The 239284-nt window shown below is 41.0% G+C and overlaps 5 protein-coding genes and 1 non-coding gene across 18 annotated transcripts; 3 read left to right on the top strand and 3 right to left on the bottom strand.

The window, feature by feature from the left end:
* Positions 1 to 2183: 2183 nt before the first annotated feature.
* LOC121284531 lies at positions 2184 to 2334 on the bottom strand. Its single transcript, XR_005944500.1, has one exon. It is a non-coding gene; the product is annotated as a U12 minor spliceosomal RNA (small nuclear RNA).
* Positions 2335 to 32901: 30567 nt separating this feature from the next.
* Positions 32902 to 68814, bottom strand: mitd1 (MIT, microtubule interacting and transport, domain containing 1). Of its 7 annotated transcripts, XM_041199090.1 has the most exons (10): positions 68762 to 68780; positions 67808 to 67961; positions 59295 to 59450; positions 56015 to 56116; positions 52910 to 53046; positions 52377 to 52463; positions 50257 to 50372; positions 46728 to 46788; positions 42999 to 43086; positions 39537 to 41196 (listed from the first exon to the last, which is right to left on the bottom strand). In XM_041199090.1, exons 2-10 carry the CDS (start codon positions 67890 to 67892, stop codon positions 41171 to 41173), a joined length of 858 nt encoding a protein of 285 aa, XP_041055024.1. In that variant the 5' UTR covers positions 67893 to 67961; positions 68762 to 68780; the 3' UTR covers positions 39537 to 41170. The 7 variants fall into 7 exon arrangements, with proteins under 7 accessions (XP_041055026.1, XP_041055024.1, XP_041055030.1 ...); XM_041199092.1 differs by lacking the exons at positions 42999 to 43086; positions 68762 to 68780 and adding an exon at positions 32902 to 33814 and having other exon boundaries at positions 41079 to 41196; positions 67808 to 68098; XM_041199096.1 differs by lacking the exon at positions 67808 to 67961 and having other exon boundaries at positions 68762 to 68814.
* Positions 33514 to 41931, top strand: LOC121284072 (BTB/POZ domain-containing protein KCTD21-like). Its single transcript, XM_041199097.1, has 2 exons — positions 33514 to 34269; positions 41804 to 41931. Exons 1-2 carry the CDS (start codon positions 33514 to 33516, stop codon positions 41831 to 41833), a joined length of 786 nt encoding a protein of 261 aa, XP_041055031.1. The 3' UTR covers positions 41834 to 41931.
* On the top strand, positions 68226 to 82947 carry mrpl30 (mitochondrial ribosomal protein L30). Its single transcript, XM_041199105.1, has 5 exons — positions 68226 to 68429; positions 70909 to 70992; positions 76313 to 76459; positions 82597 to 82670; positions 82764 to 82947. Exons 1-5 carry the CDS (start codon positions 68394 to 68396, stop codon positions 82876 to 82878), a joined length of 456 nt encoding a protein of 151 aa, XP_041055039.1. The 5' UTR covers positions 68226 to 68393; the 3' UTR covers positions 82879 to 82947.
* Positions 82948 to 83263: 316 nt separating this feature from the next.
* Positions 83264 to 108911, bottom strand: txndc9 (thioredoxin domain containing 9). 6 transcript variants are annotated; one of them, XM_041199099.1, is made up of 6 exons: positions 97507 to 97644; positions 95655 to 95874; positions 95188 to 95306; positions 93714 to 93968; positions 92495 to 92619; positions 83264 to 83627 (listed from the first exon to the last, which is right to left on the bottom strand). In XM_041199099.1, the coding sequence occupies exons 2-5, from the start codon at positions 95841 to 95843 to the stop codon at positions 92505 to 92507; spliced, it is 678 nt and encodes a 225-aa protein (XP_041055033.1). In that variant the 5' UTR covers positions 95844 to 95874; positions 97507 to 97644; the 3' UTR covers positions 83264 to 83627; positions 92495 to 92504. The 6 variants fall into 6 exon arrangements, with proteins under 6 accessions (XP_041055033.1, XP_041055037.1, XP_041055038.1 ...); XM_041199103.1 differs by lacking the exons at positions 83264 to 83627; positions 97507 to 97644 and adding an exon at positions 108657 to 108911 and having other exon boundaries at positions 92162 to 92619; XM_041199104.1 differs by lacking the exon at positions 83264 to 83627 and having other exon boundaries at positions 92162 to 92619; positions 97539 to 97642.
* Positions 108912 to 109031: 120 nt separating this feature from the next.
* eif5b (eukaryotic translation initiation factor 5B) lies at positions 109032 to 225752 on the top strand. Of its 2 annotated transcripts, none has more exons than XM_041199196.1 (24): positions 109032 to 109144; positions 118967 to 119068; positions 119167 to 119257; positions 120466 to 121072; positions 146770 to 146984; positions 153049 to 153199; positions 154287 to 154406; positions 163283 to 163372; positions 167469 to 167543; positions 167815 to 168125; positions 170797 to 170904; positions 173824 to 173934; positions 174057 to 174124; positions 176337 to 176478; positions 189053 to 189184; positions 191409 to 191591; positions 197382 to 197543; positions 199358 to 199489; positions 202832 to 202963; positions 203061 to 203137; positions 210613 to 210777; positions 214214 to 214352; positions 214541 to 214702; positions 225388 to 225752. In XM_041199196.1, the coding sequence occupies exons 1-24, from the start codon at positions 109110 to 109112 to the stop codon at positions 225400 to 225402; spliced, it is 3525 nt and encodes a 1174-aa protein (XP_041055130.1). In that variant the 5' UTR covers positions 109032 to 109109; the 3' UTR covers positions 225403 to 225752. The 2 variants fall into 2 exon arrangements, with proteins under 2 accessions (XP_041055130.1, XP_041055129.1); XM_041199195.1 differs by having other exon boundaries at positions 225383 to 225752.
* The last annotated feature ends 13532 nt before the right edge of the window (positions 225753 to 239284 follow it).

Genomic DNA, 239284 nt, shown 5'->3' with positions numbered 1-239284 from the left:
TCGCCACTCTGTGCAAAACAATTTTTTTTTGTGATTTTTTTTCTTATAGCTGCTAGCCTGTTAGCCCGTAAGGGACCTGAAGCCAGTGAGTGGAGCATTTGCCTAGGCCACCCATAACGCGTGATGTTGGTTAAAGCTCAATAAATAGCCTCTAACTCATGTTAAAACGCACTTACAAGCTACTGAATCTCAACACATTTGCTGCTGAAATCTTCACCTGTGCTTTCCTTACCACTAGGCATCAATATTCCATACACTACTTGTTGGACTGCAGATCTTGGCTGAACCTTGACTTGATCTTCCCAGTCTGGCAGCTGCAAGAGAAATGCTGTGAACAAAGGAGACCACTTCAACGATCTCACCAAAATATTCAACCATGTGAACAGAGGCAGCTTATTTAAGCTGCTGGAGAAAATTGGCTGCTAGCTGAAGCTATTCAATGTGATCTCCTCTTTCCATGATAACATGATGTGTAAAGTCAGCAATGATGGGGCAATATTGGAACCTTTTGAAATGCGCACTGGGATCAAACAGGGTTGTGTTCTGGCACCAGCACTGGCATATTCTTCTCTTTGCTGCGGTCATATGCCTTCAGGTCATCTACAGAAGTTATCTATTTACATGCCAGAACTAACATAAAGCTGTTCAGCCTTGCTCCATGAGATCCAAGACAAAGGTGTGCCAAGTCCTCATCAGAGAGTTGCCCTATATTGGCAATGCCACACTAACATTCCATACCAAGGAACACTGGCAAATGGACAGACTTTCTTAAGCCAATAAAGAATTTGGTTTGACCATCAGAATCAGGAACGCAAATGTCATGGTCCATGATGTTGCCATATCGTCATTGACAATGTGACGCTTGAGCTTGTTGTTGGCTTCACATATCTAAGCTTCACAATCACCAGTAATCTCATTTGATGCTGAATCGATACATGCATCACAAAAGCTGCAGCTGTCCAAGTGGCAAGTAACATTTGCGCCACACAAGTGCCAGGCAATGACCATCTCCAACAAGAGAGAATCTAACCATTGCCATTTCATATTCGATGATATTATTACCACTGAATCCCCCACTAACAACGTCCTGGGAATTACCATTGACCAGAAACTGAACTGGACTAGCCATATAAATACTGTAGCTACAAGAGCAGGTCAGATGCTAGGAATCCTGTGGTGAGTGATCCACCTTCTGACCCCCAAAGCCTGTCCACCATCTACAAGGCATAAGTCAGGAGTGTGATGGAATACTCTCCACTTGCCTGGATGAGTGCAGCACTAACAGCACTCAAGAAGCTTGACACCATCCAGGACAAAGCAACCCATTTAATTGGCAACCAACCCACAAACATTCACTCCCTCCACCACCAACACACAGTGACAGCAGTGTGTACCATCCACAAGATGCACTGCAGGATCTCACCAAGACTCATCAGACAGCACCTTCCAAACCCATGACCGCTACCATCTAGAAGGACAAGGGCAGCAGATACATGGGAACACCACCACCTGCAAGTTCCCCTCCAAGCCACACACCATCCTGACTTGGAAATATATCACCATTCCTTCAGTGTCGTTGGGTCAAAATCCTGGAAATCCCTCCCTAACAGAACTGTAGGTGCACCAACACCACATGGACGGCAGCGGTTCAGAAAGGTAGCTTACTACCACCTTCTCAAGGGCAATTAAGGATGAGCAATAAATGCTGGCCTAGCCAATGATGCCCACATCCCATGAACGAATATAAAAAACAGAGTAAGAGAGTGTGAACTGAGAATACCAATCAGTGAGTCTATCAAGCCTGCATCCTCAGTGCACTCCTCTAGAGTGGTGAGACCTGGACAACATATGCTAGGCAGGAGAAAAGGCTGTCCCAGACATATCCTCAGCATCTCATGGCAGGACGAGGTCACCAACTCAGAGATCATGGGTGTTAAAGAATCCAAGCCAGTTGGTGAAGTCAAAAGCAAGACACAAGGTGTCTTTTACTGAGAGTGTTTATTGACTTTGTTCAGTCTCATAGTTCTCCCCTCACACCCAGCGTCCCACTTCGCCCCTATTTATAGACTCTTTTTGAAAACAAAATCAATAAATTAAACTAGAAATCAATGATGGGTGACAGCCCCTTGTGAGGCCTCCCCTATTTATAAAAATTTTTTTTTTGTGGTTTTGGGGGATGCAGCCGGGCAGATCACTGCGCTGCGGCATCCCACAAAGTAGGCGGATCACCTTCAGGGCGACCTTTACCCGCTCAAAAATTCCTCTCGCATGAGGCGGCGAGGACCCGGGCATCACCCCGGACCGTTATTTTCCTTACTCATTAGTTTAAGGCATCTCCCCTATTTATATGTACTCAAAGTACTTAATTAAACAATGCCCTTCACCTGTGTATCCTAACAATATAATAACATAGCATTAACACTGGAACAAGTTAATTCCATCAGCACACACACATTGCTAAAGGAAGTATGCACTAGTTTGGTGACGTTCATTGTATTGATGATGTTTGTATACCCAAAGACGTTTTGTATAATGAATTGGCCACTGGGTCATGGTCTCCTGGATGTCCATACCTCCACCACAAGAATACCTGCAAGCAAGATATGAAGATGGTGGGTAGTGACATAGACAAGAGGGAGACAGTTGCTGACAACCATGACTTTTGGAGGCTGACTGTTAGCATCTAATAGGTTCTGTTTAATGAATGTTAAGTAGCCAGTACTTGATGGTACTTGATTGTCCATCAGACAGTGGCCAGCATGTAATGTGCTAGAGGGTCTGTAGGAAAAGGAGATGGTGGATCCTGTCGGATGGTTCCCCGAGCAGACTGTCAAAGTCATTTTGCAGAATGCCTCATCGCCAGAACTTTCCAACAAGCACCAAGATGTAGCTTGGCTGGTGGTGAGAAAGGCCCTCCCCATCAGATCCTTCCAACACTCCAGGAGTCTCACCCCCTCTGCACATCGCCCTCGAAGTGGCTGTGGTGGGGACGAGACCATTGTTCACCTCCTTGTGAATTGTACCTTTGCAAATAAGGTCTGGAGAGAGATGTAGTGCTTTCTGTTAGGTTCATCCCGAGCAGCGCAGTGACACAGGACTCAGTGCTCTACGGGCTGTTCCCAGGGACACATACCGAGACTAAACATCAACTGCAGCTGGAGGATCATCAACTCGGTGAAAGGCGCTCTTTGGTCTGCTCGAAACTTGTTGGTCTTCCAGTGTAAAGAGTTTCCCTTTACCAAGTGTTGCAGACTGGCACATTCCAAGGTCCAGGACTACGTGCTGAGGGACGCACTAAAGCTTGGGGCAGCCGCCGCAAAGGCACAATGGGGAAAGGTCGCTGTCTAAGACCTTTCTGCCATAGTGCACTGAGGGGCTGGGAAAGGTATAGACCCCCTCAGGCTGTACAGGCTCACAATGAATGTATGTATTGAATACAAATTATATTATAATTATATTGAAGAACCTCAGAGTGCAACATGATGTATGTTGATAACGCCAATACCATTGCACTATCTGACTGTCTGTAATGACCATATTGAAATGAGTGTAATATTCATTGATTGTATTGAAGCACCTTGTGATCCATGTGTAAAAGTTGAATCTGTTTGCTCTTTTTGTGATGGCGATTTAGAAATGTTTTGTAATTTTCTTCCAGATATTTTATGAATAAAGTATATTTTTCAAAAAAAACCCAAAAAAAACAGTACTTAATAGTAATAAGTGATGGGTGTTGATTTGCTAATGATGCTCAATTGTCCATAAGAAAGGTTTGGCCAACACAGGCTCTCTGGTGTGTTAGAGGGGAGAATTCAGCTCTGTAGTAAGCAATAAAACTCTCTATGCAAGCATCCTAGTCTCTGTGTATCCTTCACATCCAGGGTTAGGTGGTAGCCAACATTGGTAGCAGAAGATGGTGGCTAAAAGTGAAAATTGGAGGCTGAGCTTTACTTCCAGCAGAAGGTTAGAATTGCAGTTAACTTTTCAGGGAGAAGCTTGTAATTGGCCACTCTCTGAAGAAAGATGACTGAAACCAGGTATTAGTGGCAGGATTTGATTTCCTACCATTGTTTTGTGAAACAGAACTGTATGATCAATGGAAAAATGGCCGGAAATAAATGCTTTCCCAAAAAAAATTTTTTTAAGGCTTCAGACTCTTGTTCCATAAGTGCTTCTCTCTCTTTAAATCTAACTCTGGTTAAAATCAAGAGCCTATCCATGTTTGATACCCTAGCAGAGTCCAATAATCTAAAGGCAAGTACTGATTTAGGAATTTCCTTGTGAAATCGTTGCAATCTTGCATATAGTCAAGACACAGACATGGGTTACATCTCTTTCGAAAAGAAAGCAAGGGATAGCTCTGGCACTCTCACTTCCTACCAGGAGCAAGATCCGCTGCAAAGTGTTCTCAGAACTGGACACTCAGGGCCTGAACAATGCTGGAGGCTTGAACAACCTCTTAAATGTCATGGATAAAATTTATATGAAGGATGACTTATTGAATGCCTATGAAGCTTGGTCGGGCTTTGACAAATTTAGAAAAATGGATGATTCCTCTAGAGAATAAAACATCATTGAGTTTAATCGATTATATGCAAATTTGCTTAGCTAATCTACTGGAGTTTTTTGAGGATGCAACTAGTAGAATAGATAAGGGAGAACCAGTGGATGTGATGTATTTGGATTTCAAGAAGGCTTTTGATAAGGTCCCACATAAGAGGCTAGTGGGCAAAATTAAAGCACATGGGGTTGGGGGTAATATACTGACATGAATTGAGAATTGGTTGACAGACAGGAAACAGAGAGTGGAAATAAATGGGTCTTTTACCAGGTGGCAGGGGGTGACTAATGGTGTACTGCAGGGATCAGTGCTTGGGCCCCAGCTATTCACGATATATATAAATGACTTGGATGAGGGAACCAAATGCAATATTTCCAAGTTTGCTGATGACACAAAACTGGGCGGGGTTGTGAGTTGAGGATGCAAGGAGGCTTCAGGGCAATTTAGACAAGTTGTGTGTGGGCAAAAACATGGCAAATGCAGGATAACGTGGATAAATGTGAAGTTATACGCTTCGGTGTGAAAAACAGAAAGGCAGAATATTATTTAAATGGTGATATATTGGGAAATGTGGATGTACAAAAGGATCTAGGTGTCCTTGTATACCAGTCAATGAAAGTAAATAGGCAAGTGCAGCAAGCAATTAGGAAGGCAGATGGTATGTTGGCCTTCATTGCAAGAGGATTTGAGTTCAGAAGTAGGGATGTCTTACTACAGTTATACAGGGCCTTGGTGAGACCACACCTGGAGTATTGCATGCAGTTTTGGTCTCCCAGCTAAGAAAGAATACACTTTCCATGGAGGAAGTGCAGCAAAGGTTCACTAGGCTGATACCAGGGATGGCAGGACTATATTTGAGGAGAGATTGGTTCGACTGGGCCTGTATTCACTAGAGTTTAGAAGTATGAGAGGGGATCTGATTGAAACATATAAAATTCTAACAGGGCTAGACAGACTGGATGCAGGAAGGATGTTTCCCCTGGTTCGGGGGGTCTAAAACCAGGGGGCACAGTCTCAGGATATGGGACAAGCCATTTAGGACTGAGATGGGTAAAGATTTCTTCACTGAAGGTGACCAACCTGTGGAATTCTCTACCACAGAAGGCTGTCAAGGCCAGGTCACTGAGTATATTCAAGAAAGAAATTGATAAATTTTTGGATATTAGGGATATCAAGGGGTATGGAGAGAGAAAGAGAATATGGTGTTGAGATAGAGGATCAGCCATGATCATATTGAATGGAGGAGCAGGCTCGAAGGGCAAAATGGCCTATTCTTGCTCCCAGTTTCTATGTTTCTATTGCAGCGATTTCACATGGAAACTCTTAAATCAGTATTTGCCTTTAAATTATTGTACTGTGCTAGGATATCAAACATGAATAGGCTCTTGATTTTAACTGGAGTTAGATTTAAGGAGAGAGAAGCACTTATGGATCAAGTGTCTGAAGCCTTAAAAATGTTTTTTGGGAAAGCATTCATTTCCATCCACTTTTGTGGCGCAAAGGGGCTTTTTGGCAGTGATACTAAAGATGGAGGAAACAATGTTAACAACATTTTGGGACCGTTCAAATGTAGAGTCCAAACATCTGTACAACAAAAGATTTACAAACAATGGGTACGACCTTTTAAGGAGCTATAACAACAGCAGATATTGGGCAATAATGGAAGGAAGATAAACCCCAGAAATAACTAAGGGGTGGTCAACAAGTGCTTCAGATGTGGTTCTAAGTATCATTGTGTTGAATTGCCTGGAAAGGAAAGGAAGAGTTTTTGAGACAACACATGATATCGAAGGTACGGAAGGTGATGAAGATGATACTGACCAATCAGAAGGAATTGTGTTAGTTACCAAAAGCTTTAGTCTAGTAATGCGTATCGTAGTTACAGGCTCATTTAATCGCTCAATTCTAGAAAGTGGGTTTACGTCTCCAGTGTGTGGAGTAGGACTGTCTAAACTGTTACATGGATTCTTTGAGTAAGGGAGGCTGGACTAAAGTCAAAGAATATGACAGTTTCAGAGATGGTGACACATTGAAATCATTAAAAAGAATAGTAATTCCGTGTAAAACAGCAGAGGTAAATCATTTTATCAGTACTGATGTTGTATCGAGTGAAATACCTTTACTGTTAAGTAAGCCTTCAATGAAAAAGGCCCAAATGAAGTTAGACATGGAACAGGATAAAGCCATTGTCTTTGGAACATCTGTAGATTTGCAATTCTAATAGTCGGGATATTATTGTATTCTTTTAAGGCCCATCATCTCTTCATAGAATGCTAAAGAGCTATTAGTGGCAGCTGGGCATAAGGATTCAAGGGTGAAGAAGTAAATTATTCCTAAACTACATCGACAATCTGCACATCCCTCTGGCCATAGCTGGAAGATTCCGTTAAAGGATGCAGGAGTACTGGATGAGGAATACACTAGACTTGTTGAGGATATTAGTGAAAAATGTGATATTTGTAAAAAGTACAGGAGAACATCATCACGACGAGTAGTAAGACTTCCAAAACTGTAGCCATGGACCTCAAAGTATAGGACAAAGAAACAAATATTTTCCTTCTCCATTTTGTAGGCGTAGCAATTAGACTTAGTTTGTCAACAGCAATTTATAGAAAAGAGAAAAAAGTAATTATTGATAAAATAATGGAAAGAGGGTTAGGGATGGGGATGGGAGCACAAGCTAAATTCTGAACAGATGATGGAGGGGAATTTGCCATTGAGGAATTTGGGCATATGTGCGAAAATTTGAATATTGTAGCAATGCATACTGCAGCAGAAAGCCTGTTTAGTTATGAGTTCTACAACAGAAATCACATCATGATTGACAAAATACTCCGAATAATTTTGGCAGGCCAACCAAACTGTAAATTGTCAACTGATTTAGCGTGGGCGGCTCATGTAAAAAACTCATTTCAAATGGCTGGGAGCTGCAACCCTTATCAATTAGTTTATGGCAGGGATCCGAAGATACCTTTAATAATGTAGGACCATAACCCAGCTTTGGAGGGTAATACCATTAGTTAAATTTTTGCCGAACATTTGAATGCTATGCATGCAGGGAGGAAAACATTTATTAAGGTGGCGACTTCAGATAAAATCTAGAGAACTTTGAGTTATCGAATCAAGCCATCAGAAATACATTTTTGGCATGGGGAGGTGACATATTATAAAACAGAAGGGCAGAAAGAATTGAGAGGCCCAGGAAAAGATATAGGCATTGATGGCAAAACAATAATCTTGCAACATTGGTAACCAAGTTGTTAGAGTACATTCCATGTGACTTACTGGCACTGGTTACAAATTGACAGACGTGAACAAATGATGGAATCTGAAAGTGCACCAAGCATCTCGGGCACATATATGCCAGACCTGTATGAACTACAGATTGTGGTAGATAACGGGCTGACTGAAAGTAGGCAAAGTGATAGTGAAGATCAGGATAGAGCAATTTATCACAAAGATCAACTGCAAAATATTGGAAATAGGGTGGCATATACGCCAGAAGGGGCTAGTGACTGGAGAGAAGCCACCATAGTAGGAAGGACAGGAAAAGCCACAGAGAAATACAAAAACTGGCTGAATGCATAGGACAAGGGGCAGAATATCAGATCTATGGATTGGCAGAAGGAAGTGAAAATGTGGAAAGTCAGGAAACGCAGTCTAAGTTCAGGCAATGGTCCTACTGGTGATCACAGTCCAAGAAAAAGATCAAGAACTTGTGAAAAGATGTCATATTACAGGAAGGACAGATCAAGTAGTAGCAGTCCAGAAAGGGACAGGAGCTCTAATAGGGGATGTACTTTAACTAGAGCAAGGACCACAGGAAAGGTGAGGAATGACAAAAGAAGTAGGAACCCTTATGACAGGGAAGCTCTAGTGGCTACTAACAAGTTAGCTGGTAAATTAGTAAAGAAAGAAAAACAAAAAGAACTTCACAACTGGATAGAGTTTGGCGTTTACACGAAGGTGTCAGACAAAGGACAACCAGCCTAGTCCCAAATATGGATAAATGTACAGAGAAAGTACTTCCTGATGGGACAAATAAAGCTAAAGCTGGACTGGTGGTTTGAAGATTCGAAGAACAACTGGGCGACCAGTAGGTTAGAGCAGGTTCCCCAACAGCAGGAAAAGCAAGTTTGAGGATTTTCCTTGCACGTCTAGCAACATACTCATGGAATGTAACTCCATTGACATCAAAGCAGCATTTTTGCAAGTGGAGCAATTTCAAAGAGAAGTATTTTTAAAGCCTCCAAAAGAAGCTGGAGCTATAGAGGGGAAATTATAGAGGTTAAATAATTGTGCTTATGGGCTAAACAATGCATCCAGCATTTGGTATTTTTCAGTTAGGTCTGTCCTATTGAAAGCTGGTTGTGTTCACTAAAAGTAGATCCAGCAATGTATTATGCATATTATGAAGGAAAATTAGTGGGAATGTTCTTATTGCATATAGATGATTTCCTGTGGGGAGCATCTGCGGCATTTGAGAATTTAATAACCGATGAAATTGTGTAGGAATTCAAAATTGGAAGCCTGGTTTCTGGAGCTTTTAAGTATGTAGGGTTAGATATTAGGCAGAATAAGTTGGGAGTAACTTTGACTCAATTGACTAACCTAGAGAATATTAATAACATCTTGATAAATTGGGCTAGGTCCTCGCAAAAGGAAGACTCTGCAACTAAGGAAGAAGCAGACCAGTTAAGAAGCTTAACTGGGCAACTAAACTGGTTATGCATGCAAACTAGACCAGAATTGAGCACCATGCTGAAATATTCTACTGTTGGGGGTGTGCGAAAAGCAAATAAGACATTGAAGAAATTAAATTCAGAGGAATGTGCAATCAGATTTCCAAACCTTGGTGACCCAGAAGGGATAAAATTAGTTATTTCTACTGACACCTCACATGCTAACCTTCCCAATGGTTATTTGAGTACATCAGGATTCATTATATTTTTATGGGGAAGAAACAATAAATGTTGCCCATTAGCGGAGACTCTTGTGGTGGTAGAGGCAACCGATATGGCTATGTATCAAATATTTTAAAGGAACTCCTCTATAAGGGGCAACTGGGGAATAATGTGCCCATAGAACGCTACATAGATAATTGTTCGCTTTTGGACAATATCCATTCAACAAAGAGAGTTGAAGAAAAAAGGTTGGGGATTGATCTTGTGAGTATAAAAGGGATGTTAGAAAGGAAGGAAATGTCAAAAATGAAATTGGTTGACGCAAGTCACCAGCTATTTGATTGTTTCAAAAAAAGAACTGTTTGTCCAAAGAAATTGTTGAATATCCTCAAAGAGGGATGCCTTGTATTATAATGGATTGTAACGACATGGAAATGTTCATGTTATAATCTTAATTGTTTTCTTCTGTTTTTTTAAGAAAAAGGGGAATTTGGATTATGTCGAAGAATGATTGTATAATAAGATAACATAATATATTTTTATATGCATATCAATTTAATTTAAAGAAAACAGGGGAATCTGTTAGAATCTAATAGGTTCTGTTTAATGAATGTTAAATACCCAGTACTTGATGGTAATAAAGTGAACAGGTGCTGGGTGTTGGTTTGCTAATTATACTCAATTGTAAATAAGGAAGAGTCAGCGGCATTTGGTTAAATTGTTTGAGGTGCAACCTGCCATTTTTGTGAATATTTTATTATTTGTACCTGTGTACCTGAAGGATATTAAATATGTTTTTGTATGAAACAAAAACACAGGCCCTCTGGTGTGTTAGAGGAGGAGAAGTCAACGTTGTTGTGAGCAATAAAACTCTCTACTTAATCATCTTAGTCTCTGTGTATCCTTCATATCCAGGCTTGGGAGTTAGCCAACACTGACTCATTGGAAGAGGTGAGTGGATAACAAAAAACTTAGCTGACCGAGAAGAGGACCCAGAGAAAACAGAAGCCAGAAAATTGTACACCTTGTCAGCCCACAGTCTTCCTGTGCTACAAATGTGGCAGAGACTGCCATGCTGGAGTGGAGCTCCTGAGACACACCAGCTGATGGTTAACATAGAGTTGACCATCATGACACCATTGTTTTATGAGACCAAAGGCTGTCACTTCTCATTGGTTGGACTACCATCTTCTACCTACGAACCACACACACCCTCCCACCCACTCCATACCACCCCTCCCACCACCCCCCTTTATTAATAGCTTTTATAAGGTTTTGGGTTCTGAGGCCACTGATATAAGATAGGCAGTTGCTTATTTGTAAGCAATTTTAAGGTAGTTTATTAAGAAGCAGCAGTTTAGATATGATGCATTAGCTAAATAGACAGAAACTATGCTGTGAGCTGTTCACTGATCCCAGAAGATGAACAGGTGATTGGCATTGAGTGTCTTGATTTCAGTAGCTTGTGATGGCAGCATGCTGCCCTAGCTGAAGTGTTTGGGAAGCTTTTCCCCCATCTTTTTTGCACTTTCCTGGTTCCTCTTCCATCTGAAGAAGAGGGCTGTTGCCTGATGAGGACTGCCATCTGATGAATATTGGCCCTTGTCTCCAAGAATTCATTAATATACTTTATTTCTAGGGGCTGGTAGTTTATATTTTGTCAATCACTTGTATGAACCTTTCTAACCAATGAATGCAGGACAAGTACCCATATGTCAGGATGGTCACCTTCATCCTGTCCATCACTTAGCTCGAGGTCACTTCCTAGTTTACCTCATGCTGAGGGTCATTTACTAGCCCTTACAGGACACATGTATAGATAAAAGTGTACATGAGATGCCAGAAGACTCTCTGCTATCAGTTCTGGAAGGTGTTGCCTCAGTCCCTGGCTACTAAGAATGTTTTTTTCTGAAGAGAGACAGAAACGGAAAACATACAATCTTCTAAGGGTTTTCATTGCTAATTCTCTAATATTCTTTGTCATTTCTTGCAGTTCAACCCCTCTCCCACCCCCATGAAGGAAATATCCTTATTGACTTCTCAAAACTAATTTATAGTTAATCTAATTATTTTTAAAGTACAAGTTTGTTTTCGTATATTTCTTGATTACATATTGTAGATAAAATATTAAAGCTACTAGAATTATCTGATGATGATCAATCTTGCACTCCCCATCTACAGATCACCTCAATCAACCATATGTATTATTATTTTGCCGGAATGCTGTTAATTTCTAGGCTATTAGCATATAAGTACATACAGTTGGAACAATAGATCGTACATGGACTTAAAAGATTCTCCAGCACTCCTTTTCACCTATATCCATCTTGTGGATAGTTCTTATCAAGTATTATTTCTTCTTACCCTTCAATTGTCTGATCCCAAAATTCCTTTTACTTTAAATTGAATTTTACTCCCTCTGTCCATTACCATCTTATTTGTCTTAGTCAGTTTTTCTATAAGGTGTGACCAGGGGCAGACTTACAATGAAAGACACCGTGCCACAGCACGGCCCCCCCCAAACGAGGTGGGGGGGGGGGGCAAAATGAATAAGTTTCAAAGAGTAAGGAACGGGGGTCTGGTTAAGGCAAGCTTGTCCAACCCACTGCCTGCATCTGGCCCCTGAAGCTCCTCTGAGGCCCCCTGATCTAGTTCTCAAAATGTCGGTCAAACAGATGTTGGAGTCGAAGATTGTTCTTGGGACCTCTCCTCCAATCGCAGGCTGCTCCTCTCCTGTGTTTGCACTGATGAGTTTACTGGTGATTGGGGAAGCAGGTAACAACAGTGGCGAGTTTGCTGGAGAAAGAGGTTTTCTTTCAGGGAGGGAGGAGAGAAGCTGTCTGCCCCAGGAGGAGATGCTGTTTGTAAAGCCTGAGAGCAAGACTTTACAGAACCTGGGGTTGGAGGTTGGAGGTGGGGAAGAGGTTGGCTGGCTTGAGAGAGATTGAGTGGAAGTGTGAGTGTCTGTCTTACCCCTAGTCTTGGGTTTCTCACTCACTCTCTCAACAACACACCAACACATACTCACACCCATGCACACTGGGTGAGTGTGATTGAGTGTGCATCCTGAGGCTGGGAGTGAATCAGACATGCACTGACCCTCTCACACTCTGGTGTTTTTATTTATTACTCTTTCTTAACTTAACACTTTATTGCTTTGATATTGCTTTATGTTTGCTCAGCAACTGTTTCTTTTCTTAATATCACAACTTTTTTTGAAATTCAGTTCAATATTGTGCCAAACCTTATACTTCCAAAATTTGCTCATCGGACCCTTGAGTGTTGGGGGGGTGGGGGGAATGGAAATGTGGACCCCCCAGATAAAAAGGCTGGACTAGCCTGGATTAAGCTGTTGAGGTGGTACTGGGGCTAGAGATGCTATTGCGTGGGGAGTAACAGTGACCCATAATGGCAAGAAAAATGCCACTGAGTTGGTGGGCTTGTGAAATGATTCAATCTGGTTACAAATTGTCCAGGGCTGAATGATTAGCAAATACAGGGATGTAACACTCATTGTCACCTAAGATTTGGACAAATCATAGCATTTTTCAACAGCCCCCTAATCACAAGGTAGGCTGCCAGTGATAACACACTGTGCCATATAGATATAAGCTATATATAAAAAACACTACAGAAGTAAATGTCTCAAAATTTTCCCTAGTTCTTCAAATATAATGAGCATTAAATGTACAAGATATTTTGCAGGAGTTTATATATATATCTATATATATATAAAAACATTACTCCAACTAAAGTTCCTTGCGTCTGCAGGAATATATATAGATGCACATAAAACACACTTTAAATGCTGTAATCTATAAAGAAGCAGTTTCTCTTTTTAAACTGGCGGGTGCAGCTTTGGGAATATCGTACATAATATTTAGATTGCAATTTTTTTTACATTGAGTATTATTTGTAAATGACTGTGTTAAGCATGGTGAATTTTATAACTGACATGTTATTAGTAGCGACATAGTTCATATCAGCTTCCACATCATCCTTTCCACAAACCGAAAGTAATTTTGTTTATTCAATGTTTGGAACTCTTTCACGTTCTAAATGTCAATTCCAATGTCCATTTCAATAGATTGAAACTGGATTCACAAGAACACTTCAGGTGAAACTGTCCTGAAGTCCCTTCCTTCTGCAAACCTTTTGGTCAGTTCTGATTGAGCCCTGCAAGTTCCTCAGAATTAGTTGTCACCTGCCGTCAGTTTGCACCAGCGCCAAGGTTACCCAAAAATGAATTTTGCTTTAAAATCCTTGTGCCCTGCGTATTCCCTATCGGACTTGTTTATTGTCAGACACTTTAATTCGCTGCTTTTGACATTCATTGTTGTTGTGAGGTAGTCTCACTTGGTGGTTGAATTAAAACTAAAAATAACACTTACAAATCATGTTGGGGGTCTGATGGTAGGAATGGCAGTATAGATGAGTAGGAGCTGTATATATTTAATCACTTTCCACAGCAACAACCACTAACAAGTGTTCCAACAAATTACTTTTCAGTTATACTTAGCAATATTTCAGGAATTCTATTCATTTTATTTGTTGTTCTGTATTTGTGAAACAAAGTATGTGAAAGAAGCAAAAGGACAGGTTCAAACTAAATCCAAATGAATTGTCCTTAACATAAATGGTATCAATTTATTTTACCTTACAACACCTATAATTATATATTCAGATAGAACTATTAATCTGTGTGCAGAATGAAAGGGGATTAAGTAAAGGAGAAGCAAATAAAGGGAATAAAGACTATTGTTCTGTCAATCAATGTCTAACCCTATGAAGTGCTCTAGCACATTGCTGCAAGTGTTATCTTACCACTGGGTGGCCAGACTGTATTTTCCAAAAAAGTACTCCATGGTGCCACCAGCCCTCTTTTTCCACCCAGCATTCTGGTTCTGCAGAGTTTTTGGAAGATGTTGTTAGGGAGCAACTACTCTCAGTGAGTCCAAGCAAATGGTCAGTTTTTGATGGAAATCAGCTCATAGAGAACATTATATTGCTCGCATTGAAAATGTTCAAGATGGTTAATGCAATATTACTCACCCAGGTTGATTGAAAACAGACAGAAAGTGCATTGGGGATCCGAGCTGCAATACTGGAACAGGATTTCAGCACAGACATGCTGAGAGTGTCCTACTGTGTTGGTCAGACTATTTCATGATCATTGTACACAGGCATGTTTTTACAAGTGAAGAAGCACTGATTAATTTGTGTATTTTCTTGATTTTGGCCTTTGGGTCCCAGGAGGGGCCGGGGTTGGGGGGTGTGGGCAGTTGTCCTAAAAATGAAGCTGAGCACTGGTCCCACTAATTGTAAATCTACCATTGTATGTGTCCATGTCTTGATCACTTAAAAAAATTTCTTACTCTTCAGGCCATATTAGCCATTTAATGTCAGGCTGTTTGTCAGGTAGCTGAGCATGTCTGGGACCTGTTTTTCAGTGCAGCTTCACCATGCACTCCTGCATGTTAGTTACTTCACATGTAATGAATCACATGTGCACATTCACACCAGTGTCCCAATGTCTCCTTTAATCCTCTGCTGTTTATTTATTTATTTATTTTACTGTCTTCAAAAGGATGCACCATTTGATGGTTCTCAAAGGAAATAGGAACTTTGCTGTCATCATTTAATTTATTTTCTTCCCAGTGAAGTCATGCATATTGCACCACACATGTTCCATCTGATAAACCTTCCTGATTTTCAGGTAATCTTCTTAAGATCAAAGGGGGCCAATGTCTCAGGTGGTGGCCAGACTATCAAGTTCAGTTATCTTAAAAAGTTCATATGCAAGGACACAAATATCTCCAAGAGAAAGCTGTCAACTTATTGGCCTCATCTGCACTTTCCTTTCATTAGAAGGTATATAAATACCAAATTAATATATTCCATTGAACTACATCCAAGGTGATTTACTTCAAACAAATGCAATTGTTACCATCCTAACTCTTTCGTGAGTCCTGGAGAAACTTTACAGTCCAATAAATTGTTTTCATTATATCTATGAAACAGAAGTTAAATATTCTTGCTTGATTCCAGGTTTTAATGTATTTTGCTTGTTTTTGTTTTTGTTTGTTCTTTCTTTCTCTTAAACAACATTTTATTTTCTCAAAAGTAACTCACTAGATTGTACCTGACATTTTGGTTTGGCATTTCAAAATTATTCAAAATTCAAATAGCAGTGCTGTTGGGCTGACAGGTTTTGTTAGTGATCAATTTATTTATTCCAAAACTATCCTATTTTGAAACACAGACTACCTAGACTGTTTTTCCTTAGGGTTTTTTTTGGGAGTTAGAAGTTTATCCCCTTAAACTTAAAATATATTTCCCTTTGAATGCTTGAAATAGCAATTCATATCAATATTTTAACAATTCCAATTTCAGAAATAATTATGCCCAGACTTGGTGATTTTAATGCGGTTTTTACATCAGAGACAGTAGAGTTTGCAATCAGTTTATTGGTGACTTCCTTATCTCCAGTATTCAAACACTTTGTCTTGGAAGACAACAGATGGTTACAAATGACCTGAATGGTTAAAGCCAAGTCTCTGAAAGGCAAAACCTTTAGTCCAAATTTGATGCCTGTAGGTAAGTTCTTGAATTTGCAAGTCTCTTGGGTCCCTTGGGGTGGTATCTCATATTACTCATGTTGCACTGGAAACTGGTTTAAAAAAAAACACACAACAAAATCCATTGTGGCTCAGGTCAGAAGCCCATTGTTTAATATGTCCAATCACATCTGTAAATTTAGAAACTTGAAATCTAAATATACATTTAGTAATAAAAAAGTTGTGGTGAATTAAATAAAATCAACCATCAGCAGAAAGGGTTAACTCCTCTGCTTGTTTGGGAGGGGATGGAGAAAATTTGGCATGTAATTGCTTCACTTTGTGTAATATTTTTTCCAAAAATCTTCCCCGATCAAAAAGAATTGAATTCCATTTTAAACTTACTTTATTAAATTTTTTGTTATCTTCAACTTTGCTTGAATTTTAGATTAAATTCCAATTGTTTCAAAACTTTTTAGTATTTTGTAAGATGTTTCTCCACCAAGATTTTTTTTCATACAACCAGGATTTTAAGACCAAAAGAGTCAAATAAGGACACAAGTTTCTTCAAAAGACAATACTACATTAATACAGACTAACTGTGGAATTTACGTTTCAAGTCGATGACCCTGCATCAGTATTGTTTCCGCAGCTCAGGGCCAGGCACAATCTCCAATGTTGGGACAAGGGAAGTCAAGAATGCGCATGTGGGCAATGTTGGAAGAACACAGAATAATTAGAGGATTGTAGCAGGGAGACAATTACAGAAATACAGAGAGGCAAAGTGTTGGAATGATATTAACATGAGGATGAAATTTTTAAAAATTGATATGTTGGTGGACCAGTAGCCTATATAGGCCAATGAGCACTGCTGATTGATCAATAGGACTGATCAATTGGTGCGCATTAAGATATGGGCAGTAGAGTTTTAGATGAGCTAAAATTTGAGGAAGGTGTCAGATGGAAAACCGGCCTGGAGAGCAGTGAATTCTTGAGGTAACAAAAGCATGGAATGAGTGTTTCAGCAGCATATAAGCTGAGGTAGGCATGGAGATGGGAATCTTTCTTGGGTGAAAGTAGGCAGTCTTTGTGATGGAGGGTTCAAAACTCAGCACAGAGTCAAGTTAAATACTGAGATTGTGAACAGTATGGTTCCACATGAGACAGTTGCCAGAAAGGGGAATGAAATTGGTGGCAAGGAAATGGAGTTTGTGATGAAGACTAAAGATGATGGCTTTGGTATTCCCAATGTTTAATTGGGGGAAATTGTGGCTCATCCAAGCCTGAATGTTGGTCAAGCGGTCTGACAATTCAAAAGCAGTGGAAAAGTTGAGAGAGATAGAGGTGAAATAGATCTGGATGTTGTCAGTATGTATATATAGTGCAATGACCCAGATCTTCTGGTCAGTGGTGGAGTGGGTGCGCCCATTGCTAATTGAAATTTAAACTGGCTACTTACCATTTTACATTGAAGTCTTAGAAACTTCCATTCCCAGCTCCAGTCTGAATCATCCTACCTTGCCGCCACCCCCCCAACCCCCTGATAATGCTGATTCTTCAGACATCAATTGGCCAGAGCCCTGGGATTCTGGGAGTGGGGGCTGGAGGGGATGTGCAGTATTCAGGGGGTGGTAGGGAGGAGGTGGGTGGGGTGGCTGCTGCCCAGAAGGGGGCTGGGTGAACATTGTTTTTTTTTGTTGTCTGTGACATCTTTTGATGATCTGCTTCTATCACTGCTTGTTTGTCCCTACAACCACACCACCCCCCTCCACTTCTCTCCCCCCACCCAACCTCCCACCCCCACCTTAAACCAGCTTATATTTCACTCCTTCCTGGGATTCACCTAGTTCTGTCGAAGGGTCATGAGGACTCGAAACGTCAACTCTTTTCTTCTCCGCCGATGCTGCCAGACCTGCTGAGTTTTTCCAGGTAATTCTGTTTTTGTTATTTTTTTTATATTCATTTGTGGGATGTGGCTGTTGCTGGCTGGGCCAGCATTTATTGCCCTTCCCTAATTGTTGTTGAGAACTGAGTGGCTCAGTGGGCCATTTCAGGGAGCATTAAAAGTCAACCACATTGCTGTGGATCTGAAGTCACATGTAGGCCAGACCAGATAAGGACAGCAGATTTCCTTCCCTATAGGGTATTAGTGAACCAGATGGGTTTTATAACAATCAACAATTGTTTCATGGTCATCAGGCTTTTAATTCCAGTTTTTTTTTATTGAATTCAAATTTCACCATCTGCTATGGTGGGATTCAAACCCTTGTCCCCTGAGAATTACCCTGGGTCTCTGGAGTACCACTCCAGTGACATTACCACTATGCCACCACCTCCTCATTGTTGACAGCTGGGTAAACAATATTGTCAGGAAGGGGGTAACATTGTCAGGCAGGGGAGTGAACATTGCTGTCAACAGAGTGAACATTGTCAGGAGGGCTGAACATTGTCTGAAGGTGGGGTGAACATTGTCAGGGTGCCATTGAGCTGGAGGCTTTGAAACTCCAAATGATTTGCTTCAAGCTGTGCTCCCCCACAGGCTTTATACCTGGTAGGAACAGCTCTAAGTAAATCTCTGTAAAAGCATTGTGAGTTCAGGACAAATAGCACAAGTCTTTGTGGAAACGGTCAGTGATCCCACTGTCATATTGAACTGTTCAGCAGTCTGAGCTGCATAAAACTGGCAATTGGAACTTTAAACTTCTCACATAAGTACAGGGCATGTGCACGTGTTGCGACTCCCTTGGTTCCAAGCGCATCAGCGACTTACAATGAGTCATTTACCTCTCCCCATATTGGGAAATTCAGACCACTGTCTTCAGGTGATGCTAATGTTACGGGGGCAATAAGAGAGGCAAAGTCAGCTGTGACTATGTTGGTGACACTCCCATCTCACAGTGGGAAGCTTGTGGATTCAAGTCCCACTCCAGGATTTGAGCTCAAAAATCAAAAAGTTGACGCTCCAATGCAGCACTGAGGGACTGCTGCACTGTCAGAGGTGTTGTCCTTCAGATGAGATGTTAAATTGAGGCCCTGTCTCTGGCAAATAATTGCACTGTTAGAAGTTGAAACAGGCAAGGTTCCACTCAGCTGAATAATGAGGAGGGGTGTTGGAGAAGAATAAGCATTTGCCCCATTGTTACTGACACCAGGGATATCTATGATTTTGATTTAAGGCTGTTTCAGTGCTATGGCAGCACCTGATTGGGGTGGGTCAAACATGAAGTTTTGAGTATATTTCCTGTGACAAATCAGATGTCATTAATCATTAAATCATTAATTGTCATGTATAAGTTATTCAAAAACATTGAACATGAATGTTGGCTTGTAACATGAAAATATTGTTTACAACTACAGAACATCCTGCAGAAGTACTTTGAGGTTGTTACTTGAAATATGGATGCACCAAGCTATTGCAGCAACTTATTTGGTATTAATTATCCACGTAAAATCGCACAGAGAATTTTTAGTGTGTTGTTACAAAGAAGGCGATAAAGTCCAGTTATTCATGGAAGCTAATAAACGTAAGTATTATTAGTGGATGCAATTTTACAATGTCAATTATCATGATAACATAACCATGACTTCTTTTGGTGCTATTTGGTATTTGATGGGCTATGTTGCACTGTCCAGTCCTACTGTACAAGCCTCCGCAATTTTAATTCAACCTACATCAAAAACCGACCAGATTAAACTATAACGCTGGTCACAACAACCCGTTCTGGAATAAGAATACCGCGCATGAGTATTGCGGTGCATTGTAGGAATTGTAGTTTATTTGTGGGCGATGATCGCAGAAACAACGGGCAAAAAAACTACAAGGTCCAGAAGCTTCTGCGCTACCAGCTTCCACCACGGGTTTGTCACGAAGTTGGGTTGATACAAGGTGAGTGCACTGTGCACAATATAGCCTTTGGTCCAACAGCGTTTGTCTGCATTTCAGATGCGTCTCATCTTTAGACCGAACAGCGTTTTTCTAATGGGAGGAAGTTGGGGGGAGGGGAGCAGGAATTCAAGGATGCATTATAAAAAATGCAATTTCCCGTTGCGGGGCCACATTCTGGACCAAGTGCATTTCTTTGGGATAGGTTTTTTTTTAAAAATGTTAGTTTTCATTTCTTTTCTGTACTAAAGGAAAAAATGTTTCTGCTCTGGCAGGTTTTTAGCACACCATGGGGTTATGGCTGTTGTGGACAATGTTAAAGTTTGTATTTATTTACCTAGGTTGGGAAGCAGAAACCACATAGTAAACTTTGGAAATTTGATTTATGTTTGGCGTCAACATATTGGAGCCAGTTTTTTTTACGGGAATCATTGGTTGAAGAGTTTGATAGGCTTATGAAATTCAAATAGGTTATGTACACTTATAAATCAGACTGCCCCTGGCTGTCATTATTTGTGAGAAAAAGTTGTAAAATGAAGTGGAGACTGTCCTAATACTTTCATTCCTAATGTCCTTTCACACACATGGTAATTGTTGTCATAAATACATGTAACTGAATTCTTGTTTTCACTGGCAAGACCAGCATTGCTAATTGCTATTAAAAAGGTGGTGAGCAGCCTTCTTGTACTGCTGCGGTCTGTGCTGTGTAAGTACACCCACAGTGCTATGAAGGTAGGGAGTGCCAGGATTTTGACTCCATTAGAGGACATCAATTTTTCGAATTTGGGATGGTTTGTGACTTGAAGGGGAACTTGCAGGTAATAGTATTTCCATGTGTATGCTGTCCTTATCGTTATAGGCGATTGAGGTAGTGGGTTTTGGAGATGCTGTTAAAGCTTTGGCAAGATGCTGGAGTGACTTTTGTAGATGGTACACTATGCAGCCATTTCAGTGGTGTGCCAGTGACAGGAGAGAGACTTCAAGGTTCACAACCCTATCTCTGATGCCACTTGTCCATTGCCATAGGGTTTTTTGATGTCCCTAGCAGAGGATTGCATGCCATCTTTTAGTGTGAGGTAATCTGTGTTTAGTTGACAACCACACAATCTTGATGGGTTGGCAATCTTCACCCAGTGCCATGAAAGCTATGATGACTGGAAAGTGTCAAATCCCATTGCAGCCTTCATCCACCTTTACAGCTGTTGTTGTGCACATCTGCCTTTTCTGCCATTGGGAACTTGAAAATGTGTGTTTCAATTGAGGTTCACCCCTCAAGATCTGTCCAGATCAGCAGGTGCAGCTCTTGCAAGTTTTAGCTGGGACAGTCTTGATGGAAAGACTAGTTGTGCACAGAGCCACAACTAGTCTGTCTCGTTGGGTTGAGGACCAGTATCAGGGGAAAGGTACTACATGGCAAAGTCTTTGAGTCTAGTGTGTCAATAGTGCAGGGAGTGAATGTTTAATATGATAAGTAGGCTGCCAATCAAGAGGGCCACTTTGTTTTGGTTGGTATGGAGCTACTTGAGTGTGGTTGAAATGACAGTCATTCAGGTAATTGGAGAACATTCCATCACACTCCTGATTTGTACTTTGTAAATGGTGGACAGACTTTCCTCTAACTTGCTGTTTTACACACAGTTTTAATGTGGCAAGTCCAATTAAGTCTGTGATTCAACAATGACCAGAAAATGTTGTTGGTGGGGAGTTTTTTTTTATTCGTTCTAGATGGTAATGCCTTTGAATGTCAAGGGGAGATAATTAGACTCTCTTTTGTTACGGATGGTCATTGCCAGACACTTATTGTGGCATGAATGTTACTTGCTGTTGAAGCTTGAATGTTGTCCAGATCTTTTTGCATGTGGGCACAAATTGCTTCAGTAGTTGCGGAATTGCGAATGGAACTGAATACTGTACAAATCAGTGAACATCCTCACTTCTAACCGTATGATGGATAGGTTATTGATTAAGTAACTGATTTGGTTGGGCCCAGGACATTGGCACAAGGAACTTATGCTGTGATGTTCTGGGGTTGAGATGATTTGGCCCCCCGAAAACAACACCCATCTTCTTTTGTGCTAGGTATGACTCCAGTCAGTCAATAGTTTTCCCCCTGATTTCCATTGTCTTTAATATTACTAAGGCTCCTGTATACCACACTTGGTCAAATGCTACCTTGGTGTCAAGGGTGGGCAGTCACACTCCCCTTACCTTTGGAATGCATCTCTTTTGTCCACTTTCGGATCAAGGTTGTAATGAAGTCTGGAGCTGAGTGCTCTCGGCGGAACCCAAACTCGGCATCTACAGGTTATTGATGAGTGAGTGCTGCTTGATAGTACGGTCAATGGCATCTACCATTACTTTGATAATTGAGAGTAGACTGATAGGGCAATAATTGGCTGGCTTGGATTTGATTTGTCCTGTTTTTTGTGGACAGGAGAAATGTTAATTTTCCACATTGTCGGATAGATGCCAGGTGCCAGTCGGGTAGATGTTCCAGCTGTGCTGGAACAGCTTGGCTATGGGTACAGCTAGGTATAGAGCACAAGCCTTAAGCACTACAGCTAGGAATTTGTCAGGGCTCAATGCCTTTGCTGTACCTAATTATTCAGCTGCTTCGCTATTGCTTGACATGAAATAAATTGGCTGAAGACTGGTATCTGTGATGGTGAGGACCTCTGAAGGAGACACGGATGGACACTTGGCACTCCTGGCTGAAGATGGTTGTTAATGCTTAAGTCGACTCCACCATCATTGATGATCATGTTGTATCTGAAGCCACCACCTCCTGTCAGTTGTTTATCAGCCACCATTTATGTAGTCGGACTGCAGAGCTTTGATCTGATCTGTTGGTTGTGGGATTGTTTAATGCTGTGTAGCATGTTTGTAATCCTGTGTTGTAGCTTCACCAGGTTGGCATCTCATTTTTAGTTACACCTAAACTCTGTTGAACCAGGGTTGATCCCCTGGTCTGATGGTAATGGTAAATTGAGAGATATGTTGGACCATGAGGTTACAGATGGTGGTTAAATACAATGTTGCTGATGGCTTGATTGCCCTGTGGAAGCTCAGTTTTGAGCTTCAAATCTGTTCTGAATATACCTATTTTGTATGTTGGTAGTGCCGCATGACACAAATGTAGGGCATCCTCATTGTTAAGATGTGGGAAGTCAGGGACACTTCCAGTGACCAGGGTGACCACGTGTGCAGAAAGTCTCCAGCTGCAGTTACTCGAAATCTGCATTTCAGAGCTGGAGCTATGGCTGGAGTCGCTGTGGAGCATCCGCAAGGATGAGATCTTCAAGGATAGCATATCCAGCAAGGTGGTTCCACTGCAGGTAAAGAGTACACAGGCAGAAAGGGAATGGGTGACTGCCAGAAGAGTAAAGGCACTAGGCAAGTAGTGCAGGAGTCCCCTGGGTCCATCTCCCTCTATAAAAGATTTTCCATTTTGGATACTGCTGGGGGTGATGGTTTCTCAAGGGAATGCCGCAAGAGCCAAGTCTGTGGCACCACGAGTGGCTCAGCTGTATGGTGTGAGAGAGCAATAGTGATGGGGCATTCTATCGTAAGGGGAACAGATAGACATATCTGTGGCTGCAGATGAGACAGCAGGATGGGATTTTGCCTCCCTGGTGCCAGATTCAAGGATGTAACTGAGCGGTTGCATGACATTCTGAAGGGGTAGGGTGGTCCATATTGGTACCAACGACAAAGATAAAAAGAGGGATGGGGTCCTGAAAGCAGAATATAAGGAGCTAGGCAATAAATTAGAAAGGAGGACCTCAAAGATACCAGTCTCGGGATTACTCCCCGTGCCATGTGCTAGCGAGATCAAGTAAAGGAGAATAGACTAGATGAAGGCGTAGCTGGAGAGATGGTGTACCAGGGAGGGATTTAGACTCCTGAAGCATTGGAACCAATTCTGGGGAAGATGGGACCTGTACAAGCTGGACGAGTTGCACCCCAGCAGGGCTGGGACCAATGCCCTCGCAGGGGTATTCACTAGTACTGTGAGGGAGAGTTTAAACTAGAGTGGCAGGGGAATGGGAACCTGAGTGGGGAGACACGAGAGGGAAACAAAGATAGAAATGAAAGACAGAAAAGTAGAAAGCAAAAGTGGAAGGCAGAGGAAACAAAGGCTGGCAGCAAATAGGGCCATATAACAAAAAGATTTGTAAAAACGTTAAGACAAATCTAAAGGTGTTGTATTTGAATGCAGAGAGCATTTGCAATAAGATATACAAATTAACAGCGCAAATTGATGTAAATGGGTATGAAATGATTGTGATTACGGAGGCATGGCTGGGAACTGAATATCCAAAGGTACTCAATATTTAGGAAGGACAGACAAAAAGGAAAGGAGGTGGGGTGGCATTGTTAGTTAAGGATGAAATCAGTGCAATAGTGAGAGGGGATATTGGCTCAGAAAATCTAGATGTAGAATCAGGCCGGGTGGAGCTAAGAAGCAGCAAGGGGCGGAAAACATTAGCGGGAGTTGTCTATGGTCTCAACAGTAGTGGCAAGGTAGGAGACGACATTAAACAGGAAATTAGCGACAAATGTATCAAGGGTGCTACAGTAATAATGGATGGCTTGAATATACGTAGATTGGGGAACTTCATTAAAAGGCATGATGGTGGATAGGCAATGGCTAATATTTAAGGAACAAATGTATGCAATGCAACAGTTACATTCCTTTCTGGCACAAAAACACAACAGAAAAGTGGCACAACCATGGCAAACAAAAGAAATTAAGGATAGTGTTAGATCCAAGAGGAGTCACATAAAGTTGCTAGAAAAAGTAGCAAGCCTGAGGATTGGGAGCAGTTTAGAATTCAGCAAAAGAAGACCAAGAGATTGATTAAGAGGGGAAAAATAGAGTATGAGAATAAACTTGCAAGGAATATAAAAGCAGACTGTACAATCTTCTATAAGTATGTAAAAAGAAAAAGATTAGTGAAGACAAATATAGGTCCTTACAGTCTGAAACTGGAGAATTTATAATAGAGAACAAGGAAATGGCAGAGCAAATAAATAACTAATTTAGTTTTATCTTCACAGGGGAAGACGCAAATAACTTCCCAGAAATACTAGGGAACCAAGGGACTAGCAAGAAGGAGGAATGGAAGGAAATTAGTATTACGAAAAAAATAGTGCTGGAGAAATTAATGGGACTGAAAGCTGATAAATCCCCAGGGCCTGATAATCTACATCCCTGGGTACTAAAGGTGGCTTTGGAAATAGTAGATGCATTGGTTGTCATCTTCCAAAATTCTGTAGATTCTGGAACAGCCATGGCAGATTGGAGGGTGGCAAATGTAACCCCACTAATTGAAAAAGGAGGGAGAGAAAAACAGAATTACAGACCGGTTAGCCTAACATCAGTAGTAGAGAAAATGCTAGCATCTATTATAAAGGATGTGATAACAGGACACTTCAAAAATATCAACAGGATTTGACAAAGTATGGATTTATGAAAGGAAAATCATGTTTGAGAAACCTACTGGGGTTTTTTGAAGATGTAACAAGCAGAATAGATAAGGGAGAACCAGTGGATGTCGTGTATTTAGATTTTCAGAAAGCTTTTGATAAAGTCCCACATAAGAGGTTAATGTGTAAAATTAAAGCACGTCAGATTGGGGGTAATATATTGGCATGAATTGAGAATTGGTTAGCAGACGGGAAACAGTAGGAATAAACAGGTCCTTTTGGAGTGGCAGGCATTGACTAGTGGGGTACCGCAGGGATCAGTGCTTGTCCCCAGCTATTCACAATGTATATTAATGATTTGGATGAGGGAACCAAATGTAATATTTGCTGACGACACGAAACGTGGTGGGAATGTGAGTGGCGAGAAGAATGTTAAGAGGCTTCAAGGCGATTTAGACAAGTTGAGTGGACAAATACATGGCAGATGCAGTATAACGTTGACAAGTGTGAAATTATCCATTTCCATGGGAAAAACAATGGTGATAGATTGAGAAATGTTGATGTACAAAGAGATCTGGCTATCCTTGCACATCAATCACTGAAAGCAAGCATGCAGGTGCAGCAAACAGTTAAGGAGGCAAATGGTATGTTGACCTTCATTGCGAGAGAACCTGAGTACAGGAGCAAGGATGTTTAACTGCAGCTTTACAGGGCCTTGGTGAGACCACACCTGGAGAATTGTGTGTAGTTTTGGTCTCCTTGCCCAAGGATGTACTTGCCATAAAGGAAGTACAGTGGAGGTTCACCAGACTGATTCCTGGGATGGCAGGATTGTCGTATGAGGAGAGATTGGGTTGACTAGGCCTGTATTCACTGGAGTTTAGCAGAATGAGAGGGAATCTCATTGAAATGTATAAAACTCTGACATGGATGGACAGACTGGATGCAGGGATGATGTTTCCTCTGGCTGGGGAGTCTAGAACAAGGGATCACAATCTCAAGATATGGGGTACGCCATTTAGGACTGAGATGAGGAGAAACTTCTTCACTTGGAGGATGGTGAACCTGTGGAATTCTATACCACAGAGGGCTGTGGAGGCCAAGTCATAGAAACATAGAAAATAGGAGCAGGAGTAGGCCATTCGACCCTTTGAGCCTGCTTCGTTATTCATTATGATCATGGCTGATCATCCAACTCAATAGCCTGCTTCTGCTTTCTCCCCATATCCTTTGATCCCTTTCGCCCCAAGAGCTACATCTAACAACTTCTTGAAACCATACAATGTTTTAGCCTCAACTACTTTCTGTGGTAGTGAATTCCACAGGCTCAGCACTCTCTGGGTGAAGAAATTTCTCCTCATCTCAGTCCTAAATGGTCTACCCCGTATCCTCAGACTATGACCTCTGATTCTGGACTCCCCCACCATCGGGAGCATCCTTTCTGCATCTATCTGTCTAGTCCTGTTACAATTTTATAGGTTTCTATGAGATCCTCCCTCATTCTTCTAAACTCCAGCAAATATAATCCTAACCGACTCAATCTCTCCTCAAGTGTCAGCCCCGCCATCCCAGGAATCAGTCTGGTAAACCTTCGCTGCACTTGTCTTGCTATAGCAAGAACATCCTTCCTCAGATAAGGAGACCAAAACTGCACACAATATTCCAAGTGTGGTCTCACCAAGGCCCTGTACAATTGCAGCAAGACATCCCTGCTCCTGTACTCGAATCCTCTCGTGATGAAGGCCAACATACCATTTGCTGTCTTTACCACCAATTGCACCTGCATGCTTACCTTCAACGGCTGGTGTACGAGGACATTCCCCTCTCTCAATTTATACCCATTCAGATAATGACCTGCCTTCCTGTTTTTTGCTACCAAAGTGGATAACCCCACATTTATACATGTATACTGTATCTGCCATGCATTTGCCCACTCACTCAGCTTGTCCAAATTACCCTGAAGCATCCCTGCATTCTCCTCACAGCTCCCCCTCGCACCCAGCTTTGTGTCATCTGCAAATTTGGAGATATTACATTTAGTTCCCTCACCTAAATCATTGATATATATTGTTCCCTGCAAGCACCTGCAAGTTCCCTGCGGTACCCCACTTGTCACTGCCTGCCATTCGGAAAAAGACTTGTTTATTCCTACTCTTTGTTTCCTGTCTGCCAACTAGTTTACTATCCATCTCAGTACACTAGCCCCAATCCCATGTGTTTTTATTTTACATGCTAATGTCTTATGTGGGACTTTCTCGAAAGCCTTCTGAAAGTCCAAATAAACCACATCCACTGGCTCCCCCTCATCAACTCTACTAGTTTCATCCTTGAAAAATTCCAGTAGATTTGTCAAGCATGTCGAGTCACTATATATATTTAAGAAGGAAATAGGTTTATAGACTCTAAAGGCGCCAAGGGTATGGGGAGAGTATGGGAGCATGGCATTGATACAGAGGATCAGGCATGATCATATTGAATGGTGGAGCAGGCTTGAATGGCCAAATGACCTCCTATTTTCTATGTTTCTATGAGACTTTGTCTCCACAAGGGCTGTGTGGTGCTTGCTCTTGCCAAAACTGTCAGGGACAGATGTAACTGTGACAGGTAGATTAGTGAGAAAGAGGTCAAGTAGGTCATTGTTTGTTGGCGTTCTCACCACCTGCTGTCGGTAGCAGTTGCATTGGAACATGACCACCTGCAAGTTCTCCTCCAAGTCGTGCAACATCCTGACTTGGAAATATATCACCACTCCTTTACTGTAGCCGGGTCAAAAACCTGGAACTCCTGCCCTAACAGCATTGTGGGTGCACCTATACCACATGGACTGCAGCGGTCCAAGAAAGCAGCTCATCACCACCTTCTGAAGGGCAATTAGGGATGACCAATTAAAATGCTGGCCTAGCCAGCGGTGTCCACATCCTGTGAAAGAATAAAACTGTGTCCTTCAGGGCTTTCATTCATGGTGCAACCAGCCACTCTTGATGAGGGGCACTGAACTTTGATTGTGACAACAGATGTTAACACATGTCTCGGCTATGTGCTGACAATAATTGTTTTCGTCTCCTCAGCAAATGCTGTTTTACATGCATGTAATTTGTAGTATATGGGAGAAGTCTGTGGTTGAATGAGGATTTGTGCCATGTAAGTTGTATTGAATCACTGCAGTTCCACCAGCTGCTCATTTCAACCTGAAGAGAAACTTGAGTATGAGGATATATTTTATGAATTCAATTTAGAATTTTCTTTTAAAGGCTTCAAGTTTAAATTGAATCTCATGGGATATGGTGGCTTTGTGATTTATGTTTAGTGTTATCTTTCTGATGGATTGATTTAACCTGATTTTAAACACTTTTATAATCTATGTTCTAGTGAAATAAAAGACTCAATTTAACATCCTGAATGAATCTGGACTGTACTCTTGAAATCCTCAGTATTCTTTAGTATGGAGCCTAATACAATATGCTGTACTCTAACTGAAGTCTTATTAAGGACTTATATAAATTTAGTTACCCCCTACGTTGGGTCTACAAGAATGACTGTGAGCTTCCTGTCAGTCATTTTAATTCTCCACTTGCTCCCAGTCTGACCTCTCTGTCCATGGCCTGCTGTGCTGGTGTTGCAGTGAACTCTACACAAACTTGAGGAACAGCATCTCATCTTCAGTCTCGGCGTTTTACAGCCTTCTGGATAATATTGAATTCAACAACTAGATCATAACCTCTGCTTCCCATCTTGTTCTGTGTTGTTTTTTGGTAGGGTGTGGGGGCTATTTTGCTGGCTTATTTCTTTCTTTATCCCTTCAGGCAACCTCTCTTTCTTTACAATACTCATTACCACTCTCTGTGGCTTTTGCATCATGAAATCTCTTGTTAGTTAAACCCTCCTACCTTCCACTAAATACAGACCTCTTTTCCTCCCCTGCCCCACCCCCTTCTTGCATTTCTATCTCTCTTCAGTTCTGCATACAACCTGAAGTGTTAACTGTTTCTCTTCACAGATGCTGCCTGACCTGTTGAGTATTTTCAGCATTTCTTTTTTTTATTTTAGCTTTCCAGCATCTGTGGTATTTTGTTTTGGTGCATAAAACTCATTTTTTCCCTTCAGCTTTTATATTCTATATCTCTCTTGCTGAAATAAAACTGCGAATACATCTTAGCTTTACTTACAGGCATAGCAACCAAAGGTATTGTCTTTAATGTTCTGTGAACCTGTACCTGCCAGTCTCTTGACTGTTCCACAACCTACTGAACCTACTTCCATTATAGTTATACCTACTGCCATCTTTTCACCAAAATATATCACCTCACAATTGAATTTTCTCTGCTACCTTTTATCTACCCTCTCCCCCCTGCCTATTTTACCAATATCCCTTTGCAGTTTCTTTTGGTCTCCATAGAATTTATAATAATATGCAGTTTTTGTCTTCTCTCAGCATTTTCCGATTAACCAGTGGGTTGATTTGGTAATTGGAGCCAGGCGCACATTGGGGATTGAATTTTCCCCCCATCGGGGGGAGGGGCGGGAGGTTGATGGGCGGGCTTCCGATTGGTGCCCCCAATTAGAAGTGCAGCGCCATCTAACATGGGCGGGCCAATTAAGGCCCACCCAGCGTGACATCGGCACAGAAGCACTACGCACTCCCTGTGCGGGCGGGGGGAATCCCAAAATCGAGAGTGCGCACTCGTCTCCCTGAGGCTAAGTGCTGCCTCAGGGAGATCGGCTATAGATGTCAAAAAGATAAAAATAGAAAAGTAAATTTTCCTTACATGTCCCCTCATCACATGAGTTGGGGCATGTCCATAATTTTTACAAAATCTTTATTAAAATTTTTTAAAGCCTACATGAAACCTCATCCCGCCCCTGGATGAGGTTTCATGTTTTTTCTAGTTCCCGCCGGGCCTCCTGGCCTGCCCACCAACCTTAAGGTTGGACGGGCAGGTCCTTTTAATTGCTTAATTGACCCTGTCAATGGCCTCAATTGGCCATTGACAGGTCGGCGGGTGCACAGCTGATTTTGCTGCGCTCCTGTCTTCCTGAAAATTTAAATCGGGCACACTGACATCGGGGGTTCCTCTAGACATCACCGCGCATCATTTTACACGTCAGTGACCGGGCTCCACCCCTGCTCGCCAACTTGTAAAATTCTGCCCTGGGTGTGTGGAGGAGGTGTGTGTGACACGTGCAGCTGCCAGTAGTTGGTGGTAGTGAGATAGGGGAGTTGATTGAGGGGGTAACAAACAGTGGAAGGTGAGGGAAGCCAAACAACAAAGATCCCTGGCTGAAGGAATTGGGGATACTGTGGAAGTGGTGCAGTGGCAGAAAGCACAGGTGTGGGAGGGAGGTTGTGTGGTGGTTGTGTACAAATGGCATGGGAGGTGGTTCAGGGCAGGGAGATCAACATAAGAGGCCTGTGGAGATGGGGAGTGGCACGCGAGAGTTAGGGGATGATATGGGATGGGGATAGCATAAATAGAAGGGGTGGAGTGAAGGATGGGATTGCTACGAGGGATGAAAGCAATGGGATAGGGATGCCGTGGGGAGAATAGAATGGCATGGGATGAGGATTTGAAAAGTTAGTGTTCTAATGAAGATATTTCATGGGATCTTTTGCGGGTCTCTGCTAGTTGATGCATGTTTTGGTCTCATTTGCAAATGTTGACACCATTCCTCCCTTTAGGCCTACATTGCAATCATTGACATATACGGTGAATAAAATTGAAATTAAAACAACCCTGTGGGACACTAATGTCCACTTCTAACCATTCTGGAAAACTACCCTTAACCCCTATTGTTTTGAGTTATTTCTTCTAAACAATTTTGAATATGGTTTGTTATCCTCCCTAATTGCATACCCCTTAATATTTTCCAGTGCCTTGTCAAAGGCTTTCCTAAAGTCCACATGCACTACATTCACTACATTCACTCCATCGATCTAAAAGCTGAACACGATGATCCTTCCAAAAATCTATGCTGGTTACTTCCCATGACTTTAACTTTATTTAGAAAGGTGGCAACATTATTCTTAAAGACTCTAAAGATGGTAAACTACTTAGTTTACCATTACTCAGATTATCTCTAGTTCTTATTGTCCATCATCCAGCACACACCACACTCAATAGCACTCAGAAATATAATTTCTAAAGATTCTGCACTTTGATAGCTGATATGATAGTCATATTTTTAATTTACAAAAATGGGGGTAATCTATGGACTTTCCTTCATCCCTCCCCTTCCAGATGTCTTCCTTTAGTTGGATTGTTCTTTAAAGTAGGAAATACGAGTGGATTGAATTGCATGCTCAATTTTTATTGAATATTCATTCATCCATTCTGAACAAGATTTCCAAAAACCCAACAGAAGGTTTTTTTTTTAGTGGGTGGCATTTTCAAGTTGTTGCCAAATTTTATAGGGAGTGGGAACAAATATACTATGATGTAAATTTGTGTTGGATTTAAAGGAAAAGATTTAATTTTGACATTGTGTTACTGGACATCGTGTCAGACATTAAATAGCAGTTCCAGACAAGCAGCCAGGAATCCAAAAATATTAACTCCCATTGTGTATATAGATACAAGTTGACTGAGCTTGTGGCCATTCTCAGGATTTCGCACAATAGTCTAAAAGGGAATTTTACTAAACTGGTGATATAAAAAAGGGAAAATTGTTTCTTTTTGAAAATACATAATGTGACTATTAGATTGATAGGAGTGGTGGGCGTTGATGTTTTCTTCTGTGCTCCTATATGCCCTACACTATGCTTCCACTCTTAAACAACTGTGTCTTGTGTTGCTATTATTGGCAACACAACTTAAAAACCAAGATAAAAGCTAAATACAGCAGATGTTGGAAATCTGAAACAAAAACAGAAAATGCTGGAAAAACTCAGCAGGTCTAGCAGCACCTGTGGAGAGAGAAACAGTTAACATTTCGCGTCCATATGACCTTTCTTCAGAGCTAAAGAGAAGTAGAAATGTGATGAAATTAATACTGTTTAAGGGGGGTGGAGCAGGTAAAGCTGGATAGGCCAGTGATAGGTGGGAGCAAAGGAGAGATTGACAAAGATGTCATGAACAAAGGGAGTGTTAATGGTAGTGGTAAGGGCTAAAAAGGTGCTGATAGTGGCATAAAGGTAAGAAAGCAAAGAGTGATAACACCAGAACAAAGGGAGCAGAGTGCTTACAGGTAATTTGTTATCAAGGTCCCACAGTCAACAACTAAGTTCAATTAATAATAAAAAACTGTAGATGCAGGAAATCCAAAGCAAAAACAGAAACAGAAATACCTGGAAAAACTCAGCAGGTCTGGCAGCATCAGCGGAGGAGAGCACAGTTGACGTTTTAAGTCCTCATGACCCTTCAACAGAACTAAGTAAAAATAGGAAAAGGGTGAAATATAAGCTGGTTTAAGGGGGTGGGGGGGGTGGGTTGTTGGGACAATAAGTCCGATTAATTTGATTTTTCTTTTGTATTGGCTGAAGGGGTCGAGGGTTGGTGATTGTCACCTTGTGCACTTCAAAGTAGTCCTGGCCAAACAGTTCCATAATCCAATTTAGACAAATGCAAGTTATCAGGGTTGTTCATCATTTATTTATAGATATTACATGCTGCTTATACACTGCATAAAACTTGTATTTCCAATCAGCTGTGCAGCAACAAACATTGTAGAGCAAAAACAATTTAAAATTAATGTTTTCAAAACATATCCCATAGAGTAAGCACATTATTTCCATACGCGAAACAGAATAAATATTTGTAATTTCTGTCTACAAGACAATTTTTCAGCTGAGATGAGCCCATTGGGATTTGTGAGAGGATAGAGGGATTTGTAGAGCTGTGAGTACTTTGGTGATTTCCATTTCAGTTGGAGTATTTGGTTTGTGTTTTGTACATAAAATCAGAAGAGATCTTCATTTCTTGCTATATTTCAAAACAATTGTTACAGTGCCTCTCAAACAAAGCCAGTGCCATCTCCTTCCTGGTCTGATGGAGAAAGCAATGGAATCAGAAAACTGTTATTATATGCTTGTCCAGGAAAGGGGGAGGCTAAGAATAAGAAGTTACAACCTGCTCACGTCAAAATAGTTGTGTAGAGGGCTAGCATGAGTACTTTTGTTTAGTACACTGTTTTCATAAAATCTTCTTTTTGTCTTCCTTTTCTTATAAAACAGATCATATCAGTATGTCTGACCCAATAACATTAAATGTAGGAGGAAAGCTATACACCAGTTCTCTAGCAACTTTAACACGTTATCCAGACTCGATGCTGGGTGTAATGTTCAGTGGGAAAATGCCCTCAACTAGCGATCAGCATGGTAATTTCTTCATTGATAGAGATGGCAAGATATTTCGATATATTCTAAATTTTCTGCGGACGTCAAACCTGGACCTCCCAGATGATTTTCAAGAAGTGGGGCTCTTGAAGAGAGAAGCTGATTTTTACCAGATCCAGCCTTTGATAGAGGCTTTGCAGGAGAGAGAATCTGAAAATGCCAAAGCAGAGAGAAATGCAATGCTCAACATTACTCTTGATCAGAGACTGCAGACTGTTTACTTCACAGTTAAACCAGCCCCACAAATGTACAATCTAACCTCATGTAGCACAGAGGTTTTTGATGCAAATATATTTTGCACGTCAGCTGAATTCCTGAAGCACTTGAGCTCCAAGTTTTGTTACTTTGTCAATGGTAAACTTTTACCAATTGGTTATGAGAAAAAGGATCCACACCATTTGACACTACAGTGGGTTGGACATGTGGCAGTGTTGCCTGAAGATGAATATACAAGGCAGAATTTAAAAAGACTATGGATTGTACCTACAAATGAGCAAGTTAACAATTTTCAGTTGTTTGTAGAGGAAGTGTTAAAAACAGCAATGAGTGATGGATTCCATGTGGATTCATTACAGCCAGATTCCTCTGACTTCATGAATTATAAGGTACTACGTTTAGTCCGGTACAAATAGAAGATTTATCGCTTAAAGTATGAATTATCAAATGTTTATTACTGTGTAACAGTAAAAGCCTTAAGCTTTTTTCCCTAAACCGTATGGCACTTTAGGTTCAGGATTGCTGCATTTACCTACTGTCTTTATTGCTTTGAACAATGAAAGTTTAACAATATAATATGTGTGATAGTAGTTTAATCATAATATTGGCAAATTCTGGCACTGGTTAAAACAATTTATTTTTGCCCTGACTTTACAATTGCTGTACAATGTAGATACTGTTTTGCACTGGATTTTTAATGTTCACCATTTTGAGAAGAAATGTATAGTTTTGAAAAACTGCTTCTAATGACACCTAGGTTTAATGTTTCATTTCAGGAAAATTATTAGTACAATGTTGCACATTATAAGTTGTGTACTGTACAAAAGTTAACATAAACCAAACCTTCAATAGGATTTACTTAATAATGGAATAATTGTTTTGTCAAGTCTTCTTAGTAATGAAACAAACAAGGGAATCTAAAACATATTCTTTAATTTAATCAAATTTAATGTTGGGAGTTAAACAATCTTACTGGGGTTGCAGTTCATTTATAGCACCAGGTCTAAATTTACAAAATGTTTTTATATGGAAGGGCCTCAGTGGATTAAAGCTACAAATTTTTCATTGGAGCTCTAGGGGGAGGTGATGGCATGGTGGTGTTGTCAAAGGATTTATGATCCAGAAACCCAGGTTCAACTCCTGCCATGACAGATGGTGGAATTTGGATTCAGTAGAAATTTTGGAATTATATTCCAATAAAAATATGGAATTGAAAAGTTGAATGATGACCCTGAAACCATTGTCAATTGTTGTAAAAGCCCATTTGGTTCACTAATGTCTTTTAGGGAAGGAAATCTGCCTTACCTGGTCTTACATGTGACACCAGACCCACAGCAATGTGGTTGACTCTTAGTTGCCCTTGTTCAGAGGGCACTTAAGTGTGGGCAATAAATGTGGTGGCCACACCCCATGAATGAAAAAAAAAACTAAATCTCTGTAATTGGGTGTTGTGCTATTTAATTCTTTATTTCAATTTTAACCTAATGACTTAATTTTAAAACAAGTGTCACCAAATTTTGCAGATGGAGTAATTTTCATGATTTGTGGTGAGTTAAATAATGTGCTTCTAAATAACATCTGTGACTGTGGTTGGGGGTGAAGGAAACAGGACAACTTACCAGGATCTTCATTAAGTGAACAGTGGCTCTCGAAATTGCATTTGTCTCAAATAATTTACAAATATAAAACATTAAGGAAAAGGTATATGTTAAGGACTTTTCAGATCACTTGATTTTTCTCATTGAAATAATTTGTATAGGAAGGATGCTCTGTACAGAATCGAATGGAAGTGAGCAGTTTAGAAGGAAATAAATAACATTTTTAGAGTAGAGAATCAAATAAGGTAATACTGATGAACATAAATGCTTTTATTAGCAATGTATATATACTCCTTATATTAGCTTAGGAAAATATAACGCTTCAGGCATAACAGGAACAGCTGTGAAAAGATGGACAAACTATGGGACTAAGAAGATGCAGAAAGTTTTACTGCAATTAAAATCAATCAAATGAGTTAGTGCTATTTGCTGGAATAAGATTTCAAAGCAAAGGGTTTCAAAACAAAAGGACCAGAGTCAACCAAAGTGGGAGGGGAAATACTAACAATTCCAAGAATGATAGTCAGCAACTGTTTCTTTATAGTTGAGTCATTATCAATTAACAGTGGTACTGAGCCTTAATTGACAATTGGTGTGATACTACCATTGCTGGAGATTTGCTAGCTGCTGTGAGATTGGTAAAAAATTGAACCATATGAACTGGACATATGGAGTAGTATTGACTGAGGGTAGCATTTTTGAATGAAATCAAGAAGGACTAGGAGAACCATATATAAATCATGCAGGCTGTAATCTATGACCTTGGCCACAACAATCGTGCTGCATACAGGATGGAAGATAGACTGTAGGGATTCAAATGGGGAGATTTTGAGATTGATGGGAATGGACTAAGATGATGGCATCTTTAGCAAACCACAGAGAAGAAAGATAGGTTAGGGAGGGGCAATATTTGAAGGGGGTCAAGCTGAAGTTTGGTTTTTAAGAGGGATATGACAGCAGTTTTGAAAGGAAGAGGAATGATTCAGCAATGGGAGGCACTGACAAAATTGGCAATTAACATGGAATGTAAAGTTGGTTGAGTGAGAAGGAAATCAATGGAGCCAGAGATGGGTGAGATCGAAGAGTTTGGAAAAATTGTGGGAGAGGGAGTGGTGGGGAGAAACTTTGATTTTCTGTGACATGAAAAAGGAGTGTTGGAAAGGAGAGCAATAGGTGGAGGACCAGAAAGGAATTTTGAATTTTTTCATGGGATTTGGGCTTTGTTGGCTTGGCCAGCATTTTTATTCCTTGTTCCTTGAGATAGTGGGGGTGAACTGCCTTCTTGAACCACTGCAGTCCATGTGGTGTAGGGAGGGAAGTGAATGAGAGTGAATTAATGAGAAAATTTGGGGAGCATTTTTCAGCAGTGGAGGGTGAGATAAATGGGCTTTTTGAGAAGATAAGGACATGAACAGCAGGTAGACAAAGAAGTGATGAAAGATAGCAAAGGTGATGAGGTCATTTTTCCTGTTGTGCTATGAATAAGGCACACCTCTGGCTGTGTTCCTAGTTCTCTTTTTCCATTATTAGCTGCAGCTTTGTTTTCTCCTGCAAGGAAAGAGCTTGTTTGACCATTGCTGCTGGACAGAATACATAGCAGCATCCATACCTGGCTTTGGTAACATGACCAAAGCATCTCTTGTCATGGCACTAGCCCACCTGATTCCGATTCCTGGTGAGTTGGTCCCAGTTGCTGCAATGTTTTTCTATTCCAGTGGAAGAAATATTGGCTTGGGCAATTCCAAAACATTGATACGTTTGGATCCAACTTAATCACACACGATCACTGGAATTTTTTGGTGACATCTTCACATTTGACATTATATTAAAAAAATTATACCAGTTTTATTTCTCAGCAGCTGAGACTAGTCTTATATAGACAATTGACTAACGAAAGCACCCTTGTGTGGGCTATTTGAAGCAGCAATCTAACATGACCACCTCAAGTCTAGAACATATAGTGTGACCTACTCTCAAATTTTATAAGGCATGAGCTTGTCCATAAATGCATTTGTGCCATTTGAGTGGAGTGTTCTGTCATGGTAAGAATGATTCAGGACCTTGGTACTGCATTAGTTACTTAGACTTAGCGGCAGTAGTCTTTTTTGTTGCGTCCTTTGAAATGAACTTCTATGCAGTGACTCCGCTTCCCTGAGAAGTTTCCATTAATAAACTCTATTAGTTGTGGGGTGAACAAAATTTAGATTTGCTGCTTTGGGGATCATACACGCAAGCACTTTTCAGTTGCTGCTGATCAAAGGGTTATTATGTGCCCAGAAATTACTACCTTGAGATTAACCTTCTGATGAAGTTTTGATATTAATAACTGCAGGATGGGGAGTTCACACAGGTTGGATTCGGGTACATGAAGCTTACAAATTGGAGGCCTCCCGAGATGCCTGCCCAGGTTGATGTAGATTTTAATATTGCATTTGCCAATTTGACATGCACTTGTGCATTCTACATGAAAACGGTTTGAGATTATGTATTTTTAAAATATTCATTTCATCTATCATCCTAAGATTTACATACACACCATCCATATAGAGAAGGCAGTAAAGAAGGCAACCAAGATTGTTTTGGTTAAATAGCTTAAATTACAAAAGAATTTTAATTCATTGGCCACTTGGAAAATCATGAAAATAGGACATTTTTAAACAGATTTTTTAATTCATGTCCATATTGCTTTATGCCCCACTTCTTCTATGATGAAGATGTTTTTGTAGATGAAGAACCTTTTACCTCTTAAGTTTCAATCTAACTTCTGGAAAACAGAATCCACAGTGAAAACACGTTTTCTTTTCTATGCTACCTTTCTCGAGGAATTTATGAAGTAAAGCACTATACACTAATATGTAATGTTTACTCACTATTAGAAATTGAGACATTGGCCTAGATTTTATGGTAAGTGGCGAAGTGAAGGTGTGCACCACTGACCTCGGAAAGCTGCCCACAAAGATCTAGAGACATCTGAGGTATGGTTTTCCTCTTTCCTAATGGCATAGGAGAGGTGGTGGCATAGTGGTATTGTCACTGAACATATAATCTGCTTTGGGGACCTGGGTTCGAATTTCACCACAGCAGATGGTGACATTTGAATTCACCACCAATTTGAAATTTGAATTGAATTCCATAAAAATCTGGAATTAAAGTAATAACCATGAAACTGCTGTCGATTGTTGTAAAAATTCATCTGGTTCACTTATGTCCTTTAGGAAAGGAAATCTGCCATCCTTACCTGGTCTAGCCCACTTGTGCCTCCACAGTTGGCTCTGAAATGGCCTAGCAAGCCACTCAGTTCTTGAGGGTAATTAGGGAGTAGCAATAAATGCTGGCCTAGCCAGCTACGCCCCCATCCCATGAATGAATTTTTAAAAAAGTTTAAATCTGGCAAGTGAAATTTTATCATGGTGGAGAAATTTGACATACCACAAATATAAAATTAGCTTTTCAGGGCTAAAGGCATTCACCAGTAATTATGAATGCAGTGTTGTGTTAAAAATCCAGTTACTGCCCATAGCAACTGATTTCCATTAGTTTCAATCAGTGGAGGATAGAGTGGGGGACTGGGAGAGGTGCCTAAACAGCACATCTGGAGAAACGAACAATCACTTTAACAACTAACTAAATAACAATTTCAGACCATGAACTCCCTCCTCTATCTTCCTCCTTTTTTAAAATCCCTTTTAATTTTTTTCATTTTATTGCTTATCCCCTTTTCCCCAATCACCACCCCGTCTCCCCACCCCCAAAGGGCCATCTGTTACTTGTTCCATGTTGTTCTTTCACACAGTGCTGACCCTTGTTCTGCTACTCACATTCTGTTTTCTTAGCTTTATGCCACTATCAGCACCTTCTTTAGCCTGAACCACTACCATTAACATTCCCTGGATTGCAGATGTTGTTATCCATTTCAATCATGACTGTAAATACTGGTAACTTCCTTGTGCAAAATTTGGGCCATTGAGTTATTGTGGAAAGAGGTAAAGTGAAACTTGTGAATTAGCAATTTTGGGTGGAGAAGAGGGGCCAATCAAGAATCTTTTGAAGACCTGACATTTTCTTAAAATTGAATTTTATATGGTCATTATCATCTTTGCTAAATTACTGTATACAGAAATATGAACCAAATATATATGTATTTAATTTTCTTTTTCATTCATGAGATGTGTGAATTGCTGGCAAGATCAGCATTTATTGTCCATCCTTAATTACTCCCAAGAAAGTGATGTGAAGTCTCTTTGAACCACTGCAGTCCATGGCCTTTTTTAACTACTGCTCTCCTTGTGATGTAGACACTCCCACACTGTTGCTAAATAAAGAATTTTCAGATTTTGAGCTGGCGATGATGAATGGAGAATGATGTATTTCCAAGTCAGGATGATGTGTGACCTGGAAGCAAAATTGCAGATGGTGGTGTTCCCATGCACCTGCTGCTCTTGTCCTTCTATGGGTTGGATTTGCAGGTTTGGAAGATGCTGTTGAAGAAGCTTTGGCAAGTTACTACATTGCATCTATTGATGGTACATATTGCAGCCATGGTTTCCCAGTGGTACAGACAATGTTTAGGGGTGAATGGGGTGCCAATGTGCTTTGTCCTGGATGGGGTTGAGCTTCTTGAGTGTTGATGAAATGGCAGTCGTTGAGGCAAACGAAGAGTATTCCATCACTCCTGACTTGTGCCTTGTAGTTAGTGGAAAGGCTATGGGGAGTCAGGAGGTGAGTTTTTTACACTGTTTTTGTGAGTGGTTTGGTTAAATTTCTGATCATTTAGTTGCTTGGTGGTACAGAACTTGGGTATTGCAGGAAAAAAGGCACGCTGTCAAAGCTTTTAATCTTGCACTCATCAGGACAGGCAGAAAAATGCAAAATTTCAAATGATCACAATTTATACTGTATGAGAGAAGGGTGCTAATTGGTTGGCAAAGTTGACTCTTATCAAGGCGTTACCATGGATGTGGGCAAAGACTGTTTAATTATCTGAAGAGTTGAGAATGGAATTGTCAATGAACATCCCCATTTCTGACCACCTGATGGAGGGGAGGCCATTGAAGGAAAATAGTTGAGTCTGAGGAACTCCCGCAGTGACCTTCTTTTGTACTGGGTATGACTCAAAATGTTGCAGAGTTTGCTCCTGATATTTTTGTTATGATTTGTGTAAAGTTGAGACTAGAATATACATTTAAAATGGAATTTAGTCTGTTGGGAGGACAGCGGTATTCTGTTTTCAAGGCCATTGTAATCCACCCTCTCCCTCATTAAAACTAGTGTTTTTAAAATATTAGTTCCTACATATTGATGAATATATAAGTTCTTCAGTTTACAGCAGCCATACACAGGAATTGGCATGGAGCTACATGGTCAGTGAGTGAACTGCCAGCTTTTATCAAAGTCATACTATATAATAAACATTCAAAATCTTATAAAATTGTAGATACATTCAGCATTCCAAGTTAAACACAAATAGCTTGGGTTTTTTTGGTTAAAAAAACCCAAGTTTAGTGTTGGGTATTCAAATAATATTAACTTCAATATTACAAAAAAATTAAAGATCTATGATGTATCAGTTTCATATATTGCATAACAAGGTAATAAAGTACCCAGTATAGCAAGATCTGTGAATTATGAATTCTTTGTATGCTTGATATGGAAAACGTCCACTGTAGTTTCATGGCATTGTCTCAAGTCGAAGTCACAGTAACCAATAGAAAATCGGCCCTGGAAATATAAGATGAAAATGATCTGAGGCATCATGCACACCATTTTACTTAAAGGAAAAAAACTTACTTCACCTTTTAGCAACTAAAATTCAAAGAAAACTTCTGTTATCTGTGGTGTTCATGCCTTAATCATTTTGTTGAATTTCTGACGAGAATAACTGTCAGTTCACAAAAAAATTAAAACTGCCTCCATATTTTGTGTAACTTAATGTGTAATGTATTTTAACCTGAACTACTACATATATTCCTAACTTGTTTATTGTATGAATACTTATTGCTGTTTTTATTTTTGTACATATTTCTCTGTTGCTATTTCCTGCTTCTTGTTGCCACCGTCCCACCCTGGGTTTTATCTTTTATTCAGTCCCTGTTTCAATGTCCATTGGAAATGTCATGTTTTAGGATGTTTGACTAATTTTTCCACAGAAGATTCAGAAATAGTTTTTAGTTTTTAAAAAAATTATCTAAAATTTCTGACACGAATGCTAATAGTGATTGTTTACAGTCTAGGTAAACAATCGGCAATTTTGTAGCTCCTCTCTGTAATTGGAAAACATCTGAACACAATGTGTCTTTGATCCCTATCTGTCTGTCTGTGAACACAGGTCTTGGAAACAGAAATGGTGGAAGATTGAAGGAATCATGTTTAAGTATTTCAATCCATTGATGGTGGGGAATAGTGTTAAATGCTTTATATTATTACGTGAAGCTATTTTGTATTGTTCAAATAAAGTGAGTTCTGTTTTTGCAACCTACTGTGAAATAAAGCAATGTATCGATGCATATTAAGGCTCGTCTCACTATGTGTTTGCTCAGTCCATATAAATAGAAGCACACAGATGAAAAACACAAGTTCACATCAGAGATGAATAGTATAGTTGTACTATTTAAGGTAGTGAGAGTCAACTGTAAAAGCAAAATGTCTCTCAGGCCACTTATAGCAGTGATTGACACTACTGCAAACAAGAAGTCAGCTATGGCATATCCAAATTGCATAACTAGTGGATACTGAAAGGCAGTTCAAGTAGACAAAATTTTAAGTGAACAAAATAATCAAACATGAACAAAAGGCAGAAATTGTATTGTTGAAATTGAGGACTCAGAGAATGCAGGAAACGGGAGGAATGTGAATTTGAAGCAATTGAAAAGGAAAATCAGCTTACATAAGGCCAATGAAAGGTAAAAAGAATTTTGATACTCGAACTGAGAAACAACAGCTAGCCTGGTAAATGGGATCTGGTATCCACCATTTTACTAAATTTTAAACAGTAGGACGATGGTTTAAACCAGCTTTTGAATTGTTACCACAAATGGTACAAAAATGAATGGGTCAGCTGCATCACAAGGTTGCTAAGTGAAAAGCAAAGGTGGTGGTTTCTTGAATTGATCCTGCAAATAGTATGGATTAATATATTGAGGTGCATGCTATTCTCAGGGCTCAGAAGCAAGCTGGGACAAAGGCATGTTTCAAGATGTTGACTTTTTTTTCCAAAGAGGAGTTGGAGAATTACTTTTACTTGTGGGGTTTCTAAGTTTAAAAAGGACAACTAGATGATAGGTAAGTATTATGATCTAGTAAGGAAGATGAGAGTTTTCAAAAGGAATACATTTTTTTGACTGTCCTGCCTGTGGAGAGTCTTACCTATCAGGCATCCAATTTAGAAATTCCAGCATTTAGGCATTTAAATTAATATTGGAAAATCATGTGCAGTGCATGAGTCAAGAAATTAGTCCTATGTCTTTTCTGATTTTTCTTAGTCAATGCCTCATATCCCTTTGTGATCTAACTTACACTTTTACCTGATTTGCCTACATTGTCTTGTTCAAAGCTTTGGATCTTGATGTTTGCTAGGAAGTGGAGCTTTCCAGTCATACTTGGAATGTGAAACTGCATGAATTAGAAATGAGCACTTCAGTATGCAGGGCAGGCACAACTAAATTCCTAGAGTTTGATTTTCTGCTGCAAGGACTTGGGCCTCATTCACAACTTCATTTCAGAACAACTTGCTCTGTCCTATGTGGTGTCTGCTAGAAATTTTGAACTTTAGATTCAACATTTCATTTTAATACTTTGCTGTTTTAGGCCGCATCTACCTGTGAGCTACCTTGGTACTCTAAGCAAATGATCCAGCACCTATTATTATCTACTTTAATTTATACATCACCCCCATTGCTACTGTGACCCACACCTACATGCTTAGCTTCTCCAGCACTCTCCTTGTCTCACCCTGTGCAAACTCCAACTCATCCAGAACTATACTGTATTCTTCAAAGTACTAAGACCTGCTCTCATATTAGCCAGGATTTTGCTTTGAGAATAATGGTAAGGCTAACAACACTTTCCGTTATGGAGCAAACTGAACAGTAATTTCTGGCGTACGTGTGCAATTAAACATGGAAATTTGAAAGTTATGATCTGAGTTACTAATAGACTTGGCATTGAAATCAATATAAAGGTGTGAAAGCAAAATACTGCAGATGCTGGAAATCTGAAATAAAAACAGAAAATGCACAAAATATTCAGCAGGTCTGGCAATAACTGCGGAGAGAGAAACGTTTTGGGTCAAGGACCTTTTATCAAGCTGATGAAAGGTCCTTGACCTGAAAAGTTGACTCTGTTCCTCTCCACAGATAATGCCAGACCTCCTGCGTATTTCCAGCATTTTCTGTTTATGTTAGTAAAGGAGTGAATTGGGAGAACTTACTGGTTACCCACTAAATGTGGCACATAATGTTGAGGCTGGTACATTCAGGTGTAAGTGAGTATGTGTCTCAGTAAAGCTTCAATTTGGGTTGAAAAGCAATGCTGTTATTTTCCCTGATCTGCAGATGGTGCCATGCTGGATCAGACACCTGATTGCAGTAAGTCTTCACACACAAAAGCCCACAAAAACTGTTGGTAGCTGTCAGCATAGTGAACAACCAGCACTGTTACTTGGTCACTGACTGCACAACCTGGACCATGCTGTTTGCGATGATCCCTGCTGGTTCATTCTACCCAATGCATTGATTTCAAATTCCTGAGGCTTGGTAATCTCTCCACAGCCTTACACCCCTTTCATTGGCAACATCTTCCAACAACATAGTCCAGCTTTCTACTCCTTCACCTGCCAATGTCACCATTGGTGATGGAAACTTCAGCCATTTGCCTAGTACTTTGCAATACTGTTCTTCAATGTCCTTGGCTTGCTAAATCTCTTTATATTTTCAAAAGTCTCCACAAATCCTACATATTTGACTATTGTTTCAGTCACTTCCACTAAATTTCCACCCTTATCCCTCTTGTGAAGGATGTTGGGACATTTCTGTTATGGATGCTGCACAAATGCAACAACAACTTGCATTATAAAATAACCTTTGGCATTTTATCAGCCAATCTCTCTGATCTGAAAAATTTACATGTGGAGAAGAATCTCACTCCTTCAGAATTAAACTAGTTCAGGCTTTGAAGGAGGCTTACCAAACAAAATTTGACACAGGACTAAATAAGGAGATATGTTGGAGTTGTATTGAATCATATTGGAGTTGTATAGAACCTTGGTGAGGCCACAGCTGGAGTACTGTGTGCAGTTCTGGTCGCCACATTATAGGAAGGATGTGATTGCACTGGAGTGGGTACAGAGGAGATTCACCAGGATGTTGCCTGGGATGAAACATTTAAGTTATGAAGAGAGGTAGGATAGAATTGGGTTGTTTTCGTTGGAGCAGAGAAGACTGAGGGGTGACCTGATTGAGGTGTACAAGATTATGAGGGGCATGGACAGAGTGGATAGGGTGCAGCTGTTCCCCTTAGTTGAAGGGTCAGTCATGAGGGGGCATAAGTTCAAGGTGAGGGGCAGGAGGTTTAGGGGAGATGTGAGGAAAAGCTTTTTTACCCAGAGGGTGCTGACGATTTGGAATGCACTGCCTGGGAGGGTGGTGGAGGCGGGTTGCCTCATATCCTTTAAAAAGTACCTGGATGAGCACTTGGCATGTCATAGCATTCAAGGCTATGGGCCAAGTGCAGGTAAATGGGATTAGGTAGGTAGGTCAGGTGTTTCTCACATGTCGGTGGGCCGAAGGGCCTCTTCTGCAGTGCGATTCTGTGATATTAAGTTAAATGATCAAAGATTTAGGTTTTAAGGGGTCTCTTAAAGGAAGATAGAGGGGTGCAGACATTTAAGGAGGAAATTTCAGTGTTTAGGGTCTTGATAGCTGAAAGCAAAGCTAACCAATGGTGGAATGATTTAAAATCCAGAATGCTCAAGAGGTCAAAATTGTCAAGGCACAGAGAGCTAGGTGCTGGAGGAAATTATAGATAGGGGCGGGCAAGGTCTTGGTGATTTGAAAACAAGGGTAAGGTTTTTAATATTAAAGGGTTGTTTAATTGGGAGACATAGTAGTGATAGATGACCTGGACAATGCGAACTCGGATACAGCAGCAGAGTTTTGGATGACTAATTTCATAAAGCATAAAACATGGGAGACAGCCAATGGCCTGAGATAGGAATGTAATCAAGTGATCTTACAGAGATAAAAATAGGCAGCTTTAGTGATAGAGTGAATATGTGGTAGAATCTCATCTCAGCCTTATATATGACCCCAAGATTGTGAACTGTCTGATAGTTGCCAGGGAGGTATGTGTAGTTGTGGTATGCCCAAAGACAATGGGTTCAGACTTTCTAATATCTAGATCGAGGACATTTCTGCTCATCCAGTACTGGATGTTGAACAATCAATCTGAAGGTTTTGAGACAATGGAAGAGAGGTGGAGGTGAGGTAGAGCTTGCCGTCATCAGTGTATACATGGAAACTGATGCTGTGTTTTTAAATGACATTGCCACAAGGAAGCATGTATGTGATAAAAAGAGTGTCAAGAATGGATTTTTGAGGAGTACCAGAGATAATAGTGCAAGATTAGGAAAGGAAGCCATTTCAGATGTGTTTTTTTTTTTTGCTGTGACTGGATAGATAATAGAACCAGGCAAATGCAGTCCTACCCAGCTAGGTGATGGTGAAGAGGCAGTGGAACAGAAATTCATGGTCAACTAGGTCAAAGGCTGCGGAAACGTTGAAAGATCAAAGTTTACCTTTGTTACAATCTCACAGGATGTAATTTGTGAATTTGATAGGAGCCGTTGCAGTACTATGGCAAGGTCAGAAACCTGATTGGAGGGATTTGAACATGAAGTTCAGAGAATGCAAGTTGTTCCATTCCAAATCCAGGGTAAATACAAGAATCTCTAAAGGGTTCATAATATGGTCTTCATGATTTTGTATGAAAGTGGTTAGAAGAATTCATTTAGCCCAACAATGTGCAGCAGCTGAATTATTTGTGTCTACCAGAATCAATACAATAACCCAATGTGCTTCTGATATGTCATTAATTCACATACACAACCAAGCTGAATAACATGTCAGTTTTACAATATATCACAATTATACATGAATTTATACATTGTATTAATAAAATAAAAACAAAAATTATTCATTTGGATTTATTTTTAGCAGTGGCCTTAAAAATCAAACCTCCCTATAACTGAAACAAACCTGTGTTTTCTTAAAGTAATCTAGTCCTCTTCCAATCTTGATCATCCACCCATTGTTGAATCTGTCACAGACAAAACATTTTACTCAGACTCTAGAAAAAATGTTGCTTTCCTAAATGTTCTCAAACACTACCAAATGTAATGCAATCATAATACAATACATAGGACTTTACATTTGAAAACAAATAGACCTAAAAACATATTAGCAAACTTAAAATCCCCATTCTATTAGGGTCAATTTATATAACTTCTATTAGGGAACAATGATTAAATGCTCTGGAGTTACAAAAATAATCTATCTTGGTACAGACTAGTAACTTTTTTTTTAAAAAGGTAGATGAAATTTGAAATCCCAGTTATTTACTAAAAAACAAAGCCACAAGATTCCACAGTTTAAAACATAAGAAAATTTTACTATACAAGAGTCAACAAAGCTAACACTAAATACTATCTAATACTATACTAAACACTATGCTCTAACAGGTAAATTATGGTTGAATATAAACTATACATTGCACATTAAATGGCAGATACAACTAAGATTTTATGAATTGGCTCAACAGTCCACTTTCAGGTTTTAGTGATCACACTCAGTCACAATGTCCTTCAAACTCTGTCTTCCTCATGAGGAATTTCAGCTCGTCTCTGTCTAGGACCTATTCTGATCCTCAGATGACAGCAGCGCACAACCAACCCGAGTTACACCAGTATAGTCTTCATCACAACTGGCACATATCTGCAGAACTTGCTCAGCTCGGTCTAGATGAGGTAGACCTACCATTATTACCTTCTGTAACGGAAACAGCTGCAGCAACTTGTTCTTAGCTTCTGGATCTGTATTCTGCCTTCTTCAGTCTTGCCTGTTCTGCACCACTGGACTCAACAATTTCTACTGCCCAGCTTGGACTGTTCCGTGTCCTTTTATTTCTTTCAATACAAATTAAATTTAAAAACACAGATTCCCTCAATTTCATAAAGGCATATTTAATTTTTGCTATAGTCTATTGCTCATTTCACTTTAAAGACTTGAAGAAGAAGGAGTTAATTATACCTACTACACTCTAATGAAACGACGCAGTACCTAAAAATGCTCAAACTAGCTAAAGCCAACAAGGTATTGGTTTATATTAATAAAGCAGTTCAGCTAATCCAAAGGATACCATTTTGACAGTACAGGCTGCTGGACAAACTGCTCATAGTGTTCTGCATCCAGTTTTGATTGGTTATGATGTGGAATGCATTGCCCAGTCATTGGGCAATAACATTTTTAGGTCTTTTGTCAATCACCTTAAATCTGTGTCCTTCAGTATCAACCCTTCACTGGAAACAGTTTCTCTTTGTTTAAGCTATTTGAAAGTGGTCATGATTTGAATTAAATCTCCTTTTAGCCTTCTCTGCTCCAAGGGGAACAATCCCAACATCTTCAGTCTATCAATGTAAACGTAATCCCTGGAACCATTCTAGTAAATCTTTTCTATACCTTCTTCAAATCCTTCTTAAAAGTTCATTAGCTCCTATTTTTAAAATGTAAGTACCTTAATCTCCAAGTTCCTCTGCTTCTCAACTTCTTAAGTTTTATTTCATACATATGTCCTCCTTATTTTTCCCCCCAAGGGATTACATTTGAAAGTTTGAGGACAGCCTGCCTCCTTGCACCCACTAAGTAACACTTGTAAACAACTGATGTGGTGCCCAGAATTGCACACAGTACGCAGCTGGGGACAAGCTTTTATTTTATATACAGGGGTGAGAGTGGTCAAAGACAAGAAAGCCTGAATTTCTTTTGTGATAAGGAATCAAGTAATTATAGCAATTTTTATGATCTGCAGTGAATGCAAATGCTTCCAGGCCACTTCAAATAGTGGAATTATTAGACTTCAAGTGGGTAGAAACATTAGTTTTCCCTTTATTTACCTTCTATTACCATTAAGACTATGGACCAATGCATTTCTATCAAATCATCAGAGTGACCTCAGCATTTCAGCATTCAATGCAGTTAGTGCATGTAGTACAGGATGAAATCCATACTAACAAAAGATCTTGACCTTGCGGGATTATGTACATGTGAAGCGAAGCAAATTACTCCAGCAATGCTTTACAAACTATGTTCCGATGTGAATCCATTTTAACTCACCATCACCTTGTCAAGGGCAATTAAGGATGGGCAAAAAATGCTGGCTGGCCTTTCCAGCATTGCTGACATTCCATAAAAGAACATTAAAAAAAACTCTTGAAAATTAATACGACCCTATGCACCAGATAAAACAAAACAGCAATAAAACAATATGAATATCTGTATTTTTAAAGTATCTTGTAAATATATTGTTTATTTAGTCATGTAGATTTTTGCCTAGCTCTCCACATTTCCTGATGACAGAAGACTCAGTGAAGTCCCCTCTCCCCCAACACACACATTGTAATCAGCCCCTCTCTTCACACACACCCCCACCCCCACCTTCTTCCCTGGCCTGCCAAACCCTTGCCAAGACTCAGGCTCCACTGCTCCTGCCCATCGAGTTTCAGGCTCTACTGCCACCCCCACATGCCTCAGCACCTCCCTTCTCCCCGGATTGCCAACAGCCCTACTAAGTGGCCAGAGCAGAGCATACCCTTCTGGGTGCATGAGTGGCAGCTCCCTCGAACTTGCCCCTGACTTCGTTATTGGCAGGGATTTTCCTGACTTTGAGATCCCGGTCTTGGTGGCTTTTCAGGCAGTGGCAGGGTTGAGGTGTGGCAAAGGTCAGGAAGAAAAAATGAAAATGACAGAATTCTGTTATCCAAGAATCAGAATTCTGCCAAATGGTGGAAATCTCTGATACGCATCTACAAGTTTTTAGCCAATACCCTATCCCTCTATTTATTAAGTCTAGTATCAATATGCTTTAACAATTTGTTAACCGGCCCTGTCACCCTTAAAGATATGTGCGCAATAACCCCCAAGAATCCCTCTTCTTGCACTCCCTTTTAAATTGTAATACTTAATTTTCTGGCCCTGCCCATCAGTGGGATCTTCCAGTCCCGCTGAAGTCAATGGACTTTTGGCTGACTTGCTCCATGTGCCACAGCTGGAAAATCCCAGCCATTGTCTTTTGCTCCCACCACTTATTTTGTTCCAAGCCACTGGCTCCGTTCCTCTCCCTGGCAGTTATCCAAGGCTGAACCAGGCTGCTTGCCATATTTAATCCCGAGATGAGCTTCCAACCGCATTTCCACACTCTCACTAAGACTGCTTATTTCAGTCTCCAAAGCACTGCCTAGCTCTGCTCCTGTCACTATGCCTTGGGACGTTTTACTGTGTTAAAGGTACTACATAAATGCTTGTTGATGAAGAAATTTGTTTTGTGTTAGACAAAGCTAGTGTAATTTTAATAGCAATTTTGGAGGCACATATGCAGGCTCACCATCTCAACTGGAAAATGGAGTATGTTGTGGACAGTAGAACCAAACTTGAACAAAAGCTGAACCATGCTTTAGGTGACATTAATAATACCTGAACTAAAAGAAATACAATGATGCTACAAAGAAACTACCTGATTTCTCGGTCATGTATTGAAGAAGAGTGGGTCACTTTTAGGGTTACCCCATAACTTTGCAATGACTGCTTTATCTCTTCAAGGCCACTGCTCTGCTGTGAATTACCGCCACTCTACAATGCATGAAACAGGAGATTAATGCATACTATATATGTTGTGTACAATAATAGTATACCAGTAATATAATATTTGCATAAACATTCCCGATTATAAGCTTTCAATAAAGCAGGATTATTTATAGAATCATTGAGTATGACATCTAACTAATCATTTTCTGAAGCTATTTTCTCACCTTTCCCCAATTATGTCCTTTTGTAACATTCTCGCTCCGCAACGAAGCAGGTGAGTATTTTGTTAAAGGCTTTCTATTAATGTCCCTATGAAATCTGCTGCTAGATAATGTATAAGAATTGCCAGGACTCTCCTGATTCACTATTAGATATGCAAATTAAATGCAAATTCATTGAATAATGGGATCGTGTTTGCAAATTTCCTAGTGACCTATTAAAGGGAAAACTGGGGAAGGGAAGTGGCAAGGATTCTGGCCCCTGGGTTCATATCAACTACAGCCATCTTCAGGTCAGCAGCGGAGGAGGAGCGCCGATCAGTGTGATTTAACTGCCCACGTCCTTTTTACGCCACAGCCTTAGGAACTTCTAGTCTTGACTCCAGCAGTGATTCATCATTGAGCTGAGTCAGGACACCTAGTGGTGAAGCATAACTACAGTGGAGCCGCTACCCCTTTTTTGTCATAAATTGGAGACATGCCCCTTAAGGTCTGTCTTCAGTTCATTGACTTGCAGAATTTTTAAATGGACCTGTCACCCACAAAATTGCACAGCCTCCCCTCTGACAATGCTCCCTCCCCACCCCAAATGTATAGTTGCTAAATTTGAATGATGACACAAAAATAGTTAGGAGAGTAAGTTGTGAAGAGGACTTAAGAAGTTTATGGCTGAATTAGATAGATTCTTGACTGACAAGGAAGTCAAAGGTTATAGCGGGTAGACAAGAAAGTAGAGGCCACAATCAGATCAGCCATGATCTTATAAAACGTCAGAGCAAGATGAGGGGAAATAAGGCCCATTCCTGCTCCTAATTCATATATCTATACTGTATGTATGATAATGCTCACCTTCCCTCCCTCCCTGACAATACTCACTCCCGACTCACCCTCCTCCTGGCTCCCCTCCCCTTGAACAATTCTAAATTTCCCCTCCCCCTTACAATGCTGTCTGTTCAGCCGATGTCAGAAGAGAAGCCATTGATTCTGCAAGGTGAGTCGTGAAAGAGGGTTCGGGGGTGGGGAGGCTGTTGTTGGGTACTGTTGTTGGGGGTGGAGGGAGGTGAACAGTGTCATCGGAAGATGGGTGATTCTCTATCAGGTTTGCCGTGGTGATGGAATGCTTTGACACTTGAACTGACTTACTTAAGAGCTTTTCTGGGCAGGTGTAAAGCCTGCTCAGGAGTGCAGCTCTAAGTAAATCGGTGCTTAAAAAAAGCATGGTAGGTATAGGGCAAACAGCCCAAGTCTGCATGGTTATGGCCATCTAATTTCACTGTCGTAAGGAATCATGCAGCAGTCCAGGCAGGGTAAAACTGACAACATGAAGATTAAACTCACGAGTGAGTGCCGTGCATGTGCGCGATATCAGCATACATCAGCAACTTAAGTGCAGTCATTTGCCACTTCCCATATTGGAAGATTCAGGCCAAAATTTGCTTTTGGGTTCTCTACTAGGAGCTGTGTAGTTCCCACAACTAAAGGAATAAAAATCCACTGATAACTTGTCACTGGTGAAATGTTTCCTCCTTCCCTAGGATATTTTTCTTTGTTCACCACCTCCTCACATTGATACAGCTAAGATTGTAAACAGTGGTGTGTTGGAAGTAAAAATATCTCAAACGTTTAAATTAACATTTGTTCTCTTTGCAATGAATTTGAGCGAATACAAATACACAAGTTATTAATTATAATAACCAGCTACACAAACAGCATTGGCAACATTCATGTCAGACACAATACCCTCTAGTTGCAGTTTGTATACTGAATTTATTTCTGGCATACAATGAAGACCTTTTAACAGTTACACTATAATCCACAGTAAGTTACGTACATTATCAAGAGAAGTCAGTAGATGGATAGTTTTCACTTTGCAAGGTCCTTTTAGAAGCATCTCACAAAATCTCAAGAAGTTGTATAGCTATAAAACAAATGTCACAAAAGAACTTTAGTTTTTGAAAATTGTGGTGTTAAATTTGCCTTTTTATTAAATTAAAAGCAGTATGCTTCAATGTTTTAGTTTTCCTGAACAGATTAATGTTTTGAAAAGATTTGAAAATTTTTTAGACTGTGACTGGTATTCCCCGATTCAATAATACTCCTTTCATTTATCAGTGGTTCAGATTACACTGAGACAGTCACATCCTCCGTCTGGTAAATTGGGTAAACTGCAGGCTGTGATACAAAACAGCACTTTCTTTAAACTACCTGCACTGAAACTAGTAACATTGTACTGAAACTAGTAACATTTGGCAGATTGTTACCAACAGACTGACAGTATCAGTAATCTTGCCAACAAACTGAAGTTATGTCTAAAGTACATATTGAAGTACTCCATTTCAAAGGGGACAGTAAGATGCTTCTCACCTGATGAACATGCCTGATATATGGGTCTTCCACCCATACTTCAGTAACAAACTGGTCCAAATATGGTTTGAACAGTTTTTCATAACTAAACCCAGTTGCATCTTCTGGAATTTTGATCTGTTCATGATGTTTCCCTTCTGAAATACAGACAATTTGCAAAAGGTTGTTCACAAAATCCTAGTTTTTAAATAATTTAGTTACATATCAAGCACCATAATTGATGCATGCCAAGCCATAGTTCCAATGAGGTATTCTGCATATATATATTACAACCAAGTCCATTAAAATTTTACTTCACAAAATTAATTTGAAGCAGATACTAAACATGTGGGAACACAGGAATTTCAAATTAACTGGTACATTTTAACCGTGGAATTTATTTACCAAATCTGTTTAGCATTTATTTCACACACAAAATAAAAATGTACTTTCCAAGTGTCAGATTTGAAACCTCTGATTGCAATACTTCATAGCAGTTTCATTTTTAATGTGAATATTTAATGTTTCTTATTGGGAAAAAATGTGGACACTATTATAGCCATCTCTTTTTAGTACTATTAACTGAACTATGATTTACAGAAATCATTGGTTTGTTATCACGAAAAAATCCCAAGTGTTAAAAGTTAACAAAGTTTCGAACATTCCTTCAGGCAATTTATTTTATAAAGGGCATTTTGCAACACTAAATGCAGAGATCTGGATTAATAATTCATAGAATCTTAGTTCAGATCCCACTATAACAGTTTCAGAATTTGAATTCAGTTTAAAAAGAAATCTGGAAATTGAAGGTACACATCAGGAATGTGATGGAATACTCTCCACTTGTCTAGAGTGCAGCTCTAACAACAATCAAGAGGTTTGACACTAGGACAAAGCAGCCCGCTTGATTGGCACCCATCATTCACTCCCTCCACCAGTAGTACACAGTGGCAGCAGTGTATATAGCAACTCACCAAGCCTCCTTTGACAGCATCTTCCAAACCTGCAATCTCTACCACTGAGAATGTCAAGGGCAGCTGATGCATGAGAACACCATCCTCTGCAAGTTTCTTTCCAAGCCACAAACCATCCTGATTTGGAACCATATCACTGTTTCTTCAATGTCACTGAGTCAAAATCCTGGAACTCCCTTCTTAACAGAACCATGGGTGTACCTATACCACTGGACCGCAGAGATTCAAGAAGGTAGCTCACCAACATCTTCTGAAGGGCAATTAGGGATGGACAACAAATGCTGGCCTTGCCAGCAATGCTCACAACCCATGAAATATTTAAAAAAAGACTCAAAGGCAAATATGATGTTGTCATGATGCTTTTATAAAGAAACAATTGATTAATTAATGTTCTGTAGGAAAGGAAACCTGTCTTTGGTACCTCGTATGGCCTTTAAATTGTATCAGTTCCATGTCAAACTCATAACCTCTTCAAAGTGGCCCAGCTTAATTTTATCAAACAGCTCCAAATATTTTTCCCTTTTATGTCTATATTATATTGTTCCTTATCATCTCCTTTGGTAGGAAGAATGAGGAAGTCACACACCTCTTGAAAAGTAAATGGCTAACTAGGGTAAAGGAACAGAGGGATCTGGGTGCACATAGGCAACAATCACCAAATATAGTGATTCAGGTTAATAAGGCAATTAAAAAAAAAACAAACATTGCACTGGGATTCACATCTAGAGGCATAGAATTGAAAAGCACAGAAGTTTTGTTAAACTTGGACAGACAGTTAGACTATACCATGAACTGTTTTGATCACCATATTGTAAAAAGGATATAGAGACAATGGAGAAAGTACAAGACTTCCTAGAATAATACCAGAACTGAGGGGTTACATCCATCAGGAAAGATTGAACAGATTAGGGTTTGTTTTCCTTAGTAAAGGGAAAACTGAGGGGTGACATGATAAAGGTCTTCAAGATTGTGAAAAAATTTGATCGCGTAGATGTAGAGAAGGTGTGGACAAGACCAACTAGGGACCATAAATATAAAATAAAATATAAAAGATATAAATCCAAAGAGAATTCAAGATAATCTTCTTGAGCTAGAGTGTGGTTAGAATATGAATCTCACTACCCAAGTTGAGGCAAAAAGCATAAATTTAAGGGAACTAGATAAGGATCTGAGGGAGACAAAAATAAAAGATGTTTGGATGTTTATGGGTTGAGATGTAGAATGGTGAGATGAGATTTGTGTGAAGTATAAGCACTGGCATGGACCAGTGGGCTGAACAGCTTGTTTCAATTTTGTCTAAGAAATTATGAAGTATTTACAATCTGCTCCTGTTCTGTCTCAAAACAGTTGTACACTGTACAGGATAAACCCAAGGTGGCATCATGGAGTATTTTTCCTTCCTATGGAAAGTAACTTACTTATGCTCAACTACAATGAACATCATACAGTATCTTGGAATTATCGGGACAAACCATCCAAGCATTGTGCAACACTGCAAATGTGAACATCAATGCACTACATCACCCAGGTGTTCTATTTCCACCACCCCCCCACTGTTTCCCTAATTCCAGCGCCCCCCCCCCAAAAAGAAAGAGGGGGTAATTCCTGTAGGCATATTAGTTCCATGGAGTTGGCAGCTGTCTAGTATCACAAGGAAGCATGTATTTTTTGTATGTGAGTAGTGATTGTTAGCAAGGTATTTGACCGTGGAAGAACTCTACAACTGGGGCCAAACTTATTCTTGACATCAAAACATGTGTTTGTTTCCAGCAAAAGTAACTGGCTAGTGACCAGAAAGGAAGAAATTGGCTGACATATTTTTTTCCCCTTTCACTAGCCAGGGGACAATGAATCCAATGGTATTTAGTCCTTTCTCCGGACAAGGTCAGCTAATTCAGCAAGACCAGGAATCTGATTAAGGAATTTCCCTGGTCTGCATGGCTTTTCCTTTTAAAAAAATGTATTATACCAAACAATTGATTGCCTATTCTATCTTATGGAGCATTTGAAATCCGTACAATTGATTCAAACATAAAATGTCATCTTGAAATTATTATATTTGATATACAATAAAATATCCCAAACACAGGAGAGGTAAAAATCTTTACTGCATTTACAACATGCCTTCCTTTGGGTTATTCAGCTTTGTTACCTTCTTTCAGCTTATCCAGGTGTTTTTTAATTTGTTCTGCCCGATCCATGTAGTTTGTAATCTTCTGTCGGTAGTGGACTTTTTTTGTGTCATCTTTTGTAGCTATCAAAACAAATAAGCCTTCATTTAACCTATCAGTCAGTTGTTTTATATATGGTACAGAACCTTTTGCATACAGCAATCTTTTTCCCTGCTCTTTCTTGAAGTCATTACCTCATGCTAGGATATGGTGCATGGGTTTTGTGGCCCTCTGGTATCTCACCCAAATGGCCATTCTACGTTAATAGTTGGAAGGCTGTTTGGCAATGTGGAGAACGCATCATAACTGAGGCCACTATTGTCCTTAATGATGGAATTTCCAACATGGGATCATTATTATAATTTTTTTTTGGAAAAAATATACTTTATTCAAAATATCTTAAAGATCATTACAAAACATTTCAAAATGGTCATCACAAAAAGTGCAATCATATTCCAGTTTTCCACATAGATCATAAGGTGCTTCAATACAATCAATGAACATTACAGACATTTCAACATGGTCATTACAGACAGTTCAATGGCATTCAAGTTATCGACATATGTCATGTTGCATTCTGAGGTTCTTCAGTACAACTGAGATACATGTGGTATTCGCTGCATACATTCAATGTGAGTCACACAGCCCGAGGGGTCTAAGTAATTCCCAGACCCTTGGTGCACTATGGCAGAAAATCTTTCCCCATTGCACCTTTGCCCCAAACTTTAGTGCACCCCTCAGCATGTGGTCCTGAACCTTGGAATGTGCCAGTCTGCAACACTTCATCAGGGACAACTCTTTGCACTGGAAGACCAACAAGTTTTGGGCAGACCAAAGAGCGTCTTTCCCCAAGTTGATGATCCTCCAGCTGTAGCTGATGTTTGTCTCGGTGTGTGTCCCTGGGAACAGCCCATAGAGCACAGAGTCCTGTGTCACAGAGCTGCTTGGGATGAATCTCAACAAAACCACTGCATCTCTCTCCAGACCTTCCAGGCAAAGGCACTTTCCACAAGGTGGTGAACAATGGTCTCTTCCCCACCACAGCCACCTTGAGGGCAACATACGGAGGGGGTGAGACTCCTGGTATGCAGGAAGGGTCTGACGGGAAGGGACTTTCTCACCACCAGCCAAGCTACATCTTGGTGTTTGCTGGAAAGTTCTGGCAATGAGGCATTCTGCCAAATGACTGACAGTCTGCTCGGGGAACCATCCCACAGGATCCACCATCTCCTTTTCCCCCAGGGCCTGGCTTGATAGATCTTAACTTTTCTTTTTTGTTTAGAATTGTGGAGAATGGCTACTGAAACTAGTCAGAGTCTGCTGATAAGCTTTTAACTAAAGAATAAAACATTTATTAAAAAAAAAATGAACTATGTTACACTACTTCACAGATTCATGAGGATAACACAAGTTACAAAAGCTTTCTTATGCTCTCACGTTCACAGAAAATACACAGTTCATGTAAACCAATAGGCACCCTGTGGTCAAACACACCACACTCTGAAACCAAGCGATGGAAGCCACTCAAAGCAGATGCAATGGATTTCTAATCAACTCCCCCCAGACATTTGTCACACTGTAAGCCAACCAGTCTCACTGAGATCTGTCTTTCACACGAGGGTTTCCAATCTCCACTCTTGAAGAACTCGCCTTGGAATTTTCTCCCAAGCTACACTTTCACTTGGATGTCTTCAACAAGGATCCACCTCCAGGGTTTCAACCTCTCTTTCTGATGTTCCTCTCTCCTGGGTCGCCACATGCAATCAAGAATCGCCTTCCACGTACTGTCAGATACTCAGCCATGCCAACAGAACACCACTGCTTCACAGGCCCATAGTAAGGAGTCACCAAGGTTTGGCTGTCTCCTTGGATCGCCTGGCTTCTCGCAAGCCCAATTTACCTTGATTCTGCTCCCCGCAGCTTTCTCTCTTTAATTCAGAGCCTTTTCCTCTGCTCGTTGTTTTTAATTCCACTGATCAGGACTGGTTCAGATTCCAGTTATTTTTCCTTGACTTAACTGTTTTCCTGGGACCATCTACTGCCCAACTCCCTAATTTTTGGGATTTTCTTTGGGACCTGCTCCCTGCAGCTCCCTTCCTACTTGCTCTAGCAGTTTCTGTGGAATTCTCCTACCAACTGAAAATAAACTGCTTTTCTGTTTTTCCCTGTCTCTGTGGACCCCATGTTGCTAGGCAACAGCACAGTTTTCCCTACTTTATTTTAACTTCCCTAAACCACAAACTAACAACACCACCCCCCCCACCCGAAATACAGCTCTCCATTTCAAGGGTCGCAAAGCCTCATTAAAATGCAGGTACACAAACAAACCCACAGACCTGCAGGCAACATTCTAAAGTGACCAAAACCCATGTTTTCCTTTTCTTAATACACACATGCAACATATAAATTAAACTTAAAGCTATCGTTTATTCCTAACATCCACTAATACAGATATAACTTACTTAAAACTAACACTAGTTCCTAACAAGCATGACGCACAATATTTTATAAAAGCAAATAGAGGATTAGACATTTTCATAACTATGTTAAAACCAGCATAAAAAGTATCTGTGTTTATAATAAAGTATTAAACAAATAATGCTCTCATTTTCCGAGGTCAAAGTTTTGACCAAGTAACTTATAACAGTTGTCAGACATGGAAACTTTTTCATGTAGTTCATCCAGAGATTCAGTGATGCACAATTCCTACAGCCATGCAAAATATACAAGATGCAGTCTGACAAATTAACTGCCAATGGATCACAAATCACAGTGTGCTTTCAACACATACATGCATAATTTTCTGCTGAAGCCACTGACTTCTGCTGAAATATTCTTCTGCAGATACCATCAGCACTTTGATACAGTCCAGACTGTGAGCGATGGCAGGAAATTCAGCCACAGAGGACATCAGAGCTGAATTCTCACCAACACCACATACCCACATTCCAGCAGGCCTCATTAGTGAGTAATCAGAAGTAGAATGTTAGGCTAATCTGTTTCCTTCCATAGTCCAGGGAAGCTGGGATAACTGTATTACTGATTCTTTACATCAGTTTTATTTCCATTTTATGTCCTCTCTGATGCATCACTTAATGACTGAGTAGCACAAAACTCACAGGTGAGCTTAACATGTTATTTATTTATGGTATTGGGAAAAAACTGTTAATTATTAAATGTTCTAGAGACCCCAACTTCAAAGTATGGTTGATAGATCTATTTTCTATGCTAATTCAGAGGGAATGTTAAAGGCTTTGTTACCTTTCAACACTTGCAAAAGAAGAGCGATTCCTTCTTGATAACAAACAAGTGAATCCTGTAAACGTGAGTCATTGTCTAACTCTATAGCCCTCTTCAGCACAGTCACAGCTGAATTCTCCATTCCTGTCAGCATACTCTGAGACATGGCAGCAGAATCTATAAATAATAGTCAACAGAACTTTATATAACATACTTAATGTAGAAAAATGTTTTAATGCACTTTATAGGTGAAAAATTAAAACAAGCAGACATCAAACCCTGGCTGGACAGTTAGAATGAAAGACAGAATGTTTGATGACCTGGATAGGAACAAGAAACCTATCATTATGAAGGTTTTTGAAGCTGATAACTGAAGTAGAGATGTGAAGATGTTTAGGGAGGAGTTCCAAAATCTATGCCTAAGGTAGCCAAAAACTCTACCACTAATGGTAGGAAGAGGATATATACAAACAGCAATGTCAGTTAGCGATGAGGCAGAAGGTTGCTGAAGCAATGTTGAATAGGCCGTGGAAGAATTTGAAAATGCTAATAAGGATTTTAAATTCAATGCACTGGGGAGTGGGAGGCAGTGCACGTCAGCAAAGATGAGGATGGTGGGCAGTGGATGGGCCTTGTGAGACAGGTGTCATGAAACTATAATATTTTTCATAATATCATTGTAGTCTTATGGGTGTCAGTGTGGATGGTGCTGTGGGACTGATTTAATTGAATTAGAATCAGATAGACCAAAGGTTGAAATTATCAAAAGAGTTAAGTGTAAAGCAGACTTTTGAAATGGAGATGGCCAAGCGAGGATGAGGGTTCCACAGATAAGGTGAGAATAAAATTTGCATTTTTGATAAGCGAAGGGGTTTTTTGAATTTCAAAGGGATGGTAGGATACTTACAACTAATAACATGAATAAGGCAAGGTTATTATGTGTATTTTGCCCAAAAGGAAAGAGGCCATATTGACAACATGAAAGAATTTTATATTATAGGAAAAGCAAATTTCCAAAGACATGTACAACAATGGGATTTTACACATTAAAGAGAGAGAAACATATATAAAGAATGATGGAAGGTTATGTGGGGGCTGGCCGTGTAATATCTTGAAAGGTATACCGTGTAAAGCAGCAATGGGGAAAAGCCTTTAGCCACTTTTGCAGACATCTGCTGTGTCCAGTAACTAAAGTTATGTTAAAAAGCCTTTGGAATTCCACTGTCGAGTGAGTAACCTTGCTAGATTGCCTATTTAAATTTAAAGATCTGTTTTGGACTGTTGTCTTAAAGGGGGTATGTAGTTGGGAGTCAGGTTAATTAGGAACTCTTGGAGTTGTTATAATATCATGTAACTGTAATCTTTTGTATGTGTTTGAATTCTTTTCTTTTATTAATAAATGTTTTAATTTAATTTTTAAAATCTCTAATGTTGTTAGTGGACTCACTACTTATGAATTCAGTGCACAAATCTTCTTGTAATAAATACAAATTGCAAAACTATTGTGATAGCGTGGCCAATTTTCCCTTGTGAATTTGGTCCACTTGGCATATATCACCTGCCACATCGTAACACAGGACACAGATACCTGAGCTTTAGATAAGTTGGATTCTGTAAGGATGGTAGATGGAAAGCTGGAAAAACAAAGATATTGTAGAAATCCACGGATAACAAAAGTGTGGTGGGATTGAGATAGGTGTGGAAGTGCACAATAGTGAAGTGGAAATAAGCAAGCTTGGTCCCTTCCCACCAACATAGATGACACTTCAAGTGCCCTTCATCTATCTAAAACTTTGCAGTTTCATGACCCTAACTGACTCCTCTTCACAACAGATGTCCAATCTCTCTACATCTCCAATCCTACCAGGATGCTCTGAGAACTCTCCGTTTCTTCTTTGAACCAAGGCCCAACATATCTCCATCCACTACCACCTTCTCCACCTAGCTGAAATAATTCTCACAATGAACAACTTCTCCTCACTCACTTTCCCCAAATGAAAGGTGTTGCTGAAAGTACCCTTATGGGTCCTAGCTATGCCCGCTTTACTGTGGGATATATGTGGGACATGCTTTGTTCCATTTATACGCAGATCCCCTTCTTCACCTCTTTTTCCGGTACGTTGATGATTGTATTGGTGCTATTGGTAGGAAGAGGATTTACACAAAAGGGAACATCAGTTGCCGATGAGGCAGAAGGTTGCTAAGGCAGGGTGGGTTAGGCCTTGGAAGCATTTGAAGGTGCAAACAGGGATTTTAAATTCAATGCACTGGGGACAGATATATCCAATATAGTTTGTTTTGCTCTATCTTGAACAGTTAATGATGGAATGTTTAATCAACTTTGCTTTCAGTTTCCACCCTTCCCTTATATGGTGCATCTCTGACTCTTTTCTTTCCTTCCTCGACTTCTCTATCTCCATTTCTGGGTATAGAACATCAATAAATATTCAAACACTTCTTCTAGGTGAAACAGCAATTTATGTGTACTTATTTCAATTTAGTATACTGTAATCACTGCTCATAATGTGGTCTGCTCTACACTGGACAGACTAAATGCAAATCGGGTGAACCCTTTGTGAAACAATCTGTTCAGTCCGCAGGTGTGACCTTGAGCTTCTGCTTGCCTGTCATTTTAATTCTCCATCTTATCCCCACTCTTACCTCTCTGTCCTTGTTTTCCTGCAGTTTGTTCCAATGAAACTCAAGGAACATATTTTGATTAGGCACTTTACAGCCTTCTTGACTCAACACTGGTCTCAATAATTTCAGACCATAACCTCTGCCTCTACGTTGGTTCCTTTCTCTTTGCTGCTTTTGGTTTTACTCTTGTTTTTTTGATTTTGGACAACAGCTGTTTATGATTTTGCCATTTACACCACCTCTAGACACTGCTTTTGTCCCATTATCACTCCTTCCACTTTGGACCACCATCACTTTTGTTACTTAATCTCTCCTGTCTTCCACTCTAACACAGGCCTTCCCTTTTGTTCTTTATCCCCCCTTCCTTTAATTTGCTTAAAACCTATTACATCTCTAGCTTTTCCCTCCTTCTGATGAAAGGTCCTTGAACTGACCTGGAATGTTAACCACAGATGCTGCCTGGCCTGCTGAGCATTTCCAGCACTTTCTGCTTTATATTGGAGCAAAGGTAAATCCTTGGTGTCTTCAAAGGTAATGGTACTGAAGTGGAAAGGGAAACCATTGCTAGACATGCTTTGGCTCAGTGAGAGAAGGGTAGAAATTGAAAGCAAAGTTGATGAAATTACCAGTGCAGGAAGAGAGCAAGAATCTATACTGCCTGCCCATCCCCAGTGCATTGAATTTTGTTCAAATCTTTAAATTCTTCCACAGCCTAATCCGCCCCTCCTCAGCAACTTTCTGCCTCATCGGCAACTAATGTTGCCTTTTGTGTAAATGCTCTTCCTACCATTAGCACCAATACAATCATCATTGTACCAGAAAAAGAGGTGGGCAGATTAGGTAAGGGTGGAACCAAGCTAGGGTAGTCTCACTGGAGAATGGAGGAGAATGGTATGGTTGACCATGTCAAAGGCTGCAAGGCGGTCGAGAAGGATAAAGGGTGACAGTGCACCATGGTCACAGTCAGAGGATAGTTTTTGTTACTTTGATTCAAGTATTTCGGTGCAGTGATAGAGGCAAAATTCTGATTGGATGAATTTAAACAAGAGGTTGGAGGAAAGATGGACACAGATTTGGGAAGTGACAACACTTCGAAAGATTGTGGAAATGAAAGGAAGAGCGGAAGTGGGGTAGTAGTTTACAAGGACAAAGAGGCTGTGTGTGTTTTCCAAGGGGTGGTGGTTATGATGGTAACTTTGAAAGGGTGGGATCACTTACAGTGTTGGCCAGCATGGGTCCAGGAGAGCAGAGTTTTGTGGAAATTGGAAATAGGAAGTGCATCTCATCAATGATAGGAGCCCAGAGAGAAAAGGATTGTATTTGTTTCATTGTTCAAAAGATTCCTAGATGAAATATTGTAGCATTATTAAGATCTATGAGCAACTTAATACTTTCCTGGTTTGTGTCTCTCAGGACAAACAGCTCTAACCTTTTATAAAGACATAAAAAAATAGGAGCCAGAGTAGACCATGTGGCTCCTCGAGCCTGCTCCATCATTCAATAACCATGGATGATCTTCAGTCTCAACCCTACTTTATTGCCTGCTCCCCTTAAGCCTTGATTCTGAGAAATCAGAAATGTACCTATTCCAGGTATATTCCAGAATATATTCAATGATGGAACATCCACTACCCTCTAGGATAGAGAATTCCAATGATTCACAACCCTTTGAGTGAAGATGTTTCTCCTCACCCCTGTCCTAAATAATCGACCCCTTAATTGGAGATTGTGCCCCTGTATCTGAGGTTCCCAGACAGGGGAAACAATGTCTCAGTGTCTACCCTGTGATGTCCTTTCAGGATCTTGTATGTTTCAATCAGATCGCCTATCATTCTTCTAAATGCCAGAGAATATAGACCCAATTTACTCAGCCTCTTGTCATAGGACAATCCTCTCATCCCAGGAACCAATCTAGTGAACCTTCACTGTACCATCTCCAAGGCAAGTATATCTTTCTTTAAATATGAAGACCAAAACTGTACACAGTCCCCAGGTAAAGCCCTTTAGAATTGTAGCAAGACTTTCTTATTCTTAAACTCCAATCTTGCAATAAAGGCCAACGTACTATTTACCTTCTTAATTGCTTGCTGTATATGCATGCTAACTTTCAACATTCCTTGAATGAGTACACACAGCCTCTCTGAACATCAACATTTTGAACTTCCACAGCTTTTAAAATATGTCCTGCTTTTCTGTTGTTATTACCAAAGTGAATAACCTCACACTTCCCCACATTATACTCCATCTACCATCCTCCATGTTGCCCACTCACTTAACCTGTCTCTAACTCATTGTAGCCCCTTTGTGCCCTCCTTACATTCCCACCTATTTCTGCATAATCAGCAAACTTAGATACATTACTATCAGTCTCTTTGTGTATGCCATGCCATTAATATAGATTGTAAATAGCTGAGGCCCCAGCAGTGATCCTTCCAGAACTCTGCTAGTTAAAGCCAGTAAACTTGAAAGTACCCTGTTGTCTCTGATCACTATTTGTTAACTAATCCTCCATCTATACTAATATATTACCACCAACTCCATGAGCCCATATCTTGCATATTAACCTTTTGTGTGGCACCTTTTCAAATGCCTTTTGGAAACTCAAATATACTACTTCTCCTACTACTACTTCTACACTACTACTCCTTACATCCTCAAATAACTAAGTTGTCAATCTAGTGACTAGTTATCAATAGTTATTCTGTCTCCCTAAGCTCTGTAATCTTGCTTAACTGTGTTGTCTCGCTCAATTCCGTGTTCAGTTAGTTGGTCTGTAATTCCTCTACTTATTCCCCAGTGTGTCTGTTCTAGATATTCTCCAGCTATTCTGTTTCTCTCCCAAGATTTTCCCTCACTAATCTCTCTAAAGAAATATAAATGCTCACTTTTTAAATACCTTTCACATCTTTAGGATGTCCCAAAATGTTTCACAACCAATGGATTAGATTTGAATTGTAGGCAAACATGGTTGCCAAATTGGACACAGTTAAAATTCCACCCTGCAGCTTAAGTGTGTGCAGAGAGAGAAAATAGGTGACTATCAGGCAGTCAAGAAGGACCAAGAAGTAACACAGGGAAGTAACACAGAAATCCCCTGACAGCATATTACTCTCCAGCTCACATTCAGTTCTGAATACTGGCGTGGGTGATGGTTCCTCTGGAGAGAGCAGTCAGATCCAGGTCCAATGTACCACAGGTGGCCAAGCTGTACAGAGGGACAGGAATAAGATTGGGAAAGCAACAGTTATAGGGGATTCCATAGTTAGGGGAACAGAGAGGAGTTTCTGCAGCCATAGATATGAATCCAGAATGATATACTGCTTCCCTCCTCCCTGGTGTCAGGTTCAAGAATGTCACTGAGTGGCAGCAGAGCACCGTAAAGGGGGAAGTGGTGAGGGAGTGCAGGGGAAGATGAATTGCCAATGGTTGTGGTCTGTATCAGTGCCAACAATAAGATAAAAAGAGAGATGAGGGCTGCAGGCAGATTTTAGGGAGCTAGGAAGGAGACTATTCAAGCAGGACCTCAAAGACAGTAATTTCCATATTACTCCCAGTGCCACACACTAATGAGAATGGATATAGGAGGATGGAGCAGATGAATACATGGCTGGAAAGATGGTGCAAGAGGGAGAGCTTTAGATTAGGTAAATTAAGTTGGTGAGCTGCAAGCAAAGCTAAGGAGATGGAAATATGATGTGGCAATAATGGAGACCTGCCACATAAAGGGCACAACTTAATCCTAATTACTACTGGATACAAGGCGATCAGGGAAAATAACAAAAGAAAGGAGGGGTGCAATATTGATTAAGAAGAATACTGTATTACAGTGATGGAGATTGGGGATGTTCTAGAGGATCAAGGACAGAATCTATTAGGTTGGTGTTAAGAATCAATAGATGTATCAATACACTAGAGTGCATTCTATAGGCCACCATCTAGTGGGAAAGATACAGAGCAAATTTGCAGGGAAACTACAGAGAGGTGCAAGAACTATAGAAGGGTGATCATGGGGAGCTTGAATTATCCCAATGTAAACTGGAATAGTAATAATGTAAAGGGCAGAAAGGGGGAAAGAGCTTTTGAATATATTTTATTTTAATTCATTCATGGGATGAGTGAGTCACTGGCAAGGCCAGCATCTATCGTCCACCCCAAGTCTCCTTGAGAAGATGGTGATGAGCCACTGCCTTGAACATCTTTAATCTGTATGGTATAGGTACACCCACAGTGCTGTTGGGGAAGGAATTTCAGGTTTTTGATCCATCGACAGTAAAGGAATGCTGATATAGTTCCAAGTCAGGATGCTGCATGGCTTGAAATGGTTACAGGAAAGTTTTCTTGATCAGCATGTTTCCAGCCCAAAGAGGAAGAATGCATTGCTGGATCTGGTTATGTGGAATGAGGTGGTTTAAGTGGATTAAGTGTCAATAGGGGAACACTTAGGGAACTGTGATTGTAATACTGAAAAGATTGGGTTAGCTTACGAGAAAGGTCAAGAGCAATCTAGGGTAAGAATACTTAATTGGAGGAGGGACAAATTCAGTAGGATGAGAATTGACCTTGCCCAAATAAATTTGAATCGAAGTATGGCAGGCAAAACTGCAACAGAATGATGAGCTGCCTGTAAGGAAGAGATGTTTTGGTTATTGTTGAGGTATATTCCTACAAGGAACGAGGTTGATAAAACAAGTGAATATTGAAAATTCAGAAGGGAAGTGAAAAAGGAAATAATGAGAGGCAAAGAGAGAGGATGGGAAGAGACTGGCAGTTAACATAAAAGGGAATCCAAAGTCCTCAGGCAAGTGTACACGAATCACTGAAGATGGCAGGGCAGGAAGAGAAAATAGTTAAAAAGGCATATGGGATCCTGGGCTTTATAAAGAGAGGCATAGAGTACAAAAGCAAGGAAGTTATGATGACCCTTTATAACACTCCCATTGAGGCCAAACTGGTGTATTATGTACAATTCTGAGCACTGTATCAGGAACAATATGACGGCTTTTGAAAGGGTACAGAAAGATTTACCAGAATGGTTCAAGGTGGTAAGGGACTTCAGTGATGTGGATAGACTGGAGAGGTTGGGGCTGTTCTCTTTAGAGAAGAGAAGATTGAAAGGAGATTTGATAGTGGTGTTCAAAATCAGGGGTCTATGCAGAATAAATAAGGAAGAACTGTTCCCATTGGCAAGAACCAGAAAGCATTGATATAAAGGTGTACGGCAAAAGAACCAACGGCAACACAAAGAATTTTTGTTTTTACTTAGCGAATGGTTAGGATCTGGAATGCACTGCCCGAGGGCATGGTGGAAACATATTAATTGTGGCCTTCAAAAGGGAATCTGCTAAGCAGCTAAAGATAAAAAAAAAATTGCAGGGCTACTGGGAAAAGTCAGTGGAGTGAGACTAGCTGAGTTGCTCTTACAGAGAACCAGCATGGACACAACAGGGCCGCTTTTCTGCGGTGACCATTCTATGATTCTTTGACCAAGTTTATGGTCATCGACCCTAATATCTCATATGGCTCCTTGTCAAATTTAGCTTTAATAATGCTATTTGTTGCTTTCTTACATTAAAAATGTGTGCTGCTTTCTTACATTAAAGATTATATATAAATACAAGTTGTCATAATTTGTTTTGTGATTTCCCTCTCTCCAGTTAATCTCTAATCCCTCTATTCACTTATTGTGTGGAATCTCCACTATTTGTTTCTATTTCTCTTTCCTGTTATTGTCTATAATTTTTTATTTCACCCTCCCTCATTCCAGTTATTCTGTCAGAAAATTTTATCTCTTTTATTTAAAGTCAGTTATTTACTTGTGCCTCTGCATCGCTTCACTCTTATTTGTGCTGTTTATTTCTCTATCTCGGTACTCACGGAAGACCCGGAACACTAACTTTTCTCTTTCTCGGTACGAGCCCAGAGAGCGGTGTTCTTATTCCCAACCACTTGAAGCAGCACCTTCCATAATTTGGAATACATCCACAGGCTGCTCCTTTGTATTGGTCCCTTGAACGATCATAATAGATTTACATTTAAATGTTGCATTACCTGCAAAGGGTTGGGGATAAAAATAAGTAACATTAAGGTTTTACAATATGAATAAAAACAGAAATGCCGGAGACCACTCAACTGGAGGCATACATGCAAACAAAAAAATGACGCTCCTGACGGGCCATCCGGGGGCTGGCCCTGTGATCGGGAGAGGAGTCTTGCTGGGAAGTGGGATCTGCGCTCGGGGGCGGGGCCAGCGTTCAGGACTGAGACTCCGCTTGTGGGCGGGGCCGACGCTCGGGGACGGGGTGAGCACTCGGGGCGGAGACTCCGCGCAAGGGTTGATTAAGTTTCTTGCGACGTGAGGTTGAGGTTTGTTTTTGATTGACGTGTGGTGGGTGGAGCTTTGCCGGAGATTCCGTGATTTTGGGCCTCGTGCGGTCGTACGAAACAGGGTTTTTGCTGTTGGCATCTTTCGGGTTTGAGGTGATGGTCACCTTGTGCAGGAACGTTAATCGACTAACGGTACGTTGGGTTTACATTGTAATTGAGGACGCTATCTGTGTTCCGATTCGAGGCCTCCTTCCTGCAGTCTAAGATGTGTCATGCGATGTACTCCTGATGCTGTTGTAGCTTTGTGTTTTTTTTATTGGAGATGGGAGCGGAACTAGCTGCTTGTTTAATAAATAAGCCTTAGGCTGCATAGGCCTTGCAGGTTTATGTGCTTGTTATAGCTAAGAGGGAAACAGATTAGAAGATCCCTGGTTGCCTTGTCTGTGCTCCACCAGCTAATAGTTTCACTATGATAAAAACAAAAAACTGCGGATGCTGGAAATCCAAAACAAAAACAGAATTACCTGGAAAAACTCAGGTCTGGCAGCATCGGCGGAGAAGAAGAGTTGACGTTTCGAGTCCTCATGACCCTTCCACAGAACTGAGCGAATACAAGGAGAGGGGTGAAATATAAGCTGGTTTAAGGGGGAAGCGGGGGGGGAGAGATGTTGTACAACCACACCCCTCCCTTAAACCAGATTATATTTCACCCCTCTCCTTGTATTCGCTCAGTTCTGTGGAAGGAGGACTCGAAACGTCAACTCTTCTTCTCCGCCGATGCTGCCAGATCTGCTGAGTTTTTCCAGGTAATTCTGTTTTTGTCATAGTTTCACTATCTCTGGTTCGGAGATGAGGAAATGTCAGAAAGAGCTGCTGCTTAATTTTCATTGATTCTTAGTGGAAAGGAAATCTTGAGAATGTGATAGTTTTCAGACAGCTCTTGTACATAGTCACTCTTGAGGCTCACACTTGAGATATGTTGAATGTTTTTCAGTCCATTGCGGAGTTTTACTTGGAGCTGGTGTACTTGATCATCACCTTTGTCCCTTCTGACACGGTGTGCTTGGCCAGTTCCCTGGGCAGCAGCAGGCGCACGACGGTCCGGATCTCTCGGAAGCTAATGGTGCTGCACTTGTTGTAATGGGCCAGGCGGAAAGCCTCATCTGCAATGCACTCGAAAATATCGTTCACGAACGAGTTCATAATGCTTATTGCCTTGTTAGAGATGCCGGTGTCGGAGTGAACCTGCTTCATCACTATGTAGATGGAATAAACTCTCTTTCCTTGACTTTCGCCACTTCTTCTCGCTCTTTGCTGACGGTTTCTTTAAGGCTTTTTTGGCTCCTTTCTTGGGAGCTGGCTTCTTCTCATCAACCATTTTCAATTTCAGGTAGTTGCACCTCAATTAGAATTATTTACACACCTTCAAAATGCTGAACTGCAGCTGGTGTTGAGTGTAAGGCCTTCTGTACTTACTTAAAAGCTCACAGATCCTACACTTCTGACAAAAAATCAAAACCAGATACTATCAAACAAAACACATGCTGGAAGCCAAACTAAAAAAGATGAAGACCAATGGTGAGAGAACAAGGTTGCAGAGTTTCAGGAAGCTGCCAATAAGCATGACCCGAAGGCTTTCCATGAAGTTCTCAGATCTGTCTCTGGTCCCAAAGCCTATGCAGTAACACCCGTCCTCTCAGCAGTTAGCTCCTAATGAACAGGCATTAGATTCTCTCTCTCTCGTTGGAGAGCACTTTAACAGTCTCAGAAACCAAGAATCCACAGCATGTAATAACGCCGTTGAATCACTTCCACAACATTGTATTTTGGATGAGCTTGTACTCAATCCATCTCAAGCTGAAGTCACCAAGGCCATAAAGCTCTCTGTGAGTAAACTCTTGCTTTTCAGATCCAGCTGCAAATATTACATACAAAGTCACTGTTGGAGGGTTGGGTGAAGGTACTAGTTTTGTGGCATGCTGGCTTGTTCTCTAGGGACCCAGTTCTGTTTTCCTCAAATGTTGGGATTGTTTGATGACAGAGACATCGGCTTTTTTGGGGGTTGGGAGGGTGGCATAGTGGTAATGTCACTGGATTATTAATCTAACCTCCCATGTAGAACCTTGTTCTCCCACCATTGGTCTTCAACTCTTTTAGTTTGGCATCCAGTGTGTGTTTTGTTTGATGGTATCTGGCTTTTCTTGCTGGTGATTTTTTTGTCAGAAACATAGGATCTATGAGCTTTTAAGTAAGTACTGAAGGCCTTACACTCAACACCAGCTGCAGTTCATTTTGAAGGTGTGTAAATAATTCTAATTGAGATGCAACTACTTCTGGTCCTCTGAGATTGAAAACTGGTTGATGAGAAGAAACCAGCTCCCAAGAAAGGAGCCAAAAAAGCCTTAAAGAAACCGTCAGCAAAGGGCGGGAAGAAGTGGTGAAGGTCAAGGAAAGAGAGTTACTCCATCTACATCTACAGAGTGATGAAGCAGTTTCACCTCGACACCGGCATCTCCTCCAAGGCCGTGGGCATTATGAACTCATGGAATAAACACTCCTTCAATTTTTTCTATGGAATGTTCCATTGACTGGAAAGCTAATGTTGAATTCAACCTTTTGCCTCCTGTAATGTAAATCAGTTACTTCTAAGACTTTTAATTCATTTTTGCAGAACTTAGTGGAACAGTTTTTGATTCCATTATCATGGCCTGGATTCATACGAATGAAATTCACTAAGGCTCGTATTCCAGAAAAGGTGAGAGCATCTGTAATTAGATTTATTCACAATCCATTAAATATTGAAGTATTGCTTAACCTAGTAATAAAGCCATCAATACACCTATTACTGCATGAATGCTTAAGTATTCATCTCATGTTTCCTTTTCATCTAACAGACCTGTGTTGTATTCTAGTGTATTTTGTTTATACTTTCTTGTACAAGTCAACCGTCAGCATCACCTGGTGTCATCAGCAAATTTCTTAGAAGTACATGGGTGTTGAAGAGGAGGGATGGAATAAAAGGCTACATGAAAACAGTGACTACATTTCAAAAGTGCTTCATTGGCTGTAAAGCAATTAGGGACCTTCTGTGGTCTTAAAAAGCACCATAAAAATGTAAATCTTTCATTAAAGTTGAATTGAGAAAAGGAGTATATGGAGAAAGAGTGCTTGTGGTAGTAGGAAAAATGTGATAGGGGTTGGTGCAAAGTGTTATTTGGTGAAGATGGGGAAATGGGCCAAGAGAGGAGAATAGAGAGGGAGAGAGGTTGGAGAAACAGTGGGGGAAAATGGATTCCCTAATAAACCTGTAATTACCATCTGGCAGCTGTTATCAGCAGAAACAGATGGCTAGACATCTGTTCATCCAGATGGCCTTATCAATGCTTGGCTGAGCTTCAAGACTCTCTAATGGATGTGCTCAGCGCGGGCCTGTTTACAGAGGCTGAAGTGGAGTGTTAGCTTTGATATCTTTGAGGTTATAATAATTTATTCTTTGATATATTTTTCTCAATGTCTGCATGTGTATTTGGATAAGATTAAGAGGTATGAAGTGAAGTAAAGCTTCTTTTATTGAAACTATGAATGACAGTGTCTGATATTTATATAAGGTTGTAAGAGTGACACTTTTTAAAGCAGATTTCTGAATGTGTTTTTTTTTCATGAACATTTCAAGATTTTCCATTGTTGTTACATAGCTCGTTGGTTCTATACATAACGCACACTGGGTGAGGGTCGGGGGGGCAAACGGGGTATGGGTAAGAGCTTTTAACATGCCTCTCAAAAGGTCCCTAAATCCAGACTATGGTTCACTGCTCTGCTGAAAGACTGTGAACCAAGAGTCCTTGAGAAGCTGCCTGGACTCTACAAAATAGTGGAGGGGGGCTGGGTAGTAGTACATGAGGTACCAACCCCTGCAATGTAATCAGCAAGGTCAGGAGTGAAGGCTACAGGCTTGCTACCTGACTACTGCCTGTGTTGGAAATGGAAATAAGAATCTCGGAATCTGGTCCTGCCCCACCATTTTTAAAGGCTTTCAGAGCCGGACCAACCCTGCGAAGATCCGGCCCATAGAGTAGAAAAGTAAGGAAGTTATGTCTAGATAGGCAGCCTTCTGTCTCGTGTGACAATGGTTTGCGCCTTGGTGGTCAACTCTGTGTTTAAAAATTGCCCAGTGAGCCTCAAGAGCCCTACTCTGGCATGGCAGTCTTTGCTGCATTTGCTGCAGATGAAGGTAGTAGGTTGAGAAGTTGCATGATTCGCTGTTTTCATTGGTCCTCTTTGCAGCCAGATGAGCTTTCTGTTTCTCCTCGCCTCTTGTAATGTTCTACCGAACAGTCAGCCTCCAGAGATCTCAGTCTAGCATAGATTGTCCAGTTCTCACCACTGTAGGGAAGTGCACTGAGGACACAGACTTGGTTACTAACAGTTTGGCGTTCTCAGTCAGGTTGCTGTTGTTCAACACACTTACTCAGCTTGTTGGATGTAACGTCTGCAGCTTTTGTGATGCACCTGTTGATTTCAGCATCGAGTGATGTAATGCTAATGATTGACAGCTTCACATATCTAGGTTCCACAATCTTCACCATTACATTATTAGTACTAACTGATGGTGGTATGGCAAAGTCCTGGACTATGACATTCATCTTCCTGATGCTAATGGTTAAACCAAACCTTTACAGGCATGAAAGAGTCTCTCCATTGGCTCCAGAAGGTGTTCATTGATATGGAATGTCTTAGCATAGAGCAACCCTCTGATGAGGACTTGGGTCGCTTTCATCTTGAATTTCAGGCAGCCAAGGCTGAACAGCTTTCTGTCAGTTCTCGTATCTAAGTAGACAACCTCTGTAAATGAACTGAAGGCAAATGACAGCAGCAAAGGGAAGAAAATGCCAGAATGTAATGCTGTTTGACCCACAGTTCTCAAAGGGTTCCGATGTTGCCCTATCGTAGCTGACCTTGTCCCTCATGTTGTCATGGAAGGAGGAGATCATACAGAGCAGCTTTGGCAGGCAGCTAATTTTCTTCAGCTTAAATAGACCAACTTGCTTGTATGCTAAACATTTATAAAACATTGGTTAGACTTGAGCCTGGAGTATTGTGTAAAATTCTGAGAACCAGAATTTAGGAAGCACATCCAGCATTACAGAGGGTGCAAAAGACATTTACTAGATTGTTTAGGTGCCAGTTGGTAGAACTCTTGCCTCTGAGTTAGAAGGTTGTGGGTTCAAGTCATACTGCAGAGCACAGAAATCTAGGCTGACACTCCAATGTATTACCAAGGGATTGCCGCATGGTTAGCGGTGTCAGATATTAAGTCAAGGCCCCGTCTACCCTCTAAAGTGGATGTAAAAGATACCGTGGTGCTATTTTGAAAAAGAGGAAGAGTTATCTCCATGTCCTAGCCAATAGTTATCCCTCAATCAGCATCACAAAGACAACTTAACTGGTCTTTATCACGTTGCTCTTTGTGGGAGTGTGTGCTGCAGATTAGCTGCTGCATTTCCTACATTATAACAATGACTATACTTCAAACTTACTTCATAGGATGTCCCAAATTGTTTTACAGGTAAACATTGTGAAAGGTGCTTTATAAATGGAAGTCTTTTACTAAAATGGTACCAGAGATGAAGGACTTCAGTTATGCAGAGAGACTGGAATTGCTCTATTAGAGCAGAGAAACTTAAGAAGAGATTTGATACAAGTGCAGTTTCAATCAATGGGTGGGAATCAGAAAGCATTCCAATTAAATCTGGAGTCAGGCAGGGTTGCCCTCTCTCCCCTATCTTGTTTGTGTGTTGCATTGAACCCTTTGCTGAGTTCATCAGGAAGGATCTGGGCATAAGAGGAGTGACGATCCCAGGCAATGGAGGCACTCTGGTCAAAACCTTCCTTGCCATCTTCTGCTCAGATCCGCTGTCGGTGTGCAGGCTGATCAACATCTGTGACCAGTTCGAACTGGCCTCGGGAGCCAAGGTAAATCGTAGCAAGAGCAAGGCCATGTTCTTTGGGAACTGGGCTGACCAGTTGTTTGTCCCCTTCACCGTCAGGTCAGATGGCCTGAAGGTGCTGTGGATATGGTTCAGAGGGACCGGGGCATGCGTTAGAAACTGGAAGGAGTGAGTGGCAATGGTGGAAAGGAAACTGGGCATGTAGGAGCAACGCTTCCTCTTCATTGCGGGTAAGAAGCTGGTCATCAGGTGTGAGGCAGTCTCGGTGTTGCTATATGTGGCGCAGGTCTGGCCCATTCCTCACTCCTGCACAATGGGGATTACCCAAGCCATCTTTCGCTTTATCTGGAGGTGGAAAATGGATCATGTTCGCAGGGACGTGGTGTACAAGCCTCTAGATAAAGGGGGAAAAATGTGCCCAGCATTGCCCTCATCCTGATGGCCACCTTTGTGAGCAGCTGCATCAAGCTGTGCATATACCCTTGGCACTCAAACACTAAGTGTCACTACGTGCTGAGGTTCTACCTGTCCCTGGTATTGTGAAAGATGGGTCTGGCCGTGCTGCCGCGGAACACTCCAAGTAGTTGGGCTGTTCTGTACCACCTGTCCCTCGTGGAAAAATTTATGCAGAGAAACACCTTTGACCACAAGTCCATCAGGCAGTGGTCAGCATATAATGTGCTAGAGGCCCTGTAGGAAAAGGAGATGGTGGATCCTGTCGGATGGTTTCCCGAGCAGACTGTCATAAAGTCATTTGGCAGAATGCCTCATTGCCAGAACTTTCCAACAAGCACCAAGATGTAGCTTGGCTGGTGGTGAGAAAGGTCCTCCCTGTCAGATCCTTCCTACACGCCAGGAGTCTCACCCCCTCTGCACGTTGCCCTCGAGGTGGTTGTGGTGGGGAAGAGACCGTTATTCACCTGCTTGTGGAATGTGCCTTTGCAAAGAAGGTCTGGAGAGAGATGCCGTGGTTTTTGTCGAGGTTCATCCCGAGCAGTGCAGTGACACAGGACTCAAAGCTTTATGGGCTGTTCCCAGGGACACACATCGAAACAAAAACTGCAGCTGGAGGGTCGTCAGCTTGGTGAAAGACACTCTTTGGCCTGCCCGAAATTTGTTGGTCTTCCAGTGCAAAGAGTTGCCCCTGACCGAGTGTTGCAGACTGGCACATTCCAAGGTCCAGGACTACGGGCTGAGGGAAGCACCAAAGCTTGGGGCAGCCGCCGCAAAGGCGCAATGGGGAAAGATCTTTCTGCCATCGTGCACCAAGGGGCTGGGAATTGTTTAGACTCCTCGGGCTGTATGACTCACAGTGAATGTATGCATTGAGTACTAAATGTATCAATTATTTTGAAGCACCTCAGAGTGCAACATGATGTATGTTGATAACTGCACCGACTGTCTGTAATGACCATATTGAAATGACTGTAACATTGATTGTATTGAAGCACCTCATGATCCACGTGTAAAAGTTGAATCTGATTGCACTTTTTGTGATGGCCATTTAGAAATGTTTTATAATGTTCTTTCAGATATTTTATGAATAAAGTATATTTTTCCAAAGAAAAGATTTGATACAAAATCATAATTGTTGTTGATTAAAGTAAATGAGGAGGAACTGTTTCCATTGGCAGAAAGATTGGTGACCAGAGAATACGGATTTAAGGTGATTGGCAAAAAACCCAGAGGCAACATGAAGAGACATTTTTTACACAGTGACTTGTGATCTGGAATGCATTGGCTGAAAGAGTAGTAAAAACAGATTCAGTTGTAACTTTCAAATTGGAATTGGATAAAAGTTTGAAGGAAAAAATCTACACAGTTTTGAAGAAAGCACAAGGGAGTGATGCTCGTTCTATCAAAGACAGGGCACAGGTGTGATAGATGGAATAGCCCCCTCTGTGCTTTATCATCATTAGATTTGAACTGCCCACACTTTGACTGAGGAGCTGAAATTCAGTATCTCAAATTTAGGACTTAAATCGAAGCCCCATGTTGGGAGTGCTACATAGCTAATTTGATAGTTTATCGGCATAAATTATTTTGATGGTTTATCTGCATAAATTATTTTGATGATTTATCTGCATAAATTATTTTTTTGTGTAATCAGTTTCTTATTAATTGTAGATGTTTGAAGTTGAACCATCTGATCATGCAAAATATAAAGGTGATCCAGACCAGCCACACCAACTGCACATCGTTACCAGAATAAAATGTACAAAACGGCGTCCATATTGGGAAAAGAAAATTGTCCATGACCTTGGGTTAGACAAGGTGAATTATCCTTTGTGTGTAGTCTATATGAAACCTCTTGTATTTGCCAGTAATACTGTAGTTAGTGGTCCATCCCCACTGTACAATTATTTATTTTTAGTGTTACTAGATCAATTTTGGAACTTGATTTTATTTTGGTGCCTCAGGGGTTCCAACTCTGTTCTGTCACATTGGATTCTCCTCTGTTTGCCATTCAGTTGCTGTGTCTAACCAATCTATCTCTTTGCCCAAACTGACCTGCTGCTTTCTTGGCCATTCAACCCTGCAACAGTTTGCTTTCCACTTAACGTTCGTCAAGCTTCTGGCCTTAAAATCCATCTTCTGCTTCCTCATATTGGCACAGTGGCAAGCACTTGTTAATTTTTAAATTCCTTTTGTTATTTAAATATGTTTACTTTTTACTTTTGTGTATGATTAGTGTGAGGATAGAAATGCAATATCTTTTGGTTAGTTTCCATTGCTGGTTTTGTAAGATGTTAAGCCAGGCCAGCTTGTCACAGGATACTTAAGAATGAGGAAAGCTGTTGACCCATCTGTCCAGATGGACCTTGCTTTCCCTCCCAAATTGCCAAATTTAATTGCTTTTTTTAAGTGATTGGAAGCTTTTCTCCTCTACCTCTATGCCCAGAAGTCCATTTCAAGTGCTGAGCATTCACTATGCGAAGAATGTCAGATTTAATGTTACTAGCTTGAACCTGTGTTCCTTTGTCCTGTTCCCAATGTATAGTAATATTCAAGATCAGCTTTTTACATATCATTTATCTTGTGTAGTTCTGTAAAAGATATCTCATGCCTTCTTACAGGCTGAGAAGTCCAAGTTTCTCTAATCTTTCCTCATTTGGGGATGGTGGTATAGCGGTTATATTACTTGATCCACGGGCCCATGTGGCTAATGCTCTGGGGACTCATCCCACCACAGCAACTGATGGAATTTAAATGCAATTAATTAATTATTTTCAAAAATCTGGAATTAAAAACTAGTCTTAGTTTCCGGATTGTTGTTTAAAAACTCATCTGCTTCACTAATGCTCTTAGGGAAGGAAATCTGTCATCCTTACCCAGTCTAGCCAATGTGCAACTCCAGTCCAACAGCAATCTTGACTCTTAACTGTCCTCTGAAATGGCCTAGCAAGCCACTCAGTTGTACCAAACCGCTATAGAAAAGTTGAAAAGGAATAAAATCTGACGGAAGACCTGGCATCGACCTAAGCACTGGAAATGACAACTGCACATCCTGCCCAGTCAACGCTGCAAAGTCCTCCTTATTAACATTTGGCGGCTTGTGTCAGAATTGGGAGAGCAGTACCACAGCAACAGCCTTGACCATCATACTCATGGAATCATACCTCTCAGCCAATGTCCAAGACTTCTCCATTACCATCCCTGGGTATGTCCTGTCCCACCAGAAGGACAGACCCATCAGAGGTAGTGGTACAGTAGTATACAATTGTGAGGGACTTGCCCTCAACATTGACTCGGGACCCCTTGAAGTCTCGTGGCATCAGGTCAAACATGGGCAAAGAAACCTCCTGCTGATTACCACCTACTGCCCTCTGTCAGCTATTGAATGGGTATTCCTCCATGTTGAACAATATTTGGAAGAAGCACTGAGAGGAGCAAGGTCATAGGGAGACTTGTGGAGACAAATTCTTGTCTTCACACTAAGGATATTGTTCTCATGTTGTGTGGTACTACCAGTGGGCTAAATCGGATAGATTCAGAACAGAACTAGCAGCTTGTGGCATCAACAGATGAAGGACCACATTCAATCACAATCGGTAACCTTATGGCATGGCATATACCTCACTTTATCACTACAGTCATGCCAGGCCATCGGCCCTGGTTCAATGAAGAGTGACATGACAGGAGTAGCACCAGGCAAACCTCAAGATGAGGTGTCAACCTGGTGAAGACTACAACACAGGGCTACATGCATGGTAAGCAGCGGAAGCAGCATGCGATAGACAGAGAAAACCGATCCCACAGTCCATGGATCCAATCAAAGCTCTGCAGTCCTGCCACATCTCATAGCGAATAATAGTGAACAATTAAACAACTAACCGGACATGAGAACAACTAACCGGACGTGTCTCTTGTTGGAGATAGACATTACCTGACCCTCCTCAGCATGTTTATATTTGCCACTTATCAACCCAAAGTAGAATGTTGTCTAATTCTTGCTGCATATCGACATGGACTGCTTCAGCGTCTGAGGAGTCACAAATGGTGTGAACATTTTGCAATTATCAGCAAACATCCCCACTTCTGACCTTATGACAGAAAGAAGGTCACTGATGAAGCAGCTGAAGATGGGTGGGGTTAGACACTGTCTAACCATCTCTCCTTGATGTTCAATGACTTGATGTTATAATCCTGGACCAGACCCCCAAGTTTCTGGTACGATCCAGTTAGGGACCAATAATGTTTTGTTTAAAGTAGATGAAATTTGATACTCAAGCACTTTCAAAATGAATAAAGCCACAAGATTCTGTGGGTTTTGAATAAATAAACTTTACTATACAAAGTCAGAAAGATGAACAATTTACAATGTCTATCTTATACTCTAACATTCAGGGTTAATATGAGGTACATGTGAATTAACAAGCAAACTGTGGTTGAACACACCACACTGCATAGTAAATGGCAGATGCAACCAAGACAGGTTTCACAGATTTCTCAACAACCCACCCACTGAGTCAATCTCGTTAAAACTCTTGCCTCTCTCATGAGAGATTCCAGTCTTCACCTTTGAAGATTCAGCCTTGGAATTCTCTCATCAAGTTGCTTCAACTCAGATGGCCCCAATGATGGCCTACCTCATAAGGTAGGTTTCAGTCTCATCTCCCAAGAATCTGTTCCCTTGGATTCTCGAGTCTGCACTCCAGTACAACTCCTGAACACAACATCAACTCTGCTGAGCAGAGCACTACTGCCCCCAAAGGGTTACCTTTGCCCCAGCGGCCTGCAGCACGGAGTTAGTAACCTTCTGCTGCCTTTTTAGATCTTTGGGGCTTCTGCGTCCTTCCCACTTAAAATCTGCCAAATGCAACCCTTTTTCTGCTTGAAGCCTCAATTCTCTGCTCCTCTCTCCCTCATCTTAACTGAGATTTCCATCTGCTTGAAGCCTCATTCTCTGCTCCTCTCTCTCTTTCATCTTAACTGAGACCTCTCCCTGCAGCACCCCCACCCCCTTCCTGTCCCTTGTCTGGGACTCCTCTTCTGGGACCTCTAGCTGTCCCCTGCCTGGGACTCCTCTTGACTATGGCACTCTGCTTCCGGGTCACATGATCCGGTTCTCACGGTGTTTCTTTTCCTTTTTTTTCTTCATGCAGCCTTCCAGGGATTGTACTCCTCAGCCCCAGTGCGCGTGTGCGCACACACACACCCCCCCTGCCCCCCCACCCCCTGCCGAGAGGAGAAAGCAAAGTCAGATATCATAACACTTAGCATCTCTGAATCCCCCACTATCAACATCTTAGGGATTACCATTAACCAGAAACTTAACAGGACCAACAATTCTGGGAATTCTGTGGCAAGTAACTCACCTCCTGACACCCCAAAGCCTGTCCACCATCTACAAGGCACAAGTCAGGACTGTGATAGAATACTCTCCACTTGTCTCAGTGAGTACAGCTTCAACAACACTCAAGAAACTCGAACTCATCCAGGACAAAGCCTGTGCAATTGATTGGCACTCCATCCATCACCTTAAACATTCACTTCGTCCGTCACCGATGCACAGTCGTAGCAGTGTATACAATGTACAAGACGCACTGCTGCAACTCTCCGAGCCTCCTTCAACAGCACCTTTCAAACCCACAACCTCTACCACCTAGAACAAGAGCAGCAGACACATGGGAATATCATCTCCAAGTTCCCCTCCAAGCCATATACCATTCTGACTTGGAACTATTTGGATGTGAGGACCAAATGTAATATTTCCAAGTTTGCTGATGATACAAAACTCAGTGGGAATGTGAATTTTGAGGAGATTTAGAGAGGCTGAATGGGCAAGAGCATGGCAGATGGATCATAACGTGAAAAAATATGAAGTTATGCACTTTGGCAGGAGAAACAGAAATTGAGTATTTTTTAAATGGGGAGAGATTGGGATGTGTTGATGTCCAAAGGGACTTGTGTGTCCTTGTTCATGAGTCACTGAAAGCTCGTATGTAGGTACAGCAAGCAATTAGGAAGGCAAATGGTATGTTGGCCTTTATTGCAAGAGAATTTGAGTACAGGAGTAAAGATGTCTTGCTGCAAATGTATAGAGCCTTGGTGAGACTGCACCTGGAGTATTATTTACAGTTTTGGTCTCCTTACCTAAGGAAGGTTATACTTGCCATAGAGGGAGTGCAACAAAGGTTCACCAGACTGATTCCTAGGAGGCAGGATTGTACTATGAGGAGAGATTGAGGAGAGTGGCCTGTATTCTCTGGAATGGGGGGAGGTGGTGGCGTAGTGGTATTGTCATTGGACTGGTAATCCAGAGACCCAGGATAATGCTCTGGGGACCTGAATTCGAATCTCACCATGGTAGATAGTGAAATCTGGAATTAAAAGTCTAATGATGACCATGAAACCATTGCTGATTGTTGTAAAATCCCATCTGATTCACTAATGTCCTTTACGGAGAGAAATCTGCTGTACTTACCTGATCTAGCCTACATGTCTACAATAATGTGGTTGACTCTTAAAAATGCCCCCTGAACAAGGGCAACTGCAGATGAGCAATAAATGCTGGTCTAGCCAGCGAAGCTCACATCCCATGAAGAAATAATTTTTAAAAAGAGTTTAGATGGATGGGAGGTGATCTCAATGAAATGTACAAAATTCTTACAGGGCTCAACAAGGTAGATGCAGGAAGGATGTTTTCCCTGACTGGGGGTGGGCTCTAGAACCAAGTTACACAGTCTCAGAATAACAGTAGGCCATTTAGAACTGAAACGAGGAGGAATTTCTTCACTCAGGGTGGTAAATCTTTGGAATTCTCTACCTCATGGCTGTGGAGGCTTAGTCAACACACAGATTGATAGATTTCTAGATAGTAATGACATTAGGGATATGGGGAAAGTACAGGAAAATGTCATTGAGGTAGAAGATCAGCCATGGTCTAATTAAACGTTGGAGCAGACTCAAGGGGTTGAACGACGTATTTCTGCTCCTATATCCTGTGTTCCTATATCATAGTTCCTTCACTGTCACTGGACCAAAATCTGGAACTCCTTTCCTAACAGCACTGTGTATACCAAACTACATGGACTGCAACACTTCAAGAAGACAACTCACCACGACCTTCTTAAGAGCAATTAGGGATGGGCAACAAATGCTGGCCTTGCTGGTGTTCATGTCTCACGAAAGAATTCAATAACAACCTTGGTTAGACAACTTGTTGGAAAGATTATCAGCTCAGAACTACCAGATAATTGCTTTTCCTTGTGAAATCATGGCCCTAGCAAGAATTTTTTTTTTTGTTCCTGGCACTGTATATCAGAGTAGAGAATGGTAAAAAGACATTCACTCATAGTGAATTCAGAGTTCTTGGATGTTACTATTGCTATCTCCAATATCTATCAAAAGCAATACATCCCTTTGTGACAGTGAGATTGTCTATTCTACTTGAGCAGCTTATTTCTGGTCACATTTAACGTTAGCAATCAGCTAATTCAACCAGTGAATATTTTCCATTGCAAAGTTTCTGGATAATTAAGAAAATAAAATAGCTTACTAGTCAGTTGTTGAGTGCATGCTTACCTAAAATGGAATAATAATACATACTTTAATTTATTTCTAAATTGTAACAGGCTTTATATTTGCAAAACCTTTGAGTAGGCCTTTGCTGCTAGGATTAGAAGGTTAATATATTTTTTAAAAACTGGAAGAGGAAACTAGCAATTTGAAAATGTCTCAGTATTTTCATGGCATTGGCTGATGTTGTGGCAGATAAGGGGTTTTCTGTTTGAGCCATTCAACACAAAATCTATTGAAGAGATAGAAGCAAGGTGTTTAGGACACTGGTATGTTAATTTAATTTCTGATGCATACCATTTAGAAATTAAATTTGTAGATGCAATTCAACTGAACCATCATGTTTTAATGTATTATAAATTTCAAACATATCCTCCTTATTTTACCAGTCAAATCAACCACGGATCCATAAGAATGTTCCATCAGTTAACAATAAACTAAAAGTAATCAAGCATCTTGTAAGGTTGGTGATTACAATTACAGTAAACTTCAACTTGTCTTAATTTTTAAACTTGGAACTCTAATTTAGTGATTAATATTTTAAATATCTTTGCAGAGTGCAACCCCTGAAATTGCCACAGGGACTTCCAACAGAACAGGAATTAGCTGACACTTACCTGAAGAGCACAGGGGAATTAATTATACGGCGCCACCTGCAACCATTGGAGTAAAAATCCACTGAGTTTCAAGCTGCTTCTTGTGTCTCACATGTATGCAAAATAAATATTTAATTTTATAAAGTCAAGTTTCAAGTTTATCTTTAAAATATATAGAAGAAATACTGCCTAGATCTTTCATTCTGCATTGCCCCTGAAAACTCCCTTCCTAACTGTACTGTGGCTATACCAAACTACATGGACTGCAACACTTGAAGAAGGCAACTAACTACTACCTTCTCCAGGGCAGTTAGGGATGGGCAACAAATGTTGGCCTTGCTAGCAGCATTCATATCTCATGAAAGAACTAAAAAAGCCTTGGTTAGATAACTTGATGGTAAGTTTATAAGTGCAGAACTACCAGATAATTGCTTTTCCTTGTGAAATCATAACCCTCGCAAGAGTTTTATTTTTTTATTTGTTCCTGGAGTTGTTATACAAAAGCAAAAGTGTATTACAACATTTTGATTAACTGCTGTACAATGAAATGTATTCTATTTCAATATTTTATAGGAACTGGATGTTACGCTTACTTCAGTGCTTTCCAACAAGATGAAATTAGTTTAATTTTAATAGTTCATGTGTTATTACAGGAACAGGAAATAACAGTTGTGTTTCAAATTCCTTGCACATTTTTAGAAAGAGAGCAGTTTTCTAATTCTAGTTGCATTGCTTTCTTTTCACTAGGCCTGTAAGTTGTCTCATCCTTTCTCTACCATCCAGATTCAGAAAATGCTGAAAACACTCAACAGGGCTGGCAGCATCTGTGGAGAAATGTAGGATTGATATTTCAGGTCGATAACCTTTCATCAGGACTAGATGATGTTACAGATGAACAGCTTTTAAATAGATACAGGGCCAAGGAAAAGTGGGGAGGAAAAAGGAGAGGTTTGTGATTGGGTGGCAGATGAGATGATTAAATGACAAATAATAATGGTGCAAGGCAAAAGGTAGGGAGAGATATTAGAGTAACAAACAGTATGTCCAGACTCCCACTGACTTCTGTTCTTAGCCTTTTACAATTTAAGATTAAAATAAGCTCTGAATAGGATCTTCTCTTTGTGTTAGACAGTTGACAGCCTTGTGACCTAAACATTGGTTAAGGTGTGAAGTTTAGTCATTGCTCCCATAGGTGCTGACGTGTAGGATGGGTGCACCAGAGCTACGGATAACAGGAGGTGTGGGCTGGAGATTCCCCATTGGTATACAAAGGGCAATGTGGGGTCTGCTCTCTTTAAATTCACAATATGTTCTACGTCACCTTCCTGGGCCAGTGAAGTCTTCTCTGCTTAAAAGATTTTCCAGGTTTTCATAATCATGGGCAGAATTTTGCCCTTAGCATGCGGGATCAACGGGGATGGGCGGGAAGCCAATTGCCACCTGTGATCAGCAGCGCACCACGATTTTACGCAGGCAAGCCAATTAAGGCCCACCCTGCATATGACGCAGCTGCGGAATGAGCGCGAAGGGGTGGGTATTCCATGTACGCCAGGTCCAATGGCGACCTAGCAGCCAATTCAAATGTGACCTTGGCAGCCCTTGGAAAGCTGCCACTGAAAAATGTGGAAGTTGTGATGGATAGCGTTGTGGCAGGGAGGCAGGAGGGCAGGTCGCTGGGGCATTTGGCCCCTTGTTTCTCCGATGAGTGCCTCGCTACCCTCCTGGAGGAGATAACAGCATGGAGAGAAACCCTTGTCCCCAGGGATGGGTGGAGGAGGCCCCCCCACCTCACCAAAAAGGCCTGGGAGGAGGTGGCATTCAGGATCAGCAGCCAAGATGTGGCAAGGCGCACATAGGTGTAGTGCTGGAAGCACTTCAACGATCTTCTGTGATCAGGAAGGGTGGGTACAGTGTTGGTATGGGTCACTTTGAAGAGCAGTTAAGAGCTGCCCGTCCTCCTGTGGACCTCAGAGGTGTTAGAGTGTGAGTGGCAAATGTCAATTAAGCAGCATCTGGGCAAGGAGGTGAACCCTGGCTGCTTGGACTGAGTGCCTTGCAGCTCCAGAATCACGAATCAGCTGAATCCTGCGAGGTCTTCCCCAGGTGGGGTTGGCTAGGCTGCAATGGCACTGCAGGTAAAGAGTGGATTAATCAATGCTCCTCTATCCTTTCAGGAGCAAACATCCCATAACAATGCCGAGATGTTGCAGACCGCCACACCTAATAATCCTCACTTTTTATGAACAGGAGGCCCTGGAGCTGGAGAGGCGCCATGCGCCTAGGTCAAGTGAAGTTGGGGTGCCACAGAGGTAAGACTGCACTGAGGTGAGAATGTCGCTAATTGCAACAATTCCATTGTATTCTCTATATTGGTGAGAGCCTTGAACCTGGAATCCCCATTGATGATGGAAAGATGAGGGCACCCTGATACATATCTCTGTCTCACGAGGCTGCCAGGCATGCACAGTAGCAGTGTGATGACTTTAACTAATGACATGTCCTTGTTCTTCATTTTAGGCTCACCAGCAGTACTTTGGGATGAACAGCCTGAAGGCCCACCCCTGACCTCTGAGGACCACACCTGTTCTCTCAAGCAGGCACACACGCAGATACCAGCACCTCGGTGTGCATTAGATCACTGGCTACTATCTTGGTGCACATTGGTGAGGGTACTTCACACTTGCTTGAGGTGCAGGCAGAGGTAGAGAGTGTCCAGGGCACCGGTTGTCGGAGGACGGCTGGGGATAAGGACAATGATCAGTCGATGGCTGATGTGCCTCTGGAGTCATCCATGAGACATCAGACGCTGGACATCCAGCAGGGTGGGTGGGAAGATCTAGCGGAGATACATAAGAGAACATGTGCCATGGTCTTCGTTGTGGAGAAGTACTTGTGGAGCATGAGCACTGTGTTGACCCTCGTGGCCAGGCACAATGCCTCCTCCATGGAGAAAGTGGCAATTCTCATGGAGAGGCTTCTCCAAGAACTGAATCGGGTTACTGGAAATGTGCTCAGACCTGCAAGCCCTCACACTGGCAATGACCTCAGGTGGTATCAGTGTGGGAAATGGATTGGGTACCCAATATCCCAGCTAGACGCTCGTCCAACGGTGAGCAGGGAGGTCCAGAGCGACCTCATGTTGGTGCACGAGCTGTCTGTTGTCTCTGCGGGCACGTCAGGGTGCTCTGGCTGAGGGCAGCAGCTCCTCCGCCCCTCTTCCAGTGGCATCTGATGAGGCTGCGGCGACTAGGGAGATGCCAGCTATGGCACCGGCCACTCCCAGGCGGACCAGCACAGGTTCCTCAGGCCAGAGGACACCCACCAAAGTCATCAAGGCCAACAGGACAGCAGAGTGAGCAGCATGTCTCCAATATCAGTGCTAGCGAGAGGGGAGCACCTAGATGTAGCACCCACAAATGAGGCTTAAAAGCACCTTAATCACAACATGGCCTGATCAAGGGTGATATTTTTTTCCCCCCATTTTTCTGTTGTGTTTATTGGTGTGATGGAAAACATCTGTCAATGTTAATTTGTAGAACGTTTGCCAGGTAACAGTTAACTGTGCTTTTGTGCAACTGGCCTCTGGATATTTAATTTTTGCAGGGTAAGCCATGATGTTATGATGGACGTGTTTCTCCTTACACTATGTGCAATTTCAATAAAGTTTATGTTGTTGATCAAGGAACTGGTCCTGTCAGGGATCAAATATGGAGCCTGCAGCCCTGGCATATGGTGGTGGCTTTTATTTGGTAGGCTAGCTGAAGAAATGTTGGATCAAAGTGTCCTGGATGTCTCTGCCTCCTTGGAGGTTGCCCTCAGCATTCTCCTGACCGTGCTCATCCTCGGACTCACTACTGGACTCATCGTCTGTTGCCTGTACAGCTGTGTCAAGATCATCTTCCGCCACTGCATCCCCCCTTTCCACAGCCAGATTGAGGAGCGCGCAACATGCAACCATTATCAGTGACACACGATCTGGGGGGTATTGGAGTGCGCCCCCTGAACGATCCAGGCATCGGAAGCGCATCTTGAGAAGACCAATGGTTCTCTCTAACACCACCCTCGTGGAGCCGTGGCTCCTGTTGCATTGCTGCTCAGCCCCTCTGTTCTTGGGTGGCGGAGAGGCGTCATGAGCCACCTTTTGAGGGGGTAGCCCTCATCACCCAGCAGCCATCCATCCAATCGGGCTGGAACACTGAAGAGCCTTGGCACCTGGGAATGCCTCAGGATGTAAGCGTCATGGGAGCTGCCGGGGTACCTTGCAGTCTTGCAGAATCTGCATCCTGTGGTCTCACACTATCTGCAAGTTCATGGAGTGGAAACCCTTCCTGTTAATGAAAGCACCCAGCACACCTGCTGGCGTCTTGATGGCCACGCATGCTGTTGATTGTACCTGGACACGGGGATATCCAACAATTGCTCGCTCTGCCTGGCTGGCCTTGTCCATGTGGCAGTGAATGAAAGTCAATGCATGCCTGAACAGAGCATCGGTCACCAGCTTGATGCAGCTATGGACAGCTGATTGGGAGACTCCACACAGGTCCCCCACTGAGCCCTGGAAGGAGCCGGAGGCATAGAAGTTGAGGATCACTGTGACCTTTAGTGCCACTGGCATGGGGTGTCCACCCACAGTCGGAGCTGATCTCAAGGCTGATCCGCTGACAAATGGAGGTCATTGTCGCCCTTGAGAGGCGGACCCCCCTTTGGCATTGTACCTCAGACATATTGAGGTAGCTGCATCGCTGCCTGTAAGCCCTGGCACTAGGATAATGGTGTTGTCTGCAGCCCTTTCTGCTTTGGACTTCCTGTTGGCCCTGTACCTCTCCTACCACAAGTCGCTCCCCTGGAGACTGAATAGGGACACCTGGCCTCTTCCCCCATTTGGCCCACTCTTCCTCCTCAGAGGAGGTGCCTCCAGCAGAGACCACAATCCCCATTACCAGGGTAAGGGGAAGGTTGTCTGATACCTGAAAGGCCCCAAATGGTATGAATCCTCTGGGGTCCTAAACTGAAGTCTCTCATTTCTGTCAATGCAGCTCTGAAGCAAAATGAATATGTCTCGTTCGCACAAGCAACCAGCAGCAAGTTATATCCTAAACTACAAAGTACTTGCATTTACAAGCCCACTAACCCCCGCCACCCCATATCCCACCTGTGGATGAGGTTTTTGAAATTGTGGCCTGCCCGTTTAGCCCATGCGACGGCCTGAAAATTGCACGGGCTCCGTAAAGTTCGAGACCTTAACTGGCCACTTAATTAATGGCGGGCATGCCCGCCTACCGAAATATCACGAGTGTGTGTGTTAACATCAACATGCTCAGCTGACATCAACATGCTTTATTTAATGCTCGGGCATGTCAGGCGCCTGCCTGCATCCTGAGCTAAAAATTCTGGCCCATATCTTCTGGACATGTTTCTCTAACATTGTGCGTCTCCCTTTGCCTTGTGCTGTCAATACTCTTGTTATTTAATCATCTGCCCTACAGTAGTGACCATCTTTTTCCTTTTTCTGTTTGCTTATACCTAGCTCCATACCTCCCTTGAAGTTGTTCATTTATAACATCTTCCAGTTCTGACAAAAGGTCATTGAAATGAAACTTAACTGTTTCTCTCTCCATAGATGTTACATGACCTAAATATTTTTGTTATTTCAGATTTCCAAGATCTACAATATTTTGCTTTGTACTCATTTGTTTTTTTTTGAATCAGTACTTGGAAAGTAACCTGCTGGTGCAGCTCTTGTTTTTAAAAAAAAAACTGTTTCAATCAAACTAAAGTAATGGCTCAGATTTTACCGAAGCCGGACATTTTTCAGCGTACTCCGATAGGTTACCCTCAGCTCAAACTTTTTGACTGGCAGATTTAAAACAACAGATTTAAAGATTGAGAAACAAGTTCAGTAGAGAAGGAAATTTAGTGAATTAGTCACTACACATTGAAATGTAAAACAAACACAGAGTTAGTGCAGAGTTTAACGCACACAATGTTACTCGTGTAAGTCATCCATTACTGCTCCTTTTCCATTCTGCCTAAACAGGTCCGTCCTTTGAGACTCCAGTTCTACACTAATGTGCTTGGTTCTTAAACAGATATATCAAACTGCTATGGAAATGGTTCAAGAAAGCAGCTTACCATGTTCAGATCTTACCAACACCACCACATTCTGAATAAATATTTATTACACACTATATTTTTAATCAGTTGGCTGCAGAAGAAGAGTGAAGGGAACATAGATCTATTCCCATTGTGTTCAATTTGGAATATACCTACACAGCAGTTGTTCAGTATGTCATCTAAGTGATTATTTTGACAGAGTATCACAACCATCCTAATGTTAATGCAATATTCTACACCCATGGCAGGGTCACTATATAGCAATTACCAACCCAAACGGTGACTACTTTTGCCTTTTTCTTACCCAGCTGCTAAGGTACCACTCTAGCTGTGATAGCCCAGAACAATGAATGAATCATGTAGCTTAAGCTGCATGACTCAGTACCATAAAAAGTACACTTAGCTACAAAAAGAACAGCACTTAGAAAACAAAGAACTAGCACCCATGGAACAGAAAGCAACATAACTGCGAATGAAGAGGAGAAATAAATGTTCTGTACCCATTTCAACTTAATTGTTCCTCATAAGGTAAGTGAATAGTCATAATAAAACAGATGAATTGACAGCACAAAGAGAGATGAGTTTCTATGATCTAATAGCCATTACAAAGACATGGCTGTAAGATGACAAAGATTGGGACCTGAATATTCATGGGTATATGACATTTAGGAAAGACAGGAAGCTAGAAAAAGGTGAAAGGATAGCTCTGTTAAAAATGACATTGGTATAATTAGAGAAAGATGATCTCTGTTCTGGAGATCAGGATATAGAATCAGTTTGGTTAGAGATGAGAAATAAAGGCAAGAAGTCACTTGGGGTGATTCATAGGCCCCCTAACGGTAACCACACTGTAGGACTGTGTATACAGGAAGAAATAATGGGGGCTTGTGAAAAACGTACAGTAATAATCATGGATGATTTTAATCTATGTCGATTGGATGAATCAGAATGGCAAAGGTAGTCTGGATGATGAATTCATAAGAGTGTTTTGGGACGGTTTCTTAGAGCAGCACATTCTACAGCCAACCAGAGAACAGGCTAAACCAGATCTGGTGAGGTGCAATGAGACAGGATTAATTAATACCATGTAGTGAAGGCACCCTTAGGTAGCAGTGATCACATTCAGTTTGAGGGCGAGATGATCAGATCTAGGACTAGTGTTTTAAACTTAAATAAGGGTAATTATGAGGGCATGATGTCAGAACTAGTTAAATTAAAACTGGGAAATTAGGTTAAGGGATAGATCAGCAGTGTCAAAGTTTCAGGATACATTCCAGTGAGAAAGAAGGGAAGGATGCACCATCCATGGCTAACTAAGATAAAGATAGTAAAAAATTGAAAGAAAAAATGTATAATTCCACCAAGTGGGGTGGTAGGTCAGAAAATTGGATAAAATATAAAGAGCAGCAAAAAATAACAAAGATTGAGAGAAAGCTATATAAAGACAGATAGAGCTTCTACAGGTATTTGAAAAGGAAAAAAGTAAGCAGTGGTCCTTTACAGAGAGTGTCTGGGGAATTAATCATGGAAAAATAAGGAAATATGAACGAATTGAACAGATATTTTGCATCTGTCTTCACTGTAGAGGATAGAAGGAACATCCCTGAAATAATGGAACTAGGCAGTGAAAGGAAGGGAGGAACTAAAAAACAATTACAATCATAAGGGAAAGGGTTTTGAGAAAATTATTAGAACTAAAGTCTCAAGTCCTCACGTCCTGATGGACTTCAGCCTAGGGTCTTAAGTGGCTGATGGGATAGATGTATTGGTTTTAATCTTCCAAAACTCCATATATTCTGGAAAGGTCCCATTGGATTAGAAAATAGCGAATGTGGCTCCTCTACTCAAGAAAGGAGGGAGACAGAAAGCAGGAAACTACAGGTCAGTTAACTTAACATCTGTCATGGGAAAAATGCTAGAATCTATTATTAAGGAGGTTATAGCAGGGCACTTCGAAAATATGAATGCAATTAGGCAGAGTCAACATGAATGTGTGAAAGGGAAATCAGCGTGACCAGTGCAGTGCCATAGGGATCAGCGTTGGGACCCTCAACTCTACACAAATATATCAATAACTTGGGTGAAGGGACGAAAACAATTTATGGTTGCTAAATTTGCTGATGGTACAAAAGGTAGGTCGGAAAGTAAATTGTGAAGAGGACGTAAGGAATCTGCAAAGGAATGTAGATAGGTTAAGTGAGTGGGGAAAAATTTGGCAGATGGAACTTAATGGAAAATGTGAAATTGTCCACTTTGGTGGGAAGAATAGAAAAGCAGCATATTATTTAAGTAGAGATTATAGAACTCTTGAGGTACAGAGGCATCTATTATTAAGGAGGTTATAGCAGGGCACTTCGAAAATATGAATGCAATTAGGCAGAGTCAACATGAATGTGTGAAAGGGAAATCAGCTGTCCTGCTACATGAATCTCAAAGTTGGTACGCAGGTACAGCAAGTGATTAGGAAGGCAAGTGGAATGTTGTCATTTATTGCAAAGGGAATGGAATATAAAAGTAGGGATGTTTTGACACAGTTCTAATGGGGGTTGGTGAGACCAAATATGGAATACTGTGTACAGTTTTGGTCTCCTTATTTAAGAAGGGATAAAAATGCATTAGAAGCAGTTCAGGTAAGATTCACTTGAGTGATAGCTGGTATGGGGGGTGGTTTCTTACGAGCAAAGATTAGGCATGTATCCATTGTAATTTAGAAGAATGAGATGTGATCTTATTGAAACATACAAGATCCTGAGGGGATTTGATAGGATGTTTGCTGAAATGATGTTTCCCCTTGTGGAACAGACTAAAACTGGGGAACACACTTTAAAAATAAGGGATCTCCCATTTAAGATGGAGACAAGGAGAATTTTTTTTCTGAGGGTCATGAATTTTTGGAATACCCTTCCCCAGAGAGCGGTGATGGCAGGGACATTAAATATTTTTAAGGCAGAGGTAGATCGATTCTTGACTAACAAGGGAGGCAAGGTTATCAGGGGTAGGTGTGAATGTGGAGTTAAGGTCACAATCAGATCCAGACATGATCTTATTGAATGATGTAGCAGGCTCCAGGGGCCAAATGGCCTTCTGCTCCTAATTCGTATGTAGACAGGAACAGGTTTGACAATGACACCCTACATGATCAAAAAACCTGTCATTTAATGGTGTTGCTTTCTTAAGAATAATTGCAAAATTAGTTGCGTACAGCACCTAGAACCTTATAAAATCAATTCAGTTCACAAATTGGTAAGTGAATTATTGTATGTCTTTCCAATTTATTACTAAGTATGATGTTCATTTATCTAGTAAGTGATGCAAGTGTGTATTTGTCATCTGCTACAGAAAAATAGACTTACAATGCAATTGCAGCAAAATAGATGACTTTCTACCAACATTCATGAAACATTTCTGAAAAAACTTTAGTCAATACCTGACAGAGTCACTATTTACAATGCAATTGTATTTGCAGTTTTATTAGTCTAAAATTAAAAATTTGTATGGCATCTGTTAAAATTAAAAATTGATAATGGGTAGGACAGGAAAAAAAGGCTAAATTAGAAGCTTCAATCAAGAAACATACTTAGAACGGTCTAATCATCATCTGAATCAGAATCATTGCTTTTTCCTCTGATTGCCTTTTTCTCCATCTTTGTGACGCATCCACTTTTTCTTTGCAGCTGGAAAGGTGGTTCCATCAAGTTTCCACTAAAATAAAAGAATCAGATTTTAATCACTTGTCTTATTCTGGAGCTGAAATATAAAGTCCATTATGTACAAAATGGTATTTTGTGCTTCTTGGAAAATTGCAACTCAATCTTATTGGACAGAGTTAAAAAGGAAAATTGCAGAAACATTTACTTTAAATAGCCTGAGGTAGCTTCAGCTGTAAAGCAAGAAATCTGCATCAGAAAATTATAATAGTCCCTGGGAGGAATTGTGTGGCAACTATCAATGGGCAAAATAGGCTGCTTAACTTCATAAAAATCTGTGCCTGAAACAGTGAACAAACGCACACAGACATGAGCTATCCTATACAATACTGATTTCCACTTAACTTTTCTACAAAGTCTTCTAGAGTCTGCCAATTGGCACCTGACCAATAGTTGCTGCCTTGCCTCAGTGGTAGCATTTGTGATGAGTCAAAAGGATGTTATTCATGTCCCACTCCAGAGACTACAGGACATAAGTAAGACTGGCATTTCAATGCCGTAATGCGGGATGCTGCATTATCAGAGGTACTGTCCGATGAGATTTTAAACCAAGGTCCCATCTGTCCTCAGGTGGATGTAAAAAATTCTATAATGCTTTTGGAAGAAGAGCAGGACTTTTCCTAGTATCCTGCCCAACATTTATGCCTTAGCTACATCACTAAAAAAAAACTGTCTGGTCATTATTTCATTTGATGTTTGCTTGTGTGCAAATTGGTTGCTGTGTTTCTCACTGTGACTATGCTTAAGTAAAGAGCACATCACTAGCATTAAATCTCTTCAATAATGTTTGAGGGCTGGGTGGAGGGGGGGATGTTCGCAACGATTTTGATAACAGTATTCCATCTACGCTTCCTCCTCTAAAGCACATATGGCATTTTTACAGCCCAAAATGTCTAACCTGTTTAAAGTTACATATTGAGAAATATATCAGGCAGCTTTTCTCATTAGAAAAGTCACTTGAGAATTTTTTGTTAGAACATCACTTCTATCACAGACAAAAGCAATTATGGTTTTAAAAATAATGTCACCCAGATTAAAAAATCAAATTTATGCACCAATGCACCTAAAATAAAAACCAGGGAGTGTTACCTGTAGTTAATGATGGCAGCACAGCCGAGTCGCCATTCCAAAGTCTCAGTAGTGAAGTTGTCTGTGCAACCAAGGTCATCAAACCCAATTATGTAATCTTTAGCTTTTCCATCTTTCACCAAAACCATTGTTGGAATTACTTTGATTCGTAATCTCTCAGAAAGAAAAGGAGCTTTTTCTGCATTTAATTTGATGAACTTGGTTTCAAAGTGCTTTTTAGCTAGAATAGCCAAGTGCTTGTCTACTATCTTGCATCTGTACGTAAAAGCAAAATAAAATTACATAGTGAATTCTCTTCAAAACTCTCACATATAAATGCATAAATATTTAGCACAGAGAGAACTATAAATGAAAAAGGTTATAATGAATAAAATGATTCAACTACATCTGAATACTGGGGCAATGCTGTGTAGAATGATAGCAGAGCTGAAGAAATACAATCAACTAGGTCTGCAGTCTTCCAAACTAAGACATAGAGTGAAGATAGCTTATCAATTATTTTCATTGATAAGTAAATTAAAAACAAAGGCCCAATCTCAAGATAAGCATCAGATATGCAGGAAAACATTCATACAATGAGTTATTGGAAAGCTTTGCCACAATAGTGAATGACTGGTGTCATATCAACTATGGTTTCAAATGATTACTGGATAATTACTTAATATAAAATGACATTTCAAGAAAATAGGAAGGAGGGTGATGTTGTACGAGACACCTCCGGTGCTAGCTTTACACAGTCACATTTTTTATGAGGCACTCAACTTATACTAGTCCATGTTGCAAGTTATCCCCAAAAACTAATGGGATGGGGCTGGGGGAAGGGGATGCTAAAAAGTCAGTGCTGCCAGCTTATTTCACATTTTCATTCACATCCATTGTTCTCATCATCGAATAAACATTCTCTCGCATCCACCTGGTTCTTCAGGCACTGCTCCATTTGGTCTCATTGGAACTGCCAACTCACTGGTATTACACACAGCAAAATGAGCACATTTAACTAACTAGGAAGCTATTCAACTGCCTTTGAAGTTCATATGCTGTAATTAGTACTTTGGAAGTTGCTGAATTGCTTTAAGTAGAGACAAACTTATGCTAATACTGACCCCTGATGGAAGGGGTGGGGTGGATTGGATTTAGTGATGCATTTTTGATCCAGACTAGCAGCTGCAGCCATGTGCATGAGTTAACAGATCAGCTGTTCTAACACCAAGTGATCTTGTTGGCAGCACTGCAACAAAGAGCAGTGCCGCTAGGGTTTCTTCATCATCCACCACTTTCCATTATCTAATGTGGAGATTGGAATCTTGGGGATGGCAGGCAAGAGCAATTTCTTTTGTTTCAATAGTATTGAAGTCTTGGTAGTCTTACTTGCCAGACATCCAAATAATGGCAATTATAATTACCCTCTTTCCCAAGTTCAAACACATATTCTGTTTTGTTGTCTTGCTAGAGAAAATTTTAAGAAATTCCTCACCTAAATGTGGTATCTCTGTAAAAGTGGCAAACCACATTTTTACTCTCTTTAACTTCTTGAAAAAAATCTTTTTCACTGGGAATCTCTTTGTATTCGCCATGGCCCTTGGAAAGCCATTCCTGGATATGGATTTTAAAAATTAGAATAAAACATTTAAGTACTTTGTATCAAAAAAGCCCAAAATTATTTTTAAACTGTTATATTAATGCAAGTCAATTTGAAAGCAACATTTCGTTCCCACAGCCCACTTGAGGGATAAGTTAGTTAGTTGAAAAACAGAAACATTCACTTGAGTTTTATTACTTTACTTTCCGTTTCCATTATTTGATGAACTTAAAAGAATTCAGGACAATAAAAATAATGTAAAATTTCTTGGACGCTACAAAATACTATTCTGGTTTGCTAATATTGTCCTATTTGGAACCAATACCAGTACACGATTGTGTTTGCTTAATTCAAGTTTCCACCTGTTTCTGATGCTGTGCTTTTTTCATTGATTCAAGCCTCTTTTCTCGGAGTTTTTCCAGTTCATCTGCATCCATCTTTTCAAACTTTTCAATCTCTGTATCTAGATGTTGTTCAACTATTTCAGTTGTCTGCAGCATTTGCTGCTCAAGAACTTTACTGAGCATAGCCGCTGAGGGGTTACTTGCCATTCTTGTGAATCAGGAGTACACTACACAATTCCTAGAGGGAAATACATGTTGAAAACAAAAATTAGCAATTATACCAAGCTTATTACTGTCTAGAAGCAGTATTTCACCAAAATTAGGCAGCACTTCTAAATTCCACAGTTCTAACCATCTAATTAAGTAGTCTGTATAGTGCACATGAAAGTATTCAGTACACAAAAATCTAATTTTTTTGATGTGTCATAATTAACTTCAATACCTGTACATCTACAAAAATAATTTCCTTCCTTCCAGTCCCACACACCCACTCCTTCCTGGTCCAGTCCCTTCAGTGGGCCTACTAGCATTCTTTTCTTTCCATCCTCAGCTGCTCCAATTTTTAAATTCTCCCCTCCATCAGCTGCTGCTCTTCCTTTGTTTCCACCAGGGCTGCTCGCCCTCATGGAGTTGTGGTTCTTGTTCTCTCCACCCTTTTTTCCTGAGTGCTCCCAAGGGAAAAAAATCCAAAAGCGGAACCGCTAAAAAATAGGGACAAATTCAATACTGAGGGAATAAGCATGACGCAAGGAGGGAAAATATGCTTTTGCAATACTCCCGACTATCAGACTTTTTAATTTATCTTTCATCATGAGGATGATCTGTTACAAGAGGCTCCTAAACCCTCCGAAAAAAAACGAAAAAAATCCAAGACGTCAACACTAAGCCCATTAGTTTCTATAACTCTCAAATCAAAATGATACATTAGGCTCAATATACAAATATAACCAAAAATGGATATTATATTTTAGGTTCGAATAGATCTACAATATTTTAAAAGGGATCAGGTTCAAATTTTATCAAAAGCTAGGATTTTGATATAAATTTAAGATATGAGGATTCTTTCCCTTTTTGCATGAATTTCTCCCATCTTGGAGAGACAGAGATACAATCGATCACGTGGAATATGCCAGCATACTTGAAGCCTCGTTAATAAATCCGGAAAAGAATTTTACATTCAAACAGGTTATTTATTTTAAATACGGACCAGAATTCTAACTATTAAAGCATTTCCTTACTATCGCATGACAGGTGCGCTCGTTAGTAACCGCAACCATTTCTGAAAACGATTGAAGAGGCCTATTTGGATAAGAGTGGAGTCAAATATTGTGTGCCCAAAACAACATCAGGAGCAGGACAAATCGTATGATAAATGTTGTGTTAAAACGGCACCAAAAATTACCAACACAAAAACAAAAATAGCTGGAAAAACTCAGCAGGTCTGACAGCATCTGCGGAGAGGAATACAGTTAATGTTTCGAGTCCGTATGACTTCAGCAGAACCAAATTTACCAAAAATTACCAGGCGACCCCGTGACACAGGCTGCACTTAGTCACGGTCCGAATTTTCGGTTGTTTGTAATCAGATGTTCAACCCCAACATTACCAGTCTCAATCTGTAACCTACTGAATCTTTTAGTGGCTCAGCGAGAGAGACACACCAAACCAAAATAGGTTGTTATTAGAGAGTTTCTATGGGCATCGTGAACCGACAACTTTCCGACTGCCATCTCCACCCTGAAGCTTCGTCACGCAGCGGCCCTGCCTCCGCCCAACACAGGCCTCAGCACTAAACACCAGCCCCACCGGGCTCTCTGTACAAACACACCGGCATCAGCGGCTCTCGGCCCGCCTTCACTCGCTACTTAACCTGCTTAATACCGCCCGAACTCTCCCACCGACCGTTTCCTGCTTCTATCGATCAATCAGCGGCCGACTGTCTGTGAGGTTAAAGGTCACCGGCCGCTTCCCTGGCAACAGCCAGATATCCGGTCCAAACCCAAAAGGAGCTAACACAAAGGGAGGAACGGGAATCCGGGCCGGGACAAGACAAATGGGGGGCGCGGAGGGCCCTCACTCTTTCTTTATATCTGTGTTCGAATAAAATTACTGGTACTTTGTTAATTAAGCAATTATTTATAGGAGAGTTAATACCAAAATTACAAAGTCCGCTTCTTTATAAGTCTATGTTAATATTTCTACTGCAAAAAGTCTGCTTTCAAAAGGGAATTATTACAACATAAATGTATAATATTTTAGAAGATGAGAAATTTTCAGTAATGTTATGCAGGAATTTACTGTCGGCTCAGGGAGAATATAATTGAGCCAATAAATGAACATTTCCGCATTGAGAAAACGCCCCCGAATGTTTGAACACAGAGATAAAAACAAAAAAACTGCGGATGCTGGAAATCCAAAACAAAAACAGAATTACCTGGAAAAACTCAGCAGGTCTGGCAGCATCGGCGGAGAAGAAAAGAGTTGATGTTTCGAGCAAGGGTCATGAGGACTCGAAACGTCAACTCTTTTCTTCTCCGCCGATGCTGCCAGACCTGCTGAGTTTTTCCAGGTAATTCTGTTTTTGTTCCCGAATGTTTGAAGTCTGCTCAAAAAAAATTCCAACATCAGTTTGTATTTATATTGCACCTTTGACGTAGTAAAGCGACCTAAGAAGTTTCACAAGGGTGTTGTAAAACAAGGTTTGGCAACGAGCAACAAAGGGCGTATTAGGGCAAATAACCAAGATTAGTTCAAGAGTTAAGTTTTAAGGAATGTCTTACAGGCGAGTGAAGTTGAGGGGCTGAGGTTTAAGAGGAAGGGATCTCACACCCCTATTTTCCTTCTGCTGTGATGAAAGGTCATCGAACTGAAATGTTAAATATTTTTAATTCCATAGATGCTGTCCGACCTGCTGAGTATTTCCAGCATTTTTAAATTTCAGATTTCAAGCCTCTGCAGTTTTTTACTTTCTACAAATGTAAGGTTGTTTTAACACAAAATAAACAAAGTCACTAATTATTTATTCCAGAATTAACACTTCTGCAGAGCTGGAGTGAAGGATAAATGGGATTATAGCGTGGAAATTAAAATCGTTTCAAGAATGAAGGCAGCAATGTTTCTTCATTAAACATTCTCTACAAATCGTAGGATCGTAAAGTACAATCATTGCTAACATCTTCCAGTTCTGATGAAACATCAAACTATGTTTCTCTTTCTCCATGGATGCTACCTGACTTACTGAGAGTTTTTCTTAATTCAGATTTCCAACATCTGCACTATTTTTCTTTTGTGGTACAATGAAGGATGAGAAATCCCTGCAGCGGAGCCTAATATAACTGACAAGGTCTGGCCAGTAGAATCTAAATGGAAATGCTCACTTATGAAAACAGCTTGTATTTGTAAAGCATCTTTAACACTGAAACATATGAAAATGCTTCACAGGAGCATGATTAAACAAAATATAACAAAGCCACCCAAGGAGATAATTGGGCAGATGGCCAAAAGTTTGGTCAAAGAAGTAGGTTTTAAGAAAGGAAAGGGAAGTAAAGGTTTAGAGAAGTAATTCCAGAGATTAGGGCCGAAGCAGTTAAAGCTACAGCAACCTGTGGTGAACAATTAAAATCAGGGTGCTCAAGAGACCGGAAATGGATGAGTGCAGATATCTTGGAGGGGTTCTGGGCTGGAGGAGGTCAATGAGCAAAGAGGTGATGGGTGAATGGAAATTGGTGCAAGTTAGGATTCAGGCAGCAGAGTTTTGGATGACCTCAAGTTTAGAGAGTAGAATGTGAGAGGATGGCCTGGTGTGCGTTGGAATATTGTAGTCAAGACAGGGGTAACAAAGCATTAATGAGGGTTTCAGCAGCAGAAGAGCCAAAGCAGGGGTTGAGTTGAGCGATGGTTCGGAGATTAAATATGCAGTCTTAGCAGTGGCATATCACTTTGGGGCCAAGGTTGTGAATGGTCTCATTCAGCCTCAGACTGTTGCCAGGGAGAGAGATGGAGTCAGTAGCTAGGGAACAGAGTTTGTAGCCAGTGCTGAATACAATGTCTTTGGTCTTCCTAATATTTAATTGGAGAAAATTTCTGCTCATCTGGTACCAGATGATAGAGAAGCAATCTGATAATTTCGCATCAACAAAGGAGGCATCAACATAAATGTGAAAACTAACCCTGTCTTTTTGGATGATGTCATCAAAGGGCAGAGGGCCAAGGATAGATCTTTGGGGGACACCAGAGGTAATGATGCAAGACTGGGAAGAGAAGTCACTGCAAGTGATTCTGTTGCTAGGAATAGGCAGATAAGCATGGAGCCACATGAGTGCAGCCCCACCCAGCTGGACAACACTGGATAAGTGTTAGAGGAGGATTGTGTGGTTGACAATGTCAAAGGCTGCAGATGGGTCAAGGGGGATGAGAAGGGATAGTTCACTTTTGTCATAGTCACATAGGATGCCATTTGTGACCTTAATAACCATTTTGCAGCTCTGGGGTGGCTACCTGATTGGGGGAATTCAAACATGGAGTTCCAGGAAGAATGTGCTTGGATTTTGGGGTAACAACATGTTCAAGTACTTGAGAGAAAAGGGAGTTTGGAGATTGGGCAGCTATTTGCAAGGACAATGGGGTCAAAGTTTAGTTTTCTGAGGAAAGGGGTGATGATGGGAGATTTAAAGAAGGAACAGTACCTGAGGGAGCGCTGCACTGTTGGATGGTCAGTGCTGAGGGAGCTCCGCACTGTTGGAGGGTCCGTACTGAGGGAATGCTGTGCTGTTGGAGGGTCCGTACTGAGGGAGCGCCGCACTGTCGGAGGGTCCGTACAGAAGAGGGAGAACCATTAACAATAGCAGCTAACGTGGGGACCAGGGAGAGAAATTTGGTGATCAACAGTTTAATGGAAATGGGGTTGAGGGAGCAGTAGGTGGGTCTCATGGAGAAGATGAGCTTGGAGATTGCATGTGGAGAGTTACAGAGAAACTAGAGAAAGATGCGAGTTCAGGACTAGGGCAGGGGAACTTTAGAGGAAATTCAGCACTGTGGGCTAGGGGATAGGAGAGAAAATGGCAGAGGTAGCTGATTATCATTAAGATTGTGACCATCCAAAGAAGGATGTTGGAGATGAGGTTGGAAGAGACAGGGCAGCAGAGTTTAAGAAGACAGCTTGCAATAGAGAAAAGATGGAGTTACCTTAGTATTTCATGATAATTCTGCATGGGATAGTAAGCTGTTTTAACAAATAAGATCAGGACCCAACATTGCTTTATGCAGTCCTGCCAGATCTGGTGGTGAATGGGTAGGCAGCTGTCCACTGTATCCATTCGAAGTCTGTGTCTCTTGTACTTAAAGGTGCAGAGATAAGGGCCATACCAGGGGAACAGCCAGGGCAAGAGAGTAATGGTTTTCATGTGGACTAGAGCATCAAATATGGAGGTGAGGATGTAGTTGAGCAAATCAATAGCTGCAGAGATGTTGCAGTGAATGGCGGACCAAAGACTAGACAGTTGGAATTTTGAAAGTGCAGTTTTCAGTAAATCAGAGATAATTTTTTCCAACGGCACAACAGAAGGAAGCAGGGTTGGGAAGTGGAAGGAGGATGTGGGCTGAGAATGATATAAGTGCTGATCAGAATTGGCCTTATGTGTGATTGACATGATGGTAGTGGCGAGGTCATGTGAAATGGCGCGGTGAAGGGTCTGGGTGTGAATGTGTATTGGGAAGTTTACATCAAACACATGGCGATGAATTGTTGCTTGGTGTGGAGGCTACAGGAGGAAAGCAGTAAACATGTCTCAGTGAGAACATTTTTATTGTACTTGGTGGGTGGCATGGACTGTGGATTTCAAATGAGGTGAGGGAGGAGAAACAAGGTGAGAAGCTGAAAAGAGGAGAAACTGCCAGAGGAGTAAGTAATCAGGTGAAAGTGTGAATTGCCAACAGGAGCCACATCACAACCATGACAGTCTTGGTAGGGCAAGTGGTGAAATGTGAAGCCAATTGGGGAGGCTTCCTTTAGGGGGAAGGTGTCATCACACCTTAACCAGGTTTCTGTCAATGCCATCATTTCAATGCAATCATCCACAATAAGTTCATGGATAGCAAGGGTCTTGTTCAAAGTAAATGGATGTTTTGGAGGAAGATGTGGAGCGTGGTGGTGAGAACTGATCTGCTGGTAAAATTCACAGGTTCAGCAGTAGAAAGGGTGAGTTGGATGGAGATTGCAGGATTAGCCCTCAGTGGGCACACAGGTGGGAGCTTTGGTGAAAGAGTAGGATGGGGCAATAGGGCTTGTTACTTGCAATGAGGTAGTGCTGAGTACCTTGACTAGAGGATGTCAAGAGAGGATTGGTGGGAAGCAATAGGCTTATTTGAGAGAGCGTCAAACCTGATTTGGCAACAAGAGCAGGAAGGTCAAAGAGTAATGAAGCGATGAGAAGGGATGTTGATTTAGGGTAATGGCACCTTCCAAACCCACAAACTCTATACCATCTAGAAGGACAAGAGTAGCAGATGCAAGGGAACACCACCATCTGCAAGTTCCCCTCCAAGTCAGACACCATCCAGACTTGGAACTATATTGATATTCCTTCACTGTCACTGGGTCAAAATCTTGAAACTCCCTCCCAAACAGCACGGTGGGTGTACCTACACCATGTGGACTGTAGCGGTTCAAAAGGTGGTTCACCACCACCTTCTCAAAGGCAATTAGGGATGGGCAATAAAAATGCTGGTCTAGCCAGCGATGCCAAGTCCAATTAAGCAGTTTTTAAAAAAATACTTGAGAGGGGAGAAGTGAAAGGGGGTGTAACGAAAAGTGAGAGGGGTCTAGTTGCAACTTTACAGATAATGTCAGTAAGAATCTGTCTTATTGATGCCTAAGATCCAGCTGTGGAATACCCATCAACTTGACTCATTGGCTTCTTCCCTAAGCACTGTTCACAGTATCACAGTATCTTTACAGCGCAGAAGGAGGCCATTCAGCCCATCGAGTCTGTACTGGCTCTCTGAAAGAGTATTCCAGCTAGTCCCACACCCTGCCTTATCCCCATAACCTTACACATTCTCTCTTTTCAGGTAGCAACCCAATTCCCTTTGGAATGCCTCAATCGAACCTCCCTCCACCACCCTTTCAGGAAGTTTATTCTTGACTCCAACCACCCTCTGGGTGAAAAAGATTTTCCTCACATCACATTTACTCCTTTTGCCAATTATTTTGAATCTGTGCCCTCTAGTTCTTGATGTTCTCTTGAGTGGGAACAGTTTCTCACTAATTACCCTGTTCATACCCTTGAGGATCCTGAATACCTATATCAAGTCTCCTCTCAGCCTGCTTTTCTCCAAGGAAAACAATCCCAAACTCACCAATCTATTCTCATAGCCACAGTTCTTCATCCCGAGATACATTCTTCTGAATCTGCTCCATTCTCTCTAATGCTTTCACGTCCTTCCTCAGGTATGGTGCCCAGAGCTAGACACAGTACTCCAGATGAGGCCTAACTAGTGCCTTATCCAAGTTCAACATGACCTCCTTACTCTTGTACTCAATGCCCCTATTAATAAGATACAACATGCTTTATTAACTGCTCTCTCAACATTCCCTGCCATCTTCAATGACCTGTATACATCTACACTAAGGTCCCTCTGTTCCCGCACCCCCTTCAGAGGCTCTCCCTTTATTTTATATTGACTCACCATATCTTTCCTTCCTCACACTTCTCAGCATTGAATTTCATCTGCCACTTGTCTGAACAATCCACCACATGTCTATGTCCTTTTGAAGTTCAAGACTATCCCCATCACAGTTGACAACATTTCCAATCATCGTATCATCTGAAAATTTTGACATCAAGCCCTGCACACCAGTCAAGGTCATTAATATATATCAGGAAGAGCAAGGGTCCCAACACTAACATCTGAGGAACTCCACTACAAACGTTCCTCCAATGTGAAAAACAACCTTTTATCACTACTCTCTGTTTCCTGTCACTCAGCCAATTTCTTATCCAAGTGCCTATTTTCCTTTTTATTCCACGAGTTAGAATTTTGCTCGCAAGTCTGTTGTGTGACACTGTATCAAATGCCTTTTGAAAATCCATATGCACCACATCAACAGCGTTTCCTTTATCAACCTTCTCTGTTACCTCCTCAAAATGCTCCAGCAAGTTAGTTAAACATGATTTTCCCTTGATGAATCCATGCTGACTTTCCTTAATTATCCTGCAATTGTCTAAGTGATTATTGATTTTATCCCATAATATTGTTTCCATAAGTTTCCCTACCACTGAGGTGAAACTGGTTGGTCTGTAGGTGCTGGCTTTATCCTTGCACCCCTTTTTGAACAAGGCTGCAACATTCTTAGTTCTCCAGTCCTCTGGCACCTCCCCTGTGTCTAAGGAAGACTCGAAGATTATCACTGGTGCCTCTAGAATTTCCAATCTCACTTCCCTCAGTACTCTTGGATGCATCTCATCCAGTCCTGGTACCTCATCTATTTTAAGTAATGATAGACTTTCCAAAACCTCCTTCCTCTTGATTGTAAGTTCTTATAGTGCACCAGTTACTACCCACCCCCCACCCCCAATCACCTCGGCCTGGGTAGCATCTTCTTCTTTTGCAAAGATAGATACAGAGTATTTGTTCAACACCTCCACTATTTCTCCAGCCTCCAAGTCCCTCTGTGACCTCATGGATAAATGTGTTGGTGTAGGCTTGTGATATTTTACCGATGTCGCCTGTGGAGCTCTGAAAGGAGCCACTGGCGTAAAAATTGAGCACTGCAGTCATTTTCACGGCCACTGGCAGTGGATGCCCTCCATGGCCACTTGGAGTCAAATCCTGCAGTAGCTGGCAGATGTGACCGACCAGTCCCCTAGACTTGCGCGGTCTTCGGCGACACTGGTTCTTGGTCATCAGCAAGAGGGAAAGCCGGCATCTACAGAACCTGGGTCTAGCTAAGCGCCGACCAACGATGGCTCTCTGTGGGCCTCCAGCAGTGTCTGCGGGAGCCCCAGTCGCCCCTTCTTCCTGAGGGTGCTGCTCCTCCCTCTGTGCAGCCAGGCACCTCCGTCGCACTTTTCTCTGTCACCTCCACTCTCTGTAGGCCGCAAAGCATACAGCTAGTTCACCAGGCTCCATGCTCCCAATGTACTGCTCCTGCAGCTGTTTAGTCATTGTTTTGAATAACATCTTTGCACTGTCAGAAAAGAGTAACTCTTGAGACTTGTAAAATTGCTTCATTTGAGACACATTGACAGGGAGAGTCATTAGAGGAAAATTGGATGGAATTCTTATGAAAGAAACACACAGGGTTTACATCCCAAATTAGCAAGACCAATAGTGATAGGGGTGCCAACCTTAAATAGGTATGAACATCATGTAACAATATACTGGATAAGATCTGCACAATTTCCACTTTAAGGATCCCTATTTCAAATCAGTGTCTAGGGTTGCTAGGTGATAGTAAATATCCAGGAATTGTCACCACAAGATAGAGATATCTGGCTTTATGGACACTTACATACTGGTTTTGCTCTCTTCCACCAAGACCACCACTGTACACCCCCCCACCCTCCCCCCCCACCCCACCACCACTCCCACTTCATGGCATTTAAATTCTTATGAACCTGTGTGCTAATGAAAGAAAATTATTTATTCTTTCAGCATCTCTCCTCCTCCCCCAGTAATGCCTCAGTACTGTTACCAGCACTAATGGATTGCTTAATGGAAATCGCCTTGCCTGAAATGTGTAGAAGAGGAGAATTTATGAAGAATGTTACATAGGTCAGGCTGCACAATGGATACTCTGTGCCTACTTGTTAGTATGTACACATGCAAACTGATTGGGCCGGTCTGGTTGAAGTGACTTAATGAATATTATTCCAGACAGAGGAGAGATGTGGGACAGTTTCCCCTTTCTCCCATCTCTTGACTGACCACAACAATATGTGTTTTTGAAAAGGAGTGTTTTAGCCCCTTGAGTGCTGTGACTTTTAAGAAGAAGACACAAAACATGCTTTTTTGTTAGTTTAAATCAAAAAAAGATAAATGTTTATTTTGAACAACATCCAAAATGTAATCACAACAAACAGCCAATCATCATTCACACAAGATCCACACACACAAGAAAAGATGATTACAGACAAAAGGTAGCATGCACTGATATCTTTAAGAAGCGTTCAAGAGTCACTATTACGCTGTTTCTTCAAGATGGTTGTCAGAAGCATTGCAGGCCTGAAAATTCTCTCTTGGTTCACTGAAGAAAAGATGGAGGTTAGGAGTTTCTGTTGATGAACTTAAACAAATTCCTGAATTGAAAATATATCCTGCAGGTAAAAAGAACTAGCCTCACTTCTTCCCTGCCTGTGGTGGATTCTCTAAGCAGGGTTCTTCCTTTGGCTGGGCGAGATGTTTCCCTCTGTGGTGTTGGTCCCAGACTGCCTTCTCTGGGCTGTTCTTAGAACATTAAGACCTTTGCCATCTCATGCCAGTTCCTGTTATGTGACTATAGAATCAATACGCCGATTATCCACACAAATAATTTGATGTCATAAGCCATTGCCACACAAAGGGGGATGAATGGTGGCCATTTGCACATGCTTGTGAAAAAGTGGTTCCTTCACACCCCTCTTTGTTGGATTTCAAGTTTGCACACACCAAGTCTGGAGGACCATTATATTTAAGGTTGTGTAAATATCCAGACAATAATTCCACAAATGATCTTGTTGCATCTGATGTCTCTTCAATAGATGGTTCTTCAAAAGGTCCTTTAGATCTGAATGACTTTCCAGAGCTATGTACAGAAACCACAAAAGAAGTCACCTGACCTGGCAAAGTAAATTGTCCATATTCGATGCAGCCTTCTGAAAAGTAAAGTGTCCATCTTCCTAATCAAGTTTTACAGGCACATGACGCAGCCATAACAATACACGTATTTTAGGAACTACGAAGGGGATGTTACCATCGGGAAAGTTAATAGGATTGCTGAATATAAAAATAAGGAAGTCAAGCTAAACCTTTACAAAATACTGGCTAGGCCTCAGCTGAAATATTGTTTACAATTCTGGACACCACATGTTATAAAGGATGTCAAAGCCTCAGGGAAGGTACAGAGGAGGGTTACAAGGGTAACCTAATAAAAACACATTAAGCATGTCTGGTTCGATCTATGTAGTTACTAAAATGTGCACATTCATTTGATCACTTCAGCCAGACATACACTATGGTCTTCCTGCAAAGCGAAAAAGTAGGGGAAATGGTTTCCTCTGTCATGTGGGCTGGTAACTAGAGGTCATAGATAAAAAAAATGTCAAAAAAAAACCAGCGGGGAAAAGAGGAAAATTTATTTTCACATAGTGGGTTGCTGAGGTCTAGAATATGCCACCTGAAAGGGCGTTGGAATCAGGTTGCATTGGAACTTTCAAAAGTCAGTCAGACATGTATTTGCAAAGAACTAACTTGCAGGGTTATAGCGAAAAGCTGGGGTGTGGGACTAAATCAGACAGTCCTTTCAAGGAGCTGGCACAGGCATGATGGGCCAAAGATTCCACAGCTTTTTGCTACGATCCGTGACCTCAACTACAGGGTGAAGTCTAGGTTCCTGAGTACTGAGAATTGGGTTAGAGATAGAAAGACTTTATAGTGGTGAGCTTGAAATAACACCCCCAAAAAACAGTTCTGTGGGACTTCTCAAAATTGAATGAAACACAACTCCTGAATGATATCAAGTGTCTGTCAAATGACAGTTCACAACAGCTGCTGAAATAAGTCAGTTTGCAATAAACACAGTCTGGTTCTGGTTTTGCTCACATAGTAGTTTTAAGTAACAAAAATCAATAGTTAGCCTTGAAGATGGAACTTATTATCCTCAACAAGGCAGCATTTGACACCATGGAGTTCTAGCAAAAATGATGTGAATGAGGCTCATGTTGGAGTTCTAGCTGACCATCCAATGGTGAGTACAACTGCAGCAGTTTCTCAAGATAGCATCCTCATCCAAACTAGCTCTGCTACTTCATCACTGCTCTTCTCTGCATCATAAGATTAGGAATGGCACTGTTTGCTGATTTCACAAGGTATAACTCAATTCACAGTTCCAACAGGACTTGAACAATATCTTGGACTGACAAATTAGGGGAATTACATAAATAACAGGTAGTTATCAAACAGAAAAATGATCCACCTCTTCCTGACCTTCAAGGGCACTACACTTGCCAGGTCTCTCCCTGTCAACACCTTGTGGTCAGCTACAAAGGACCAGCTACATCAACACTGTGACAACAAGAACAGGGAAGAAGCTAGATATTCCAGGATGACTGGCTCATCTCCTGATTGCTCACAAACCCTCAACCATCAGCAAGACATGTATCTTGTTCAATACAATCAAAACAACATTCAAGAAGCTTAGCAGCATTCAAGACAAAATAATGCGTGATTATCACCTATGGCACTGTACTTAATATCCTTCCACTCCCCCCTCCCCTGCAATCCCGTCCCCTCCCTCAACTCTCTCATTTTGTGGTAGTAGGAGTATTTACAAAACGTATTATAGCAACTCACTAAATTTACTTTAGCAGTACCTTCCAGTCCTGAACCTCTACTATCAAAAGCAATAATAAGAAAACCATCACCTATAAGGTTCCCTCCAATTAAGTCACAAGCTATCCTGACTTTGACGTGTATTATTTCTTCACCATCACCAAATCTAAATCCTGGAACTTCCTGTCTAGCACCCTCACCACAAAGACTGAAAAAAGTCAGCATCACCTTCTCAAGGCAACCAGGGATGGACAATAAATGCCGCCTTGTCTGAATCACTAAATATCCTGGGAACAAATATTACAAAAATGTAATTCTCCAAACAGTTTCCAGTACTAAAAATTACCAATACAAAATCACAGTTTAAAAAAAGAAAGGGTAAATACATTTCAACAAATTTAACTGTAGCCATTTGTTAGAATAGGTAAACTGTATTCTACAATATAATGAATAAGAAAATAATACTAATATTTCTTAACTTATGAAATTTACCTGATGCCTCCTTTGAATGTAAAAGGGGAGTAAAATTCAACATTCGAGGTGCAGATTTGACGCCGACGTCTGAGGCAAACTTTTGTTTGCAAAGGGAAAATGACTTTTACCTCCACAATTTGGGCATTTGTTTCTTTCCCTGCACTGCCGGGAGGAAAATGTGTTCAAATCCCCTTTCTTAAAGTAATTAGCATAAAAATATGCTTGAAATAACATCCGCTATTTCTGTACAAATCCCTCCCCAGCATGGATCCCGGCTGTTTTGCATCATTTGCTGCTTTGCACATTCTGCTTGACAGGTCGGGCCGACAGGTGGAGGCTGCGGTTGCAACCAATCAGAGTTTAGTCCGTGGAGTGCGTCACACGTCGGTGCGCAGGCGCAGATCTACGCAACTACCATATGTCTGGAAGAGATTTTAAAAAGTGACTCAGTGAGGAAACAGTGCGAAAAAGATGGGAAAGAAACAGAAAAACAAGAGCGAGGATAAGTGAGTGTTGAGCTGTCTGCAGTTCTGTTATTTACTGTAGAACAGAGCGGTTGTCGCAAATGGAGGAAGCATGTTCTTGAAGCTGTTGCTTGTCTAGGCCGCTGGCCGGACCTGCTGCTCCTGGTCGAGTGTAGAGAAACCCAGGTCCCCATCGCAAACGTGACGCAAGAGCGGCAAGCTGGCTGGCGTGCTTCTAATTGTGGTTAACGTTAATTCGTTCTGTGGAAATGGATAAATTTGAGGCCCTGTCCTCACCCCTCCCTCTCTGACCCTCATTTACTTTTCTAATGGATCTGATGTCCCTTATAGATTTAGAATTTTGCTTCCACAGACGACTTCTATCCAGCATCCTGTACTGGTAATTTTAGACGTGGATGTAATGTACATGGTGATTTTTTTTCTCCCTAAAGAGGTCAAGGGCCATACACCAGAAAATGTTACTTTATTTTGTGCACTTTGATGCAGACTTTTTAAATATAAGTTTGAATTATAACTGATTTTAAGTGGGTTAACACCCTTGTTAAGGTAGCACATTCATGCCATTTAAGTACCTGAAGTGTTCATCCAATAGTTTTACCAACAGTGACTTCTAGACTCTGATCTTAAAATAAGGCACCGATCATATAATATAGAATATAACGTCCTTCGTTATAGCAACAGTTACAAGTCTTTCTCAAAGGATGGCTGCTCATATTGCCTTGGTCTTTATTTACCATCCTCTGCTTTTGGAGCCTGGTCTTTTGGTGAGTACACTAAATGCATGTAATCCTGAGTATAATCAAAAATGTGTGGGTATACTTAATGAACCCTTTGCTATGCCCAAACATTTGTCAAGAATGAAGTCTTTAGGGTGAGTAAAAGCAACTATCTAATTAGATTTGTGTTGAATCTTGCCCACATTTCAATTTTCTTTTAAACATTCACTCAATAAAAGGAATAGAAGGGATTACCAATTGGGTCTTTTATCATCTAGTTTCCAAGAATGAAAGCGCTATTAGAAGTCCCAGTATTTCTTTTTGATTAAGCTTAGCCTTTTACAAATACAGCTTTGAAAATTATTTTACAGTTGTATAATTAACCTCATGTTCACTCTGACTGTACCTGTATTATTCAGTACATCCACGGAATTCTTTTCCCTATGTCAAGGGGTTTAAATATTAACTAAAGTCCCCCTTGTATTACTTGATCAGCAGGAATGATCCGGCACCCGAAGCAAGAGAGAAGGTGTGCATGAAAGATCAATCTAGATTTTAAGAAACAAAGCATATTAAATGTGCTGAGTTTCAAACACAAAAGCAAAGTAATGTGAATGCTGGAAATCTGAAATAAACACTGGAAATGCATAGCATGGCAGGCAGCATCTGTGAAGAAAGAAACAGTTAGCATTTCAGGTTGTGACCTATCATTAGAACTGATAAAATGTAGACATGTTAATAGCTTTTAATGAGTGAAATGGGGGAGGGTGGAAAAAGAACAAAGGAAGATCTGTGATGGGGGAAGAGGGGAGACGTTAAATGAAAGAAGAGTTGGGGTTACAGAGCCAAAGAGAGTGGTAATGGGGCAAGTAAAATAAAAGATGGGTTGAGAGGAGGTCTGAATGGCAGCTGTTCATTATTCAGCCATCTGAAAGCAAAACAAGACACGTGCAAAGAAAACTAAAAATGGGGGAACAGAAGTTATGGTCTCAAACAGTTGAACTAAATATCAAATATAGAAGGCTGTCAAGTGCCTAATCAAAAGATGAGGTGTACGTTGATCTTGCAGTGAGCTTCATTGGAACTTTGCGCTAGGCAGAGGACAGATATGTCAGTGTGTGAGCAAGGTGGAGAATTAAAATGGCAGGCCACTGAAAGCTTGGGGTCGTGCTTACGGATAAAATGGAGGTGTTCTACAAAGCGTTCACCCAATCTACATTTGGTCTCCCCAATGTCGAGGAGACTGCATTGTGAGCAACAAATATAATATACTAAATTGAAAGAAGTACAAGTAAATGACTGCTTCACCTGGACAGAAGATGTGTTTAGACCCTTGGATGGTGAGGAAAGTGGAGGTAAAAGGGCAGGTGTTGCATCTCCTGTTCTTGCTTGGAAACGTTCCATAGGAAGGGGCTGGGGTGATTTGAGGAGCAGAGGGAACGGTCCCTTTGGAATGCTGAAAGGAGATCGGAGGGAGAGATGTTTGGTGGAGATGGCAGAGGATGATCTGTTGAATACGGAGGCTGGTCATGTGCAAGGTGAGGACAAAGAGAACCCTATCATGGCTCTGAGAGGGAGGGGAAGGGGTGAGAGCAGAAGTGTGGGACCGATTAATGGTCCTATCAACTACTGTGGAGGGGAATCCTCAGATGAGATAAAAGGCAGACATGCCTGAAGCACTGCTTTGGAGGGTTGCATCATCCAAACAGATGCAATGGAGAAATTGGGAGAATGGAATAGAATCCTTACAGGGTGCAGAGGTGTGAGGAAGTGTAGTTGTGGGAGTCAATGGGGTTATCATGATTATTTGTTGATAGCCTATCCCCAAAAATGAATGTGGGAGAGATGGTGATGTAATGGTAATGTCACTAGACTAGTAACTCAGAAGCCCAGGTTAATGCTCTGGGGAAACTGGAAGCAAAGTTAATTAAGTTTTCCAATTTGGGGTAAGAGCAGGAAGCGATAGCAGTACAGCCATTAGTGTACCTGAAAAAGATTTGAGGGAGCGTGTCCAAGTAGGACTGGAACATGAAATGTTCCACGTGCCCCACAAAAAAAAAGTTATACAGGTACCAATAGTTTTCATCTGGAGGAAGTGAGATGAGTTAAAAGAGAAATTGTTCAATGAGAGAACAAGTTCAGCCAGACGGAGGAGGTGGATGGAGATTAGTTAGCTTAAGTTTCAAGTTTTTGTGCCACTTGTAATTTACAGTGATATTATTGAACTTGCTGGTATATATCATTTAAAACTTAGTGTCTTGGTAAGGTATAATTTGTTTTTCAGGCTATTTATGATTTGAAAATTTTGTTGTGCATGATAGGATGTTCTTATGTAATTTTCTTCAAATTTTGATGAATAATTTTGGCCTTCTATCCACAAAAATTAACACTACTTAATGAGTACATGGTTATCACAATTTATTTATGTTGGATTTCTAATCTTCAGTTTTTTTGTTTTCATCAATTATCATTAAGCATGAAGACTTATGAAGATCAGAGAAGAAGATTTTAAGCAATTGCTTTTTTTTGGTGTGGTGGGGAAATAAACGTCGGTATCAAAAAGAGAATAATGGCAGAGATTTCTCTTGCTATCTTTGCCTTTTTATAGATTTTGTTTACTGTATTCTTTCAGATTTTTAACTATGATCTGTAAAACCTAGGTGGAAAGGTTAAAGTGGGTTCAAGTCCCATAGACTTGAGCACACATCTTGGCTGAGTGCAGGACTGAGGAATGCGGCACTGTTAGAGCTGTTGTATTTGGGGTGAGACATTAAACTGAGGCTCCTTCTGCCCTCTCAGGAGGATGTAAAAGACCCCAAAGCACTATTTGAAGATGAGCAGAAAAACTCACCCATGTCCACCCAATATTTATCCCTTAATCAATGGCACCACAGGGAAGGCAATGGCATAGTGGTATTGTCGCTGGATTAGTAATCCAGAGACTCAGGGTAATGCTCTGAGCGCCCGTATTCAAGTCCAGACAGGGAAGATGGTGAAATGTGAATTCAATAAAAAGATGGAATTAGAAGTCTTAATGATGACCATTAACCATTGTTGTAAAAACCCATCTGGTCCACTAATGTCCTTTAGGGAAGGAAATCTGCCATCCTTATCTGATGTGGCCTACATGTGACTCCAGCAATGTGCCCTCTGAAATGGCCTAGCAAAAAAGAAATAAAACGGGACGGACCACCCAGCATCAACCTAGGCACCGGAAACGACAACGGCAAGCTCAGCCCTGTAGTGGCTGCAAAGTTCTAACATCTGGGGGCTAGTGCCAAAATTGGGTGAGCTATGGGCCCTGACAGTGCCGCTAGTCAAGCAACAGCCTGACAATAGTCATCCTCACGGAATCATATCTTACAGATCAATTCGATTCACTCCATGTGATATCACGGAACAGCTAAAAGCACTGGCTACTGCAAAGACTGTAAACCCTGACAATATTCCGGCAATAGTACTGAAGGCTTGTGCTCCAGAACTTGCTGTGCCCCTAACCAAGCTGTTGCAGTATGACAACACACATCTATCTGGCTATGTGGAAAATTGCCCAGTTATGTCCTGTACACAAAAAGGAGGACAGATCCAACCTGGCCAATTGCTGTCCCATCAGTCTACTTTCGATCATCAGTAAAGTAATGGAAGGGGTCATCAACAGTGCTATCAAGCAGCACTTGCTCATTGATGCTCCGTTTGAGTTCTGCCAGGGCTACTCAGCTCCTGACCTCATTACAGCCTTGGTTCAAACATGGACGAAAGAGCTGAACTTCTGAGGTGAGATGAGAGTGACTGCCCTTGACATCAAGGCTGCATTTGACCCAGTGTGGCATCAAGGAGCCCTAGCAAAACTGGAGTCAATGGGAATCAGGGGGAGAACTCTTCACTGGTTGGAGTCATACCTAGCACAAAGGAAGATGGTTGTCGTTGTTGGAGGTCAGTCATCTCAGCTCCAGGACGCCACTGCAGGAGTTCCTCAGGGTCGTGTCCTCAGCCCAACCATCTTCAGCTGCTTCAACAATTACCTTCCTTCCATCGTAGGTCAGAAGTGGGGATGTTCGCTGGTGATTGCACAATTGTTATGGCAAGCAGATGGTAAATTCCAAGCTGCTCAAATCCCAGAGGGAAACTTGAAGCAGCTGCCACAAGAAAATGCAATTTATATTTATTTCAAGATGCGGGCTTTGAAATCAGTAAACAGGCCACCGGGGCTTTTTTATGAAACTAAATTAAACACTTATTAATAAAAGAAAAAGATTTTAAGCACATATATAAATGTCCACGAATTGCTACTATAATGACTCCTAAATCCCCTAATTAGCCTGACTGTCAGTTGCACCTCCATTAAGGTAACAGTAAAACACACAGATTTAAACAGATCCAGGCAAAGCACACACTGGACAGCTGAGATCAAAGTGAGTTTTCCTCAGCTTTGGTTCCTTGTAGGCAGAAACTTTTCACACTTGTGTTAGATCTTAAAATGCCTGCCTTTACACACAGCCTTCTCTCCTTTATACATATTTTTCCCTTTGAATGCAAATTCCATTGTTTCACTGTCTTTGGACTTTACCTCTCTAATAATAAAAATCTGTCATAGTACCAACTTTACCAGTAATCTTAGGGAAAAATAAACACACTGTTTCTTAACTACTTCAGGCTAGGCGTAACATTTCGCCCCTTTTCTCTTTTGAATTCAAGCTACTCTGGTTTATTTAAAAATGCAAATGTTCTCTTTACACCTCACATCCCAAACATTCACCCATGTTTACCTATTTAGCATTTCGAACCTAGCTTCTCTTCTTGCATCAAAGCCTTCAGACCAGGTGCCTTTAATTCAATTAAGTCCCCCCCCCCCCCCCCCCCCCCCCCCCCCACCACCACAAACACGCACACACACCCCACTATTACTCTACAATAAATTCCAAATAACATTATGAAAATTATTACATCTTCCTGACAATGTTCAGTACCATTTGCGACTCCTCAGATACTGAAGCAGTCCATGTCCAAATGCAGTAAGACCTGGACAATATCCAGGCTTGTGCTGATAAGTGGCAAGTAACATTCGCGCCACACAAGTGTCAGGCAATGACCATCTCCAACAAGAGAGAATCTAACCATCGCCCATTGACATTCAATGGCATTACCATCATTGAATCCCCCACTATCAACATTCTGGGGATTACTATTGATCAGAAACAGAGCTGGACTAGCCATATAAATATTGTGGCTACAGGAGCAGGTCAGAGGCTAGGAATCCTGCGACGAGAACCCCCCTTCTGACTCCCCAAAGCCTGTCCACCATCTACAAGGCACAAGTCAGGAGAGTGGTGGAATACTCCCCATTTGCCTGGGTGAGTGCAGCTCCCTCAACAATCGAGAAGATTGACACCATCCAGGACAAAGCAGCCTGCTTGATTGGCATCACATCCACAAACATTCATTCCCTCCACCACCGATGCATAGTAGCAGTGTGTACCATTTACAAGATGTACTGCAGGAATCCACCAAGTCCCCTTAGACAGCAACCTCCAAACCCACGACCACCACCATCTAGAAGGACAAGAGCAGCAGATAGATGGGAACACCACTACCTGGAAGTTCCTCTCCATGTCAGTCGCCATCCTGACTTGGAAACATATCGCTGTTCCTTCACTACTACTGGGTCAAAATCCTGGAACACCCTTCCTACCTACACCACATGGACTACAGAGTTTCAAGAAGGCAGCTCACCGCCACCTTCTCGAGGGCAACTAGGGATGGGCAAGAAACTCTGGCCCAGCCAGTGAAACCCGTCTCCCATGAATGAATAAAAAAAAGATTATCTGGTCATTAACTGCTGTTTGTGGAAACTTCTGCATGCATATTGGTGGCTGTGTTTCATACAATGCAACATGACAGTATCTATGAAGAACATTTCATTTTCTGTAATGCTCATGAATGGAGGAGGGGGAGAGGGACATGCACCAGACATGCAGTTTCTAGCCTGGGTCATTGGATAGCATACAGGAGTAGAAATCCCAACTGATGTTTCTGCTCCTTACCTGTTGAAGTCATCTGTAGCCTAACTGAAATCAACACAGTGTAAATGGGGATTAGTTCTAAAATATTCCTGATTTCTATGTTTTTTATTTCAGATGAGACAATAGGTAACTAGTTTAGCTATGCGAGCCCATGCCTTAATATTGTCATTTATAAACAGAAGCATTTTGCAATTCTTGTACAAATTACAATCAGATATTTTGTGAAGCAGATTTTTTAATAGCCTAATTCATTTTTAGGTGAAAACCAGAATTGCCTTTGGCTACATTGGAAAGTAGAATAAGCAGGCTGAATTTGCAGGGGAGGGGGTGGGTACGGTGGTGGGGGAGTGTGCATTATAGTGTTGGTTTGTCCTTACTGTGACAAATTCCTTTTGTTGTCCACCTATGGGAAATAATGAGCAGAAGTTACATATTCCTCTAAGCAGGAGTGAAAAATGTGCATGTTAATCCATGCTGTTTTCTTGCACTTTGTTACCATTTATTGATATTGCATGATATTATGAAATCGGGAGCGTGTGGGTTACCAACTTTCATTTTGGTTACAAAACTATTCCTCTTATTCAGGTTGGTTCATGAAAGAGGAGACGTATCATGATGCTCCTCGTGTAAAAGGAAATGTTTCAGTATTTAACAAATGTAGAATCTTAGCAGGAAAAGTGAGAATCTATTTTACAGGGAAGGGGAAGTCCATGGCATCGCTAAAGAGAAAGGTATTTAGAAGGTACTGAGAGAAAGGAAAAGAGAAAATGGTTTTAGAAATGAATTGCAGAGGGACATTGTGACAAAAGAATGGCTTCACGGCAAAGTGGAAGAAATGGCTACTGAAAGCCATCAGTGCCGAAGGGACCTAAGATGCATGGTTTTGGGGACGTAAGCTGAGATGAGGCAGAGTAAGAATATGGAGAGATTTGACACAAAGACATGAAATCCATTCCGTGGTAACAGAGAACCAATAACACCAACTTGCATTTATATAGTACCTCTGATGCTGTAAAAACATCCCTGGACCCAAACCAGCAGAGCTCATCAAAAGTTCTGAATAAATTGATATCAAAGGGTGCAGCCTGAAGTGTGAACATTAAAGAAGTCAATCCTTGAGGTGATGCAAGTGTAAATTAGCATTTTTTTTTCAGTGATCAACAGGCAGTTTTCAGAGGTTGAGAAAAATACCCTTGCTCACAGACCAATTAGAAGTTTAAATAGGTGTTACTTTGGATGCTGAGGTTGCGTAAGTCCAGCATCTTAGTTTTACTAAAAGTTTAAGTGCCCTTTAGAATAAGGTATCCATATAAAAGTATTTCAGGGTACACGCTCTGGAAACATGCTTATTCTTCTTATGACCTGTGCAATATTTGCGAACTAATAAATGCACTAAACTGGAGATGTGTTGAATAGTTGGTGAAACCCAAGATGCCCACAAAGCATGATTACAAAGCAGTCTATTTGTTCCTTTAAAACTATTAAATATGATAATTTTAGTAGTTACATGTAATATGAATGGAGTTTTTTCATGATTTGAAGAATTCATGTTCATATCACAGAATCTCACAGTGCAGAAGAGGCCCGTCAGCCCATCAAGTCTGCACCGAGACGTGAGAAACACCTGACCTACCTACCTAATCCCATTTACCAGCACTTGGCCCATAACCTTGAGTGTTATGACATGCTATGTGCTCATCCAGGTACTTTGTAAAGGATGTAAGGCAACCCGCCTCCACCACCCTCCCAGGCAGTGTAGTCCAGACCGTCACTACCCTCTGGGTAAAAAAGTTTTTCCTCACATCCCCCCTAAACTTCCTGCCCCTCACCTTGAACTTAAGTCCCCTTGTGACTGACCCTTCAACTAAGGGGAACAGCTGCTCCCTATCCACCCTGTCCATGCCCCTCATAATCTTGTACACCTCAATCAGGTCACCTCTCAGTCTTCTCTGCCCCAACGAAAACAACCCAGGTAACATCCTGGTGAATCTCCTCTGCACCCCCTCCAGTGCAATCACATCCTTCCTATAATGTGGCGACCAGAACTGCACACAGTACTCCAGCTGTGGCCTCACCAAGGTTCTATACAACTCCAATATGACCTCCCTACTTTTGTAATCTATGCCTCGATTGATAAAGGCAAGTGCCCCATATGTTTTTTTTACCACCCCACTAACATGCCCCTCCGCCTTCAGAGACCTATGGACACACACGCCAAGGTCCCTTTGCTCCTCAGAACTTCCTAGTGTCATGCCGTTCATTGAATACTTCCTTGTCAAATTACTCCTTCCAAAGTGCATCACCTCATGCTTTTCAGGGTTAAATTGCATCTGCCGCTTATCTGCCCATTTGACCATCCCGTCTATATCTTCCTGTAGCCCAAGACACTCAACCTCACTGTTAACCAGCTGGCCAATCTTTGTGTCATCTGCAAACTTACCAATCCTACCTCCCACATGGTCATCTAAGTCATTTATATAAATGACAAGTAATAGGGGACCCAGCTCAGATCCCTGTGGTATGCCACTGGACACTGGCTTCCAGCCACTAAAGCATCTTTCTGTCATCACCCTCTGTCTCCTACAACTAAGTCAATTTTGAATCCACCTTATCAAATTACCCTATATCCCTGTGCAGTTGCCACCTTTATAAGTCTCCCATGTGGGACCTTGTCAAATGGCCATTCGAGGGTTCTTTATGGCTCATATATGTATGCATTATTACTTCTGTCTTAGCCAAAAAAATTAATTTGCAGTCCTAAGCTGCACTGGTATGGATAAGTTGATTTTTAGATTTCCTAACCCTGTTAATTAGCAAAATGGCTTGTCAATTTATTAAATGAAATATTTTGCCATGCACAAATACTTCAAAGTTTCCTTATGTTCATGCACTTTGGTATTGTCTTCTTTGGAGTGCATATCATTCTATTGCTTAAAAGGACAATAATTTTATACAACCAAGGTTAAATATGCATGAATAACACTCAAGACCTCTTATGGATTACACTAATTACACCCATCAAGAGCAGGAACTCCGATCATGTTGCAACATCTCTTAACGTTGACATTGTTAATTTTTAAAAATGGTATATCTGCTTTTGTTCCTAGTGCCAAAGATGATATTGATATTGATGCACTGGCAGCTGAGATTGAGGGAGCAGGAGCTCCCAAACCTAAAGCAGTTAGCAAAAAGAAGAAAAAGGATTTTGAGTATGTATTTATTTTGGATTTTTATTTGTTTGGTTTTGTTCTTATGGTGTTTATGTGTACACAAAATGGTTGAGTTTCTGTATGTTCTCACATTCCAGGGAAGATGATATTCTAAAAGAAATTGAAGAACTTTCTTTAGAGATCCATGGAACAAAGGATCATAAAGAATCAGCTAAATCTTCAGCAAAAGTAAAGGTTTAGTTTTACAATTTCACTGTTTTGATTTAGATATTTTGAGTCCTAATTCTTTCCGCTTTTCCCCTAAAATGTTGTTATAACAAACGGTGTGACTCAGCTGCACAGATATTTTTGTCCTAGATAAATGGTATATACTATGTTGCCTGAACTGCATTTCCAATCCTGTACCCTGTATATCACAAAAATTGCCTGCTTCCTCCTCTGTAGCATCACCCATTTCTGCACCAGCTTATTTGCTGCTAAAACCCTGATCCGCACTTACATTAATTCATGGCATGACTATTCAAATGTTCTCCTAGCCAACCTCTCACCCTGCCATAAAGTTGAGCTAAGTAAAACTCCACCCACATTCTAACCTGCAACAAATGCTGCTCATCCATTACTTTGTGCTTGCTGATCCACATTGATATCCAGTACGGCATCACTGCAGTGTTAGGATTCTTAACTTTGTGATCAAATCCATCTGTGGGCTTACTATTCGCTACCTCTGTAACCTCTTCCAGCCTTTCAACCCTCCTGGAACGTTATATTCTGCCAAGTTTGGTCTCACCTCTCTTCGCTGTCTCCCTCCCATCTCACCATCCCACTCTTGTCTCTCCTTCGCTTGCCTATCTGTGTGAAAAGACTTGGCCTGTAGTCAGAATTTCCCCAAAGCAATAGGCTAAATGCATTTCCCGCATTCTGGTGCGGTAGTACACACAATCCTAAAAAGGTCTTTTTTTGTTTATGTTTCCTCTTCTATTTTAATTTTCTTTTCCATTTATTCTTAAATTTTCTAGATTTTATTTTTCTTGAATGTTTAGAGATATCAGAAAAATATTTTAGCTTAAATAAAACCTGATACCCATAAGAGCTGATAAATTTGGTTGATGTGCGCTCTGGAATATTCGTACATGTTTGCAGAAGTTGGATATTGAGCCCTAGTAATAATTTCAGCCCTACTTTAAAATTGGTTTACCTTTGTCCTTTCCGAGCAAGGTGAATTTAGTCTCTGTATGGTTTAAAACCTGCTATTTTTTTACCATTTTGTCTTGCTATATGTATGATATTTCACATTTTAAACTTATGCTTTCCCAGTATTTGACCCTCCCTGCTATATCAAATAAGTTAAGCTAGATAGAGCTGAGCATAATTTTCAATTTCACTTCTTGCGGTGAAAGAGTATGCAACTTTTTATTCAAACTTTTTCATTTTAACAGAAAGAAGAAAAAGATGATGAATCTGAACCAGTCAATAAAAAGCAAGATAGGAAGAAAAAGAGCCTGAAAGTCCCAAAAACTAGTTTTGAAGATGATGAAGTGGAGGTTGAAGAGTTTGGGCAACCAAAAGCTGAAGGTCAAAAGCAAAAATCTGAACAATCCGATGATAATGAATCAGGGGAGAAAACTAAAGGGAGGACCCAGAATCTTGTGCAAAAGCAAGAGCTTTCAGAAGATGAGGAAGTCGAAACTACGAATTATCAAGCAAATTCAGTCAGTGATGAGGAATCTGATGAGTTTCCTCAAAACAAAAAAAATAAGAATCAAAAAGGTAATCAGCCTAAGAAAGATGAAAGTGAAGGGGAAAATGAAGGAGATTCCAGATTCAAACTAAAAACAGCTGCACAAAAGAAAGCAGAAAAGAAAGAACGGGAACGCAAGAAGCGTGAGGAGGAAAAAGCTAAACTTCGTAAGCAGAAAGAAAAAGAGCAGGAAGTTAAACCGCAGAAAGCTGAAACTGAACGTCTTTCTAAAAATGTTTCTGAGAGAACAGATGTTACTCCAGTTCCTGATGTTATGGGAATAGAAGACACTACAGGTGCAGAAGGTACCTTTTTAAATATGACATCCATTTGTAAAATGTTGGCAGTTGGGCCTTTTTGTTTTATAGTTCAGACTATGCTTCTGCCTTGCAGTATTCTATATGAAATGTGTCATAATTGGTTATCAGGCTTTGCATTAGAAACCAGTGTGGATGATATTTCATTTTCTCAAACTGATTTTTTAACATCAAAATTAGTCGATCACTTATGTGCGTGAACAATTTGTTGAAGAATGTGGTCATTCTTTTACCTCCTTTGGTCTTCATGCTCCTGATTCTCTATAATTCTTTTGCTTCTATTCCTGTCTTTCCCTTCCACATAATATTTGTTTTTGCTCCTTTATCTTCTGCTTTTATCTTTCCTCTTTTCACTGAGAGGTTGTGGATAGTGTGCCATGTTGTTGCAGGAAAAGGGCTACCAGCAGCTCCAGGCAACGTTTGGAAATGGATTGGAGGGAAAGTATGGCCTTTTTCTCTAAGCAACTTGCTAATACTTTACTAAATTAATAACTTAAACTAGATAAAACAATTAATTAATAAAACAAAAATAGTTGATTAAATTAAAACAATTTAGTTAACTAATTAAATAAAAAAGATTATATAGACATAGCATGTGGCGAATGTTGTGTCTAAGCTGTGACTCAGACTCATAGACATTTACAGCGCAGAAGGAAGCCATATGGCCCATTGTGTCCATGTTGGTCAACAAAGATCTGACTACACTAATCCCATTTTCCAGCACTTGGCCCATAGCCTCACTATTTACCACCCCACCAATTTTTGTCTCATCTTTATCATAGCCCCTACATTTAAGTCCAGATCATTTATGTACACCACAAACAGCAAGGGCCCCAGCAACAAGCCCTGCGGAACCCCACTGGAAAAAGACTTCCAGTCACAGACACATCCCTCTACTATCACCCTCTGCTTCCTGCCTCTCAGCCAATTTTGGGTCCAACGTGCCACTTTACCTTGGATCCCATGAGTTCTTACTTTCTTAACCAGTCTGCCATGAGGGACCTTATCAAAAGCCTTGCTAAAGTCGATGTACAGCACATCAAATGCATTACCCTGATCAACATTCCTGGTTACCTCCTCAAAAAAAATTCAATCAAATTTGTCTAACACGATCTTCCCTTAACAAGCCCATGCTGACTATCTCTGATTAATCCATGTCTCTCCAAGTGCAGATATATTCCGTCCCTCAGAATTCTTTCTAATAACTTCCCCACTACCAAGGTTAGACTGAATGGCTTGTAATTTCCTGGTCTATCCCTTCCTTCCTTTTTTAACAATGGGACAATGTTAGCAGTCCTCTGGCACCTCACCTGTGGCCAGAAAGGATTTGAAAATTACTGCCAGGGCCCCTGATATCCCTTCCCTTGCCTCCCTCAGCATTCTGATATACGTCTATCCAGGCCTGCAGTTTTATCCACATTTAAGGCCGCTAAACCGACTAGTACCTCCTCTCTCTCTGTTAATTTCCTCTACTATTTCACAGTCCTCCTCCCTGATGCACCTGTGTCATCCTTTTCCATTGTGAAGACTGACACAAAGTATTCTTCGAGGACTGTACCCACGTTTTCCAGGTCCCCACACACATTATCTCTATGGTCCCTAATTGGCCCTACTATTTCCGTAGTTATTCACTTGTTCTATATATTTAAAAAACCCCTTTGAGTTTTCCTTTATTCTACCCACCAATGCTTTCTCATGCACTCTCTCTTAGCTTTCGTAATTTCTTTTTTAAGTTCCCCCCTGCACTTTTTATACTCCTCCAGGGACTCTGTCGTATTGACCCCTCGGTATCTGCTATAAGCTTCTCTTTTTTTTTCTTAATCCTAGCCTTTATGTCCCTTGACATCCAAGGTTCTCCAGACTTGGTACCCATCTTTGTCTTTATGGGAACATATTTGCCCTGTACTTTTGCTATTTCCTCCTTGAGTGCCTCCCCTGCTCTGACACAGTTTTATCTGCAAGTCCACTTGGGCCAAATCGTATCTCATCTTAGTAAAACTAGCCTTTTCCCAGTTTAGAATTTTTATTCCCAGCCCAACCTTATCCTTTTCCATAACTATCCTAAATCTAACTGAGTTATGGTCACTATCTTCAAAATGTTTCCCTACTGACACGCCTTCCACCTGCCCGGGCTCATTTCCGAATATTAGGTCCAGAACTGCTCCCTCCCTTGTTGGGCTTTTGATGTACAGGCTAAAAAAGTTCTCCTGAATGCAAAATAAGAATTTTGCTCCCTCCCTACCTTGCACGCTGAAACTATCCCAGTTAATAATTGGGTAGTTAAAATCCACTACTATTACTGCCTTATAATTCTTATGCGTCTATGAAGTTTGATTACATATTTGATCCTCTATCTCTCCCTGACTGTTTGGGGGCCTATAGTACACACCCAACAGCGTATTTGCCCCTTGTGTTCTTTACTTCTACCCATATTGCCTCATTTGATGATCCTTCCAGGATATCACTTCTCCTCACTGCTATAATTGACTCCTTGATCTGTATTGCAACCCCACCCCCCTGCTCTCCTTTCATCCCCTCTATCTCATCCGAATACCCTATAACCATGATTGTTGAGCTGCCAATCCTGCCCTTTTAGCCAAGTCTTGGTCAAAGCTATGATATCATACTCCCACATGCCTATCTGTGCCCTCAGCTTGTCTGTCTTATTCCTCAAGCTCCTTGCATTAAAATATATTCCATTTAGCCTTGCTAAACCCACCTCTTTCTTATCTAGCCTATGTTTCCTCTGCCTTCCAGACTCACTCACTAGCGTTTTAACTTCTAATTCCATCTCAGCTTCTCTCCCCTCTGAACTACTTTTCAGGATCCCATTCCTCCCTGCCAATTTAGTCTGAATCCGCCCCAACAGCATTAGCAAGCCTCCCTGTGAAGATGTTGGTCCCGTTCCTGTTCAGATGTAACCCGTCCAACTTGCACAGGTTCCACCTATTCCAGGAACTGCCCCAAAGCCTTAGGAATCTAAAGCCCTCCCTCCTGCACCATCTCTCCAGCTATGCATTCATCTTCTGTATCGTTCTTTTCCTATACTCACTACTGCATGGCATCGGGAGTAATCAGGAGACTACTACCTTTTGAAGTCCTGCTTTTCACTTTCCTATCCTAACTCCCTAAAGTCTGCTTGCAGGATCTAATTTATTTTTCCTCCTATGTTATTGGTCCCAACAACCTTTGGCTGTTCACCCTCCTCCCCCTTCATAATGCCCAGCAGCTGTTCCGTGACGTCCTTGACCCTGGCACCCAGGAGGCAACATATCATCCTGGAGTCACGTCCACAGCCACAGAAGCGCCTGTCTTCTCTCCTCACTAACAAATCCCCTACCACTACTGCCCTTCTACACTTCCTCCCCGCACTGAGCAGCTGAACCACCCACACTGCCGTGGCCTTGGCTATGGTTGGCCTCCACAGAGGAACCGTCACTCCCACTGTTTTCCAAGGTAGAAAAACAGTTTGCCAGCGAGATGCACTCTGGTATTCCCTCATTACCTGCCTGAACCCCTTCTTCTGTCTGGTTCATTCCCTCTCTGCTTGCACTTCTTTAAGCTGCGGGGTGACCACTTCCTCAAATGTGCTATCCACGAACCTATCAGCCTCATGAACACACTGTGGTGCCCCCAGCTGTCGCTCAAGCTCCAAAACCTGGAGCTCAAGTTGTTCTAGTCAGAGGGACCTCCTGCACCCGTGGTCATTCAGACTGGCAGGACTGTCTAAGATTTCCCACGTAGCGCTGGATGTGCAAATCATGGGACTGAGCTTTCCAGACATAGAAACATAGAAAATAGGAGCAGGAGTAGATCATTCGGCCCTTTGAGCCTACTCTGCCAATCATTATGATCTAACTCATTAGCCTGCTCCCGCTTTCTCCTCATATCCTTTGATCCCTTTTGCCTCAAGAGCTATATCTAACTCCTTCTTGAAAACATACAATGTTTTGGCCTCAACTACTTTCTGTGGTAGCGAATTCCACAGGCTCACCACTCTCTGGGTGAAGAAATTTCTCCTCATCTCAGTCCTAAATGATCTACCCCGTATCCTCAGACTGTGGCCCCTGGTTCTGGGTTCCCCAACCATCGGGAATGTCCTTCCTGCTTCTACCCTGTCTGGTCCTGTTAGAATTTTATAGGTTTCTATGAGATTTCCCCCCTTACTCTTCTGAACTCCAGCGAATATAATCCTAACCGACTCAATCTCTCCTCATGTGTCAGTCCTGCCATCCCAGGAATCAGTCTGGTAAGCCTTTGCTGCACTCCCTCTATAGCAAGAACATCCTTCCTCAGATAAGGAGACCAAAGCTGCACACAATTTTCCAGGTATGGTCTCACCAAGGCTCTGTATAATTGCAGCAAGACATCCTTGCTCCTGTACTTGAATCCTCTCGCTATGAGGGCCAACGTACCATTTGCCTTCTTTACCACCTGCTGCACCTGCATGCTTACCTTCAGCGACTGGTGTACAAGGACACCCAGGTTTCATTGCACATTCCCCTCTCTCAATTTATAGCCATTCAGATAATCTGCCTTCCTGTTTTTCCTACCAAAGTGGATAACCTCACATTTATCCACATTAAACTGCATCTGCCATGCATTTGCCCACTCACTCAGTTTGTCCAAATCACACTGAAGCATCTCTGTGTCCTCCTCACAGCTCACCTCCCACCCAGCTTTTTGTCATCTGCAAATTTGGAGATATTACATTTCCCTCATGTAAGTCATTAATATATATTGTGAATAGCTGGGATCCCAGCACCGATCCTTGCGGTATCCCACTACTCACTGCCTGCCATTCGGAAAAAGACCCGTTTATTCCTACTCTTTGTTTCTTGTCGACCAACCAGTTTTCCATCCATCTCAATACACTGCCCCCCAATCCTATGTGCTTTAATTTTACACGCTAATCTCTTATGTGGGACTTTGTCGAAAACCTTCTGAAAGTCCAAATAAACCACATCCACTGGCTCCCCCTCATCAACTTCACTAGTTACATCCTCAAAATACCAGTAGATTTGTCAAGCATGATTTCCTTTTCGTAAATCCATGCTGACTCTGTCCGATTCTGCCACTGTTTTCTAAGTACTCAGCTAGTAAATCTGTTATAATGGACTCTAGAATTTTCCCCACTACTGACATCAGGCTGACCGGTCTATAATTCACCGTTTCCTCTCTACCTCCCTTTTTAAATAGTGGGGTTACATTAGCTACCCTCCAATCTGTAGGAACTGTTCCAGAGTCTATAGAATCTTGGAAGATGACCACCAATGCATCCACTATTTCTAGGGCCGCTTCCTTAAGTACTCTGGGATGTAGATTATCAGCCCTTGGGGATTTATAGCTTCAATCCCATCAATTTCCCCAACACCTTTTCCCTACTAATACTGATTCCTTTCAGTTCCTCCCTCTCACTAAACCCTGTATCTTGGCTTAATAGAATATGGACCCATGCTTTTATTTTACCCTTACTCCTACTTGAGTATGGACTAGATTCAAGAGCCTCTAGATAGACTAGATCCTCTAGGTGCTGCTGACTGCCTGTCCAAGGGTCGTCCTCCTTGCACTCTCCTCTAGGTGCTGCTGACTGCCTGTCCCAGGGTCGTCCTCCTCGCATTCTCCTGTGCAGCCGAGCAGTAACCCAGAAGCTCCTACATGTGTCGTGCACGTGTTGGCTCCTTTAACTTAGCATGCATGTGTAACCGTGCAAAAAAAAAGTAAAGCGGCTGCACAGTTTTTTTTAAATTACCTATGCATTCCAAAGAAAGATTAGAGCTAGGTTGTAGGTGGTGAGCTGTATTTGCTGCATGTGGGATTTTCTAGAGAGGATTGTGGTCTGGACGACCATATCTGTGCTAAGTATCTGCAGTTCAAGGAACTTTGGTTCGAATTTGTTGAGCTGTGGATACTGCAGGGCATCAGGGAGGGGGGAGTTGCCTGGATGCTTTGTTCCACAAGGAAGTATGAGCCCTGTATGCTGTGTTGTATGATTTAGAAAGCGTCAAATGAATTATCATGGTTGTAGCATCTTCAATCTATTAAGGCTAAAAATTTGGGAAAGCAGTTGTTTGTAAGTATTTTTTTTTTTTACAGGTCAGAATTTTCAATTTATGTCATTTGTATAATATCTCCTCTTCCAGAGTCCCCTTGAGTCATTGTTATCCATGTTAGGGAGACTAAATATGCAACTTACATCTTAAGTGTCATTGAAACCAGCAAGTGTGATCTTGGTTGATAACTACTTTTGCTTTCCTTCCCCATTACCTACAGCGCTATGGCTGAGATCAATAATGCAACCTGTGGCAGAGCACTTGCACTCTACCAATTTAGTTAAATAAGCTGCCTTGTCTTGCCTTGATGTGACCTATATGCCAGAAGGGGTACAGGGCACAATTTTGAAGTTCTCAGATGGCACGAAACTCGCAAGTGTAGCAAGCAATGAGATACATAGTAATAGACTTCAAGAGTATTGGACTTCAAGAGTCCATAGGCAGGCCGGTGGAATGGGCAGCAGCATAGCAGATGAAATTCAATGCAGGAAGGTGTGATGTGATGCATTTTTGTAGAAAGAATGAGAAGCAGTACATGCTAAATTGTACAATTTTAAAGGGTCTGAAAGAACAGAGAATCCTGGCTCTTTGTGCACAAATCTTTGAAGGTGGCATGGCAGGTTAACAAAGCAGTTAAAGCATAATAGGAGGATGCCCTAGTTTGCAAATAGGAGCATGGAGCACATATTGTCACAACCGAGTTTAGGTTGCCAACTGTGGCTCAATTGGTAACACCCTCCACTCTTAGTCACAAGGTTCTGTGTTCAAGTCCCATTCTAGGGCTTCCCTGTTGTTGGATCAAAATCCCTGGAACTCCCTCCCTTAACAGCACCTACACTACTCAACAGCAGCAGTTCAAGAAGGGTGACATGCCAGTGCAGTGCTGAGGGAGTATCAGAGACATTAAACCAAGGCTCCATCTGTCTGCTTGGGTGGATGTAAAAGATCCCATGGTGCTATTTTGAAGAAGAGTGGAGAGTTATCCATAGTGTCCTATCCAATATTTATCCCTCGGTCAACATCACAAAAACAGATTATCTGGTCATTATCACATTGCTGTTTGTGGGAGTTTGCTATGCGCAAATTGGCTGGCGTGTTTTCGACATTACAACAGTGACTAAACTCCAAAAAGTACTTAATTGGCTGTAAAGCACTTTGACATGTCCTGTGGCCATATAAATGCAAATCTTTTTCTTTATTACACTGAGAAGGACAGAGAATAGGTGCCCAGAAACCCCGACATCTGCAAGTTCCAACTTCAAGTCACACACCATCCTCATGTGGGACTATATCACTGTTCCTTCAAAGTTTTAGAACTTTTGTCCCTAACAGCACTGTGGGTGTGCCTATATCATGTGGACTGTAATGGCTCAATGCAGCGACTCATCACCACCTTCTCAAGGGCAATTAGGAATACCAATGACACTCTCATCTCTCTTTTAAAATCAGATGTAGGTCACAAAATTTGGTGGCTTCGGGTCCCATTAATTTTTCAGCACTTTTTCTTTACTAATTACTTCAAGTTCCTCACTCTGCTTAGATCGTTGGTTCGCTACAATTTCTTATGTTCTTTGTGTCTTTGACTGTGAAGACAGACAGAAGAAACATCTCTGCCATTCCATTATTCCCCATTAGGAACAGAATATGGCCATTTAGTGTCTCAAGCCTGTGTTGCCAATCAGAGATTGTGAGTGATCTGTGACCAAACTCCATATACCTGCCTTTGCCCAATATCTCTTAATACCTATGGATAACAAAAATCTATCGATGAGTTTTAAAATTAATGATTGCTCCACCAGCAATTGCAGTTAGTGGAAGAGTTCTAAATTCCTGCCACTCTTTGAATGTAGAAGTGCTTCCTAAATCCACTGGATCGGCCTAGCACTCGATTTTTGACTCTGCCCCATCGTCCTAGACTCTCCATTCAGCTGAAACAATTTCACTCTATATACCTTCTCTATTCCCCTTTAAAACTTGATAATTTTAGGAACATAGAAACAGGAGTAAGCCATTCAGCCCGTGTAGCCAGCTCCACCGTTCAGTTAGATCATGGCTGATCGTCTACCTCAACAATGATTTCCCACGCTTTTCATATCCCTTCATGTCATTAGTCACCAGAAATCTATTGATTTCTGTCTTGAACATACTCGATGATTGAGCTTCCACACTGTTGCTCTCCCTCTATGGCAAGCATATCCTTCCTTAGATAAGAAGACCAAAACTATACACAATACTCCGTGTGTGGTCTCATCAGGGTTTTATATGATTACAGCAAAACATCTTTACTTCTGTACTCAAATTCCGTTGCGATGAAGGACAACGTACCGTTTGCCTTATTGACTGTTGCACCTGCCTGCTAGCTTTGTGACTCATGAACAAGAACACCGGGGTCCCTTTGGACATCAATACTTCCCAACCTCTCACCATTTAAGAAATATTCTGTCTTTCTGTTTTTTCTACCAAAATGGATGACTTATTCGCATTATATTGCATCTGCCATGTTCTCACCCATTCACTTAGCTTGTCCAAGTCTGCTTGAAGTCTTCTTGCATCTTCCTTACAACTTGCTTTCCCACCTAGATTCTGAACAGCTGTGGCCCTAGCACAGATCCTTGCAGTACCCCACTAGTAACAGCCTGCCATCCTGAGAATGACCTGTTTATTCCTACTCTCCACTTTCTACCTGTCAACCAATTCCCAATCCACAATAGTATATTGCCCCCAATCCCATGTGCTCTAATTTTGTTTACTAGCCTCCTGTGTGGGGCCTTAGCAAAAGCCTTCTGAAAATCCAAATACACCAAATCCACTCGTTGCTCTTTATCTATGCTACAAATAACATCATCAAAGAACTCCCAACAGGTTTGTCAAACATGATTTCCCTTTCATAAATCCATGTTGACGCTGCCCAATTTCACCATTATTTTCTAAGTGTCCAGTTATCACTTCCTTTATAATAGATTCTAATATTTTATCTACTGCTACGTCAAACTAACAGGTCTATAGTTCTCCATACTCTTCCCCACACACACACACACACACACACACACACACCCCCTTAAGTAGTGGGGTTACATTTGCTACTTTCCAGTCTGCAGGAATCGTTCCAGAATTTTGATAGATAACCACCAATGTATCCACTATCTCTATAGCCACCTCCTTCAATGCTCTGGGGTGTAGCTCATCTGGTCAGAGGCCTAAGAAACCTTCAATCCAGTTAACTTTTTAAGTACTACCTCTTTACTAATACTAATTTCTTTCAGTTCTTTGGTTTCATAAGTCCCTTGGTTGTCTAATATTTCTGGAAGCTTTTCTCCATCTTCTGTGAAGTCAGACACAAACTAATTGTTTAGTTTCTCTGCCATTTCCTTGTTCTCCACTATGAATTCTCCTGCCTCTACCTGTAATGGGCCCATATTTGTCATAGCTAATCTTGTCCTTTTCACATATGTAATGAAATGTTTACAGTTCCACTTTTATGTTTCTCGCTAGCTTGCATTCTTATTCTCTTTTCCCTTTTTTAAAATCAGTTTCTTGTTTATCCTTTGATCAAATCACCCTTTAACCTCCCAAATTCCAGGGAATAGAACCCTAGTTTCCTTAATATCCTTATAATTTACCCTTGAAATCCAGCAATCATTATAATTTCTCCTGTGTTGAAGTCCTTGTGGGCAGTATGTTCAATGGTTCAAAGCTGACTCCATATTGATGACAGTCATGATTTTATTTAATCCGAAGTGAAACTTCATTTATTACAATATTTGGACAGCAGTTTTCAATAACAATTGAGAATTATATTGTGCGTTATTGTCCTTTGGGTAACAGTTGTGGAAGTTTCCCTTTTCTCCTACTTGCATATACATCTGCACCTGTCCAGATTGATGATCTTCCTGGCTCATCTACACCAAAAATGACTCCATACTCACGAGGATATACCCCAAAATCCATAACTATAGAAAAATCCATTCAATCAGACATCTTCCATATGCCATGTTCTATCCAATCAGGGACCTGACAAAGTCTATGACCAAGCACAAGCTTTTTCTGTTTCCATGCTGATGTAACCCTTTGTAACAAAGGGTTCTAAATGGAATCTTGTTTTTATCATGCTTTTAACCTAATTAGGCAGGAGTAAAATCAAATTCACAAAACCATACTAACTTAAGAACTATAAACTGTTGATCTTGGTGTTAAACTAAGGTCTATCAAAGCTTAATACTGAAAATTAGTAAAAGATATTTAATTCATTACAGTTTGATAGCTAATGTACATTTTACATTCCCACAGAGTTGAACCAGTTAAGAGAAACACCTAAGGCAGTTTTGAACCTCCCTTGTGCTTTTCCCTTGCATTCCTAGCAAAAACATGGGCAGTTGTGCCATACGCAAAGCCATTCGTGATGCACTGAGCATCTTGCAGCCTGAAAACTGGAATTCCACAGAATAGTAATTACATGGAAGAGCTTGAGGCATTTAACTCTTGCAATACCTGATCCTTCAAAATACCCTCAATATTTCCTTTTGCTAATCGGTTCCTTTTGATCTGCTTGCAGCAACTCTTAGGATCTGTTTTATATTATTTCTTGTTAGTTTTAAATTTTTTTCTTCCTTCATCAGTTTCTTGGCCATCCTTTGCTGATTTTTTAAAATCCTCCCAATTCTCAGGCTTGCTACTCTTCTAGGCAGCAATGTAAACCTCTTCTTTTAATCTAATATTACCCTTCTGTAGTTAACTACAGTTCAATAGAGTTTTAAAACCTCAAGCGAATGTATATTCATTTTGAATTATGAATTATTATTGGAAATTAGGTGTGATGGTAGATAAGCCATGTACCTCAGGAAACCTGCCCCCTCATACCTCTCGTATCCCTGTAATTGGCTTTATTTAAATTTAAGGCCCTAGTTTTGGACATAACCACATCACTCCCAAACTTAATATGAAATTCAACGTATTATGAAAACTTTACCCCAGAAGATCCTTTACAATAAGATTACTAAATAACCCGGTCTCATCACATGATTCTAGATCCAAAATAGCCTGTTCCCTAGGTGGTTCTTGGACATATTGATTTAGAAAACAATGAACCCTTCCTCCAGGATGCTTTTGCCAGTTTGGTTTGTTAAGTCTGCCTGAAGATTAAGGTCCTTTGGGAATATTGAATTACCCTTGTTACAGGTTGCTCTACTTACCTGATTTATACTCTGTCCAACACACTGATTATTGTTTGGGGTCCTGTATAGGACTTCCACCAGTGTTTTCTGCCCTTGGTTATATCAATCATACTGATTCCCCCTACTAATTTTCTAGGCTAAGATCCTTTCTCACTATTTCCTTTATCTCATCCTTTATTATCAGCTCTACCCTACCTTTTTATCTATTTTGCCTTTTTTTCTAAAAATCAAATACCCTGGAGTATATGGTTCTTAAGCTTGGTCACCCTGCAACCATGCCTCCATAATGGCTACTAGATCATTAACCCCATTTATATCTGTGACAATTCAACTATCTTGTTACAAATTCTTTGTGGATTCTGATATAGCACCTTTTTAATATTAACCTTTTGCTATTTTTCCTCTACTATGTAGCCTTAGCTTCTAATGCCCTTTTTCCATTGTTAAACAGTCTGGCCCTCCCTGATGCAACCTGCTTGATTTTACCCAAATTGCTGCACCGCCTTGACATTTCTCTTGAGGCTCATAGATTTACCGTTATTTGAATCCTCTCTCCTACTTATTAGTTTAAATCCTCAGGTATTCGAGTTGTTAGGACATTGGCCCCAGTCAGATTAAAGTGGAGTCCACCCCAATGGAACAGCTTCCTCTTTGGCTAGTACAGGTGCCAGTTAGGCTCATAGACTGGACAGTTGGTGGTGTTCTCCTTGCAACAGAGAAAACTAAAAGAATATTTTTGATTAGTGCTTATAATCATGCAGTATTAGTAAAGAGAAACTGTTTCCAATGGCTGAAAGGTCGATAACCAGAAGATACAGATTTAAAGTGATTAGCAAGAGAGCTAAATGCAACATGAAACTTGCTGTGTAACGTTTGGTTTGGATCTGGAATGCACTGCTAATTAGGCAGTGGCTACAGATTCAATACTAGCTTTCAAAAGGAAATTGGATAAAAACTTGGAGTAAAAAAAAATGCAGAGATATGGGGATATGGGCCCATCTAGAAAGAGAAGGGCAGCAGACGCATGGCAATACCACCACCTGGATGTGCTCCTCCAAACCATTCGCCATCCTGACTTGGAAAGATATTGCTGTTCTTTCACTGTTGCTGGGTCAAAATCCTGGAACTCCCTCCCCAAAAGCACTGTGGGTGTAGCTACACCACACACACTGCAGTGGTTCAAGAAGGCAGCTCACCACCGCCTTGTCATGGGCAATTAGGGAAGGGCAATAGATGCTAGCCTAGCCAGCAACACCCACATCCCATGAATGAATTAAAAAAAGATAGATAATATGCCTGCACTGTAAATACACTCAAGTGGAAATGTTTTGGCAGTTAACAACTCCACCAAGCATGTAGCAAATCTGTCTGATGTACTGTCTGCTCCTATGTCCCCCGTCAAATGGGAAGAGGTATGTGCGGAGTTTGAACTCTATTCTCAGTTATCCCACCACAAACCAGCGTCGAATGAAAATGCTGGATTCTTGAAAGCGTGCCTAGCTAATCTAGCACATGCATTATGCGGGATATCCAATGAGTTGTCTGATTTTTACATGCAGCATGAATGCTTGGTGGTGGTGGTGCGAGGCCTCAAGGCCAACTCAGGCATACATATTTGCAAGCCAGACAAAGGGACTGGAATAGTCTTCCTTAACAAACATGACTGTATTGACAAAATGCACACCATTCTTAATAATGGTTCCAAATCCGTATCCATTGGACCTGCCACCAAGCATGACCACAGAGCCCTGCTTGAAGTAAGTTACAAAAACGTTTTAGACTTGCATAAAAGTAACAAGCTGCATTCTGGTGTACGTGATCGGATTTGTTCTCAAGATTCACTATGTCCACATATATGTAGGCACTCCAAGACACACAAAAGTGATGTCCCTTTACGCCCTATCTTATGACTGGCTTTGCCTAACATGAATTGGCCAAATGGTTGAATGAGTTGCTACATCCAGTTCTGAGTGAGTGTTTTGCATACACAGTGAAGGATTCCTTCATTTTTGCTAAGGCTATTATGTGACCTGCATATTGACAGCAATGCCCTCTAGCAAACCTATTCACTAATGTGCCACTCAAGGAAGCCATAGACATTTGCACCATGTCATATATCATGACAATCTAGATGCATTGCCATGTTCTGAATCTGTATTCATTGAACTTATGAGCCCCTAACTTCCTGCTCCTTGCATATTCCTAATATTTGGATAATACGTTTGCTATGTTTGAACCTGTAGCTGCAGGTAAGAATTTCCTTACACACTTAAGGTGTTTTATCCTGTGCTCAAATTTGCCTTTGAAGTGGAGCATTCTAATGAGCTCCCTTTCCTCGATGTGCTAGTTGAGAAAACTGCCAGTGTGTTCTCTACTATTGTCTGCTGGAAGCCTATCTTCACTGCTGAATATACATTTTGGGATCACTCAGCTCCACACGCTACAAGATTGACCTTATCGGCAATCTCATAAATAGCGCCAGAGCCATTTGCTCACCATGCAAACTTGACGCTGAAATAGGGCTCATCAGAGCTCTCCTGCAGGATAATGGCTACCCTGATCAAATCATTGCACAATGTGTATTGCGCGTACTCGTGCATGGGCCTAAGGCCACCATTTTCAGACCTGAAAAGTACCCGGTCTATCTCAAATTACCCCTGATGGTTAAAGTATCTCAAAATTTTGAGCAACAGGTGAAGCTAGCTGTTTCACACTGCTTTTACGCAATGGCAACGTAAGTGGTGTTTTCTATTAACCAGGATACTACCATCAAGGCAAAAAGATGTTCTGTGTTTCACACTGCTTCTATACAATGGCAACGCAAGTGGTGTTTTCCACTAACTAGGATACTACCACCAAAGCAAAAGGATGTTCTGTATACCACACGTGAGTAATGTGGTATATGAATTTCAGTGCTGTTGCAATGCCAGGCACATTGGGCTGCACGCCCCAATGACAGGCGGATTTTATCAAACAGCACGTTGCTTCGGCAGTTCGCAATAGGCAGAGTACTGACTGTACTCAACCAACACATGCCTTTTTTTTATTCATTTATGGGATGTGGGTGTCGCTGGCTAGGCTAGCATTTATCGTCCATGACTGTTTGTCTTTGAGCAGGTGGCAGTGAGCTACCTTCTTGACCTGCTGCAGTCCATGTGGTGTTAATGCACCCACATGCTGTTGGGGAAGGAGTTCCAGGAATTTGACCCAGCGACAGTGAAGGAACAGTGATATATTTCCAAATCCAGGATGGTGAGTGGTTTGGAGGGGATCTTCCGGCTGGTGGTGTTCCCATGTGTCTGCTGCCTTTGTCCTTCTAGTTGGTAGCGGTTGTGGGTTTGGAAGGTGCTGTCTACGGAGCCTTGGTGAGTTCCTACAGTGCATCTTATCGATGGGACACACTGCTGCCACTGTGCGTCATTTTGTGGATGGGGTGCCAATTAAGCGGGCTGCTTTGTCCTGGATAGTGTCGAGCTTCTTTAGTGTTGTTGGAGCTGCACTTATCCAGGCAAGTCGAGAGTATTCCATCACACTCCTGACGTGTGCCTTGTGGATGGTGGACAAGGTTTGGGGAGTCAGGAGGGGAGTTACTCGCTGCAGGATTCCTAGCCTCTGACCTCTTGTAGCCACAGTGTTTGTATGGCTAGTCCAGTTCAGTTTCTGCTCAATGATAACCCCCATTGGCAGAGTCAGCGATGGTAATGCCATGGGGCTATGGTTAGATTCTTTCTTATTGGACATGTTCGTTGCTTGGCACTTGTGTGGCATGAATTTTACTTGCCACTTGTCAGCCCAACCCTGGATATTGTCCAGGTCTTGCTGTATTTGGGCATGGACTGCTTCAGTATCTGAGGAGTCGTGAATGGTGCTGAACACTGTAATCAGAAGTGAACATCTGCACATCAAACCTTATGATGGAAGGAAGGTTATTGATGAAGCAGCTGAAGATGGTTGAGCCTAGGACACTACCCTGAGGACTTCCTGCAGTGATGTCCTGGAACTGAGGTGATCGACATCCAACATCCACAACCATGTTCCTTTGTGCTAGTTATGACTCAAAGCAGCAGAGTACTCCCCCTGATTCCCATTGACTTCAGTATTGCTTGGGCTCCTTAATGCCACACTCAGTCAAATGCTGCCCTAATGTCAAGGGCAGTCACCCTCACCTCAATCCTGGAGATTAGCTCTTGTCCATGTTTGAACCAAGGCTGTAATGCAGTCAGAAGCTGAGTGACCCTGGTGGAACCCAAGCTGAGCGTCAGTGAGCAGGTTATCACTAAGCAAGTGCGACTTGATAGCACTGTTGATGACCCCTTCTCCCATTTTACTAATGATCGAGAGTAGACTGATGGGGCATTAATTGGCTGGATTGAATTTGTCCTGCTTTTTGAGTACAGGACATATCTGGGCAATTCTCCACATAGCTGGGTTGACGCCAGTGTTGTAGCTGTACTAGAACAGCTTGGCTAGGGCTGCAGCAAGTTCTGGAGAACAAGTCTTCAGTACTATTGCCGGAATTTTGTCAGGACCCATAGCCTTTGCAGTATCCAGTGCCTTCAGCTGTTTCTCACATCACGTGGAGTGAATTGAATTGGCTGAAGACTGGCATCTGTGAAGCAGAGATGGATCATCAATCCATCACTTCTGGTTGAAGATGGTAGCAAATGCTTCAACCTTGTCTTTTGCACTGATGTGCTGGGCTCCTCCATCATTGAGGATGGGGATATTTGTGGAGCCGCCTCCTCCAGTGAATTGTTTAATTCACCATTTGCCACTGGTTGTGACCAGGCTGCAGAACTTGGATCTGATTCATAGTTTATAGACTTGCTTAGCCCTGTCTATCACTTGCTGTCTATGCTGTTTGGCACACAAGTAGTCCTGTGTTGTAGCTTCACCAGGTTGACACCTCACTTTTAGGTATGCCTGGTGCTGCTCCTGGCGAGCCCTCCTTGACTCTTCATTGAACTGTAATTGATCCCCTGGCTTAGTGGTAATGGTAGAGTGGGAGATATGCTGGACTTTGAGGTCACAGATTGTGGTTGAGTATAATTCTGCTGAAGATGGCCCACAGCACCTTATAATTGGCCAGTATTGAGATGCTAGATCTGTTTGAAATTTATCCCATTTAGCATGGTGGTAGTGCCACACATGCCTCCCCTCCTTGCAAAACTTGGCGCATAATGTCTAACGTTAGATGTGATTCCGTGATTGTGCAGCCCTTGCTGAACAATCCTGAGTGTGCGAAGAATTACACTAACAGCGAAGATTATCAAGTTGAGCTTGCAATGTAGCTCACCTGCACTTGCTAAAAGCTACATATATTCATATACAGGAACCTGTCCTCTGCAAGCAAAAATAATGTATCCAGACATTGCACTATTTTAATAAACAAAAGCTTGGGGGAATACCTCCCTGGTGCATTTGCCATGACAATGTCTCAACCATTCAGAGCTAACTTGTCAACCAATCAGCATGCCTTTTCTCATGCAGTATAAATTGATGTTCCCTTTGAAATTTAGCATTTTTGCATCTGCCCTGATGAATGCAAGAAAGCTTTGACAACATGTCTCTTTGTTTTCAACAGTACTCAAATAGGTGAGTTTGTTTTTGTAAAGATGCCTTATAGAATTGGATCCAGGAGAAATTCATCAATCTTCTCACTACAACAACCTATTTGAAAGCAGCAAGTAGTGTGCTGATGTTTTTGGTGCACCTTTTTAAACTGTGTGCCAAATTTTACATTTACTTATGTTCAAAATCTCTCATCATTTTTGTTACTGACTATTAAATACGAATAATGTAACATAAATATTCACTTAAGAAATTGAAAATATTATTCAGCACACAATGCTTAAATTATCTGTGGTGAAAAGGGTTGTTGTGCTCCCATGGTAGAATGTGATCTTTATGTTGCTCAGAATGGAAAAGTCTAAGATAAGGTTAAGGGATGAATAGTAGTAATTATAAAATTTACAGAGATAAGGATGGAGAATGTTTTGTTTTAATTACATATTGGGGTTGAGTTATATACTATTTGAGAATTCACATTTATACTTCATGCCTGCCTTGTCATCCACAGATTCCAATTTGTCATTTTTAAAAAGCAGAAAGGTGAACCATTATAATGACAAATAATGGGACCAAACAATTTATTCTTCACCTTTTCTATATAACCAAGTATGAAGATTTCTTAACCTTTTTATAGTACAGCTTATGTAGCATTAGTAGCAAAAAGAAAATCTGTGTATTCATGTCTCTCTTCATTCCCTCCTTGCTGGTTTACCATTATAGAGTGGGAAGAATACCCATCAGCAAAGTAGCTCATGAAAATAGGAACCTTGAACAGAAAGAGTAACAATGCTGCAAAGAGCGTAATGGGAGGATTGTGAATCTGGCTGTGTCCACTATAGAAGCATAGGGAGTGCAGCCCCATCTAAACTCCATCTGGATATGAACGATATGGGGATCCTAAGGAAAAAAATGTAATGTGTGATTGTGTTGAGGGGGAAGGATGTGCCATGACTGAAGTGTTCTGCTGCCTGTCACAGCAATTGCTGACAGCCATGCAATCTTTAACAGCATTATTCAAGTTTAACTTGCTATTGAAGTGCAATCACTATTGCATGTTTTCATTTTAAAGTTGCAAATTCACAAATGTCAATTTAAAGCATGATTTAAGCATAATGTATACTTTGCATGTATAGTGGACATCTTTCTCAGAGAGAGATACCAACCTGATGTAAGTTTTAAGATTCGGGACTCACAGATTGAGTCAAGAACTCATAAGTAATTTTAAGGTAATTTATTAAGAGTGATAGTTTGGACATGATGTACGAGCTAAATAGGTAGGAAAAAGCATATGACCTGCGACTGTTGAGAGCAGCTTACTGATCTCAGAACGGATGGCACAGAGTTGTTGATCCCTATAGCTTGTGGTGGAAACATTCTGCTCTGTAGCTGAAGTATTCAGAAACCCTTCTCCCACTGCCTCCCCTGGCCCCGGTCGTCCTCCATGTAAAGAAGGCAGTTGCCTGATGAGGACTGCCCCCTGCCTCCAGCACCCATTAATATACTTTGTTTCTAGGGGCTTCTAATCAATGAATACAAGACTATTACCCAAGGTGTCAGGAGGTGTCACCTCTCTCTCCCCTTGTGTATCGTTTTAGCTGAAGGTAATTTTTTAGTTTACCTCGTGCTGAGGGCCATTTGTTAGCCCTTCCCAGAATCTTGTATAGATAAGCAGGTTCACAAGGCACCAGGAGACTCCCTGCCATCAATTCAGGAATGTGTACATCTTTCTTCTGCCTCAGTGCCTCACTGCTAAGAATGTTTTTTCTGAAGAATAAGCGAGAAAAAACATACAACATTCTTCTAGGGGTTCACAATACAATGCCTGCTAATTCTATAATATTCTTAAAGACACCATTTCTTACACTGCTAAATATAAGGTTACGACATAGTTTTTTTCTTCCCCTTAATGCAGTTAATTTATATTTTAATAAAGTTGTTGCATATTGCTGCACCAAGCAGGTTTTTCTACGGTCAAACAACAGTGAACAGCACATTGAACAAGTGGTCATTTTCTGTGGTTTGTGCCTAACCCACTTCAACAACTAAGTGTCTTGTAAACTTCTTCACCCCAACTCTGCAGGTGACATCTGTACTACTCTGCAGCATGAAAAAAGCTGATCCTAAACAACCCCATTAGTCCAAAATCTATATTTAATGTTGTAAACTTGAACTGTTGGCTGGGTTGAATGTTGGCAACTGACTTTTCATTCAGAAAATCATGGGTTTAAGTCCGCATCTAGAGACTTGAGTGCAGTATTGAGAGAGGTTTGCATAGATTGCTTTCAAACCCATCTTTTGCTATTTTATTACCTTTAATGACCATGTACAGAGGTCTTGTGATGCAGTAATAGCATCCCTGCCTTTGAGCCAGAACCTCCAGGTTCAAGTCTTACATCAGGACTCGATGACCATGGAAGGTGCGTTCATAACATGGCCCAACAGATTGGTTATGGAACTGTAAATCCTTCCAACATGCCTATGGCAGGTGGTAAGAGCGGGAGAGTCTCCTGGTCAGCCATGCTTGATGTGGAGCGGCACCCCTCAGGCTATAGCCTTTGATGACAGACAATGACCAGTTTCAGGAGAAAGTAGCTGTGGCAACAGATGTAAACACATGCTTTATTTGCCTCATATGCCACTTGGTGTGGGAAGAGGAAAAGATGGTACACACTGCTGCCACTGTTCGTTGGCGATGGAGGGAGTGAATGTTTGTGGATGGGGTGCAAATCAAGCGGGCTGCTTTGTCCTGGATGGTGTGAAGCTTCTTGAGTGTTGTTGGAGCTGCACTCATCCAGACAAGTGGTAGCATTCCATCACAATCCTGACATGTACCTTGTGGATGGTAGACGGGCCCCGGGGAGTCAAGAACTGAGTTACTTGCTTCAGGATTCTTAACCTCTGACCTACTCTTGTAGCAACAGTATTTATATGTGGGTCCAGTTCAGTTTCTGGTCAATGGTAATACCCAGGATGTTTATAATGGCAGCTTCAGTGATGGTAATACCATTGAAAGTCGAGGGGCGATGGTTAAATTCTCTCTTGTTAGAGATGGTCACTGCCTGGCACTTGTGTGGTGTAAATGTTACTTGCCACTTATCAGCCCAAGCCTTGTTGTTGTCCAGGTCTTGCTGCATTTGGACATGGGTTGTTTCAGTATCTGAGGAATTGCAAGTGGTGCTGAACATTGTGCAATCGTCAGCGAGCATCCCCACATCAGAGCTTATGATGGAAGAAAGGCCATTGATGAAGCAGCAGAAGATGGTTAGGCCCAGGACGCTACCCTGAGGAATTCCTGTAGTGACATCCTGGAACTGAGATGATCGACCTCCAACAACCACAACCATCTTCCTTTGTGCTAGGTATCACTGCAACCAGTGGAGAGTTTTCTCCCTGATTTCCACTGACCCCAGCTTTGCTCAAGCTCCTTGATGCCACACTCTGTCAAAGGCAGTCACTTTCTCCTCACCCCTGGAGTTCAGCTCTTTTGTCCATGTTTGAACTAAGGCTGTAATGAGGTCAGGAGCCTTTACGGATCCCAAGCTGACTCACCTTGGGGAAGAGCAGTCAGAGAGGTGGACCTGCGGGAAATACACAGAGCGGAGGGAGAATAAATACAGCCCAGGGAGCACGACCTACATCACTCACCGTTGGAAAAGCAGTCGGAGAGGTGGACCTGTCAGCTGCTCGGAACTAACCCACACTGATTTCGAACGGAGAGTGAAAAAAAATGCATTGATATCACATGGAAGAAGCAATTTGATTGGTTGAAGGAACTAGCTGTTTGGTGACTATCTGGTGATACCTAGTAAGTGCTTAAGGTTTATTCTCTTCCCGAAGTTTAGAATAAAGCTGGAACCGTACTTCTTGGTAAGGTTTATTAAGCCGGATTTAAAAATTTACGGTTAAGGCATGGCAGGACAGTTCAGCCAAGCAGAACGACCATTCTATGGCTTGTGGGGAGTCATGGACAATTCTCGTGACCCAGACAAGCCCATGTGCAGGAAGTGTCACTGGCTACACAAGCTTGAGCTCTGGGTTTCAGAGCTTGAGCAGCGGCAGGAGTCACTGAGGTGCATCTGTGAGGAAGAGATCTACGGGATAGCACATTCAGAAAGGTGATCACACTGCAAGTTAGGGGCAAGCAGGCAGGCAGGGAATGGGTGACTGCCAGGCAGTCCAAGAGAAACAGGCAGGCAGTCCAAGAGAAACAGGCAGGTAGTGCAGGAGTCCCTAGAGGCCCCGCTCACTGAACGGTTTCCATTCTGGATATCGGTGAGGGCAATAGATCCTTGGAGGAGTGCAGCAAGACCCAAGCCCATGGCACCGTGGGTGGCCCAGCTGTACAGGAGGGGAGGAAGAAGAGCGGAAGGACAGTACTGTTAGGGGAGCAGCTAGGTGTTTCTGCGGCCATCAATGTGACTCCAGGATGGTTTGTTGTCTCCCTGGTGCTAGGGTCAAGGATGCCACAGAATGGCTGCAGGACGTTTGTTGTGGGGGAGGGCAAAGAGCCAGAGGTCATGGTCCACTTTGGTACTAACAGCATAGGTAGGAAGGAGGATGTGGTCCTGAAATCGGAATTTAGGGAGCTAGGTAGAAAATTAGCATGTAGGACCTCTAAAGTAGTAATCTCTGGATTACTCCCAGTGCCAAGTGCAAGTGATACAGAAATAGGAAGATAAGACAAATGAATGCGTGGCTGGAAAGATGGTGCAAGAGGGAGGGCTTTAGATTCCTAGGACTCTGGGTTGGCTCTAACGGAGATGGCACCTGTACAAGCCGACAGGTTGCATCTGAACAGAGCTGGGACTGAGTTCCTTGTGGGTCATTTTGCTAATTGGGGTGGGTTTAAGCTAACTCAGCAGGGGTGTGGGAACCAGGAGAGAATATTAGAAGTAATACCACGGTGAATGGATTGTTGGGAGAGGCAGATAGCACTAAAATGGAGACGGAGTAAGGGAGCAAGTAATGAAGCCTAAATCAGGATTACACTATATGTATGTGAATGCAGAGAGTATAGTTAATAAAATTGGGGAGGTACAGGCACAGATTGTCTTGTGGGATTATGATGTTGTGGCGATAACGGAGACCTAGTTTAAGGATGGGCAGATCTGGGTGCTCAATATTCCTGGTTACAAAGTGTTCAGTAAAGATAGGAAAGGGGAAAAAAGGAGGAGGGATGACGTTTTTGGTTAAGGAGAGTATTGTAGAACTGGAGAAAGAGGATGTGTCCGAGGGTTCGAGGGCAGAATTGGGTGGGCTAGAGCTAAGGAATAAGAAGGGTGCAGTTACATTGCGTGGTGTTTTGTATAGACTACCAGCTAGTGCGAAGGATAGAAGACCAAATCTGCAAGGAAATTAGAGAGGTGTAAACATTGTAGAATAGTTATAGTGGGGGACTTAAATTACCCCTATATAGACTGGGATAGTGGTAGTTTAAGGGGCAGTGAGGGACAAGCGCTTCTAGATTGTGTTCAGGAAAATTTCCTACAGCAGTATGTGTCAGTCCATCAAGAAAGGAGGCACTGCTAGACCTGGTTCTTGGGAATGAAGTGGGCCGAGTGGATCAAGTGACAGGGGAACGTTTAGGGGACGGTGATCGTCGTATCATAAGGTTTAGGATTATGATGGAAAAGGATATTGGTCAATCCAGAGTAAGAATAATCAACTGGCACAGAGCGGACTTCAATGGGGCAAGGACAGAGCTGGGCCAGATATACTGGAACCAAAGGTTGGTGGGAAAAACAGTAACTGAGCAATGGGCTACCTTCAAAAAGGAGATGGCTTGGGCACAGTCAAGGTATGCTCCCTCAAAAGGGAAGGGTAGGGCAAACAAATTCTGGATGACAAAGGAGATAGAAATTAAGTTAAAGAAGAAAAAGTGTGCTTGCACCAGGTGTCAGGTAGCAGATACAATTGAGAGCCAAGCTGAATGCAGAAGGTTCAGAAGGGATGTAAAAATGCAAATACGAGAAGCAAAGAGGGATTATGAAAAAAGACTGGCAGCTAACATAAAAAGAAATCCCAAAGTATTCTGTAAGCCCACCAATGGTAAAAGGAGGAGTAGGGCCGATTAGGGACCAAAAAGGGGATTTACACACAGAGGCAAGAGGCATGGCTGAGGTGTTAAATGAGTACCTTACATCTGTCTTTACCTACGAGGTAGATGTTGCCCAAGCCATGGTGACAGAAGAGGAAACTCAGTCACTAGAAGGGTTTAAAATTGATAATGAGGAGATATTGGAAAAGCTGTCTGTACTTAAAGTTGATAAGGCATCTGGACTGGATGAGATGTATCCAAGAATATTCAAGGAAGTGAGAGTGGAAATTGCAGAGGCACTGGCAATAATCTTTCAGTGTTCCCTGGATTCGGGGGAGGTGCTGGAGGACTGGAGAATTGCAAATATTACGCCCTTGTTCAAAAAAGGTTGTAAAGATCTGCCCTGCATTTACAGACCAGTCAGCTTAACTTCGGTGGTGGGGAAACCTCTAGAAACAATTATTCAGTTTAGAATTAATAGCCACATGGAAAAATTTGGATTGATTCGGAAGAGTCAGCAAGGATTTGTTAAAGGAAAATCGTGTCTAACTAATTTGCTGGAGTTTTTTGAAGAGGCATCAGAGTTGGTTGATGAGGGCAAGGGCGTTAATACGGTGTGTATGGACTTCCAAAAGGTGATCGCCACACAACAGACTTGTGAGGAAAGGTTTAGGTCATGGAATAGCAACGTGGATATAAAATTGGCTGAGGGATAAGAAACGGAGAGTAATGGGTATGTTTTGGGCTGGGAGAAGGTTTGTAGTGGAGCTCCCCAGTCGGCATTGGGACCCTTACTCTTCCTGATATGTATAAATGGGATCTTGGTGTGCAGGGGACAATTTCAAAGTTTGCGGATGCCACAAAACTTTGGGAGAATTGTAAACTGAGGAGGACAGTGTAGAACTTCGAAAGGACATTGACACGTTGGCGGAGTGGGCAGATAGGTGGCAGATGAAGTTCAATGCGGAGAAGTGTGAGATGATACACCTTTGTTACAAAGAATGTGGAGAGACAGTATAAAGTAAGGGATACTATTCTAAAGGGTGTGCAGCAGCAGAGACTTGGGTGTATATGTCATTAAAGGTGACAGGACAGGTAGAGAGAGCTGTTTCTAAAGCATACATTTTTCTAGGCTTCATTAATAGGGGCATAGAGTACAAGAGCAGAGAGGCTATGATGAACTTATATAAGACACTGGTTAGACCTCAGCTGGAGTATTTTGTACAGTTCTGGGCGCCACACTGTAGGAGGGATGTGAATGGAGTGGAGTGAGTGCAAAAGAGGTTTACGAGAATGGTTCCAGGGATGATACGCTACAGTTATGAGGAAAAATTGGAGAAGTTGGAACTGTTTTTCTTTGAGAGGAGACTTGATAGAAGTTTTCAAAATAATGAGGGGCCTGGACAGAGTAGATAGGGAGAAATCGTTCCCGCTTGTAAATGGATCGAAAACCAGAGGGCACAGTTTTAAAATGTTTCGAAAAAGAAGCAAGTGTAAGGTGAGAAAAAACTTTATCACACAGTGAGTGTTTGGGGTGTGGAATGCACTGCCTGGAAGTGTGGTGGAGGCAGGTTCAATTGAGGCATTCAAGAGGGCATTGGATGATTATCTAAATAGAAACAATGTGCAGGGTTATGGGGAAAAGGCAGGAGATTGGCACTAAGTTAAATTGCTCAGAGAGCTGGTGCAGACACGATGGGCTGAATGGCCTCCTCCTACACCGTAACAATTCTGTGATTCTGTCAGTGAGCAGTTTAGTGCAAAGCAAGTGCCACTTGCTAGCAATGTTGATGACTCCTTTCATCACTTTGCGATAATCGAGAGTAGACTGATGGGGCAGTAATTGGCTGGGTTGGATTTGTCCTGCTTTGTGTACAGGAGCATGCCTGGGCAATTTTCCACATTGCCAGGTAGATGCCAGTGTTGCAGCTGTACTGGAACAGCTTGGCTAGGGGCGCAGCAAGTTCTGGAACACAAATCTTCAGCACAATAACGGAATATTGCAAGGGCCCATTGCCTTTGCAATATCCAGTGCCTTCAGCCATTTCTTGATATCACATGGCGTAAATTGAATTGGCTGACATTTTAGAACCAAGTTAATTCTGTATGGCAGATTTGGCAGTCCAATACCTAATCTAAGCAAGTTGCAGTATTTCAGGACCCTATTGCTGATTGATCACCTGCCTGGCTCACTGGAGAGTTAGACTGACACTGAAACCTGGCATTTTTCTCTGTGCTCCAGGTTATTATATAAGCTAATGCATAATAGGCAGGGTGACCCTCTTTGGGCAAGCATTAGGAAGATTATTAGTGTTCTGTGTTGAGTAGGTTGCATGATTTTAGCTAGCTAAACTTGAGAAGCACTTCTAAAGAGGTGGAGGAGCCTAAAGCCTTTGCTCTGCAAAATTGAACCTAAGGCCTTTGAAATTTGTATAGTAAGTGTGTCACTGTGTGTGCTCTATTTTAGCCAAGCAAAATTTCTACCTGTGAGAATTGGTTTGGAGACGTGATGATGGGGTTCTGCCTGTGTCAGATACCCAGTTGACCAAAATATTTTTTAATGTCATCTGTATTTTTGGGGAAATTTATTTTGGTAGAACATTTCTTTCGTAGAATGTGATTTGGGAAAGGTTTGGAAATATGGTACAATGTGGGGGGGAGGGTGTGGGGAAGTGAAATTGGCAAAAGAGGTCTGTATAATATTTAAGTTCATTGTGTAACTATTAGTAAAGAGCAAATTATACTTTAAATCTCAACGCCTTTTCAAATTGGTATTTTTAATATGTAAAGAAAATGGTGGCTTAAAGGGTTATTGAGGATTTCAGAATGGTGACCACTGTTTATAATGTGCAGGTGAAGAAAATGATGGAGAGAAAAAGAAAAAAGACAAAAAGAAAAAGAAAGAAAAAGATGAAAAAGAGAAGAAGAAAGCAGGTCCCAGTAAGGCTACAGTAAAAGCTATGCAAGAAGCACTTGCAAGATTGAAAGAAGAGGAAGAAAGGCAAAAAAGAGAGGAAGAAGAACGTTTAAAACGGTTGGAAGAACTGGAAGCCAAACGCTTGGAGCAGGTACGTTAGTTATTTATTAAGCGACTGTTCAGAATTTTAGTTTTGCTGAAAGTCAGTGTGGGAAGAGGATTGGGGCTGATTAAGTCATACTATATATTAGCTCTGCTTACAAAGTTTAGACATGAGAAAGAGATGCTTGCACTTCTGTATTGCTTCACCACAACTTTCAAATATCCCAAAAGTGTTTCAGCTACAATTAATTTTAAGTTAATTAGACAGATGTAATTTTGCTCAAAGCATAATGATGAATAAACTGTTAATTTATTTGTGATTATTTTGGTTGAGGGAGGTTGATCATGATGGTATTCCCATGCCTTTGTTGCTAGAACAAGAAATGCAGAAGCCATTAGGAGTCCGAGTGTTCCTGATCTGGAACCACTAAGCAGGAATTGCAAGTGGGGTCCGTGCTCAGAATGAAAAGGCCAAACTCATGAGGAATTTAAAAATTGTCAGATCTGCCTGGTAAAGCTAGTGGAAAAGATCGGCAGTGAAATCCAATGTTCACTGATCAACAGAGAGCGCGCACTCCGGGAGTCTTAATGTCAGACTGGGAAACTAAGGAGAGTCGAAGTGGATTCCTATGGTTTGTGGCATACTTTGTTTGGTCCCAGGAGGAATGAAAGAACCCTCAAGATCCTATAATGTATAGGAGAGCTCTTGAGTGGGATTAAAAACAGAATGGAAAGTGACCTATTAAGATTCTTAGGTTTAAACAATAAGGGTTTACAAAATGTAATGTGAAGTTAGTAGTACTTTGTTTAATTCTTGTTTGGTAAACGTTTTTGTTTAAAGCATGAAATCGTGTGTGATTCTTTCAGGTAAAAACTAGGTGTTCGAATTAATGGTCTCCCTTGATCATAATACATTCAAATGTTAAATGTATAGAGCTCTCATGATCAACTAACACTTTATCGCCTCAGAAATTTAGTAGACTTTTTTGAGCAGAATCTAAATCATTATGTATTTATTCTGATACTTCGTTATTATATTTTTGTGGAAAATTTCCATTATTTTTTCAATTACTGATTCTAAACACAGTTCATTCTAAAAGCTTGGGAATCTGGCACAGATTCTGTTAACACTCTCGCATTTTAATCCTTTGCACCCCTCTGTGAATTGCTACGACTCACTGGGGATAGTGCACTGTAGCATCAAATCCCACTGCTGCCAAGCTGTGACAAATGTGCGAAGTTTGATTAGACCACCAAATTGCCCCAATTCTGCCTGTTTAACTTAGGTTAAAAAAATACGAGCACCAGTTTTGTAAATTTAACAAGTAAATAACAGTTTATTAAATAAATAGTCTGTAACCATTGGCAAAAGAAAGAAATATGAACTGCTAACTCTTAACTCTATACTTAAACTCTACCCCTTCTTGAACCCCTATACACAAACATAAGACACACAAACCATGGATTTTAAGCGTGAGATAAACAGTTTAATAGCACCAATCCAGAGTTCAGGATTAAATGAGTTGACTTTGACTTTGTCTTCCAAGTTCCTTGCAGGTTGTTGTGGCTGACACAAAGTGGTCTCCCAGCACTTGCAGTCTCTGGTTCAAACTTGCTTTTAATGTCTCTACTGGTGACTTTTCCCCTTTTTCCTCTGGACAGGCGGTTCTCAAAGAAAGTGGGATACAGCAATGTGAGAAATAACCAGCAAGCTACTGTGGCAGGATTACAGGAGTCTTACAAAACACAGAAGAGAGAGGTTTCTGGTCTTTCCTCTTTTCAGGCTAGGAGCTGATCTACTGCACTATCCTCACAGAACTTGGCCACTTGGTCAGGAGCCAATCAAAACACTGTTGCTAGGCAGTTGCCTCTTAAACCAGGTCTCCTTTCCAGCACCATTCTGACCAACCTGGCACGCACACTTCCAGGAGATAGCAACAGTGTAGATTTTCTTCTTCCTGCTCTAGTGAACATCTCTTTTAAACTGCAGCCATGGTAGTTTTTAAAGCCACAGTCCAAGAAAAAGAAAAGTTATTTACAGAATTCTTTCTTGTCAAACCTGCATATAGTAGCTACTTGAAATATCCATGATAATAACAACACAATGAACTCAATAGCATCCACAAAAAGGTCAATGCAAAGCTGCTCCTATGATGACATCCTCATTCCCTGAGATATCCTGCAATTCCTTTTTGTCAACTGGCATCACATTCCTCTTTCTACTTCCTAGCTTCTGCATTAAGTGTTAGCCTTAAGTTATCCACCAAGATATAACAAGATTTCTGATCGTTTATTTAAAACTTGAAGTATACCTTGGAAGATAGGGTTTAAAAAAAAATAAACTCCTCAGAATAAGGATTAAATTTTAGGCTGGGAAGAGCAAGTAAAGTTACTTGCATCTTAGAAGTTTTATAAAGTGGTAGATAAAATGTAACACAAATTTGAGAGGCCTGTACTTTTGGCATTAGTAACCATATAATGATTTTATTTCTTATCAGTCATGTGATAGACTGCATCATAAGTTTGCTTTAGTTATCATGATGCTTTAGTTATCGTGATGACAAGCTATAGCGAGAGCAAAAACTGCTCCAGCTCCTGGACTAACCATGAGTGATGCTAAGAGGAAACTGTTAATTGATGATGTAACCTAACATTGTTTTGCTACTTGAAAGTTTTGCTACTTGAAAACCTAATTTCTAATAGTTGCTTTAATGGAGACAAATCCTATGTGTGCAGCTTTAAAGTATGGTTGCTTTTTTGATGGAAATGGGAGAAAGAATACAGTCTTACCACACTCAGTAAATAATGGGAAGAGGATGCTCCATGAACATCCCCATCCTCGATGGTGAAGCCCAGCATGAGATTGCAAAGAACAAGGTTAAAGTATTTGCAGGCACCTTCATCCAAAAGTGCCAAGTAAATGACCCATCTTCGCCTAACCCTGAGGTATCCACAATCTCAAAAATTAGTTTTAAGCCACAGCAAAACAAAAGCAAAATATTGAGGATGCTGGAAATCTGAAATAAAAACAGAAAATACTCAGCAGGCCAAGCAACATCTGTGTAGAGAAAAACAGTGTTAACGTTTCAGATTGATGACCTTTCATCAGAACCAGTCTTCATCTAATTTGATTGGCTCCATTCGTAACATGAAGCAGCTGTGTGCACTGGATACAGCAAAGGCTGTGAATTTCAGAACAAGCCGCATCTCTAGTCAAGCTGTTCCAGCACAGCTACCAACAATTAACAACTTTTAAAAATATTCTTTTAAAATTGTGGTATTTTTATTATAATGGAGAAATTTGACAATTCGCAAGTATAAAATTGGATTTTTCAGGAGCAGAGGGGTTCTCCAGTAATAATTATAACCTTGGTATGCTGGTTTTAAAAAAAAACAGTTACACTTCATTCAGTGGGATGCAACTTTTTCAAGGACCTTATTGCAGTGAGACAATTAGCATAAAAGGACAAGTTCTTGTCGGTTTAGGCATTTCTATTTGATTTCAGCCTGCGGCGTCTTCAACAGTGCACCCTATGGAGAAATTAGAATCATAGAGTCATAGTTATACAGCACAGAGAAATAGTTGTGTGTGCAAGTGAGTGGTATTAATTGAATTACAGGCAGCTGGCCTGAAGGCTTTGATGTAACAGAAGATAAGCTAGGTTTCAAATGTTAAGTAGGTAAACATAGGTGTGAAGGAAACATTTGAATTTTTAAATAAACCAAACTAGATTGATTTCAAGGGGCGGGGGGGGGGGGTGTTGGGGAGTGAAATGTTTCACCTAGCCAGAAGTAGTTAAGAAACACTGTTCATTTTTTCCAAAGATTACTGATAAAATTGGTACTATCAGAGATTTTTATTATTAGAAAGGTAAAGTCCAAAAACATAGTGATACAAAGGGAATTTGTATTCAATGGGGAAAATATGAATAAAGGCGAGAAGGCTGTGTGCAAGGGAAGGCATTCTAAGATATGACAAGTGTGAAAAGCCTTCAGCACCAATACTTCAAGCTGCTGTCTAAAAAGAAATGAAGTTAAGAAAACTCACTTTGAATTGGATTGTTCAGGGTATCATGTTTTTTTGCCTGGCTCTTTTAAAATCTATGTGTCTTACTGTTGCCTTAACGAAAGTGTAACTGGGAGTTAGATTAACTAGGGTATTTAGAAGTTACCATTGTAGTAATTTGTAGTTCTATGTGTGTACTTAAAATCATTTTTTTTTAATAAATGTTTAGTTATGTAAGAAACATATAAGACTCAGTCTTATAACCACTGAATAACAAGACACGCATCTTGAAATATATACAAATTGCAAAACAGGTGTGGCAGTTGTTTCAAGTTTCCCTTTGGAATTTGAGCAGCTCAGCATTTACCATCAGCTATGTCGTAACATTTAGGTATAATGCCTTTTGAAGGCTAGTGGCAAGATTTTTAACAATATAAATGCCTTGCTGAGTCTCTAAAGAAAACACTTTGAATTACCATGACTGTGGGTGGGGGATAGGATTAGTAAGTTTGCAGATGACACAAAGATTGCCCGGGTGGTTAACAGTGAGGTTGAGTGTCTTGGGCTACAGGAAGATTTGAACAGAACGGTCAAATGGGCAGATAAGTGGCAGATGGAATTTAACCCTGAAAAGCGTGGAATTTAACCCTGAAAAGCATGAGGTGATACACTTTGGAAGGATTAATTTGACAAGGAAGTATTCAATGAACGGCATGACACTAGGATGTTCTGAGGAGCAAAGGGACCTTGATGTGTGTGTTCATAGATCTCTGAATGCGTTGGGGCATGTTAGTGGGGTAGTAAAAAAGGCATATGGGACACTTGCCTGTATCAATCGAGGCATAGATTATAAAAGTAGGGAGGTCATATTGGAGTTGTATAGAACCTTGGTGAGGCCACAGCTGGAGTACTGTGTGCAATTCTGGTCGCCACATTATAGGAAGGATGTGATTGCACAGGAGGGGGTGCAGAGGAGATTCACCAGGATGTTGCCTGGGATGAAACATTTAAGTTATGAAAAGAGGTAGGATAGACGGGTTGTTTTCATTGGAGCAGAGAAGACTGAGGGGCGACCTGATCAAGGTGTACAAGATTATGAGGGGCATGGACAGGGTGGATAGGGAGCAGCTGTTTCCCTTAGTTGAAGGGTCAATCACAAGGGGCCATAAGTTTAAGGTGAGGGGCAGGAGGTTTTGGGGGGGGGGGAAATGTGAGAAAAAAACTATTTTACCCAGAGGGTGGTGACAGTCTTGAATGCACTGCCTGGGAGGGTGGTGGAGGTGGATTGCCTCACATCCTTTAAAAAGTACCTGGATGAGCACTTGGCACGTCATAACATTCAAGGCTATTGGCCAAGTGCTGGTAAATGGGATTAGGTAAGTAGGTCAGGTGTTTCTCTCGTGTCGGTGCAGATTTGATGGGCCGAAGGGCCTCTTCTGCACTGAGATTTTCTGTGATACCAGGGCATGTGATTATGTAAGGAATAAGTACAGGGAAATGAACTAAACCAATGTATCTCAACATAGGTAAAATATATGAATATCAATGTAAAATGATGACGACAACTGTGCAAACTTGTATACAGATGGTGACGTTCACTTTAAAATCTGTGTCATCAGACATGTACCGTTTGAAACATTAAAATATATTTTGGACAGTGAAAATATTTTCCCCTCAAGCATTTCCCAACTATGAAAATGAGAATGTGGCCTACTGTCACAGATCTGCTAATAAAATTGAGCTGGGCTATGTAAAGTATAGCTGGGCTCTGTAAGATAAGTCCTGATTCCATCTTTCAGAATTGCCTCTGTTGGTACATCTGAGATTAAAAATGTGTCTTTTAGAAAACCTTGAGCCAAACCTCTCTTCAGCACTGCACAACCTTTTGATTTGTTCCATTACTGGATAAAATGATCAACTTCGGCTAAATTTTGGATCATTTGAAAATTTGTATATCAGAAGATGATGAATACCTATGACAAGTATATATTTTGAAGTAACTTTTATAAACTGACAATAAATTTGATGTATCTCTGGAGTCCTGTGTTTTAGTTGCATTGAACCATGTGAATGGATTGCTAGTAAACATTTTGTCTTGAATTTGCAGGAGAAACTAGAACAGGAACGCAGAGAAAAGAAGAAACAAAAAGAAAAAGAAAGAAAAGAACGTTTGAAGAAGGAGGGCAAACTGTTGACAAAGGCCCAAAGAGATGCCAAAGCAAGAGCTGAAGCTACCCTTGAACTTCTTCGCGCTCAGGGTATAGATGAAGTTGAGATGTCTATATTTAAATGTGTTTAATAGTATTAAGCTATCTAGGGCATCTGCTGCAGCAATGGAGGTACTTCATAGCTAATGTAGATAATACCACAGGTATCTTTGGAACAGCTAGTAGAACAGTACACCTTTCAGTGCCAGTGCCACTCAAAGGACTTAGCCTGCCTATTACTGTAGTTGTGAATGGTCATGTACTTTATTGAGTTCTAAATAACTCAATACAATGGAACTTGCACGTCTTTATGAATGACGGACCATTAAAGACCACAGCTGTAACCTGCTCAGTAGTAAGTTAATACATTTGTGAAACATCAACAAGGATGTGAAGGGTAATGAAGCTTATCACTATTTCCAAATGTCTCAGTTATCAAGAAAAACTTGAGAAACCTGGACTTGTCAATCTGGAAAGAATGTGTCTGAAAGGTGATCTTGTAGAAGTACACAAAATATTTTAAGGAAATAGAGAAATACAGAATTTTTATGTTAAATTGCAAGAATGGGCAAGGTTCAAATGAATAAAAAATAAACATGAGGACAGATATCAGGATTTCTTTCTTTAATTGATACATAGAAGAAACTTCCAATTGAAGTTTTTGAGATGAATGTCCTGGTATCATTTAAGAAATAATTGGAAGTTGCAGTGGGGGAAACTCTATTGGATGGATGACTTTTTATCTACAAATCCTCATTTCTCTAACTATTTAATTATGCTAAAGCATTCTGACAAGAAGTCAAGAAGAAGACAAGAAATATTTAGATAAGCACTTGAAACACCATAGCATACAGGACTATGGGCCAAGTGCTCGAAAATGGTGCTTCATGGTCGGCACAGACACAGTGGACCAAAGGGCTTGTTTCTGTGCTGTATAATTCTATGACTCTATAAGTTAGCTATCTTGATTCATGAATGTTAGTCTCCTCATGGACTGAAAAGTGCCACTTTTTAAAAAGAAAAACTGGGTTCAGAATGCTGTAGATTATAGAAAACAGTGGGTGGTACATGAATGGCGAAGTGGAAGAAAATGTATTTTAAAAAGAATCTTGTCCTGAATTATACTTTGGTTCCACAGGTGTTGATGTGCCATCCAAAGATTCAATGCCAAAGAAACGACCAGTCTATGATACCAGAAAAAAGAAAAAGCAGCAAGAGAACAAAGGAGAGGAGAACAAAGGAGAGGAAAACAAAGAAGGTGAATGATTTGGGTTCAGGTTACTTTACTAGTTTACAATCTTTAATCATATGGATCATATAATCCTATAAATCTAATGCATTTAGCAATGTGCACCTTAACTTTTTGTATTGGGTCCCAATAGCAGCTACAAGCCTTTATTAAATGTTCATTCAGTTAAAAACATGTACAAACAGCATATATGCTATATAGCAGTTGTTCTTGAGCAGAGAACATCTCAAGTTATGGAAGGTAGGTGGGAGATAACTAATTATTAATTCTGCATCATATAGCAGTCTCCTGGAGTTTACTTGAACACCTTCAGGAGTTGTTGAGGAGTTATCATGAGATTTACCTCAAGATGAGGCAGCATCTTTTTCTATCCATCAAGCGATTGTGCGACTGATGGTGCGGTAGTTATGTTGGTACTTGTACACTATACCATGTCTGGATGGGACAGGCTAGATGGATTAGTTGACCTTTTCTTGTCCATTTTCATAGGTTAGTAACTTTACAATTTTATACTGAAAAGAAAATAATCAATTGCTTTAAACCTCATAAGGTGAATCTCTGTTTAAAAATATATATACATATATTCGATTAATACTCCACATTAATCCTTTGGCAAAACAAGGAAAAGCAAGCTCTATACTATGGTTAGATAATATGAATGGATATGGTGAAGAGTACAGCAGGTAAAAGTCATGAATCAGAAATACTGACTCTTTACAGTGGAGTTAATGGTTTAAGTTGACCGAAAACAGTTTTTGAAAAGTTGATGAGAGGTAAAAGAAAATTAGTGATGTATGAAGATTTTGTCAAGGCAGGGAAAAGGCATTAAAATAAAGAGCTTTCATTTACATAGTCCTTTTTGTGACTGTACGACTTCCAAAGCCCTTCAGAGTCATTAGAGTGCTTTTGAATTTTAGTCACTGTTGAAGTGTAGGGAAGCACCTCAGGCAATTTGTACACTAGGTAAGCAAGTAGCAATGAGGTAAATGAGCAGATACACTTTTTTTAAATTGAGGATGGTTGAGTGAAATGGCGGCGTGAAAGTATCCGTCTGGAGTAAATTGCTGAAGAGTAACGCGGCCTGGAAAGACAAGGATGAGTTTCGGGATGTGATCTGGTTTCGACAAATAATTGCAATTATTTTAGGTGTTATCTGGGGAGTTGTTCCACTTAAAGGATTCTTGGGGATAGCAATATTTTGTCTCATCAATGCTGGGCTTCTGTACCTCTACTTTAGCAGTTTTCAGCAAGTAGATGAGGAAGAGTATGGAGGAACGTAGGAACTAACAAAAGAGGGATTCATGACATCTTTTGCATTGTTTTTGGTTGTTTGGATAATTTTTGTTGGTCAGGCTAGCAGGAGAATTTCTGTTCTTCCTCAAATATCACCATGTGATCTTTCACATCCACTCAAGAAGGCAGAAGGGGCCTTGGTTTAACACCTCGGCTCAAAGACTGAATATTCAGCAGTCCATAGTTTAATACAACATTCAGTAAGCAATATACTGAAGTGTCGATCTAGAATATGTTCTCAGTCTTCTGGAGTGGGACTTGAATCCACAACTCCTGACTCAGAGCATTTTCTGACTCAGAGCGTTTCCACTGAGCCAAGGTTGATTGATAAACAAAGTGCTAAATTAGCTGAAGGTGAAAAAGCATAATAAAAGAAAACAAATCTTCCAAAATGCAAGCTATGTAAGTGGAAGGAGAGGAGACAGAGAATTTAAAAAAAAAAACTCCAAATGCTAGATATCTAAAATAAAATAGAAAATGCAGTAAGTATACCAGGCTCTTCAACACTTAAGAGTAGAAAAGACATACCCATGACCCTGGTGCAAACCAAATCCTCTCTGAACCATTCTGATGAAGGTTCGATGCCTGAATCCACAAACTGCTTCTCCCCGTTATGATGTGGTAGATGATGTGTGCCAGGCAGATCAAATCACAATGGTTTTGCAATTTGTATTTATTTCAAGAAGCATGTCCTGAATTCTGACTTAATAAGTCCACCAAGACTTCAGAGAATTTTTTAAAAAACTAAATTAAAATATTTATTAACAAAAGGGAAGATTTCAAGTATGAACAGAATTACAAACTACTACTATAATAACTCCTAACATTCCTAATTAACCTGACTCCCAGTTACACCCCCTTTAAGGCAACTGTCCAAAAGTAGATTTTAGATTTTTAAACCGATCCAGCAAATCAACATAATACCCTGGACAGTGGAACTCAAAATGGCTGTCTCCAGCTTTGGTTTCCTTAGACAGCACAAATACTGGAGGCTTCGCACACTTCTATTGGATCTTACAATATATATAGTAACTCCTGAGAAGAATAAACACATTCCTTAGCTTGCTTGTCTGGCTCTTTTTTTAAACAGACTGAGATCCCTTTGAAATCCAAATCTCCTCTTCTCCGCATCCGCCCCCCGGTTTCATCTATCTAAAAATGCAAATTCCCATCACATCTTACATGCTAAGACTCCAATCATGTTTACTCATTAGCATATTAAAGACATTTCTATACCCTACTTCTTTTGATAACTTCAACTTACAGTCTGCTTGGCTACAAAATGTAATTAAATCTCACAGATAGACCTAACTATTTGCCCCCATAAACCTACTTTACAACAAACCAGAAAAATGATATGAAAATTGTTATACTTTCATGACGCCATATCTGTGCTTGTGGACATGGTTCATGTGTAGTACCCCTGATTCTGGGAATATTAAGGGGGTTGCTAAAGCCAATCTTGTCATCCACTGGACACTTTGCAGTCCTTTGGTCAACTACCTTCCCCTTCTACCAGATGCAGATGAAGTTGCATCCCCATTAGCCCCTCTTTTTGAAAAAAAATGGTTCATGGGGAGTGATATGGTCTAAACTTGGTTAAGATAAATGTTCTCATCTTTCTCCTGGGAATTCTGCAGCCATTAGGTTTGAGCATTCACTGGCGCTAGTATATAAAAGTCTGTTGAAATGATTGTTTGTAGAGGGCAGGATTGCCTGTGTCCAATGTGATATGGATAGTACTTGGCCCAAGTGCAGGTAGTGCATTTGACTTGAATGAATGTAAAGGAAATGGGAGTTTCAACATCCATGGTACTTGCTTTTGAGTAAAGATTTAAGTTGCAAGGAAATAGTCGCCAATTTAAAGGAGAGAAGGCTGGGGCTGGAAAATAGATCCAGAATCGATGTGGTCTGCTTTGGTGGGTGCTGGCTCTGTTGTTCAAGGAGAGGCTTCAACAATCAGACCCCTGTTCAGAGGCAGGAAATCTACTAACTTTGAGTGAAAGAGGTGTATGGGGTTATGATATAGTGACAGTATCAAGAGACTTGTCTTAAACAAGGATTGGAATGGGAATTTAACATTCCTGGCTCCAATATATTCAGGAGAAATAAGGAAAGCAATAAAAGCATTTGATTTGATAAGGTGCCACATCAAAGATTATTACGGAAAATAAAAGTGCATTGTGTAGTGGGTAGGATATTAGCATGGATAGAAGATTGGCTGACTGGCTGGCAGGAAGCGGAGTATGCATAAATGGGCCTTTTTCTGCTTGGCAGGATGTGACGAGTGGAGTCCCACAGGTCTTTAGTGGGGCCTCAGTTTTTTACGATTTACATCAATGACTTAGATGAGGGGAGTGAAGACATGGTAGCTAAATTTTCAGATGACACAAAGATAAATAGGAAAGTATGTTGTGAAGAGGACATGAGGTTGCAGATGGATATAGATAGGTTGAGTGAGTGGACAAATACTTTGCAAATGGAGTTTAACATGGGAAAATGTGAAGCTGCTCACTTTGGCAGGAAGAACAAAAAAGTGGAGTATTACTTAAGTGGGGAATGGCTGCATAATTCTGAAGTGCAGAGGGATCTAGGTGTTCTAGTACATGAGTCACAAAAAGTTAGTATGCAGATACAGCAAGTAATTAAGAAAGCTAATGAAATGCCATCCTTTATTACGAGAGGGATTGAACATAAAAGTAAGGATGTTATGCTTCAGTTATACAGGACATTGGTGAGACTGCACCTCGAATACTGTGCGTAGTTTTGGTCTCCTTATTTAAGGAAGGATGTTAAAGCATTGGAGGTGGTTCAAAGGAGGTATACCAGATTGATACCTAGAATGAGTGGGTTGTTTTATGAGGAAAGGTTGGACAGACTGGGCTTGTTTCCACTGGAGTTTAGAAGAGTGAGGGGTGATTTGCTTGAAGTATACAAGATCCTGAATGGCCTTGACAAGGTAGACGTAGAAAGGATGTTTCCTCTTGTTGGTGAGTCCAGAACTAGGGAGCGCTGTTTTCAAATTCGGGGTTGCCCTTTTAGGACAGAGATGAGGAGAAATTTTTTCTGAGGGTTGTGCGACTTTGGAACTCTGCCTCAAAAGGTGGCGGAGCGAGGTCGTTGAGTATTTTTAAGGCAGAGGTAGACAGATTCTTGGTAAGCAAGGGAATCAAAGGTTATCAGGGTTAGATGGGAATATGGAAATCGAAACACAAGGTGATCAGCTATGATCTTATTGAATGGCAGAGCAGGTTCGAGGGGTTGAATGGTCTACTCCTGTTCCTATAATGTTCTTATGGGAGGTGATTGTGGGTTGGTGGTGACGGTATTGATCAAATCTACTGTTATAGTGCTGGAAAAAGGATGTCGCTTGCTAGTTTTCAAAGACAGAATCAATTTGGTTAGAGTTGGGGAGCAAAATAGAATAAAGGAGCAGAAGAAGAGGGACTGTTTATGCTGCTAGGTGTTTACTATAAACTACTAAATAGAAGGTGATGGAGAAAATCTGAAAGCAAAATTTAGAAAGATGCAACAGTAATAGAGCAGTAATAATGAGTGACTCCAAATCTAGGCTGCTGAGGGAATTAGGGGTGGAAATAATGGAAACTCTGCCTGTAATCTTCCTTCTCCATGGGTGCAGGCGTGGTGCTGAAGCACTGGAAAGCTGCAAATGTTACATACCATCTCAAAGGGGGAAAGGGATAAACCTGGTAACTACAGGTTAGTCAGTCAGACGTGGGAGAAATCTAGAATTAGGGAGTGCAGTTTAAAAATAAGGGGCCTCTCATTTAGAAATGAGGAATTTCTTCGCTCAGAGGGTTATTAGTGTTTGCTCTTTGGGGAAGAGAGTTCTAATGGAGACTGTGTCATTGAATACACTCAAGGCTGAATTAGACAGATTTTTGATCTACAAGGGAGTCGAGAGCAATGGGCGGCAGGCAGGAAAGTGGAGTTAAGGCCACAATAGATCAGCCATGATCTTATTGAATGGCAAAGCAGGCTCAATGGGCCGAATGGCCTACATCCTGCTCCTATTTCTTCTAATCTGTTGGCAGTGCTGAGGAATCTTCTGGACTTCATAATCCAGGACAAAATTAATTGTTACTTGAAATAAAATTTTGGGTTAACAAGTGACTGCTATTGCAAATTTATTAAAGGCAAACTCTATATAATAAACTTGGTTTGAGATCTACCCATAAATAGCAGAAAGTGTTGTTCAAGGTAGTGCATCAGATGTATACATAAACCTTTTAAAAAGGTGTTTGTAAAGTGCCACTTGGACTTGTTAACAAATTTAAGGCACGTGGGATCAAAGGGCCATGGCAGTGTATGCAAAGTTGGCGAGGAGACACAAGACAGAGCGTAGTGATGAACAGTGGCTCCCAGACTGGGGAGAAATATACAGTGGTGTTGCCCAAAGGCCAGTAATAGGCTCACTGCTCTTTTGATGTATATTAATGACCTGGACCTAGATAGCAGAGGTTTAAATTTAAAATTTGCAGATGACATAACTTGAAAACTATGAGGAGGATAGTAGCAGATTTCAGGAGGGCACGTGCAAGCTGGTGAAAGGGGCAGGCACACAGCAGATGAAATTTAATGGAGAGAAGTGTGAAGTGATGCATTTTGGAAGGAAAAATGAGAGGCATATGAACTAAACAGTAAGTTTTAAAGGGAGTGCAGGGAACAGAGACCTAGGGGTTCACTTAGACACATCTTTTAAGGTGATAGGACAACTTGAGACTTTTTTTTTCTTTTTAACAAATCATATGGGATCTAGAGAAGGCTAAAGGGAGATTTAATATAGATATTTAAAGTATGAAGGGTATTAATAGAATAGATGAGGAAAAACTTTCCACTGGCAGTAAGGGTCGATAACAAGACAATACAGATTTAAGATAATTGGTAAGAAATACAGGAGGAAGATGAGGAGAGTCTGTTTTGGGCAATGAGTTATGATTTGGAATACATTGTCCAAAATTGACTCGACAGTAACTTTCAAAAAGTAATTGGATATATGCTTGGAAAGATTTGTAGGGCTATGGGAAAAGAACTGGAGAGTGGGACTTTATTAGACCGTTCTTTCAAAGAGCCGACACGGGCATAATGTGCCAAATGACCACTATCTCTGCGTTTGATTCTATAAGAGGATACAAGATGCCACATAGTTGGCACAGGAGCATGGTGGGCTTCTTGGGGGCACAGATTCTTGAACCGGGCAGGGCAGCCAGCATTAATGCCCTTGTAGAATAATTGGGAATATCTAGCTGTTTGAGGCCATTTATCTGAATGGAAATTGGGCAGCCTAATTGCAACCTTCCACCATATTTTGAATACACTTGTTTTCAATGTCAGCTTGACTGAGATGGTAATACTCAAGGGCTTGAGGCTTAAACTTGACTGGCGCTCTAGTGCAGAGCTACTACTGAATTATCAGAGATGCAATCTTTAGGATAGAATGTTAATCCTAGCCTTTACCACGAGGTTACCTTTTTTCCTACCCAATTAATCATTTGGGATTCTGGTGGTGTGTCTTTTATTTTATTTCCAATCTCTGACATTATCTGTTAGACGGAAAAAAGGTCTGTTTTGGCATTACCTGCCTAAAAGTGTTGCAAATAGACATAACAATCAAATTTCAATCTGATGGTCTGGATAAAAAATAAATTGAGAATATGTTTTTAAGGTGTTCTGTTCCCTTTTTTTGGTGTACCCCATACCCCATGTGCCCTCTTAAGAAGAATGGGTAATGTGTTCCCAGATCTTTGCAGATGCAACTACAAAACTGATAGTGCACAAAGGAACCAGATGAATATGCCTTCACTATGGACAAACTACTGGCCATTTTTCAGTTTTCTGTCATATTAACATTGTAGTTGCTTCAGTCTGATTATTTCATGCTGCAGCACTACACAATCCTCAGTCCTTTGATTTTATTCTTAGATCAGCTACATGCATAATTATTTACACAATATAATTTTCATTTAACTCCTTTATAAAGTAGTTGTCCAAGGTACTGAGATGCAATTTGGAACAATTGAATGGGTTGATTTTTAAATTGACTTTTTTTTAAAAAAAACGGATGCTTGTCTTTCTGACTGTCTCTAGACATTCTACATCAAGACATTTTTAGCTACAACTAGTTAAATCCTGCATTTCACCTTTGTTCTCATTCTATACACCATTTCTAAACAGAGTTAGGAGGAAATGACAAGAACTTTTCGGTTGTATCAGTCAGTTGTACAATTTACTCATGGAGAATGTACCAGCATATTCTTGCTTTGTCTGTGGAAGACCATTGCCTTGCAGCTGAGTGAGATCATCATCTTAGGCAGTCCCTTGGGATTGAGGATAACTTGCTTCCAGTTGGTTCTGTGCATTTTAATATGGCTAACAAGTCCGATGCACATTTGCAGTCTTCCCCCATGTGTGAGGCTGGTGATGTTTGATGGGCAGGTAAATGAGTTACTTGGGGAGCTCTGTGCTCCTTCTGCGGCCTGAACTTGACATCTGGATGATCCATTTAAGTTTCTTGAAGTGTTTGGTGCCTTCCCTTGTGCTCATTCTTCGTTTTGGGTGCATTTCTTCTCTCCATGCAGTTTCTTGCTATGACTAGGTTTGGAGTAAAGCAGTTGTTTTGGGAGCCTGGGGTCAGGCATGTTGCAGCGTGACCTGACCAGCGAAACTGGTTTGGTAATTAGCACCTCGATACTGCAAATGTTGGCTTGGAAGAGGATTCTAACAATAGACCTGCTTTCCTGCAACAAATTTGAAGGATTTTGCAGAGTCTGTGTTCGTGCTTTTTTCCAATGCCTTGAGGTGGTCTCTTTAGATTGTCCAGCTCTCCGAAGCATGTAGGAACATGGGGATTACTGCTGTCCAGTAAATCGTGACCTTCGTCCCAGTTTTGAGGTCCTGGCCCTTAAATGCTCTTCCTCAGTCAGCTGAAGGTTGAGCTGGCACATTGAAGTCAGCGGTAGCTTGCATCATCTATGTCTGCCTTTGTTGAGAGGAGACACCCAAAATATAGAAGTGGTGTATGTTTTCCAGGGTCTTGCCTTTGATCTTGATTAACAAGCAGCGATGTTGTGCGTGGGAGTTGGAAAAGGACCTTGGTTTTCTGGGTGTTCAAAGTAAGGCCCATCCTCTCATATGCTTCAGATGCATATATATTCATATGGAGCTCAGCCTCTGAGTGAGCACAAACACAAGCATCCCCTCTGTACTGAAGCTTGATGACTGAGGCTGGAGTGACCTTGACTTTGGAGTGGAGGCAACTAAGGTTGAATAATTTCCAATCCATCCTGTAGATTATGCCCACTGCTGTGGGGTGTTTGCTCCAGGTGAGGTGCAGAATTGCAGCAAGGAAGGTGGAGAAGAGGACTGGCACAATAACACAGAGACCCTAAAGTAGCTTTCAGTGTTAATAAAGAAAGCCATATTAAAGTGTGATTTTGAAATAGAACAAATCTTTTGTTTTGCTTATTTATCTGCTTGCCCTAGCATAGTGAGTTGAATCATTTGCTTCAAATGCTCTGGTTTCCTGGCCCAACAAAATGCTGAGATATTTATGGCATTTTACCTTATTACAGAAGCTTTGGAGGTCATCTCAACCCCAGGACATGAAGAACTTGAACTGGAGATGACTGAGGCACCAGAAGTGATTTCAGAACCCACGCCAGGTTAGTAATTTTATTTGTGTCTTGTGTCTGAAATTGTGCCACCTGTTAGGAATTTAAATGTGCTGTGGATATCTTGTTTGTTTTGATGCACAAGTTCTTCTCATAAACAATTTTGAGTGTCTTGCTTTCATTGGAGTTGATTCTTACTGTCCTGTACCTACTTGTATGGTAGTGAGATAATATGGGCAATAACAGTACAACCGTTTTTGTGCATTAAGCATTAAATACATACATTATCCATTACCTTACATAACTCAGACAGAATAAGCTCTCTGCAGCCTGTCCTGCAGTGACAGAATCTATATTCCTCTGCAGTGTTTTGTCTTTATTAACCTTGGTTATTGTGCTGTATGGCTCTTCAATATCTTGAGTGTCTTTTTTCTATAAAGCCTGACTCTTGTTTCAGCTTTTAGTCAGAACTGTTAATTTCTCTCCTTAGAAGAAACCACCAGCATGACGTGGCAATGACCCCTTGAGTTCAATTGATTATGGTTGATGCAGTAGCAATGTGCGTGTAGAATCATGGAACTTTGGAACACAGAAGCAAGCCATTCAGCTTGTTGTATCTGTGCAAACTCTTTGAAAGAGCTGTTCAATTTAATCCCAAACCCCAGCATATTCCTCCATAACTCTGCAAATTTGTTCTCCGAGTACAATTCTCTTTTGAAAATTCCTAGGGATTCTGATTTTGCCATCGGTTGTACATTTGTAACCTCAGCAACCCTCTCTTAAAATACTTCTTCTCATTTCCCCTCTAGTTTTTTTCCAATTTTTTGAAATTTTTTTTCTGGTTATTTGCACATTTGACAGAAGGTACAGCTTCTCCATACTTGCTTGATTACTACCCCTGATAAGTGGAACTCCCCTTAACCTTCTTTGTTTGAAGAACAATAATCCCAGCTTCTCCAATCTCTCTGCGTCAATGAAGTGCATCATCCCTGGTATATTCCTGGCAAACTACCTTTGTACCCTTGCAAAGGCCTTGACATCCTTCCTAAAGTGTGGTGCCCAGAATTGTATGACATACTCCAGCTGAGGTCTAACCAGACATTTGTAAAGGTTTAGTATGACTTCCTCCCTTCCCTTCCTCCCTCCCTTCCTTTCCTTCCTTCGTTTCCCTTCCTTTCCCTCCCTTTCCTTTCCCTTTCCTTTCCTTTCCCTTCCCTTCCTTTCCCTTTCCTTTCCTTTCCCTTCCCTTCCTTTCCCTTTCCTTTCCTTTCCCTTCCCTTCCTTTCCCTTCCTTTCCCTTCCCTTCCCTTCCCTCCTTCCTTCCTCCCTTTCCTTCCTTCCTTCCTCCCTTTCCTTCCTTCCTTCCTCCCTTTCCTTCCTTCCTTCCTCCCTTTCCTTCCTTCCTTCCTCCCTTTCCTTCCTTCCTTCCTCCCTTTCCTTCCTTCCTTCCTCCCTTTCCTTCCTTCCTTCCATCCTTTCCTTCCTTCCTTCCTTCCTCCCTTTCCTTCCTTCCTCCCTTTCCTTCCTCCCTTTCCTTCCTTCCTTCCTTCCTCCCTTTCCTTCCTTCCTTCCTTCCTCCCTTTCCTTCCTTCCTTCCTCCCTTTCCTTCCTTCCTTCCTCCCTTTCCTTCCTTCCTTCCTCCCTTTCCTTCCTCCCTTCCTCCCTTCCTCCCTTTCCTTCCTTCTTTCCTTCCTCTCCTTCCTCCCTTCCTCCCTTTCCTTCCTCCCTCCCTTTCCTTCCTTCCTCCCTTTCTTTCCTTCCTTCCTCCCTTTCCTTCCTTCCTTCCTCCCTTTCCTTCCTTCCTTCCTCCCTTTCCTTCCTTCCTTTCCTTCCTCCCTTTCCTTCCTTCCTTTCCTTCCTCCCTTTCCTTCCTCCCTTTCCTTCCTCCCTTTCCTTCCTCCCTTTCCTTCCTCCCTTTCCTTCCTCCCTTTCCTTCCTCCCTTTCCTTCCTCCCTTTCCTTCCTCCCTTTCCTTCCTCCCTTTCCTTCCTCCCTTTCCTTCCTCCCTTTCCTTCCTCCCTTTCCTTCCTCCCTTTCCTTCCTCCCTTTCCTTCCTTTCCTTTCCTTCCTTTCCTTTCCTTCCTCCCTTTCCTTCCTCCCTTTCCTTCCTCCCTTTCCTTCCTCCCTTTCCTTCCTCCCTTTCCTTCCTCCCTTTCCTTCCTCCCTTTCCTTTCCTTCCTCCCTCCCTCCCTCTTAAATATTTTATCAGCTTGTTCTGCCACCTTCAAAGATTTGTGAATATGCTTGCCCCATTTTTCTGACCACTTCACCAGTCCATCTATGCTCTCCTGAAGACTGGTGCTACACTGCTTGCTATTTACTATGTTGCCAAGTTTTGTATCATCTGCAGACTTTAAAATTATAATCCCTATCCCAGGCTCCTCCATTCCCCCACTGTCCGTTCACTCTTGTGCAACCACTCTGCTCCATGGCCTTTCCTACATCATTTAAGGACAAAAAGAGAGCAGTCTGGGTAGCAGTTATGAAAAATTTCATTACACAAGGTAAAGGGGAGGCGATGGCATAGTGGTGTTGTCACTGGGCTAGTAATACAGACACACAGGGTAACTCTCTGGGGACCTGGGTTCAAATCCCACCACAGTAGAGGGTGGAATTTGAATTAAATTTTAAAAGAACACGGAATTTTTAAAAATGTCTAATGATGACCATGAATCCATTGTCGATTGTTGTAAAAACCCATCTGGTTCACTAATGTCCTTTTTAGGGAAGGAAATCTGCTGTCCCTACCTGGTCTGGCCTACATGTGACTCCAGGCTCTCAGCAATGTGGTTGACTCTTAAATGCCTTCTGAACAAGGGCAGTTAGGGCTGTGCAATAATTGCTGACCTAGCCAAAGAAAAAGAAAGAAAGAAAGAAACTACTTCATCAATTAAGGACAAAGCAATCTGGCCTCAGCCTTTCTTATAAAGAAATTTCAGTTAATTACTATTCACGCTATTTTTACATTGATGATCCCTCATTACTGACACTGACCAAGGGAAATAGTCCCCCCCCCCAGTCCCTCTGTCAATATTTGTATACCATTTGTACTTTTAAATTTGTCCATTTACCGGAGGGTAACTCTCCAGCTTGATTGTCACTTTTTTAAAAAAATTGTTTTAAAGTGACTTTTCATGATCTCCGGTTGACAGTTGTCCTTGTTTGATTTTCGAGGATGGGTTAGTTTCGTTATTTATTGCTCTAGATATGTCATTGAGTCAGATATGATTGAGTCATCACTTTTAATTATGGAATATTGATTGAGGTATTGGAATGCTTAGGCATGTCTCAATTGGTAAAAATTGAACTTGGCTATTGTATCCTCTACAATTGCTTGCCAATGCTGTCAAGAGTCACAGTTGAATAATGGCCACTTGGGCAGGGCATTGGAGGAAGAGTGAGCATCTGTGAAATTGTATCCCTGTCAGATGTTCGATTTCAGTAATGTGAAGGGGAGAAAATTAGGAAAGAAATCTCATCTCATCTTGCTTGCATAGCATTTTCCACAGAAATTTTGTTTGTCAAAAATAATTTAATATATTCAGAAGAGTTTGTGTGCAAAGAAGACTATTTTGGGTTTAAATTGCATTCCCTTAAATTAAAAAAAAAACTTTTTGTTAGGCCAACTCAAAGGTCTTTAGTTTTTGCGTAGAGCAATACAAATACCGGACCCATTATCCAGCATTCCTAAATCCAAAAGGACCCAAAATGTGGCTACATTTGAAGCTAATGTCCTGGGTAACAATTTGAATAAAACTCTTTTATTCTTTCTTTTTCATACTTTATTTTCTGTATTTAAGTGCATGCTAGGCCTAGGATCCAAAATCTGTAAAAGCCCCAAATCCGGCACAAATCAAGCTGCTCTGATACAGGGTTCGGTACCTCTACTACTTTCATTCACACCTAAAGAAAATATGGCCATGTAATCCCACATAGAATTTGAAATTTTCATAAATTTATTTACCTTCTAAATGACTAAGCTTAACAGTTTTAACTTATAGTGAAATGCATGTATTTTCGTATAATAGCATGTCTTAAATTTCCCAAGTGCAAAATTCTACTGGACTAAAATGACTTCTGATGCACGTTAAGATATTTCTAATTTAACGTTGAATATTTAGAAGCTTGTTTGAAATCTTATTTCAAAGAACTTGAAGAGAAAAAGGGTGATGCTGATCTTGATGATTGGGAAGCTATGGCAAGTGATCATGAACAAGAGAAAGGTGAGTATCTGCTGCAATTTCCCCAACCCCACAAGCTTTAAAGTGAATTAAGAGTATAAACATATCTATTGTAAATCTGTTGTTCTGGAATGAAAATCTGTTGACCAGTTCCTTTCTTTCCTTTCAAAATTTAAAAATGATTTAAAACAGTTATTTGCCTAAGCAATTTCAGGTTATCCATCCCACCAGTTGTTAGATCTATATTGTGATTGTTTTTTTAGATTAAAGCATTTCCTTGGCTAATACTGTCAATTTGAAAAATCTTTGACAGAAATGAAAACTGTCCACATTGAAGTAAAAGAGGAGGCTGAAGAGGAGGAGGATGAGGAGGAGGACGAGGAGGAGGAGGAAGAAGACAGTGATGATGATGGAGCAAGTGAGGAGAGCGAAGATGAAGAGGAAGAGAAAGGTTTTGATGAAACCAGGACATCAGAGAGAGTGGGCAAAGAACCTGAAGTGGTAAAGAGTGAGAAAATGAAATTGACAAAAGAATTTAGCTCTGATTCTGAGCTTGAATCTGATTCAGATGATGGCCGAACAAAAGAAGAACGAATTTATGATGAAGCGAAGCGACGTATTGAGGTATCACTTCTACTTAAGCATAATTCCTGTCTGACATTCTAGTGCCTTGAATGATATCCATGAACAGACAAGTCATTATGGGTAGAAATACATATTTGCACGAGAGTTTTCTGTTGTGGTCTTAATGAAGCTTAGGAAATCTATAGTCTTTTACATTGTTTATTCATTTTCCAATCTTTAGATATGAATGTAATAGTACTATACTTTTTTTATTTTTTATTTGATTTTCCACAAGCCCCCTTCTCCCTCACTTCCTCTGAAAGATGGTGATTCTTCCTAACATGTTTTTATGAAAGGGAAATTGTATTTGACAAATTTATTTAAGTTCTTTGAAAATGTTACAAGCAGGATGGATAAAGGGGAACCAATGAATGTAATGTATTTAGATTTCCAAAAGTCATTCAGCAAGGTGCCATGTAAATAATTACTGTGCAATATAAGCGCTCATGGTGTTAGGGGTAATATGTTAGTAAGGACAGAGGATTAGCTAACTGACAGGAAGCAGGGAGTCAGATAAATGGATCATTTTCGGGTTGGTAAAGTGTAACTAGTGGAGTGCCACAGGGATCAGTGCTGGGGTCTCAACTTCTTGTAATCTATATTAATGACTTGGATGAAGAGACCAAGTGTATTAAAGCCATATTTGTTAACGATACAAAGATAGGTAGGAAAAGCAAATTGTGAGGAAGACCGAATCTGTGAAGGGATATAGATAGGTTAAGTGAGTGAGCAAAAATTTGGGAGATGAAGTATAATGTGGGATAGTGTGAGGTTGTCCACATTGGTAGGAAGAATAGAAAAATGGGATATTATTTGAAAGGAGAGAGACTGCAGAATGCTGCAGTGCAGAGCAATCTGGGTTTCTTTGTACATGAATCACAAAATGTTAGAATGCAAATACAGCAAGTAATTTGGAAGGCAAATGGAATGTTGGCCTTTATTGCAAGGGGGGATGGAGTATAGAAGTAAGGAAGTCTTGCTACAACTGTGCAGGATATTGGTGAGACCACATCTAGAATACTGCGTACGCTTTTGGTCTCCTTGTTTAAGAAAGGATATAATTACATTCGAAACAGTTCAGAGAAGGTTCGCTAAACTGATTCCTGGGATTAAGGGCAAAAACAAAAATAGCTGGAAAAATTCAGCAGGCCTAACACCATCTGTGGAGAGGAAGACAGAGAGTTAACGTTTCAAGTCCATATGACTCTTCTGAAGAGTTTACCATTTAGTAGCAATAAAAGTACAAGGCAATAACTTTTTGAATTGCAGCCCGTCAATTTTGAAGATAATGTAACGTAAACACTACACAGCTGCTATTTACTGTGCTGGGGAAATCCAGAACCAGAGCATAAACTTAAAATTTAGAAGTAGGTCATTTTGGAGTGATATCAGGATCCAGCTTTTAACTGAAGACATTTGGTTTTGCACACATCAGGACAATCACACGAATACCAATGCCAGGAGATGCAATATCTTTATACTATATAAGAAGAGAGTACCAATTGGTTGACAAGTGGATTCCTGGTAGAGGTGTTGCCTTGGAGAATACACCGGTTAATGGCGAATGACAGTTAACTGCCAAGCATTGTTTGAAATTTAAGCCAGGCATCTGATCAAGGCATTGTCCTGAGGAATGAACCAGCGAATGGCTATCGTTTATTTTGTTTAGCTCAAACAGGCATAATGTGTGTACACGTTCTTTCTGTTTGCAAAGAACAGGGCCCTGTGTATTAATAAATGTAGCTTCCAGGACATACAAACACACCAAACTGCAAGCCTGACTGACAATCTTAAATTAGTTGTCAGGATAATTCTTAGCACACTGAGGATTATTTAGCAAATGTTGTCCAATCACAGAATCACACCTAATGTTGGACACTTTGTTTTGAGTTTTGCAAGCACTGGCTGATTGGGTACGGTCTCCGCCTTGCCTGTTGTGAACAGGGGGGGCATGCCGTTTGATACAATCCAGCAGTCTCTGGGACATATGGCCTACATACCTAGCATCCCACTGGCACTGAAATTCATGTACTATGTTACTCATTTGTATCATAGGCAGAGTGTCCTTTTGGCTTGACAGCAACCTGTTGGTGGCGAATGCCATTCGTGTTGCAACTGCATAGTAGCGGTGTGAAACGGCCAGCTTCACCTGTTGCTCAAATTTCTGAGATACCTTGCCCTTCCAGGGTAATCTGAGGTAGACTTGGAACTTTTCAGGGCCAAAAGTGACGGTCTTTAGGCCTGTTCATGAGTGCGCGTGATATACAACGCAAAATGATCTGATCAGGGTAGCCATTATCTCGTAGGATGTCTTTGATGCGCCCTATTTCAGCATCTAGCTTCCAAGGTGAGCAAATGGCTTGAGCCCTGTTTATGAGGTTGTGAAAGGATAACGGAAATCTGGAACACACTTACCCCGCCCCCACCGTCCAATGAAAAGGAAGTGAGTTCTGGATCATTTAAAGTTCTCAAGACTGATATTGATAAGATTTTTGTTGGTAAGGGTAGCGAGCTATGGAGCAAAACTGGTATATGAAACGGAGGTAAATGACCCTGTACCTATGTTCTTATAATTTCATGTTCAAATCAATTTTTTTTTTAATGTATAACTCCGACATGCTGGACATGTTGATTGCTTTCTGTTTTGAAAATGTCTTTTGTGCTTGCTTAGAAACGCAGAGCAGAAAACTTCACGAATATAAACACTGAAAAACTCCGAGCACCAGTTATTTGTGTTCTTGGGCATGTTGACACAGGAAAGACCAAAATTTTGGATAAGGTATGTAAAATGGATCATGCAAATATTTGCAGAATTGGTGTTTTTAAAAAAAAAAATAAATAAATGAACCACAAACTTGAAGCGAATACAAGAGCTCCCTTGTCACAGCACACTGAATCAAGACTATGTGTCATCTTCAAGTAAAGTTGAATTGGATGGTTAGAGGATAAGTGAACCAGACCCACAAGTGTAATTCAGTTATAAAAACAAAAAACTGCGGATGCTGGAAATCCAAAACAAAAACAGAATTACCTGGAAAAACTCAGCAGTTCTGGCAGCATCGGCGGAGAAGAAAAGAGTTGACGTTTCGAGTCCTCATGACCCTCTGTTGAAGGGTCATGAGGACTCGAAACGTCAACTCTTTTCTTCTCCGCCGATGCTGCCAGACCTGCTGAGTTTTTCCAGGTAATTCTGTTTTTGTGTTGAAGTGTAATTCAGTTCCTGTTTTAAAGTCATACATTCTGTCTGCATTCTAATTATAATAGCTTAAATGGGGAATTTATTGCAGAAGTTTGAGAAGTTGAGTTGATTGCTGAACAATGGTTGCTCAGTGATTGCTGCAAAGTGTCATTAGCATGTGGTAAATTTATACAGGCTGATTTTATTATAAGTATGGGTAGTATAGTTTATAACAGTTGATGCATGTAATCTGCTCAAATGTAAGATTTTGCATTATACGTATCTTTATATTCCCATGGCCTTGCTCCTGATCAGTTAAAGAAAATAGTATGTCTTTAGCTGTGCTTATTATAAGTGATGTATTAATGAAGTTACTTAAGCTGAAGGAGAACAATAAGCCAAGAGCCAATGAGATACATGCAAGGATCCCGAAGTGAATGAGGGAAGTAGCAGAAATTTTGGGCCGAATTTTAGTGTAGGCTTTCGGATCTCAATATCGTGGCAAAATCTGGTCCCAAGCCCCTTTTTGGCAGGAGCGGGAACTGGTTTGGTGATTTAACCACAGGCAGCTTCCTAATTGACTGCCTGCAGTTCAATTAAGGATGACAGACGTTGTTATGCTGCCAACTGAATCAAAAGCCCAGCAGCTCTGAAGTTTCGACAGCACCACCAGGAGAGGTGGGCACTGCTGATGCAAATCGGAAACCTCTGGTGCCTTGAGATAGAGGTGTCATTGGGCAGGTAGGTACAAATTAAAATTCAGGATGGCTGACTGGGAAGGCCCACTGATTGCAGAGAAAACAACTGCAGGGGATTGTTTGGCCCTGTTATTCTCCAGAAAGCCAGTTGGTGAAGATAGTACTGGAACTAATCTTTACTCAGTCTAACATTTATTTAAAGAGAGATATTACAAGCATACACCTCCTAACTCAACTGCATGCTAGCTTCAGTGAATATCTGCCCAAGTGAAACCCTAATTAATGCTCTCAACTATGTAATTAAACACAATTGATAGTAAAAGCAACCCCCATGGAGTTGATTGTATACCTGTGGCTTTCTTTGGGGCCTGGAGCATGTGACTCCGAAGGAACACTTAACTGCTGTTGGGCACTGCCTCTGTGAAGGTGGCGGCCTCCCCATGCAGTGAGAGACTGCCCTGCAGTCTGCAAAATGCTGGTGGCCCTGTAAAATAGCCTTTAATGGAATCTTAATTATGCAAAATGTCATGAATGCAAACACTGAAAAATTCTGAGCACCAGTTCTTTGTGTTCTTGGTCACATTGACACACTAACCCCCTCGCAGTCCGCGGCTGTAAAATTTCTCCAGACAGCCGTCCTGATTTGGCGCCCACTATTTGATAAGACTTATATACGATTCTATGGGAATTTTACAGTTGAATTCTGGGAGGATGTTTGTCTTGATGGCAAGTCTAGAACTAGACGGTACGGTTTAAAAATAAAGGGTCTCCCATTTAAGATAGATAAGGAAGATTTTTTCTGAGGGTTGTTAGGCTTTGGCGTTCTCTTCCCCAGTGAGCAGTGGAGGCTGGGTCATTGAAAATATTCAGGGCAGAGTTGGACAGATTTTTGATCAAGCTGGAAAGTGGAATCAAGGTCAGAATCAGATTAGCCATGATCTTGTTGAATAGCGGAGCAGGATCGGAGGGCTGAATAGCCTACTCCTGCCCTATTTTTCTATGTCTGGCATTATTGTTTGCCCCTCTTGGGTCTGCCTGGTGCTACTGTTCGCCCCGCTTGGACCTGTTGGGCACCAACGTTGCCCCCCAAGAGTTCAACTGATTTTTAATGAGAGTTAAGACATCATAGCCAAGGCTTTCTACCTTACCTTGCCAGGTTTTCAGCAGATATGAGGTAGGTGAAGGTAGAAAGCTGCTTGGAGATATGCTGTGAAGAATCCAAATCACTTGCTTGCAGACCAACTGGTTGGGGCGCAAATCGGGGACAAATGTGTCTGTGTTTGTGGTAAGGACATATAAATGAAGCACACAATTTCTGTGTTTCCTGCAATTTTCACTGTCTGCCTCTTTGGCTCCAACATTCAAAACTTGTTGATGAGGACACAGGCAATATTTGAAGAGGATTTGTGTAAGTGCTTTTAAGTACAGTTCTGCACAGGTTCCATCAGTAAGAGGAAATATTTCAAGTTAAAAAATCAGTTCACTGGCCACCTTGGTTTCCCTTTGCGGCAGGCTCTTGACTTGCTCGAATAAGTCTTTCCCTGTGCCATCCTCTTCTCATGGACATTAGCAATTTCAGTTACAGAGTGACAAAGCAATAGACACAACTGTTTTAAGAAGTAGCTTAAGTCACTTGATTGATTCATCCATGCACTTTTGGTGAAATGTTGACCTGTTCATCTGGCTATTTCAATGATGAATATTGGTACAGGGAGCATGCTTTGTAGACCAGAATTACATGCATATGTAAACTTTTTAATAAGGCACATAGTTGTTAATTGCCTTTTCATGTATGTTATCTTGATTTTTTTTTTGCACACAGCTCCGTCATACTCATGTGCAGGACAGTGAAGCAGGTGGTATAACTCAGCAGATCGGTGCAACCAATGTCCCTCTGGAAACCATCAAGGAGCAAACTAAGATGGTGAAAAATGTAAGATTTATAAAAGATTAAGTAGAACATGTTCCTTTGCAGTACCAATCTCCAAATTTTCTGTAATTGAATATTTGTGAAATATTTAAAAAAATAATCACTCATTGATAACTCTGTTTTAGTTTGAGAGAGATGAAATTAAAATACCAGGAATGCTGATCATTGATACGCCGGGTCATGAATCCTTCAGGTAAACCGCCTTATTTTTTAGTTTCATGGAAAAATCAGTGAAAGTAACACAAAAATTTACCCATAATGAGTAAGGGGACATGCATTTTAAAACTAACAGTTTTCTAAGTGCATCTGTGTTTGGAAGAGGAAGAAATCTCAACTGAAGCTGGTAATGATCCTTGAACGATGATGTTTTTAAAAAAAACTGATATTGCAGCAGTTTAACATGCTGACTAGTGTTTGTTTTGGTACATTATGCAACCAAATGCTAGCTTTGCATAAATGTTTATGAAACTTGTTCAGTTGAACAACTGACAAGAGAAATGTAATTAAGTGAATTCAAGATCTAGGCCCAGATTTTTGCCCCCAAGGTGAGTGGCACGAGCAGGGGAATTTCCTGGCTTGCCGCGCCTGCCTCAGTAGAAACTCCCCTGAATGGCGCAATCTTTGTTCTGGGGTAGGGGTGTAGGATAGGTGTGGTCCTGCTGCCCCCAGACACAGCTTGGAGGCAGCCACAGGGGCTGCTATGTGCTGAGGTGGGCTGTTTAAAAGGCCTGCCTCGGTTCTGTGGGACTTTGCCCCAGTTGTTTCACTAAGTTTTAGGCACTCTAGCTCGCACTCCATCGGCCTTCCCCCCCCCCCCCCCCCCAAACCCAATAACCCTCCCATCCACTTCTCATCCCATCTCCATGTCTCCATATCAACTTAATGCCATGCACCCCACCCGTAGCCCCATGCCTCCATTCCATGACCCCTTATAGCCCCCAACCCAATTGACCAACCACTCTTGACCCTTCTTGCTATCTCACCTAGTATTCATCATGGGCAGACTTCAGGAGCCATGTTAAGATGAAATAAAATAAAGATCTAAATATTTATTACAATCTTCACTTTTTTTAAGAAAAACTCCCAATCTTGAAAGCCTATTCAAAACTTTTAAATCACGAGTGCTTAATCCCTTTAAACAAGCTTCTATTCATAACCCCACATCAAAGACAGCTAATCCTTTAATAAGCTATCAATCAAACTGTGAACCTGGGACCCCCTGCTGAGCTAATTCTAGCTTGTGGAAAGCAGCCAAGCATTTATAATGACATATTGGTAGCACTGGGGGAATGTCAGCAAACAGCTATTGTAATTGTTAGTTTTTTTTCAACTCACTGACACAGCCTGTTTTTTTTTTTAGTTTAAAGGCTGGCAATTTAAATAACATAACATCATGACAGTTATGTCGACCTTATCTGACCTTCAAAAGTATTTACGTCTATTCTACAAATTTGTGACACCACGCTGTGGGTTAAGGCCTCTGCAACAGCAAAAATGAGGTCTGTTTGAACTCAGCACTCTGTTTAAATGGCCCTGCTGAATTTGGGTTTCTGTCATGTGAGCCACGCCCTGCTCTGTTTCCACTACCGCCAAAACTGGGATGTCAGAAATAGGGTGTGGGTCTTCTGCATTCAGGTCTGTTCCGCCTTTTTTAAAGGCCTGCAGATCCACCATACTCTTCGTTCTTTCCATAAATAGCTCAGTCATCAATCTTTTTTACCTATTACCCTGCAAATTGTGTTTCCTTCCTTACAAGCTAAATGTAAGTTGTGATTAGCCATCAATATTTTTCTGATCTGAAAATAAAGTTACAGTACTTATGCCAGTTTAGTTGAAATCTAAGTTGTGGTCTAAAATTGATAAGAATAGGTTCCATATTGTGATACCTGGGCAGGTTGCTAAGCTGCAGCATAAAAGCACTCCTCCACTTTTGCTGATAAGTTTCATTTGCCTTGCACAGCTGATCAACCATTGATCCATTGGCTCATATATGTACCATGCTCTTTATGTATCTTCACCTGGGTCATTCTTAGACCTCCTATCTTTAGAGAGCAGTTAAGGTTGGGTGAAGAGCTCAGTACCTGTGAAATTGCCATACGACTGCTTATTTTGGTGTATCTTGAACATTTTGGTAAAGTAAGGTTTAACTGCACTTGCCACTGGAGTTTATTTTTTATTGTTCCTAACCCCCAGATTCAAAACCTGTACACCTGATTAGCCTATTCAGCATTTAATGATCTCCTTTTTTCAGTATGGCACTGCTAATCAAACCTTCACATTCATTTGGCAAGCAGTATTGCATGACTCCAGATGTTATATTTCCATTGTGTTGCAAGCTTTAAACTCTTAAGTTGGAGATATATATATTGAAGACATTTATTTTTGCTATCTTGTCTCTCTCATAGCAACTTAAGAAATAGAGGAAGTTCTCTCTGTGATATTGCCATCCTTGTCGTTGATATTATGCATGGTTTGGAGCCACAGACAATAGAATCCATTAACCTGCTAAAAACAAAAAAATGCCCCTTTATCGTTGCACTGAATAAGGTGAGTAATTTAATTTAAGCAATGCAATTCTAGGCTACTGCTTTTGTGAATGAATTGTAAAGAAAAATCAGATTAAATACTAATTTCAGGTTGCACTATAAACTTTGTGGAAAAATGGAATGGAAAAACAAAATTAACAGGGAAGGCAAAATTTTTGTTCCATTAACATTTTCATTCTTATTTTCAAATCCCTCCATGGCTTTATCCCTTCCTAGCTCTCTAACCACCCCCAGCCCTACAACCCTCAAATTTCCATGCTCTTTCAATTCTGGTCTTTTGTGCGTCTCCGATTTTCATTGTTCCATTGTTGGTGACCATTCCTTCAGCTGCCCTTATGCCTTAAGCTCTGGAATTTCTTTCCTAAGCTTCTCTGCCTCTCTACCTCTCTCCCTTCTTTAAGCCATACCTTAAAACCTATCTGTTTGACAAATATTTTCAGTCACTGTCCTAGTATCTACATTTGTGCATGGTGCCAAATTTTGTTTGGTAATGTTTCTGCGATTTGCATTGGGATGTTTTACGTTGTTAAGGCACCATCTAAATGCAAGTTGTTGCATGCAATAATTGAATTCTTTGCTAACTATTGATTTTGCTTTTTATTGGAATTTTGTAAGGAAGCATGTAGTTAAGAGTTTTGTAATGTTTTAGTTTTGTATTCCTGATTTAACGTGTTACTTGAAAGTTTGTAGGGAAAAAAAAAACATGTGTTGTGTAGGATCTTACCACATCAGCAATGGGCCTGACAACCAATGGCAAAATTTTAAAGTGCAGCCAGTCTTGTAACGTAGGGAAATGTAGCAGTTAATTTTCATAAGCATAGTATATAAGAGCATAAGAAACACTAGCAAGAGTACAAAGGCAAAATGCTGCAGATGCTGGAAATCTGAAACAAAAACAAAAAGTGCTGGAAAAACCCAGCAGGTCTGACAGCATCTGTGGAGAAAAAGACGGTTAACGTTTCGAGTCCATATGACTCCTCTTCAGAGCTAAAGGGAAGAATCCCATTTCTATTTCCCTTTAGCTCTGAAGAAGAGTCATACGGACTCGAAACGTTAACTCAGTCTTTCTCTCCACAGATGCTGTCAGATCTGCTGAGTTTTTACTAGCAAGAGTATGTTGTTGAGTCTATTTGTCATTCAGTAAGATCATGGCTGGTCATCTACCTTGACTCCACCTTTCTGCATTATCCCCATTACCCTTAATTCCCTTAGTGTCCAAAAATCTACCTATCTCTATTTTGAATGTACTCAATGATTGAGCTCAGATGAATGATACATTACACTTCGTATCATCAGCAAACTTGGGACCAAATTTAGTTGTGAAAGTAAGCTTTGAGGTCAACACAGAGGTTCCAAAGGGATGTAAACAGGTTAAGTGAGTTAGCAAGTACATGGCAGTTGGAATATAATGTGGAGAAGTAGAAGGTTTTCCACTTATTAGGAAAAAAGACCTCAATTACTGTATGGAGGCTGATAAACTATTCCCACCAGTGTTTTCTGCCCCTTGTTGCTTATTTCCACCAAAACTGAAGCCACATCTTGATTTTTGGAGTTAAGATCCTTTGTCTCTACTGTCTTCATCCCATCCTTTTATCAGGACTGCCTACCCGACCTACTTTTCCCATTTTTGCCTGTCTATTATAAGAGTAGGGTACCCTGGAATATTTAGTTCCCAACCTTGAATAATAACCAGATGTTGGTCAAAGGAAGGATGAATGTTAACTATAGGACCTTTTGGAGATCTATTCTCCATTGTATAGTTTTTCTTTCATCTACTATGCAGGCAGATGTTTCAGCCCAGAGCCCCCAGTTCTGTTACTACAACATTCCTTCAGTACTGCACTTCAATTCACAATGTTCCGACTTGGGCAGAAGTTGCAGGTAGCTGTCCCTCAGTTCGAGGATGACATCTACTCGGCGTCGCAAGTTTCTGCCATTGGTTTTCATGTACTCAATGAATTTACTCAATGATTGAGTTCAGATGAACGATACATTACACTTCGTATAGGCCGATTCTTGATCCATAGATCTTTGAATCTATAGTGCTACCACTCTGCTTCACCATTAAGGTGTTTGGACTTGAAGCATGATGGATTTGCAGCTTGATGGGCAAGTTGTCGCCATTTTGAACAATTGGTAACAAATTCCTTCCAGTTATTAATGTCAATGCTGGCGTGCTTCAAGGAAGGCTTTAGAGTGTCTTTGAAGCATTTTCTTTGTCCACCTATGGGACGCTGACCATTTGAGACCAGAAGAAATAGAACCTGGCAGGGGAGACATTTTTCATCCATCCAAACAGTGTCCAGTCTATTGTAGTTGATTTTACAGGAGTTTTAACTGAATGGTTGTGGAGCTGGCTTCAAGAAGGACAATAGTGCTTGTTCAATGGTCCTCCCTTTGAAACAGAAGAATGCAGCAGAGGCCTTACTGATAGAATTTCCCTAGCATTTTCTAGCTGATGCACACTCTAGGTCTTGCTGCATTACAGGAGTGTGGTGATGACAATTGCTCTGTATGCTAGGACTTTTGTTGATTTGTTGAAGTCTTAGTTGTCAAACACTTGTTGCCATAGTTTGTACAAGGCTGAGCTGGTGCAGCTGATCCAGTTTTGGATCTCCTCGTCAATGGTGGCCTTTTGACAGAGGTAGCTGTCAAGGTACTGGAAGTGCTCAACATATTCCAGAGTCGCTCCTTCAACATATTTGGGAAGTAGAATATTTGGCTGACCAGATGTGGGTTGAAATGAATTTTGTATTGACAACATTAAAGGACAGGCAGAGTTTCTTGTATGCAGAATTGAAGATATTGAGAGTGGCTTGCAAATCTGGTGCAGAGTGAGCTATGACACTACTGTTATCTACAAACTGTAGATCATGTATGTCTATGATAGTCAGTTTAGTTTTCCCATAGAAGTACCTGAGTTTAAAGTGTTTTCCATTTAGGCAGCATTTAATACTCACCAGAGGGCAGTTGACCTTTGAGGTGAATAGTCACTGCCAGGCAGATTGTAAATAGTATGGGGCTATCACATAACCTTGTTTGACACCAGTATGGATTTAAAGGTGACTGTTTCAGATCCCCCATACAATACAGTTGCAGTCATATGATCATGAAGTTGCAGGTTGTAAGAAGTTTCTTAGACATTCAAGTCTTTGTAGCACAATCCATAGAGCCTTGCAATTTACTGAGTCAAATGCTTTGGTCAGGTTAATGAAGGCATTGATGAGTTCCTGGTGTTCTTCTCAACATTTTTCTTGGATTTGTCTGGCAATGGAGACCATGTCAGAGGTTGCTCTGGAAAGTCTAAAGCCACATTGTCCTTGGGTACAGGAAGTAGGCAATTCAGGAGAATGGGTGTCAGGATTTTCCATCTTATGGGCAAGAGGGACTTATCTTGATAGTTTCCACAGCATAATTTATCCCCCTTCTTGATAGTTAAAATTGTTGCATTCCTGAAGTCATGGGGAGTTCTTTTTTCCTCCCAAATCCACAGGACAACTGCATGGAGTCTTGATGTGAGCAAAAGCTCATTAGCTTTGAAGACCTGAACTGGAATACCATCAGGGCTGTTTGCGGCAGCTTTCTCATCAATGTTGGTTCACCCTTGGCTTCTACCGGGGTGGGGGGAATAACCTGGAGAATATCAGCTTCCACTTCCAATTCATGGTTGAGGAGTTGAAAATGTTGTGTTTACAGATGGTGTGTCTTCCTTAAGAAGAGAAACATCATCTATGAGTGATGGGGATTTTGTCCATTTGAGGTTGATATTTAGATGGCCCTGGTAGCTTCAAAAAAACTTTGCATGTCATGTTGGTCAACATATTGTTGGATATCTTGGACTTTCTCTTCACACCGCATGTCCTTTATCTTCCAATTTGTCTTTGAGTGTTAGCTTTGAGCTGTTTGCATGCTGCCTCCTTGACTTGTGACCTTGGGTTGTTCTGTAATGCATTGAAGGCTGCTAGTTCTGTTCCAGGAAGTCACATGTTTGAGCATAGTTTTCATTGAACTTGTCCTGGTGATGATGATGCTCAAACCCAATGGCATGGACACAGGAGTCTAGTACAGATGACTTTATTTGATTCCACTGTTTTGAAATTGAATTGGATGTGTGAAGATTTTCCAGATTGGTTGTAAGCTGCACTTGAAATTCCTCTCTTTGGTCGGGCTGCTTTGAGGCTGAGACATTGATCGTCTTTCTCTTGGACTTTTGACTTCAAGGGTAGTCACCCTCACCTCACCGCTTCAGTTCAGCTCATTTGCCCATGTTTGGACCAAGGTTGCAAAGAGATCTGGAGTAGAATGATCCTTGCTTAACCAAAACTGGGCTATGTGAACAGGTTATTGCTTAATAAATGTCACATGAGAGCACTTCCATCGCTTTGTTAACGATTGAGAGTAGACTGATAGGATAATTGGCTGGCTTGGATTTGTCCTGCTTTCTGTGGAAAGGACATACCTGAGCAAATTTCCACATTGTTGGGTCGATACCAATGTTTCAGCTGTACTGCAACAGCTTGGTTAGAGGTGTGGCTAGTTCTGGAGCACAAGTCTTCAGCACTATCTGGGATGTTGCTGGGGTACATAGCCCTTGTCCAGTGTGCGCAGCCATTTCTTGATATCACTTAGAATGAATTGAATTGTTTGACATCCGAGATGGTGGGGACCTTGGGAAGAAGCAGAGATGGAGGATCCACAAGGCAGATCTGGCTGAAGATAGTTGCAAATGCATCAGTTTTGTCTTGCACACAGTGACTTGCAAAGTCCTCATTTTAAACATGTTCAAAAGTAGGACACCTGTCCCACAGACTAGTCAAGCTTGTCAGTCATACTGACAGGGCTATTGCTTTCAGCCAGAGTGTCAGGCTCCTCCTCCATGATCCCTGAATATGCCCTGCCGCACCAGCAGGGCAGATCCACCAAAGAGGACAGCACAATGATATACAATCAGAAGGAGGTCAGCCTGGAAGTCCTCAACATTTGATTCTGGTCCCATGAGGTCTCATGGCATCAGGCCAAACCTCCTGTTGATCCCACTGACTGCCCTTCCTCTGCTCATGAATCAGTACTCCTCCATGTTGAGGATCAATGGTGATTGTTGGTGGTGATGCTCATGAAGCCTGTTTTCATTGTTAAATTGTCGTCCACCATTCTTGACTGGATGTGGAAAGACTGCAGAGCTTTGATCTGACCCATTGCTGTGGGATTATTTAGCCCTTTGTAAAGCATGCTGGTTCCATTGATAGCATGCATGTGTTGTAGCTTCACCAGGTTGGTACCTCATTTTTAGGCATGCCGATGGCATGCTCTTCTATAACCCTTATTGAGCCAGGGTTGGCCCATGGCTTGTTGGTAATGGTAGAGTGAGGAATATGCCAGACCATGAGATTACAGATTGTGGTGGAATACAATTCTGCAGCTGTTGATGGCCCACAGTGCCTTCCTAGATTCCCAGTTTTGAGCTACTAGATCTGTTCTGAATCCGTTCCAATTAGCATAGTGTGGTGCCACATAACCTGATGAACAGTGTCCTCAATGTGAAGACAGGATTTTGTCTTCACAAGAACTGTGCGGCAGTCACCCCTACCAATATTATCACGGATAGATGCATCTGTGCCACATTGGTGAAAACGAGGTCCATTAGGTTTTTGCCTTGTGTTGGTTCTCTTACCCCTGACGAAGGCCCAGTTTTGCAGCTGTGCGCTCCAGGCCAGAGTCAGTTGTGGTGCTACTGGACCACTCCTTGTGGACATTGAAGTCCCCCACCCAGTGTACATCCTGTGCCCTTGCTACCCTTGATGCTTCTTCCAAGTGTTATGATGTAGCAGATGATGTCTGCCAGGGACAAGGGAAACTAGGTCTCGCTATCACAACAGTTTTGCAGTTTGTATTTATTAAATGTGTGCACTGAAATCAGAAGTAATGAGTCCACCAGGACCTTTGGAAATTTTAAAAATTAAATTAAAATATTTAACAAAATAAAAGATTTCAAGCTCAGATATAAGACTACAATTACTTCATGCTATAACAAATCCTAAAATTCCTAATTAACCTGACTCCCAGTTACACACCCACTTTAAGGAAGCAATCCAAAATAGATTTTAGATTTTAAAAAAAACAAGTTAGCACAGAACCCGCTTGACAGTAGAACTCCAAATGGCTTTCTTCAACTTCAGTTAATGGACGCAACAGATTTATGCATGTTGTGGTCACTTTGACAAATGGCCCACAGGAGTCTCAGGTACAGATCACGATCGTTTATTCGAGCAATTGCAAGGGGAGAACCATCTCAATGCAGCTTGAGATAGTGCTCTGCTAAATTACAAGTGTTCAACATATTTATACATTATTGGTCACGTACAAGAACAGTTTCCAGATTCCGATCTCGTCAACATATAGGTTTACATTAAACAGACATCTCTGGTAATAGGTACATGCATCGTATGACCCTATTTTTCACCCAGACAGAGACCTTCCTTCTATCTAAACTAGGACCATCTGTTCTTCCCCTATCTGTTGAAGAGCACACTTAATCTTAGTTGTTATTGCCATCCTCTGACTACAGTCCAGCACCAAGGCCTTTCTGTTGTTTGCAGGCGCTTAAGGTTGTGCAAAGTTCATCTGGTAACCTTTAACTGCCAATGTGCTTGAAGATTAAGTACTTACTGTACCCCTTTATTCTCCCCCTAACAATGCACAAAAGGCTGGAGGCTTCTTGAAGGTTGTTTCACACACTGCTGTTAGATCTTATGTAGCCCTCACCCACATAACCTTTCATTCTCCTTTTATACGTGTTTCTCTCTCTTTAATATGTAAATTCCATTATCCCATATGCTTTTGAAACAGTACCTTTCCCATAATGTAAAAGCTTTCATGTTGCCAATAAGCAGTAGCCTTTGGGAAAAATAAGCACATTGCTAAGCCTTGCTTATTTGGCTAGTTCTAAACAGACTAATATCCCGTTGAAATCCAAACAATCCTTCATTTATCTAAAAATGTAAATTTCCTTCACACTTTACATGCTAAGCCAGCATCCATGTTTACTCATTGGCATTTCAAACACATTTCTACACCTAGCTCCTTTTAATAATTCCAAGCTGCAGTCTACCTGACTCTAAAATAACTACATCACACAGGCAGAACCAACTATACTCACACCCATAAACCTACTTTACAACAAACCAAAAAAATTATGAAAATTATTATACTTTTGTAACACAAGCGCTGTTCAACATGGAATACTGATCCATCTACTGAGGAAGGGCAGTTGGTGGTGATCAACAGAAGGTTTCCTTGCCAATGTTTGACCTCGTGCCATGAGACTTCATGGAGTCCGGAGTCAATGTTGAGGACTTCCAGGCTCACCACCTTCTAATTGTATGCCACTATGCTGTTCTCTCTGGGGGGTCTGTTCTGCAGGTGTGCAGGATGGTGATGGAGGAGCCTGGCACTTTGGCTGAAAGCTATGATCCTGTATGACTGATGAGCTGTATCTTGATTAGTCTGTGGGACAGCTGCCCCAATTTTGCACATGTCCCCAGATGTTTAAAAGGAGGACTTTGCAGGGTCACTGGCTTGTGTGTGCCTTGGTCATGTTCGGTGTTAAGGACACTGCTGGGTGGTCTGTCTTTTTTTTTCTATACTTTTTTGTGGAAGTCAGATACAACTGAGTGGCTTGTTAGGCCTTTAAAGAAGGTAGTTAAGAATCAACCACATTGCTGTGGGTCTGAAGTCACATATAGGCCAGACTGATTAAGGATGGCAGATTTCCTTCCCTGAAGGACGTAAGTGAACCAGATGGATTGTCACGACAATCTCCAGATTTTCATTCAACAGCAAGTTGCTTAACAGGAGCATTATGAAACAAGATATGACACTGAGCCACATAAGGAGATATTAGGTCAGATGCTTTAGGAATGTTTTAAAGGAGGAAAGTGAGATAGATAGGTGTAGGAAGAGAATTCCAAAGCTTGGTGCCTAGGCAGCTGAGCACATGGCCATAATGATACAGTGATTAAAATTGAAAATTCTCAAGAGTCCATAGTTAGTGTAGATTTCTCGTAAGGTTATGGTGCGGGAGGAAACTGCAAAGATAGGGAGGGCTGAGGACATGGAGGAATTTGAAAATGGGGATGAGAATTTTAAAATCAAGACATTGTTTGACTGGAGCCACTGTAAGTCAGTGAGCATAGGAGTGGTAGATGAATGGGTCTTGGTGCAAGTTAAGAAATGGTCAGGGAAGTTTTGGATGACCCCGAATTTACAAAGAGCAAAATGTGGGAGACCAGCTAGAAGAGTATTGGTATAGTCAAGTCTAGAGGTAACAAAGGAGGGTTTTGGCTATAAATGAGCCGAGACGGACAAAGTAGGATGATATTACAGAGGTGGAAATGTGGCATTGGTGATTGCACAAATATGTAATTAAAATCTCATCTTTGGGTCAGATATGACACCAAGATTGAGAACAGGCTGGTTTAGTCTCTGACAGTTGCAAGGGACAAGGATGGAGCTGATAGGTAGGGAATGCAATGTGGAGTAGGGACTGAAAGAATGGCTTCAATCTTCCCAATATTTAACTGGAGGAAGATCTGCCTATCCAGTACTCTGTTGGATAAGCAGTCAAATATTTTAACAATATTGGATGAGCCATGAAAGGTTGGCTGCAAGGTAAAATTGGGTGTCTTCAGGGTACGTCTGAAAGCTAACACTCTGCTTTCGGATGATGTCACTGAGGCACAGCATGTTGATGCAAATAAGAAGGGGCCAAGAATCAATTCTTGGGCAACAACAGAGGTAATGATGCACAAATGGGAAGAGAAGTCTTTCCAAGTGATACTTTGGCTACAATTAGATAGATGAGAATGGAACCAGGTGAGAGCAGACCCACCCAACTGGATAATGATGGAGGGGTATTGGAGGATGGTGTAGTTAACCATACCAAAGGCTGCAGACAGGTAAAAAAAAAAAGGCAAGGATAGTTTACCTTTGTCATAATCACAGAGGATGTCATTTATGACCTTGAGAGCTGCTTTGGTACTCTGGTGGGGTGGAAACTTATTTGGAGGGATTTAAACATGGAGTTCTAGGAAGTTGGGCACATATTTGGGAGGTGACAGCACGTCCAAGGACATTGGAGAGAAAAGGGAGGTTGGAGATTTATTTAATAAACTGAATTTAAATTCCTTGCATCTCTCTCTTATTAGTCCAGATCTCTAGATTACCATTCCAACAACATAACCACTGTACACATTTGCCCCACCACCATCTCTATGACGTTAGATACCAAGTCATGGATAAGTGAGAATTTCTTCTAATTGAAAATTAAGATAACCAAAGCCATTGTTTTCAGCATTTGCTTAAAAACTGCAGCATTGCCTGGACTCTACCCTTTCCCTGGCTATTCGCTCTAGCTGATGTTCTGTTTAAACCAGAACTGAGCTACAAATTTCATATCCTTTCCACTACGAAAACCAATTCCTCCTACTTTTCAGCATTCCCCAGTTCCACTCTACCTTACTTCCACTGCTGCCAAAACTTTTCCATAATCCCTAGACTTGACTTCTGCAGCCTCCTTAACATCGTCCTCCATAACAATGTAAATACACATCTGGTTTCTTAAGGAGTGGCACTCTCTTGAGTCAGTGGGTTGTGGGCTTGACTGCTTTGTAAATTATGTATTTAGCAGCAGGAAGTTGCAGCTTGGAATTGGAGCTTGGACTGATTGGTTGGGGAAAATTATGATAGATGGAGTCCAACGTAGAGAAATGGGTGGTCAATCACCTTGGATTCAAGAAGGCGACATTGGCATATTATTTTCACGGTGAAAGTGAAGTGATTTGGGTGTGCATGTACGCAAACCACTAGAAGCTGGTAAATTGATGCAAAAAGTCATGCGAAAGTTAATAGAATCCCAGTGGGGTTGAAATTTGAAAATGAGCAACTGCTGCTTAAGATGTACTGAGACTTGATCAGACCCTATCTGGAGTACTGCATACAATGCCTATGGGGGGATGGGAGGTGTGCAGGGGATTGCAGATCGTGTGGGAGGTACAGTGCAGATTAACCAGAATGATATCAAGACTTGAAAGGATGCATTATGAGGACAGGTTACATTAACTGGAAAATTGAGGACTGATCTAATAGAGATGTATAACATAATAAAAAGATTTGATGTGTTATAATATATATATATATATATATATATATATAAATATATAGAGAGAGAAACAATTTCCTCTGGTAGGGGAGTCCCAAACACGCAAGCATTTTCTTAAAATTAGAGCCATGTCATTTAGGAGTGAGATCAGGATGTACTTTCTCCACAAAGAGTAGTGGAAATCTGAAATCACTCCCCCAAAATGCCTTGGATGCTGCGGTTTATAGGAACAAAGCCGAGACCAATAGATTTATGCTTGATAAAAGTATCAAAGGAAATGGAGTAGAGATAGGTAAATGGAATTGAGGTGTAGATCAGCCATGATCCAATTGAATGGTGGGTGGAACATGCTCGAAGAACTACCTGGCCTATTCCTGCTATACAATGAGAGTTATTTCCTTCCATCCTGGCTTATCTTATACTTATGAATAGAGGGGAAGAAAAAGGCAATTGGTTATTTGTATCTTGGCTCCAACATCTTTCTGTCACAACTTGCTTTTTTCCTATTTTACCCATTCTGTTATCACGCCTCCGAACTACTTCATCTTTTTGTAAAGATGTGTCTTGCGTGTTCTTCTTCATCCCCCCACCCCCTCCATCCTGCATATTTCCACTGTGTAGAAATAGATTAATTGCTTTCCTCCTTTTCTGTCTTTGTCTTCCTGGCACCCCTGTTACTCATGAACAGAGTAGAAGAAAATATACCTGAAGAAGGGTCATATGGACTCGAAACGTTGACTCTGTTTCTCTCTCCACAGATGCTGCTGGACCTGCTGAGTTTTTCCAGAATTTTTTTGTTGTAGAAGAAAATGTATCTTGTCTTTTTGTTTATTAGTAATGGTGTACCTCTGAACATTAATCCCTTGCTCCGTCATGGTAGCAAAGATTCTGACTTGGGATAATTTACTGGACAGAACGAGGTTATTTGGTTCATCAAGCCTGTGCCAACTCTCTTAGCTGTCCACTCTGTCCTATTACCTTGCCCTCTTAGTTTTATTTTTCAAATGTTTATCTACTTCCTTTTAAAAGCTGTTATACACTGTGCTCTTATCACAGTTTCTGGTCGGACATTCCATGCCCTAAGAACCTTCTGCATTTAACAAAAATTGTCATAGCATCTCCCCTTATTCTTTTGCTCTTTGAATTTAACCCACTTAGCTACTGACTCTAACCAGTGGAAATATTATTTCCTACCTACTTTATCTTAAAAAAAAAGCTTCTATGATATCGCCCCTTAATTTCCTCTGTTCTAGTTGTCCTCATAAGTAAGACTTCTCTTTTTTGGTATCATCTCACTAATTTTGTGGCCTATTTATGGCCTTTGCATGCTTTTTAAAGTAAGGCACCCAAAACTATATACAATATTCTAAGTGCTGAATAACCAATAATTCGTATAGATATGGCCTTGTCACTTTGCTCTTGTACTAATGTATGAACATATGAATTAGGAGTGGGTATAGGCCATTTGGCCCTGCACTGGACCAGGTTTATGACACCTGTGATATAAAGTTTTTCTCACTTTATCAACTTGTTCTTTCAGTTTTATTGATGTATATTCTGAATATTAAGTGTGTAAAATTGTTGAATTGCTTTCATTCAAAATTTACTTTTTAAATCTTTAGCCAAATGCACAAAGAACTGGAAATATTATGTTGTCAATCTTCATGCAAAGCGGAAGGATTTACTGTGATGGTAAAAGGTGCATTTTTAAATATTCCCATTTATTTGATCATACTTCAGATCCAATGGATGCTGAAGATGAATTGTTTTATAGTTGGGCGTTTTCACATATTTGGGGCTTTGCTTATTAATAAATTTAAGTAAGTTCCAGTGTGAAAGCACCAATCTTTTCTTTAGGTCATTGACAACCAAGCTTTCATAGGAACATAACGTTCCATTGTAGACCCTTTTCTCACCAACTACTGGTAGTCCACTACATTGGTACTTCACAAACTGCCAAGAATTGGAAGTGACATAAAAGTGGTAAAGACAAAATACTGTGTATGCTGGAAATCTGAAACAAAAACAAAAAGTGCTGGAAAAACTCAGCAGGTCTGACAGCATCTGTGGAGAGAAAGATAGAGTTAATATTTCGAGTCCGTATGACTCTTCTTCAGAGCTCTGAAGAGTCATACGGAGTCAAAATGCTAACTGTCTTTCTCTCCACAGATGCTGTCAGATCTGCTGAGTTTTTCCAGCATTTTTTGTTTTTGTGACATAAAAGTGAACCTATTTTGGCTGCTGCTGCACCTTATTTGAGATGAGACATTACAAACAGGTGAACAATTAGCACACCCATGTGCAGATATGTAATATCATTGTACCATAAGTATTTTGCCACTGTATACTAAATGTGAGTGCCTTGTTCTGTTGTAATTGAATAAATACTTCAGCTCTGTCAGTCTTTTTTTCATTCCAGATTGACAGGCTGTATGATTGGAAGAAAAGTCCCGATACGGATGTGGTTGCCACATTAAAGAAGCAGAAGAAGAACACAAAAGATGAATTTGACGAGAGAGCTAAATCCACTATTGTGGAATTTGCACAGCAGGTTTTATGACTTTCTCTGTTATGTATCTTTTTTGGAAAAAAGTCAGGAACATTTCAGTTTATGTTCAGAATGTGTTTTGAGCCAAGTTATTTCCCTACATGATGCCTTCTGTTCATAGAAGATACAGCACAGCAGTTGGGTATTCAGCTTATCTTGGCTATGCCAGCTCTGGGGAAGTTTCCAATTAATCCCACTCCACTGCCCACTACCCATAGACCTTTCTTTTTTTTCCTTACAAATGTGTATCCAATAATCTTTTGAATATTATTGTTGATTCTGCTTTCACCACCTTTTTAGGCAGTACATTTCAGACCACAACAACTCACTGCCTTAAAGAAAAAAAAATCTCCATGTTGCCTCTGGTTCTTTTGCCAATCACCTTAAATCTGTGTCCTCTGGTTACTGACCTTACTGCTACTGAGAACTGTTTTGCCTTAGTTACTCTATCAAAGCCATTCTTGTTTTTACACACCTCTTTAAAACAAAAAAATCTCCCCTTAACCTTTCCTGCTCTAAGAATAACCCCACCTTCTCCAGTTTCTCCAAATAACTGATATCCCTCATCCCTGGTATTACTGTAGTAAATCTCTTTTGCACTCTTTCCAAGGACTTGACATCTTTCCTGAAGTGTGAAGCCCAGAAATGAACGCACTACTCCAGCTGAGGCCTAACCAGTGTTTTATAAAAGGTTTAGCATAAATTCCTTAGAACTATAGAAAAGTTACAGCACAGAAGGAGGCCATTTGGCCCATCTTGTCCATGCCAGCCTGAGAACACCCAGGTGCCCTTTCTAGTCCCACCTTCCTGCACCCAGCCCATAGCCCTGCAGCTTACAGTACTTAAGGTGGAGCTGAACCTTAATTTTATTTTATTTTTTAAACAGTATGTCTCTACTAATAAAGCCAAGGATCCACATGCTTTTTTAAACTACCTTCTCGATTTGTCTTGCCAGCTTCAAAAATTTGTGTCCATACGGCCCCAGGTCTCTCTGTTCCTGCACCCCCTTCAAAATTATACCATTAATGGCCTCACTTCATTCTTCTCAATACTCTGCATTAAATTTCATCTGCCATATGTATGCCCATTTCACCAGCTTGTCTATGTCCTCTTGAAGTCTATCACTCAGCTGCTAATTGTTTACTGCATTTGAGTTTCATTTTATATTTGCAAACTCTGAAATTATACCCTATATACGCAAGTCCAGGATATATATGACACCACTCTATCATTCTCTCTAGCCAATTTTGTATCCATACTGTACTGCCCCTTTAATCTCACAGGCTTTAATTTTGCAAGCAAACCTATTATGAGATACTTTGTCAAATGTCTTTTGGAAGTCCATGTATACCAGATCAACTGCATCCATCGCCCTCATCAACTAGCTCCGCTACTTCATCAAAGAACTGATCAAGTTAATCAAACACTATTTATCTTTCGCAAATGCATGCTGACTTTCATTTATTAGCCCATACTTTTCCAAATGCTAATTAGTTTTGTGTCAGATTATTGTCTCTAAAAATTTACTTATAATCGACGTTGGACTGATTGACCTGTAGCTTCCAGGTTTATCCCTCTCCCCTTTTTAAATGGATGTAGCCTAGATTTTCCTCCTCTCCTCCATGTGTATCCCTCCCTAGTAACTAAATACTAGGTACCTGCTTCTAGCCTGGTGCATCTTACTTCCTGTCTTGTGCTATTTATATAAAAGAAAAAAGATTAAAATGGAGTACATAGTAAAAGGATGCATTGCAGAGAATAAGATGACCAGCTTGCTCTCAGCAGCTCCTCCCAGCCTTATGGCCTCTATCACAAGACTAGAGTTACATTATCATGGGATAAATTGCAAACCAACCTTATTTTGACATATGTTGCAATTCCTTTGTTAGTGGTCTAAATCCTGAAATTCTCTCCTTAACAGCATTACTAGAGCCAAGGCTGCAGAGGTTCAAAAAAGTGGCCATCACCACCACAGAGTAACTGGAGAAGGAAAAGAAATGTGGCCTGACAGCATTCCTTACATCCTGAGATAGAATTTCTTTAAAAACCAACATGCCCATGAGAGCTCCACTAATATTTTAAGTGTTTGGTTTTCATCTGTATGCCAACTTGACTAAATTTACTGTAGTTGTTAGGATGAAGTGATTTTATCTTAATGAATGAACTATTTTACAGGGCATATATTTATCTGTATATTGCTAATGGATAACATGCATCATATTTTTAGGGTCTCAATGCTGCTTTATTCTTTGAGAACAAAGATCCACGTACATTTGTGTCCTTGGTCCCTACATCAGCTCACACTGGGGATGGCATGGGAAATCTTATTGCAATGCTGGTGGAACTGACCCAGACTATGCTTGCTAAGAGACTAGCATATTCAGTGGAGTTAAGAGCTCAAGTTATGGAGGTAAGCACTCAAGATCAACTGTAAACTTAGATAAATAATTTACAGGTCAACCTAGAAAATATTCTGCAGCAATATATTTCTCAATTTAACTTTTATGGTGAATGGTACAGGTCAGAAAAAATGCTAATTAATAAAGCAACACCCTTCCTTTGCTGGCTTATCTGTAGTAGATGAAGTCACAGACAGCCCTTGGGTACCTTGATGCAGTGGCCAATCATCATCATCTGCAAGTTTAGAAAGTTAGTGTTAGAATACTACTGATGTTGTGGTGTCAGAACCAAACATGATCCTCCCTTTGCATGATCACTGTCAACAAATGGACGCACATCCTACCAAAGGGGTTACTGAATAGCTGTCAGGAGTAAAAATCCTGTTTGCCCACATTTTGTCCCCAATCCCTACTTTGCTAGCTTAGAGATATAACGACCAGTTCTAGTTTTGCAATCACTGCTTTAGTTAAATCACCTTAGATCAGGGTTTGAATAGGATATGGCATAGTAGCGCATACTAAGCTTTCAGGAGAGTTTGGGATAACCCTTTTTCATATTATTCAATTTATTTATTTATTCTATCTTTTATCTATTCACTTTATTAATTTATTAATTAATTAAATGGGCAGCAATATAAAAGAATGATTTATCAACAGCTGTCAACCTTGGCTCAGTGATGACGTTCTCACCTCTGAGTCAAAATGTTGTGGATTCAAGCCCCACTCCAGAGACTTGAGTACATAATCTAAGTTGGAATTTCAGTGTAGTAATGAGGGAGTATGCCACTGTGGGAAGTGCCATCATTCAGATTGTATGCTAAACTAAGACCTGGCTTCCCACCTTGGTTGGATCTTGCTTGGTGCTATTTGAAGAAGAGCAAGAAGATGTCCCATTCCAACATTTATCTCTCAATTAGCATTACTAAAACAGGTTATCGGGTTATTTGTTTCATTGGTGTTCATTAGACCTAACTATATGCAATTTGGCTGAGATATTTTCCTACTTTACAACAGTGACTTCAATTCAAAACACATGATTAACTGGGAAGCACCTTGGGGGTGACCTTCGATCATGAGAGGCAAAATTTAAATGTATTCTTTGTGTGGGGAAACTCTTCTGTTTACTGGTAATTAAGAACAAATGTTTTATGTTGTTCCTATATTTCTAAAAGCTTTATAAACTGCTAGTTTCAGTTTATCCAGATGTTTTACCCAGCGAAAGTGAACTTGTATGTTATGGAATTGTCTTTTCAAAGCAGTTAGTGAAGATTGAGTTAAATGGAAATATTCACTGTTGCCCCTGTAAGTTTGAAATAAAGTTAACTGATAGGAACTAATGTTGGAGTGTTCTGTTCATTAAAATATACTTGTTCTGAAATCTTGACAAATTATGGAAACTTGCTTGAATCTTTTTAAATCTTACTTTAGATTTTCCCTTGTGCTGGTGACCCCCGTTGAAGCCTGAGTATCTTGCATTTAGGGATGTGCCCATACTGCGCACTAACTCTATGGTAGTGGAACTCAGAGACATAACAATAGGATCTCTTCATGATCTGAACTGAATATTTGTGTCTTTCCAACATGCTCCCATGTGCACTTCTTCAATCCAAAAGCAGACTAAGACTTGCTAAGAGGAGCCCAGATATAAATTGTTGAGCTGCTTTATTTCTCTGACAGCAGTAATTATAAAAATAAAAGCTAGGATCAGACTAACTTAATTTGATCATTACAACATGTTGCTGTATTATAATACAAAATAATGAAAATGCTATACTTTCCCATGTCAGTTAGTCATCGTGCTTGATTTCATCAAAATTACTTCTCTCTAGCTTACTGAGTCTGGAGGAAAACCTGACTTTTAGCTTTTTATTTAAAAATATGATATCCAATATATGTTGCTATCCCTATTTTTGTCTGCCTGCACATAACCGAGAGGGTTGGACCTGTTCTGCGTAGCTTCTGCTGAGTGATTGTTATTAGGGTTATTCCAACAATGAGTGTGAAGAAGATGGGCAACAAATTGCTTATTGTTTTCAGACTTTGGACAAACAACTTGAATACAAGCTCATTAGAACTAAAAATGAATATACTTTGCTTTAAAAGCCCAATATTTAAATGTTTTTTTCCCCAGACCCTTTCTATGGAAAAATGGTCAAAAACATTCCAAAGCCTGATAGTTGCCTAGTTGTGTAATTTGGTATTTTTTATCAACCCAAGTAAATTAATGCCATCTTTTCCAGCCTGAATTGGAATTTACCATGATTAACAGTTGCTAATCTACGTTCATTAACACTTTGAACCTGCTGCTAGGATAAACCCAAGTTACGAGTGGGGAGAATCATAGGCAGCATAATTTATTGGTGCAACTCAAACTGTGGTACTAAGTCATAGAAACCAGGCCAAGCTACAATTTGCATTTACTAACCCCAATCAGGTTGGCCGAAGGTATTACAGTTGGCCGTAGCTCCTGATTGTAAGAAAGGGAAAAAGCAGGTTACTAGCCAAGTTGTATTTGACTCTGTGGGACTGGATACGAGCATAAACTTCTGGTGAGCAGCATGTCAGAATCCATGAGAAAAAGACATCATTATCATCCTTACTTACAGACAGAAGAGTAAGGTGGATGAGATCAGAAAATTGCAGTGTATTTCACTGTTTAACAAAATTCTGTCCAAGGTCATCGCTAGTTGGGTCAAGACTGCTCTGGAGATGGTGATCCACCTGGATCAGACCTTCCCTGTACCCATTTCTGATATCCCTGCATGAGGCTATGATCTCGTCCGTGCAGGATAGGAGGGTGGACGCCACCTTAATCTGCTTGGACCAGGAATGTTGCACATTCACACGATGGACATGCTGTCCAAAATGAGATTTTGGGAGGGAATCTGCAATTTGACCCAACTGCTGGATACAAACATCAGTAGTGCAGTCAGTGGGAATTGGGAAGCATTCTGGTCAAATTTGGAGTCAGACAAGGCTGCCCTCTCTACTGTGCCCTGTTCATGTGCTGTATCTATCAGAAAGGATGAGACATGAGGTCTTAGGCTGTGGAGGTGCTCGGATCAAGGCCTCCCTGTACATGGAGAACATTGCTGTCTTGTCAGATCCACTATTGGCCTACAGATTGATGAGTACCTGCGGTCAGTTAGAAATGGCCTTGGAAACCATTGTAAATAGCAGAAAAAGTGAAGCCACGTTGTCTGGGCACTGAGCCAAGAGTTCCTTTCCCCATCAAGTCAGATTACCTGAAGGTTCTGGGAATATGTTTGGCTGGCAGAAGCTGGGGTGTGGACCAAGAATTGCATCAAGAGAAACTGGGAATGTGTGAATAACACTTTCTCCCGATTTGTGGGTAAGAACCTGGCCATCAAATGTGAGGCATTATTTGTGTTGCATCAGTTCAGGCCCATACCCTGTTCTTGCACTGCAGCAGTCACATAAGCCATCTTCTACTTTATCTGGAGATCAGAAATGGACCGTGTCTGTGTGGACACAGTGTATGAATCGCCACTTAAAGGGAGAGAAAACGCACCCAATCTCACCCTCGTCTTTATTTGCCACCTTTTTCTGGGGCTGTATCAGGCTGTGTATAGACTCACTGCGTGCATGCACCAGGTGTCACCCAATTCTGAGTTTCTTTCTGAACCAAGTGTTGGTTAGGATGGATCTGGCCACACTGCTGTGGACCACTGCTTTCAGCTGGCTAGGCTATGCCATACCACCTGCTGCTAGTAGAAAAGCTGAAGAAAAACATCTTTGCTCACGTCAATCAGGCAGTGGTCTGCACGTAACAAAAATAGCTGGAAAAACTCAGCAGGTCTGACAGCATCTGCTGAAGAGTCATACGGACTCGAAACGTTAACTGTATTCCTATCCACAAATGCTGTCGGAGCTGCTGAGTTTTTCCAGCTATTTTTGTTTTTGTTTCAGATTTCCAGCATCCACAGTATTTTGCTTTTATCTTGGTGTTCTGCATGTAATGTTCTCAAGGCTCTGCAGAAAAGGGAGATGGTGGATCCTGTCAGATGGTGCTCTGATCAGGCTATCAAAGTCTTTTGGCAGAATGCCTCATCGCAAGAGCTTTACAAGAAGCAAAAGACGTAACTTGGCTGGTGGTGAGCAGGGCCTTTCCTGTCAAACCTGACCTCGCACCTGGCTGTTGTGGAGAAGAGACTGTCACCCATTTCCGTCTGGAATGCTTGTTTGCAAAGATAGTGTGGAAAAAAAATGCAGTGGTTTTTGTCTATGTTCATCCAAATTAGATCCATAATACAGATTTTGCGTTCTGTAGACTGTTCCCAGGGAAGTGCACCAGGACAAACATCAACTGTGGCTAGAAGGCCATTAACTCAGTTAAAGATGTCTTTGGTCTGCCTGAACCTTTCTAATCTTACAGAGCACGGAGCTATCTGCATTTAAGTTTTGTGACTGGTATATTTCAAGGTCAAAAAGTATGTGCAGTGGGTTGTTGGTTTCCATGCTGTGCACATTTCTCCATCACCACCACCCACCCCCCCCCCCCCCCAACTCTTTTGGAGGGGCAATAGTGGGGAAGTGTTGGAAGGATTAGCAGGCTGATTACCAACTTGTTGAAGCAGGTCATGAATATTCCTTCCATGGCAAGCAAGTCCTGGAGTGGGACTTGACCCCTGAGTTTCTGGCTCAAATGCAAGGGCACTACCTATTGAGCTATAAGACCTCCATATTGAAGCATGCACTGAAGCTTGATGAAGCTGGCTGCTGCAGCAGCTCAGTGGGGAAAGGCTACCTTATTGGGCCTTTCTGACATAGCACACCTTGGACTGTTTGCATCAAAAAGTGCTTAATTGAAATGTAGATGTAGGTGCAATTTGCATTATAAGTGGAATGAGGTACCTTACCATGTCAATTACTGTATTTAACCAATTGATCTGTAATGTGCTTTATGTATAACCACATTTGAATTGTATTGTAAAGTAATTTTATGAAATATATTTTGAGAAAATTTCCCAAGATAAGAAATAGTCAGGCAGTGTTCCTTCTGACTGACTATTATCAGCTGACATTTGATGGAAAATGTACGTGTGGACACCGGAGGAAAGATTGTAAAAGGCTTAAGAAAGGAAGTAATCTTTTGCATTTATGTAATGCTATATCACATCTTCAGGATATCCTAAGATATTTTATATCCAAAGAATTATTTTCTGAAATGCAGCCATTGTTGTGTAGACAAACATGACAATGTATGTGTGCACAGCAAAGTTCCACAAATTGCACATGAAATGAATGAGAAACTAATCTATTCGTATTGATGTTTGGGAAGGTGTGGTCAGAGGATGTTGTCAGGACATCGGGAGATTCCCTGCATCTCTTCAAATGGTGCCAGAGGATTTTTTTTTGCATCCACCTGGATGAATAGGCAGGTGATTTTACATCTTTGTTGAAAAATGGCACTGCCAACCATGCAATATTCACTGCATTGAAGTATCATTTCAGGGCATGTGTTCAAGCACTATAGTGGGCTTGAATTCTTGACTTTCACTGGTGAGAGTACTAGCAACTGAGTGAAGTTGATGCTCGTCCTCCACTCAGGTGGCGACAATATCCAGTTCACCCTAGATTTTAATATCTAAGCAGATAATCAGAGATTGGCAAAATCCAGAGGGCTGCTTATGTTGCGAACTATATTGCGAGTGAACAGTTTTTGGAAAAAGGAACATTAACATGAAGGAATGACCCAGAATAGACTTTATGGCAGTAACCAAAAATATATTATGCAATAGTAAATTTGTGTCTTTTTGTTCGGATGTTTTTTTTTTCAGGTAAAAGCACTTCCTGGAATGGGAACGACTATTGATGTGATTCTAATCAATGGTAATATGAAGGAAGGAGATACTATTATTGTCCCTGGTGTTGAAGGCCCTATAGTTACACAGATCAGAGGTCTCCTGTTACCACCACCTCTCAAAGAATTGAGAGTAAAAGTACGGAAAATAATGCTATTATATAAAAAGTTAATGTTTTACCTACTATATTTCTGTATAGCATTATAATAAACCTTAGTTATGTGACACTTGCATGTTAAAGGCTTTTATGGTCACATTATGCCATCACAAAGTGCTATTTGTCTTTCCCATTCACTCTTCAAATTACCAAATTTCAAATCACATCTTTTCAAAATCTATTGAAATAATTTTCAGCAGACTTTTCTGTATTAGTTGAACTGGAAACTATCTACATCTGTGTACACCGACACTTGTGATTTTGATAGGAATAAATTCATGAAGCAAAATGACTTTGTGATATTCTCTTGTCAAATTTCTAATTAACAAAACAAACATTTGGCCAAACATACTAATTTGATTCTATGGAATTAACATGATGAGGAAAATAGTTATATTTTGGTAATTGCCTCAAAAAGGCTTATGCATACATTGGTCATGATTGGATGAGGAAATGCAAGAATAAACATAATTTTAAATATGAGCCATGAATAAAGTGAATATTAAGTTCCAGAATCCATTGAAGAGAGAGAGTTAAGGGGATGCTCACTAAAGTATATAAAATATTAAATGGAATAAATACTCTCAGCGGAACCCAGATTAATTCATTAAAGTAAATCAGGTCAGCTGGACAAGAGAATTTAAACCTACTGAAAAGTATATTTTAAATGAGTATAAGATATAGATTGTAAATAGTTGAGGCCCAAACACTGATCCTTACACTACTCCACCTGGAAATGATGCATGTATTTCTACTTCGTTTTCTGTCTGTTAATCAAACCTTAACCAAGCTAATATATTGCCCAATGCCATATGTCATAGTTTTTAAAAAATATATGATAACCTTTTCTTGGCACCTTACTGAATTTTTTTTAAAATCCAAAAACACTATCTCCACTTATCTACTCTGCTGGTTATATCTTCAAAAAAACTTTAATTGTTTTGTTGATCATAATTTCCATATCATAAGTCAGTTTTAGTTGTAATGGTTAACTCTGGAATATCAAAGTTTAATGCATTAAAATGGTTGCATGGGGTATATTGAATTCCTTTCCTATTCTTGATAAATGAAGCCTTCAAAAGCAATTTTTTTTATGTTGGGAGGGGGGTACAGTAACATCATGCAAAATATATTAAACCATAGCATCAATATACAACATCAGTGTAACATTAAATTGACTCAAGATTAAAGCAGTAGGTTGCAAAGTAATTTTATGCTAACAGTTAGTAGCTCTGAGCATTAATTTTTTTGAGTACAAGCTCTTTATCTCAGAACATTTGACAGAGTTCATTGTATTGGCAATATGTTGATTTTACCGCTAACTATTTCAGCAAATTCCCATTGCAGGAATTTTTGGAGAGGATGCCCTGAATTGGTATCTTGAATATTTGACTAAACAATAAGCAAATGAGAATTAAAACTGAAATTGAGCTTTCCTGTTGGCACAATTGAGCTAGCTGACCTCAGGCTGGGTAGTAATGGACCTAATATAATTGCCCTGTGTTAGGAAGAAGAAAATCAAACAGCATATTGTTCCTGAGCACTACTGTCTAATGACCCCTTATGAAAGTGCACTGTGACCTTCTTTTGGTTAATTTGACTGATATTTTTAAGAGGAAGCCAACAGAAGAGTTGTGGTTTTAGTGTATGGTTAAAAGAAAGCATGTCATGTCATTTTAGCCAATGTAATTGTTGCTCTTGCCTGCCTCTGCCTCTCCCTAAAAAAATAATGTAGAATGATTATGTAATGAAGTTTTGGCTTTACAATGATTTTGATATGTTTCTTTTCCCTCAGAATCAGTATGAGAAGCAAAAGGAAGTCTGGGCTGCACAAGGTGTGAAAGTTCTTGCTAAAGATCTGGAGAAATCCCTTGCAGGTTTACCACTATTAATAGCCCACAAGGATGATGAAATAGCGGTCCTAAAGGTTTGAATTTGATTGTCTTAAAACATTACCAGTACGTAGAAACTTAGTCTGGTAAATTTTAAGAACAGTTGCAATCTCTTGAGAATCGTGTGTGTATAAAAATTCAATTACGTACAACAAAATCAATACATTTATCTATTTAATGTTCTTGTGTTTAAAATCTGCACCATTTCCCTCCGCAGTGTGCGCACTTGGTTTCTGTATTTTTTAAACCCAGATTTTTTAAAGTGATACTTCACCCCAGATAGATCATTTTGATTAAATGGGTATCTTTCAGAACTACTGCCTCAGTAATTTCCAACTTCCCTATATAAACATAACAAACAGTATTTAGTTTACTTTCATTGGTCTTGCTTATGGTTTTTTGAATATCCTGTGCAGTAACTACTGTTCAGGTTAAGATATGCAGTTGCACTAAATGAGCTGCAATTTTCTTTTCTTTTCTTGTGAATCATGAGTTCATTTTAAAATTAAAAGCTGCTTGATGGAAAACCATAACAATCCCCTACTACATGGTATCCAGTGGTTGTAAATTTAGAATATTGCCTTCTGCTGCTTAACATAACAGAAGAACTAGGAGCAGGAGTAGGCAATTCAGCCCCTCGAGCCTGCCCCGCCATTCATTGTGATCATGGCTGATCTCATTTCGGCCTCAACTCCTATTTCCCGCCCTCTCCGCATAACCTTTCAACCCATTACTAATTAAAAATCTGCCTATCTCCTCAAATTTATTCAGCGTCCCGGCCTTCACTGCACTCTGAGGTAGTGAATTCCACAGATTCATGACCCTTTGAGAAAAGTAATTCTTCCTCACTTCTAATTTAAATCTACCACCCCTTAGCCTAAAACTATGGCGCCTCATTCTAGAATGCCCCACAAGGGGAAACATCCGCTCCACATCTACTTTGTCTATCCCCTTTAGCATCTTATATACCTCAATTAGATCTCCTCTCATCCTTCTAAACTGTAGGCCTAAACTGCTCAATCTCTCCTCATAAGACAAGCCCCGCATCTCTGGAATAAATCTAGTGAACCTCCTCTGAACCGCCTCCAGTGCAGCTACATCCTTCCTCAAGTAAGGGGACCAAAACTGTGCACAGTACTTCAGGTGCGGTCTCACCAATGCCTTTTACAGTTGCAACAGCTATTCCCTATTTTTATACTCTATCCCTTTAGCAATAAATGCCAAAATTCCATTTGCCTTCCTTATTACCTGCTGTACCTGCATACTAGCTTTCAGCGATTCATGCACGAGGACACCCAGATCCCTCTGCACTGAAGCATTCTGAAGTTTCTCTCCATTTAAATAATAAGTCGCCTTTTTATTCTTCCGATCAAAATGGATAACCTCACACTTATCCACGTTAAACTCCGTCTGCCAAATTTTGGCCCATTCACTTAAACTGTCCATATTCATTTGTAAATTTCTTATTTCTTCCTTGCAACTTACTTTCCCACCTATTTTGGTGTCATCTGCAAATTTAGCTATAGTACCTTCTTTCCCTGAATCCAAGTCATTACTATAGATTGTAAATAGTTGGGGCCCAAGGACCGAACCCTATGGCACCCCACTAGTTACAGCTTGCCATCCAGAAAAAGACCCATTTATCCTGACTTTCTGCTTTCTGTTGGTTGGCCAATCCTCTATCCAAGCTAATATATTACCCCTAACTCCGTGATTTTATCTTGTGTGTTAATCTTTTGTACGGCTCCTTTATCAAAGGCCTTCTGGAAGTCCAGATATACTGCATCTACAGGATCCCCATTATCCACTTTGCTTGTCGCATCTTAAAAGAACTCTAGCAAATTAGTCAAACATGATTTGCTCTTCATAAAACCATGCTGACTCTGATGGATTGCATTTTGACTTTCCAATTACCCCATTACTACTTCCTCAATAATGGATTCCAACAATTTCCCAATGACAGACGTTAAACTAACTGGTTTATAGTTTCCTACTTTCTGCACCCCCCCCCCCCCACTACTTTTTGAATAAGGGCGTTATATTACCATTTTTCCAATCCACTGGAACTTTTCCAGAATTCAGGGATTTAATGCATCCACTATCTCCGCTGCCACTTCCTTTAGGACCCTGGGATGTAGGCCATCAGGTCTTGGAGACTTGTCACCCTTTAATCCCAATAGTTTTCTCAGTACTTTTTCTCTAGGGATGGTGATTGTTCTAAGTTCCTCCTTCTCTGTATCCTCTGCACTACCTGTTACTATTGGGGTGGTACTAGTGTCCTCCACTGTGAAAACTAGGGCAAAATATTAATTAAGCGTCTCTGCCATTTCTGTGTTCCCCACTATTAACTCCCCAGCCTCATCCTCCAAGGGACCAACATTTACTTTAGCTACTCTCTTTCCTTTTATATACTTGTAGAAGCTTTTGCTATCAATTTTTACATTTTGTGCTAGTTTTCTTTCATAATTTACCTTTGCTCTTTTTATTATTTTTTTAGCCCTTTGTTGACCTTTAAAAGTTTCCTAATCTTCCAGCCTGCCACTGGCCTTTGCAATTTGGTATGCCTTAGTTTTTGCCTTTACGTTATCTTTCACTTTCTTGCTTAGCCATGGATGCTTTTTCACCCTCTCACCATCTTTCTTCCTTATTGGGATATATTTTACTTGGGAGGAATTGAATATCTCCTTAAATATCTGCCACTGTTCATCAACTGTCTTACCTTTTAGTCTTCTTGCCCAGTCCACTAGGGTCAAATCTGTCCTCATACCTATGTAGTTACCTTTGTTTAACTCCAGAACACTAGTGTGGGACTCAAGTTTCTCACTCTCAAACTGAACTTGAAATTCTAGCATGCTATGATCATTCTTCCCTAGAGGATCCTTTACTATGAGATCATTAATTAATCCCATCTCATTACACAAAGCTAAATCCAGAATAACCTGCTCCCTGGTTGGCTCCACGACATATTGCACACCTGTGTGCTTGAGCCAGTTGTTTAATTTTTCCAAAAGAAACCCAGTACATTGATTTAGTGCCGTTTTAGCCGTGTAAGATTGTATTGTAAGAACCATAATATATACTTTTTTAACTTTGGAAAGTAGCACCTTTTGGGTATTGACATTCATGTTGTGCGCACTTTGTTCTGCATTGATGCTGGTATATAATTAGGAATACATTTGCACAACCATTGTGGTGCAAGTTTAAGAGAAACTAGATCAATAAATAGAGTGAGTGTATTTGGAAATATCTATTTTCTTACAACTTTAATTATACGTGCCCACTTTTATCTTTAACAATCACATCACACATTAATTGTAGATACATTTGAAAATGTGACTAGAATGTAATTTGCTGTCCCATCATGCTACTGTTAACAGGATGAACTAGAACATGAACTGAAGCAAACACTGAATTCTATTAAACTTGAGGAAAAAGGTGTTTATGTACAAGCCTCTACATTGGGCTCTTTGGAGGCACTCTTAGAATATCTTCGGGCATCAAGTGTGCCTGTAAGTATTAGAACTTAAAATCTCTACAGTTTTCCACTTTGATTTAACTTCAATAATGATAAAACTAAATCTATCTCTTTTTATTTTTCTTTCGTAGTATGCTGGAATTAACATTGGACCTGTCCATAAGAAGGATGTGATGAAAGCTTCAGCAATGCTTGAGCATGACCCTCAGTAAGTGCGAAACAGAATTGTTGCAATAAACCAGACATTTTATTTAAAAAAGCCTTTGCCTCGTGCTGATTTATTTAAAGTACAGAGCAAAGTCCTGAAGATTGGTACCTTTAACTAGTCATTGCTCTACTGTTGCAAACACTTTTTTTAATGTGAGAAGTGACGTCCAGAGTTCCAATGGCACTAATTCAGAAATCCAAAGCTCAGATTCAGTTTTTCTGTACTATCTGTTTTTAAACCATTCTTTGCTGTCAATTTTTCTTGGTTGTAAAAGCTTAGATTGCTCAAAGAAGAGTTCAATTTCCCTATGTCTTCAAATGTGACTTTACTAGCTGTACTGTTTAAGAAAACCTGTGGAATTGCATTGGATGATGAACAGAAAAGAGGCATTTGTTTTTAAGAAACTGTAGATATTCAAAATTTATCTTAAGTCCTTGATAAATAATAACATTACATCAGACCTCATCCTAGTTTTTGAAGTATTAAGCAGATTTATTAAATAAATAAATGAATATATAATACATTATTCCCTTTTGGCCTGCTGAAGCTGGCTCTGTTGCTTGTGTTATGATACAGCAGGTGATGTGTGCCAGATGAACTTGGCCACACTATCACAAAGGTTTTGCAATTTGTATTTATTATGAGAAGATTTGTACACTGAATTCAGAAGTGTTGAGTCCCCTAATGCCTTTAGAGATTTTAATAAGACTAAATTAAAACATTTATTAACAAAAGAAAAGATGTCAAGCACATACATAAGATTACAGTTACTTAATACTATAACAAATCCCAAAATTCTTAATTAACCTGACTACCAACTACACACTCCCTTTAAGGCAATAGTCCAAAATAGATCTTAAATTTAAATAGCAAGCCAGCATGTTTACACAGCGCCCACTCAACAATGGAATTCCAAAAGCTTTCCTTCGCCTTTGGTTACTGGGCACATCAGACATCTGCTAAAGTGGCTGGAGGCTTCCCCAAGGCTGTTTACATAGTCCTCTTAGATCTTACATGGCCCCACAACATAGCCTTCTCTCTTTTAATCTGTAAATTCTATTGTTCTATATGTCTTTGGAAATGTACTTTTCCCATAATATAAAAATATTTCATGTTGCCAATTTGGTCAGTACCTTTGAGAAAAATAATCACACACTGCTTGGCCTTGCTTACTTTAATTGTTAAGGTCCAATCATCCCTTTGAAACACAAATAACTCTTAATTTACCTGAAAATACAAATTTCCTTCACACCTTATATGCTAAGCCCTCATTCATGTTAATTCATTAGCATTTCAAACGGCTTTTACCCCTAACTTATTTTGATAATTTCAAGCTTGCAGTCTATCTGACTCTAATTCAATTAAATCAGCTACACACAATCACCAACACTCACACCCATAAACCTACTTTACAATAAACCAAGATAATATAATGAAAAAAATGTTAGTTTCATGACACTTGCATATACTATTTTGTGTCCTAATGAATCATGCAGAACCTGGCCCTGCTACAAAATCTATTTTTAATGGCACTGCAAAAAGGATTTTGCAGCATTGTAGCCTCTTTCACTAACTCCATATTTCTTCTACAAGTCTTCAAGAAAGTCTCTTTGTCCTTTACTGACCATCATCTTTCCTCTTTCCCCTTCCTCCATTCACTTTTGCTGTTACATTAATGAGAGTGCACTAAGGGCAGATTGATGTCAAAGAAATGACCATCAGACCTTTGTTAGATGCAGCAAAATCAATTGAAGTAAGAGAACAGCAGGTGGAAATCAAGAGCCTTCATTTCATCTCCACTCTCTTGGGATCTCAAATGAAGTGTAAAATCCACCATGCATGTTTTAAGTTTGATGCCGGTGTCAATTATATTAATGCCAATGGTTATAAAGTAGTTGCAATACGACAAAACATGTATTTGGCTAGACATCTGATGTATTATGCTGTCAAATAATGGTTGTTGTATGCAAAAAAGGCCTTTCACCTGTCAATTTGCCAGCTTCAGAAATGTTTCCTAGAATTGCATTTGAAAATTACCATAGGCATTAATTTCGACCTTTAAGGCAAATCTTGTCGTCTTGTCCTGTCATTTTCACAAGAATTGTTGTTAGCCCTTTTTATACCACGGTTTGGCTGCTGGGACTATCAAAATTCGTGAGCTTTTCATTCATATTGTGGATGTGACTTAATTAGCACTTGTCTTCTACTGCAACACTAGATTGTTTCATTTGTTGGGGAATAGAGATTGTTTAAGTAAGTTACGTTTGTATTTCTAGGTGATAGGAATGAGTTTTAACTTGAAAGTTTAAGTTTGATTTGTATTTCTGTGTTATTTAGAAAAGGTCAAATTGAGTTTAGCTTCACTTTAAAAGGTGCCTGCATTTCTAATGAGAGCTTTACAACTGTTGTAGCTAAGTTAATCGAGCAAGAATAGAGAAATTGGGCTGTTGCCTAGCAACAGCGGTCTAGAGAGGCAAGTCCCTCCTACAGGCACACAGTAGTAACTAGAAACCACAGTTTGATTTGGAAGCTGTTTGAGTTCATTTGGTTTTAAAGACACCTGCCAGGAGAGACTGGAGCAAAGGGAACAGATAGCCAGTCGCAAACTAAAGTAAAGATCCCAAAATCCAGCGGAGTGGAACTGGAGAAAGCCCCAAGGAGACCTTCTAGTCAAAGGGAAGGACAGGAACCTGGAAAAGGTCCTGTTAAATGAAGTTAAGAGTGAGGAGCAGAGAGAAAGGCTCCAAGCTTCAGATTTAAAGAGACAGAAGCTACAGAAAGCAGATTTAAAGCGCGAACAGCTTGCAAAAGGCAAGAAGGTCCAAAGAGACAGCTGAAGGTCTGTAACTCTTTGCTATGGGCATGTGAAGCAGTGGTGTACTGTTGTCAGCTGAGACAATGAGAGAGAGTGTTTGGAAGAAAGCTTGAATGCATGTGGTGACCTGGGTAGAGGAACACCAGAAGGAGAGTTCAAAACCCTGGAGGTGAACCTTTGTGGAAGGCATGTGAAAGAAATCATCAAGTTTGGGAGATGATTCCAAAGCGAGCTTTTGGTAAGTGAAGGTTGGAAACCCTCGTCTGAAAGTCAGAGTTCAGCGAGACTGGCTTATGATGTGACAAGCATCTTGGGGGAGTTGAGGAGTGATCCATAGCATCTGGTTGAGGTGGCATGTGTCACTTGGTTTCAGAGTGTAGTGCATCTGGCCACAGGTTGCCAATAGGTTTACATGGACTGTGTACTTACTCGGAATAGAGTATAAGATAGCTTTTGTAACTTGTGTTATCCTTACAAATCTGTATATTTATGTAAAGGTATTATTGTGGGTGAAGGAGTATTATAATATGGTTCATTTTTTTTATTTAATGTTTTATGCTTTTGTTAAAAGTGTATTAGCTATCTCCAGTGACTCTGTTCAGTGGCCACTCTCCACATATCTAAACAAACAAATAAATGTTAGGATCTATCAAGTTGGGTTCCACCCTAGGATCAGGCTTGTCCAGTAGTAACCTCAGCTGGGGATTATACCAGCTACCTGTTGGTCTGAAATGGTTTCTGGATTCAGGGATTGATTTGGCCCACTTAAGTGCATATAAATGCATTGCATTCCCGGTGACATTGTAACTGTTCCAATGATTTTCCAGGGCCCATTCCGATATACGCTTTTCAAGATCAGGCTGGCCCCTGTTCTGATCGTACACGTGGTCTTGGGCATCATCTTCAGAGCAGGTTCCTCTTCCATTCTCGTACCAGTTTTTCACTAACATCAAATTCTGTTGTCGTAACAGTTATTTTTCAAGTTAGCAAGCATTGCAGATTTTGGCTTGAAAGCAGCTTTGTATTTTTTGTTTTGCTGGAGGATCCATTCCCATTTGTCACTTGCCATGCCATATGTGATCTGTTCTGTGTGGACATGTCTTAAACTCCCACGCATCATCTTTGCAACATGATCCCAATACTGACTTACAGTTTAAGGTAATTTCTGGGGTGTAAAATTGAGGCTGACTACTAATATGAGAGCATTTCATAGCAAAATATATGCCATGATCTTTGACACCAATAAATGGGGTCGCCATATTCGCCAAGTCAACTTTTATGCCATGATCAAAAGTAAGCTGTATCTGCCTCAAGAACTGCATGTATCTGAGCCTTGTGTGTCCGAATGATGTTGAAAAAATCTCTTCTAATTTCTGCCTTCATATTCAGTGATGATCTTATCTGTACCTCTTTGCTACCTTTTTTCAATTGTTTTTTGGATGTGGGCATCACTGAGCTTCATTTGTTGCCTATCTCTTGAGGTGGTGGTGGTGAGACGCAATTGTCGCGTTCTGTCTGGTGCCAGTAAACCCACAGTGTTGTTAGGAAGGGAGTTCCAGGACTTTAACCTGGCAGCAATGAAAGAACGGCAATATAGTTCCAAGTTAGGATGGTATGGGGCTTGGAAGGGACTTGCAAGTGGTCGTGTACCCCCATGCATCTGCTAGGAGGTAGGGGTTGTGGGTTTGGAAGGTGCTGTTGAAGGAAGCTTGGTGAGTTGCTGTAGTGCATCGATAGGCAATCCAGCAAGGTTACCACAGGCACCTTGGAACCTTCCACAGGCACCTTCCACAGTGGAATTACAAAGGCTTTTAACACAGCTTTGGTTGCTGCAACGGCAGACTTCTGCAAAGTGGCTAGAGGCTGCTTCCCTCAAGTCTGTTTCACATGGTGTATTTTTTTTAGATCTTACACAGCCACCCCGATACAACCTTCCATCCTTCTTTAAATATATTTCTTCCCCTTTAATCTGTAAATCCCATTCTTCCCATTTGTATTTAGAAGTTATTTTTCTCATAATATAAAAATCCCTCGTTGTCAATATGGCCTTTTTACTTTTGGGAATAATAAACGTAATAACCTTGCCCTATTTATCCTGTCAGTTGTAAAATTTTATCGTGTTTCTTTGAAAACCAAACACTCCCCGTTTAACATGCAAATTTAATTCACACCCCATCTGCTGAGACTTTTACACTAGCTCACTCATTAGCATTTCAAATACCTTTTTTTACACAACTCTTTTGATAATTTCAACCCTCCAGTCTAATCATCTCTAATTTAATCAGCCACCCACAGAGAGAGAGAGAGAGAGAGATGCATGCACGCACACATAATTTTACCTAATAATATTGTGAAAAATATAGTAATTTCGTGACACTTGCTTTTGTACTCTATGCCCCAATAAAGCCCAGGATGCTGTACGCTTTGTTAACCAATCTCTCTCCGTATGTCCTGCCATCTTCAATGATTTGTGCACATGTACCCAGATCCTTCCGTTTCTGCACCCCATTTAGAATTGCACCCTTTATTTTGTATCGCCTGCCTTCATTCTCCCTACCAAAATGAATTACTTCACATTTCTCTACATTAAATCCAGCTGCCACTTGTCCATCCATTTCATCAACCTGTCTGTCCTGTTAATTCGACAATCCTCCTCACAGTTCGCAACGCTCCCAAGTTTTGTCATCCACAAATTTTGAAATTGTACCCTGCACTCTAAGGTTGAAGTTATTAATATACAACAGGAAGGACAGGGATGCTAACACCAACCCCTGGGGAGCGGTCCTATAAACCTTACTCAGTTTGAAAAACGTCTGTTCATCACTAATCTCTGTTTTTGCTAGGTCTCCTTGATGCCACACTCAGTCAAATGCTGCCTGATGTTAAGGACAGTCACTGTCACTTCACCTTTTGAGTTCAGCCCTTTTGTTCATGTTTGGACCAAGGCTGTAATAAGGCCAAGAGGAACTCAAACTGAGCATCAGTGAGCACGCTACTGTGGAGTAAGTGCCACTTGATAGCATTGCCAACTGTACCTTTCATCACTTTGTGATAATTGAGAGTGGACTGATGGGGTGGTAATTGGTCGGATGAGTTTTATCCTGCGTTTTGTGGACAGGACATAACTTGGGAATTTTCCACTTCGTCAGGTAGATGTCAGGGTGACCCAACCGTCCCAAATTTTCCAGGACTGTCCTGTAATTCAATCTTTTGTCCTGTGTCCCAGGTCATGCCTTCCTGGATGTGAAATGTCCCAGAATTCATCTGCATCAGTTAATCTTTGTCTGCACATGCTTTGGCCAGCCTTTGATTTCCATGTGCATCTGCTGCGTCTTTGAGGAAAGTGTTGAGGACTAAATATTCTTGCCTATAAAGTTCTAAGTAATTTCTCAAGATAATAGGGTTAAATGTCATTTATAGGCTTTCAGTTATTATTGTTTGCTTAATTCCTAATTTCCTAAACTCAAGGGTTATAGCTGATCAGGCCTTGTTGAAAACTGAGAAATTTGTTCTAACATTCCTCTTTAGATATTTTTCTCTATTGCCGATTTATGTGTCATCAAAGTATTACATCATCCTTTAAAACTAACTTTCATTACCTGAATAATGAAGGCCTCTCCTACCTTAACAAGGCTTTATCTAGATGGGGTTGTCAATACATTAATTGGAGACAGTTACATAAGCCCAAAACTTTATTTATCACTTGACCATATTTGTCAACAGTGTACTTTGAGGAGTTAGCCTTCCTAGCTACAATTTCTTGAATGGATAGCAGCATTAACCTATTAACCATCTTACAGCTGCACAACCTGTGGAGGTCAATGCAACCATCTAACAAAAAATCTGTTTTTGTCTTTGCTGAACCCTTCATCAGCTGCATATCCCTGCAATTTTTGCTTAATGCAAAACAGCTGAAACTTGCATTTTTAGCTTTCCAACAGAAATATACAAAATCGACAAATTTTTAAAATTGTTGATAAAAAAATTAACTTTTGCAGTGAAGTATGGTTGGATACATTAGAATTTGACCTTTTAATCTCTTAACCGATTGCACACAAAAACACACAAATGCAAGCAACGACAATTGCAGCTAAGCAGACAGTTGGTAAGACTTCATTTGGAAGCATTGAGTTTACGTTTGGACACTATAGGCTTTGAAGAACGCCCACTGATAATTCTTTGCGATTTTATCTGGAAGGAAGAAATTTAGCTTTGCTAAGAAACTGGAGTTGTATTCCTTTAAGGTTATGTTTGAACTTGTAAAATGATGAAGCAAATTAACTAGATTTCCAGGAGAAGATTCCTCACTCTACTAAGAGGATTCAAAGTATGGGAACATAATCTTAGAATGAAAACAAAAGCTGGTTAAAAGCACTTTTGGGACATTTTTTCCCTACACACAATTAGAAATTGTGCTACACGCTCCCTGGAAGGTTGAATAAGTTGAATCAATTGAGGTTTTTTAAAAGAGAAGTAAGGTTACTGAAGGGGGAGAGGGTAGGAAATGGAGCAACCATGGCCAACAAAGTGGTAGAGCAGGCTCCAAGGTGTGGATTCCTTTGACAGTAAAATTACTATGATTGTACACTGCAACAATTTCTGATATTTAATACTGAATAATCTATTGGCCTAAGGTAACTGTTCTGTATCCAACTTGTAGGTATTCAGTTATTCTTGCTTTTGATGTGAAGATTGAACGAGATTCCCAGGAACTTGCCGACACCCTTGGCGTCAGGATCTTCAGTGCAGAAATTATCTACCATTTATTTGATGCTTTCACAAAATACAGACAAGATTACAAAAAGCAAAAGCAAGAAGAATTCAAGTAAGTTCAAGCAAGAATAACTTTTTAGGCATTGCAATTCTCTCCAAAAATTACGCAGGCTCTTGTTAATGAGCCTTTGATGGTGGATTCTATCGTGACAGGAGCTTCCTTGTTTCAAAAGAAAGTTAGAGTCTGACAAATAAGGCAGATGAGTTGAGGGCACAGATTAACACATGAAAGTATGATATCATTGCTGTCACAGAGACATAGTTGAGAGAGGGGCAGGATTGGCAGCTCAGTATTCCAGGATATAGGGTCTCCAGGCGAAACAGGGAAGGAGGTAAAAGAGGAGGGGGTATCACAATATTGATCAAGGAATCAATTACAGCCGTAAGGAAGGATGACATCTTAGAAAGCTCCTCAAATGAAGCCATATGGGTAGAACTGAAAAACAAAAAAGGAGCAATCACATTGCTGGGAGTGTACTAAAGGCCCCAAACAGTCAGAGAGAAATAAAAGAGCAGATATGTAGGCAAATTTCAGAGAAGCGCATAAATAATAGGGCAGTAATAGTGGGGGATTTCAACTTCCCCAACATTAACTGGGTTAGTCATAGTGTGATAGGTTTAGAGGGAGCGGAATTCTTAAAATGCATCCAGGAAAGCTTAAGCCAGTACGTAGAAGGTTCGACAAGAGGGGAGGTGCAGTCCTGGACTTAATTTTAAGGAATGAAGCCAGGCAAGTGGTAAAGGTATCAGTAGGGGAGCATTTTGCAAATAGTGATTTAGATTCAAGGTTGTCATGGAAAAGAACAAGGATTGGCCAGAAATCAGAGTTCTGAACTGGGAAGGCTGATTTTAATAAGATCAGATATCATTTGGCCAGAGTGGACAGGGAGCAGCTACTTTTAGATAAATCTGCGTCAGAGCAGTGGGACTCATTCAAGGAGGAAATAGGGAGAGTACAGGGCCAACATATTCCAGTAAAGATAAAGGGTGGGACCAACAAATCCAGGGAACCCTGGACGTCAAGGGGTGTACAGAATTGGATAAAGAGAAAAAGGGAGGCTTATGGCAGGCACCAAGGGCTCAAAGCAGAAGCCCTAGAGGAGTATAGAATTGTAGGGGGGAGCTTAAAAAGGAAATTAGGAGAGCAAAAAGGGGGCATGAAAAACATTGGCGGGTAAAATAAAGGAAAATCCAAAGTCATTTTACAAGTACATTAAGAGTAAGAGGATAACTAGGGAAAGAGTAGGGCCCATTAAGGACCATAGTGGTAATTTGTGTGTGGAGCCAGAATACGTAGGTAGGGTTCTAAATGAATACTTTGTGTCGGTGTTCACAAGTGAGAGGGACGATGTGGGTATGGAAATCAGGCAGAAGGACTGTGATATAATTAAATAAGTTAGCATAGAAAGGGAGGAAGTCCTAAGTGGTCTGGCAGGCTTAAAAGCAGATAACTCTCCAGGCCCAGATGAAATGTACCCCAGGCTGTTGAATGAGGCAAGGGAGGAGATAGCAGGGGCGCAGGCAATAATTTTCAATACTCTCTGGCCACAGGAGAGGTACCAGAGGACTGAGGGACAGCCAATGTGGTACTGTTAATCAAAAAGGGAGGAAGGGATAAACCAGGGAATTACAGGCCAGTCAGTCTAACCTCAGTGGTGGGGGAACTATTGGAGGCAATTCTGAGGGACAGAATTAATCTACACTTGGAGAGGCAGGGATTAATCAAGGACAGTCAGCATGGTTTCGTTAAGGGGAGGTCATGTCTGACCAATTTGATTGAATTTTTTGAAGAGGTGACTAGGTGTGTAGCTGGTAAGAGTCCATGGGATCTAAGGCAATTTGGCAAATTGGATCCAGAATTAGCTGATTGGTAGGAAGCAGAGGGTAATGGTCGAGAGGTATTTTTGTGACTGGATGCCTGTGTCCAGTGGGGTTCCACAAGGATCTCTGTGGAACACCACTAGACACAGGCATCAGTGTTGGGTCCCTTGCTGTTTGTGGTATATAGAAACGATTTAAACTTGAATGTAGAAGGGTTGATCAGTAAGTTTGCAGATGACACAAATTAGTGGGATAGTAAATAGTGAAGAGGATAGCCTTAGATTACAGGAGGATATAGACGGGTTGGTCAGGTGGGCTGCTCAGTGGCAAATGGAACTTAATCTGGATAAGTGTGAGGTGATGCACTTGGGCAGGACAAACAAGGCACGCGAATACATGATGAATGGTAGGACCCTGGGAAGTACCAAGGATCAGAGGGACCTTGGAGTGCATGTCCACCAGCTCCTTAAGGTAGCAGGACAGGTAAATGAGGTGGTTAAGAAGGCATATGGGATACTTGCCTTTATTAGCCGAGGCATAGAATATAAGGGAGGTTATGCTGGAACTTTAGAAAATGTTGGTTAGGCCGCAGCTTGAGTATTGCATGCAGTTCTGGAATCTGCGTTATAGGAAAGATGTGATTGCACTGGAGAGAATGCAGAGAAGATTTACCAGGATGTTGCCTGGGCTAGAGTGTTTTAGTTATGAGGAGAGATTGGATAGACTGGGGTTATTTTTCCTGGAGCAGAGGAGGTTAAGTGAGTGGGGACATGATTGAGGTGTATAAAATTGCGAGGGGCATAGATAGGGTAGACAGGAAGGAACTTTTCCCCTTGGTGGCGGGATCAATAACCAGGGGGGCATAGATTTAAGGTAAGGTAAGGTCTAGAGGGGATGTGAGGAAGTATTTTTTCACCCAGAGGATGGTGGGAATCCGGAACTCACTGTCTGAAAGTGTGGTAGAGGCAGAAGCCCTCAACATTTAACAAATATTTGGATGTGCATTTGCAATGCCATGGCCTCATGCTGGAAAATGGGATTACAATAGTTAGGTACTTGTTTGACCGGCGCGGACTCGATAGGCTGAAGGGCCTTTTTCTGTGCTGTAGACCTCTGACTCTATGACTGGAAAAGAAAAAAAATCACACGTTATTGTACATCTTCTTTTACCAAGGTGCTCACTGTCTTGTATAAGTGCAATCATAAATTACTGAAACATAATTACATTATAATCTGAAACTATTGGTCCTCCAGATATAATTTTCATTGAAATAAAACAAGCAGGTAAGTCCTCACAAGGAAATAAAAACAGAAAATGCTGGAAATGCACTGCAAGTCTGACAGCATCTATGGAGAGGGAAACAGAGTTAACAAAATGTATGTTTTGATGAAAGGTCACAGACCTGAAACATTAACTCTGTTTCTCTCTTCAGAGATGCTGCCAGACCTGCTGACTATTTCCAACATCTGCAATATTTGGGTTTTGTTCCCTCATAGGGGGGGACAGCTTATTAGTTGCAAAGTGATATACCAAGTTAATTATCTGAAGGTTTGAACACAGGAGAATATTCCATAGGAGAAATAATTTCTAAAGATCTATTATGCTGACGTTCTCATTTTTCTATACTTATGTGTATTTATTTTCTACGTTTTTCTTCTCTTGATAGGCATGTAGCTGTTTTTCCTTCAAAACTGAGAATTATCCCTCAATTCATTTTCAATTCTCGGGATCCAATTGTAATGGGAGTTGCTGTGGAAGCTGGCCTTCTGAAACAAGGCACCCCAATGTGTGTTCCTTCAAAAAATGTAAGTTTACATAAGCCTCTCATTCTGATACATTTTTTACGATATTGGAAAAATGCTTTTTCATATCTTGATTTTTTTTACAATTTTTAAAAAAAAATTTCAATTTCTTAACATTTATTAAACCTCCCTATTCTTTTATCAATCAGTAGACTGCTCATGGAAATTAATTATTATTTGTGCTTTTCCAGTTTATCGATATTGGAATTGTTACTAGTATTGAAGTGAATCATAAACAAGTTGATGTTGCCCGGAAAGGCCAAGAGGTCTGTATTAAAATAGAACCCATACCTGGAGAATCACCAAAAATGTATGGACGGCACTTTGAAGCTACAGACTTCCTTGTCAGTAAGGTATGATACTGTTCCGTAAAAGATACATAGTGAGCTCATTTTCCTTTCTTTCTGCAAAATGGATTGTGTCTTTAAAGTTGCAATTCAGGAAGATTGCCTAAAAACCTAAAACATGCACAGAAATATTTATATATTTTAGTTGTATAGCTTAACTAGGATGGGAATGGGCAAAGTATTCACCTTAATTTCAGTGGTGTCCGTTAGGATGAATATTTCATAGCTTGACTGTGAAAGCTCTGCAGTTGCCCTGTGTGAATGCATATCTGAATTGACTTAATCATTCACTAAGAGGGGAGAAGCTAATATGCTACATTTACTTTAGAAACTGCTAAGCTTTAGAAAAGACTTGTAATTAGCTCCCACACTGTAGAAGAAAACGAGCTCATTCCCACACCCGCCCCCCATGATCCATTCATTTTCTCCTGTTGATCACAACAAATGTGCACCATGGAAAGTCCTATAACCTTTTATTTAACCTAATTGACTTTGTTTGTGTTTGCAACTATTTACAGTATTTTGCCCTACCTTTTAATTAAGTAGGTTTTCATTTCCTGGCTGGTTACCTCTGATAAGCTGGGGTTTTCATATTGTCAGTTGGTACTGAAACTTTTACATAACGCTTTTACAGAGATGGTATAGATTCTGAGTTGCTGTATTAATACTACTGTTTGACCAACTGAATGATTTTTAAAAAGTTACTAATAGTTGCATTTAAATCAAAAGTCAAGGCTTGATGCAGACAGTGGCAGAGATTCCTCCAACATGTGTTGCTTTTATTTCTTTTCATTTGAAGAATTTTGCAAACTATTTAAGATGAAACCATGCTTTTATGAACAAACGCCTTGGTTTTTAGATTCATTGGATTTCAGTGTCAGCCATCAATTATTTTCCCCAGATATTTTTTCTCAAATAGGAAGTACCTGGAATTTTCACTTGTTGAGTAGGGCCGTGAATCAGTTCTGGATTTTCCATCACCAGGAGGCATTGGTCACCTTGAGCACATACAAATGAAAATAAGATCTGGTTTCTGATCTTTACTTTATTTACAGTCTTTTCTTGTGTGAAGTTTTGTACTGAGCTTCATTTGGGGGCCATTGTAGCATATTGCCTGTCTAGAAGGGAAAAGTTTTGGGAAGCATCTCTTCAGGATGGATTCCCGAAGGATGGAAAATTCAATCCTTAGTACCATCCTGGTATTTTACTTGCTCTTGGCAATCAATTGAAAAATTTGATTTTTCTTATCCTGCATCCAACAACACTGTGGGCATATATCCTAGCTTTGCTAGGTCTGAGGAAACAACAGGCTGAGCATGCACATGAAATATCCAAAACAGCCTGTCTGCAGTGTCATAGTGATATGGTCTCCTGCTCGTGTTCGCATTTTCTCTTTACTGGTGCTGTACTTTCTGCAACCTGTCCTGCTCAGACTGCTGTGATTGCAGCATGGGCCTTATCACCTTGGCCTGCACTCTGGAACCTTATCGACCTTTGAGCACTGCATACTTGTTCCACCCTACTAACCTCCTTTGAAATCCTTCTGACCTACTGTCATGATAATCCCACCAGTCCCATCCTATGTTTCTCCAAAAAGAAAAGGAGCTTGCATTTATAATTACTTTCACAAGCTAAGAGTGTCCCAAAACATATACACTTCAAAATGATTCAAATGACATTGTCACTGGGTGAAAATCCTGGAACTCCCTTCCTAACAGCACAGTAGATGCACATACACCTGATTCACTGCAGCGATTGAAGAAGGCAGCTCACCACCACCTTCTGAAGCCGAATTAAGGATGAACAACAAATCTTGCTCTTGCCAGCTCTGCTCACAGCCCATGAATAAACAAAATAAAAGTCAATGTTGTAATATAGGAAAGGTGGCAGTCAATTTTGCAAACAGCAACATCCCACAAAACAGCAATGAGTTGGTCAAATTATCTATTTTAGTTATGTTGGTTTGAAGAAGGCAGAGCAAGTTGATGAAGTATTTTTTGAAATAAAAACATGGGCCAGGATTTTCCCCTTGGTGATTTGGGGGCAGGGCCCGCTCGCTGAGGGGAAAAAGGCGCGGGATGACATCGGGAGAAATCCTCGACGTCATCCCGGTCCATTTAAATTTTTAGGAAGGTGGGCGGACAGCTAAATCAATTGAGGCCATTGACAGGCTATTTAAAGTAATTAAAGACATGCCCATCCAATCTTAAGGCTGGCGGACAGGCCAGGAGCCCCGGCGGGCTCCAGATTATTCATGAAACTTCATCCACTGGCGGGATGAAGTTTCATGTCCGTATTGTAAAAAAATTGATAAAGTGTATGTGTTCTTTATTAACATGTCCCACCTCATGTGACATTGTCACATGAGGGGGACATGTTAATTTTTTAATGTTTCTATTTTTAATTTTTTGACACCATCAGTATTTCCCTGAGGCAGGACTTTGCCTCAGGGAGAAATGCGCTCTTTCGTGCGCATGCATGAAAGAATGCACTTTGACAGCTGGGGACTCCTCCTCCTCTTCTCCCCCCCCCACCCTCCCTTCCAAAGGAAGCGCATAGCGCTTCCCATCAGGGATGCCACTGGGCGGGCCTTAATTGGCCCGCCCACTTAAAATGGCGGTGGGCCCCGTTTCAGTGGCAGGGGTCGGCTGCCTGCCCACCGCCAAGCCGGTGGGCCCCGCCTACCATCCAAGGGCAAGATTCTGCCCATGAAATCATGGGCTTTAAAATTAAAGGCATAAAGTACAAAGGCAAGGAATTTATGCTGAGTTCTTAAGTCACTGGCTAGGCCTCAGCTGAAGTATTGTAACCAGTACTGTATCCAGTACTGTTTCCAGTACTGGGGGCGCTGCACTTTAGGAAAAATGATAAGGCTTGGAAAGGTGCAGAGATTTGCTAGAATGATTTTGGTGGACTGCTGTTACGTGGGGCATTGAGAAGCTAGGATTGCCCTCCTTGGAGCAGAGACAGTAAGGAGAGATTTGTTAAGTGTTTTTACTCGAGATGAGCTTTGACAGTGTAAATCGGGAGAAACTGTCAGCAGGGACAGCAGCTGGAAGGGACACTTACAGTAATTGACAAAAGAACCAGAGGGGAGGTGATTTTTTTAACAGCAAATTGCTATGATTTGAAATGCACTGTATAAGAGGGTGGTGATAGCAGATTCATTAATAACTTTCAAAAGGGAATTGGGTGTATACCTGAAAAGGAAAAAATTGTAGGGCTATGAGGAAGGAAAAGGGGAGTGGCTTGTTTGGATATTTGTTTCCAAGATTCGACAAGAGGCCATGTTGGATGATTTTATAGCTAAGGAATAGTCTTTGATGGAATGCGAGAGGGGACTCATCTCTCTGCATAGTACCACAGGATCCATTATGTCTGCCTGAGAGGGCAGACAGGACCCTGGTTTAGCACTTCATCCAAAAGATAGCATCCTTGACAATGCAGCACTCCATCAGTATTGTACTGATCTAGATTATATGATGAAATCTGTGCAGTGAAGTTTGAAAATGCAACTTTCTGGCTCAGACATCTAGGAACCAAAGCTTATAAAGAATATCTTTTCTTTCCTTTGGACCTAGTTTGGACAGTGTGCAGAAATTGCAATCACGAAACAAAACTTGCATTAACATAGCAAACCTCCCAAGGCACTTGGGTGGTTCACCGGAACGATTGTCAAACAAAATTTAACACTAAACCTCATAAGACATTGGGGCAGGACACATAAAGCTTGGTCCAAGAGGCAGCTTTTAAGGGGTGTTTTAAAAGAGAAGAAAGAGGTAGAGAGGCAGAGAGGTTTGGGTGAGGGGGGTGCATTCCCAGAGCTTGGGGCCTAGGCAGATTAAGGCACAGCTACAAGTAGAGGAGCTAAGAAAATCGGGAATGCATAAGGGGCCAGAAGTGAAGGAGCCTAGAGATCATGGAGGGTTGCAAGTCTGGAGGAGATTACAGAGATGCGGAGGACGAGACCATGGATGAATTTGAAAAAAAGAGCATTTTACATTAAAAGCACATTATGGCTATCTCCTTTATTTCTTGGCCTAATTAGCAGCCTGGTCCCTCTTAAATCAGAATATTACGGCATCAACACTGCCCCCTCCCACTCCAGAACTTGAGTCCATATCTAAGTTGACACTTAAGGGAGAGCTCCATTACGAGTGTCCTGGTACATGAATCACAAAAGGTTAATATGCAGGTACAGCAAGTGATTAGGAAGGCAAATGGAATGTTGTTGTTTATTGCAAGGGGAATGGGGTACAAAAGTGGGGAGATTTTGCTACTGTTGTATAGGGTTTTGGTGAGACCAGATCTGGAGTGCTGTGTATATTTTTGGTTTCCTTAATTAAGGAAGGATATAATTGCATTAGAAGCAGTTCAGAAAAGGTTTACTTAATTCCTGGGATGAAGGGGGTTATCTTATGAGGAAAGATTGGACAGTTTGGGCCTGTATCCATTGAAGCTTAAGAAGAATGAGAGGTGATCTTATTGAAACATATAGGATCCTGAGGGGACTTGACAGGGTAGATACTGAGGATGTCTCCCCTTAGGAAAGAGACTAGAACTAGGGGACGCAATTTTAAAAATAAAGGGCCTCCCATTTAGGACTGTGATGAGAATTATTTTTCTGAGTTGTTAAATTCTCTTTCCCCGTAGAGCAGTGGAGGAAAGATCATTGAATATTTTTAAGGCAGAGGTAGATAGATTCTTGATTGAAAATGGAGTCAAGGGATATAGAGGGTAGGGAGGAAAAGAGTTGAGGCCACAATCAGATCAGCCACGAGCTTATCAAATGGCGGAGCAGGCTCAAGAGGCTGAATGGCGTGATCCTGCTCCTAATTCATGTTCGAAAGTATGTATCCTGATTGCTGGCAATCCAAACAGAATGTGTTTTGTCTTCACACTAGTTCCCACTATTCTAAGAGGACATATCCTCTTCAAGAACAATCATGGATCCCAGCAAAAAGCTATGTAAAGTGTTTAGGTCTGATTGTAGAAAATGCTGGAAAAACTCAGCAGGTCTAACAGCATCTGTGGAGAGAAAAATAGAGTTAATATTTTGAGTACGTATGACTCTTCTTCGGAGCTAAAGAGAAATAAAAATGTGATGAAATTTATACTGATTAAGCAGGTTGGAGCAGGTCAAGCTGGATAGAAGGCCAGCTATAGGTGGGGGCAGAGATTGACAAAAATGTCTTGAACAAAAGTACAAAGGGGGTGTTAAGGGTAGTGGTACTGGCTAAAGGAGGTGCTGATGGTGGCATTAAGGTAAGAAAGCAGAATGTGATAGTAGGACAAGAGTAAGCACACTAGAAAGACCAACATGAACAAATGACAAATAGCCCTTGTGGGGTGGAGTGGGGGAGGGGACAGTGGTGGGAAAAAGATTGAAAATAGGATAAAAGGTGGAGATAAAGCAATGAATAAAAATGAAAATAGCTAAAAACAAAAATAAGTGGATTAAAAAATGAAAATGAATATTGAAAAAAGGGGACAAAGAAGGGGTGAGGAGAGACGCCCCTTTTGTTCTTTTGTTCATGACATCTTTGGCACAAAGGAGTGAGGGGGTAGGGTGTTTGGGAAGAGGGGCTGCTAAGTAATTAAGTGGGGATTTGGGAATAGGGTCTGCTGAGTGAGTCGGCGTGAGGGGTATTGAGAAGAAGGGTTGCTGAGAGACAGAGAGAGAGAGTTGGGGAGCGGGAGAGGGTCTGAAGTTGTTGAACTCAATGTTTAAGCCCAGAGGGCTGCAAAGTGCCTAATTGGAACATGAGGTGCTGTTCCTCCAGTTTGTGTTGGGCTTCAAACCATGAACTCTCTCCTCCATCCTCACCACTTCTTTATCCCCTTTTTTCAATATTCATTTTCATTTTTTAATTTTTATTTTTTATCCACTTATTTTGTTTTTAGCTACTTTCATTTTTATTCATTGCTTTATCCCCACCTTTTATCCTATTTTCAATCTTTTTTCCCCACCACTGTCCCCTCCCCCACTGCACCCCACGAGGGCCATTTGTCACTTGTTCATTTTGTTCTTTCCAGAGTGCTTACCCTTATCCTGCTATTATCATATTCTGCTTTCTTACCTTAGCACCTCCTTTAGCCAGTACCACTACCATTAACACCCGCTTTGTCCTTTTGTTCATGACATCTTTGGCACAAAGGAGTGAGAGGGGTAGGGTGTTTGGGAAGAGCGGCTGCTAAGTAATTAAGTGGGGATGTGGGAATAGGGTCTACTGAATGAGTGGAGGTGAGGGGTATTGGGAAGAAGGGTTGCTGAGAGAGAGTTGGGGAGCGGGTTGTAAAGAGGGACTGCTGAGTGAGTGAGTAGGGGTGGTGGGGTAGGGAAGAGGAACTTCTGAGCTTGGGAATAAAGGGGTTGGGAAGAGGTGCTGCGGAGAGAATGAGTTTGGGAGCGGGTTGGCAAGAGGGGCTACTGAAAAAGAGAACTGGGGAGCGGGTTGGAAAGAGGAGTTGCTGAATGAGTGGGTCTGGAAAGAGGGGTTGCTGGGCGATTGAGTCAAGGGCACTTAGGTCGGGGAGAGGGGCTGCTAAGTGTGTGAGTAGGGGCAGAGGGGTGGAGAAGAATGGCTTTTGAGGGTGAGGGGAGGTGGTTGGGAAGTGAAGCTGCTGTGTGAATAGGTGTGTGGGGACTGGGAAGCGGGGCTACTGAGTGAGTGATTCTGTGGGGGAGGACATTTATAAAACATTTGGATATTAGAGGAGTAGTTAAAAAGAAATTGCTTGTCGGGGTATTCAGGGGAGGCATTGGCATTGTGATAATGTCGCTGGACTAATAATCCAGATGCCCAGGCTAAGAGTCGAATCCCACCACAGCAGCTAGTGAAATTTAAATTCAATTAATAAATCTGGAATTAAAAGCTAGTCTAATGGTGACTACAAAACCATTATCGATTGTCATCAAAACACATCTGATTCACTAATGGCCTTAAGGGAAGGGAATCTGCCATCCTCACCTGGTCTGGCTGACGTGACTCTACCCTGCAAAGTCGTCCTTGCTGACATCTGGAGTCTTGTGCCAAAACTGGGAGAGCTGTCCTGCAGACTAACCATGTAACAGCTTAACGTAGTCATGCTCATGGAATCGTACCTCACAGACAATGTCCCAGACACCAACACCCCTGGGTATGCCCAGACCCACCAGAAGTGGTGGCACAGTGGTATACAGTCAAGAGGGAGTTGCTCTGGGAGTCCTCAGCATTGCCTCTGGACCTCATGAAGTCTCATGGCATCAGGTCAACATGGGCAAGGAAATCTCTTACTCATTACCACCTACAATTCTCTCTCAGCTGATGAATCAGTACTCCTCCACTTGGAGGAAACACTGAAGGCAGCAAGGGCACAGAATGTACTCCAGGTGGAGGGGGCTTCAATGTTTATCAAGAACCAAAAGTGGCTTGGTAGCACCACTACTGACCAAGCTGGCCAAGTCCTAAAGGATATAACTGCTAGAGTGGGTTTTCGCAAGAGCTTAGGGCTGGATCTGCAACAACTTCAGCTCCCTTTAATAGCTTAGCTCTTCAGAGAGTTACTTGATGATGATAAAATGTTTTTGGGATTTCACTAGTATTCTGCTGCCATTAAGGAAGTCCTTCAAAGTCTATATTGTTAAATGACTGAGCATATTTGCTGAATGAGTATATTTGCTGACTATGAGCATATTTGCTGGCTCTGAGGCAGCTCTCAATCCTTTGAATTGCGATATTTTATATTCTGTTTACAACCTTGTTTCCTAAAGCTGTGATTTAACATCCTTTGTAGCTTGTCAATAACCCTTGTAGAAGACTCTGGCTTAGTATAGGGATGTTCCTACTACAGCCTACAGGACATATCCAGCCCAAACTCCAGTGATCTAGTCCAAAATGTTCAGGTGGCTAACTTCTATTTGCACTTTTATCTCTTGTTGCTGTTTTATTCTATTTGAATTTCTCAAGAGGCTTGTAATGAGCTGTTCTTTGTCCTTTTGGCTTACTGATAGAAAGACGCTTTTGCATTTAAATAGTACCGTTCACAACCACTAGTTGTGCTTTAGAGCAAGTTAAGTACTTTTGAAGTGTAGTCACTGTTGAAATGTAGGAAACATGGCAACCAATTTGCACACAGCAAGCTCTCACAAACAGCAGTGTGATAACCAGATAATCTGCTTGTGCGATATTGATTGAGGGGTAAATATATGCCAGGAAACTGGGGATAACTCCCTGCTTTTCTTTGAAATAGTACCATGGGATCTTTTATATCAAACTGAGAGGACAGACAGGGCCTCGGTTTATTGCCTCTGGTGCGCTGGAGTGCTACCTCAATTGAACCACGGTTCACACTGGATTGATCCTAAATCTGAACAACCAAATCAGCTCAGCTCTGCAGCTTGAAATATTTGTAAATTAATGGGAGCTTTGCATAATGTTTATGACCCTGCAAGATTTGTACGTACCCAAGTGCTCCACAAATAACTTCTATAAATATCCTATAGTACACAAATAAGAGTTTTGTTTTACTGCTTCAGAAAAGAATTGGGCAGTATTCAGTCAGAAGACATCTTTGGAAACTTGCATCCTTCCTTTATCAATTGACCAAGACTTGGCTTTTAATGAACATGTCAGATCCTTTTAAACTAATGATTTTATACAAAAGTCAATTTCTTTTCTTGATGTTTTCTTGCTCTTTTGCTTATGTCAAGGAACAGAGCTTTATGCTCTCATGATTAGCATAGTTCATATTGTGTTTGGTACCAAGTTATTTTAGCTTTGTTTATTTTAAGATGTCGTGGTATGATAAATATCCATCACTGCACTCTTCCTCCTTGAGAAGATGTTTTGCTTATAGAATCCTGGCTTCCTGCATGTAGGGCTCGACATACTAGCTGGTCTGGGCAAAGATAAATTTCGGATAATTCCGCATTGGTTACTTTATCCAAGTTGGATTTGTTTCTGTTATTTAGCTCATAGACAGCCACCAAGCAATCTAGATGCTACTCTAGCTGAAACAAAGCAATTACTTGAAGCAATTCAGACCTAACTTTTAACAGGGCAGGCATTGGTACAAAATATTCTGAGATGCAATGTGTTCAGGAAAGACAAGGAAGGAAAAAAATTGGGGATTGCATTATTGATTAAGAAGACCATTGTAGTGCTGGAGAGAGAGGCTGTCCTAGGGTCAATGACAGAATCTGTTTGGTTAGAGGTAGCATTACACTACTGGGTGTATTCTATTGGCCACCAACAATGGGAAAGATTTGGAGGAACAAATTTGCAGGAAAGTTAGAGAGCTGCAAAAACTATAGAGTAGTGATAATGGGAGATGTTGCACTATTACTGCCGATGTCTAATTAGGAAAATTAAAGGGCAGAGATAGGGTAGAGTCTCTGAAGTGAGTTCAGGAGAATTTTCTTGACCAGTATGTTTCCTGCCCAATGAGGAACCAAGCGTTACTGGATCTGGTTCTGAGGAGTGAGGTTGATCAAATGTTGGTAGGGGGACATTCACCAACAGTGATCATCATACCACAAGATTTAGGTTATGGAAAAAGAGCAAGAGCAACCCAGAGTAGAAATCATTGATTGGAGAAGGGCCAATTTCAATGGGGTGAGAACCCACCTTTGCTAATTAATTCTTAAAAATATATATTTGTAGGTGGCTATTGACTGGTTATGACTGTGCTCAGTTAATGTGAAGCTGTTATCAGTAAGGTTAATACTTTGCTAGGTTGGAGCTCAAGGGAATTTTATTGTAAGTCAAGGCAAGTTATTCTAGCCTTGAATAGGAAATTGAGAGACTCTTATTTGGTATATCACGTGCAGTTTTGAACACATTGCCTTCAAGCGGACCTTAATGCTTTCAAGAAGATTGAGAGAAGAGCCAGATAAAGAACTCCATTACTTAAGTAGAAATGGGAAGAAACTTCCTCCTTTTGGTCAAGTAGCAGTTGTGTAGAAGAAACTGAATGAAAGCAATGTTATTCCAAGAAAGAACTGAGAAAAATTGTAATTGCATCCTTCCCAAATTAGTAAGTGAACAAAACCGTACTTTTCAAATAATTAACAGCCTATTAGTTAAACCCATCAAATCACATCCTCTAGACTTTTTAATTTTATCTCCTTAATCTAATAGGAAAGCAAACAAGTTCATCAGCATCTGAAAAGAGAAAATGCAGATTACTATTTTAGCTTGGGATATTACTTTTACTCTTGGTACCATGGAGTTTGGGAAAACTGACGCTGAAGGTGTAATCTAGTATAAACAATCTTGACCAGCAATGCCTGCTGGCATTATAGACCCAAAAAAGTAGTGCTTGGAATTCTGCCATCGGGTAAAGTAATGTAATTGCATGGAAGTGGTTCTGTGCACTTATTTCCTGTCGGACTTTGTGTAAAAGCAGAGTCCAACACATTTAATGAAGACCAATCAAATGAAAGAGTGTGAGAAAAGTACACAAAATTTTCTCAATACTGAGTGCAAATACATAAATTCCCAATAAATAATTGGGGGTAGCCTTTAATAACATCGAGCAAAACCAAGTAGAGGAGACGAGAATAACAGGTGAAAGTCAAGGGTACAGAATTGCTAACTTTTTAAAAAGTGCATTTCAGTCACAATGATTGCAACTTTTTAAGCCTGTTATTCAATATTTTGTTCTAGTATATTTGACCTATGAGTTGTATTTTTTGTATTGCAGATCAGCCGACAGTCCATTGATGCCTTGAAAAACTGGTTCAGAGATGAGATGCAGAAGTCTGATTGGCAGCTTGTCATGGAACTGAAGAAAATATTTGAAATTATCTAACTAATGCCGTTTGTTTCCTTTTCAAAACTTCAGCAGTGGGAGGACTGTGTGTGATTTGAGGTCTGTGCCTGAACAGGACCTATTATTAAGCCACGCTGGACTGCTGAGAGTCAGAATCCAGAGTAAAAAGTGGTTATAGCTAGTAAACGTTTTCCATGACAAACCAAAACTCTTGCACTGGTTTGACAGTGATCAGTTTTACATATTACTACAGTTCTCAACGTGCCTGTTTTTTTTCCTTCCTGTCTCCACCGCTGCCCCCCCCCCCCCCCCACCCCACCCCAATACTAGCTGCTATTTTTAAATTTTCCCTTCCATTACACAGAACTTGTAAGCAGCACTCCCAATTCTAATTTTAACTGTATGAAATAATGAATAACGTGTTTGAATCCTGTGTTCTACAGTGCAGAAGCAGTGTACAGCCTTTTTGACAAGTAATTTTGGATATAGAGAATTTTTCTCTGTTCCATGAGCTGCTTTTCTCAGCTACTTCATGACGCATACCCTGCTTTTGTGCCTATGAACTTTTATAAAGAATTAGGTAATAGGAGAATTCCACCTGCATTGTGAGAAAAATAACATAAAGCAGCCTTTTATTGCTTGTACAGTTGATGGTTGTGTGACCCAGACTGTAAACTTTCAAAGCTGAAATCACAAATAAAGCTGAAGATGGTGAGATTTGTATTTCCGATACTTTACCTTTAAAAATCAACTATAATCGATATGTAGAGAAGCAAAATGATGACTGATCCATGAAGATGAAGGAACATCCTAAATGGCTGAGCAGAAGCATGCATGAGGAAAATTAAGCACAATGCTCTCATGTGTAACAAAAGAACAGCCAGGTTAGTTATTGTAGTTCAAAAGGTTTCAATGTGCAAAACAGTCCTCCATCTTCCTAAAGATATTAACTCCTTTATGGCTCTCTGAGCATCAGTCATCCTCTGGTACTTTTCTCAAGTAGCCATTCTTCATATTGAGATCAGGCAATGAATATTCTGTTCAATCATATTCTGAGGTGAACACAACTGAGGGGTTGCAGGAAAATGGTCATGAGTAGAAACTGTGGTCTTATGCTAAAAATGGTGAAAACAATTGTTGCCCTGAGTTTATTGCATTGAATGTATCTCAAAGCATTGACAAATATATTAATTTTGGCCAAGATAATGAATAATGATTGTTGGAGATGCGACTGTAGGTTCCATTTGCCAACACTAGTGCTTGCAATTACACTTATTTTTGCATTTTACATCTTTCTACATCCAAATTAGAATAATGAGAGGTTTTGGTATTTATCTCATCACCTTTAGTTTCATTGTGTAAGACTTATTAAATCAACAAAAAAATGGAGCAGTAATTACCCAAGACTTGAATGTCAAAATATTTTATGATGGCTCATAGAATGAAAAGCATGCAATTTGACATTTGGGATTATCTGTTAATCTAGAAGTAAGAATGCTTAAAAAGATGATGAACTCATTACGCAACTTTCCCTTTTGACAGATTGATCAGCGTCTCACTGATTACTTCTATAGGCTGGACTCTTCTGCCTCTTCAACTGAGGGCGGAACAAATAAATGTGAGGCATTAATTTGGAAGGAATGTGTTGACTTTTCATTTCTAATTTGAGACACTTGATGTTATCTGTGATCTACATTGTTGTATGCAATCTTCTTTCACCGTTCCATCTTTGTTCCATCCTAATTTTTCTTCTCTTTTCTCCCTTCTTCCATCTGTTTTCACCATCTCATACTTATCGTTTTTCTATCTGATGCTTTTTTAAATTTCATTCTTAATTGGATGAAAAATTTAGCATTCCAATTGGATGCCTGAAAATGTTTCCAGCTCAGTGGAAAAACTATAACCATCAATCATTCTCTTCCATGTCTGGAAGCTTAAAAAGTAAGTTAGTGCCTCGAACAGTAAGTGTAGCTGTAACTGAATAATAATTAATTCTACTTATTGTACAAAAAGGGTTGGTATATTAAGAACTTTACCTCTCATCTTGTCCTTCAGTTTGATCTGCCTATTCCCTTTTGTTTCGCACAAAGTCAGTCTTATACATTATTCTCCTTTTCATTTCAGTTTTGAATCTTTTTTCCTCTGCATTTGTTTTCTCCATTTCCTCCGTTTTCCCCCCCATTCCATCCAATTGCCAATTCCTTCCTAATTCCTTTTGCGCACTTTCTAATTTTAATATGCGTTGAAACTAATGGGTTGGTTTAAAGCTCTGTAATGCAGCAGGATTTCCCTATATGATGGTAACTGCTAGAGTCAATGGAGAATCATGATGTAATATTTTTGCTATCCTGTTTTCACCAAGTTTCTTACTGTACTTATGTAACTTTTGTATATTTGTGAAGACGTCTGTAAATTGTTTCCAAAATTACAGAAGAAGGCAGGACAATAGAAGATGCACATAGAAAAGATAGTTAATTATATAAGAACATAAATAGGAGCAGGAGTAGACCATAAAGCCTGTCAAGTCTATTCAATATGGCCATGGCTGATCTTGGGCTTCAACTCCACTTTCCCTGATTGCTCCCCATATCCTTTGATCCCCTGAGAGACTAAAAGTCTGTCCATCTCTGCCTTAAATATATTCAACGATGGAGCATTTGCAAGTCTCTGGGGTAGAGAATTCCAAAGATTCACAGTGAGAAAAATTCTCATCTCAGACCTAAATGACTGGCCTCTTATCTTGAAATTGCCCTCTTGTTCTAGATTCCTTAGTCAGGGAAACAATGTGTCGGTACCTCCCTTGTCAAGCCCCTTCATAATCTTTAATATTTCAATGAGATGACCTTTCATTGTTCTTAACTGCAGAGAATGTAGACCTAATTTACTCAACCTCTCATCATAGGACAAACTTTTCAGCCCAGGGACCAATCTAGTAAACCTAGTGTGCTGCCTCCAATGCAAGTATTTTTCCTTCAAAGTGGGGACCCAAACTACATACAGTACTCCAAATGTGGCCTCACCAAAACCTCATTCAACTGTAGCAAGACTTTTTTATTCTTGCACTGCAATCGCCTTGCAATTAAGGCCAACATGCCACTTGCTGTACTTGCATGCTAATTTTGTGTTCCTTGGATGAGTGCATCCAAGTTTTGCTGAATTTTAATATTTACAAGTTTCATGCCTTATAAAAATAACTCTGCTTTTCTATTCTTACCACGAAATGAATAACCTTACACTTCCCCATATTATCCTCCATCTTCCACATTGTTGCCCACTGTCTTGACCTGTCTATACCTTTTTGCAGCTTCTGTCCTCCTCACAGCTTGCATTCACATCTAGTTTTGTATCATCAGCAAACTTAGGCATATTACTCTTTGTAAAGATCTTTGATTGTTAGTGCCATTTTTGACAAGTCAGGTGCCCAACATCTGAAGTTCAAGTAGCTTGTAGTAAACTATAATGGAAGAAATCAATAGCCAAAATTAATACTGGTAATATTTGCATTGTATTGGAGTTGGAATAGGCATAAGAACAACTTGTATGGTGCCTTTAATGTAATAAAACATCGCAAGGTGCTTCAATAGAGCATCTTAAAATATGACACTGAACCTGATAGAGATATTAGTGGAGGTGATGGCATAGTGGTATTGTCCAGGGGAATGCTCTGGGGACCCAGGTTCGAATCCCATCACGGCAGATGATGGAATTTGAATTCAATAAAAATCTGGATTTAAAAGTCTAATGACCATGAAACCATTGTCGATTGTCATAAAAACATCATCTAGTTCACTAATGTTCTTTAGAGAAAGAAATCTGCCATCCTTACTTGGTCTGGCCTATATGTGACTCCAGACTCACAGCAATGTGGTTGACTTTTAAATGCCCTACGAAATAGCGTAGCTATGATTTCAAATTCCACCATCTGCCGTGATGGGATTCGGCTTCAGATAAGTCTCAAAAAAGGAATGAAACCGGACACTCAGCACCTAGCCACTGGAAGCGACACCAGCAAACCCTGCAAAGTCCTTTGGGGGCTAGTGCCAAAATTGGGAGAGCTGTCTCTCAAACTTGTCAAGCAACAGCCTGACAAAGTCATCCTCACCCAGACACCACAGTCACTATCCCTGTCCCACTGGTAAGACGGACCCAGCAGAGGTGGTGGCACAGTGGTATACAGTCGGGAGGGAGTTGCCCTGAGAATCCTCAACATTGACTCTGGACCCCATGAAGTCTCATGGTATCAGGAAACCTTCTGCTGATTACCACGTACTGCCCTCCCTCAGCTGATGAATCAGGGCTCTTCTGTGCTGAACATCACTTGGAGGAAGCACTGAGGGTGGCAAGGCTAAAAATGTACTCTGGATGGGGGACTTCGATGTCCATCACAAAGAGTGGCTTGGTAGCACCTCTACTGACTGAGCTGGCTGAGTCCTAAAGGGCATGGTCTGCGGCAGGTGGTGAGGGAAAAACATACTTGACCTCATCCTCACCAGCCTGCTTACCACAGCTGCATATGTCCATGACAGTATCGGTAAGAGTGACCACTGCACAGTCGTTGTGGAGGCAAAGTCCCACGTTCACATTGAGAATACCCTCTGTCGTGTTGTGTGGTACTACCACCGTGCTAAATGGGATAGATTTCAAACAGATCAAGACTAGGCATCCATGAGGCACTGATAGCCATCTGCAGCAGCAGAATTGTACTCGAACACAATCTTTAACCTCGTGGCCAGACATATCCCCCACTCTACCATTACCATCAAGCCAGGGGATCAAACCTGGTTCAATGAAGAGTGCAGGAGGGCATGCCAGGAGCAGCACCAGTCATACTTAAAAATGAGTATCAACCTGGTAAAGCTATAACACGACTACTTGCATGCCAAACAGCATAAGCAGCAAGTGATAGACAGCGCTAAACGATCCCAAAACCAACATATCAGATCTAAGCTCTGCAGTCCTGCCACATCCAGTCGTAAATGGCGGTGGACAATTACACAACTCACTGGAGGAGGTGACTCCACAAATATCCTCATCCTCAATGATGAGGGAGCCTGCACATCAGTGCAAAAGATTAGGCTGAAGCATTTTCTACAATCTTCAGCCAGAAGTGCCAAGTGGTTGGTCTGCAGCATCACATATGCCAATTTCCAGCCATTTCAATTCACTCCATGTGATATCAAGAAATAGCTGAAGGCAGTGGATACTGCAAAGGCTATGGGCTCTGACAATATTCCAGCAATAGAATTGAAGACTTGTGCTGCAGAACTTGCCATGCCCCTAGCCAAGCTGTTCCAGTACCGCTACAACACTGACATCTACCTGCCTATGTGGAAAATTGCCCAGTTATGTCCTGTACACAAAAAGCAGGACAAATCCAACGGGGCCAATTACCACCCCATCAGTTTACTCTCGATCATCAGAAAAGTATTGGAAGGGGTAAACAACAGTGCTATCAAGCAGCAGTTGATTAGCATTAACCTGCTCACTGTTGCCCAGGTTGGGTTCTGCCAGGGCCTCTCAGCTCTTGACTTCATTACAGCCTTGGTTCAATCATGGACAAAAGAGCTGAACTCCTGAGATGAGGTGAGAGTGACTGCCCTTGACATCAAGGCCCCTTTCATTGGAGTGTGACATCAGGACGTCCTAGCAGAACTAGAATCAATGGGAGTCAGGAAGAAAACTCTGCACTGGTTGGAGACATACCTAGCACAAAGGAAGACATTTGTAGTTGTTCGAGGTCAAATCATCACAGCTCCAGGATATCACTGCAGGAGTTCCTCAGTGTCCACAGCCCTATCATCTCCAGCTGCTTCTTCAATGACCTTCCTTCTATCATAAGGTCAAAAGTGGGGATGTTCACTGATGATTGCACAATGTTCAGCACCATTCACGACTCCTCAGATACTGAAGAAGTCCATGTCCAAATGCAGAAAGTCCTGGACAATATCCAGGCTTGGGCTGTTGAGTAACATTTATGCCACATGAGTGCCAGGCAATGACCATCTCCAACAAGAGAGAATCTAACCAGTGCCTCTTGACATTTAATGCATTACATTCACTGAATCCCCCACTATCAACATCCTGGGGATTACCATTGACCAGAAACTGAACTGGACTAGTCATATAGATACTATGGCTACAAGAGCAGGTCAGAGGCTAGGAATTCTGTGACAGGTAACTCACCTCCTGACTCCCCACAGACTGTCCACCATCTTCAAGGCATAAGTCAGGAGTGTGATGGAATCCTCCCCACTTGCTTGGGTGAGTGCAACTCCCACAACACGCAGCTTGACACCATCCAAGATAAAGCAGCCCACTTGATTGGCACCCCATCCACAAACATACACTCCCTCCACCACCGATAAACAGTAGCAGCAGTGTGTACTATCTACAAGATGCACTTCAGGAATTCACCAAGGATCCTATAGAAGGACAAGGGCTGCAGATAGATGTGAACACCACCATCTTGAAGTTCCCCTCCTACTCATTCACCATCCTGACTTGGAAACATATCAACGTACCTTTCCTCTCACCCTGTCAAAATCCAGGAATTTCCTTCCGAACAGCACTGTGGGTGTACCTACACCACATGGCCTGCAGCAGTTCAAGAAGGCAGCTCATCACCACCTTCTCAAGGGCAACTAGGGATGGGCAATAAATGCTGGCTCAGCCAGCAAAGCCCAGATCCCGTGAACGCATTAAAAAAAAAGGTTAGATGACCAAAATCTTGATCAAGGAGGTAGGTTTTATGGAATGTCTTAAAGGAGGAAAGTGAGGTCGAGAGGTGTAGGGAGAGTATTCCAGAACCTAGGACTGGGAATACCATCACAGATTAAGGCTCTGCAGCATGTCACAGTTGGCAGCACACTGTTGCATCACCCAGGTGACAGGAGCTCTGTTTGCAAAGGATGGAGATTACATCAAATTCCTGACCAATGGGGCCTCCTCACAAGCTCAGAAGACTTTGCTGCCATTGTTGTATTCATCCTCCAAGTGCAGGGCATTATTTACTGCACCAGTGTTGTCACCAAGGCACTCAATAACTGACCAGAAAGGTTCATTAACTGGAAGGCTTACTACTCCCTGAATGTGCAGCTAGTTTATGACCACAGGAAAAGATTCCTTCATGTGTGCATATGCTTTCCTGGTAAATGCCATGACTCTCTTCTCTGCCAGTCAAGCCTTCCACGGTTATTCCCCAGTTCCAAGTCTGTGGATGGATTTTCAGGGGCAAGAGTTATTCTTTGAGGAAATGGCTTTTCACCTCTCTACAAATGACATAAACAGAGGTACAGAGTGTTACAATGAAAGCCATCTACTCACCAGAGCCCTCATTAGGGTGCTAAAAAAGCACTTTCGCTATCTGGACCATTTGAATGGTGCCCTGCAATACACATCTGCAAGGATCTGTTGAATGGTCGTGATCTGTTGCATCCTTAACAATATGGCTCAACAAAGAGGAATGATGCAGAGACAGTGGAAGGCCTGAACTCATTGGAGGAAGAGGAGGAGCAGCACGTGGGAGAGGATGGGGCAGGGGCACGAAGTGGGAACCTTCTGTGCAAGGTGAAGCAGCTGAACATGGAGGTGTCTAAGCCCGGGGAGTCTGAACAAGGTCTTCGCAGGAGGCCATGATTGATTCAGCAGAGGGCATAGATTTAAGGTCATTAACAATTGCGGCATGAGGAAAATCTTTTTCATGTGGTGATTGCTTAGCATCTGGAATGCATTGCTCAAGAGTACGATGGAGGCAGGTTCAATTGAGGCATTCAAGAGAGAATCAAATTATTATCTGCAAAGGCAGAATGTGCAAAGTGAAGATGAGGGAGTGGCACCATGTGAAATGCTCTTTTAGAAAGCCAGTACTGATATGACAGGCTGAATGGCCTCCTGTACTGTAACCATTCTGTGATTCTATGAAAAGGCCTGTGAAACTTAGCACGAGGATGTGAATGCTGCAAGCTTGCGCTCATGGAGAGCTGCACTACTGCCCAGAGTCTTCACTGTTGCCAGTGAGGAGCAACTGTTTATTACTGTTTTGCACAAAGTTAATATAACTATGCATCTCAAGGTGGCGAGAAGTGAGTTTATTTGAAGTGTACTCTTAATTGACCATTAACATAAAACCACAGTTGATCTGCCTGATGCTGTGCCCTTTACATTTGGACACCTCGACACAGTCCTCCCCTTGTTGCCTCAGAGTCGATGGAGGTAACCTGCTCATTTCCCTGGCTTTCCAACTGGTAGTCATTCTTGTCTCGGAGCCTCCCATGGAGCTTCTCTGCCAGCATTGCTGGAAAACAGCCCTCTTCACTGAGCCTTGCTGCACAGGTGCTTCCTCCTGTCAGAAGAGTCGAAGAAGCCAAAGATGATAGAACAGCAAGAGGTTTGCCACCCTCATCCTCAGCCCTTAGTTGACACCCCTGTTGGTTTGAGGGAGGCTGCCACCGAGACACGGCTGGCATCCCTTCCAGCCACCTTTGGATCACCTGCATGACCAACCTGTCCAATTTGTTGAATTCACTGCCATTTCTAGGAATGTCTGATTTAAAGCTGCTCTATCGACATCTTCGGTGTTTCTTTCAATTGCTCACTTTTGTTATCTCTTTCTTGTTTTTGACTATATAATTGCTAAAACCACTCTTGTGGTCAGATCTCTCAGCACTTTTTCTCCATCTGCAACTCATTTTACATCTATTCATGTTGAAATTTCATCTTTTCCTCTCTGCATGAATACTGATACCTTTGTAATATTTATTCCTTTCAACATTTCATCCAGCCTCCCCACCATGTGAATGCTCTTGACCTGTCTGGCATCAGAGTCTCACTATTTTGAAACTATCCTGCTCCACAGTTCTATGTGATCATTTGCCTAATCCATAACATTCAGAAAAATTGTGAATTGAATATATTACTGTAATTTTCCAATATTTCGCCCCAAACATGAAGGCACTGAGTCAAAAATGCCTTCTTACCAGCTATAATGTGTACCTTTACTTTTGCAATATCGTGGTCAGTGTTGTTCTTCCCAGGGCCAGTTGCCAGTGAGGGATGTCAGCTACAACATTCGTGGGGAGCCTGTTTGAAAGTGCCTCATTCCTAAAGGAATCCTACTCTGCCTGCCTCGTGCATGTTGTATTATTAAACCAATTTATACACTTGTTTTGGATAATATCCTATGATGCCAGTTGCCTCATTTAGTGGTTCAAAGTGTTGGGAATCACCACAAAGCTGATCTTTGCAGAAATGCATTGTTTAACTTTCTTGCAGGTAGTCATTTCCTTTTGTATCCTCCCTATTTCCTTGTGAGAGTTTCCATTCTTCATTCCTTAAATGCTTTCAGGAAGGGAAACTGAGATCTGGTCTGAGTTCTTTTGTAGCCCTAACAAAAGAACCCAAACGTTTGCTAAGAAAAGATAGTTGATTCAAACAGAATTGACTACACTCCCTGTGAGGCCTATTTACTGACTGCAAACAAACCCACTTTAATTTAGAATCATAGAATTCTTACAGCACAGAAGGAGGCTATTCGACCTGACCTGTCTGAACTGGTCTTCTGTAAGAGGTACTCAGCTAGTCCCATTTCCCCCCTTTCCCCACATACCTGCAATTTCTCAATAGATAATAATCCAATTCCATTTGAAAGTCACAATTGAATTTGCCTCCACCACACTCACAGTCAGTGCATTCCAGATCCTATCTATTCACTACGTGAATAAGTTTTCCCTCATGTTGCCTCTGGTTCTCTTGCCAATTAAATTAAATCAGTGTCCTTGGGTTCTTGTCTAATGGGAATAGTTTCTATCAACTCTGTCCAAGCTCCTCATGTTTTTGGACACTTCTGACAAATCTCCTCTGAACCTTCTCTAAAGAAAACAGCCCCAGCTTCGCCAACCCTGAAGTTTCTCATCCTTGGAATTATTCTCATAAATCTTATCTACATCTACTTCAATGCCTTTGTATCCTTCCTAAAATCTGGTGCCCTATTTTGGACACACTACTCCAGTTGAAGCCAAACCAGTGTTTTATAGAGGTATAACTTCCTTACTTTTGTACTCTAGGTCTCTATTTATAAAGCCCAGCATCGTTGTCAGCTGTCCCTCAATTTGGGAATGGTGTTTACTTGGTCATGAGTTTCTGCCATCTTCTTGTGACTGAACAGGCCGATTCTCGAGCCACAGACATTGGGGCATATGGGGCAGGTTGTCCACTTAGGTAGCAGGTTTCCTTTTTTCTTTCCTTCTCTGTCACTGCTCTGCCTCATCATTAAGTCATGGCACTCAAAGCTAATGCAGCTTGATGGACAAGTTGTCACTATTCTGAACGATTGGTAGAAAGCTCCTCCCAGTCGTTAAGGTCAATGACGCCACACTTCAAAAAGAACTTCAGAGTATCTTTTGAAGTGGTCTTTTTTGTCCTCCCCTGGAACTTTGACAATCTGAGAGTTGACAGAACAGAACCTAGCTGGGGAGATGGTTTTCAGCCACCCTGACAGTGTCCGGTGCATCGAATTTGATTTTTCAGGAATTTTGCCTGAATTCTTGTGGATCAGGCTTCAAGAAGGAAACTAGTATTTGTTCGACATTCCTCCTGTTGAATCTGGAGGATACGGTGGAGGTATCATTTATGGAATTTCTCTAGCACTTTTATGTGTTGCTGATAGACCACCGAGGTCTCACTGCAGTGCAAGAGCATGGCAATGACAACTGTTCTGAACAGTAGGACTTTTGTTGACTTGCAGAGGTCTTTGTTGTCCAACACTTGCTGCCATGGTTTGTAGAAGGTGGAACTGTGTAGGAATTTTGGAAATTATTAATAAGTAGACAGCAAGACTGTCAAATTTTAGCAAAGTAAAAAGACCTATTAAGCATAAGCTGTGTTTTACTAAGTCATAGTTTAACAGGCTATATTTCATTTTCCATCTGTGGACAACAGAGTGCACAAAAACCTAGACTGGATTTCTCTTGTACACTTCTCAAACTCTGACTTCGTCTTAAACTATTGTAGTCTGTTTGGACTTCTGTATGCTGTTCAGGCTTCTTGCACTTCTCACATCTTGAATGGAGGTCGTCCCTCCTTGGATCTGTTTTCTCTCTGATAGAATGAACATTTTTTGAACTTCTTCATTATACTCTAAACAGTTAATTAACCCCTTCCTTAACAAACCATTTGAGCCAATTGATCAAGTACTGGACATTGTTATGATCACAGCCAGTGTTAATTGCTGTGAAACCAAATCCCAGAGGGAAACTTGGCTTACAGGCCATAACCTCTTTTTTTTGTATTCTGTAACTGAGAAGATGACATAACAATCTCAGCAGTAAGAGGTCCAATAACACATTTGGGATTTAAAAATTAAAAGTAAAAATTTTATTAACAAGAATAAAAGAAAACTTAAGCACACAAGATTACAGTTACACAATTAAGGTTAGTCTTACAAAACATTCCCCTAAAAATGCTCTACTTAGTCAAACCCACAAGTAAAATCTTCCAGACAGCACTCCCTTATAGATGTCTACTATGAAATCCAGTAATATTACACAAGGCAAACTGCTGTAGCTTCAATAAAAGCATACCATGTGACATTTACCCTCTTCCACTCTGCAGTGGAATCTACTTCAGAATAAAGCTGCTTGTTGCAGCCCAAGACTCTTCTGGCTTGACTGGATGGGTGATTCAAACTGTGTCATCTCCCAGCTCAGAGCTCCCGCTATAGCTCAACAGCTCAAACAGCTTCAGCTATCTCCACCTATCTCCATCTCAACAGCTATATCCAACTATCCACAGTAACTCTAATATATCTTTTACCCCTTTCATCTCCATTCCATTGTTCTCACACCTCTTTGAAACTCAAACCCTTCCAAATATAAGACCTTTTATGCTCCCATCTTGTCTTTGCTTTTGGGTCAATAAGGTATAATATCTCCAGTACTGTTTGCCTATAGCACTCCCGCAAGATGTAAACATGTTTCTTGTCAACTCGACTCCCCTTTACTATTCAAACAAACTCTCACTTTATCTAAAAATGCAAATGTTGGATCTAACCTATTTGGACCTCAAATTTAATACCTCCTTCCTTTTCATGTTTACAAACCGCCCCATTGCCCTGCCCCAGACACCCTGCCTCCTGTCAAACTCAGCCAAGCTTAATTAAATCACATAGACACAGATACTCAGGCCAGAAAATTGCCCCCATCAGGGGGGTTGTGCAGGGGTGGGCGGGGGCAGGCACGATTGGGTGTGCGCCATCATTTTATGTGGGCGGGCCAATTAAGTCCTGTCCATCGTGATGTGCGCCTGGAAGCGCTGAGTGCTCCCTGTGTGGGCAGGGTGGTGGATTCCCTGAGTGGTTCCCTGTGCTCTTAGGTACCTCAGGGAGATTTGTTTCAGTGTTAAACTTATAAATAAAGGAATTTTGAGCTTTTAAAACATGACCCCTCATGTGACACTATCACATGAGCTGGGACATGTCAAAGAATAAATGTACAAATTTTTATTAGATTTTAGAACAGTTCATGAAACCTCATCCCGCCTGTGAATGAGGTTTCATGAAAAATGCGAAGGCCACCTGGGCTCTTTGCCTGCCTGCCATCCTTAAGGTTGGATGGGCAGCTCATTAAATTGAGTTAATTAGGTTTTAAATGGCCTTAATAGGCCTTTGACAGTTGGGCTGCGTGCCCGTTGAACTGAAAAATTAAATGACGTGCAGTGATGTTGGGACACCTGCCCGACATCACCGCGCGTCATTTTATGTGTCGGCAGGTGGGCCCCACTCCCTGCTTGCCAATGGGAAAATGCTGCCCTCAGCCTTCTTTACAGAGTAACAAAATATTAAAAAAAACATCCATTCTCACAGCATGATATTGATTTTCAATTGGTCTCTTGCATCTGTCGTTAGCTTCTAATCTACAACATTCCTAAAGAAGAGAGTTCTCACAGATCCAGGCACCTTACCAATTTATATTGGTTCTGATTTGCCTAATACAGTTTTGTGCAGTTAGAAGCAAGTATGCAAATCAAGGTTACAAATGTTCACTTAGAGTCTTAATTATAGTGTTAGAACTTTATATATACCTGTTAAAGCTACAGAATTTGAATAAATGGTTTCATTTTTTACACAACATAATTCTAAGGCATGATTTTTTTCAAAACTGGCACCACTGATCTCCTCGTCAATGGTGGCCTTTTGAGAAGTTGGCTGCCAATGTATGGGAAAAGTCAACATATTCCAGAGTCACTCCTTCAATGTATAGGGGAAGTGCAATATTTGACTGGCCGGGTGTGGGTTAATGTGTGAGTTTCATTTTGGCAATATTCAAGTACAGGGCAAATTTCTTGTATGTTGTTATGATCCCAGCTAAGGGATCAACTGGGCAAGCCTGATCCCAAAGTGGAACCCAGCTTGATAGATCCTAATTTTTATTTGTTTTTTTAGATACATGGAGAGGGGCTAATGAACAGTCACCAGAGCCAGCTAATGAATGTCTAACAAAAGTATAAAACATTTATTAAACAAGAAAAGATGAACTATATTACAATATTTCTTCACCCACAAATATACCTATACAGATATATACAGATTTGTAAGGATAACACAAGTTGCGAAAGCTACCTTATACTCTAATGTTCCCAGTACGTACACAGTCCATGTAAATCTATGGCACCCCCTGGTCAGACACAGCACACACTGAAACCAAGTGATGGATATCACCTCAATCAGATGCTAAGGATCTCTCCTCAACTCCCCCCAGACACTTGTCACACCGTGAGCCAACCGGCCTCACTCCACTCCGTCTTTCACATGAGGGTTTCCAATCTCCACTCTCCAAGACC

The sequence above is a fragment of the Carcharodon carcharias genome, chromosome 11 (genome assembly GCF_017639515.1).
Source record: "Carcharodon carcharias isolate sCarCar2 chromosome 11, sCarCar2.pri, whole genome shotgun sequence".
Classification (NCBI taxonomy): Eukaryota; Metazoa; Chordata; class Chondrichthyes; order Lamniformes; family Lamnidae; genus Carcharodon; species Carcharodon carcharias.
Note: the sequence above shows the minus strand (reverse complement) of the source record. Positions and strands in the feature narration are given on the sequence as shown.

Excerpts from the sequence above, each read along its gene's own strand:
- txndc9 (XM_041199103.1), bottom strand. The coding sequence starts at position 95,843 with ATGGCAAGTAACCCCTCAGCGGCTATGCTCAGTAAAGTTCTTGAGCAG. Across the intron at positions 95,307-95,654 it reads AAGCACAGCATCAGAAACAG|GAATGGCTTTCCAAGGGCCA; the intron begins GTGGAAACTTGA and ends ATCCATATCCAG. Across the intron at positions 93,969-95,187 it reads TACAGAGATACCACATTTAG|ATGCAAGATAGTAGACAAGC; the intron begins GTGAGGAATTTC and ends TTTTACGTACAG.
- mitd1 (XM_041199090.1), bottom strand. The coding sequence starts at position 67,892 with ATGTATTCCAAATTATGGAAGGTGCTGCTTCAAGTGGTTGGGAATAAG. Across the intron at positions 56,117-59,294 it reads TCTTTTGCAAGTGTTGAAAG|CTACAAAAGATGACACAAAA; the intron begins GTAACAAAGCCT and ends TTGTTTTGATAG. Across the intron at positions 41,197-42,998 it reads AGACAATGTAGGCAAATCAG|GGCCGATTTTCTATTGGTTA; the intron begins GTAAAAGTGTAA and ends TTATATTTCCAG.
- eif5b (XM_041199195.1), top strand. The coding sequence starts at position 109,110 with ATGGGAAAGAAACAGAAAAACAAGAGCGAGGATAA. Across the intron at positions 173,935-174,056 it reads AAACTAAGATGGTGAAAAAT|TTTGAGAGAGATGAAATTAA; the intron begins GTAAGATTTATA and ends ACTCTGTTTTAG. Across the intron at positions 197,544-199,357 it reads TCAAAGAATTGAGAGTAAAA|AATCAGTATGAGAAGCAAAA; the intron begins GTACGGAAAATA and ends CTTTTCCCTCAG.
- mrpl30 (XM_041199105.1), top strand. The coding sequence starts at position 68,394 with ATGGTCACCTTGTGCAGGAACGTTAATCGACTAACG. Across the intron at positions 68,430-70,908 it reads GGAACGTTAATCGACTAACG|AACTTAGTGGAACAGTTTTT; the intron begins GTACGTTGGGTT and ends TCATTTTTGCAG. Across the intron at positions 76,460-82,596 it reads ATGACCTTGGGTTAGACAAG|TCAAATCAACCACGGATCCA; the intron begins GTGAATTATCCT and ends TTATTTTACCAG.
- LOC121284072 (XM_041199097.1), top strand. The coding sequence starts at position 33,514 with ATGTCTGACCCAATAACATTAAATGTAGGAGGAAAGCTATACACCAGT. Across the intron at positions 34,270-41,803 it reads CTGACTTCATGAATTATAAG|GTCTTGGAAACAGAAATGGT; the intron begins GTACTACGTTTA and ends CTGTGAACACAG.